This window comes from Phodopus roborovskii, unplaced genomic scaffold (assembly GCF_943737965.1).
Source record: "Phodopus roborovskii unplaced genomic scaffold, PHOROB, whole genome shotgun sequence".
NCBI lineage: Eukaryota > Metazoa > Chordata > Mammalia > Rodentia > Cricetidae > Phodopus > Phodopus roborovskii.
The window spans coordinates 1,531,053-1,766,685 of record NW_026126459.1 but is presented as its reverse complement, the minus strand read 5'-3'; the positions used below and the strand labels follow the sequence as shown (position 1 = coordinate 1,766,685).

Here is a 235,633-nt window from a genome sequence, read left to right as displayed (position 1 = left end):
ATCTACATGTGGACCCTGATACATGTAGCTATACACATACACAAAATAAGTAAAATATTTTGAAGGTTATTTTCATCATTAAAAAAAGTGATTTGTGGCCAGGTGGTGGTGGTGCACACCTTTGATCCCAACACTTGGGAAACAGAAGCAGGTGGATCTCTGTGAGTTCAAGGCCAGCCTGGTCTACAGAGCAAGTTTCAGGACAGGCTCCAAAGCTACGGAGAAATCCTGTTTCAAAAAACAAAGCAAAACAATTCTTGTGTACATTAATGCAAAGACTAGAGGCATGGATTCTCTGGAGCTGGATTTATAGCTGGTTTTGAACCAGCTATCATGGGAGCAGGAAACTGAACTAAGATCTTCTGGAGGAGCAGTACACACTTTCTTTTAACTGCTGAACCATCTCTCCAGGCCCCAGTAATACGTTTTTAAAAACAAAAGATAACAAAATCTGGCAGGGTGATACACACACACACACACACACACACACCTATAACCTATAAATGGCAGGCAGATCTTAAATTTGAGGTCAGCTTAGGCACACATAGAAGATCTCATCTGAAAGAAACAAAACAAAAGAACCCAAAAGTCAGCCGAGGATGTAGCTCAGTTTGGTAGATTTATTTCCTAGTATTCATAAAACACTGGGTTCCATCTCTACTACTGCATAAACCGGATACCGGGGCATATGCCTGTAACCCCAGCACTGGGGGAGATGAAGGCAGAAGGATTAGAATTTCAAAGGCACCTTTCTTTACATAGCAAGTTGAAGGTCATCCTGGGTTATGCAAAACCATGTCTAAATTAAAATAAATAAGTAATAACAATTTTAAAAGGGCTAAGGAGATAGCCCAGTAAAAGGGCTCACTGCACAAGCTTGAGGATGTAAGTTCCATTCCTGGAACCCACAGTGGAAGACTCTGTCCTCTGACTTCTACACGGACACCGTTGGCACGTGCACGCACACACATCATGTACAACACACATTAAACAAAACAAAAATAGAAAGGGGAACACATTTAAGGCTGTGTGTGAGTTACCGCGAGAAGAGTTGAGGCAAAAGAAGGGAAATCATACAGAGAAGTTAGAAACATGGAGTACGCAGGATATTTTAGACAATGGCTACCTTTCCAGAGTCAAGGAAGAGGTAAATCTCAGGCTCAGAAACACCAGCAAGGTTAGAACTAGTGTAATCACGCCACACCCACAGCCGAGGTGACCCAGACCGCCTGAAGTGGGCGGGCATAGGCGAGAGCAAAACTGCTGCCTAATACAGAACTGGGGGCGAGGCTGGCTCTTGGCTCCCGAGGGTCAGCGCGGTGGCGCAGGCGCACTGCCGCCTCTCGGGCGGCGCCCCCTGGCGGTGCCAGCGTCCTCGCGGGGGCGGAGTTGGAGGCGGGGGGTTGCGCTTGGTGACGGGGGACGCGCGGCCGCAGCGCACTGGACCAGCGGCGGAGACCCAGGACGTGGAGAGCTGACTGCGGTGGCAACGGCGGCCGGGAGCCGCTGGGAGCTGGGGCGCAGCGTGCGGTCGGTGATGAGGGGCTGTGGCGGCGCGCCGGGTTCAGGGCCGGCTGGTGAGAGCGCGGGAGATGGGCGGCGCGGGCCGGGAAGATGGCGGAGAGGCCTCGCTGCGGCCCCATGGCCTGGCCCGGGCGGAGGCCCCCAGCCCAGTCGTGCTAGGAATCCGGGCCCCCGGTGACCCGGTCGGAGAGGGTCCGTGCGAGGGTGCCGCGGCCGAGGGCCAGGAAGTTTGAAGGCGGTTTTGCGTGAGAGAACGGACCGGAGGGTGGGTGTGAGAGTGCCGTGGTTTGCACGCGTGCCCGGCCTTTGGATGAGTGTGTGTGTGTGTGTGTGTGTGTGTGTGTGTGTCCCTGCTCAAGATAGTTTTGTGAGAGCTCCTTGCTTGGGGTGGTTGGGATTGTGATGGACCTGAAGATAGGCGTGAGGTGTGAGGGTGTCTGGCCTGCAGACAGGTGTGTATAGTCAGCCTGAGGACAGGTGTGCGTTATGTGTCCAGGCCCAGAGCTGATGTATATGTGCCCTTCCTGCGCGCTGGACTCCGTCTGCTCGCTCCATGTAGTCGGGGTGGTAAGAGATGATGCTTGCCGGAAGATCCTGCGGGCCAGGCTTTGTCCGCGAAGCCCGGGAGTCGGTGGGTCGGGTCATGGCTTGCTTGCGCATGATGCGCCCTGGCTTGGCGTCTGGGCCTCTGCGGCAGGTTCGGGTGGTCCTTTACCCGTCCTTTCAGTCTTGAAATTCCCCGGGCGCCTGCTGGTAGCAGCAGGCGTTGGTTGGGTGGGGGCTGCGAGCCCGGCAGGCTGTGAGTCCCGGCCAGGCTGTCTTTATTTTAAAACGTGCTGCCCGCTTCGGGCGCGGCAGCTGTGGGTGTGTTCCATGCTGCTGCTCACCGCAGCTGCTGTGGGCGCTACGCAACCTTCAGCCGCAAAAATGCGGTGGGCCCCCTCCCCCTTCAGTGTTGTACGGGTTGGCCAGGCCTCCAGAGACCTCTGCAGAAAAGCGTACAGTTGCGAGGCTTCAGTTCCTCCCGTGGTGCAGACAATACAGACGTTTGTCTTTGGGAGCTAGGGAGGGCAATTGAGCACTGCATCCTGGGTGCAGTCTGTAAACAGCAGGTGGTTTTGTCCATGCTTCCCCTTTTACAACGAACGAGGGGGATGGGAATTAAAAGGAGCAGAGGTGTGACTGGATAGTCAGGAGAGCCGAGTGCCTAGGAGGGAATGGAGAGGTGGCTTCTTCCAGCTGGCTTGCCAGAGGCTGGAGCAGAGTGAAAATGAGTGCTGGTTCTGGAGCCAGACTGACCGCCCTTGAGTCATGACTCCTCCTTTACTGGCTTTGTGGTATCGGGTAGGGTCTCTTTGCCTTTGGTTTCATGGCTGTAAAATGGGCACACTAATCGAATGCTGTTGAGAGGACTCAGTGACTTAAGACTTGTAAATTTCCAGGCCTGGAAGTTTGAGGGTCAAGAATTGTTCTTGCTACTAAGTTGCAGGCTGTGAGGGTTAGGTGTGGGTTGGATTGGGTGCTACAGCATGCATAAGCTGAAACATTTTGTTAAAATTGTAATTTAGAGAGGGTTTTGCTATGTAGCTCAGGCAGGTTCCAGACTCATGATCTTGTCTGGCTTGCGGTGCCATGCTTAGCTTAAAACATCTTAATTATTTTGTGTGTTTGTGTGTGCCAGCACTGACATGTAGAGGTCAGAGTAACTTATAGGAGTTATTTCTCACCACCTACCATATGGATTCCAGGGATTAAACTAAGATCATTTTGCCTTTACACACTAAGCCATTTAGCTGGCTGCAAGCAAATCTTTATAAAGGTAAAACAATCAATTTCATACACTTAGATAAATTGCATAGAGTGTTTTTAAAAACATTTTTTGGAAAGCAAGCAAGCATCTCATAACTATGGTAGAATACCACAGTACTGACTGGGATAGATGAAGATGGTATTGCCAGAAAAAAAGGTGTCTGCAGTTCCTGGGTAGTGTAGGTCATGCCACAGAGCCATTGTTACACTTAACTGTGTTACCCTTGAATTAAGCAAGGTAATTTTATTAAAGTAAACTTTGACATTGAAGATGTAAGTAATAAAATGAGAGATTGGCACAGTAACATGCCTTAGTAAATTATTGGAAGAAGTTAAGATAAGCTTTAAAACAAAGTGAAGAAAATTGCCATGTTTTCCAATGATGTGGTTTGCCTTTGATCTAGTCATCACTTTTTCCTCTTTATCTCAGATTTACTCTCTCTCTCTCTCTCTCTCTCTCTCTCTCTCTCTCTGTGTGTGTGTGTGTGTGTGTGTGTGTGTGTGTGTATGTGTATATGTATGTGTATGTGTGTTTCAAGATAGGGTTTCCCTCTGTAGCCCTGGCTGTCCTGGAACTAACTGTAGACCAGGTTGGCCTCAAAGTCACAGAAATCACTTGCCTCTGCCTCCCAAGTGCTGGAATTAAAGGTGTACCACCATTCGTGACTCATATTTATTCTTGAAAATGGTAAAATTTCTTTATACTCTGATAGAAAATTAAGTTTGATATTTGTGGCATTGAAGATGAAGATGTTTGATTTTTAGGATAGGGTGTATAGCACTTGGGAGATGAAAGTAGGAGAACTAAAGCCAGCCTGGGTTATATGAACCATTTGAGTTATATGAGACCATGTCTTTAAACAAAAGAAAAAAGTAGTCCCATTTCATCCTGGCCTCTGCCATATGTGTGCTGAGGCAAAGGTCGTGGATTAGGAGTTACACGTAACACAAAGACTCATAGGTCCTTACACAGTATCAATCAGTCTAGCCATTGCAGCTCTTAAGTGTCTTGGCTCATTGATGCTATTGAGGGAGAAAAAAAAAAAATCCTTGAACTGTGTTAGTAAGCTGAAATATCTAATTTCATTAGCAAGTTTCCTCTGCTGGATCATGTCCTCACAGTTGGCTTTTTTGTTACCCATAAGGGTGTCACAAGGCTGTGTGCATTGATGTAGACTAGATGTGCAGCCATGTGCGTGCAGAGACGGGGTGTGTCAGCCACCAGCTCATGCGACTCTTTCCCCACTGTCACCTTTCTCGCCTCTCTAGATAAAGCATTTACCCTTTCTGGGTGGTGGTGACACACACCTTTAAAGTCAGCATTAGGGAGGCAGAGGGAGGATCTCTGTAAATTTGTGGCCAGCTTGGTCTACAAAATGAGTTTCAGGACTACACAGAGAAACCCTGTCTTGAAAAACAAAAAACAAAACAAACAATCAAACAAATAAAAAACCCCAAAAACTTTACCCTTAGGTATTGATCTCTCTTTCAGGTTCCTGTGCCACCTTATTATTTCTTTTATTGACCCTTTGATTTGCTCCCAACTATGTCTCAGGTCTTCCCTGTGCCCTGTGACAGAGTCCGATCTGGACTTTGTCCTTGGGCAGCTGTTGCCATCCTGCTGGGAAATTTCTCCTCACCTGGCTTGTAGCACTGCCCATGTCTGCTTCTACTGTGATCAAGACCTGAAACCCTAGTGGCTGACATTTAAGGGGTGTGTCTTCTTGAACTCAAGCAGGTTAGCTATGCCCACTGTCCTGTCCATCTCTGAAGTGTGATACTGACATAAGTGAACTTTATTGGCATCTGTTGTGAGTTACAGTGATGTGTAATTGCTCTCCTGTGTTCACTGTCTTGTGCTGAATCCCTACTAATCTTTTTACAGTGTGTGTACTAAGGAGATCCTGGCATCATGTTTTGTTCCCCCCCCCCCCCCCCCCCCCCCCGTGTGTGTGTGTGTTTTGTTTTTTGAATCAGTGTTTGGTACAGCTTTTCTTTTTAAATTTTAAGTTTTCAGTGGCAAAATCATAATAACATTAGAAATATATTCCAATATTCCATACAAGTATTCCCCAAGCATTGCTTGTTCATTACCTTTTAAATTGAACAACTAATCTATGTGCAATTACTTGTGCATGCATTTTAGTGCCACAAACATGGAGCTTGGAAAGTAGACAGGCCAGACATGGGTTGAGGATGTAGTTCAACTGTAGAGTGTTGGCCTATTATAAACTAAACCTCAGGTTTGATTCCCTAACAACTCATAAAACGAGGTGTGGTGGCACATGCTTGTAATCCCAGCACTTTTGGGAGTCGGAGGCAAGAGGATCAGAAGTTCAAAGTTATCCAGCAAATTTGAGGCCATACTGGGTTATATGATAACATGTCAAATAAAGAAAAGAAATGAACTAGGGAGTGGTGGCACACACCTTTAATCCCAGCAGAGGCTGTCGGATGGATCTCTGAGTCTGAGGCTAGCCTAATCTTCAGGATAGCCAGGACTACACAGAGAAACCCTGGTTTGAAAAGCCAAAAAGAAAGAGGGAGGGAAGAGAGGGAAGAAGGAGAGAAATGAAAGGAAGGAGAGAAATGAAAAAAAGAAGAGCAAGAAAGAGAAATGGAAGGAAGAGAAGAAGAAAGAAAGGAAGAAGGGAGGGAGGGAGGAAGGAAGGAAGGAGGAAGAAATGGAAGAGGATTAGAGAGATGGTCCAGCTCTAAAGATGTCTGCCACCAAACCTGATGACCTGAATTTGTCCCTGGTGACTCTGCAGAGTTGTCCTCATATCCATATGCATGCTGTGGAATGTACATTCACATATGTATATACATGGAGTAAACAAATCTAAAAACGCACAAAAAAAAAAAAAAAAACAAACATAAATTTAAAAAGAAAAGCAGACCAGCAGGTATAAAGGCGCTTGTCTGAATGATGCAATGCTTATGACCAGAGCGCAATCTTTGAAACCCAAATAAAAGTATGAGAGACTCAACTCTAGAAAGTTGTCTTCTGACTTATACACTTATGCCAAGGTATGCACATTTATTTGTTGCTCCCCCACCCCTTTTCTCGGTCTCTCTCCCTCTCTCATGAACACAGAAAGTGATAATAATAAAAAATAAACAATATTTTAAGACTGGTGAGATGGCTCAGGGGGTAAAAGTGCCTGTTACCAAGCACACATTTCCCAAAGGAAAGAACTGACTCCCAGAACATGTACTCTGACATGCCCACACATGCATATGTAAAGTAAATTTTGTGTGTGTGTGTGTGTGTGTGTGTGTGTGTGTGTGTGTGTGTGTTTTGAGACAGGGTTTCTCTGTGTAGCATTGGCTGTTCTGGAACTCACTCTGTAGATCAGGTTAGCCTTGAACTCAGATCTGCCTGCCTCTACCTTCCAAGTAGAGATCAAAAGCATGGGATACCACCACTGGCTATGTTTGTATTTTTTTTTTTTTAAAGACAGGTTCTTAACCAATCATGGTAGTACACATCTTTAATCCCTGCACGCTGGAAGCAGAGATAGGCGAATCTCTGATCTGAGGCCAACCTAGTCTACATAGAGAGACCCATTCTCAGGGAAAAAAAAACAAAAACAACAAAACCCAACAGGTCCTTAAGGTAGCACTGGCAAGACTGAAACTTACAGAACTCCATCTGCCTCTGCTGCTGAGTGCTGGGATTAAAGACATCTGTCACTGTGTCTTCTTACTTAAACTCTTAAACTCTTAAAAAGAGTTTTTAAGTAAATAATAATATGATAGAAAAGTAATAAAATGTTTAATAACTTCAGGGGTTGAGAGGTGGCTCAGTGGTTAAGAACTTGCTTTTCTAGAGTACCTAGGTTCAATTCCCAGAACTTGACTGGTAGTTTACAACTGTTTGTAACTCTAGTTCCAGGGGATCTGATGCCCTTTGTGGGCCCTGCATGTATGTGGTACATGGACATACATGCAGTTAAAACAAATTACACATTAAAAACAACCTTCAAAACATGTCTGAAGGTGAGATGGCTTAGGGAGTAAAGGCACTTGGTGTTAAGCCTGATGACCTGAGTTCAGTATACACATGGTGGAAAGAGAGAACTGAATCCCATGGTGCCCTCTGCCCTCCACATGCATGCATCCACGCACATGTATACATGCACACATACATTTGTGATTTAAGGAAAACCAAGCTAAGAGTTGTGGGTGCTACATACTTTTAATCCCAGCACTTAGGAGGTAGAAGCTGCCAAATTTCTGTGAGTTCTAGGCCAGACAGGTAAACATAATGAGACATCATCTCAAAGAAAACCAAAATAGGGCTGGGGAGATGAATCATTTGTTAGTTTGCTCTTGTAGAGGACCTGGGTTTCGTTCCCAGCACCCACATGGAGGCTAAGAACCATCTATGACTCCAGTTCCAGAGGATCTGATGCCCTTTTCTGGCCTCTTTGGGCACTGTGCTATGTGATGTTCAAATATATATATATATATATATATATATATATATATATATATATATATATTTATATATATATTTATATATATATGATGTTCAGATGTATATACATACATACATATATATATGTGTGTGTGTGTGTATACAGGGAAAATATACACATAAGAATATATAAAATCTCAAAACAAATGCCCCCCCCAAAAAAACCCCAAAATTTAACAGAATGAATGATAGGCCAGACTAGTTCTCTTGAGTAGGGGTCAGAAGTTATAATCTATAAGTAGATATTTCCTATTTCCCCCACTTCCCTGATCTCTTTTGGCAATGAAGTTTTATCATACTCAGCCATTCTTGTTCATTTTTGTATTGCTTTGATGTAGTTGTCATAGGCTACTTGAATATTTACAGAACTGTCCTTCTCTAGAAGTTTAGAGGGCAAATGATTGCAGGGACTACAGTGATAAGGAAAGGCTCAGGAAAGAGATAATTCATGGACTGATTTTTGCCTCAGCCAGAGTTGAATGGGGGGGGGGAGGAAGGATAGTATAGCATTGTACTTCAAGTTTGGAAGTGCTTCAAGTTTGGAAGCAAAGGCACAAAAAATAGGGTATAGATCGTTTATAGGGCTTAAAGTTTGTGTAAAGAATAAAGAGAAAGCTGTGTATGGCATTACATACCTATATTGAGGGAATAGTAGAGGCAAGAGAATCATGGGTTCAAGGTCATCTTGAAGAGCTTATTTCTTGCTCACATTTTCATTTGCTTATAACCTTATTTCCAGACTAGGCCAACTGCTTATTTGGGACATGTTTTTTTTTTTTTTTATGGCAAGAGGCCAGCAAGAGCTCATTGTGTCTAGTCAAGCTTTATCTGGAACTGGTGGCTCAGCTTCTATAGGTCAAAGCAGGGTAGGGTGTACAGCTCTCTAGGAGGATCAAATGTTGATTGGAGATATCATGATTCCACAGAAAATGAATTACCATGCTCCCTGCCATGTGGGTGGTTTTAGTTGGGTGCAAGTGAAGTGTCCCTAGACTTTGGTGGCTTTTCTTAACCTGGGATGGTAGAGTCAGTCTATTTGCATACAAGAGCCTCTAAGGTTTCCACACACCTCACCTTCCTTTCTTCAGACTAGTCTCTGCTTTTGGACCACAAGTCTGCTTAGTTACCAGTAGCACCTTTGGCCTTGAACCCCACCCCCCTTCCACATTGTTGCTTGTATGTATGATCTTGACCCACTCCTCTCTGGCATTTGACAATATCAGAAACTTTTTGGCTAGGGACTTGTGAGGACAGGGATGATGATGAACGATATCCCTTTGTCACTCTTGTGTTACTCCTTTACTGCTCTCTACAGCCTTGAGTGTCCCCTGGTCTGTTATTTTCACCTTGACAACTGTTTGGCTAGTGACCTAGCCTTACTTAGCATTGTGGCTCTTTCCCCACTCCCACCCAATTTGAGACAGGGTTCACTATGTGGCTGTGGCTGTGGTCATGCTTGCCTGGAACTTGCTATGTAGACCAAGCTGACTTAGGGCTCACAGAAATACACCTGCTTCTGCCTTCTGAAGGCTGGGATTAAAAGTGTGTGCTCAGCAAAACATGCATTTTGATGTCTTGTTGCATCTACTCTTTAATGTCAGTAAGATAGGTGAGTGGGAGTTGTGATTATCCTCAGAGTGTCAGGAGATTGAAGGAGTGACTCTCATCTCTTCTATTTTGGCTGCTCCCAATTATTTGGGGTTTTTCTTTTCTCTTACATTCTGAAGTTTAACCTGTTTGGTTCTGGGTTCATTTGCTTTGTTTTGCTTCCTAAACCTTTTAATTTTATTTATTAATAATTAAAACGGATAATGTAGTCACATGGTTGAGAAGTATCCATGTGCTTGGTGAAAAACCTCCGGGTTTCTTGTGGAAGTTGGGAACCTGGTTCCCTGGAGGTGTATGAGCAGGTTCTCCTACAGACACTTTGAAAATGCTGGTGTGTGCAATTTTTTCCCTACCCTTTTCTTTTGAAAATGTTTCTGACCTGTCTTAGTCACTGTTCTTTTGCTGTGAAGAGACATCATGTCCAAGGCAATTCTTATAAAGGAAGTGTTTAATTGAGGGCTTGCTTACAGTTTCAGAAGCTTACAGAATGAGAAGCGTGGTGGTAGGCATGGTGCTAGGGCCTGTAGCTCAGAGCCACATCCTGATCTGCAGGTTAAAGAAAGAGAACTTAGGCCTGGCACTGGCTTTTGAAATTTCAAAGCCCACCCCTTGTGACACACTTACTCTAACAAGGCCACACAAACTTCAACAGGGTCACACCTCCTATTCCTTATACTCCTTTCAAATACTGCCACTCCTTGGTGACTAAACATTCAAATACATGAGCCTATGAGGCCATTCTTATTCAAACCACATCCCCTTCAACTGTATTGGCAGGTTGTTCTGTATCAGTCCATTTTCCAGCGCTGAAAATAACTGTGCTATTCTGTAGCAAGGAGGCATGTTGTAATTTATGTAACCAGCTCCTGCTGGTGACTTGTAAAATTAATCAAGGCATTAGGCAGTTTTGCAAATGTATGAATGTGCCTGGAGACACTCCTTGAGAACTAGTACCTATTTCTTTAGCCAGTCATTCTATGGTGGCAGTTTTATTTCTTTGTTTGTTTTTTTTTTGAGGCAGGGTTTCTCTGTATATTCCTGGCTGTCCTGGAACCCTATAGGCAGGCTGGCCTCGAACTCAGAGAGAATCCTGAGGGCTGGGATTAAAGGTGTGTGCCAACACTGCCTGGCTGTACAGTCTGGTCTTAAGGAGCAGTGTACAGCAGTAGCAGTGTAAACTAGAGTGTGGATGTACAGCTGCCACCCAGGTGTTGGTGTGGATGTGACAGTCTCTCTGCACCATGTTCCAGCCCATCTCCTTTCACCTTCCTGGTGTTTGTGTGTGTGCATGTGTGTGTGTGTGTGTCTGTGTGTATATGTGTGTACATGTGTGTGAGTCTGTATGTGTGTGTGTAGAGGCCAGAGGTTTGCAGCTGGTGTCTTTCTTAGTTGTACTCCACTTTATTTTTTGGAAACAAAGTCTTACTAAATCAAGAGCTCACTGATTTGGCTAGGTAGGGTACCTGGCCAGCAAGGTCTAGAGATCTTCCTCTTTCTAGCTTCTCTGTGCTAGGGTTACAGGTATGTACTACTGTGCCTGACTTTTACATGGGTGCTGAGGATTAAACTCAGGTCCTTAAACATTTGTGTGGCTAGGCAATTTACCAAGTCATAGTCCTAGCCTTCTTTCCTGTGTTTTCTGTGGCAGGTCCCCTTCCTTCTTTTCTTCCTTTCTTCTTTCCCTCCCTCCCTCACTTCCTTCTTCTCTCCTACCCTCCTTCCCTCCCTCTCTCCTTCCCTCCCTCCCTTCCCTCCTTTCCTTCCCCTTCTTCCCTTTCTTTTTCTTCCCCTTTCTCCCCCCCCCCCCTCTCCTCTTTGAGACAGGGTTTTACTGTAGCCCAGGCTGATCTGGCATTCACTTAGCCTCAAGGTTTGGGATCATGGGCATGAATTGCCACCCTAGCTTTTGTTTTGTTTTAGTAAACAGTGTCTCGAATGCCTGTGCCCCTCCTCACACTGGACTCCACACAAAAGTTTCTGGGTGGACTTCATACTTGCTGGCAAGGATCCTTCCCCACCTATTAAGATATACTCTTCTGCCACCTGTTAAACAGCGCAGGCTGTAGCGAGACCACCCTCTCTAAAGCCAGGTGAACGTCACAACCCTTAGGCTATAAAACCTCCTACAGTTTACTTCTGATCTCAGGCTACTGCTGGCCATGCCACCCACAGATTGTGAGCACAATACAGTGCTTGTCCCTAACAGAGACATGTCTCCTTCACCTCTGGGCACATGAGTGGTGAATGGCTGGTATACATCAGTTGTCAAGAGAGACTGAAGTTGGGGTGAAAGCAAGTAGGTCTGGCAAATGTGGACTCAGGCACTAGGACCCTGCCCCAGCAATTGAAAAAGGGTTCTGTTCCTGAACAAGGACTATCCTTGGCCAAAGTGGCCCTGGGCAGGAAGCCCTGTACTTTCCTAGGAGACACCTGGGGCAGAGGCACATCCCCACAGAGAACCTACAGGAGAATCTCTGGGCCCCACAGCATTATCTCTTCCAGCTTTTAGAGCCAGAGCTGCTTCTAGTACTTTTGGCTAAAAGAAAGAGGATTTTTGCTCTTGGCCTCTTGGTCCTTGGCTCCTTCTTGGTCCTCTTCCCTCTTTTTTCTTCTTTCTCCTCTTCCTTTATCATGTTCCACCTCTTTCTTTCCTCTCGGGCCTGGTTCAGTCTACTCACCCTTTCTTTCCCTGTTCTGCACTCTTCTAGATGCCTCTATTGTTTTCTCTCTCTCTTGTCTACAATAAAAACCTCCCCCCTCAACTATAAAACAAAACAAAAAAAAAAAAAAAAAAAAAAAAAAAAAAAACAAGGGTTTTCACAACATAGTCAAATACTGATTATAAAACAAAAGGTCCACATATAGCAAATGAATAGAAAAGCAACATGCAGAGTGCTAGGATCTACTTCACCATGATGTGCAGTGTTCAATCTGATGCCTAATAAATAGCCAGAGTCCTGTGGGTGGGGGGAACTTCCGGTGTAGATCTGAGCACAATTCTAACTGCTGGGAAAATGTCCTCCACCAGAGTTCCAGGGAATGGCAGAGAGGACTCTAACTGAAAACTACCAGTAATATTCTAGGACAAAGATTCTGTGAAACTTAATTGTCACCTCATCCAAATAGTGCTGGACCCTCCAGTAGCTTAAAAAAAAAGAAAGAAGGGGAAAAACAAACAAACAAAACAGCCAAGGAATGCTATCTCTGAACTTATTATATAGCTGAAGATAACCTTGAACTCTAATTCTCCTTACTGTACCCACTGCATCCCAAGTCTTCTCATTTTTCCAGTGCCAAGGATCAAATCCATGGCATGCATGAAGTGGATGCTTTACTCCTGAACTGTACTCCCAGCCCTGGATGTCTTTATTACAGAATTGTAGGTTCTTTGGGATAAAAAGTCCCTGTTCAAATATGGCATTTACAGATACTTTTCCCTGTGTGTGATATGTGTATGGATGTGTGTGGTATATGTGTGCATGTGAGTCTCTCTCTCTCTTTCTCTCTCTCTCTCTCTCTCTCTCTCTCTCTCTCTCTCTGTGTGTGTGTGTGTGTGTGTGTGTGTGTGTAGGCCCTAAGTTGATGTTGTATGTCCTCTTTGATTGTTCTTCACTTTATTTTCTGGGGCAAGGCCTCTTGCTGAGCCCACAGCTCTCATTAGCCAGCCTGTCCAGAGGATCCCCTGTCCTCCCCTCACCCCATCTCACCCCCACCCCAGTACTAGGTTTGCAGGAACTGCTGTGCTTTCTGGTTTTTACATGGGTTCTGGGAATCTAAACTCTGATCCTCATTCTTGCCCAAAGTGCTTTATCTGTTGAATTGTTGCTCTAGAACATTTTCACTCTTGGTAATATCATTGACAGCACAAACATTTTAATTTTGATGAAAACTAGTTTCTTTTTCTTTAGTTGCCTGTATTTTGATGTTATAGCTAAGAGACCATTGCCTAATCTAAGGCCACAAAGATTTATTCCTGCCAGAAATTGTGACACATGCCTGGTAATTCCATCACTCAGGAAGCTGAGGCCAGGAATTTGCTTTGAATTAAAGATTGGGTGTGTAGTGAGTTCAAGGCTAGTCTGGGATATATGGCAAAACTCTGTCAAAACACAAACAAAATAACAGAAACTTTACTTCTATGTTTTTGTCTAAGAGTTCTTTGGTTTTAGTTCATGCACTAACATTTTTATCTTTATATGTTGTTTTGCATGTTATCTTTGCCTCTAGGTATTTGGTCCATCTGAGTTATTTTTTTATTTACGTGTTGAGGGAGAGGTGAAGTAGGATCTTATGTAGCCAAAGCTGGCCTCAGACTCACTATGTAGCTGAGGCTGGTCTCGTACCTCTACCTCCTGAGTGCTGAGATGACAGTCATGTACCACATGGCCAGCAGAATTAATTTCTTATAGATTTTGAGATCAGGGTTCAACATTATTCTTTTGTGTGTGGTTATTGATCTTTGCTAGGTTCATTTGTTGGAAAAACTTACCCATTGAATTGTCTTGGAACTCTTGTCAGAAATCACTAGACTGTAAATGGAAGTTTATTTTTTTCTCCTGACTGTTGGCTCTTTAATAATGGCCTTATGCCAACGCTGTGTTGTCTTTACTCCTGTAACTTTGCTGTAGACTTCCAAGTCAGAATGTGAGTCCATTGCTTTGTCTTTCTCAAGATTGTCTTAGCAATTCTGGGTCCTACAATGTTTCAAATAATACAAGATTCACTTTGGCAGAAAGTGAGGTTGAAATATGTGATTTCATGTGGGGTATTTATATTTTAGTATTGTTTAGTCTTTCAGCCCTTGAATGTGGAATTGAACCTGGGTCCTGTGGAAGAATAGACATTGCTCTTAACCCCTGAGCCATTACTCCAGCCCCCAAAGAGAATTTTATTTAATGCATGCATAAAAATTTTAAATACAAAGTATTTTAAATGAACATTATTGTCCATTGAGAACTATTAATCAAACAGAAAAAGAACATATATCTGCATTCATGTATACATATATTACATATAAAACATCCCTACTAGGATAAATGAGAATTGAAGACAGCTAGCTCCTACCAGGGAGTGGACCTAGACAGTTATGGTATAAAAAAAAGAAGACTTTTACTACCTACCTTTTCCTTTTTAAAAGGTATGTATTTTGTCTGTGTATACACACATGCTGCAGTGTGCACATGAAGATCAGGGTAAACTGCTCTTGCTGGAGACAGTTCTCTTCTTCCACCAACTCAGGTCCTCAGACATAGCAGCATGTGCCATCTTGCTGGTCTTCCTTTTATGTTTTTAATTTTTGCACATTTGCTCAAATACCTAACATTAAAAAAAAAAAAAAAAAAAAAAAAAAACCTGAGCTGGGCTGTGGCACCTGCCATTAATCCCAGCACTTGGGAGGCAGAAGTAGGCAGACCTCTGAGTTTGAGGCCAATCTGGTCTGCAGAAAGAGTTCCAGGACAGCCAGGGTTACACAGAGAAACCTTGTCTCAAAAATCAAAAGAAAAAGAAAAGAAAAGAAAAACCTGGAGATAGTTCAGTTGGTAAAATGCTTGCCTTGCCTTGCAACCATGAGTATTTGAGTTTAGTTCTCAGAACCCACGTACAAAAAGCCAAGTATGATGGTACACACTTTGTAACCCCAATGCTGGGAGGCAATCCTGAGGTTGAGTGCCAGCCAGCCTAACATACTAGGCAAATTCCAGGCTAACAAGAGACCCCTATCAAGGGGGGAAAAAGGTGGGGTGGGAGCTGGAGAGATAGCTCAACAGTTAACAGCACTTGTTGCTCTTGCAGAGGACCCTGGTTCAATTACATCATCTGCACCCACATAATGGCTGATAACCATTCATAACTCCAGTTCCAGGGCACTGACACTCTCTTACAACCTTCAAGGGCATCAGGCAAACATGTAGTACACATAATATATGCAGGTATAGCACTCATACACACAAAATTTAAAAAAACACTCTAAAGAAAACGGGGGATATTACCTGAGGAATGACACTTGAAGTTTGAAGTTGTCCTCCAGTCTACACACACACACACACACACACACACACACACACACACTGTACACATACAAACACACACATAAAAAGAAACACTTTTGAAAGATAATTTGGAATGGAAAAATATAAAAATAAAATTAGGAAAACAATATATAATATCAAAAGAAATATTTAGGAATAAATTTAACTGCAGTACAAAAATTGAAAATTGAAAACTGTAAAACATTGTTGTGAAAAATGAGAGACAAAAATGATAAGACATCCCACATTACATAATGCCTCACAGCCATCTGTAACTCCACTTCCAGGGAATCCAATGTTCTCTTCTGGCTTCTATAGATACTGCACACACATGGTACATAGACATATAAACAGTCAAAACACACACATACACATAAATAGATAAAACCCCTTTTTAAAAAATGGGGATGTAAACAAATCTGGCTTCTGACTTTACAAGTTTTCAGGTATTTAATAATTCCATAGCTTCTTTTTCTTCTGGGAAGAGGTTTTAAAGGGGAAGGGATGGTGGTTATGGACCAGGGGTGATGGTATATACCTGTAATCTTAGCACTGGTCCGAGGCCAGATAGGGCTACATAAACCCTATCTCAAAAAAGTAAGGAGGGATTGTAAATGTAAATATGATTCCTCAGGAACATTTTGCTCATGAAATGGTTTGAACATTGCTTTGTCAGGAGATGACTGTAAATGTTCATAGAATATATAAAAATATTTTAAACATTACCTGTTATTATTGCAGTGTGATTCATATGTTCCATGTGGCATTCTGGACACCTTCTAGGTTTCATATGCTCTACTTTGAACAGGCTATATGGTTTGCACTCCTGGCTTTGTGTGTAATAGTTTAGGATATAAGTCTGTAGAAGGTTGTGACAGACCCAGGTCACACAGCTAATTAGAAGAACATGTATTTGAGTTCCAGTTGTCATGAGTTCAGAACTTTCCCTTTCACCATAATTGTTCTCAAGTCACTTGTTGACTCCCAGGACACAAGTGCATAGTTTGTGTGTATAGAAAGCCTCATAGCTACTGAGATGTCACAGAGAGGATGCTGACCAGTCTGCCCTCACTGTGCCTACAATCTTTCATTTGGAGGAGTGAAATTGTGCCAGAGTGGCAGACACAATGGAGGAGGGCTCACAAAGAGCTTGAATTTGAACAGAGCTGGAGCTGAAGAAGGCATACTGGCTGGGGAAGAGGAATCCTTCCTGAGAGAGAACACTGCAAAGCCCACAACTACAGCTGTCCTTGTGTAGAGGGCATAAAGACAGCATGGAGTGAGGCCCCCACCAAAGTGCTGATAGTGTAGGGGATAGGATTTTTATATCTGTTTATATGTGTTTGTGGGTGAATATGTAAGCCAGAGGACAGTCTTATATGTCCTTTCTCTGGTACCAATCACTTTGGTTTTGTTTATTTTTCCTATTTTTCTTGAGACATGGTTTCAAACTGGACTATGACTTGCCTCATTAGGGTAGGCTGCCTGGGAGGGATAGTTACACAACCCTAGGCATGACTGATACAGGGACCTTTGAAGGGGAAAGGAGACTGTGCAGGCATGTTTCCTGTGATTGTATTTAACTACAAAGTGTAGCAAGGGGAGCTTTGGAGTACCCAGAAATACTGTTTTGACATGTAAGTATCCCAGGGGTCCAGAGTACCATGAGGAAGAGGAAAAGCTGGACACTGGGCTGCATTTGTGTTGTCTGGGCTAGAGGTTCAGCTTTGGAGGAGTTAGAATGGGTTTCACTTGCAAAGTTTTGGGTATTGGATGTGAAATGAGAATTTGGGGTGTTTGGCCCACTGTGGTAGTTCAGGAGTGAGTGGTTATGGTAGGAACCCCACTCTTGGTTTGGATGCTTTCTCATTTTTTTTGAGATATTGTCTCACGATATAGCTCTGGCTATCTTGGAACTTACTATGTAGGCTAGCCTGGTCTCAAACTCACAGAGCTCTATCTACCTGTCTTTTCCTCCCCTGAATGCTGAAATTAAAGACCTGCTCCATTATACTGAGTCCTGCAGCTTGAATCCTGAATGTCCTACAAGGGTTTTTGTGTAAAGGTTTGATCCTTTACATTGTTGGGAGGAAGACCTTTAAAGGCATGTGAGACCAAGCAAAGGGGATTTGTAGGACTGTGACTCACTTAGTCTTTGTCTTTTGAATTCCTGCTTCTGATAGAAGCAGTTTGCTCTGATATGCACCCTACCACTGCCTTCTGGTCCACCTTTCTAGAACCATAACCACCAGCTCCCCCTGTAGGTGTAAGTGGGGTGCTTTGGGGCCTGGAACTTGCTACATAGACTAGGCTGGCTTCAAACCCACAGAGATCTAGCTCCTTCTGCCTTCTGAGTGTTGCTGGGATTAAAGGCATGTACCGCCATGTTGTCTTTTTCTTTAAATCTTCATGTGTCTGACTGAGTGTGGGCACATGAGTAGCACAACGTACATGCTGTGGTCAGAGGACAACCTCTAGTGTTGTTCCATGCCTTCCAATTTGTTTTTTACTCCGGGTCTCATTTGCAGTGAACACCAGGCTAACTAGCTTGCTCTGGGTTGAGACTCTCCTGCCTTTGCTTCCCATCAGGAATCAGGATCACTGGAGTTAAAGGTGAGTACTAGTGCATCTGGCTTTACATGGGTCCTGAGGATCTGAACAGTCCTCATGTTTGTGTAGCTTTACTCATTAAGTCATCTCCCCACCCTCTTTCCTGTAAGTTACTAATACTGGGTAGGTCATTATAGTGATGGGAAGCTAAAACTTAATCATGTTCCAAAGGTGATGCTGAGAGAGCCCCTGAAACTCATGGGACTGTGATACATACAATAATTCAGTGTCACTTCAAGGTCTCCTCGAAGAGTAGAGGATCCTATTCCCAAGGTACTACTGGCAAGAAGAGTGGCAGAAATTTCATTCCAGATGAGTTGCAGGGTCTTGGTCAGTTGCTCTGTATATGAACAGTGAAAGGGTGTGAGTATTCCTGTCTGGATGCAAAGACAGATTGCTTGGATATGGAACTTGAACTAATAGCCATGTTTTCTTCTGGAGCTGTGTATGGATTTCCATGTTTCACAGAAGGAACTGTGTCATGTAAAGGCTACACAATGAACCTTTAACATGTGTGGATATGTATGTTCACACTCACTCATGCAGAGACTGACAGCACAAGATGTTCAGACCAATTCATGTAGAAGTTACCAAAACAAGATGTTCACACCCATTCATGCAGAGGCTACCAAGACATAATATATTCACACCCATTCATGCTGAGGCTACCTAAACATAAGGTGTTCATACCCATTCATGCAGAGGCTACCTAAACATAAGGTGTTCACATCCATTCATGCTGAGGCTACCTAAACATAAGGTGTTCATACCCATTCATGCTGAGGCTACCTAAACATAAGGTGTTCACATCCATTCATGCTGAGGCTACCTAAACATAAGGTTTCACATCCATTCATGCTGAGGCTACCTAAACATAAGGTTTCACATCCATTCATGCTGAGGCTACCTAAACATAAGATGATAGAAGAAAGGTTTGAAAAACCATGAGTGAGCCAAGTATGGTGGTGCACGCCTTTAATCCCATTGCACAAGAGGCAAAGGCAAGTGGATCTCTGTGAGTTCAGAGCCAGCTGGTCTATATGGTGAGTTCTAGGTCAGCCAACCCTATTAAAAAAAAATACAATTTAATTTTAAAAATCTCTCCAAAATAAATAAGCATGAGTGATAGGATATTTTTAGAATTTTTTTTGTTTGTTTGTTTGGTATTTGTTTTTTGAAACAGGGTCTCTGTGTAGCCCTATTGTCCTGGAACTCACTCTGTAGAACAGGTCCAACCTCACAGAAATTTGCTGCCTCTGTTGGGATTAAAGGTGTATGCCACCATAGTCAGCAGAGCATTTATATATTTAAAGAATACTACTTTAAATCTGTACATACTTTTTTTCTGTAAGGAAGCACAAGACAATGATTTTTGTTGTTGTAACCCTCATCCGTGTTATGACTTACCTGCTTTGTGGGATGATTGTCTGTTTCCACTTTCTTTTTCCTTCTGAGTGAATAACCCTTAGGAGATGTGTGAATTATTCAGAAGGGTGTGGGCTGAGAAAGGAAAGAATTGCTGCTTTGAGTGTTGATAGCAAAACAAGTCCTGAGTGTGGTCTGTGGAAGGATGAGCCAAACGTAACTGGGAAAGGACTAGAGGCAGGAGAAGGGATACAAGATTATCAGTGACAGTGGTGGCAAGTGCGGGTGCAGAGTGTCACAGATGTGTTCAGATACTGCTCTTGTGTGTTCATCTTCTGTGGGCTGTGCTGGGTGTGAACAGACAACCTATACTCTGACTTGTCCTAGAATTAGAGGCTAGAGGCCAGCCTTTGACCATTTGCTGACATCCAGACTGCTGTGTGTGGCATAGTGGGCCCTTCCTGTTCCAGTCATCCTATGTGGAATGTGGACAGACTGATCTGTTCAAGTACTTGACTAGTTTAAATTATATCATATAATTCTCCTTCTTAAAGTGCTTTAGCAATTTTTCCCATGGGATAAAATTTATATTCTTGTCTTTAAAAGATTTATTTTTATTTCATCTGCGTGGATGTTTTGCTTGCATATGTATCTGTGTACCATGTGTGTGCATCACTGTTGAAGAGCAGAGAGGGCCCTCTGGAACTAGAGTTACAGATGGTTGAGCTGCCATGTGGGTTCTGGGAGTCAACCCTGGGTCCTCTGGCAGAGTGGCTGGTGGTCTTAACTGTTGAGCTATCTATCCAGCCCCAATTTTATAATCTTAACATTTCCTCTAAGGCTCCTAAGCTCTACAATAATACTTGGATACTGCCCCTCATCTCCAGGTACTAGTCACTCCCCTTTGATCCCTAATTTTCCTTGCTTCAGGACTTCTCCAATCAAAGTCTTAGCCTGGAGATGGTCTTTCCTTACTGCATTTAGTGTAGAACTTTCCTGCTATGCTTCTCCAAAGGACATAGGCTTTTCTTTTAGAGAAGTTACCAGAATTTGTAATTATTTATTTACTTTTTTTTAATTTTATTTTTCCAGACAGGGTTTCTCTGTGTCGCTTTATAGACCAGGCTGGCCTCGAACTCACATATATCCTCCTGCCTTTTCTTCCCAAGTGCTGGGATTAAAGGCGTACACACCACTGCCTGGCTTATTTATTTATTCTTATTTGTCTCTTCTTTCATTTAAAGGGCAGGGATTATTCTGGTTTTGTTCACCACTCTTCACCTCAGGGTCTCGTATTAGCACAAACGATTTTTATTTAAAATCTATTTTTTTATTTTGCGTGTTTGGATGCTTTGGCTGCATGTAGTCTATGCACCATATGAATCCTGTGCCCCTGGAGGCCCAAAGAGGACATTGGGAGGGCGTTGGATTCTCTGGATCTGGAGTTAAAGCCAGTTAGCCATTATGTGAGTGCTGGAAACCACACTCAGGTCCTCTACAAGAAAGTGTTCTTCAACACCAAGTCATCACTCCAGCCCCCACAAAAAATGATCTTTACATGAATTAATGAATGCATAAATACAAAACAGAAATATGGGAGAATTTGATGAGAGTCATTGAGAATGCAAGTGAATTCAGTACCATTAGCTACTGATGTATATAATCAAAAGCCTGTGAATGATGAAAATAGTTCAAGACAACTCTGGATCACATAGAACCATGTTCAAAAAACACAGAAAAGAGAGGAAAACTAGGAGGGTTAAGGGAGAGAAGAGAAGGGAGAGGAACAGACTACACCTGTGTTTGAGATTCGTTTTTCAAGAATGTTCTAAGTGGACTTGGAATTGTTTGGTATTTGAAAGGGACTATACATTTCATTCACAGTGCCCAAGAGGTTTTTCTCCCCTTGGTTTTTAGAAACAGTTTTTATTTAATTATGTTTTTGTCTGTGTCAGTGTATCTGTATGTGTTTGAGTGTGTCTGTGTACTTGAGTGCAGGTGCCTGTGGAGGCCAAAAGAGGTTGTTGAAGCTACAGGTAATTGTGAGCCACTTGACATTTAGGAGGGAAGTCATTCTATTTAAGTTGCTTTTTGTGTCCATAGGCATCTTTCTTTTGCTTCCTGCATGCTTGGGTTCTTCTTAAGCATTTAATTTTCATCCAGTGACCGACTCGGAGCTCTGTTGTCCCCTTAGAACTGGAGGTCTGGAAAGTGCCTCAGAAACTGAGAGTTGGGCTTACTTTGTGGCTTTCCCATTTTAGAGACCCTAGTCTTGGGCTTGTGAGATGGCTCAGCAGGAAAAGGTGCTTTCTGCCAAGCCTGACAACTGGAGTCTGGTCTCTAGAACCCTTATTTTGGAGGAGAGAGCTCATTCCCAAAGGTTTGCCTCTGACCTCTCCAGATCCCACACACAATTTTCATTAGAAAGACTACTAGAGGCAGAAGTAGGCTGATTTCTGTGAGTTCAAGTTCCAGTACACTCAGGAAAAACCCTGTTTTGAAAAAAAAAAAAAAGAAAGAAAAAAAAAAAGAAAAGTCAAAATAATGAAAAACAAAAACAAAAAACCCTTAGTCCTGTGAATTCCTTGGAGGCCAAGTGCAGTCATAGTCCTGACAGTCTTTTGCTTCCCACCACCATGAGATGGTTCCTAGATTTTTAGGTCAACTCCTGCACCAGAGGGGTTGCTGCAAATTCACCAAGAAAGGTCAGCTCTGATTTTCCAAGTCTGTCTGGTGGTGAGCATTTGGCGGTTGGAGAAAGAAAGGTAATTCAGAGCAGATAAACACTGGCTTATGGTGGTAGGAGTTGGGTTGGGTAGTGCCCTCCAAAGGGGCTCCTGGCTTTGATGCAGCAGCTCTTTCTGAGCAGGCAGGTCAAGCACCAGCCCTAGTGTGATCCTTTATTTCCTAGCTGTCAGTAGGTTCTGAGTTTCTCTTAATGAGTTTGTGCTTTCTGTTTTTGTTGTTGCTGTCATATTTTTTATACAAAATTTTCCATATCTTTTATTTATTTTGTGTTTACAAGTGTATTGTCTGCATGTATGACATTCATGGCTAGTGCTCTAGATGTCAGAAGATGGATTAGATACACCAGGATGAGAGTTACAAACAGCTGTGAGCCACTATGTGTTTGTTTGCAATGGAACCTGAGTCTTAGACGAGTCACAAGTGCTCTTAACCACTGAGCTGTTTCTCCTAGCCTTTGCTTTATTTTTTTGAGATGGTCTTTGTAGCCCAGGTTAACATACAACTTAATATGTAGCCTAGGCTGGCCTTGAACTTTCATGATCCTCTTGCCTGAGCCTTCTGAACCCTGGTAATACAACTGTATGCCACTGCACCTGGCTTCATCATGCCTTTTTTGTCATGGTCTTCGTTTGTCATTAAGAAAAACTAAAAACCTAGATGATCCATTGACCACTTTGGAGGAAAGACACAAGAGATAAATTTTCAGCAGTATTGACTTGGATATTGTGTCTTAGTGTCAGTTTGCTTGGGACCCTGCTGTGGGCAGCTGCCTTATGGTGGGACATGCACCCTGGCCAAACTGTGGGTGCATGTCCTGTTGTGGTTTGGGGCTCCCTCCTGCTGAGTCTTTAGGTGCTGTTCTCTCTGGGAGTGCCCCTAATCCTGTCAGTCCCTCTGCACAGGGGCTCTTGCACCTTGTCCTCCTTCCTCCTCTGCTGGTTTTCCAGTGACCTCTTGTTTTTTTTTTTTTTTTTTTTTTTTTTTTTTTTTGCTTCCTTGGGCTACAGTTGCCTCCTGTTGGGATGGAATCCTGGCTGCATAATTACTCCCTTTCATCTCCTTCCCTAGGTGGTCCTTCCTGGACCTGGAGAGCTTTGTGTGGCCTAGGAAGGTGACCTTCTTGTTAAGTTCTTTAGATCCCACACATTGTGCTCTGAGACTCTCTTGTCTGCAGTTCTGCTCCAAAGCTGCCTGCTTCTCAACTCTTTCCCTATTAAAGTTGCTGCAGATCATCTACCTTGCAGAGACAGTGTCCCTGACACCATACATGGGCTTCAATTTCCTTCTAAGCCATGGAACATGGGTGTAGTGACCTACTGAGGGACCTTGAGTAGCTAAAGGATCCTGTTTGGTCTGGGTGACTTCAAAGGGTGCCTTGGCATTTTTTCTTGTCTTCACATTTTTACTTGTGTATGCGTGAATGTATGTGAGTGTAGCACAACGTGCATGTGGAGGTCAGAGGACAACTTGCAGTTGTGGGTGAGCATAGCACATGTGCATGTGGAGGTCAGAGAACAACTTGCGGGAGTTGGTTCTCTTCTTCCATAATATTAATTCCAAGGATTAAACTCAAGTTGCTAAGTTTGGCAGAAAGCCCCCTTTACTCTACAGCCCTGTTTATTTATTTTTGAGGGGCTGTCTTGTTATGTAGCTTTGGATGAAGTAGAACTAGCTATGTAGATCAGTCTGGCCTTCAACTTGTGATATTCTTCTTGCCTCTGCCTTCTGAATGGTAGGTTTATAGGTGTGTGCCACCATATCTAGTTCGTGTGTGTGTGTGTGTGTGTGTGTGTGTGTGTGTGTGTGTGTGTACATGTATGGCAGGTGTGCTCACTTCTCCATATGTATATGGTAGTTTTCATTTCTCTCTACCTTTTAAAATTTGTTTTAAATTGTCATTATTTATTTATTTTGTGAATGTGTGCACACATGTATGTGTTCACTTGTATGTGTATGGAGGTCAGAATACAACTTGAAAAAGTTGGTGCTCTCCTACTATGGGTCCTTCCAGACTTGGTGGTAAGTACTTTACCCACCAAGCCATCTTCCCCATTCCTCCTACTTTTTGAGACAGGGTCTCTCAGTGAGTCTGAAGTGTATTGTTTTGGCTAGACTGGATTGCTCACCAGCAAGCCCTCAGGATCTGCCTGTCTCCATCCAGCTGGAGCTGAGGTCACAGGCTTCTGGCTCTGGTGTGGGTTCTAGGAACCTGAACACAGGTCCTCATGCTTCCTGTTTTGAGAATTCCATAAGCAGTGTCCACTCTAATAAACAAAATACTGTTCCACCAAAGTTCATCCTGGGAGCCAATGAATATTGAGTTTATTTACTAAGGTTGAGGGGCTTCTTACAGGTGTGGGGAACCCCAAGGCAGCTGCACTGGGAAGTCTTATATGCTTGGATGATGACTTTCCCACAGTTGTCTAAATGGAGCTCCTCTTTCATTAAATTTCTCCAGTCTGTATACTTTAGCATTTCCGGAGACCTTGCAATTAGGACAGAACTGCATACAAATAGCTGGGAATCTTAGGTGGGGTCTTTGAGGGAATGTTAACTGGATCTTGCAGCAGGCATAGGCTCCTTTTCTTGTCTGGAGTACCTGTCTTAGTTACTTTTCTATTGCTGTGGTAAAGCACCATGAGCAAGGCAACTTATAAAAGAAGGCTTTTAGTTTGACCTATGGTTTCAGAGGGTTAAGAGTCCATGGTAGCAGAGTGAAGGAACAGCCAAGCACTCACATCTTAATCATAAACGTGAGGTGGGGAGAGACTACTGGGAAACTCAAGAGTCTTTGAGCCTCAAAGCCCACTTCCAGAGACATGTCTCCTCCAACAAGGTCTCATCTCCTAATCCTTTCCAAACAATTCTACCAACTGGAGACCAAATTTAAAGTATATGTGCCTGAGGCCAGGCAGTGGTGGTACATGCCTTTAATCCCAGGGCTTGGGAGGCAGAGGCCATCCTTGTCTACAAAGTGAGTTGTGGGACAGCCAGGATAGAGAGACCCTGTCTCAAAAAAACAAAACAAGCACAAAAGAAAAGAAACAATTATAGCAGACCTGCATGTGTGACAGAATGAACTCATGTGCTCCTTTTGGGTAGATTATCCTGTTAAGGAACTGCTATGCTATTCTTCAAAGTGGCTTTATTGTTTGATCTTTTGTCTGACTCCCTGGTGTGTGTAGGGTGGTCTCTGATTGTGGGTTTCATTTACATTTTCCTGGAGATCCTCATCTCATGTAGGAGCATCTTCTCATTGGCTTGTCTGTTTATATATCTGTTCTGGAGATGTCTGTACTTTGCCCAGTTTTAAATTGGGTTGCTATCTTGGAACTCACTCTGTAGATCAAGCCGTCCTCAACTCATGGAGATCTGCCTGCCTGTGTGCTACCATTGCCCAGAATAATCATGTTAGATATAATTTGCAAAGGTTTTTTTCCCTGTTTGTGGTTTATGTTTTCACTTTAAAAACTTTCTGGCTGCTGGGTGGTGGTGGCGCACGGCTTTAATCCCAGCACTCTGGAGGCAGAGGCAGGTGGATCTCTATGAGTTTGAGGATGGACAGGGCTATACAGAGAAACACTGTCTTTAAAAACAAACAACAACAACAACCACAAAAAACAACCCTCCTCCCAAAAAAATGCTATGTGTGCACGTGCTTATGGGTCTTGTGCGCATATGCCATGCGTATTTGGGGACCTGCAGAGGTCAGAAGAGAACATTAGATTGCTTATAGTTAGGTTACAGGTAGTTGTGAGTCTCTGGAAGAGCAGGAAATGCACTCAGCCATGGAGCCATCTCCCTTCATCTTTTCACTTTCTAAATGGTGCATTTTAAAGCTTAGTTTTAAATTTTGATTAATTTTACATTTTCCCTTTCATGTGCTTTGGGTGTCGCATCTTGAGGAAACTTGGTCCTTCATAACATTGAATGTTAGTTCCTGTACTCAGTTTAACAACTTAGAAGTCACTGGTGACTTGGAAAGAGCACAGCCTATGGTCCAGAATGTGAAGATTAAGGCATCAGTGGAAGGGGCAATATTGGAGACACTATTGTGGCCATGGGGTCATGTTGCAGAGGACTGAGAGAACCATGTTTCAGTGTTCCTGCTTTTAAATTGGAAAGATGTTTAAATATGAATTAAGATAGGACAAGGAATAATTGACAGCATAAACTTTCTGGGGAGAAGATATTTATGTAAGTTTTCTACTGGCTGTCATACAAAGTTGTCCTAGATTGAAACAGTACTGATTTTTCCCTCTTGTTCTATAGACTGGTTTGACTCTGAGTGTGTGTAACTCCTGTGAGATTGGTTTTGCAGGTGAATGTGTCCTGTGGCTGAGAACAGGACTGAGGAGGCTTGTGACCAGTATTAGACTCCTAAGGTTAAAACTGTGGTTTAGTGTCCTGAATGGTGTGTAAGTGAGTATAACCAAGGACAGTTAGTATAGGGGCATGGTTGTGATGAATGTACCTGCCTATCTTCGGCATACTTCTGGGCTTCTCAAATTCCTATAAAGACAGCCTTTCTGTGAAGGTACTATGTTGAACCCAGAACATCAGCATCTCTTTGCTAGTTTACTTCCTGAATAATCTAAGCTGGACAGAAGAGATGTGGAGACATGGCTGGCCAAGGGCCATAGGGCATAGAGCATTGAGCCTGGGCCAGTATGGGCCAGTAGTCCTGCAGAGTGTTGGTGAAGACAGAAGAGAGGGTGACCATGGGGGTTTGAGGAGAGTAATAGTTTTGGCAGGGTCTGAATGGTGTTTCCACAGGTGCGCAGGAACAGGTGCTATATGATAGGTGTCCAATGGGTCTTTTTAGTGAAGACTTGAGTATGTGTGGCCACAGGAAAGATTCAGCTAGACATGCTTGTGTATTTTTGAGTTATATTACAATTTAGGGTGCATTTATAGAATGCACGCTCATTGTCGGTCAAGCTCCTATTCTCAAGTTTGATGAAAATAAGGAGAACAGAACATTTGGGGATACTGAAGTTGATGACACTCTACAATGAAAAAGTATCTGATTTCTGTAGCATCTTGTGGATGCTCATCTCTCCTAGTGTGTATAGGATAGTGAGCAGGGAAGGACACTGTGATGGGGGATTGTCCTGTGTGCTGTTTTCTTGCCCAGTCCATGTGGCACTGGTCTTTGTGAGTGTGTTCTGAGGATCCTAGCAGTCACAGATGGAATGGCAGCTTGTTGGAATTTGTGTTTAACAAAATCCCTGCAATCAGATGACCTAAGGAGACATAAATTCTTTGGTTTATATTTTGGCAGAAAATATTTTTACATTTTTTTGCATGGCACTTGAAATAGATGCAGTAAATGTTACAGAATTTCTTCTTTAATATTGGTGATCCATTCTTGAAAATCAGCCAGTCTTTGTTCTTATTCTCTTTTGTTATTTTCCCTCCCATATACCCTCTCCTTCCTTTCTTCCTTCTTTCCTTGAGTCTTCCTAAGACAGTCTTAACATATCCCAGGAGAGCCTCAGATTCACTAATTATAAAAGATTTGTACCAACAGATTAGAAATCTGTTTATAGTTGAGAAAGACTGTGAAGTAACTGGGAAAAAAAATATCAAGATCAAGCAAAGACATTTTATAAGATGGGGGCATGACAAAGAGGTTGATTGAGAATGTGGAGAGAATGTGAGAGATGGAGGTTGTCAGGAAAACTGAATTTGAAGCCAGCTTGGGCTACCTAAATCATGAAAGAAAACTAAACACTTGGTTTTATCTTAGAAGAATAAAAAAAAAAAAAAAAAAAAAGGATAATGAAATATTTAAATACCTGTTAGCTGAAGAAAGTTATGGAACTGATAAAAGATTCAAATTTGTCATTTGATCAATATAGTTTATAGTTCCTTTATTTATGGTGACACATATCAAGACCCTTATGTCTAACCAAAACTATGGATAGTGCCAGTCCTATATATAGTTGTTTTTCACGTATGCATGCATAATAACATATAAATACATACATACTAAGCATGCATGCATACACACATACATCTAAAGCCTTTCCATCTTAACAGGCACATATACTGTGGCTGTAATTTCTGTAGTTTGAGATGAACAGGAAAACTAGCACAGATTTCTTTTTTCTTTTCTACAATTTCAAAAGTAGAAAATTAATTTTTACCATCTATTTTAGCAGTCTCAGCATTTGGCTTTCTTTTTTTGTTGTTGTTGTTGTTTTTGTCTTTTCATTTAAAGGATGTATCTTACAGCTCTCTTTGATATGTCTGAATTGCCAGCATCACTGTTCCTGCTCTGTGACCTTTATGGGTTTGTTTCTGTTGCATAGCTTCGTGGAGCTAAAGATAAAATTTCTAGACAAGTGTGCTCATTAGCTGGTCTTTACAGTCTGTCTGAGTCACTCACTGTCCCTTTTGCTTATGCTGAAGAATGAAGCCTGTGACCTCCAGGGACATGGTGGCAGGGCAGTAGCTATGGCTGCCTCCTAAACCTGTGCAAGGGAGTAGTCATCCCTTTACAGTGCAGGCATATATAGTTATTGTGCCTAAATGTTGGAAGTTTCAATTATCCCAGTAACAAGCACTATAAACATTTGAACCTTGCCAGTTATTGCATTATCCAAAATAATGTTTCTTTTTGTAATCGGTTAAACTAACATATGTCAGTGTTGGAAAGATAGCAGTGCGATCAGTTTTAATGCTCAGCACCTTCCTACAGCTGTGAAGTTCACACATCCTGTACAACTCTATGTCTCAGCTGCCTCACACAGGTTCTTTGGGTGCTGTTGGCGTAAGTGGCAGGTGAGTTATTCAGCATGTATTGAGTGGTGGGCTGGACACCATGTGTCCCAAGGGAGGGCCACAAGGAAGGAGGAGCTTGAATTAGCTACACAGAGTTAGGTAGACTTTTTTTTTTTTTTTTTTTTTTTTTTTTGCTGTTTTTACATTGTTTTACATTCCAACCCCAGTTCCCCCTATTGCCTCTCCTCCTGTTCCCCCACTTCCCACCCTCACCTCCCATCTGCTCCTCAGAGAGGGTAGGGCCTCCCCTAAGAAGTCTAAGTTTGTCCCATCATCTAGTTGAGGCAGGACCAAGGCACCTCTATACCACACACTCTCCTGTGTCTAGGCTGGGCCAGGGATCTCTCCATATAGAATGGGCTCCACTAGGTCAGTTTGTGCATTAGTGTTAGATATTGGACCCACTGCCAGTGGCCTCATATATTGTCCCAGTCAAACCATTGTCACCTATATTAAGGGAGTCTAGTTTAGCCTTTTGCAGGTTCCCCATTTGTCAGACCTGAGTCAGTGATCTGTCACTAGCTTGGGTGTTTAGGTAGGTTTTTTAAAGGCTACTTGATGATGGCTCTTGAATTTTGAAGTTTAAGACAGTATGCTTAGATATTACAGTTGTGGGTGCAATTAGCTGGAATTTCCAGGCCCCTGTGGAAACCCTTTGAAATATTGTTGAGGCATGAAAGGCATCATCCTGGTGGCAACAGCTAGATGCTAGAAATAGTCATTCAGGCCAGTTGTGACAATCCATAGTCTGTGTAGAAAGTTAGGCCTGAGGCTGGAGAAATAGAGTACTGGCTGCTCTTGCATAGGACATACGTTCAGTTTCCAGCATCCACATGATGGCTAACAGCCATCTGCAATCAACTCCAGTTTCAAGGCATTTGACGCCCTCTTCTGGTCTCTATGGCATCAGGCACACACGTAGTGTACATGCATGTATGTAAGCAAAGTACTCATAAACATAAAAACTAGAAGTTAATCTTTTTTTTTTTGTTTGTTTGTTTTTGTTTTGTTTTTTCGAGACAGGGTTTCTCTGTGGTTTTGGAGGTTGTCCTGGAACTGGCTCTTGTAGACCAGGCTGGTCTAGAATTTACAGAGATCTGCCTGCCTCTGCCTCCCGAATGCTGGGATCAAAGGCATGCGCCACCACTGCCTAGCTAGAAATAAATCTTAATAGAAAGTTAGGCCAAAATGGAAGCAGAGGCATTCATCCATGATGAGGCTACAGCGAGTCACATGATGAAATTAAACTTTGAAGGATGAATTTATCAGTTGAATTTAAGATGACAAAGAAACTGTGTACCAGATGAGAAGACCATTATGCTGGCTTTACACTCATCTTGCCTTTGATTATTGAAAGGGAAGGTAAGAAATATGATCCAACAATTCAGCATTCAAAACAGAAAGGGAGAAAGCATTAAGGAGCATTCCTGTGACCCTCTGACAACTGGCTCATTTTTGTCCATCTCTGTGGAAGAGTATGCAACCCACTTTGAGAGAACTCTCTTGGGCCTGTGGGAGGTAGCAGACTTGTTGGGTGGAGGGTTGAGAAAACCTGTTTACCATGGGAGGAGGCACAACACTCAGTAAACTCACAAGATTTGCCGATTATATACTGGATTTTGAGGTATATTCATTACTTGGACAGTTGGAAGAGTTTGAACAAACTAAGAGAGTCAAGAAGCTGAAATGTTCTCCTAGAAGACTCTCTTAGTTACTGTTCTATTTCTGTCAAGAGACATCATATCCAAGGCAACTCTTACAAAAGGAAGCACTTAATTAGGGGCTTGCTTGTGGTTTTAGAGGTTAGTACAGGATTATCATGGTGGGAAGCAGACAAGCATGGTACTGGAGAATTAGCTGAGAGCTTTATATCCTGACCTACAGGCAGCAGGTGCAGAGAGAACACTGGGCCTGACATGAGCTTTTGAAGCCTCAAAGCCCATTCCCAGTGAGACACCTCCTCCAAGAGGGCCACACCCTCCTAATCCTTCTCAAATAGTCCCATTATCTGGCGACCAAGCATTCGAATATATGAGCTTATGGGGACCATTCTCATTCAAACCACCACAGAGCCAAAATAGGTAACAGTGGTTACTGCCTTAACTAGTAGGCATTTTCCTGCTGACTAACTACACTATTCCTAGGGAGAACTGGAGATATCTTTGCAGGGCTGGGACCATAAGGCCCTATTAGATGTGAAATTTGGCTGTCCTGGTATGAAAAATACCTCAGGCTAAGGACACACTTATACTTGTCTCTTCTTTAACTGGATGAGATGTTTTGTTTTCCCTTAAGGTATATTTGTTTATTATGTGTACAGTGTTATATCTGTATGTTTGTCTGCACACTAGAAGAGGGCACCAGATCTCATTACAGATGGTTGTGAGCCACCATGTGGTTGGTTGCTGGGAACTGAACTCAGGACCTCTGGAAAAGCAGCCAGTGCTCTTAACCTCTTAGCCATCTCTCTAGTCTGGTATACAGCATTTATGTCCATTTATCTTTTTCACTTCATGTGGAGAAGCAGCTGCTTCTAATTTTTGCTGAGGTAAGATCAAATTCAAGAGTCAGTGAAGTTAGCCAGGCTTGGTGGTTCGAAAGCCTTTAATTCCAACACTCAGGAGGCAGAGGCAGGGGGTTCTCCATGAGTTCGATGCCAGTCTGGCTGACAGTGTGAGTTCCAGGACAGCCAAAGATACACAGAGAAACCCTGTCTTAAAAACCAAAACCAAACAAAACAAAAATAAACAAGTCAGTGAAGCTGGGCATGGTGGCACACACCGATAATCCCAGTACTTGGGAAAGGGAGGCAGGAAGATAGTTCTAGGCCAGCTCAAACAAAACCAAAATTCTTTTTTTTTTTTTTTTTTTTTTTTTTTGGTTTTTCAAGACAGGGTTTCTCTGTATTTCTCTGTATTACTTTGGAGCCTGCCTCTACCTCCTCGGTGCTGGGATTAACTGTGTATGCCATCAACGCCTGGCTCAAAAACAAAATTCTAACACCAAACCATTCAACATTTTCTGTTCTAATAGTCTGAATAGTCTGTGCCAAATAAGAATACTCTAGCCAGAGTATGATTCGAACATAAACTTGAAATTCAAAATAAACTATAATGCTTTTAGCTACAAATCAGAAGTAGCTGGTCTTTGAATCACTCTGGTTATGGAAGACTTTCTGAGGTGGACACATAATTCTCTTCTTCAGTAAGAACGTTTGTTTTGTTTGAGATAGGGTCTTAGTATGTAGCCCTGGCTGGCCTGAAGCTTACTCTGTAGACTAGGCTGGCCTTAAATTCACAGAGCTCTGCCTGCCTCTACCTCCCTAAGGCTAGGATTGAAGGCATTGACATGGGACTACATAGCTTGAAAAATGTTTAAAGTAACGTGATTGTTAAATAATCAATGGAATATTTTCTTTTTCTCTTTGAATTTCTAAGGCTTGGGTAACAAACCCAAAAGCTATGGAAAAACGTAGGCGGCCTTCCTCCTGAGTACTGCTTGGAAACCCAGCATTCATTAGTAGGCAAAGCATAAATTGTCTAGGCACCATTTGGCTTCCTTTTCTAGCAGCTACTGAGATGCCTACTGAGCAGCCAGTCCCATGCAAAGAATGGCTGAGCTATAATGGTCTTGTTGCCCTGTCTTAGAGGGGCAGCAGTGCTTGCCAACAAAGTTCTTTGGAACCCCCCCCCCCAGAGGAGGAATATGCTTGATGGTCTTGGGTACAGCCCAGGCTCTGCTTCATCATAGTCCCAGCCCACATGTCCTCTGAGAGGATAAGCTACGTTCTCAGTGGAAGCTGTAGTTCCTGCTAGTTTCATGCTTCCAGACAAGAGACAGCATGGATGTGGACAGCCATGTCACTAGGTTGTGGTGGGGGTAGTCAGGGAGGCTTTAGTAATAGCAGAATTTTTCCAGGGCAATCAAGAGAGGACCAAGCTAAGGTCAGAGGGGTCCATGGTGCATTGGTGGCCACAGACACTGAAGTCTCTTGGTATTGGTAATAGTGCACACTCAGACTCATAGGATTCGTTGAATTGTGATCTTTAAAATTGATGGATTTTGAATTATACATCATATATGTCAGTAAAACCTTTTTAATAAAGGCAAGTTTACTAAAATGTGATTGGCTAGGAGGGATGCAAGGTAAGGGAGAGGCAGTGGCACTGAAGGGAAAGGGTGAACACCAAAGGCTTTCCTAAAGTGAATGCTGAAAGACAGCTGGGGAAAGGCTATTGGAGGCTTAGCTCCTGTCCCCCAGTACCTATCATGGGCTCACACCCAAGTAAAGATGGCAGGCCATGCCCCAACTTGGTCAGCTAGGCCTTTTCCTCTGCAACAGTTTCTCAGAGATCCAGCCAGCATCAGAACTACAAATCCTTAACTAGAACATGCTGGCACCCTCTCTGTCCTTAGATAGATGGGGATATACATCCCAGCCATACTAAATAAGAAGTGAAAAACAAGACTGAACAGCTCTGTAACTAGAATTCTAAAAGGAACTGAGAAAACAATGGTCACCAGTACAATAGAAGTTAAAGTATCATGGGAGTGAGTTTGAGTTTAGCCACTGGAGAATGGCTGCAGCCAGCCTTTGTTCTTACCTACTGTGGTGGTGGTTTTGAAATAGGATTTCTTGTAGGTAGGATGGGAGCTACCTGAAGCCAGGAATGATCTGGAGCTCTTGATCTTCTTGCCTATACCTCTGGGGCAGGAAAGAATAGGCCTATATGCCACTGCTCCAGTTTAGGAAGCATGAGAGAATCAAATTCAGGGCATTTGTTTGTATTGAACTGGCAATCCCCAGCACCCATTTGTGCCCTTTGTGAGGGCTGACTTTAAATGGTTGTCAGGGACAGAACCCATTGGCCCAGCTTGGTACTGTGTCCAGTTTATGCCCACACACTCAGAGGACCACTCAAATGCTGAGAGAGGCAATGGGAAGGAGGGGGTCTCCTGTGGAAGAAGAGAGACAGAGGAATGTATCAGAAGGGCTCCATGGAAGCATTAGGGCCTTCAGAGCTAGAGGGTACATGCTGGGCTTTTGACATGGGCCTTAGCCTTGTGAGCCTCAATTGCAAGAAAAGGGAGTGACATTTGTGAAGCCCTTGCTGAATAGTATGGCTTGGATCTGGAATGCTTCCTGTATGCTTATGTTTTGATGCTTGGTCCCTAGTTTTCAAGGCTATGGGGCATGGCTAGTGGAGGTAGGTCACTAAGGCCTTTAAAGACTGCTTTTGGTTCTGGCCACAGTCTCTTCTTCCTGGTCAGCCATCATGTGAAGAGACTCTCTGCCCCATGTTCATGCTCCATGCCTTCCTAGAGTAATAGACGGAAATCCCCCTGAAACCAGGAGCCAAAACAAATCTTTCATTTCTGTCAGCTATGTTAGTCACAGAGAAGAAAAAGTGAGTAATACACTGAGCATCACATAGTATTAGTAGGTGTATAATAAATGAAGAGGCTGGGGCAAGAGTGGCTTGTTACTTTCTCAGCCTGATGTCAAGTGAGGGGCAGATTCTGTGCTACTTCTCCACTCCATTCATATGAACTTACTTATCAGGATATGTCTTAAGGTTCCTATTGATGTGATAAAACAGCACGACCAAAAGCAATTTGGAAAGAAAAGGGTTGATTTGGTTTACATATCCTAAATCACAATCCTTTGAGGGAAGCCAGGGAAGGAACTCAAACCAGGCAGGAACCTGGAGGCAGGAACTAATGTAGAGACTATGGAGGGGTGCTTCTTACTGGCTTGCACAGCCTGCTTTCTTATAGAACTTAAGACCACTAAGCCCAGGGGTGGCCCCATCCACAATTGACAGTGCCCTATACCCTCCTCCATCAATCACTAAAATATTCTACAGGGTCTTTTTTTTTTTTTTTTTCCCTTATTTTTGTGAGACAAGGTTTCTCTCTGTAGTCCTGGCTGCCCTGTAACTCACTCTGTATACCAGGCTGGGCTCAAACTAGGAGATCTGCCTACCTCTGCCTCCCCAGTGCTGGGAGTAAAGGTGTGTACCACCACACCTGGCTTTTACATCTGAATTTTATGGAGGCATTTTCTCAATTGAGGTTTCCACATCTCAGATGACTAGCTTATGTCAAGTCAACATAAAAATTAGCCAGGACAGGATTTATTGTTATTTTCTTTTGTCCAAACTCAACATTATATACATTTCCTATAAGGCAGTCATCATGACAGCTGATACAGTTAAGTGATGAGGTTGCTTTGTCTAGTAAGTTGTATAGACAGTTTGGCTTATTATGGGAGTTCTGTGTTACTGTTGATTTGCTTAAAAGTGTAGGGAGGAGCTGGGCATGGTGGCACATGCCTTTCATCCCAGCACTCAGAAGGCAGAGGTAGGGAAATCTGTGAGTTCAAGGCCAACCTGGTCTACATAGCAGATTCCAGGATAGCTAGGGCTATAAAGAGAGACCCTGTTCTCTCTCTCTTTCTGTCTGTCTGTCTCACACACACACACACACACACACACACACACACACACACAGAGAGAGAGAGAGAGAGAGAGAGAGAGAGAGAGAGAGAGAGGTTTTATGGCAACAGGAAGTTTGAGCTTGGTTAGTACAGGTAGAGGAGAGACCAGGATCTGTGCATAGCCTGAGGTTATCCCAACTCAGAGATCCTCATACCTGCAAATCCTGTGCAGAGTTCTGTTACAAGTAGGTTTTCCGCCAGCCTGGTCTCACTGCGGCACCAGCCCCAAATTAACACACCGAGTCTATGTATTAGATATAATGCTGTTGGCCAGTTACTAGTTTCTTATTGGCTAGCTCTGTCTTAATTATTAACCCATTTCTATTAATCTAAGTATTCCCACGTGGTCTCATCTTAACGGAGAGTGGACCCGGACCTCTGTTCTTTCCAGTCTCTCCATGTTGACTCCTCCCTACTACTTCCTCGAATCCTCTTTGTCTCTAGTCCCACCTATCTTAAGATGCTTTCCTATTGGCCAACAGTGCTTTATTCATTAACTAATACAAGAAACATATTTACAGAATAACATCTCCCATCAGAATTCTTATGGAGTCTGCTTGACACTGCTGCTGCTTTTTGGGTACAATTCTTTTTCTCCATGCTAGCAGATGACTGATTCAGACCCTGTCTTCTTAGTTTGCTGTCAGCCTCTTTACTGGGAGGCCTTTTATTTGTTGTCTTCTTTTTGGCTCAGTTCATTCTTTTTGTCTTTGAATTTGGAAGGAGCTTGGTGGGGTAGTGTCAGTCTTCTGACATTTGTTGAGAACTCTCTTTATACCCTGGTACGTGGTCAGTTTCAGAAATGCTCCATGAGGTGCTTCCTAAGAACAGCATGGATCCTGGATGGCTGGGTCACAGCCTCTTGCCATCACAGTTGTAAATCCCATTTCTCTTTTGAAGTCTTCCCCTTTACGCTCTGTTCTGTGAGGCCATGGACTAATTCTGGAATCCCCTTGTCTGTGTAAAGGAGGGAATCTGCCAGCACCAGTGAGCCATGCAGCTGTTCTCTACTCATGGCTCTCTGGATTCCTTGTCTTTTTATAAAGTCACACATTATTTAACAAGGGGCGTATGTTTCAAAGATGTATATCATTAGGCTGTTTTGCCATGCAAACCTGATAGAGAGAGAGTGAACTTCTGTGACAATAGCTATAGTATCACCAGGCTATGGAATATTATAGTCCCACCATTGCTGTGCTGAGTGCAGCTGATTCTGCACTTTAAAAACATTGCCTTGCAAGGCGTTTAATCCCAGCACTAATGGGAATGTGTGCTGGAGAACCTGAGTAATACTTGAAAAGAAAAGAATGCATCTAAACATGGAATGGTGGCACACGCCTTTAATCCAAGCACTCTGGAGGCAGAGGCAGGCAGATCTCTCTGAGTTTGAGGTCAGCCTGGCCTACAGAGCATATTCCAGGACAGGGTCCAAAGCAATACAGAGAAACCTTGTCTCGAAAAACCAAAACCAAAACCAAACCAAACCAAATCGAAACAATAACAACAAAAACATTGCCTTGCTTGTCGGTGGTGGCACACCCCTTTAATCCCAGAACTCAGGAAGGTAGAGGCAGGTGGATCTCTGTGAATCTGAGGCCAGCCTGGTCTACAGAGTAAGTTCCAGGACAGCCCGGGCTATTATAAAGAGATACCCTGTCTTAAAAACAAAACAATTGCTTGACTCTGGGTGTGGTGGTACACCCCTTTAATCCCAGCACCTGAACACAAGGCAGGTGGAACTCTATTTTAAAGGCATCCTAGGCTGCATATCAAATTACAGGCCAACAGGGCTATATAGTGAATCCTGTCCCCAAATACCTTGCCTTAGGTATATTCTTAGCTAGGCCATCAGTCCATTTGCCTTTATTGTAATTATACTGTGTTCAAACATATTTTTGCTATCTTTGCATTATGTCTAGAAATTCTAGGAATGAGTGATATTTTTCTTTCTTGGCCCATTTTGATTATTTTCCACCAACTATAAATTGGTGGCTTCTACAATGGATACTTTAAAATATGGAATTGATCAAAATCTAGAATTAAATTGAGTATGGTGTCAAATGTCTGTAATCCTAGTACTTCAGAGACTAAGATAGGAAGATCAAGGGTTCAAGACTAGCCTGGAGAACTACAGAATAAGACCTTGCTCCAAAAAACAAAAGCATCTAAAATTCATCTTCGTTTTGGCCTTCCCCAGATGTCTCGGCCTTGAACTCTCAGGGTCACCAATGTCTACCTTTGTCCCATCTTTGATAGTCCTTGCTACTGTCTTAGTTATACTATTAATGCATACTTTCCTGCTTTTGTGGGTGAGTCCATGACATTGATTTCTGTAGGCCCCAAGCTCAGAACAACATCCTTTCTCACCATACATACTCCATCAGGCTGGGGTCTCCTCCACATCCATTCTTTTGTTTTCTTTAATATGGTTAGCACAACACAAGGTCAATTACAAGCCAGGGCACATGGCATCACAAGTGGTCCCCTCTCTATTCCAGGAACCTCTTGGGCTCTGAGCATTCCTAGCCACTCACAGGCTTATATCCAACAGTTGCCTACTAGTTAGCTGGTCTTTAGTCTAAGAGCAGAGCAAGCTCCTTAACCAGAACTGACATCTCTCAGCCATTTCCAGTTCCTTGTTGGTTGGCAGGGTGACTTGCTGTTGTTCAGCTTCTGGCTTATCAGAAGATGTTATAGAAGACAGACTGACAGATGAGTCTCCTGAAAGAGTTTACTATGGGTTGTAAGGACATGTTTATCAGTGTTCCAGAACTTTCATTCTGTATCTTATAGTGACTTTCTCAGAGCTGGTAGAAGGCAGCATGTCCCTTGATACTTGTTGTACAGAGTTACCTGTTGGAACATAGCTGTGGGTACGTGTAGGTCTCCATTTTCTGTTTGCATCCTTCATTTCACCTTTTTCTTTCCTACATATTATAGATGTTTCTTCTTCCATTTATTTTTCTCATGCATACATTATTTTCATTAAACCCCTTACCTCATATATTAGCTATATGTCTTCAGTCAATACTTCCAAAGTGGATGAGCATGCCAGGCTATCTCTAGCATGGTTCTGGACTAGAGTTAGAGTTGCCTTATCCCTTAGGAAAACTAGAACTGAGCTTTTAGTTTGTCTCAATCATACTTGACCAGTACTTTCTCCAGCAACAGGGACCTGGTTGGTTGTGTGAAAGCCCAAAAATGACTTTTTCTCATTTCTGAGAAGTATCCTAGTTAACCTTGGTACTTACTAGTACTGTTTACTACTGCTTGCCTTGGTCTTTTCTAGGCTGACTTGTATGAGATTTTCCTGACAATTTGTATGCTTTCATTAGGTGGTGGGTATTCTCTGTGAAAGCACAAAACTAGTTTGGGAGACTCTGGGCAAGTTCAGAGTGTGGGGTAGACTTGTTGTGTGTGGTTCCAGCAGAGGACACAAGGTACTACAAGGACTGATAAGGTACTACAAAGAAGGTGGCCCAAGGTCACTGCCAGGGCAGCATAGAGGAACAGTTGGCCAGTGAGGGGTGGGACTGTCGGTGGTGAGCAGCTCCTCCTTCAACTGTTCTGCAAAGTGGGCCTTGAGGATGCTCACCAGCATTTCCTGGGGGATGGCTCTTGTCCCCAGCATTTCCAGATGCTGTTCAGTTTCCCAGAGAGCAGGAAAGATGATGTTGATCACCTTGGCTGTTTGCTTCCCAGCCTACCCCAAGGTACAATGGTTTCCTTAGTGAACATTGCCACAGGGTTCCTACTGGTCAGTACCATTGCTGCTTTCCTGACCTTACAGTCACCATTGGATCTTGTGTCCCCTGTGCAGACCTGGAAATGGTGTGAGAGAGGGTCTCTAAGGGTGGTACTAAAGGTGCCCTTAATACTCATCAGTTCACTGTTCCCTCGATGTCAGGCTCCTGTATAGGGGCCAAGTGCTGACACACTCATATAGGCACAGACACATGTGCAGCCCACCAGTTCTGCAGATACTGAAGAAGAGCTGACTATGTGAGGGCATTGCTGGCATTAGCAACAGATTGCTGTTTCCGGGGCTCATTCTCCAAACATACCCCATCAGGAGCAAGCACAGAGCGTCCTCTGTTCCAGAACTCTGTGTAGGAAGTTGGAAATGAGAACCTCCTCGCCCACTCATGACCGGAACTTTCCCACAGTGAGGGGTGGGTGGGAGGAGGAGCAACCAGCACTGGGAGTGGGGGTTGGCAATCAGAGGCCCTGGTGCTGTCATGTGAGTGGCATTTGGCCTACTCTCTAGGTGTCTCAGGCTTTAGAATGTGCTGTGGCCAAGCCTGCCCTTCATTTGGAAAGTGGACATATTGTGTTCTGGATGGTACCTTCCCTAAACAGGCCCTGATTCTAAGTGCTAAGTGTGTCCCTTATCTGCCAGCAGTCTTGACATCAACAGAGGCCATTAACCGTGGTTGCTTTCTGCTAATAAGTCAGATGGAGACTGCAAAGGCCTGCATGTGCCTCCAATTGTACCCTACACAGTAGTGAAAGGTATGATAAAATGCCTAGGAAAGGGCAGCCACTATCAGGTGATGCAAGCCATTCATACCTGTGCATTGCCTCCACTATGTACCAGGTTGACAGAATTAGGCATGGTGGTGCCCTGGAGAGGCAAAGCTGAAGAATCAGGAGTTTAAGGCTAGCCTCCAGTATGTAGTGAGTTTGAGGCCACCCTGGACTACATGAGACATTTTCCAAAGGAGAAAAAAAAAAAAAATATACTATATGGAAGCAGGAAACTGTAAGCCAAAGCTACTTCCCTTTTGGGAAGCTTGTATATATTCTGCAGGCCCTAAAATCAAGTCCAGAAGTAACCTAACTAACTGTAGGTGTAGGGATATAGGGATGAACCAGATACAGCAATGTCCAGCTCTGGGACCCTTTGAGTAAAGCCTATCCCTTCCAATAGGAAACAAGATGCTGGGCTTTGGGTCCACTGACCCCCTGTGACCTGTGTGAGTCATTCTGTGGCCTGACCCTAGTTCTGCCTAGCAAGGTCAGCCAGCCATTCTCTGACAGTAAAGGGATATTATATTGGCAGTGGTTGGTCCTTCAGCTGTGTCAACAGTGGAAAATGGACTTTCTCAGGGCTAGCTCATTAAGTAGCCAAGCCCAGGCATCACTGGAAGATGTCTCCCTGTATTGCATCAATAAACTGATGGAAATCTATCAGAACAGTTGGGTACTTCTCACAGGATGGCAGTAGTACTTTTTTGTACCTCACAGCAGCTGTGAAAAGAGCAAAGAACAGAGTCCATATCAGTGGCCCAATGTAGATGCTTGGATACCTCCATACCTCAGCTCCACAAGAACATTCCAGGGATAAGGAGCCATGGCCAGCTGGTTTGGATGAACCCAGAATACCACCATCCAGACAGGAAAATGAGATATTCCCAAGAAAACAAATGAGATTGGAATGAGCATAGGAACCTCAGGAGCACAAATACATATCAAAACATACCACTCTGTTGAAAATAGAATTTAAAAACCAATACAGACGGCAAGGCATAAGCAGGATATGAAACTGTACAGAAAAAGAACAGACAGTCCTGTGAAAGCAGTGTATGTGTGAGAGAAAATTCCATCATCAGGAAAGCAAAGGTGCACAATAGATTACCAAACTGTCTTCCTTCTCGTTATATGTGTATTCTGCTTTTGTGTGAATGTGCATATGCCATGGTGCACACATGAAATTCAGGAGACCATATATGGGAGTAGGTTCTCTCTTTCCACTATGTGAGTGCCCGGCATTGAACTCTGAACTCAAGTTGTCAAGCATGGCAGCAGGTGCCTTTGCCCACTGAGCTGTCTCACTGGGCCCTGCTTTTCTTGCTACCTAACCCAGGCTGATCTAGCATTAAAGGTCTTCCCGCTTTTGCCCCCTGCACACTGGAATTATTGGTATGCATCACCATGCCTAGCTCTTTTCTGCTTCTTGTACTTTGAAGAGGATCTTTCTCTCTTCTCTTTGGGCTAAGTGGAGGTCTCTGGCAAGGACCCAGTCAGAACTGGAGTGAGATGTTCAGCTATTAGCCTCATGGTCCTTGCTGTCCTTAGGCCAGTTATCACTGTAGTCAGAAATCCTTATACAGGGCAACAAAATGGCTCTAGCTATAGTCTTCATGCTTGGTGGTGGTGTTAATTCCTGCTTTCCCCTTCTCAGAAAAGTTTTAAGAGCTGATGCTAGAAAACACACACACACACACACACACACACACACACACACACGAGGATGAGGCTCCTGAAGCTAGATATGGTAATTTATACCTGTAGTCCCAGCACTGAGGCAGAAGATCAAGGCCAGCCTGGACTAGATAGTGAGTTCTTGGCTAGCCTGGTCTGCAGAGTGAGGCCCTTTCTCAAAAAGAAAAAAGAAAGAAAGAAAGAAAAAAAAAACAACAAAAATAAGATAAAAGCTGGTCTTGGCTGACTGTATTGTTCTTGTGGTTTGCTAACTGGTTGAGTCTGAGGAGAGGAGTCATGGAGAACAGCTACAGGAGTCTTTGAGAGCATCCTTGCTGCTTACTGGGCTGCTCTGTGCTCAAGGCACAGGGCTTGGAGAATGAGGCATTGTGTGCCCAGCACACAGTTGTGCTTTCAGAATGTGAACTGTGAACCAGTTCTTTGTGCAGGAGTTGGAAAGCTCCTTACAGATGGCCTTGGGAGTGGACCTCAGGGCTTCTGGAAATGCTGGCTAACCAAATACATATTCATTCTAATTCTTCTTTGACACTCACTGAAATGAACAAAAAGAATGAAAACCAGAGCTCTCTACAGTGGATCTGAGAGTAGTCATAGACCAAAGAAGATGTGAGCCAGACGGGGAAGAGGAGCTGCAGTCAGTTAAGTCCCGGATAGCCAGGCTCTAGTGGAGCAGAGCAGGAGTGAATTTTTTTTTTTTTTTTTGAGACAGGGTTTCTCTATGTATTCCTGGCTGTCCTCCTGTCCTGGAACTAGCTCTTTAGACCAGGCTGGTCCTGAACTCACAGAGATCTGCCTGCCTCTGCCTCCCAAGTGCTGGGATTAAAGGTGTGTGCCACCAATGCCAGGCAAGCAGGAGTGACTTTAAGGAATGTGAGCATTTGCTTAGAGGAATGGGGTCTGGGGTTCATCTGGAGCCGTGTAAAAGGTACAGTGGAGCATCTGGGAGAAGGAGGACTGAAGTGTCCCAGCTTCGTAAGATCCTTCCTCTCACAGGATGAGATCAGGAAGGAGAGATAAAGGAAGTTGCTGCACAGGTTTTCTTTAGTTCCCTTCCCGAGTGGTCCAGGTGGGCAGTCACGAGCATATCACTGGGCCTGCCCAGGCTTGTCAATGTCTTGAACTCTCAACAGATGATTGGCTTGTGTAAGAGGAAGCTTTCTATGGCTCATCTCCTTGCTTTAGTTGCTCAGAAATCTTCTGGAGGTGAAGCTGGAGAGAGAAGGTGCTCAGTGATTGATTAAGAGCACTGTTCTTCCAGAGAGCCCAGTCTGATTCACAACAGTTCCAGGGGGTCCAACCCTCTCTCTCCTGTCTCCAAGGGCACCAGATGTATGCACATGTGGTGCACAAACATACATGTAGGGAAAACACCCATAATGAGAAAAAGAAAAACATCCTGGAGGCTTTCTTACCTGAACCACCAGGGAAAGAACTTCTTGACTGTCCTTGAGGTGTGGCTGTGTGGTAGTTTGGAGTCTCAAACTGCTAGTGGCATACACCTGAACCAAACCATGGCAAAACAGAGCCTTGAGGTGATGATGCTGAGAACCTGCCTAGGGTACTTTGTGTCTTTACCTGAGGTCACTGCTGGTCTGAGTTGGGCTTTTGTCATGAATGACTACAGTATAGACTAGTACCAGCAACTTAACTTCCAGGCAGAGCCTGTGAGAATGTTTGGTAGGTGGGTCTGTGTAGTAAGACGCTTTTCTCTTTTTTTGAGGGGGGGGCTGCCACCCAGCTCCCAAATTAATCTCACACAGAGTCTTATTCTTAGGTATGAATGCCTGGCCTTAGCTTGGCTTATTTCTAGCTAGCTTTTCTTATCTTTAATTTAACCCATCTACCTTTTCCCTCCGGGCTTTTATCTTTCTTACTTCTGTCTTTCTTACTGTGGCTGGCTGGGTGGCTGGCCCTTGATGTCCGCCTCTCCTTATTCTCTCATTTGCTCTCTCCTTCGTTTCTTCTATTTATCATCTCTGCTTGCCAGCCCTACCTATCCTTGCTCCTGCCTCACTATTGGCTGTTCAGCTCTTTATTGGGACCACCAGGTGTTTTAGACAGTCACAGTAACAACCTCACAGAGTTAAAAACAATTGCAGCATAAACAAAAGTCACTCACCTTAAAATAATATTCCACTACATTTCTCCCTTTTTGTCTAAATAAAAAGAAAGATTTTGACTTTAACACAGTAAAACTATGTACAACAAAAACAGTTATTGAGTAAAAATTTAATTTACAATATTCTGTCCATTTGTGGTTAGCGTATTCAGAGAAAATAATGCATTATTCTTACTTAGCGAATACAAAGTTTTAAACCCTACTTTCTATCATATCTAAGGAAAACTGCAACTATAACTATCTAGTCTTTAACTCCATCAAAGGCACCAGAAGGATATATTATTTAAGTAAACAAAAAGTGAATTGCAAACGACTTCCAAAAAACAAAACAAACAAACAAACCAAAAACCTTCTAGAAATGACAGAGACATCTGACTGCCTGGACAGTCACCCAAAGTTCCTTTGCAACATTGGGGAATCTATCTTCAGCCTACAGGCCTAGAGTACCTAGCAGACTTTTCACTGAATTGGGAAACTTGAAAGATTATCCTACCTATATTTGCAGTTTATTAGTCACTTTCTTCTGTGTCCTGCAGAATGCCTGACAGACTCTTCTGTGAGCAGGAACTCTGAAGGACCATTTCACCTTGTTTTGGCCAAGTTCAGCAGTCACTTTCCTGTGTGTCCTGCATGTCCAGTTTTCATAGCACATTGTCAGCAGTCAAAAGCAAGAATAGTTCCTTTGCCCAGTGGCTGCCTTGCCTCAATGAAAGCACACTCTATGAGGAATTTCTTTGATGCCCATCATCTCTGAAGTAAATTGGTGCTGCTAGGAGCAGATGTGTCTCATTGGTATGAAAAGCCCTAAGTTAGCAAAACATTTTAAATGCCATGTTCTGTAGGTCATTGTAAGGTCTGAAGACCATCTATCTAAAATATATCTCTGTAAGATCTGGAAAGCATACCTAACATATCTACAAACTTAATTGTAAATGACTAGTTACTGATTTGTGTTTCTTGATTATCCTAAATAGTTCATAATAATAGCTTTTAAAAATGAGGATTTTACCTTATATTTTTAAATGAACTGCCTAAGTATAATAAACAAGAAAAATAAACAAGAAAACATATGTACAATATGCTGTAAGGCAGGGATGGGATGGGGGATGGGGAGCATGGGAGGAAGGGAGGGAGAAGGAACTGGGATCGATATGTAAAATAAGAAAAAATATATATATAAAATAACCTTAAATTGGTATCAATATTCAAAAATCTTTTAAACAAGAGTAGAAACATATATACAGTGTGTTATAACAAAAATTGCCTTAAATTTCTATCAATATATGAAACTCCTTTAAACAAGAGCAAAAACATATATAGTGTAACAAAATTGACTTTGAATTTTTAATCTATGTACCAAAATCCATGCCAATGCAAAATACCTGAGAGTGATAGTTGTTTTTTATCCTATATTCCCCTAAATTATAACAAAAATACATGACCCACCAAATAACCAAAACCACCCATACCTCCCCCCACTTGGGAATGTGGGCATAGTTTTCTCCATACAGCTTCTTGCTGAAAGTGAGTAAGTATCTTTAGGGTCCCTGAGAAAATCTTAAGATAATGACCAAGTCCTGAAAAGACCACCTATAATCTTTGTTAATGGATATCACCTGTCAAGTTTTAGGTAGTCTTCCTTGATCAAACTAGATTCATATCAACATGGAACAAATGCACTCTCTCGTTTCCTGTAGAAACAAAAGCAAAACTTCTCCAAAGCAATACATCTTTTAAGTTCCATTTTACAAAAAATTTTTTTACTTCCATTTGAAAGTTAAGGTATTCTTAAAATATTTAGGCTGGTTTATTTTCACAGTCCCTCTTTCAACTTAAGGTCTCTTAGAAGCTGTCCTTTACTTTTCAGTAATCAAAAAAAAAAAAAAAAAAAAAATCAAAATCAACACAATATGCAGGATCCAGACTCTCTGTGTATTTCCCATCCTTATGTGGCTTTTTTCCCTTTTATATTACTTTTACTGTCTCTTTAAAGACTATTATTGTTTTTCTATTTATTTCTTTCTATGACTGCCTATACCCATTTTCTTCCTTAAGCCTATGCACATTGTAAGACACACTGGAATCTGTTTAGAGGTTTTTCCATGTGGACCTCTTTTGCTACATATCTTGAGTCTTTTTTGACCTCAGAGCAAACTTTTGAACTGTTAACCTACTATTTAGTCCTGCCTGGTCTATATAGTGAGACTTTGTCTCAACAAACAAAGCATAAATTTGAAAAACTGACTGTTATTGGATAACATACTTATGTATAATTCATGAATCAAAAAGATAAATCATAGAAATTTAAAAAAAGATTTTTCTTTTATGCTCATGGATGTTTTTCCTGCATGTATGCCTGTGCACCATGTGTATATGCCTGGTACCCACATGTACCAGAAAAGTATTTTGGATCTTTTGGAACTGGAGTTACAGGCAATTGTGAGCTGCAGTGTGAGTGCTGGAAACTGAACCCAGGTTCTCTGGAAGAGCATCCAGTTTTGCACTGAGCAGAAGATGCAGAGATCACTGAGCCATCTCTCCAGCCCCCAAGAGTTTTCTTTTCACTGGAATGAAAATATAGCATGTCCACATTGGTAGGATATCATGAGTTAAGAAAGCTATTTAGAAGAGAAGTTTTAATACTACACATCCAAACTAAAGTGAGTGTGTGTTGACACAGGGCCTTGGAATGCATGCTGGCCTCATACTCTCTGTGTAGTCAAAGACTATCCTTGGACCCCAATCTTTCAACTTCTACCTCCTAAATGCTGGGATTGCAAATGTCCATCCAAATTCCCAGCTTGGATTTTTTATTTTAAGATTTATTTTTATTTTATGTGTATGGATGTTTTTGCCTGAATATGTGCCTGAAGAGGTCAGAAGAGGTTGTCAGATCCCCTTGGAACTCTAGTTACAGACAGGTGTTAGCCTCCATATAGATGATGGGAATGGAACCCAGGTCCTCCACATGAGCCATTAGTGGTCTTAACTAACACTGACCCATCTCTTTAGTGCTTTTTTTGTTTGTTTGTTTGTTTGTTTTTTGTTTTTGTTTTTGTTTTTGTTTTTGTTTTTTAGGCACAAATCATAGGCTGTATTTCCATATTAAGAAACTAGAAGGGGCTAGAGAGATAGCTCAGCAGTTAGAGCACTGGCTGCTCTTTCAGGGGACCTAGATTCAGTTTCCAGCACACATGTGACAACTCAAAACCATCTGTAACTCCAGTTCCAGGGTATCCCAATGCCTTCTGACCAAGTGGTGCACAGGCAAAACATTTATAGCCATAAAATGAAACTTTAAGATCTAAAAACTTTTTTTTTTTTTAAAGAAACTATAAAAATGACAACAGGCAGGGATAGTGGCCATGCCTTAATCCCAGCACTTAGGAAGCAAAGGCAGACAGATCTCAGTCTGTGTCAAAAAGACCCTTTGTCAAAAAGAGAGAAAGGGAGGGAGAGAGGGAGGAAGGGAAAAAAGCTAAAAAGTCAAAAGAAATGAAATAAAATGGTATTAAAGCAAGAAAAAAGTTTAAAAACTGCCTTATAATCAATAAAAATTAGACAATTTTTAGCCAGATAGATTAGAGAAGGCCAGAAAAAACTGTAATTTTTCAACATTAGAGCTGATATTAATATTTATATTTGTTATTTATGACATATTATAATAGCAAAGAAATCGTGTAGCAACTTGATGCCAATAAATGTTGGTATCTTTTAAAAAATATATAAGTCCCTTCAGAGACTGAACCATTAGATCTTACTTGAAAAGGAATTTCAAAGTGTACTTAGGGAGGACTGCCAATATGACCCAGTAGATAAAGCACTTGCCACCAAGCTTATTTGATCCCCAGAACTCATATGAAGAGGCTAAGAGCCAACTCCTACAAGTTGTCCTCTGACCTTCACATACCTGCCATGGTATATGTGATACACATATAAATGTCAAATAACATTGTAAAACACTTAGTTCTTATTCTGTATAGTCTGGAGAATTCTCTACAATAACCATGCTTTTGGTTTTAAATGAATGTATAAAGTACATAGCACCTGAAATAAAAGAATAAATATCAAGAGATAGACAACAAAACATCACATCAGATGTTTAAAACACCCATTAGAAATGGTCTGGGGAAGTCCCATTGAGACTGTCCTGCTGCAGTCCCAAGCAGAGGACGGTGCCACCCCCTAACCTCCATTAGGCTTCTTAGTGAAAGAAATAATGACAGCAGAAAGATGATATCATCAAATCAGATGCTCATAGCATCCTGCAGATGAAACTACTGGGGAAGTTGAGGCAGTCATCTGGAGTTCCCAATTGAGCTTTCTTTATATGGATGAGCTCTTCATGACATCTTTTGGCTTCTCTTTCCCATTGTAGGTACTTTCATATCATGAGATTAAACAGTAGTAACGAGTTGGACAGGGTTTACTTTTTAGCTGTTGTTTTTGTTGTTGACCTTGAACTCAAGGAGATCTGTCTGCCTTTGCTGAAAGTAAATGCATATGCCACCATGCCCAGCTTTTTAGCGCTTTTAAGGATACAATGTTTTTACTCCTGAGCTGCTTTGTAGTTCTCTTCCTGTCACAGATTTAGGAGGGGTCTGTGCTTCCCGACAAAGGGGCCTTAGAGTACACTTTGAGACAAATTGCTTCATCTGAGTTGAGGGGGAGGCAACCCCACTTCTAGAGCCCAAATAACACATGATGGTTTGCCTGCATAATGTACATTATAGTTCTGTAATTGAAACCCTTCCTACGAAGAAAACATACCCAGGTTCCTTCAGTGCTACATTCTCCTGAGGAAAAGATGATAGCAGGTCTACACATACTCTTTCTCCCCACTTCACTCCCCACATAACTGTTGTGTTGTCCAGGGGAGATGTGAGCAAACGTCTACAGAGACAAGTCTGGACCTAGGCAACTTGTCTCATCTCTGTCTTTCAGGTGACTTAAAATGGTCTGAGAGTAGCTCTTAGTGGTCCTTACTGTTTATATACACTTGCTGAGGGAGGGGCCCAGTATATCTATCTGGCCAGTTTCAGGGACTTTCTGAAGCCTCTGAATTGTGGACTCTGTGAACTTAAGTAGCTTCCCCGCACGATGGAGTGGCTTACCTCCCTTTTAGAATGTCCTGTGCCTTAACTAGCCTTCCTCCAAGATAGAGGTTTTTCTAGGAGAAAATTGTTACAAAACAAGCCAAACACAGAAATTACAAGAAGAAAATATATATAGACCTTTGACCTGCATAAACATAGATATAAAAATTCTTAAGAAAAATTTAGGCAGATGAATTCAAGAATATATAAAACGAAAGAATATACATCATAGCTATTTTAGGTTTACACAAGGAATGATGTGTTTAGTTTAATAAAACTTTTATTGGTGGAGAGATGGCTCCGTGGTTAAGAGTACTTGTGCAATCATGAGAACCAGAGTTCAGGTCCCAGTGCCCACATAGCAAGCCAAGCATAAAGGCAAGAGCATAGCGGGGAGGAGGGGTGGGCTCCTGGCTTCCAGTCTAGCAGAGAAAATGAGTTCAGAGACAGAGCCTACCTCAGAGGAGAAGGTAGAGAGTGATGGAGGAAGGCACCAAGTGCTCTTTTCTGACTTCTACACTCGTATAGACGTGCATAAATTGCTGTACTTCAATGTTATCCAGACATGATATCAATAAAGAAAACTGTTTTACAAAATCCACTATTGTTTCCTGATTCAAAAAGTAACATACAAGGGAATGTCTTCAACCTAGCACACAGAATTGATAAGGAACCAACATCTGACTTTAAAAAAAAGGAAAAGAAAAGAAAAAGGATCTTTCTTTGTATCCTGAGTTTACCTGGAGCTCATAATCCTCCTCCTGCTCCTGCCTCCAAGGTGCTAAGACTATACCTAACACCATGCTTTCTTTTCTTTTATGTGTGCGCATGACTCCTTTGCATGTGGAGGTCAAAGGGCAGCTTGCAGTGTTAGTGCTTGCCTTTCACCATGTTTGAGGCAGTCTGTGGTTCACAGCTGGCCCCTTGAGCCTCTAGAGATTCTCCCGTCACTGTCTCCCATGTCACCATAGGAACGCTGGAATTTTCATTTAATAACCCGTGGGTTCAGGAAGCCACGTTATTCATTCATGCAGGGTGCCTCCATTCAAGCTCCCTTTTTAAAAATTATATATTTTAAATTAGCTTACAAGGTAGTAGATTACCATAAGGCCTTTTCATACATCCTTAGTTTTGGTTAACCCTCCCCCTGAACCCTCTCCTATTTCTGAGTCCCTTGCCTAATTCATGTATTTCTCTTATATTTCTCCCACCTACTCTAATATCATGTGTGTTCTACAATCCCCACCCCACCCCAGGCTTATTCTTTCCATCTCATGGGGCCTCTCTAGCTTCTTGATCTCTTCAGGCACTCCGAATTAAACATACAAATCCAAAAACTCAGAGTTGGGGTTTTCATGAGGAGAATGTGTGGCATATGTCTTTCTGAGCCTGGGCTACCTAACTCAGCCTATTTTTACTTCTGTCCTTTGTTCTACAAACTTCATAGTTTCATATTTCTTTACAACTGAGTACAACATTCTATTCCAAAGTGTAGCACATTTTCATGACCCATTCATTGGTTATGCAACAGGTATTTAGACTGATTCCATTTTCTAGATTGTCACTAGACAGTAGACATGATGAACTTGCAAGTATCTTTGTTGTAGGATATAGAGCCCTTTGGGTCTATGCCAGGTATGATGTAATTGGGTCGTATGGTAGTTCTAATATTAGGTTTTTGAGAGACCTCCACAAAGATTTTCAAAGTGGCTACTCCAATTTGAATCTCACTAACTGTGGATAAGCATTCCTGTTTCCCCCCATTCTCACCAGCATGTGTTGTCTCTTGGTTTCTTGATGATAGTCATTCTAAGATCAGATAGAATCTCAGAATGTTATTAATTTGTGTTTCCTTGACAGATAAAGATGTTAAACACCTGTAAAGAATGTTTACTAACAATTTGTAATTTGGGGGCTGGAGAGATGGCTCAGCTGTTAAGAGTATTTTGGTCATTTTCCAGAAGACTTGAGTTTGGTTCCCAACATCCATGTCAGTTGGTGTACAGCCATCTGTAAGTCCATCTGCCTTCCATAGGCACCTGCACTAATGTGTGCGAGCATGCGCATGCACACTCATTTTAAAATAATAAATATTTTAAAAAATAATTTGCATTTCTTCTATTTAGAAAGCTCTTATATATTCACATATCTTCAAGTGTTTTCCTACTTTTTTCTGCAGCAGTTTCAGCATTTCGGGTCTTATGTTGACATCTTTGATCCACTTAGAGTTGATTTTTGTGCAGAGGGAAAGATCTAGTTTCAGTCTTCTACATGTGTCTAGTTTTCCCAGCACCAATTGTTAAAGATAGTCTTTTCTCCTGTTATTGGATATCTTCATCAAAAATTGTTTGCTGTAGTTGCATGGCCTTATATCTGGGTCCTTAATTCCATTCCATTGATTTCTGTATGTGTCTGCTTTTTTTTTTTTTTTTTTTTTTTTTTTTTAGTCCCATGCTGATTTTATTACTATAGCTCTTTAGTAGAACTTAAATCAGGTGTGGTAAACTTCCATCAGTGTCCTTTTATTTAGGACTGCTTTGGCTATTTTAATTCTTCTGTGCTTTTTTTCTATGATTTGAGATGAGAATGGCCCTGGCATTTTATTTATTTGTTTGTTTGTTTGTTTGTTATTTTGGTTTTTTGAGACAGTGTCTCTCTGTAGCTTTGGAGGCTGTCCTGGAACTCACTCTGTAGACCAGGCTGGCTTCAGACTCACAGAGATCCACTTGCCTCTGCCTCCTAAGTGCTGGGGTTAAAGGCAGGCATCCCCACTTGGCTTGGTGTTGGCATTTTATTAGGGAGGAGTTAGCTAGTCTCCATAGGCAGTCTCTGTAGGTGAGGCTATAAACATCCCCGAGGAGTAAACTGGGTTTGCTAGTTTTTTGCACACATTGGTCAGTCATTCATAAACTCTCATACTTGAAGAAGAGAAAGGCTTTCCCTTTTCAAGCCTGACCCATGAAAGACATTGGTCCTTGACAGGACTGTTCCCATGTCAACAATACTCATTCACTCAGAACTTTATCCATTCTTTGCATACTCTGCCAGGGCTTTCTTAGCTCCCCACAGTTCTTACTTTTGCAACACTGATCACCAGGGAATTGGTCTATAATTTTCTTTTATTGGTGATGTTATTGTGTCTTTATCTGTTTTGGCGTCAGAGTAATATTAACTTTATAAAAAGAATTTGGTTATATTTCATCCTTTCCTTTTGGTGTGGTATTGGTAGTGTATTGGTGAGCATGGCTGCTTTGCTAGCTTATGAACTACTCTGAGAAGCAGAGGTAGTTTTTCTTTGATGGTCTGGTAAAATTCCCCAGGGAATCTTTCTGTGCATGAGCTTTTTTAGTTTGGAGATTTTTGTATTTTTAATTAATTGATTGATTGATTGATTGATTTTTACTTACTGTGTGTATGGGGATTTTGCCTACATGTATGTATACCATATGCATTGTCTATTGAGGCCAGAAAAGGGAAATGAGCCCCCTGCAGCTAGAGTTGCAAATGGTTGCTTGCCATTATGTGGGTACTAGGAATCAAACCAGGGTCCTCTAGAGAACAGCTGTGCTCTTAACCGCTGGGCCATCTCTCTAGATCCTGGCTTTGTATAGATCTGTTTCAATTGTTTATCTCATCTTAATTTAAATTTGATAGGTCATATACCTAGAAATCCATACATTTTTTAGATTGCCAGTTTAGTAAAATATATGTTTTTAAGGAATGACCTAATGATTTTCTGAATTTCATTGTTCTTGGTCATAATGGTTCCCTTTCCTTCCTTCCTTCCTCCCTCCCTTCCTTCCTTCTTCCATCCTCCCTTGCTTTCTCTCTCTCTCCCTCCCTCTCTCTCTCTTTCTTCCTTTCTTTGTTTCCCAAATGCCAGCTCTCGGCTTACTTGGTACTCTGAATCTTTTCAGATTTCTCCTTAAATTAGCACTTAGTATTCATGGAATATCTTGGATGTGAAAGAGGGCCTAATCCTAATGCCCTCTGGGAGTTGGTGAAGAATAAGAAGAAAGAACCCTAGTGATAATCTGTTCTAATGGTTGTAGGCTTTGGTGTAGTGGGACATGTGTAGAGAAAGGTGAGAGCATCTGCCAACAGCTCTGTGAGCTTCCCCAGCCAGCACTATGGATGCAGTGCAGTGGCTGGTGACAGCATGCAACCTCTGATCCTGTCCTGTCACCATCTGGTCCTGAGCCTGCTGGTTCTGATTCTAATAGCAGCAACCGTTTCTGAACTTTATGGAAGGAAACTGGTGTGTGCATGGATTCACTCCCACTGCTGGGGAATTAGTGTGCACTTGGAGTATCCCTTCCCTCTCTGTTGGGACAGTGCTGCTGGTATTGTCACAGTGGCCTCTGTGAACAGTTGCAGCCTCCATTCTAAGGGTGCCTTGGGTCGGGTATACGCATGTATTCTCCTCTTGGGAATACTCCTAGGGAATACTAGGGAATGTCCCCTTCAGCTCTCAGTAGAATGGAAGTGCTCTTTTCCTTGCCCTTGCCAGCATTTAGTAGTCTTTATCTTTCCTGTTATGTAAGTTTGCTGGGTGCTTTATATCATATAATGCCTTTAATGAGCACTTCCCTGAAGAATGAAACTGAGCCATTTCCATAATTGCTCTCTACTTTCTGCTGCATGTTTAACGTGCCTGTTTTCAGATCATACTTTGTAGCCCTGGCTGTCCTGAAACTCACTATGAAGACCATGTTGTCCTCTAACTCACAGAGATCTGCATGTCTGTCTCCTGACTGCTAGGATTAAGGTGTGGGCCTCCATATATAGTCTACTCTTGGTTTCTTGATAAATAGGTGTTCTTAGTCTCAACTTTATTGTAATCCAATTCACTATTTTTCCCTTTGTGTGCTGCTTTTGTGATTGTGTCAGGGATTGTTCCCACTGTAAAACCAAATTTTCTCTGGTTTTTCCTAAAAGATCATTTTCCAGCATTCCCATTTATAGCATGGACTGCTTTATATCTTGAATGATCATAGGGTCAAGGGTCCCTTTCCAAGTGTATCTCTAGTCAGCACAGTGTGTCTATGAGAGAGCCTGTCACAGAACATTTGTGTTTGCCTCGCATGCCTGAGCCGTGCTTTGCATGGGGCACAAGCCTGTGTTTTGGGTATATTATGCTCAATTTCATCCCCATAACAACCTCCCCTGAGCTGGGGCCCCAGATATCATACACTAGTGGGGCATGAATAGTCCATTGCATCATCTAGCTTTGCAGTTCCTCAGGTTCATGTGCACCTACTCTGACCCAAGTGGAATCTAAATAGTGGGGTTTAGCCAGCAGGTCCTCCCTCTGTAGAAGAGAAGACAACAGGATACTAAGAGCATTTCCCTGGGAGTGCCCTTCCTAGGGAGTTTTGAGGCTTGGGGATTGCTTTCCATTTGAGCCAGCTGCATGCTGTAATTCCATGTTTATGGTGTGGGCCATCACCTGATACCCACATTTCCATCAGTACTTAGCCACTTCTTTTCTCCCTAGTGTGGTTGCTTCCTGTCTAATGCTGAAGGAGGCATCCTGGTGGTCCTCTGACAAGAGTTCACCTCAGCGTTAAGGAAGCAGATGGCAATGTCACAGACACAGGATTATGAATGCAGAAGCCACCATGTTGATGAGCAGGAGCCCAGAATCTCAGGGTCAAGCACCAGGTAAGGAGGCAATGTCCACTTCTGATGACTTGTCCAGGCCCTGGGAAAATCCAGGAGGGAACCACCCTCCACAGCAAAGGTAGTATGGTTCCAGGGCTCTTGGCACACCCCTGGAAAGAACCCAGTCATGTACATACACCAGCCTTCTCACAGAGCCTCACCAGAGCTTATTCTTGCTTCTGTCTCTGTAATGCAATGGTCTCGCCCTCCCCCCCCACAGCCATACCTACACACTTGGTAGAGACCAGTGCATCGCTCCTCAGAAACCTTGATGTTTCGACTGGACATGTGAACTGGGCTCAACTTCTCAGATACTCTGGACATCAATTCAGTATGTAGGAAGGTATCAGATCCCCTGGAATTGGAATTACAGACAGTTGTGAGCTGCCATGTGGGTGCTGGGAATTGAACCTGGGTCACCTGGAAGAGCAGCCAGTGCTCTTAACTCCTGAGCCATCTCTCCAGCCCCAGTCATACCTCATTTTTTATTTTTCTAATTTTTAGCTTTTAATCTGGAAGTAATTCTACACATACAGGAGAAAAAAAAGATAAGAGCAGTCCAGGGATGTCCATGGGTTCTTGCCCTGAGTTGTTAGTCAGTTGTCCATCCTTTCTGAGTTACATATGGACAGGCACATGTGTGTTGTCATGACTTCATGACTGTTAGGAGAGTCACATAACAGGCAGATAAGATCTGATATTGACTCAAGGCTTTGATCGCCTCTATCATCCTGAACCATAGTGCCAACCCATTCCCTATTGTATTTGTAGCACTTTCTACACCTATATAGTATATAATTTCTCGGCCTTCTGACTCTCCCCAGCCTTTTTTAATTTAGGTGATTTATACAGTCTTTCCATGGCTTTTGTACCCTTAACCAACATAGAAGTTTCTTTGGACTCATCTGGTACTTACCTACCATACACAGAGCCCTAGATTGATTCGCCAATACTGCATAGAATGAACATAGTATTGCAGGTCTATAATTCAGTACTTGGGAAGTGGAGACAGGAAGTTCAGGAAATCAAGGTCATTTTCTACTTCATGGAAAGTTTGAGGCCAGTCTGAGATACACAAGACTCTGTCTCAAAAATCAAAATCAAAAACAAAAATAAAAAAAATAAACCCCAAAACAAAAAACAAAACAAAAAAAAAAAAAAACAAAAACAAAAAAACAATGGATGAGAAATGGCTTAGCAGTTAAGAGCATTGAGTGCATACTCTTCCAGAGAACCAGGGTCAGTTCCTGGCACCCACATGACTGCTCACAAACATCTGTAACTCCAGTTCCAGGGCATGCAAACTGTCTTCTGGGTTCTGCAGGCACTGCACAGGCATGTTTAAACAAAATACCCATACACATAAAAATAAACAATAACAAAAGCACCAACCCCTTACAGGATTCAGGCAAGCACCTGCCGAGAGGGCTAGGTCTTCGTGCAGCTTGGGTTTTAAGCCTCTGACAGTAAACCAATATAACCTCTTATATATGTCACAGTTGATTTTAAGACTTTTTCTTTATCTTTTAGTTTTCCAATACTAGGTTAAGGGGTTTTTTTTGTTTGTTTGTTTGTTTTTTGGTTTTTTGGTTTTTTGTGCTGTGAGTTAAATGCAGAGCCTCATGGATGCTAAACAAGTGTTCTACCACTGAGTCATCCTCAGTCCCATAGACTGCATAATTTGGAGTCTATTCTTGGGAATGGTGTGAAGTATTTGCCTGACTTTTGTACTCCAAATCTGACTCCAATTCCCACCACCACCCCCAACCCCACTTTTTTTGAGGCAGAGTTTCTCTCTGTAACCCTGGCTGTCCTGGAACTCACTCTGTAGACCAGGCTGATCTTCAACTCAAAGAGATCTGCCTTCCTCTGATTCCCAAGTCCTGGGAGTAAAGGTGTGTGCCACTATCCCCAGCTGTGACCCAATTTCTTGGTACCTTATTAAAGGAACCTCTTCTGAAATTTCACACCATCTGATTGTGTCCTGAGCGTTTTATGGCACTGGGGGTACTTTAGCTAACCCATGTGCTTCCATTGACTTCTTTATTTGGCTCTTGGGTTGGTTTTTTGAAACAGACTCTTTGTGTAGCCCTGGTTGACCTTGAACTCGTAGACATCCACCTGTCTACAACTCCTAAGAGCTGGAATTAAAGGTGTACACCAACATTTGATGCCACCGTTTGATACTTCATGATGGTGGCTACTGTGCTGCTTCCAGGCCTTCCCCTGGTCCTAGGTGCTTACTCTTCCTCACATGGCACCATCTGGGAGGCAGAATCACTTCCATAGCAGTGCCCCAAGTTTCCCTATTGCACATAGTATACAGATGGCCCTACAGGTGACCAATGCCTCTGAGCACCTGGGCCGTGCAGTGTGGACATGCTCATGCCCCAAGAGGCTCCTGGTGGCACATTATCTGAGTCCAGGTTGTCTGTGGAGCCAGATGTTGTTCGTTGTGCTCATTATTGATCCCTTCTTACCATGGTGCCCTGCTCTGGCCAGAGTACTCATCCTATCAAAGTGGTTCATTGCCCATGGAGTTAGTATCTGTCTTCATATATCTGATGAAAATGAGCTTCCAGCCCCTCAGTCTGATCTGCTGGAAAATTATCCTGTTAGGTAGGCTGCTTTTCTGGTGTGCAGGCCCCTGTTCATTATGGAAAGCAGTTCCTGTTGGAGACCCCATAGAGTTTGCCCACATCTGGCTTGGCTTGTGTTCCCTGCAGGTGTATTAGATGTCATGTCACTGTCCCCTAGAGTTTTATGTCCTGGTGAAGAAGCCTTCTCCTGCTTCATGGCTGTTGTTTGAGAGTTTTAAGGATTTTAATGTTTCTCATCAATCTGTGTGGATCTACTTTTTTTTTTTTTTTCCACCAAGATCCAGCAATCCTGGCTGGAGTCTTGCCTCACTTAACTGTGAAACCTCCTATTTCTCCAGCCTGTAGATCTGTCAGGGACAACACAAACACCCCCTGTCCATTCTCAGTCTAAATGTACCCCATGAAAAGGTGTTCTGTTGGGGTTTTAGCTGAAAGTAGACTGAAATACAATTCTTTTTTTTTTTTTTTTTTTTTTTTTTTTTGTTACTGATTTTGTTTTTTTGTTTTCTGTTTTGTTCTGTTCTGTTTTTTTCTGAGACAGGGTGTCTCTGTATAGCCCTGGCTATCCTGGATCTCACTCTGTAGGCCAAGCTGGCCTCCAATTCAGATATTCACCTGCTTCTGCCTCCTAAATGCTGGGATTAAAGGTGTGTGCTTTAGATGTCAGTTCCTGGGCTCCCCACTCTCATCTACCTTTTATTCTCTGTCTTGATTGAATGTTGCCTCCCACCCCCCCAGATGACAAGAATGTTCCTAAAGGGCTGGGATTCTGCCCACATGCACAGGAATGCAATGCAAAGGGAATAAACCCCATTCTTTGTTGCGTTAGGATTATTGAATTGCATTCATTTGAAAGGGCTTAAACAAAACTAAGACTTAGAATTGTTTCTTTTAGGGATTAAGAGATTGTTCTGTACTCAATAACTTTCTTTTGTCATCCAAGAAAATTCTTTGGAGAAAACCCCCGCTTTGATAATATCTAAGGTAGATTGGGGAGAAGGTTGGTGGGGAGAAGTTACCCAAAAGAATGAGGTGCCTGAGGCCTCTCACAGCATTGAAGAAAGACTGCTGACCCTGTGGAACAAGTCAACCTGCTGTGTTTGTCCTCAGCCATGGTCAGTGTGTATATCAAGTTCTGCCCCATGAACCTATGTGGCCCTGATTCTTATAACCACTCAGGCCAAAAATCTTGCTTCCTCTTCTAACTTTGCCCCTCTGTCCTTTAACAGCTCCATTCATCTATCTAGAAGTTACCGCCTTGTTCTCCATTGACCTTCCATGAGAACCTTCTGGGCTCTAGTTCAGGAGCTCCGTGGAGTCCCTATGCACATCTCTCTGTATGTCTGTGTTTGATTTTCCTTCTTAGTGTTCTGTCTACAAATCTGTCTTCACTAAAGCACCAGCCAAGTCCTGAGGTGTTTGTTGGCCAGAGTTGTTGCTACAAAGCTGGGTCCGTGCTGACAAGGGTAGAGGGTAATGGTTCCAGGGCATGATCTGGAGAAGCTCTTTATGCCATGAACATGTGCTTGTGTCCACCCGAGGTACACTGCCTGTATTATGTGCTTCAGATTGAAGAGGAGAATGTGAATGGTCAAGTCTAGGAAATGAATGTTGTGATCTCTGCTGGGACTTCACTCTGAGGTCAGCACAGCTGTGAGGAGCTCTAAGATTAAGATGACCCAGTTACCAATCCTAGAAGCTTTTCCCAGCTTCAGTCAGCAAATAGCCTGGGCAGAAAGTGCAGCAGAATTGAGGGAATCTGACCATCTGATGCCGGGAACTTGCGGTACAGCTTATCTGCACTCATTGGCATGAGGGCATAGTCAGTATGACTACTACTCCTGCCTCAGGCTTTGGCAGAAGTTGAATGTGTAGTCACTAGTGATGGGAAACTTGATGTGGCTTCACAGAGGACATAGTTACGTATTGCTGGCATTGTTAGTGGCATATTCTGTTCTGGCCCCATACTGTGTCAGGAAGGCCAGTCAAAGAGAGCCAGTAGCCTCGGTTTACCATTGGGTCCCCCAGAGGGGCTCATGTTATGTAAGGTCAGGATCTTCTTTTTTGGTTTGGGTTTGGGTTGTTTTGTTTTGTTTTTTTTTTTTTTTTGAGGCAGGGTTTCTCTGGTGTCCTGGATGTCCTGGAATTCAACTTGTAGACAAGGTTGGCCTGGAACTCACAGAGATCCACCTGCCTCTGCCTTCTTCTGAGTGCTATGATTAATAGCATGTGCCACCATTGCCTGCCCCTGTCAGAACCTTCTGAATGATGACCACATGTGGGGTGAACATGGAGTGAATGCATTCTGTAACTAGGGCAAGGAGAAGTGAGTGGCCTATAGCTGGATGGCCTGTAGAAGGGTCTTGGCCCTAAGGTATGGGTAATGCATATATTCCTCCTGGTATGTGGGTGTATCTTACCTTCTTAGACTCATGGTGACCCTTTGTCCATCTCATCTGTTCCTCCCTCTGTCCAAAGACTCTTGAATGAATCCCCAGTGTACAAACATTTAGACTTACTTGGGGCCACCCTGAGAAAAGATGCATCCTGAGTCCATTCTGATCTCTCTGCAAAAGGCTACAGAAATGACACAGCTTTAAAGCCATGAGGGGACTCCCCATAGCCCTATATATGCAACATCACCCTACAATTCAGACTTGTAATACCCAGCTATCTATGCCCTGTATTGGGGTTGACAGGAGATTGGATTTGGAGTGCTGAGCTCAAATGCCACCTACCAGTGTTGGAGGGAATCTTTTATAGGTTCCTGGCTGCCCTCTTTTCCTGACCCAGAGAACCCAGGCCAAACAGACCCTGTTCCAGCTCTGAGAGGAGGTAGATTATCCTCACTACATATACTCATAAGATATACACTTAACCTTTAAAGTATTCTTTTTTGTTGTTTGTTTGTTTGTTTGTTTGTTTGTTTGTTTGTTGAGACATGGTTTCTTCTTTTAGCCCTGGCTGTCCTGGAACTTGTTCTGTAGATCAGGCTGGTGTCAAACTCACAGAGATCCACCTGCCTCTACCTCCTGAGTGCTGGGATTAAAGGCAAACTGACTTTGCACCAGTATCTCCACAGGTGTTCTGAATAGTGTCAGCATTGCCTGTCAGTCTGTACACCTGAGTGCTAGCTACCTCACTTAATGTCCCTTGTGTCTCAAAATCCCACATGACATATTCATTGCCTTGTACCATGGCAGGCCCTGCATTTATACTCCCCAGCCTATGGAATTGCCAGTCATCACCAGTGGAGAGCCACAGCACACAGGCCCTTAGACCTAGATGGATGTCCCTTGGATAGATGTCAGTGCCACAAAGATGTCTTTGTTCTCCATGAGTCAATCAGTATTAATTCAGAGTTCACAAAGATGCCAACAGGGTAGTGTGTGGAAGTTAGCGGGCCAATTCTAAAATTCATGAGGAATTAAAAACAGGTTAAGAATAGTCAAGAACTAAGACTACTAGCAGGATGTCTTAGAAGGTGAAGGTGACAACTGCCAACCCTGGCAAACTGAGTTTGTTCCTACAAGTTGTCCTCTGATTTCCAAACATGCACCCAAATAAACACATACACACTAAATAAACATGAATGTACAGTGGCACACATCTGTAATACTAGCTGTTTGGGAGGGCAAAGCAAGAGGATTGTGAATTTAAGGCTAGCTTGGGCTGCGTGAGTCTCTTTGAAGAAAAAAAAAGAGTAATAGAAGCTGAGGCATAGCTCAGTGACAGAACAAATACGTGCTACTACATGCAAAGCCCCTGGTCCATCTCTCACTCTGGAAAAAAAAAAAGTAAGAATAACAACCAAAGCATGGCAAGGTTGTTGATTTTTTGCTAAGCTCCCCTAACACATGCTGAGCCAGAGCTGGACAGCGGGATCTTGGACAGAAATGTTCACTTGAAACCTGGATCTGGTAGAGCTGCTCTTGCCCATCATGGGAGAAATGATACTTTTTAGCAAAATGAAATGTCACAAGAAACAAATCAGTCCAAGACGCAGGATAAATGGCAACATTATAAAACTTTGAGAAGTCAATTTATAAGAGAATTTGCTTGTCCTACAAGTACAGCAGATTTCCTAAACTAGAAAGAAATAGGAGCAATCATGAATGATTTACAAATCCAACTAGTTAAGGTTAAAACTTGTTTTCTTCAAAAGACAAACCACAAAATAGATACTCATGACACGTCATTGAGAGTGTCTGTCTAGAACAGTGGCTAAAATAAAACTCCAGGGACCAGTAAGGAACAAAGAAAATCTACGCTCCTTGTGAGTTTTTCAGGAATTTAAGAAAAGTGTTTGACTACATTAGTAATCACAAATATAATTGAAACCACATATGTAGAAATCATTGCTATGTTTGCTGTATTGTCACATTTGAAATTTTTCATTATAAATTCTGAAAAAAGAGAGAGAGAGCAGATCCTTTTTAAAGGGAGACAGAAGGCATGAATGGAGGAGCTAGCTCTGCTGATGGAGTGAGAACCTAAGCTCAGATCCTTTACACCCATGTAAAAGCTAGGCTCATAGCACACATACACATACATAAATAAAAGCACAAATAAAAATAAAATAAACTTTAACTAAACAAAAACTTGGAGGCAGTCTTTAAACATTTATAGACTGACATCAAACATATTCGTATTCAATAACATGGCCTTGTTTGGTGTGCTTTACATTTTTATAAATAAAAAGAATTACAGGGTTGAAGAGTAAGAACCAGACAGGGACAGTAGTTTGTGGCCTGCTGTCCTGAGGGTCCCTAGGAAATACCAGATACAAGAGCACTCAGCAGCTGATGGAAGCCCCTGTCCAGTATGTAAGGGAGCTGGTGTCTTGGTTGATGCCCTTGTCCCCTGCAGGTTGGAGTGGGTGGAGATCATCGAACCACGCACTCGAGAACGTATGTATGCCAACCTGGTCACCGGGGAGTGCGTATGGGACCCACCAGCAGGCGTGCGCATCAAGCGTACCAGTGAAGACCAGTGGTGGGAGCTCTTCGACCCAAACACATCACGCTTCTACTACTACAGCGCCGCCTCACAGCGCACTGTGTGGCATCGCCCACAGAACTGCGACATCATTCCTCTGGCTAAACTGCAGACACTGAAGCAGAACACCGAATCACCGCGCGCCTCTGCAGACAGCAGCCCGGGAAGAGGCAGCCGAGAAGGCAGCACCGGATCCTCGCTGGAGCCAGAGCCCGAAGAAAGGGCACAGGAGCTGCCAGTTCGCAGCGGGCGGGCAACCACCTTGGTCACTTCGGAGGAGCGTAGCAGGTGAGGAGGCAGGGCTGGGAAATGGGGGTGGGGTGTTGGTACTGAGAAAAGGGTCTCTACTAAGATTATAGGCATGTGCAGTCACATTTTGTTTTACGTGGTGCAGTGCTTTAAACATACTAGGCACTCTACCAACAGAGGTTTATCTCTTGCTTCTCATCTCTACAACTTTAGCTTTTAGGGTCATTTTATGGTTTTTGTATCTTATGCCTCTGTTTACCTTGTTTAACTTCCGCCCCTTTTTTATTTTTAAATTTTATTTATATTTTATGTATGAGTGTCCTGCATGTACACCTGCTTGCCAGAATCCCATTATAGATGGTTGTGAGCCACCATGTGGGTGCTGGGAATTGAGCTCAGGACCTCTGGAAGAGCAGCCAGTGCTCTTAACCACTCTGAGCCATCTCTCCAGTCTCCTTTCCCCTCTTTTTTAAACTTTATTTTATTATTGTTGTTGGAGTGTGTGTGGGAGTAACACACATGTGCTACAATGTGCATGTAGATGTCAGGAGGCAAATTTGTGTAGCTGATTCTTTCCATCAAACTCAGGTCATCAGGCAAGTGTTGCTATTTGCTGTGTTATCTCAATGTGTTCTTTTCTTTCTTCTAACCTTTTCAGCATATGGAATACACTTTGAATTACTCTTTAATGCCCTCACTTGCTAATTTCATCATCTGTGTTCATTCTGGGCCAGGTCCAGCTGACTGGGTGTTCTCTTTGCAGAACACACTGTCAGCCAGAGTACTGCCCTATGAGAACAAGCATGCTGCACATGAAGGAGGACATCTGCCTCAACAGAGAGCACTTAGGGCTGTGTTCTGAGAGACATCCAAAAGTACCTTATCTCAAAAAACAAAATCAGGTGTGGTCATACATATGTAGCCTAGCCTGGGTACAACAAAGACAGATGTCTCCAGAGCCTGCTAGCCAGCAAGTGTAGCTCATTTCACTGAGAGACCCTCTCTCAAAAGTTAAGGTGGACACTGGTCCAGAACAACATCAGATGCCACCCTCTGGTCTCCAGACACAGGCACACAAATACACACAAAGACACAAAGAAAGTGTCAAAAGAAAACCAATGGCAAGTATTCATATGTTGTGAGTTGTGACAAAAGTTTTGCCTCTTCACACAGGTAGATGTTGCTAAGTAAGGAGATCTGTCCATGAATGTGTAATTTGAAATAAGCATAACCATCATTTAGATGGCAATATATCAAGCTCAGTTAGATTCTTCTCTTGATATTAATTTTTATTTTTGTTTCTTTATTTGAGCCTGGGTCTCACTATAGCTTAGGTTAATATGGAAGTCATTATGTTGCCCAAAGTGGCCTCAAACTAATAGCAGTCTTCCTGCCTCATCTTTCCTATTGCTAGAATTACAGGCATGAGCCACCAAGCCCAGCATGCCTTCCAGATTAATGGCACCTGATGGGTGGTTAGATAGGCTCTCCTTAGTCACACAATCAGATGTATTTTAAAACTAATTTCCTTTGCATTTTGTCTGAAAATCTTGCAGTTATATCTGCTACAGGTATGTGTTGAAATGGGATCATATCTTTTTTTTTTTTTTTTTTTTGACAGCTTGGAAAATAAAACAGCTAAAGTTGTCTATGATTGAGACATCAGTCACCCACAAAGTGACTGCTGCCCCCGCATCCCCTATCCTAACCCCCCCATCCCCGTGTTTCATGTGGGAGCACTATTTGCCTTTGGATTGTAGGCTTACTTCACTAAGAAGCATTAACAGGCCAGGTGGTGACTCACACCCTTAATCCCATCCTGCAGGAGGCGAAGCAGGTTAATCTCTGTGGGTTCAAGGCCAGCCTGGTCTTCAGAGTGAGTTTAGGACAGCCAGAGCTACACAGAGAAACCCTGTCTTGAAAAAAACAGAGAAAGAAAAAGAAAGAAAAGAAACATCAGCAATGCTGGGTGTGATGTACACATCTCTAATATCAGCATTTGAGAGTCTGCAGGAGAATCACAAATTTGAGACTAGCCTAGGCTGCATGACTGAAAACTTTTTCTGATTCAGAAAATTTCAATGTTTTCACTTAGTCTAAAAAAAAAAAATCATAATTTAATTGTATTCCTTCCAAGCTTTTAGCATGTTGTGTGGTGGGGCAAATCAACAATACTTAGGTTAGCTCTAATTTCTAACAACAACAACAACAAATTTTAGTGAAATTATTTAAAGCTAGGTCTATGAGTACAAGTGAAATTTGTTGTTAACACTGGCATTTCCATAGTTCATGACAGATTGGATTTACAGAAAAATATAACCTATAAATTGTTCTCCTAAGTCCTTAATACACACTTACTCTTAGCATGGTTATTTGCAACACATTTTGGCAATTTGTACTTCAGGTTGCGCTAAATTAGTGTTTTAACTGTGTTATTTTGGGGGTATGACATGTTTCTCCTAAAAGGCTCCCATGTTGCCCGGTGGTGATAATGCACACCTTTAATCCCAGCACCTGGGAGGCAGAGGCAGGCTGATCTCAGTAAGTTCAAGGCCAGCCTAGTCTACAAAGACTGCTCCAGTACAGCCTGTTACACAGAGAAACCGTCTGGGGGGGGGGGGGGAGTTCATGTGTTGAAGGCTTTGTCCCCACCTAGTGGTGGTGTTGACAGATAATTGGATTACACAGGCACTGACATCAATCCATTAATGAAATCGCAACTTAATGAACTAATGGGGGCAGGCCTGTTTAAAGAAGTAGGTCACCGAGAGTCTCTCCTTGAAATGTGTATCTTGTTTCTGGCCCTTGTGCATGTGTCTCCCTCCTTCCCACTGCTGTGAATTGAACACCTCTGTTCTCCTCCCTCCTTTCAGATGTAATGCTCTGTCTCACCATGGGCACAGACAGAATGGAGACTGTTTGTCACAGGCAGAAACTTCCCTCCTGTTACATCAGGCATTTTGTCACATTGATAACTAATATACTGGGCTTATTAACATGTTCTCTGCTGTAGTTTTTGGGTTTTTTTTTTTTTTTTGTTTGTTTGTTTCTTTTTACATAGACAGTTTATAGAAGGTAGTTCCTTATTATTTAAGCTTAGCTCTGACTTTTGAAAAATTGATTGGTATCAGTACTGTGTTATGTCATCAGGGGCCATAGCCATTGAATTACAATGACTGTTATATGTCTCTTGTAGGCCTCACCTACAGAAGAAACTGTCTGTTCAAAGGCTAGTGGTCTTAGGCAAATTTATTATATCTGGACATACTGTTTTGGCTACTGTAATCAATACAATTTAATTCATCATTAGTGAGCAGCTTTCCCTGCTTGACTAAGAAAGTGAGACACTCAAGCTGGGGAGATGGCTTAGTCCTGCCTTCCAGGCATATGGACCTGAATTCAGATCCCTAGCACCCACATAAATACTATGGGCACAGTCAAACACATCTGTAACCGTGGTTATGTGGGGGTGAAGATGGTAGAGCTCTCTGATCAGCCATTTTATCTAAGTGAGAAATCCTGTCTCAAACTCTAAGGTGGAAGACAACCAACAAGACACATAATGTCAACCTCTGCTCTTAAATTCTTATGCACATGAAAGACAGAAACAGAAACTCACTTTTCTTTTTTCTAATGGTGATCTTCATTTTGGTTCAGTAAATGTGCTATAATAATACATTCCATCTTGAGATTTCTACTTTCTGTGCGCCACCAATGCCCCTCTCAAAATTTTCTTTAAAAACAAAACAATATAAATAAGAGATTTCTACTTTCATTTAAAATCACTGGGGGCATCATATAAGTTGAGAATATTGTGCTCAGTAATGCTAAAATGTGTTCTCTTAGCACTGTGACATGCCACTGTGTTATAAAAATTGTGTTCACCAACCCGGTTTACTGTGCTGAGAACATGACATTTAGGGTCCATTTTCCTTTTGTTGTTTTGATGTTATCAGTCTTCTCTGATATTACATCGTGATGAGGTGCTAAATGTTGTCAAGCTTCAGCTGCATAGTTGTGATTTTCTGCCATTGGACAATACATGAGTTATAAGAACCATGTTGAGTCTCTCTCATGACTGATCAGCTCTGCCATTTGTCACAGATGCATCTACACACAGTATAGGAGCAAGTCATGGTGCTAAGAAATTTGAATACCAGGCATTTTTCATATCATAAAATATTTTCCACCATTAAAACATAAAAACCATTCTTAGCTCACAGGCCTTATTTAAAAAAAAAAAAAAAAAAAAAGGAAGTAGGCAGGCTAGAATTGGCTATAGTTATTTGACCCCTGATTTAAACTGTAGCCATTTTTTTAAAATAGCTAACCCATGTGGCTAGAGCTCCTGTTATGCCTCAACAAAAGGCTATATTTCCTAGAGCATGACTGACTTCCCCTCCTATTCCTAATTCTACTTAACTGCTGAAACCTCCCTCTCGAACACCTCTTCCTTGGTGCTGCTCCTTGTCTTAACCCCATGGATGTCTGAGGATCTGGTTGATTATCTAGCAGACTGCCCATGCAGTAGGTGCTGCTCTTGTCCCTGTCCCAACTCAGGACCAACTAACTGGTCATTGGTGATTAATGAGGATCAGAGATGTGTTCCAACCTTTGGCAAAAGTCTAGGGAACAGGTTATATTGCCTCCTTCTACCTAGGTACTGGTGTCTGGAGGTGGGATGTAGAAGGAGGCATGATCCCTAAGGTCCAAGGTGCCCTTAGTTATATGAATCAATGTTAGAGAGCAGCCTTGAGAACCATGGAGTCCTCTGGAATATGGAAGTGAGAGTAGCGGGCAGGTGGAATGGTCTTTCCATATGTACCCTGGCAGAGGAAAGAGCATGAGACTAAGGAGGGGTATCTACACATTGGGCTGTGCCCAGCATGCCCTGTTGCAGTGTAACACAGCAGTGAGCACAGGGAACCTGCAGGGTGACTGATGACTAAGCCCCATGCTTATGGCATTTGATGACCAGCCAGACATAACATAACCAGCCTGAAACAGATATGGACATAGGTATATTGGAGTTATGTTTACATATGTCATTTATTGTTTTCTAGCTTTCTACTATATCATAATTTTATATTTGAAGATATTGACTGCTAGCTTTTGTCAATAATTGTCATTCATTTGGTCTTGAAACACATGACCATACAGAAGCAAAAATAAAACACCTTAGTGCCATCTAGTGTTGATTTTCTGGTACATATCCTTGCAGTTTTTGAAATACTGTACAGTATTCTGCACACATCAGAAGGATATGCTGAGGAGGCAGAGGCAGGAGATCATGAGTTCTATGACATTTTAGCCATTGCATTCTCAGTGTGAACAGTGTGCTCTCTTGACCTTTAGACATAGGACTTCTTTCTAAATACTTGCTATCTTCCTAATTTTCTATTGCTGTTTACTAAATTCTTGTATGTTGTCTCAGACCATTTTCCGCTCCCATAGTGAGATATTTTTAAGCAGGGTGATTCATGGAGGAAACTGGCTCATGATAAAGTGCAGGCAGGAGAGACAAAGGAGCTGACCTACTCCACCATTCCTCGCTCTCACAAATCTCTTAAAAACATGATGCCCCCACAGAAACTCAGCAGCCCTCATGGGGGTGATCACATTTCCTCATCCCTCTTCAAGACCTTTCCTTTCCTTAGGTTGGAATCAAATTTCCGCGTGAGTTGGTGTGAACCAACAAAATAGCATATGTTTTGGTTGGTAAGTGCACTTTCTGGTGAGTTTCAGGGTCTGGGCTCTCCCAGTGCTGCCTTGTTATGACCAGGGAGCTCTACACAGCCATCTTTTATGTCATGGTGCCCTTGAGTTCTCCTTCTATACCTTGAACATTTTCTCTTAGGTATTTTTACAGTTTTTCAGTGGTGTGTGTGTGTGTGTGTGTGTGTGCGCGCGCGCACACACACACATGTGCAACGTGTGTATGCCATTCTCTGTGTGTGCTTGAAAAGACCAGAGGTCAACTTCAGGAGCCTTTGTCTATCACTCTTCAGCTTATTTTTTGAGACAGCATCTCCTGCTAACTTAGAGCTTGACATTTTGGCTAGATATGCTGGCCCATCAGCTCCAAGGATCCTCCCGTGTCCAGCTCCCAGCCTAAGGTTACAGGTGCATGTCTTCATCCTCAAGCTCTTTACCCCCCCCCCCAAGCTATCTCTTAGGCCCTCCCTTATGTATCACAGCCAAGTATTACTGTCTTGACCCAACATTTATTGACCTTACATTTATCTGTTTGTGAAGAGGGTTCTTGGAGACAGGGTTTCTGCTGTTGTAGAACTCACTCTTGTAGACCAAGCTGGCCTTGAACTCACAGAGGTCCACCTGTCTCTGCCTCCCAAATCTTGTAACTAAAGGCATGCACCATTACCACCTGGCTTATGAAGAGGGTCTCCAGCTGGCCTTAAACCTCAGCCTCCCAGTTGAAGTTACAAGCATGAATCACTAAGCCCAGATAAATGTGAGGCTTTGGTGAGAATAATGCTTGAGATTGAACCCAGGGCCTTGAACATGTGAGTCACCAGTGATCTTCATTTTTAACTTATATCTTAGACTTCTATTTTATTTTTGTTGTTGCTGTTACCATCATGAAGAAACAGTCAGTTAAAGAGCAGAAAAGCTAAAACGAAAAATAAATAAATATATATATAAAAAATAAAGACTGCTGTGTGGTGGTGGCTCGAACCTTTAATTCAGGGAAGCAGAGGCAGGTGGATTTCTGTGAGTTTGGGACCAGCCTGTTCTACAGAGTGAGTTCCAGGGCAGCCAGGGCTACATAGGGAAACAAAAACAAAAGCAGAAATGCCACAGGTAGTTATGTACTTAAGGAAATAAAGCCTAGCTATAGACCAGCCCTGTATAGTTACTTGGTAGGTAGCCCAGGTAGGGAGATCTCATTTCAGGGTCTTCAGTGTCTTGAACCAGGAGTTTGTGAAGGACAAAATGGCAGTGGGTCTTGCCAAATGATGAGGACCTTTTCATAGGTCTATACCCAGATCTGTGAGGATAGTTTAAGGTGCATATTTGAATACAAAATAATGGAAAGGTGTTCCATATTTGGAATGTAATGAATCTCAAAGGAGTTTACTAGTAATCTAGCATCTTCCCATCTTGAGGAATTCACACTAGCCCCCAGGATGGATATATGTAACCCTGATGATGCTTTTTCTCTGTCTTCAGCTCACATACAGATCTTCAGGGTCAAGCTGGAGACAACTATAGGTGGAAATGTGTGTGAATGGAATACAGGTCTAAAAAGACATCAGGATATTTTTTTATCTTTCTATAATTTAGCAATTCACAATTATATGTAATATGTATTTTCCTAATAATGCTGTTCTTTAACTTTTTAAAAAGTAATTTATTTGTATTTTATGTGCATTGGTGTTTTGCCTGTATGTATGTTTATGTGAGGATTTATGTGAGGATTCTGGTATCCAGAACTGGAACTGGTTACAGACAGTTGTGAGCTACCATGGTGGGGATTGAACTCAAAACCTAGATCCTCTCGAAGAGCAGCTGGTACTCTTAACTGCTGAGCCATCTCTCCAGACCATGTTCTTTAACTTTTTTAAGTGAAGGGTAGGTTACAACACCTAGACTGGGTATGGTGGTGCACACATTTAAGTCCAGCACTTGGGAGGCAGAGGCAAAAGGAGCTCAGTGAGTTTGAGGACAGCCTGGGCCACATAGTGAGTTCTAGGCAAGCCAGGGCTACATGGTAAAGCCCTAGCCTCCAAAATAATAAAGATTGACAACTGATAATGAATTTTCTTTCTTCCAAACAGTAAACCAGCCAATCTACCCTCTACTTACTATGTTGTCTGGCCCTTTCAAAACTGTATTACATATTGGTGGCAAGAGCCTACATCATACTGTCTTGACTGCAGTGGGCCCCCAGGAAAGTCTCTGTAGCATGTCTCCTCTGGTTGTCATTCCTGGTGGAAGCTCTCACTAGTCCTGTCTCTGAGCCCTTAGAATAGTGGCTCCCATTCTAGGACAAGGCTGGTGTCCTGGCCTGCTTGTTCCATGGCCTCTAGGCAGGCCACTATAGCTGTTCTTACTTGGAGGAGTTGGATGTAGGACTAAAGAAATTCTTGCTTCGACCTTAGAAAGGGACATAGGAGCATGTGATGCACATTTGTAATCCCAGCATTCAGAAGGCAGAAGCTGATGGGTCTCTGTGAGTGCCAGGCTGCTTAGTGAGACCCTATCTATAAACTAAGAAGAGGGAAGGAACAAAGGAACACATGACATGCCACTCAGATCATCCCAAGTGAAGTGAGGGGCAGCTATGTGTGTTTGAAGTACTGCTGAAGCATGATCCTAATTAGTCTTATCAATAAAAACCAGGAGCCAGATATTGGGGTAAAACCTGGAAGATCAAAGAATCAGGAGCAGCCACCAGTTGCTTCTTTCCTGTGTCATTCCTCACCGTATCACTTCCTGTCTTCACCTCCCGAGTGCTGGGATTAAAGGCATGTGCCACCACTGACCAGTTTCTATGGTGAACTAGTGGCTAACTTCACCCTCTGATCTTCAGGCAAGCTTTATTTGTCACAGCACAAACGAAATATCACAACATACTGCACTTAAACTCTTGTCTTTTCATTCTGCTGTTTCAGTTGCTCACCGCCAGGTGTGCTCCTGGAGAAAGACTATGAGGTTTACCGAGACCACAGTGCTGATGGACAGCTCCTTCACTACAGGTAGGACTGGGTGGGCTAGTGTTGAAATAGCTGGGACAGAGACTGGTTGAAAAAGAAGCAATAGGAGGGCCAGGAGAGGCTATAAAGACCACCAGCACCCTGGGTGTGGGCAGAGGACACTTAAAATTGCCCTAACTTCACTGGGAATTACATTTTTAGAAGATCCTTGGTACTCTCATCTCCTCAGGGATGGAATATGAGGGATCCTTAATGTGTGTTCCACCCCTGGGCAGCATTGACCACCCACTTTAGAGCCAAGGTAGTCATAGGGAGGAAGCAGCTCTGGCTTGGCTCCAGGCCCCCAAACAGAAAGGTAGCAGCCATCTATAGTCTTCTTTCTTGGTGACTGGTTTGCATAAAGCAGAGTGTTATCCCAAAGGGTGGTCAGGGGTCCTTACCCCAGACCTCCCAGGAACAACATTGGTCCTGGGGAAGAAGTTGAAAACATTGAGAGGCCTTGAGAATTTACTTAGCCAGTTTGACTTGTTTCAAGATTTGAATTTATGGAAGAGAATCAACATCAGACCCAGTCCTTAATGTAGCTATGCAACTACAGGTCTGTTCCTCCCTGGGCTTCGTTTTCACATCAGCAATATGGGTCTGGTTGTTATCTTCATGGTGACAAATCAAATCTCAGCTTGTGGCTTGAGATTTTCCATGACTCTGTAGTGGGCACGGAGATGCACTCTTTATGACAGATGGGCCCATCTTTGGTTGACAAGCACTGCCACAGTCCTGCCAGCCATGGGTAGCTATCACCCCTCAACCTCAAAATCAGGGGCCTGACGCACTGGTAACTTGCTCATCACCATCTGTAAATAGATACCTGTAATGTTTTCAGGAAAGCAGGTACCCTTACAGCCACAAGTCCCAGTGAACTAAAGAGGCTATCTAGGCTTTTCTGGATATCTTAGGTATGGGTGGCAGATGGGAGAAGCAAGCCCACTCAGGGGTCATTTTATAAATCAGTCTCCATGTTATCAGTTCAGCTACTCTCAGCCCTATAAAAACACACCAGCCACATTAGCTAACATGTCCAGCCTCTAGAGAGGCCTAAAGGCCCTCCTCAAAGTCCCAGGTCTCCAGCTCTGTAGTAGCTACTGTCTCTGTAGCTACCTGTCTATGTTGCATTTTTCATTTCTTCTTAAGATTTACTTATTCATCACTTATGCAGTGTTCTACCTGCATGTATGCCTGCAGGCCAGAGTGGGGCACCAGATCTCATTTTGTATGGTTGTGAATTAGCATGTGGTTGCTGGGAATTGAACTCAGGACCTTCGGAAGGGCAGCCAGTGCACTTAACCTCTGAGCCATCTCTCTAACCCTATGTGCTGCATTTTCATCACCTATATAACAGTCACTCCCTTTTACCTGCTAGCAAGGATACCATTAGAAATTCCTTTTAGAACCCCATATGGTCTCCCGGGTGGACCTGGACAGCACAAAACCAGCAGCTTCATGTCTAAATCAGGAGGACCCTCTGGGTTCTGCTGCATTCCAATGACCAGCCGAGGGTACTGATGTCTGATACAACCTGGAAAGTGTCCCATCCCTCAGCAGGGGAGATGGTCTGATCTCAGTTATAGGCCGGAGGCTATTTGATGCAATACATCCCAGCCTTCTCCTCTGCCCCCTTTTTGTATTGCTTTTCCATCTGTATAGACCACGGGAATGATTCCACTCAAAACTAACTTAGTGAACATGTCAGTTTATTGGGCTTGCTTACAGGAATATAAAATAGGCAGAACATCTGCATCACTGCAAAATCCTACCACATCATGCATGATGACCTCATGGAAGCTGCATCATTGAGACCACCTCTATATATCTCAACATTTCCCAAGATCCCTTGCAGTAGGAGGGGCAAACAAAAGAGCAACAAGAGGGATGGTTGGAATTACAGGTCAGAATACTATGACTCTTCCCTTTCTTCCTACTAGGTGGTATTAATAGACCCATATGGACATGAAACTATCTCAAAAAAAAACAAAAAACAAAAACAAAACCCTACCATTCCCATATATCAACCTGTCACTGTATTGTTCTACTTATTTCATTGCTGTGGCTACCAGACCAAGTTATCCCTATTCTAAGAGAGTGATGGAATAATATGAATGCCAACAAGGAGAAACCACACTGTCATTGTTGCCCCGTCACTGAGACCTTGGCACAAACACCAGTGACATGTGGAGAAGAGGTGAGATCACAAGAGCCCTAGAGCCAGGCAGTGTTGGTGCACGCCTTTAATCCCAGCACTCGAGAAGCAGAGGCAGGCGGATCTCTGTGAGTTCCAGGACAGGTTCCAAAACAATACAGAGAAGCCCTGTCTCAAAAAACAAACAAAACAAAACAAAAAAAGAAGTCTCGAAAAAGGGTCAGACCTCATCCAGAAATGCACTCGGTCCTCTTTGCTGACACTGCTGCCTGTGTACTTCCAGAGGGAGTGTCACCCTCATGTGATCATTTTGGCTACAGAGAAAGGGAATTTGCTGTCCTTGGAGCCTATACCACATACAGGTATGGGCAGAACCACTCAGTTCTAGAAGGTCCAAATGATTCCTGGCTGGTGAGTTCTCCTGAGAAAGGCTTCCTCCTGGGTAATGTATCACCCCACATGGCTGGGCAGTGAAAGAACATAACCAGTGACCCAGCTGGTACCAACCCTGACCCCCTGCAGCAAGGGTTGCTACAGAAGACAGGAGCCAGCTGTGCTGCACTCTGGCTGCAGAATCCCTACCTGTGACTGAGGGAGCCCAGTACTTCCTCTCACAAGTTGCCCTGCACGGCACAGATCAGCATATTATCTAGAATGGCAAGAAATCAAAGCACTTGTGAAACAAATCAAAAAGTTGGTCAGAGTTGACCAACCTCCAAGGCAGTGAAACTGCTCCACAGTTCAAGAGAAAGCAAATACAGTATTTTCTGCTTCCCAGATACAGAAAACTTGCTCCTGGCCTAGGAATTGTAGTTGCATTTAGAAGTACCCAGTGTGTGCCACTGTCCTGCTTGCTGCCTAGCACCTCAGTCTTGTCTTTCTGATACTCATCCTGAGGACCAGCCTTGGGTTTCTTATGAAGAAGAGAAGTAGCAGAGAAAGGGGAACACAGGGAGAGAGAAACAGCTGTTCTGAAAAAGATCTAGAAAGGAAGGTTAGCAGAATATGGGAACAGTGTGAAGGGCTGGCATCTTACAGGCCCAATATCCATTTACAACATGTGCATTCAAGTATGGCATTGAAAAGGTAGGCGCACACTGAGTTCAGCCTTTGGGGTAGAAAAACCATAATCATAGACTGAACTGGTGTAGAAGCAACAAGAGACTGGGGTCTGCAAAGGAGGAATCTGTTTAGGAGCAAGCCTAGCTTCCTTAGGGTCAAAGGCAGGGCTAAGCCAAGCAGAGAAATACAGGTGCTCCCAGAGGTCTATGCCAAAACAGCAGTGAGATCCCTGAGGGCCAACCCATGCTGGTAAAGAGGAGGCCTGGACAATGGAAGCCTTCTTCCTGATGACGACTCTCAGAATCCAAAAGTGCTATGCAGGCTGCCAAGGGAGGAAAATAGTCAGCCTGGCAGTGGATCCCCAGTGCTGTAATAGTGGAACTTATATCTTAGGGTAACCAACTGCCATCTAATTAGACCTAAGGCCTGCTCATAGTAGGGAATTTATGCCTGGTACTGTTAACCTGGTCAGGGACCCTAGAAGAAAACCTACTACTGCCACTTTTCTAAACCAGTGTAATTTCAAAGTACTGCACACACACAGGTAAGTGTAGCTCTCACCCTCATCAAAGAAACTTCTTTTTTTGTTTGTTTGTTTTTTGTTTGTTTGTTTGGGTTTTTTTTTTTTTAATGGAGTTTCACCATGTAACCTTTGCTGGCCTGAAATTCTCTATGTAGACCATGCTAGACTTGAACTAACAGAGTTCCTCCTGCCTGGATTTAAAGCCATGTGCCACCACACCCTTCAAAGAAACTTTTTTTTTTTTTTTTTCAGTAGATGGAGACTATTACAGAAATTTACAGTGAGTCAGAATGCAAAAAGATCAATTAATTGCAGTGCTTACTGGCTTGCTCCAGTTTGGCCTCCTTATAGTTCCCAGGATTACCTGCCCAGGGTTGACCTTGACCCTGCCTGCAGTGGGCTAGGCCCTCTATATCAGTCATTAATCAAGAAAATGTTCTCACAGACTTGTCTACCAGCCAGTCTAATGGAGATATTTTCTCAATTAATATTCCCTCTTCTCAGATGAACCTAGTTTGTGCCAAAATGACAAAAAAAAAAAAAAAAAAAAAAAAAAAAAAAAAAAAAACAACCAGCAACCAACCAGCACAAAGAACTTACAGGCAATTAATTGCTGCTGAGAAACAATAATTGAAAGACAGGTCATGAATCTGGCGACACCTGCTTGTAAGGGGAAAGTGAGGAATGAAAATTATGTAAATACAGTACTCATAGATGAAATTCTTAAATACAAACTAGAAAAATATTTAGAATAAAAGAGGCTGGAGAGATGGCTTAGCAGTTGAGAGCACTTGCTGCTCTTGCAGAGGGCCAAGAGAACCGACATAGCAGCTCACAACTCCAGTTATAGGGGACTCTGACACCTTGTCTATTCTCCACAGGTTCTACACACATATGGTGCACATACATATATGCAGACAAGACACTCATACACATAAAATAAAAATAAATATTTAAAATAATAAATGTAAACCAATCATTCTGTATACGTTTTGGAGTTACCAGAAAGTGACTAATGAATAATATAATATGTGTAGCATATTAAGTGGCAATTATAAAAGGGAGAGCTGGAGGGCCTAGTGTCGTATTTCTCCCAGCTTGGATGGGTATGTGTGATTCCTCCTTTTATTTCCTGAGGCATAGGAGAGGGAAGGGGAGGCAAAACACCCATGTTTACACCACTTCACTGTGGGAGAAAGGCAGAGGCAGCACCTCCAGCAGATGACTGAGCACCCTGAGGAAATGTGCACAGACAGGTGTGGGCCAAAGCAAGGCAGTCTCACCCAGGCCTGATTTGTGTGACAGTGCTGAGTGCTTTATTACCACATGTCAGTTCACCTGGGATCAACTGAAACAGACCTAGAAATTTGAGCCGCCTTCTCAATGGTCCTCTCTGACTGATCTCTGCAGTAACTCTTTGGAAAAGGAAAGTAGCTCAAGAAATGAAGAGCTTTTGGTGAAGTGGTTGAAGAAGTGACTGTGGCAGACTGGCACCCACTTATTGTCACAATTCCAACATTTTTTCATCTGAGAGTGAAGACTTTAAAAAATGTATTTGAAGGAGATAAGGCTCATGTGTTTCTGGCAGGTGAATGGATGGACATTATTATACATGGGGCTGTGCTGCTGTCAAGGTCCTTAACTACTTCTTATAATTTTGATAATAAGTTGGTACAGTGGTACAGACCTATCTTCTGAGCACTTAGGAGGTGGAAGCAGGATGATGATGTCATCTCAGCTACATAGCAACTTTGAGGCTAGCCTGGGCTACATGAAATCTTGTCTTAAAGGAAGAAAGGGAGGGGAGAAAATTGTGTCAGAACAGAAAACAGTAGGGGAAGACCAACTTGTCACCTCACTGTATGAGTTTCCTTTCCCATGGTTTGACTGTCAGTAGCATGCTCATACAGTACGCTCCAGCATTCTAGGGTGAAGATTTACCATAAATCCAATCCTTACTACTAGACTGCCACAGGAGGAAGTTAACTTATGCTGGATATCAAAGATGTACCCAAAGAAATTATGAAAAGCCAGAAGTGGGGGCTCACAACTTTGATCCCAGCATAAAGGAGGCAGAGATGGGCAGATGTCTGTGCATTTGAGGCCAGGCTATAGCATAGTTTAAACAACAAATTCTGAGACAAGCAGGGCTACAAAGAGAGACCCCATTTCAAAATAGTGATGATGATGATGATGGTGATGTTAAATTACAAAGATTTAAGTCAGTCTAAAACATCAGGGGCTGAAGAGGTAATTCAATGGTTGAGAACACTTGCTCTTTTTCTAGAAGACCTGGGTTCAATTACCAGCACCAACATAGAGGCCCACAACTGTCTGTAACTCCAGTTCTAGGAGACCCAATTCTGTCTTCTGGTCTCCTCGGACATGAATGTACATGTATACAGATATACATTTGGGTAAAACATCCATGCATATGAAATAAAAAATAATAGTTTCAGGTATAGAGATGCATGTCTGATGTCATGGATTTCATCTGCTGCGTTTGTTGGGGAAGAGTTGGTGGGAATCACACCTAGAACTATATGCATACTGAGCAAGTGCTTTTCACTGAGCTACATCTCCATACCTATGGTATTTTTCTTTATTTTTCGGGACAGAATCCCACGATGTAGACCTGCTGACCTGGAACTCACTATGTCCAGGTGAATGGATGGATATTATGTGATCTCCCACACCCAGCCTAAATATCTGTTTTTAATCTACCCAGCCTTCAGCACTTTGTTATAGTACTCTGAATGGACAAAAACAGTGTTTTGTTTTGCTTTTTTATATATGAGTGTTTTGCCTGCATACATGTATCTGCACCATATATATGATTGGTACCTGCAGATACCAAAAAAGGTCAGTGAATCCCCTGGAACGGAGTTACAGACAGTTATGAACTGCCATGTGGGTGCTAGGAATTGAACCCAGGTCCTTTAGTAGTGCAGCCAGTACTCTTTTAATCACTAAGCCATCTCTCCAGCTCCAAAATGGTGGTTTTTAAGCAGATTAATCTTGATACTGGAGAGATGGGGCTCCGTGTTAACGTTAAGAGCACTGACTGCTATTCCCTGAGGATCTAGGTTCAGTTCTCAGTACCTGGATGGTGATTAACCAGGGTCTGAAACTCCAGTTCTAGAGGATCTGCTGCCCTCTTTTGGCCCTGATGGGCACTGCATGCACATGATGTACAGATAAATGTACACACAATATGTAGACAAATCATCCATATACATAAAAAAAATAGATTAAGGTGAGTGTGGTAGCATACACCTCTAATCTCAGTATTTGAGGTACAGACAGGAGGATCTCAAATCCAAAACCAGACATAGACATACAAACAGCATAGTTAAGTAAGTAGAACACTAGTAAACAGAAGACAGATGAGAAGAAAAGCTGAAGGATAAAGAGAATATGAACAGTAAGGTACACAGTGAATTGTAACTGAAGTCCCAGAAGAGAAGAAATAAACATGATATTTAAAATCACAATAGCTAGTTTTCCAAAGATCATGCAAGATTATCCAACCAAATTTAAAAGGTGCTAGAAATCCTGGTCAGAGGGTCTCAACTCAGCAGTCTGGGAAAAGAACAGGAACATCTTTGTTGAAACACTGTTCTGTGTCCAGCTTCTTGGTACTTCAAGCATAGCCATGAGACACAGGGCCCTTTCTGACCTCAGTCTGTGGGAAAGGACATACATAAACATTGTGTCTGATGTTTCTAGGGGCAGTGCCATCCATTTTGTCAGTAAGCAAAAGACATGCAGAAGATGCCAGATATCCAATGTGACCTCTCTGGTGAGGGACCAGGGTTGAGAGAAGCACTGGGACATTTGTGAGCGCCCTTGATCTGATGCAGATGTTAGTAGGGAGCCAAGAGGGAAACAAGTACGTTTCTGTCAAGGTGAAAATGGTGATTGGGGAACCAAAACAAGGGAAAGCTTGAAACTGGGCCCTGGGGTGCTCATATGACATAGTGCTGGGCTCTCCTGATACCTGAGCCATTGACTGGCACCTCCAGGAGCATCTCTCTGCCTGGTACTAGACTAAGCAAGAAACAGCTCTGAGGTGGAAGAGCTCCAGAAAGAGCACAAGATCATACCAAAAGGACCTGAGGATGAGGACGATGCTGGGAAACTCTCAGGCTGGATGGTGGGGCTGGACTTAACTCTGCCAATAACTGGGTGTCACTCTCCACACAGGACCTCCTCGCTGCGCTGGAACTCTGGTAACAAGGAACGCATGCTCATCAAGGTTGCTGACCGTGAACCCAGCTTCCTCGCTCCCCAAGGCAATAGCTATCCCTCAGACAGCCAGCCAGGGGAGCATCACCGCAAACCCTCTGGCAGCCAGCATTCACCTAGCCTGCAGACCTTTGTCCCTGACACTGATGGCAATGTCTTCTTTCCAGAGAGGCGGTCCTCACCTTTCCTAAGGAGGGCTGATCTCTCTGGAAACTGTTCACCGCTATTGGTGCAGCCCCGAAAGCCCTCCGGTGACTCACAGCCCTCGTCCCCGCGCTATGGTTATGAGCCCCCACTCTATGAGGAGCCTCCAGTGGAATACCAAGCCCCCATTTATGATGAGCCCCCCATGGATGTACAGTTTGAAGCCAACAGCCCCTACCAGACTGGCTCACCACAGCGGTCACCAGGCCGAAAGCCCCACCCATTCCTGCAAACTACTAAACAGACCCCAACGTCACCTTGTCAGCAGCTGATGCGCACCAAGCAGAAGTGCCCAGAGCGCTTTCTGAGCCTGGAATATAGTCCTGTGGGCAAGGAGTATGTACGGCAGCTGGTGTATGTGGAGCAAGCAGGCTCCAGCCCCAAGCTTAGAGCTGGGCCCAGGCATAAGTATGCACCCAACCCAGGTGGTGGCACCTACTCCCTGCAGCCCAGCCCCTGTCTGCTAAGAGACCAGCGCCTGGGGGTCAGGTCTGGAGACTACAGCACAATGGAAGGGCCTGAATCACGCCCAAGCCAACCACCCACACTACTGCCCCAAGCCCAGGAGGATGCCATGTCCTGGTCCAGTCAGCAGGACACCATGTCTTCCACAAGCTACTCTCCAGGCACTCGCAAGAGGAAGAACAGAAAGCCCTCTCTGTGCCAAGTCCCTAGCACATCATCCACTGACGGTCCTGGGGACCTGCTAGGAGAGCAGCCTTTAACTGAAGAGCATTCTCTATGCAGGTCCAGCCTCACCCCAATAAAGGCCGAGGCAGACCTAGTGCGAGGCACACCTGAGCCCTTCCTGGCACCGGCCCGGCTGGCCTGGGAAGCACAGCAAGCGCACTTCCACATGAAGCAGAGGAGCAGCTGGGACTCCCAACAAGATGGCTCAGGGTATGAGAGTGACGGTGCTGTCCCACTGCCTATGCCTGGGCCTGTGGTACGAGCGTTCAGTGAGGATGAGGCATTAGCACAGCAGGACAGCAAGCACTGGAAGCGGGGCACCTTTGAAAAGCTTGGCTTCCCTCAGATTCTGCTGGAGAAAAGCATCTCTGTACAGACCAACCTGGCCTCACCGGAGCCTTACCTCCACCCCTCACAGGTGAGGGCACAGGGAGGGTGGACGGGAGCTCTGGGCCCACCAGACACAAGGGCAGCACAGGGCAGAATGGGCCTCAGTATCCCTGGCATGAGTGTGACAGTGGAAACTTTTACAGCCTGAGTCTCAGGCCCCGTGTCCCAGTTGTCAGTGACAGCACAACTGTAGGATACCATGTGAAGGCCTGAGTGTATATTTCCACAGGTCTGCCCTTTGAAATCCTGGCACTGATATTTTCACTCTGTGCTGCACCTGCCCAGTAGCACTGGAGCCCACAGAGGGTGGAGTTAGAATCCAGAGGCTTCCCTTCAGATGGTGTGTCAGGTTCATCTGTAACCACTGGGGAAGGTTCAGTGAATTCTGTGCAGCAGCTGTTTTGGGTCCCCATAAAGCTTTAGAGACCTATAGGCTGTGGAAAACAGAATAATCAGAGACAAAGCTACCCTTAATAAGAGAAGGGGCTCTGGTTATAGAAGCAGAGGGAGGGACCTACAGGGTCAAGCGCCAGACAAGTGATAAAAGAGCCAGGTCCTCCAACCCTGACCAGAACTATGGCCACAGGGTCATACAGAGGTGGGAATAGAGTTGGCAGCTTGATAGCTTTGCCTATAAGAGGCAGATGCTACCCTTCCTTAAAGGTATCAAGATGAGGTGGCATCCTTATCCAAGATGTACCTCCCTTGCCCACAGTCAGGTTTCCTGAGAACAAAGACCAAGGCTATTACTCTGTCCTCAGCCTCTTGATCATGTCTGCTGAGCAAGCTGAGTCTCACCTGGCTGGCTGACTGGCTCACTCCTCTTAGGGCTATAGACCAGCTGGGCGTATTTCTGCCCAGCGTACCCTCTGATGTCCCAGTCCCATTTGTCCTTCCCAGTCTGAGGACCTTGGTGCCTGTGCGCAGTTTGAGAGCAGCCGGCAGAACCGCAGTGCAGTGCCCAGCTCCAACTGTGTCTTCCCCACGTTCACACTGCGCAAGCCCTCCTCGGAGACTGACATCGAGAACTGGGCCTCCAAGCACTTCAACAAGCACACCCAGGGTCTCTTCCGGCGAAAGGTGTCCATAGCCAACATGTTGGCCTGGAGTAGCGAATCAATCAAGAAGCCCATGATTGTGACCAGTGACCGGCACGTGAAGAAAGAGGCCTGTGAGATCTTCAAGCTGATCCAAATGTACATGGGTGACAGACGGGCCAAGGCAGACCCACTGCACGTGGCCCTGGAGATTGCCACCAAAGGCTGGAGTGCACAGGGCCTACGAGATGAGCTATATATCCAGCTATGCCGACAAACCACAGAGAACTTCCGCCTGGAGAGCCTGGCCCGTGGCTGGGAGCTCATGGCCATCTGCCTGGCCTTCTTCCCACCTACCCCCAAGTTCCACTCCTACCTAGAGGGCTATATCTACCGGCATATGGACCCCGTTAATGACACCAAAGGTAAGGCCCAACACATGGGATCCTCAGCACCCCTGCTTTGCTGCTGCTGAGGTAAGGACTGTGGAGAGGGCTCCTAGCCATGCTAGGTAACACTAACCAGTTCCAAGAAGCTATACAGTCCCCTGGGAGACCCTAGGTCCCTGTTTCCTCTGGCTTCTGGGCATCTTCAGAAAATCCTATCTGAATTCTGAAAAGAGCTTAGGCAGGCCTGGCAGAAAGAAGGACAGACAGTTAGTCGTGTGTATCCACTCTGCCCCAAACCTACCATGACTAGGGCCAGGCAATGTTAAGCTACTCTACCCTTGTTACACTTAGTTTTGTTATCCTGTGGTAAGAGAAGGTGCCCACAGAGGCTCAGGCCGTCTTCTGTGTGGGGTCTATGCCAAATGTCTAAGCAAGGAAAACTGTGGTGACCAGGACATATCACCAAACTAACCCATAAATAATCTGTCTATGAATTCAACCAGCTAGTGGGCATTATCAGCTGAGTCACCCTGTGAGATCCGAACGTGGTACTATCACAGATCACATGGCTGCCTAGGGCCAAGTACAAGGCCCACAGAGATATGCCATAGTTCTATCAGCTGGGTGGTTGGCCTGAACCCTGGGCTAGCTAGAAGTGGGCATATAGCAGATCATAGGTAGCTGTATGGCCATCTTCCACCTCAACAGTTGTAAGTTTGTGCCTGTTTAATATAGCCACAGAGCTGATGTCTGGATGTACATGGTGTACATACTTGCAAGCTAGGTCACACAAAACTATACATTACTCCTTGAGAGGAAAGGAGTCTATCTTGGGCCAGAAACTGAGGTCCTGTTCAGGGCCTCTAGGCCTTGTCCCTAGCAAGTAACTGGGAAAGCAGTTTTCACAACGTTGTGGAGTCAGTGTGTACACATGAGGACAGGGTAGAAGCTGCCTGGCTTGAGCAGGCTCCTAGAGAAAATATGCAAAGCATAGGGACTGTGTAGTATTGCAACCCCTTGTGAGTGAATTTTTGAATCCATGTGATTTCTGCCCCAGGCATGCCATTTTTGGTATAGGTACTGGCAGATGTATAGCCTTGCACATGGTCTATGTACACTGAGGCCCAAAAGTAGCTTGGGACTACTCTTTGCTCTTCTTAAACCTTTCTAAGAGTAGGAGAAATCCTGGGAGCTGTGTTTTGTTTTCATAGATCACTTCCTTGTCTTCTTCTAAGGGGCCTTCTAATTTATTTGAGCTATAGCTATGAAAATGTGTCTCCACTGCCTAGCACAGTATGAAACCCACAGTACACCACAAGAGTATACTTGAGTGAGTTAGTGAGCAAATGAAGACTTGGGAGATGATCAGAGGCCTAGGAATCCCTAGGTCATCTAGGCAGGAAGAATGTAACTGGGCTATTTCTGTGGGCCTCCTGTGATGCTACCCTTCACACAGAAGTGCCTGGGGATGTGTCTTTCCTAGTGTGTTATACCCATAGTGTCTTGGCTTACACAAGGGAAGGAAATGGATTTAGTCTGGGGGCTGGAGCTTGACAGCACCCCATATAAGGCCCATAAAACTTTACCTCTGGACTCTGAATGGTTACCAGCCAACCAGTGGCTTGGACCCAGGCTATGGGGCCTGGGTTGCTCTCGCTGTCAAAACTTTCTTCTCCATCCCTGAGTTGCTTCAAGTTTGTCTGTGTGTAGCCTTGGCCTGAAGCCTGGAAAAGACCTCTATATACAAGCTGGTCATCCCTTTTTCAACAGGCATGAACAGCATTGTTCAAGAACATGGATTCTAGCCAAGCACCTACAATGCCAGCACTTAGGAGGCAGAGACAGACTTGAACTCCCCCCCAACCTCCACCCTGCCGGTTTTTTAAGGCGTAGTTTCTCTGAGTAGCCTTAGCCATCTGGAACTCAGACCAGGCTGACCTTGAACTCAGAGATTCTGCCTGTGCCTCGGAGAGTGCTGGGATTAAAGTCATGTGCCACCACCACCAGGCTGCTACTCCATATTTTTTAAAGTCATTTATTTATTTTAATTGTATGTGCATTGGTGTTTTGTCTATGTGATCTATACTGGATCTCCTGGAACTGGGTTATAGACACTTGTAAGCTACCATGTGGGTGCTAGGAATTGAACCTGGGTCCTTTGAAAGAACAGCCAGTTCTCCTAACCTCTGAACCATATCTCCAGCCCCTGTTACTCCATATTTTTAAGAAAGACTTTTCCAGTGTCTAGCTAAAGATGGCAAAAACTGTCTATGATGGTACATGCCTATAAACTTCAGCATTTGGAAGGCTAAGACAGGAGAATCACGAATTTAAGGTCAACATAATGACCCTAACATAGTTAAAAGCTACATGGCAAAATACATTCTCAAAAACCACAACAAAACATAATCAAGGTCTGGAAAGGTGACTCCATAGTTAAGAATACCCAAGTTCAATTCCCAGCATCCATATTTGGTGGCTCATAACCAACTCTAACTCCAGTTCCAGGGATCTGATGCTTCTTGCCTCTGGCCTCTGTGGACACTCACTCACACCAACTTGAACATTCACCACACACACACACCCCTCTTCAAAAAAAAAAGAAAAAAGAAGTCTTTAAAATTAGAGAAGAGACACCATGACCAAGGCAACTCTTAAAAGGAAAGCATCGTCATGCTCCCTGTCATACTGATAATAGACTATGTCTCTGAAACTAATTAGAGAAGAAGAACGTGTTGGAGGACCTCCCACCACTAGTTTGTTACAGATCTGGAGCAATCAAGTCTGGTCTTCGAGATCGTAATCTACAAGAGACAAGGGTCCCAGAAACAGTCCCACTCAAAAGCAAGCCAGTTTTCCTCAGAGTTGGAAGTGTTAGTTAGTGAATAAAGGGAGATCTTTCTTGAATGGTGTTGAGAAAAACTGGACTTTGCTTTTTTTTTTTTTTTTTAAGATTTATTTATTATACTTATAGTGTTCTGCTTGCCTGCATGTAGACCTGCATGCCAGAAGGAGGCATCAGATTTCATTACAGATATAAATCACCATGTGGTTGCTGGGAATTGAACTCAGGACCTTTGAAAGAGCAGGCAGTGTTCTTAACCACTGAGCCATCTCTCCAGCCCCAAAACTGGACTTTCAAACATAAAAGAAATTAACCTCAACCTTCATTTTGTACTGTATGAAAAATTAATTCAAAATGGGTCATAATCCAGACAGGCATGGTGGCACACTCCTTTAGTCCCAGCACTCAGGAAGCAGAGACAGGCTGATCTCTGTGAGTTTGAGGCCATCGTGGTATACAAAGCAAGTTCCAGGACGGGCTCCAAAGCTTAAAAAAAAAAAAAAAAAAAAAAAAAGGAAATTTAAGGGGAAAAAAAAACTACTACTTAAAAGAAAAGAAAAAAAAAAAAAAAAAAAGGCTTATTTCATCCTGGTGTGGGGAATGTAGAAGATGTGTCAAAGGTGGCTGGGGTGCTGGCACATGTCTGTAATCTCAGCAGAGAGAGAGAAGGCTTGAGGCTGGAGGATCTTGAGTTTGAGGTAAGCCCTGAGCTAGACAACAAGGGCTCAAAATTTCAAGACCTCAAAAATTAAAGGGCTGAAGTTATAGATCAGTGCAAAACAACTGACTGGTATTCACAAAGCTGTGGGTTCAGTCCCAGCACCCAAAATAAATAAAAAGTAAGTATAGCCATACCTGGTAGTGTAGTCTTAGATCAGCTACTTTCAGAATGCTAAGGCAAAAATCAAGAGTTCAAGAAGCTGTACCAACTTAAATATGATCATGCCTCAAAAAGTAGGAGGCCAGATGGTGGTGGCACATGCCATTAATACCAGCACTCAGAGGGCAGAGGCAGTTGGATTTCTGAGTTCGAGGCTAGCCTGGTCTACAGAGTGAATTTCAAGACAACCAGGGCTACACAGAGAAGCCCTGTCTTGAAAAACCAAACAAGGAAGGAAAGAAGGAAAAAAGGAAAAGGCTGGGCAGTGGTGGCACACACACAAATAAACCCTGTCTCAAAAAATAAAACCAAGTAAAAGAAGGCCAGACCTATCACTCAGTGTTAGAGTTCCTGCCTAGCTTGTGTTCAGTCACCAATATTGACAACAGAGGCATAGGGGGAGGAGTAATGGGAGCTGTTCAGAACTTGAGCCAACTGAAAACTTCCCAGTGACAAAGCTTAAACCAAAGTATAAAATATCACATTCCTTCCTCATGACTGACTTCCAAAGAGATATGGTGGGGGGGGGGGTAGTTTCACAGGCATGACCTCAGCCATGTGTCAGTCCAGTCACTACTACTCACCCATTTCTGTTGGCTCTATAGCTGGTGGGTCTGTGGACCAAACAGCAGCTCAGGTTCAAACTCTGTATCAGCCAGAGAAGTGTGAGCCAGTTGCACTGTACCAACCCGTCATATCTCCCAGTCACCAGTGTAGTCCTGTACCTTCCCATTCACCTTAGGCCTCCAGTCGTGTAACTCCAGAAAGGTCCCAGCACCTTACACCACTGACCTGTGTGTACAGACATGTGGCCATCAGCTTGATGGGGACAGACCCCAGCAGGCCCAGAGGCCTTCTTGCCACCAAGTGTAGGAACCACATGGACAGTGGTTCTGGCTTGTGTGCAGTGGTCCTCACGGTTCTGTTTACTCCCCAGTGACACAGCACATAAAAGAGCTTCTGGAGAGGAACAGTAAGAAGAAGTCCAAACTGAGAAAGAAACCCAAGCCTTATGTTGAAGAGCCAGATGGTAGGGCCTCTGCACCTGGGCGCTGCCTCTGCACCGCTCTGCTCTCCAGCCATGGCCGCCTGGCCTTCTCTCTAACCGCTTCTGGGCTGGGGGAGGGACACTAACCTCAGGCTTGGGGACTCCCAAGCAAGCAAAAACTGAAGGTCTAGGGTGCTAAAATGACCCCTAAAGAAATGGTGCGTGCCCTGCACCTCTTCTGGACTATCCACAGCTTGCTTCTTGGTGGACTAACCTGTGAAGGCCTGGAATCACTCCTCAGGTGAGTGAATGGGCCTGATGCTGGGGTGAGGCTCACAGGAGATGGTTGTCCTGTGGCAAGTTCCTCCCTAGCCCTGTCCTCTAGCCTAGTGCCTCTTGGGGGCAGGAGAGCCCACCCTAATATGGTCAGGGGATCTTCCCTCTCCCATGGTGGCCCCAGCAAAGCCTTCTGAAGTCTGCCTTCTTCCACCAACATCCTCACACTTCCCAAGCCCTGTCTCAGGACCACTCTGTGACCTCCCTATCTAGAACTCTCAAGGCAGCTCTGGCCTTCCTGCACCAGCTTTGTATGGAGCTGCTTCCACCAGGCTACAATTGAGTGTTTGAAAGCCCATCTCCTGCTCTTTGCTCTACTCTTCTTCATAAAGCTCTTGCCTATTGTGTGCCACCCACTAGAATTGAGGGACAAGGTTTGGGAGCTTTCTGTAGATGAACATTGCTTGGAACAATGGGCCAGCAGGAAGCTGCAGAGCATGGTGAGCTTTGCAGGCTAGGCCAGGATGACATCTGCAGGGCTGGAAATTTGTCCTTGCTCAGGATTCCCCAGGCTTCCCTAGCAGCCTGTGCTCAGGCTGCTCTTGGGGATAGTAGTAGAAAGAGTTATGAGGCCCAGCTCACCTAACAACTGGGGGCATAGGAGCTGCATGGATATCAACCATCTATGAGTTCGGACCAACAATGTAGGGGTCAAGTTCCTGTGGAACTTGGAACAGAACTGGGCAGAGCCTTGAAGCTCAGATTATTCAATTAGAGAATCCAGGAGCATTCCTTCCCTGGACCATGCAGAGTAAGCAACAGCAAACACAATAAACCTTGGGCACACCCAGCAGTCTTTGAGGCTTATAGCCTACCCAGACCCCTGCTACAATAGTAAGAACCCTGGAATGCTGCTCCTCCAAGTCTATGGTAAGCTGTTCCTCACACATAAAACTGTTTACCTGCAGCCTGGTAGAGGTTCTAGCCAAGATTCAACAAAGGCTAGATTGGGGGCCCAGAGCAGACCTCTCACAAGTAAAGGTCTCTGAGATGGCAGTGACACTGCCTGATCTGCTCTAGACACTCAGCACAGAGAAGTCACTACCACTTCCTAGACCCCAGGCACACGTGGCCCCAGCCTCAGTCCTGGTCTGTCTGCTACCGCCATAACATCAGCACAACCATTCTCAGGCACCTAGGAGACAGGTGTTATCTCAGTCTCCTATAGAAAAACTGAAGCATAGAGAACTTTCATGCTCACTACCATCTGAGAAGTGGTTGAAGTAGGGTTATTCTGGTCCTGAGCAAGATGAGATGTTTTCCCTCTGGGAGGACTAAGTGGGCAGAATAGCCTCGAGGCAACAGGCTTGTCCCTCCATTACTCTCAGACCTCATCTGCTGAGCTGAGCCAGGGCAGTGGGGACACACTTAAGCACTCTCCATCATTATAAGACACCCTGAAGGGCAGGATGGCCTGAGGTAGAAGCTGCAGACTTCTCCCAGGGTCTGTGGATCACTTGGGGGCCTGGGGCAGATTCTCCAAAACTTAAATGTCTAAAAAAATTTATAATTATTTTGGATAGAAAAGAATCACTTTACAGATGTGAATAAAACTTTTTTGATAAAGGATTCTCATGGGCCAAAAAATACATATGGGATAAGTAAATATATATCCATAAAAAAATTGTCTCCTTTTAAAGGCAAAGGTACTCCCAATCACAGGATTCATTGACCCCAGCAGGTAGTAATCTGGGGGTCACAGAAGCAGGACCTTCCAAGGGAGGAGTGTCCATTTTCCAGAAGCATGTAACTAGTGGCTGATCTGTCCATGACACCTCCTGGCATATTCCATCATCTGTTCCCTCCTTTTTTGCTGGGACCAGGTGGATGACACCTGATATCGTCTTCCATCCATAGCAGGCCTTTGTATCTATCTGCCAGTCCCCCAGTGCCACTATCTCTGCTGCAGGGGTGAGTTCCCCACTTGTTCTGCTGCAGGGAGTGAGTCCCAGAAAGCTCCCTCCCTACCTTGCAAGACAAAGCCATGCCTTCAGCTTACTCTCGGGTTAGATAAGGGTGCTGGTACAGAACAGTAGCATCTTCTACAAGCTATCTTTCTCTAAGAGCCAACCCTTGGCCACTCTCTCCCTGACACTCTGTCCCCAACTTCACTCCCTCCCTAAGGAGGCCAGGGCTGCTGGAAAACTGCCTTTGCCCCAGTGCTGGCCAAAAGCAACAAATGCTTCATCTAGAAGCCTCTTTCCCTGGGACCAGGTAGGACCAAAGGTCTTGCTAGGGTCACCTAAGGAGGAAAGGGAGTTAAGTAGGGTTTGAAGGCCTTGGGCCCAGGGTGTGCTCTTTCTTACCTATGACTCCCTCCAGGGAAGCAGGTTTGTTCCCAACTTGTTTTTCCTAGGTGGCTATATGAAGGCTAACAGGATTTCTACCCTAGTTCCTAGAGGTGGGGGAGGTGCCCCTTGCCTCTCCTCTTGGGTCTCTGCCCTAAAGGACTGTGCTTCAGAGAGTATGAGTTATTGCGAAGCTCAGGGGTGGGTGAAAGGCGCCCACATCCCACATGTCCACATCAGACTGACTGACACCCTTTCTCTTCCAGGGGTGGCAATAAGCACCTATGCGAAGTACTGTTACCACAAACTGCAGAAGGCAGCCCTGACTGGGGCCAAGAAGGTACAAATGCTTCTGGGAGAAGCAGGGTAGGGCAAATGAGTCACCTGCAGTACACACAGAAGCCTGATGGAGGGACATTGAGGCTGTGGAGAGCATTGGCTGGCAGAGTGCCCTAGCCTGTTGGTGACTGGCTAGGAAAACCTGTGCTTCCAGTCTCATTCTCTCCCCAGGCCCCTGACTGTGCCCGGGCCTCTAGCTGAGGAGCTCTGCATGAGTACACATACTAGACAGGGCAGCAGGTAACCTACCTGAGTAAGGTGCTCTATCCACTTGGCCATACCCAGTCTCCAAGAGCCTGGGAATAGCGCCCTGGCTACACTTCCCCCTAAGAACTCCAACTGGCATAGTGAGGTGCAAGAAACAGGCATTGCCAGATGCAAGCCTGTGATGGGGACCCTCACCTCTCTACCTTTCTGCATATTTGTGGTTTTGGATGTTACAGATGGTCTGATGGGAGACTCCTTTAGTGACTTGGAGTCTGGGTTGTCCCTGGTTCTTGTTGGGCCATGGCCCAGATTTAGGGAGAAGAGATAAAAGGAGGAAGCTGGACTACAACAGGACCTGAATGCTGGGCTATTTTCACAGGGCCTAAAGAAACCTAATGTGGAGGAAATACGACATGCCAAGAATGCGGTGTTCAGCCCATCCATGTTTGGTAGTGCACTGCAGGAGGTGATGAGCATGCAGAAAGAGCGCTATCCTGACAGGCAGCTGCCCTGGGTTCAGACACGGCTCTCCGAGGAGGTGCTAGCTCTCAATGGTGACCAGACAGAGGGCATCTTCAGGTGCTTTGCCAGCCCTAGATTGTGGGTAGGGAAATGGAGCACAGGTGTGTGTTCACTGTCTTTAATATCAGGGACCAAAAAGCCTAGAGGTCCTGCATCCAAAAGAGACAAGACAGTGTCCCATCCATAGAAGGCAAGGTGGCTGTGTCACTTCCCAAAGTAGCAGCATGGCCAACCAGAGACAGCCAACAGGAGTCCAGAGTGAATCTAGATACTAGCAAGGACATGACCTATGACAAGAGCCTCAGAGATGGCATGCAGCTGGCCAGGCAGCTCAGCATCCCCAGTTCATCGTCTTGTGTGTACAAGGATGTAACAGACCCTGCTGTGGGGATGGCACTTGCCTGTCAGGACCAGGGATGCCCAAGACCCCAAAGGATAAGTAGGGAAGCCAAGGCTGCAAGTTTGGACTTTAGTGGCCTGCAGAGGGAGACAGTTGCACAGAGAAGCCTGCAGAGTTCATGAAAGGAGAATGGCCCCAGGAGAATCCCACACCACTGACCCAAGTTCATGGGGCAGGATGTCTCCCAAAGAGCAGCAAAGCCCTAAGTCATCCCCACCCTACATGAGAGAATTAATCAGGTTGGTGGGCCCTTGAATCTTTCCGCCACTCCAAAGTCCGGGACTAGGGCAAGATGCTCTCCGCTAGTCTGAGACTTGCCCTATGCTCTCTAGGGTCCCTGGTGACATTGATGAGGTGAATGCCCTGAAGTTGCAAGTGGATCAGTGGAAGGTGCCTACAGGCCTGGAGGACCCCCACGTCCCTGGTGAGCCTCAAACATACTTAACAGCTGGGCTGGGCAGGTGTTTGCCTACATGCATAATCACCATTCAGGCCAGGGTGCCTATCCACTCATCCACCCCACGGTCACCCTATGTCCTTATCCCTCTGTCCTGTGGCTCCATCTCACCATCCTCTTTTATCCCTGGAACCTACCTACGGAGGAATTCTCTTACTGAAGTGATGTCTCCCAATAACTTCTAGACGCCTTCCCACTCACTGGACGTATCAGTGTTCTTGACTTACCCACGGTTCTGCCCCTCCAGAGCAGCCCAGCCCACAGCTCTTGGGGCGTTTTCAGCCAGTTCACTCCTTCAGCAGCTGCATACCCTTCTGAGAAATTCTGTTTTGTAATCATTGTGGATACACATACACCTACACCATCCAGATCAACCCCAGATGCCATCTGTGACGCAGCTAGCATCTCTGAGACTGGCTTCAGTCTCCAGAGTTTTGGCCAGGGGGACCCTTTCTAGCCTGCCCCATACCCTCGCACACACCCTATATGACTGGATATGACCTCTGGTGGATCCTTGGCTTGGGGGCCCCTAGGCCAAAACTATCTAAGCCATTCTCGCCCTCAGCATCGCTGCTGAAGCTGTGGTATCGGGAGTTGGAGGAGCCCTTGATTCCTCACGAATTCTATGAACAGTGCATCGCGCACTACGAGAGCCCGGAAGCTGCAGTGGCCGTGGTGCATGCGCTGCCGCGCATCAACCGTATGGTGCTGTGCTACCTCATTCGCTTTCTCCAGGTACGCATGCTCTGTACCCGATGCCATGCCAATGCCCACCTTTCACCCTTACCAATCCACCTTCCCCGCCAACCACTTAGTAGCCACTCCCACCCTCCACTCTGCTCTCCTCTCCCTTTCTGTTCCCCCCACTTAGGTGTTTGTGCAGCCAGCCAATGTAGCCATCACCAAAATGGACGTCAGCAACCTGGCCATGGTGATGGCACCCAACTGCCTGCGCTGCCAGTCGGATGACCCGCGTGTCATCTTTGAGAATACACGAAAGGAGATGTCTTTTCTGCGAGTGCTCATTCAGCATCTAGACACCAGCTTCATGGAAGGCGTACTATAGCACTCTACGGACACTGGCTAGGGTGACACCCAGGGAGGTGGGAGGGAAGACCCGAGAGCGAGGCAGCATGCCAAGCCCCGCCATACGCCCGCCCTGCCCCGCCCCAGATCCTCCCGGGCAAAGCAGCCGCGCCATTATCTCGCGGCCAGTTCCTGCAGGCACCAGCCCGCCCTGCCAGTCGCAGGCCAGCCCGGAGAAGTGCCTTCTGTTTGCCAGAGCCGAGCGACACTGCCCTCCTGGTCGGCCGAAGCACATGCCGCGTTGCTCAGGGCAACACGACCTCGTCCCCTCTCCAGGGCAGACTGCCACCTATGCACTCTTGCCCTAGTCTAGGGGCCTCTGGCAGGAGCCTGAAAGAGACTTAGAGGCACGAGAGAGCTGTGCTGGCCACCATTAGGACACGGTGCGTGGGCCCAATTCCTAATAGGTCTTTGTGCAAGGGGAGGCCCCACACCAAAGCCTTCTGGGGTGGGGCCGGGGATAATCAGGCGTTCTTGGGGCGGGTGGGGGAGGGCAAGAGTTTTGTTTGTTTTGGGGGGTTGTTTTTGGTGTGAGTCCAGAATCTAACCCGCACCCAGCCTACTTGTGTATAAAGATATAAATAGAACGACAGATGTCAGAACTAAGTTTGCTAAGGACATAGTTTTAACCAAATGCTATTTATCTCTTGAACTGCCATTGCCGTCCATGCGCTGAGCAAGTTAGCACCACCCTTTGACCTCGCGGCCTCTGACCAAACTCTACACTCTCGCGGTGAGCGGTTGCGACCTGGACTCGTCCGCATTTTCCATTCTGGAATCTGAGTTCCAACAGTTGTCAAACTTCATTTCTCTCGTTTATATATAATATATATATGAATATATTTTTAGAGTTTTTATTTATTAAAAACAAAAAGGCCCACCCTGCCGAGGCCCGCAGTCCAGGGGCGGGTCCTGGACCTCTCCGGCAGCCCGGTCGCAGGCGCTCCCTCCAAAGTCTGGACAGAGGCGACAGCGCTCCATGTGAATAAAGTTCAAATGCACACTCTGATCGATTGCCTGTGCCTCCGGTTACTTCGGACACGGGGAGGGGGCGGGGATTCACGCAGCGGAGCTCTTTCCGGGGCGGACCACAGAGCCCCGCCCCCAAACACGTGCTGCCGGCGGAACCCGAAGCACCCGGAGCAGGGCAGTCTGTATGACCTGTTTCCGGGAAGGAAGGATGTGGCCGCCGTGCAGGTCACTGCGTACCTTGGCTCTGGTTCTGGCAAGGTCGCAGCGAGCTCGGTCCTGCAGTGGGGATGAATGTGTCTCCTACACACAGGGCCAAAGCCCGGAGCCCAGAACCCGCGAGTATTTCTACTACGTAGATCACCAGGGCCAGGTGTGACTGGCGTGTGATAGAGGGAGGAGTCCTGAGGGAGCTGCAGAATCGGTCTCGGGCGGGGAAGAGTTCTAGGGATGAAATCTAGGCATGGTGCTACGCGTGGTGTTGAACCCCACTTTCAAAGCCCTTGCTAGAAGCGGGAAGGCCCAGAGGCCGCCTCTTAGGTCCCGCCCCACGCTGGCCTCCTAGCACCAGTCCCAGAGCCGAAAGCTCGCGATTGCTGGAGACAGAGTCAAGCCTGCTTTAGAAAGGGGGAGAGGGGGCTGCAGCGCTGGAAGCCTGTGTGTACGTGTCAGGAGAGTCTGCAGGGCCCTTCCACATGCCCCCCATGAACACAGTATACAGAAAAGCGACACAACACTGGGTTCTGAGCTTTCTTTTCAGGACTTACTGTCCATTGTCCCTTCTGTTTGCAGCTTTTCCTGGATGACTCCAAAATGAAGAACTTTATCACCTGCTTCAAAGGTATTTCGTGATGCGCTGCTCCCTCCGCTCTTCAAGGCCTCCGCAGGCAGCTCCCACCCTCAAGGCCCCCGGCAGGCTCATGCCAGTGCCGGGGTGCCCAGGAAGAGGAGCCCGTCTGGGAAGCTTGGTCACTGAGCATGAACAGTCGCGCCTTTTGTTCCCACAGACCTGCAGTTCCTGGTCACTTTCTTCTCCCGTCTGAGACCTAACCACAGCGGACGCTATGAGGCTTCCTTCCCCTTCCTCTCTCTTTGTGGCAGAGAGCGTAACTTCCTGCGCTGTGAAGACCGGCCAGTGGTCTTCACTCACCTGCTGGCCACCGACAGCGAGTATCCTCTCCTCTCCTACTGCGGAGGCGGCGAGGCACTGGCCATACCCTTTGAGCCGGCTCGCTTGCTACCCCTGGCGGCCAACGGGCGCCTGTACCACCCGGCACCGGCAAGCACAGGCGGCGTGGGCCTAGTTCGCTCGGCCCTGGCCTTCGAGCTCAGCACCTGCTTCGAGTATGGGCCTGGCTCACCCATGGTCCCCTCTCATGTGCACTGGCAAGGTCACCGCATTGCCCTAACTATGGATCTGGCCCCACTGCTGCCCGCTGCCCCGCTACCCTGAGCTTCCGGCTGGGGCTGGGTGGGGAGGGTTAGGACAAACACTGAGCTTTGTAGTACTCGCAGGTTACCCCTCGGTCCCAGCACTGCATGCAGCTCAACACGTCCCGTCCCGTCACCTGCACTCTGGAGCCTGAGTGCGCGTGCGCGCAGAGGTGCGCTTTGGTCCTCGTTAGGTTGGCGCTGTCCAAGGTTCTGGTGAGGTCCTGCTTATCCTCGGTCCCTACATAAGTCCTCTTCGCCGCCTCTAACCCTTACACCGGCCTTGCATCCCACGGATTGGCCTATGCTGGTAACGTCAGACTGAGTGGCAGGCACAAGGCGCGTGCGCGACCACCCCCACTCCCCCCCCCACCCTCGGCCGATTCTCCAGTCTTACAGCTGCAAGCACCGCGGGGAGTCGCTCACCGCTGGAGCAGGTGAGGGGGATCCTGGCCCAAGGTCACCAGGCTTGGGGGAGGTATGGGACCCTTTAGGTTCCAACTTTATTACCACGGAAAGGTCAAAAGACCTGGTAGCGGGGAGAGGGGATGGAAACCACGCCCTCTATGAGCAGGCCGGGACCCACTGGAGTGTGAGGGGGAGGTTAGGGGAGGCAGTGCTTGTTTAAAAGAGCCTGGGCGTAAGGACTGTCAGAGACCAGCTAAGGCTTCGTCCTGCGCCAGAGCGAGGACACAGGGCTCCTCTGCACCCATGAGCCCCAGGAGACTACTCCTGCCTAGGATTAGGGGTTCGTGTCCTGATAAAAGGATTTCTGGGCTCATCTAATAAGGGGCCCCCATTCCTGTCATGGCTGTCTTGCATTGATGCACATCTGGGCAACTGTATGAGCAGCAGCTCTGATCCCCTAATGCACAGATCAAGGCTTTGCTACTGAAGGCTGGACAGATGCACAAGGCCTGGAGCCAGGAACCCACCAGTCTCATGCTCCAGGAAATTAAACCCAGACGCCTAGGAAACGCCCCATTTCTTGGGGCTCCACATGTCCTGAGATATCTAGGAACTGCCTTTGCCTGTGCCAAAGTTATTCCATTAAAACTTTACTGCTATGCTGCCTCATCTATTGACTTTAAATGATCATGTGACTTACAATTGGTGCAAAATTAAAACAAACACCAAGGCCACTTAGTACAGTTCAGCCTGACGCACAGCGAAGAGACCTAGTGAATAAATAGGTGCTAAAAGGGGTAGACTGTGCCAAATGAGGAAAACTGCACTGCACCCTTGCTCCTATCTTCCTTAACTTCCAAAAAAAAAAAAAAAAAAAAAGCAGGCTTCTCTTGGTAGTAATACCAATAAAACTGAGCATTGTGTCTAGAACCAGACCCTACTCCTCCTGTCCCTAGGGTCAGAGTTACATGCAACAAACTACTGTGAGTGCATTTCTTGATAGTTTCACATCACTGTTCCCTGTATTCTACTTAGGAAGCTAGATACCCAGTTAATGATAGGAGTGTAGCTAGGTAGTATTGTGTACTTAAGCCCGGTGCTTAGTGTACAAGAGACACTGAGGTCACTTCCCAGTAGGAAGAAGGAAAGAGAAGTGGAAGCAGTTGGTGGCCTAAGGCTTCCTACCACATCCCAGCCAGGACGCACACCATCTATTCCAAACATAAAGACCCCTTGGGAACCAGACTGGTGTGGGTAGAGGGCATAGCATTTGGCTTCTGAATTGGTTTTCCTGTTTGTCTTAATCCTCAGTTCTCTTAAAAAAAAAAAAAAAAAAAAAAAAAAAAAATTCCTGAGAAAGCTAGGTGTGATACCTGTAACCTTGCCACTTGGGAACATGAACAATAGTATCTCGAGTTCAAGTAGAACTAGCTATATATGGGCTATATAGCAAAACCCTGACTCAAATTAGAAATAACAGCCAGGGGTGGTGACTCAGGTCTTAAATCCCAGTATTAGAGAGGCAAAGGCAGGTGGATCTCTGAGTTCAAGGCCAACATGGTCTACATAGAGAGTTCCAAAACAAGTCAGGGCCACAGAGAGAAAGACCCTGTCTCAAAGGGATGGTGGTGGTTAAGGGAGGGCTCTGGCTGCCCTTCCAGGGGACCCAGGTTTGATTCCTAGTACCCACATGGTGGCTCTCAACCATCCTAACTCTAGTTCCAGGAGATCTGATGCCCTTCTAACTTGAGAGCACCAGGCATGCATGAGATGCACACACAGGGGATACACTCATACCTATAAAATAAGTAAATCTAAATGAAAAGATAAAAAAACTTTTAAAAAGAAAAAATTAGAAATAAGCTGAGCAGGGTGACACAGGCCTTTTGATCTCAACACTCAAAAAGAGTCCCACTGTGGAGCCTTGACCAGCCTGGAATGAACTGTGTAAACCATTCTGGCCTCAACTCACAGAGATCTGCCTTCCTTGTTCTGATGTGCTGCTAGTGACTTTTCAAAAGTTACACAGGAATTGTGTGTAGACTTCCATTCATGTTGTTTCATAATTTGTTTTGTATTTTGAGACAAAGTCTCACAGTAGTCCAGCCATAGGGCCCGACCCATATTGCCTAGACTATCCTTGAATTTATGGCAATCCTGCAGCCTCAGCCTCCCCAGTGTTGAGATTAAGAACACAACCCACCATTCCTGCTCATGCGCTGGCCTACTAACCTGTTTCAGGAGGCACATCCCGACCAGGTCCTTGGGGAAGCCATAACTTCCTGGTGGGGCTCTTTGGAAATGGCCCTGGGGGCGCCCCCACTGCTGCTGCTACTGCTGGGGTTGCTGTTGCTGCCACTGCTGCCCGGACTCCCGCCCCACACCACGGGCTGTCCCGCTTCTTGCCGCTGCTACAGTGCCACAGTGGAGTGCGGTGCCCTACGGTTGCGTGTCGTCCCACCGGGAATCCCCCCAGGGACTCAGGTGGGCACTATGTGGGATTGGAGGGTATTGGAGTAGTGGGCTACAAGTACCCACCACAATGGAGGAGATTGTGTGAGCATCAGAGGTGTGGTGGAAGGTCATTAGGGTGCAAAGGTAGGCACGTGGGATGGGACACTCCATGGGAGTGGGACATGCCCTACTGTGAAGTAATGCTCTGATCCCCACAAACTTCAGACGCTGTTCCTGCAAGACAACAGCATCGCGCACCTGGAGCAAGGCGCCCTGGCACCACTCGCTGCCCTGCGCCACCTCTACTTGCATAACAATACCCTGAGGGCACTGGAATCCGGTGCCTTCCGTGCACAGCCACGCCTGCTTGAACTGGCGCTCACTGGCAACCGGCTTCGGGGATTGCGTGGCGGTGCGTTTGTGGGCTTGGCCCAGTTACGCGTTCTTTACCTGGCTGGAAACCAGCTGGCGAAGCTGCTGGATTTCACCTTCTTGCACCTGCCGGTGAGCAACAAATGCTGAAAGTGCGGGATCTTGCTGTGATGTCAGTAACTGGCTGGAGTGATTAGGGGGAGAGAAGTTAATATTGTCTAGCTTCCCAGGGCCCTTTTTCCTGATATCTGCTGTTCCTACTTAAGCGACTGCAGGAGCTGCATCTTCAAGAAAACAGTATTGAATTACTGGAGGACCAGGCCCTGGCTGGGCTTTCCTCCTTAGCCTTGCTGGACCTCAGCAGGAACCAATTGGGCACCATCAGCAGAGAAGCCCTGCAGCCTCTGACCAGCCTACAAGTCCTGCGCCTCACAGGTAACTCTCCCCTTGGCAAGGATCTGATCTTGCACCAGTAGGGAGAGACAGGCTCAGATACACAGGGGGTTCCTATTGTCAGTTAGTTCATGGTAGGAACACAGACAATGCCCCATTATGGCCACAGCAACCTGGGGAGGGAGTTATCTTAATTTTTTACAGACCCTGACTCAGGTAGAGCCAGCTCCTTCACATCACTGCAGAAGAGTTTCAGAATAAGCCAAGATGTAAGAGTTGGAGTTTATTAAAGGGGACATTAACATAGGTGTAAAACAGGTACTGGGGAAGAAAGACACACAAAAACATTGGTGTGGGTGTTACAGTCACAGATAAGTGCCTTGACAGTAGCCATATATATTGGTTTTAATGGCTTCAGAAATTACTCTCAAACAAAAAAGAACCTAAGTGAGTTTGGTAATGTGATGTAAGCATTTAGTTCCAACACTCGGGAGACAATTGCTGGAGGATCTCCAAGTTCAAGGCTACCCTAGTTCAGGACAGCCAGGGCTACACAGAGAAAGCCTACCTTGAAATCAAAACAAACAAAACTTAAGTGAGACTATAGGCTCTCTGCATTGGATGGGGTTACAATTGATAGTGCAAATAAATCCCTAGGATACAATGGTTGTAAGGGAAGGTACCTTATTCTAAACAAAGGTTTAATCTTATGATTACCCCAGATATTACCTACAAAAGGAGTAAGGTCATTCTTGAAGATCATATTTATATATGCTTAGGCTTTAAGTATGGCTCACTGCTATCATAGCATGCCTCTATATTTAAAAGAACTATCATTATGTTGACGATCTTCAAAGCAAATGTTAATTGTGCTGTAATCCTTGAGTCTCACTTGGTGAGAGGCTTCAACCATATTCTATGGAGATTTGCCTCCCTTTCTGTCTTGCTCCATCCACTGTGGCAGTCCATGACCATTACTCTCCAAGGTCACACCTTCAGCTTTGGTAAGGGACCACCAGGCAGTGCTAGTAGAGAAAGTTTGTGCACCTGTGTAAGGAAGACAAGAACTAGTTCCACAGTGTAACTTCACAGAACTGAGACTCTTGCAGTTTGTCATCAGAGGGCAGGCAGACAAAAACTAGAGAGAGCACATTTGACAACAGCGTTTCAGTGCTGCTGGGATATGAGAGGACGTGGAGGCTTATAAAATGGGACTTCAGAGAAGCTGATGCTCTTTCAGGAACTGGGATCACATGCACTCCTAGGAACTTGGATGAGGGAAGAGGTGGTAAGTGTTTCTGTCTGGATCAGCAGGACCCCATCTACCTAGGCTGTGTTCTGCCCTACACAGAAAACCCATGGCGTTGTGATTGTGCCCTTCATTGGCTGGGCTCTTGGATCAAAGAAGGCGGCCGTCGACTGCTGAGCTCCAGAGACAAGAAGATCACATGTGCAGAGCCCCCACGCCTGGCGCTACAGAGTCTCCTAGAAGTATCTGGTGGCAGCCTCATCTGCATCCCACCCTCTGTGAATGTGGAGCCCCCGGAGCTCACAGCTAACCTGGGGGAGGACCTGCAGGTAGCCTGTCAGGCATCAGGATACCCACAGCCCCTGGTGGTCTGGAGAAAGGTGTCCCAGCCACACGATGGCAAACCTCAAGCCCAAGCCCAGCCTGAAGCTGGGACACCAGGTCTGGGTGGGCATGCGACCCGTGACACTGGCAGCGGCATGCTCTTCCTCACAAACATCACACTAGCTCACGCTGGCAAGTACGAATGTGAGGCCACCAATGCTGGTGGCAAAGCGCGTGTGCCCTTTTATCTCCTGGTCAACGCATCCCGGCAGCAGTCACAGCAGGTACCCGCCCTGCAGGCCCCAGCTACACGCCCTGTGGGACTAGAGTCCCAGCACGAGGCAGGCAGCATGGCCTTCCGCGCCCTGGGCCTAGCAACACAGACAGCGATTGCAGCAGCTATCGCGCTGCTGGCGCTCACTGCGCTGCTGTTGGCTGCCATGATCTGCCGACGCCGGCGCCGGCGGAAAAAGGTGCCTGCTCCACCAGGGGAAGGCACACTGTTTGTCAACGACTATTCAGACGGGCCTTGCACCTTTGCGCAGCTCGAGGAACTCCGTGATGAACGCGGACATGAGATGTTCGTCATTGACCGTTCCAAGCCTCTGTTTGCAGAGATAACGCCTGAGGCGCCGGGGGAGCAACACCCTTCCGAAGGGCTCTTCTCTGGGTTACGCCTTCCTCCGCGTGTCGCCTATGAGATCCATTGCTAAGCCTGCTGCACGTGTCAATGACGTGGACGCCGGGGATTGGCCGGTGCAGCCCCACACATGCTCTTTAGTAAAGTTGAAGCCACTCTACAATACTGTGTGGTGGGTCAGTAACTGTGGGTCTGTGAGTGACTGGGCCATAGATAATGTCCCCAGCTGGCAGCTCTGGCAATCCACTCTGGCTCTGGACAGTAGGAATAATGGGATAACGTAGCTTGGATGATACTTGTCATCTTGCCATGATAAAAAACACCAGGAGTAAGCAAGTCTTTCCCATCCAATTAGGACACACACACACAAAAAAAAAAAAAAAAAAAAAAAAAAAAAAAAAAAGCCCATAAATTCAAGTTCCAGATACTGCACAAGTTCCAGATACCTTGCCCACACCCTACAGAGCCAGGTAATAGAGTGCCTCAGGTGCCAGGCAAGATACATGACATAAGGCCCCAGACCTCATGAGGGACTCCCTGAGGATCATCCTAACATCTACCTCAATGCATTAATGCACTGCACTCCTTCTAAGGGCATGGGGTATGCCCGGGGACTAATGTTTTCTGCAGAGAGGCTGCAAACCAGAAGAGCAATCAAGCGCAGCCATACAGAGTACAGGAGCACAGTCCTGAGAAACCGACAGTCAGATACTGGGAGCAGGTGAGGGCACTGCAAGAAGTAGGTGATTCAAGGTATACCCCGAAGCAAGGCAAATCACATAAAACCTAAGAAAGCCTTTGTGCCAGGCCTCTAGGAGAGTCCCAAAGGCTCTTGACCTATCTCATCAATACTTTGGAGATCAGAGATTAAAATAGTCTGCAGCCAAGCGCCCATAGATGTCAGTGGTCCAGAGTACATGGGCACGGCCTGAAGCTAAGAGCAATTGGTGCAACTCAGCTTCTACACGGGCAAACTTCTCCTCATTGATGGAGGCTTCCAAAAGGACAGAGGCAGGTGGTGGCCAAGGAAGGTCCTCATAGCAATCCACAGGGAAGGGGTGTACTACAGTGCGTAGCTCGGCCTGTACCACAGAGTGCCGAAGCAGCTCTTTAAGTCCTGCCATAGACAAAGGGTTGCCATAGAGACCAAGGTAGCGGAGACTGGCACAACAAATAAGGGTGGGCAGTGTGGCCAGCAGCTGGGCATCAGCAAGTTGGCACTCAGTCAGCTCAAGATGCAGCAATGTGGCTGCAGCTGCCTGCAGCAGACCCTGGAAGGGTATCAACTGGTTGCCTGACAAGTCATTGCCACTCAAATCCAGCTTCTTGAGGTGGGTAGCATGAGTGCTCTGAGCCAAGAAGCGGAGGTCCTCAGGCAACAATGCACAGAAGGCCAGCTCTAGGCTTTCCAGGGGGCTCTGCAGGGTGCTGCAGGGACAAAGGAGTTACAGAAGGTCATGGGCAGGCAGGCCAAGGACAGTATCCTCATATAGAGAAGGGACAGAGCAATGGTAGAAACCACTCACCTGAGCAATTGGTCCAGCCTGCCTGAAAGAAGAGAAGAGCCCATGCTGAGCTCCCGAAGACAGATAAAGCGGCCCATTTGGGCCAGAAAGTAGCGAAAGTTGTCCTCACCATCCACAGAAGGCTGCCTCGAGTCCCCATGCACGTAGTGTAACCTCAGGCTAGCTAGGTGCTGAAAGCGGGCCACATGTGGGATAATGACAGACAGACCACGCAAGCCCAGATTATTGAAGCGCAGGTCTATTCGGCGCAGAGAGCCTGCATCTAGAAGCTGCAGCAGGGCCACAGTATTGCGCATGGGTAGATCCTCAGCCCGAAGGTCCCGGCAGCAAAGCCTCAGTGGGCTACCCACACTACTTTGGAGTGCCTCGCGAAGGAATGTGTAGGAGGCCCGATTTACCCGAAGGTCTACACGAACTTCCACAGGGACTGGTAGTGACAGCCCTGATTCAGCAGTCCCACCCTGCTGCTGGGCAATACACGTTCTGGCTACAGCTGCTGTGCAGTCCCACATACTCATGGTTCCAGGATTCTGCTCCACACCGTCATCCAGAAGACCAGTTATGTCTAGCACCCGCAGTGCATGCTTCCTGGGAGCAAGGATGGCCAGAGGCAGGAATGAGGGGGCAAGGCCTACATCCTTCCCAGTCATCTTGTACAAAACCAACCAATATGACTATTCCCATACTAAGCTCTTTCTACCCTTGGGGCCACAGCCTGGAGCCAATTCAGTGAATACACTTTGTACCCCTAGCCTATGTGCCCCTCAGATAAATGCATACCTGCAAAAGGGTTGTGTACCAGCCTCTCTTTCTGGAGTGTGAAGCCGGGCAGTCAACCCCAGGATCACAGCGTGCATGCTTTCTGTGCTGAGCCGCTCCTGCAGCAAGGCTCGGTTGCAATGGGCACACTCCTGTAGTAGCTGCTGAAAACTAAGTAGTGGGAAGGGCCATGTGTGCACCAGCTCACGCAGCACAACTGTCTTCTTGTCCATGAAGGCCACCTTGAATAACAGGGGGAAGAGCTCTCGTGGCAGCAGGGGCAGGGCCTGGCAGGCAGCTGGCTGGCACTGAAGCACCTGCCGTGTGCTGAGGAACACAAGTGTGTGCATGGTGCTGGACTGGGCAGAGAGCCACCTGCAGGAGAGGGGTCTTAATTAGGTGAGACAAACCCTGGGCCAGTATCAGGCCACAACCTCTCCAAATTATGCATTATACAAAAGCCCACAATGTATCTGACATGGTGCTGGGTTGGCAGTTAGTGGAGGAGAGTTGCACAAAGGAACTGTTCTTTGTTAGACTGGAGACAGGGGCTCACAGTGTAACCCAGGCTTGTCTTGGGACTTCTGGCAATCCTCCTGCCTCTTCTGGGATCACAAGCATGTGCCATCAGCAACTCCTAGTACGTTCTTAGAGCTTTGCAGAGTGGACAGGAGACAACTTCATACCCCAATAGCATGGGAAAGCAAACTGTTTAACAGAACATGAACAGTGCAGGCCTGTCAATAACCTGCCTGTTTATGCGTGGCCTGCTGATGAATAGCTGTACTTTAGGCCTGCTGAGTCACAGACATGACTCAGAAATCCTCCCTCAAAAGTAAAATAAGGGCTAGGCCTGGAATTGTACACCTTCAATTTCAGCACCAGGGGAGGCAAGAAGCAGGTGGATCTCGGCCTAGTCTAGTTATCCAAACAGACATACATAAAAGCATCCTATCTCAAAAAGAAAAGAAAAAAAAAAGGAAAGAAAAGGAAAGCAAGGGGCTGGGGATGCTTTTCTGTATAGTGCTTGCTGAACAAAAGTGAGCACCTGACTTCAGAGATCCCAGAACCTATGTAGAAAAATGGTATGGTTGACACCTCTGTGAACCCAGCCCTGGAGTCAGCAGAGGACAGGAAGATCCCAGAGCTCACTGGTTAGCTGGCCCAATACTTGAGTCTGGGTTTTTGTTTGTTTGTTTGTAAGATAGAAAGTGGAGAAATGGCTCAGTGGTTAAAGAGCATTTACTGATTTTTCAAAAGACCTAAGTTTGGTTTCCAGAACCCACATGGTGTATCACAACCACCTGAAACTGCAGTTCCAAGGGATCTGATGCAGATGCCCTTTCCTGACCTCAGAGGGCTCCTGTATGCACACTCAGATATAGATATACACAACAATGGCAAAGTAAATATTTTTCAATTACAAGAAACTACAGGCCTTTCTTCCCATCAGTACAAGAACAGGTAGAGAATTCCCACAGAGCCAGTAGCCACAGCCTAACCCTCCATATGATGTGTCTCTGCATTTATGGAAATCTAAGCACAGTTTATAAGTGCTGGGATTAGTTTTGCTAAAAAGCATCCTGAGCACAGATGCTGGCTGGGCAGCCTATGAGATTAAGGGCATTTAGTATGAACTCCACAGATAACAGTTTTCTAGGGTTTAACTAGGCACAGAAATCCCCAAGGGAAAGTAGCTCTCAACCTCTGTGGTCCTTTCCTCCTATTTGGGAATCCTCTCTTCACTGACAAACCATTGTACAGAGACCAGCAAATTCATGGGAGTCAGAAAGATCCAGGTCAGACAGAGACTATCACAGCACTTTATCTTAGAAGCCGCATGCAAAAGCCCCTAAGGCTAAAGGATTCCCAATACACAGGTCAGCATACTTCTGTGGACCGAACACCTTACCCTGAGGACAACATTACAGGCCTCACCCTGCAACGGATTGTATAACCTACGCCTTGCCTAAAATTACAGCACGGAACAAAGGGCAGGAAGCAGAAAGACTGCAGAACCCAGGGTTTGCTTACTTCTCACATCTTAACAGTCCTTAAGGCACAAATCCCTGGGAAAGCCCGGATGACTATCCTCGATCTGACTGGACCTTACGGTAATCTCGCCGAGGACTGCCTCACTGACAGGACGAACCGATCGAACACCTGTCTTAAGAGGAAAGCGGCCGGCCCGGCCTCCAAGCAAGGATTGCTTCTGGGGATAATGCTGCACGCAGAAGACAGCAGTCTCTGTGGTGAGATACACAGACAGGCACGCCCGGATCCTTCAAGAACCAAGTCCGAGCCGGGCTTTGGTGGCGCACGCCTTTAATCCCAGCACTCGAGAGGCTGAGGCAAGCAAATCTCTGTGAGTTCGAGGCCAGCTTGGTCTACAAAGTGAATGCCAGGACAGACTCGAAAACAATACAGAGAACGCCCTGTCTGAAAAAAAAAAAAAAGAACCAAGTCCGGAACATCAACTAACGCGGGCGAGCATGTCCCTGCAGGTTCAGAACATCCTCACCTGCCCCTACGTCGCCCTGCAATTGCCGGTCTCACCCGGGCCCATCCCCGCTCAGCGGCACCTCCCGAAAATCCGTTGCAGCCGGGACCTTAAAGAGCCAGCCCTCGTCGAAGTGTCATGACCCTTATGGCTGCCGACTCTTCGCCCCGCTCGGATACCAGCCCAGCCGCCCCAACTCACCCGCCCCACCACCAAGGCCTCCAGCCCAACCCGCAGACTCGCTCAGCACTGCGCAGCACTGCGGCGCGGAGAGATGACGTCACACCTTGCCTGGGCCGCCCTCCAAGGGCCCAGCGAATCGGCCTCTCGGCAGGGCATCGCCCGCCGCCAGCTCCTATTGGCTAAGAACGAGACTTCCCAGAGGTGGCGGGAGATTTTCCTCTACTAGAGCTCTGGCTGCCATGAAAAGATTAGCAAGCGTTCGCGCACGGCTGCAGGAGTGGGAACGCGCTTTTGCACGACTGCACGGTAGACGGCCAGCGCGGGTAAGATGGGGTGGGGTGCCGGACAGGGCGGTGAGTGGGGACCCAGGCGCAGCTTGTGGCTGACGAGCTTCTCTCCTAGGAGGACGTGGAGGCGGCCCCTGAGGAGACGCGCGGTGAGCGCTGGGCTGGCGGGCCTGGGAAGGGGCTAATGTTAGTAGGCGTGCCCTGACCCTCGACCCCTGCCTTCTCAGCGCTCTACCGTGAGTACCGTAACCTAAAGCAGACAGTGCGCCAGGCCGGCGACGGACACCGCTTCCTAGAGCAGTCTCTCGCCGAGACAGCTGAGGAGGTATACTGACCCTTGATCCCAGTCAGCATTCTGTATGGTCAAAAGCTGTTGCAGCCATGCTTCCTTGGGGCACAGAATTGAGTGGCCAGGTCCGCCCAAGAGGGGTTAAGGGAAAGCTTTGGAGCACTTCTGTGCCCATACCGCCCTTTAACCTGACCTAGGCCACTACTATCTACAGCAGGCACAGGAGCCAAGCTGCTGGGGTCCCCACCTGAATCGTGCTGCAACCCAGAATACACAGTCTATGCCCAGGCATGGCTCATTGAGTTCAGTACAAGACTATGGAAAGAGGCTCAAAGCCAATCTGGAAAACAATCTGAAAACAGCAAAGCTCCAGGTAAGAAGTGGAAGTGAACCCAGAGCTGCCTTTGGCTCCGGGTAGTTTGCCAGGGCCCTTCTATGCCTACCCTCCTATACAGCATGCACACACAGGCACAGGTTCCTGCAGTTAGCAGGGCTAGGCTGCTAAGGTGCTCATGGCCACCTCACTCTCAGGTTCTTGTCTGTTCCACACTTAGGCAGTAGCTCAGGGTCCTGAGTTCCTACTTGCTGTTCTGTCTTCCCCAACCTAGCCTAGGCCAACCCTGAGCCGAAAATGCCAGCCTCAAAAGAGAAACTTGTCCTCGGTGCCCACTCCAAGGCCACCAAGCCCAAGGACCTGTCCAGATGAAACTAATGATGTACTTCCCCAGCTTCCTGGGCCTCAGCCAAGGCTAGGCCAACTCCAACAGCTTCAGGCATCCCTGAGCCTGAGGCTGAGTTCTCTAGATCCTGCCTGGTTAGAGCGGTGTCACAACAGAGTTTCAGAACTTCTAGAGGCCCCCAATGCCTATGGGCTTGACCTAGATGGAAAGGAGTCACAGCCTCAGATGTCAGGCAAGGTGAATGACCTTGATCCTGGTACTTATTCAGAAGGGTCTTCACAGAGCCCAGAGGGCCTAGCCATACAGCTACAGAGCCCCAAATCCAGCAACAAGAAAGATAGGAAATGGGACTGGAATGAGAGCTCTGAGGACTTTGTACAAGCCCAGGATAGCAGCCAAGCAGGACTGCTATCGGAGGGAGCCAGGGCTGCCACACATGAGAGAGATCCTCCAGGAGAACCTGCCCTTGTGAATGCACCTCGGCCCCACAACTCCTCCAAGAAGGCCAGGACAGAGAAGGCTGAAGGCAAGGCCCATGCCCACACCTCCACTCGACCAGCTTTCTTGAACAGAGGGAACTATGTTAGACTCAACATGAAACAGAAGTGCCACGTACGAGTGGGGGCTAATCGAGGCAGGCTTCTCCGAAAACAGGTGAGATATATTAAATGGAATGGGCCAATCCTTCCTCTCCTCCTGTCTCCTCCTTGAATAGTGTTTGTGTACCTTCCCCAGGTGTGGAAGCAAAAGTGGAAGAAGAAAGAACAGCAGTATGGGGGAAGCAGACCCAGAGCCACAGTTCAGGACACTTGTTTCCGGTGTGGGCAATTTGGTCACTGGGCATCCCAGTGCTCGCAGCCAGGTAAGCCTCTTTAGCCATGGGGGGAGGGGTGGGAGAGGAACTAGAGAATTACTTATGCAAACAAAAGGACCTACCAGCTCTTAACCCTGTTCTAGGCTCCACCCTGACCTTCCAGGAGGAAGGTGACAGGGATGACAAACAGCCCATTTCCACTTTGGAAGAAAAAGCACAGATGGCAGGTACTAATTCCTGTCACCTCTCGGGTGAGTGAGGGGGCATGGGTGAATGTGACCAGTGGCCATTGTGCCAGGATGGTCTCTGTCTACCCTGATGTTCCCACATCATCCATCCACTCTTGCCTATCTAAGCAGGTAAGGATACAGAACCTGATGGGGCAAAGCTACAGGTACCCTGTCCTCGCTGCCCAGTGTTGCCCCTCTACCCACCAGGGCCCTTGGGGCATATAGCAGGTGAGTGGAACTTAATGGTCCAGAGTCTATACCAACGCATGTCTTAGTCACTGTTCTATTGCTGTGAAGAGACCGTGACCACAGCACCCCTTATAAAAGAAAGTGTCTAATTGAGGCTTGTAGACTGTTTTCAGAAGCTTCATCTGTTATTATCATGGTGGGAAACAGCAGGCATGGTGCTGGAGAAGTAGCTGATCACTTCCTGATCGACAGGCAGAGAAAGACACTGAACCTGGCCTGAACTTTTGAAACCCTCAAAAGTCACCCCCAGCGACACACTTCTTCTATCAAGGCCACACTTCCTAATTCTCCCAAAGTAGTTTGTCAAATGGGGGCTGTTCTCATTCAAACCACAACTTGTGTTCACAGAAACCCCTGCTGAGGTATTCCAGGTCCTACAGCAGCTAGGGCACAAAGCCTTCCGCCCTGGACAAGAAGATGCAGTCATGCGGATTCTTTCTGGTAGGTGTGGCTGCCTAGGAACTGTTCCAGGCTGTGTCTGGCCAATTGAGCCTTATAGCTGCTGCCTCTCGTCCTGTCCAGGCATCTCCACTCTGTTAGTGCTGCCCACAGGTGCTGGCAAGTCTCTGTGTTACCAGCTGCCGGCACTGCTATATGCCCGGAGAAGCCCCTGCCTCACACTGGTGGTCTCTCCTCTCCTTTCACTCATGGATGACCAGGTATATGGACAGGCTCTTGGTATCTGGAAAGTCTGAAAACTGATACCTCTGATACCCTTAGGTGCTTCTTGTTTCTTAAACACACCAGTGGCCAGCTGACCTTCCTAAGGGTGGTACGGCCTAGTGCCCAGTATTCTCCTCTCCATGTAGCTCCTTATCTCCAGGGTGCCTGGGTCCATAGGTGGCTGGCTCTGAACTTTTCCTCCCAGGACCCAGCATCTGATGCTTTTCCTACCAGAGGGTTGAGTAGTTCTTAGAGAATTTAGCAGGGGACTGAGCTGTGCCGTGACAGCATTGCATTTACAGGTGTCTGACCTGCCTGTGTGTCTGAAGGCAGCCTGCCTCCACTCAGGTATGACCAAAAAACAACGAGAAGCTGTCTTGAAAAAGGTCAGGAGGGCCCCTGTGGATGGGTGGTAGGGGGCATCCATCTGGACAGTGTCCATAAGCCTGTTCCCTTCAGGTAAAAGCAGCCCAGGTGCATGTGCTGATTGTGTCCCCTGAGACCTTGGTCGGGTGTGGGGCTAAGGGCCCTGCCAGCCTCCCCCAGGCCACTCAGTTGCCTCCAATTGCCTTCGCCTGCATTGACGAGGTCCACTGCCTCTCTCAGTGGTCACACAACTTCCGGCCCTGTTACCTGCGTGTTTGCAAAGTGAGCTTTTGTTGGGGCCAGGATGGTGGTGGGCTGGGGCTCAGGTGGGCAAAGTAACTCAACACAATCCCTGGTTCAGGTACTTCGGGAGCATATGGGTGTGCGCTGCTTTTTGGGTCTCACAGCCACAGCCACACAAAGCACTGTCCGTGATGTGGCCCAGCACCTGGGCATAGCCAAAGAGCTGGTGCTCAGTAGGTCAGCCACCATCCCTGCTAATCTGCACCTCTCCGTGTCCATGGACAGAGATTCAGACCAGGTAGCTATATATGGACTAGGGACCCCATTGGAAATCCATAATGTGCCATGCTAATCACTCCTTATTGCCAGGCTCTGGTGACACTGCTGCAAGGTGACCGTTTTTGTACCCTGGACTCTATTATCATTTACTGTACTCGACGAAAGGATACAGAACGGGTGGCTGCTCTCCTCCGGACCTGCCTGTCTATGGTGAGAGAGCCAAGGCCTAGAGGTAGGCATGTATAGGGTTGACCTCAGGGACCCTTTCCTCTGCATGCCTATGATCCTGGCAACTATTTGTACACCTTCTCTGTAGGTTGTAGTCCTGAGGCTATAGCTGAAGCATACCATGCTGGCATGTGCAGTCAGGAACGGCGACGAGTGCAAGATGCCTTCATGCAAGGCCACCTGCGGGTGGTAGTGGCCACAGTAGCCTTTGGAATGGGGCTGGACCGACCAGATGTTCGGGCTGTGCTACACCTGGGACTGCCTCCAAACTTCGAGAGCTATGTGCAAGCTATTGGCCGCGCAGGGCGTGATGGGAAACCTGCCCATTGTCACCTGTTCTTGCAGCCCCAGGTTGGCACCCATCTCCCCAGACCGTGCTAGACCCAGGGGTTACACTATGCCATGCCCCTTCAGTCTGCCACTCTAGCCCCAGATGCTATAGCTGTGTCCATATGACTGGCTCCATGCAGGGTGAAGACATCTGGGAACTGCGCAGACACGCCCATGCTGAAGGCACTGACTTCTTGGCTGTGAAGAAGCTGGTGCAGCGTGTATTCCCATCCTGCACATGCACCCAGAGATCTATGTCCAAATCCCTGCTTGAGGGGGCCAAAGAGCACAATGACCAACAAACACATCCTGTATTGGAACAGGCCTGCCTGGGCCATGAGCGAGCATTCCCAGTGCAGTCTATAGTACAGGCTCTGGACATGACAGAGGAGGGTAAGGAGCCGAGAAGATACAGGGTATAGGAGGGATAGACTATCCCCACAGCCCCTGAGCTTTCCTCTGCCTCTAGCTATTGAAACTCTGCTATGCTATCTGGAACTACACCCTCGGCACTGGCTGAAGCTGCTGCCATACACCTATGCCCACTGCCATCTACACTGCCCTGGGGGCAGTGCCCAGCTGCAAGCTCTGGCCTGCAGGTAAGCATATCTCACCTCAGACTAAGGATAAAGAGAAAGACCAGGGCTGTTGGATACATACTCATTTGTCCCTGGGCACAGGTGTCCCCCATTGGCTGCATGCTTGGCCAAGTACCCACCAAAAGACACAAGTCGGGGTAGCAGCTCCTTCGATTTTGACATGGTGGAGCTGGCAGACTCGATGGGCTGGGAGCTGGCCTCTGTACGGCGGGCTCTCTACCAGCTACAGTGGAACCAAGAGCTAAAGAAAGGTATGCCCATCCCTACCCCAGCCTGGCTTATGCCAGCCACCTGTTCACCTCTGACTGACACACTTGCTGATAGGTGCAGCACAGGGCACAGGGGTGCTGGTGGAGTTCAGCGAGTTGGCCTTTCACCTGCACAGTCCTGGTGACCTGACAGACAAGGAGAAGGACCAGATCTGCGACTTTCTGTACAGTCGTGTGCAGGCTCGTGAACACAAGGCCCTGGCCCATCTACACCAAATGTCTAACGCCTTTCGCAGGTGGGAAGAAGGTAGACAGAGCCTAGGCCACCCACTTTGACTCCATGGGCACTCTTGACAAGTTTGTCTCATCCCCAGCGTGGCCTTTCCCAGTTGTGGACCCTGTCTAGAGCAGGCTGATGAGGAGCGCAGCAACCAATTGAAGACCTTGCTCAGCCACTACTTTGAGAAAGTGGAAGAGGAAGATGTGAAGGATCACCAGGGTCCAGAGCCTGGGCAGACCGAGGTAGGTACTACCCCTCTGAGGGCAATAGCTAAAGCTAAGGACAATGACATACCCATGTACAACCCAACCCCACTGTCCAACCCCTCCCTGGCTCAAGGTTTCTTAGGCTGCTTGGGGTATGATTTTATGTGATGTGCCATGGGGGCTCAAAGGAGATCACATGCCCTCTTCCCACAGCTTCAGGACTGGGAGGACCACATTCGCCATGATATTCGCCAGTTCCTGTCCCTGAGGCCAGAGGAAAGGTTTTCAGGACGGGCTGTGGCCCGCATCTTCCATGGCATTGGTGAGGGCCACAGAGCCGCCTGATGTAGGCAGGAGTTGAGTGCTAGAGCCAGCTGAGTCCTCAGGGCTGATGGGAGATGTCATTCTGTATATTTCTGTTCTATCATAGCAAGTCCCTGCTACCCAGCCCAGATATATGGGCAGGACCGGCGCTTCTGGAGAAAATATCTACATATGAACTTCCATACCGTGATGCGCCTGGCTACAGAAGAGCTCCTGCTGAGAGGCCAATGACCACCTTCCATGGGAGAGCACTACCTGATGGAGACATGAAGCAAGCCAGACTATGGCCACTACACAGAGGGGTCAGGTTCATCTACTCGCCAAAGCACTGATGTAGCTATCATTGACCATTAGGCAAAACCTTCTAGTTTGTAGAAAGGAGACAAAAAGATCCAAAGTACAAAATAAAAAGCATTCAGTCATTTTATGTCCTTTCTGGTAACAGCCTCAGTTTGAGGATAGCGATATCTCTTATGTTCCAGACATCCAGGACACAGAGCTTTTTGGCCTTATGGATAGCTCAGGTCAGGTTACTGGGTGCCAGGCTCAGATCCAGAATGGGTAGAACTGAGAATACAAGGAAAGCAGCAAAGCAGAGATGTGGGCCCAGGCCATCAGCCAGCACTCCAGCCAAGGTACCTGGTAGCAGCTTGCCCAGCAGTTCCAGAGTGGCCAGGAGGCTGTAATGTGTGGCCTGTGGGTGGTAATACAGATCAGGGCCTAATGGCTCCCTAGCCCTGCAGCCCCTGGGCATCCTTGCCCTGCCATCTTACCTGCAGGGCTCTGGGTGCCAACTGGCTGCAGTGCATCATCACAGTGAATGTGGCAGTGGTGACCACACCACCAAGAAACTGTTGTAGACACAGGCTCAGCAAAGCTGTCCCTAAAAAAACAAAGTCAGTGGGGCCGTAGGTTCCTGCTCCCTCCCTCTTTTCTCAAAGCTAACCTCTCACCTCTCATGATTGTACCAGGGTCCAGAGTGGCCCCTGGGGTACTGAGGTAGAAGAGCAGAGCAGTCTGACAGGCCAAACCCCCAAGGCGAAGCTGCAGCACTGACCTCAATAGGGAAAGAGGCTGCCTGGGTTGGGAATTGAGAGACTGGATATGGTAAGATTCCCTGGGACACTGGTGGAGATGAAAGTCAGATAGGGCTGAGGAGTGCTTACCAGTGCCTGGCCAGTAGAGCCCCACCTAAAGAGGAGCCAGCAATGGAGCAGGTCACAGCACCCAAGCCACTCCATAGACCCAAGTCTGAGGCAGAAGCACCATGGTCCAGCAGGAGAAGTGGAAACAGGCTGCCAGCACCCTGCTCACCTATAGGAGACCATAAGCAAGGATGATCCCCTTTATTCTCCTGTCCTGGGGCCTCAGTACTCCAACCATTCAGGCCCCTGCTCTGCTTCATTTTCATGGGCCCCGTATGTTGGAACATTCTGGCCCAGTTAGTTTGAAGCCCCATCAGCAATACCAGCAGCCTGTGGCTGAAGCTAAGGGAGGTCAAGAAATGAGGCAAGACAGCTACAGAGCCCTGGGCGGGGCTGGGCTGATAACCCAGAACAGGGCAGTAACCCTAACTGGATTTCAGAACCATAAGAAAATTAGGGCTCCAAGGTTGAGGTTGTCTTACTCAAAGCCACACTCACCCAGCTTGTAGGTGAGCACAAAGCCTGCTGTCCAGAGGGTTCCAGGCACAGCCAGCAAATCTTGTAGACAGTGGGATGTGTGGGGGGTATGCTCTGAGACCCGAGGCCAAGACAGCTGTCCCAAGGCTGGTGCAGCCCAGGCTAAAGCAGCAGCCAACCAGTAGGTGGCAGTTAGGAGCAAAAAAAGCAATGACCAAGAGAGGGTGGGGAAGAAGACCAACAGCCCACCCCCAGCCAGTGCTGATCCCAGCTTGTAGGCCACCACCTGCACGGTGTTCCCAGGTCCCAGCTCCTTTGGTTCCAGGAGTTGCACAGCGATTGTGTCCAGAGCTACGTCTTGCACTGCTGCACCCAGATTCAGCAGCAACAGCAGCCCCATGATGATGGTGGGCAGCCCTGTCTGACCAGCTTGCGGGGGAGGCAGCACAGCCAGCAGTGCACACACCAGGCCCAGGGACACTGTGCTGAGTGTTAACCATACCCGAGGGGAGCCCCGCCTGTCCACCAGTGGCGCCCATGCCAGTTTTAACAGCCATGGAGCATACAGTCCTTTGGTCAGACCCACACGCGTCAGGGAGAGACGATGGGCCCGCAGGAAAATAGGCAGCAAGCTGGACTGCAGTCCATAGGGCAGACCTTGCACAAGATAGAGGCCGGCCAGCAGCAGCAGCTTCCCATGCATGACCAGCTCGTGGTAGGATCAGATGACTCAGTGTGGAAGGCCAGGGTTTACTCCGTCTACATGGGGTCAGGAACAATCAGACCGTGTTCCCAACACGCACACTGGGGACGCGATATCCCGGAAGTACTGAAGTTGGGAGAAAACCGCAGAGAAATAGACCTGAGCGTGGTGAGCCTGCGCGCAATCCATGACTACCAGCATGCTTTGCGCAGGCGCCGGCTAAGGGAGAGGCGGGGCTCCTTTAGCTGAGGGTGGAGCCAACTCCCGGTTCACTCTGCAGTCTAGTCTTCAATTGGCTAAAAACTCCAGGGCCAAAAGTCAAGCAGGCTAAGGCTACCTTTGCAGACCGAGAACATCTGCTTTGGCCCACCTGGTGACAAATCTGGACACAGTGGCCTGCTTCTTGTGCTCCATGTGCTATACAGGCAGGTGTCAAAGGTATCTGCCTTTTTGCTCAATGGTTACCAGATTCGTTCCAAAGCACTTCTTTCGTTTGTTTGTTTGTTTGTTTGTTTCAAGACAGGGTTTCTCTGTGTAGCCCTGTTGTTCTGGAACTCACTCTGTAGACCAGGCTGACCTCGAACTGCCTCTGCCTCCTGAGTGCTAGGATTAAAGGTGTGTGCCACCACCACCCGGCAGGTGTAAGCATTTCTAATACTCAGCTGCCAAGGAGGTGGCAGTACTCTACTCCGTGGTGCTTCTAGCACTGCTCGCCATACTTTACTATGATTCTGGCTCTAGAACATCCCCAAGGCAGTGATCTCAGATGCTGGAGTTTTGTGGGAAAGGTCAGAAGCCAGTCAGATACTGTCCATGATACTTCCTTCCCTTACAGTGTTCAGAGAGGGTAACTAGTCAGTCCAGCACACGTGACTCTGGCCCTGCACAGAAGGCCCACGCCTAATCTCTTCCCAGAGTTGTGCCCTCCCAAGGCCACTATAAGACTGTTAAATGAGGTCATAGTGGACCATTGGGCACTGCTGTTGTGTCCATTTGGACACATGGTCCTGTGTCCAAGTCTAAACATCCTAACATTGTCTTGCTTCCACTGAGGGGCTGTCCTATCACTTTCAGATAGTCTCGGGGTCCAGGTTTTCGTATCTATAAAATGGGCTCACTTTTGGGCATGATTGTGAACACCTCTAATTTCAACTATTCAGGCTGAGGCAAGAGTATCATGTGTTTAAGTTTGACCTGAATTAATTTAGCAAGACCATGTCTTAAAATTGAAAAAGGGTGGTGGGCAGGATATAGTTCAGAGGTCCTAAAGTCAATTCCTAGTAGCACAAATAACTCAGGGGGAGGGAGGACTGCTATTGCCTACCCCAGAGGATCACTGCGGACCCAACAAGTGAATCATAGCAGCAACCACTGTGCACAGGGGCTCCTAGAGGTGATTTGCAAACGCACACCCCCCCCCATTCCCACCCTCACCCCCTCTTTGCTCTATACCAGTCTCCTCAAGCCCTTGCTATCACTCCTACCCTTATTGTTAACACTGCTTAACAGCTCTACCCTGTGGTTGGCACAGAAAGTGCCAGAACAAGGGACACATTTGTGTATCCCAAACAAAAATTACTATTTCTGCTGCAGCCTCTAAGATCTCTTTCCCCTGGAATTCCCTGCAACTTCATCTCCTCCCAAGTGGCTCTGGAGTTGCCCTAAAAGGTGGGTGTGATCTATGTCTGCCTACACACTCTTTACAGGTATGTTAGTTGATTTTAAGGGGTCATCACATGCCCCACATTTAAGACCATAATGGAGACCTAGCCCACAGATGTACCTGTCTGTCAAGACAAATGGGTGAATGACAGCCTGAAGGGCTCTTTCCTGGGAACTGTCCTTAACAACTCCTTTAGATGATGTGTCTAGTGTCCTTTGAGTGGGGTCCAATCAGGTAAATCAAAAGCTGGGGTCACCACTTCAAGTCAGCTGACATCTAGCTTTATTAGGGACCTGCAGGAACAGGTATCCAGACCTAGGCAAACGCAGCAAATACTGAAGGCTCCCAAGGCCCTGTAGTTTATTCAGTTAGAGGCTGCCCATGTAGTCCTGACAGTGACTTCAGGAGTACTCATTGGTGAATTTAGCATGGAAATGCCTCAGTTTTTCCAGCAGCAGCCTCAGCTTCTCCATGGGGGGCAGAATAGTCATCCTGAAAAGGACAAACAGTAAGCCTGGGGCACAGGCCAATTGTGGTGGGGTCAACACATACCAGGTCTCACCGGAAGTGGTAAGTGCCCTCCTGCTGCCCAAAGCCACTCCCAGGTACCACGCAGATGCCAGTCTCCTCCAGGAGGCACAGGCAGAAGAACATGTCAGGGGCCAGGCCCAGTTCCTGGGGGTCAGGAGGTTGGTCAGGTCACAGCACCCAAACCAACACCCAGTTCAGCCCCACATAACCCTGAGTTCCCTACCTGAGCACGCCGCACTGCTCGAGGGGGCAGCTGCACTCGAGGGAAGGAATACATGGCACCCTGCACTGGGTTGCAGTGGATACCAGGAGCCTCATTGAAGATCTGCTCCGTGAGTTTAGCCTTGGCTGCCAGCTCAGCCAGCACCTCCTGCCTCTCCTGCAACCACAGGAGGGAATTATGGAAGAGGGTTTCAATGTGTTCCCCTATAGTTCCCCCCACCCCCAAAGCTGGATCACCAGACATCTTTGGCCTGGTCTGATCTGCTCACTGCTTGAAATTGCTTGAAGGATGGCTCAGAGGGTACCGGCGGACTGACCACCATGTCCAGAAGGGCCTGGCCCGGCACTGGTGGGCACAGCCGCACACTCATCAGCTTTCCCATCTGTTTCTGCACCTCAGCATCCATGTTTACCACCTCCACATAGCCACCACGGAACCCACACCTGCCGGGAAGAACACGATTTGAGGCTCATCAGAGAAGGTGTTGAGCTGTTGAGCCATGGCAGTGCCCGAAAAGTCCTCCGCCCATCCCTGCTGCACCACTACCATCTCCTGCACCTGTACGCACTCGCCCATGTAGCCCTTGGAGACAGAGTGGAAAGAAGCAAGCTCCTGCTGCAACGCATATGGTGGCCCCATTTCCATGAGCACCTTCTTGAACGAATGGAACTGAGAACCCTCGGCATACACATTGTCTTGGTATACCTGTAGGGACAGCAGTGTCATTCAGCTGGCTGCTGAGCTGTTTGCCCACTGCCATGTGTGTACCTGTGCAACTGTACCTCATCAGCCATCAGAAAAAGTCCCTCTTCAAAAGCAAAGCGGATCACGGCCTCGATGCACTCACGGGTCTGCACCTGCCCTGGAGTATGGAGATGCAGCACTGACAGGGTCAGCCAGGGGCAACAGTGAACCAAGTTCACTTGTGTTCAGCCCAGGCATACTTGGGTCAGGAGAGCTAGGGCGGGTCCCAGAGGAAGAGAAGGGCTGATAGGAGGACACTATGAGGCGGAGCTAGCTGGGAAGGGTGAGATTACATGGGGTGGAGCAGATAGGAGGTTTACCAGTGGGATTGCCAGGGTTGATGACGCACAGCACTCGAGGGCAGCAATGATCACGTGCCTGGCACAGAGCACGCTGCAGCTCCGCGATGTCTAGAGCCCAGGCACGCTCTTCGTCCAGGTAGTAGTCCACCTGCACTGCGTCCAGCTCAGCCAGCGCAGCTGAGTACAATGGGTACTGAGGAATGGGAATGAGTACACCCGTGCGTGCACGGCCTTCGCCAGCCACCAGCAGCTTGAGCATTGTCTGGGGGCAGGATGGGGAGCACAGTATTAGTGCAACCCAGGGTTGCACACCTTACCACGCCCTCACGGCTGCCCTGAGCTGCTTGCTGCACCAGACTGGGCTCAGTTTAGCCTCACACATAGGGCTACTCTGACCCGGCCCATCCTACCACAATGGCATCGCTGGCCCCAGTGGACAGAAATATGTTGTTCGGATCTGCAGGGATGCCTCCATCTCTCCTCTGAATGTACTGCGCCACATCTTCCCTGATCAGCTGGATGCCAGAACTAATGGTATAGGCGCCTGAAAGGGTACAAACAAGTAAGGGGGTGGGGGGGCAAGTCTCGGCAACCATCCCAAAGGACCTATCTCTGCCTCTCCCTAAGGCTTGGACTCTACCTGAAGCAGGCACTCACCCAGGCTCTGGCCCCCGCATGCCTGCAAGATGCGTTTTGCCCTTCTCTTGACATCTTCTGGGAAGTCAGGACTGCTCAGAAGACTGGGGTAGACACAGAGAGCCAGGACCTGGGGAACCAAATACTAAGGCCAGGGCAGTTTTTGGGGGAAAGGGGTGTGACCACAGGCACTGCAGCAGCCTGACCTGGCGGAAGAAGGTAATGGGTCTCTGTCCCATGGCCTGTGCATCCCCAATATTGGCACGGATGACTTCTGTAAAGGGCTTCTTCACACCCTGGGAAAGTATGGGGAGCAGGCAGTGAGATTTGGCACATTCATCCTACTGCTATTGTTTCACATTCCACTGGACTGGGGAACAATCCAATAACCCAAGTTTAGCAGTAGAGCAGCAAGTGGCCCAAGGCAATACCTGACGCAGCTCCTGTTCCAGCTCCAAGGCACGCTGTACTATGGGTCCTCGAACTGCATACTCCACCCTCCGCACACATGGGTTCATGGTGTCCAGGGTTAACACCTTCCCCTTCAGTCCATTGCTTGAAGCCCGGCTTTGATCATTCACTCTTGAGGCCATGACTGTTCAAACCAGGCAGGGTATTGGCTCAGGAAGTAGAAGGGCCCAGATGGGGAATCAGGCCTGGGAATGGGGAAGTCTTCTGAGGTAAGACACTACAGCACTCTCTTCACCACAGCCTCTAGCCCTACTGAAAAGGGCAGAAAGGACTGAAGGAGCTAGAGCACCCTGGGCCCCGCCCCACCAGTCTGGGCACAGATCTGCCCCAGGGAGCCAGAGGGAGTTGGTAAGGCGACAGGCGGGGCTTGGGGCGAGGCCCAGTGCCGCCTAATGTCCCCATGAGGGAGCAGGAGATCCACTTGGGGAGTAGGGACAGACGGATGGCTCAAGACCTGACACACTAGAAACTGGGAGAAGAGGGCACCCAGCATCTGGGCCTACTAAAAGCAGAGCCAGGGACTGCTGGAGATTGACCCCAGCAAGGCCCAGCTGAGGCCTAGCTCTCTCGGAACTCTCTCTCTCTCTCTCTCTCTCACACACACACACACACACACACACACACACACACACACACACATCTTTACTTAAGCAAGTGGACGTGTCTCTTAGGTAACTAGGCCAGGCCTCAGAAATCTGGGGAGCACTGTGAGAGGGGAGGGAGGTGTTCAGTCTCTGGGTTCCATGGGGATTGCCAGAATGCTAGTTGGACCTTGGTCACTGATGAGCGCTGCAAGGGTTTGGAGGGAGGGGCAATGAATGGAGACAGGACACTTAGTCCTGGACACCTCACCCTGGACTGCCCTCATACCCTTTCTGTACACATCAGCCTGAGGCTGCCCTTAGGGCCACAACCCAGGCCAAGAGTAACTAAGTCCTCTTCCTTCTTGCTCCTGATTGGTACAGAGAGCAGGAAATGAGCTTTGATAGGCCCATAGAGCCCCACACCCACTGGCCTTGCAGGAAGCTTATAGGCTGTACTCAACACTGGTCATCTAAGGCCCCCCACCAATCTATGGCTCAGGTTGAGGGCTGAGAAGCCTGACTTCTAAGCTGGGCAGGCAGCTGGGAGGCCTGAGGTGAGCCTTGATCCCTCTGTCACTGCAGGCTGGAAGGAACACCACATGAGCCCCTGTGGGGACACACTCACCTCTGATCTCTTGGCTCTGATGCCACAGTGACTTCCCAGCTCACTGGCCTCGCTCTGGCCCTCAGACAAGAGCACGGATTAATATAGGCTTGGCCTGGGCCAAGCCTGCCACTGCCTGCTTCGTAGCAACAGGGCCCGCGGCACAGCAGTGGTGGCAGGTGAACTCCAGGCAGCAGCACAGCTCTACTCTAAATTTAACCAGCAGCCACCACCAACCCTCCCCCAAACCCTTTCAAGGACACTAACCTTCCAACCACGGGTACTAGAGGAAGGACAGGCCCTTCCTCTAGGGATGGGCATGAGGCTGGCCAGGTCAGTGCCCATGTCACCTGGGAGGTATGGCCATGAAAAGCCAAACAAACAGACATGATCTAGGATTGCCTTCTTCCCTCCGGCTTGAGGCCCCTAAAAGGGCCCCTCTCACTCTAATGCATTTGTGCCTAGCCAGCACAGCCTGAGTGGCCAAGTGCTTGTCACCTATACCAGCACAGGACAGAAGCTGGCAAATATGGCCCAGGATCAGGGATAATTGCCAGGGACTGAGACTATGATCCTGGGAAGTGCCTACTGCCAGCCTTCTGCCTGTTTCACCCTGCTGGCTCTGGTCCAATCCTATGGAAAGCATCGGATCCCTTCTAGCCAGGGTCCCTGTCCCTCTGAATGATTACCCTCTGCACTTCCCATGAAGAGTCTTCGTCCAAAGTTCACTGCTGCCTTCAGGAAAGTACAGGGTTACAGAGCCTCCAAGAAGCAGAACCAGCCAGGAGAGGTGGAGGTAAAGGCTGGGCTTCTTGCCTGTAGCCTTGAGCTTCCCTCCCACAAAAGCTGGGACTGCCACCTACAAGCCCCAGCATGCATATATGGGTTTGGGTGCTCCTGGGCATGGGTGGCTCCTAACCCAGCAGTACTACCTGCCCCTGCCCCAGTGAAACACAGAGGAAGGCTCAGTGGCAAACAGTCTTTATCAAGAGTCACAGGATAAGCAGTCTGTGGCCTGAGGTCCATAGGTTTAGCTCTCACAGTCCATCCCTGAGCAAGGTGGCCAGTGTCCTGGGCTGGAAGCCGGTACAGGGCTCTTGTGTTGGCTTCCCTACAGCACTGGGGCATGTGCTAGAGTGGGCCACCATCCCAGAGGTCATGAGGAAGCCTCTGGCTGGGCATGGGATTGAACCCTGCCATACTGAGGAGTCACATTTCACATGAGCAAACAGCAAGGCCTCTTCTCCACAGCAGCCTCCTCTGAGGGGGCAGTAAGCTTGAGCAGGGGTGGGTCCCCAGTTGTTCTGAAGCCACAGTCAGGCTGGGAGGTCTCAGTGTCAACAGACAGGCCCGGCTCCCAGGCCTCAGGCCCTTCAGGACTGGGTCGCTGAAGCTTCGCAGCTGCTCGCTGCCGTTTAAGTTCTGCCAGTGTGTGGTGTGCCTTGTCCCGGATGAGGGCATCAGGAGTACTGTTCTCCACAGGACTCAACTGATAGGAGACAATCCGATCAAGGCGCTTCGAGTACAGGTGCTTCCCTGGGGGAGCCCCTGCTTGGCCATTGTATGGCCTGGCCACCTCAGAGCAGTCCTGTGGACAAAGCCAGGACCCCAGAGGCCATTAGCAGGTGCGTTTCTCACCTACACTGGCCTTGGAGTTCAGGTTGTGTGAAGTGGTGGTAGATGGACAGACATCAGAGTGGGAAGGTCGGCAACCTATACTTGAGGGGCACTAGCCCATCTAAGAGCATAGGGTCACTGGGCCTATGCCTCCATAGGGGACTAGCGAGGACGGAGGACTCACTAGGTCCTAAATAACAAGATCACATGCCAAGACTGCTCCACATCTGGGACAGGACAGAGGTTGCATGCTCGCTCACCTCCGGGGGCTGCAGCCGGAGCTCAGCATCTGTCTGCCTGTCTTCATCTTCTAGAGGCTCTGGACTGGTGAGTGGTGACTGCTGCCACACAATAGCCTCTTGGGCATGCTCCTTTCGATACAGGTTGGTGCGATGTGTCAGGCTCACTCGTCTCACCACCTTCCTGAGGAGAGAGGAAGTTGAGACATCATCATCCAGCTCACAACCTTTGCCTACAGATCCTACTGGGGTTCTGCTGCCCCCACAGGGGCAAAGCCTGGGTCTCAGAGATACACAGTGACCTGCAGTAGGAGGCTTACCCACGGCTGCCGGCACTGGAGGTCCGCCGGTGCAGCAGGGAGCGCTGGCGGCCCTGGGCCCGCAGGAGTGCATCTTGTTTGTGCTTGAGCTCTAGCAATTTAGCTCTTACCTCCTCATCACCACACACGTCTGAGAAGAGATGGATAGAGGTGTTACAGGCATCTTCGTGGCCTATCCCTTCTGCCAGATGTAGGCAACCCCACACTCACCGAGGGGTGTCTCGTCCACCAGGGATTTTCCATTCAGATCAGCCCCATGGGCCACAAGCAATTCTACCAGATGCACCTGCAGGCAGCCAGCAGCAGCTGCTTGGCTGAGGGCTCACACTAGAGCCAGGAACCTACCCTCTCCCTGCTTCTGTGTGCACTCACCTGGCCCCAGTAGGCTGCAGCATGCAGAGGCTCCCAGCCATCATGGTCCTTAGCGCTCAGGCTGGCTCCTTGCTCCAGCAGCAGGGTAGCCACCTCACTGAACCCATTAGCAGCGGCGATGTGCAGCTGCAGGCAAACCACTCAGCCCTGAATCCCAGCCCACACCCCTTCCTAGTACCTGCCCCAGGACAGACACCCCCAAGTGACTGAGTGCTCACCAGAGTGGCCCCATGGTCCAAAGGGTCATTGAGATTGGCTCCAGCATGCAGTAGGCTCTGGAGGTCATTCAGCATGCACAGCTCTGGCACTGCCCGGGCCTCCTCAATGCTGTCCTGGGTGATACCTGGGGGACAAGCTGGCTCAGAGAAAGCATGACTTAGGGCACCACCCCTTGCCAACAGGTACAGTATACTCACCATGATTGGCCATGGCAGTCTCGAGGCAATCCAGTGTCTGTTCATCCTCACACAGGTCGTAGGGCATGTTCCCATCAGAATTGACTGCCAGGAGCTCTGCACCACTAAAGAAAGATTGACAACCCGCTGGCCTCAGGACTTTCATAAAATAGCTCCTCACTCAAGAAGTCCTCAGTCCTCTTGTACCAAGTTTCCACTCAACAGAGGCCCTAAGCCTAGGACTGTCCTTAGGAAGAGATGGCAGGCAAGGGTAAAACAAAGTTCTAGCTCCTGCTAGAAAAGCTGGCCTCTGGGCCTGGCTGTTTGCTACTCCTCAGCTCTAGATCTTGTCTTCGAGCTAGACTTAGCAGTCTCTGTCCATCTAGACTTCAGGTTTATGATGCCCATCTACTCCATATAGTAGAGGCACTTGTAGATGGACAAGGACTCTGGGATCCTCAGAAAACAGAAGGGGTGCCTATGCCTGGCGGAAGAGCAGAACAAAAAGAATGCCTGCAGGTCCAAGAGGAGCCCCAGGAACCTGCTAGCTACACTAACCCCTACTCCATTACCGAGATACCTATGTGGGACAGAGACTCATCTGCTCATACGAGAATGGCCAAGCTTCTATACAGACCTACTAGAGAAGCCACTAGCCTCCTCTGCTCTGTCTTCCTTGTTAGGGGTAAAGGCCTCACCCGTACCCTGGTACTTCCTCCTAGGCACAGATGGTCTCTTCATTCCCCTTCCCTCCTTACCAAGTCCATCCTGACAAATGGCACTTTCCTATGCAAACTGTGGCGAGACCCTTGGTTCAGAGTTGGGGGTGAGTCTATCCTGCCAGGAAGGCCAACCCCACTACTAAGGAACTGACGGACTGCAAGAAGAGGAAGGCAGGAAGAGCCCTCAAAAGCCAGCAGATGCCTCTTCCTCCAGGGCCCCTGGTATCCCAGACAGGGTGGACAGCGGAGGTAAACACAGAGGAGCAACCCAGAGGGGTCACCTGAACGACCACCCGAGCACCCAACAGGTCCTACCATGAAATGAGGAGCTCCACCAGATGCAGATGGCCACAGGTGGCTGCAGCATGCAGAGGTGTCCAGCACTCACTGTCCCGAGCATTGACATCAGCCCCAGCCTCCAGGAGCTGCTGTGCCATCTCTTGGAAGTCATCAATGCAGCACTGCAAACGAGCAACCTAAGCCCCATACCCTGACCCCCCAGTGAGGCCAGCCCACCCATCCCACTTCTGTAGGGGCTCACCTGGTGCAGTGCAGTCAAGCCATCCTCATTGGCCAGGTTTGGGCTAACCCCACTACTAAGGAACTGACGGACTGCAAGAAGAGGAAGACAGGAAGAGTCCTCAAGAGCCAGCAGATGCCTCTTCCTCCAGTCCCCGGAAATTACAAGCACAGGGAACAGCAAAGGAAAGGGACCTCCTATGGTTACACTTGTCTTCGTACTAAGATGATTCCAGTCAAAGAGAAGAAAAGTCAAAGGTAGGGTCATGGAAAGTGTGTTATAGTGCCAGGCCGTATGTGCTCTAGGACCCATACTGGACTTGGCTGACACCTACTCTCCATCTCTAATCAGAGGTGAGCAATGCTATCCCACTCCCCAGAGATGGGGCTCGGGAGTCATACATGAAGGGAGAAGATCCACAGGCAGCCCTGCACTCTGTTAAGAGGCAGTGATGGCTCTCAGCCCAAGTACTATTTCTCTGCAATCCCCAGTGTATCTACCCTGTGGTCCAGCCATTCCATAATATGGCTTTCCCCACAGAAGACCTCTTGCATGTACCGCCTATTAAGGACAGTTGACTATTAGTAACAGAGCTGGGGCTAGAGTCCAGGAGCTACAGACAGTTCTGGGCCTAGCTCTGAGCCAACACAATGCAGGGCCACACCCGGGCAGATGGGAGTGTCCTGCCCTGGGATTCAAGCACACTCACCTTCCTCCAAGTCGTTTCGGGCAGCAGCCTCCAGAAGAACAATGCTGGGAGGGAAGAGGACCTGCTTCCGAGGCCTCAGGCCAGACACCTCCTTCCACGGTTGTTCCTTATGGCTCTTCTTGCCATGGGCCTCCTTCTCAGCCTGGGCCCACATCTTTACCTGCTGGGCACGTCGCTTCTGGGCATGCTTCAGCCGCTCCTGGGTACTCATTCTGCCTACCATGGGCATCTCTGCCAGCAGCTCCAGGTGCTCGGCCATAGTGGTGGATGTCTGCCCACAGGGCTGATTGGGGCACAATTCTGGTTTGGAGGGCCAGGCCAAGCCTGAAGGGTGGGGCAGCTGGCTGGACTGGCACCCTTGGGGGCATCCCCTTCCCAAGACTTGGTGTCCTCTGTCCCTGACAAAGCTGAGATGGGAGGTCCCACACTATGACCAGGCCCAGCTGCCCTAAGGGGCAGAGCCCAGGCAGGGAGGGCAGCGTGGCAGGGGGTGGGGTGGAAGGTGTGTGAGTATGCCCACAGTTGTTCCGCAGGCAGGACTGACACCTCAACTGCTCAGCTGGCAGGGCCTCTGTACACAGTGTCTCACCTCCCTCTTGGGGTCAGGGTGCATAGCCTGTGAGAAGTAGCCCTAAGACCTGGCCAGCCTCAGTCCAGGGTCTGAAGCTAATTACCCAGATAACAAAGTTCCAGCTTCCTGGCACCCTGCCTAGGAGAATGGAGGGCAGGGCCAATCAGCAGCAAGCCCCTGCCAGCCCCTGGGAGTCTCTGCTCTTCTTCCATGCTGGCTACCCTCAGTCCTTTGGCTGTTTTCCAGTAGCACAGCTAGGTCTAAGGAGATATGGCAGCAAAGACCAGGACGTGTGTCAGTCCTGGAGTTCCAGCTTTCAGTGTTCAAAGATGACAATTTCTAGGCAGCTAGGAGGTAGGAGGCCTATCAGCATTTTCTCAGGGGAGCTGCCCCTTCCAGCTGTCACACACACCTGAGGAATAAATGCAAATAAGGAAACACATCAAGATCAGCCCATGGGGAGAGGCAGGGCTCCAGAGGAGTCCTATGTGGGATCCACCTTCTGCCCACAGCACACTGAGTCAGCAACATATCCTAGGGGTTGCTCTGCCCTATTCCTCCCCATACACTTAGGGAAGAGTAGGACAAGGGGTACCTCAGGATCCCATCCAGCCTTTCCAGAAAGGCTGTGCAGGCTACACAGTAAAACAGCCAAGGCTGCCTATACCCAACTAGGCTGACCATGGGCCATCCTAGGGCCAAGCTCAGAGTCCTGAGTGGGCTGGGCAAGGCTCTTCCCTGGGCTTGACAGACTCTGCTTCCTGAGTCCCTTGTGGCCTGGCATCTGCCCTACTCCCACCAGGAAGCCAGTTCAGGCCAGTCAGTATTTCTTCCATCCTGAGTGGCACTCAGCTGAAGTCATGGGTACACTGCCATCCACAGGGAAGAGGAATTAAGAAATATCTCCCCTGTCCCCATCATTAAACAAAAGAAAGATATCCTGATGCCCTTGTCCTATACAAGAAAAACAACCCTAACCCTGAAACCACTTTTCAAATAGAAAACATGATGGCTTTTGGTTTTCTCATCTAGGGCACATCTAGAGACACCTCTCTGGCTGCAGTGGGGAGATAAGCACAGCTTATGGCTGCTCCAGACTGCCCAGAAGGCCATCTTCTCCACTACATAGCCCTTAACTTCCATGGACCCATCTCCCCGACCTTTCTGGAATGTGCCTGAGGACAGACTCTGTGTGATCTGGGATAGGACTCCAGGGATCCCAGTGAGCCCAGGCCTAGCACACATACAGCCCACTGAAACAATTCTTACTCCAAGGCCCTTCTAGTATAGCTCCAGCAGGCAGGGATCTAAGCTTTCAGTCCCCTGACTCCAGGAACTGTCTACCTGGCTTTCCTCCAGAAGTCAACCTCAAAGGGAACAGGCAGCTGAAAGCCAGTGGGCTCTTCTGAAGTTCTAGGAGGAAAGTCACCTCTTGCCTAGCTGAGCCTTGGCTGACCCAGCTGACTAAGGTGTGGTTCTTCTTCCTAGTCTTTGAGAGTCATGAAGACAGCTAAACTACTAAAATGGCCAGGGCAGCATTCTACCAAATGGCCACAACAATACCCAGGCAAAAACCAGGCTAAGGAGGGCATCTCCTGCCCTACTCCACAAATCCTTCCCACAGCCTGTCTGGAATGTCAAATAGAGATAATTTGGTTGATTTACTCCAGATCTGGGCTTCAAGCCTGGCTGAGCTGAACCAGGAATGTGGGACCCAGCACAGGGAAGCCTCCTCCTACAGGGACTTTGACCCCAATCCTTACCCTTCAGCCTGAACAGCACTGGACTGACCCAGCCTACAAATCGCCCCATGGGGCACCTGGCCTACATCCCACAAGGCCAGCGCCCTAACCCCAATTCGTTCTTTACAGCTTCAATGAGAACATAGCCAACCTTAGGGCCCTTACCTTTCTTGCCCTTCCCAACTATACAGCCCTTTACCAAGCACTTATTATCACCCCAGTTTATACTCAGGAAAGCCAAGCTACGACAGCTTTTGCTACAGACAAAACCAATTCCACTGGCTGAGAAAGCTGTCCAGTAGGCCTAAGTGCTCCAGACCCAAATGAAAGGCTGCTGAGAGCCCTGTCATACCAAGAACTCCTTTATCAACTGCCCAGTGCTGCCCACTCTCCTGCAATGACAGCTCCCATCCGATGTGTAGCCAGCACTGCTCTGTTACTCATCACACCACAGAGTCTTTTAACCTACAACGTGGCACCTATCTGTAGTAAGCCCAGAGTCTGACTGCTGCCAAGGAGCCTAAACACATGGGGACAAGGAATGGCATGAGTGGAGGTAGATGACCAGAAACTGGGACAAAGGATAGGTGTTCAGAGAGATGAGAGAAAGAGGGAAAGGTTCAGAGAACAGCTAGAGTGGGGAAAAACAGTGGCCCTGCCACAGGTTCAGATGCTTACAGATAAGGTCCATCTGCAGTCCTGGGATGTTTCTCTCTGATACCCGTCGGTTAGGACACCGTATTACTAAGGCCCATTCAGCAAGTCAAGGAGGCAGAGAGGAGAGGGCCCTTGTGTCTCTGGCTGTACATCACAGGGGACGCTGCCACCTTAAGACATGGGACAGTTGATGAAAGAGTCAACCAGTACAGTTTATTTGGTCTGTAGCAAGAAAGGTGCCTCCTTAGAAATCCACACTTAATGGGCAAGCAAATAAGGTCCCGCCATTCTATAGAATAATATCTGTATGTTCATCTCTGTCACAAGTCAAAGCAGACCAGTGTATGAGAAGAGTGGCTGTAAGATGCTGACATGGATGCAAAAGCTGACAGGACTCTGGATAAACAAATATCTATCAGCAGTCAAGAAAATGGCCCACAGCTGGGCGTTGGTGGCACGTGCCTTTAATTCCAGCACTCAGGAGGCAGAGGCAGGCAGATCTCTGTGAGTTCAAGGCCAGCCTGGTCTACAGAGTGAGTTCCAGGATAGCCAGAACTGTTTCACAGAGAAACCCTGTCTCAAAAGACAAACAAACAACAAAAAACAAAACTAAGCAGTACAGTGATGACCCCCACCTGTGCCCTCTGAGCACAGCAGCCCACTGAGACTCCCTTGTGCCACTTCTACTCCCAGATAGCCTTCCTGAGTGCGAAATAAAAATGGATTTGTCTATCCAGAAACAGCTATGGGAGGGCCCAGCCCACTGAGGGCAGTGGCACCCTTGGGCAAGTGGTCCTGGTTTCTAAAAGCAAGCAAGCTAAGTAAGCCATAGAGATCAAGCCAATGAGCAGTTCCTCTGAGGGTTCCCTCCATGACAGACTGTACCCACCTCAAGTTGTTTCTGCTCAGTGTTTTATCACAGCAACAGAAACCTAACTAGAACACCATGCTATGATGAAAAGAGCTCTAAGAAATAGTGCTTATTCAGTTATTAAAAAAAGAAAAAGACATGCCGGGCGGTGGTAGCACACATTTAATCCCAGCACTAGGGAGGCAGAGGCAAGTGTATCTCTGTAAGTTTGAGGCCAGCCTGGTCTACAGAGTTCTGGGCCAGCCAAAGCTACATAGTGAGACCTATCCCCAAAAATAAAAAATAAAAATAAAAATCTATTTTTTAAAGATATGTTAAAAAATAAAGGGTGGAGACATGGATCAGTAATACAGTACTTGTCTGGTAGTCACAAAACCCTGGGTCTAATACCCACTATTATATCTACATACACAGAGTAACGTATATGCATTTATAATGGTAAACATGAGAAAGAGACACAAGAAGTAAGCAGAAACAGGAACAGGTATGGGGAAGTACTTGGTATGTAGCTGAACTTAGGCCACGTGAAGGTTACTCTCTGTAGAAACTATGTTAAGAGCTCTGTACTGGGCAAGATGATTGTAAACTACCTCTGCACAGGTATATTTTGGCACCTGGAGGAACTAAAACACATACACTGGGCAAGGATGCAAGTAAGACCATGTAGACAGTCAAACCATCATGAAGCATCTGAACTCCTCATGCTGTGGGAGCTGGGAAGACCCTCAAATCAATGAGAGGCACAATCAGACAGCAGAGACTAAGGGACGTGAGGTGGCAGGGCAAGGAGATGAGCATGAAGTAGGCAGGAAGACATTCCAAGGAAATAGTACAAATCAGGAGAACAGAACTGAGGACCACAGAGAGCTTCAAGGGAGGAAAGAGCCAAGAGGGCAGAGGGAGGAGCTTCAGAGGCTGGATTGCTGGCATTTACAAGTCCAGAGAAAGTGCCCAAATGGCAGTGGTTATCAGGAGTATAGACAGCCCATGGCCCTGTAGGAAACTGGGTGGCAAGGAGGGCCCATATAGACACAGGAGGCCACATAGGCCCAAACTGGGGAAGGACTCAAGTGCTGGCAGTGGGAGGCGGCCTGGAAAACAAGACACTCTTCACACCAAAATAAAGTTCAGACAGCACACAGATGACCTTAAGAAAAAGAAAGCTGCAGGGCAGTGGTGGTGCATGACTTTAATCCCAGCACTAGGGAGGCAGAAGCAAACAGATCTCTGTGAGTTCGAGGTCAGCCTGGTCTACAGAGCAAGTTCCAAGACAGCCAGGGCTACAGTGAGATACTGGCTCAAAAAACAAAACCAGGAGAAAAAAATGAAAGAGAGAGAGAAAGAAGAAGAAAAAGAAAGCCAAAAGAGTAAAGGACAAAGGAAGAAAATGTTTCGTAACCATAACACACACAGCTTTCTGGACATGACATAGAAACCAGAAACTGAAAGGAAATCCTACAAATCCGATTACACTTAGTTTTCACATGTCTGCGTTATAAAAAGGAGACAAACTAAAACCTACATGGTGCATTAGGTATGGTGGCTCACACCTGTAATTCCAGAATTTGGGAAGCTTGGATATGAGGATTCCAGGGAGTTCAAGGCCACCCAGAACATTATATCTACTAGGTAACATTACATAAAATGGTCTCTCAGATCCTGACTCATTGGATTAAGGCACAGGCAACACAGAGAGGCCCTCACAGCTCTCAGCATGCTGAGATGGATCCCTGTAGCTCAGCAGTAGCCTTATGGAGAGAAGCCCCCACCAGAGCATTGGCTTAAATGGGAAGAGAGCTTTTGACCCACTTGTCCCCAAGGCCTAAAACCAAACAATAGTTTTTTAATTGCTTTGTTTCTGAAACAGGTTCTGATTATGCAGCCCTGGCTATCTTGGAACTCTATTTGTAGACCAGACTGGCCTCTTAACTCAACAGAGGTCTGCTTGCCTCTGCCTCCTGGGTACTGGGATTAAAGGTGTGAGCCACCACCTCCAGGCTGCTTTAATGGTTAATGGTTTCTGGTGAGCCTACACCCTCTCTTGAGGGACTGCAATTTCCCCCTGGCAGCCCTCTCAATGGGTTACTCTCTCACCCCCCACAGAGGCTTTGTTCCTTACTATATTTGCAAAATCCAGTCCTCTCTCTAGGAGTCTGGTCCCATGCAGTAGCTGAATTCCTGATGGTCTGAGTATTCTCATGGATAATCAATCCTGCATGTCTCTGCCACAGAGAAATCCTAATACCTCTGTCACAACTGTACCCTCCACATAGTCACCAAAGAAGATGCCCTCACCCACAGTCTCAATGCAAAACCCCATTCCTTTTCTGTCATGCCTATGACCTGGAATGCAACCCCAGCACTCCAACATCCACACATATGCAATCCTGTTCTCACCCTGATTTCTACCCACAATCCTGACCAGCCTCAATCATGAGCTCTCTGACCCTTGCATCACTGAGGGAACCAACAGAGCTCAAAGCATAGATAGAGCTGTCTGTCCTCAGTGTTGTAGTCTAGATGTCACAGAAATCTCACTGCTTCCCTCCCCTTTACCTCCCTCAAGTGAGAAGACAGCACCAGCGGAGCCCTCTGTCTACTATCATGAGAGTGTCCTCAAACACAAACAGTACTAAGAAATTTAATCAAAGGCCTGCACAGAGAACCATAAAACAATATTGAAAGATAAGAAACAAGAGCTAAGTAAACAAAGGGAGACATCTCCTTTGTGGTCAGCAGGCTCAGACTATAAAATGAGTGTTCCCCACATTTGTCTGTGTAGTTCCCAACTGTGCATCTGAAACTCACAATGCAAATGTGCATGAACAAGTCAAACAAGGGTGAACAACAAAGTCTCTTTACCTATGTTATTACATATTACAGTTTACTATCAATCTAAGTAATTGAGCCCGAGTGTTTGCTTAAGGATAAAGAAAGAAAGCAGGGAACTGGGGAGAAGTTTCAGTCCATGAAGTGATTGTTGCGCAAGCAATGAGGACCTGAGTTTGGATCCACAATATCCACATAAAATCCAAAAGATGTGGCATGTGTCTGCAACCCCAGGGGAGTGGAGTAGGGGCAACAAGCAGATCTTGTAGCTCACTGGTCAGCCAGTTTAACCAAATCACTGACGCTCCAGCTTCTTCTTTCTTTTTCTTTTTGTTCTTCGAGAAAGGGTTTCTCTGCACAGCCCTGGCTGTCCTGGCACTTGTTCTGTAGATCAGGCTGCCTTAAATTCAGAAATCCACCTGCTTCTGCCTCCTAAATGCTGGGATTAAAGGCATGTGCCAACTGCCTAGTTACTGAGCTCCAGCTTTAGTGAAAAACCAGCATGGTGATGGAGACCTTTAATTCCAACATTCAAGAAGTAGAGGCAAATAGACTGCTATAAATTCTCAAGCTAGCCTGGCCTACATAGTAAGTTCCAGGTCAGCCAGGGTTACATAGTGAGACCTTGTATCAATAAATAAATACATAAATAAATAAATACAAGAGGGCGACTAAGGCTGAAGTCAACCTATGACCTCTACATGAACTTGCACACATTGTGTGTACAGACACCATTGTACACATACACACACTCAAGGAAGTAAACCTGGATTAGGAACGTAGCACAGCTGGTAGTGGGTTTGACCAGCCTGAGTTCCACGTCATAAAATCAAGTAAAGTGTATGCTTATTAATCCCAGCATTTGGGAGGCAGAGGAAGGAGGATCAGAAGTTAAAAGTTATCCTGGGCTATATAGAAAGTTTGAGGGCATCATAGGCCACACAAGACCCTGTGTCAAAGAATAATAAACCAAGCTGGGTGGTGGTAGCAAATGCCTTTAATCCCAGTGCTTGGGAGGCAGAGGCAGGCAGATCTCTGTGTGTTTGAGGCCAGCCTGGTCTACAGAGCAAGTTCCAGGGCAGGCTCCAAAACAATACAGAGAAACCCTGTCTTGACAAAACCAAAAAACAAAAACAAAACCAACCAACGAACAAAAATAATAATAGGACTGAAGAGATGGCTCAGCAGTTAAAATATTCCTGCTTTCTCAGAGGACCCGGGTTCAATTCCCAGCACCCACACAGCAGTTCAAAAACATCTTTAACTCCAGTTCCAGGTGATCCAATACCCTCTTCTGGCCTTTGCAGGTACCATATATGGTGTAAAGTTAGCAAAACACCCATACACATAAAACAAAAAATTTAAAAAGACACATGTAATACCAACAGCTTGGGAGACTTAGGCAGGATTCATAGTCAGCCTGGGCCTCAAAGCAAGACTTTACCTCAAAAAGAAAGAAAGGAAGGAAGGAAGGAAGGGAGGGAGGGAGGGAGGGAGGGAGGGAGGAAGGAAGGAAGGAAGAAAGGAAGGGAGGGAGAAAGGGAGGAAGGAAGGTTCTTGCCTTGGTGGCTAACACTTATAATCACAGAAAGCTGGGGCAAAGACAAAGATCAGGAGTTCAAGCACCACATCACTCTCAGCTGCATAGTTTGTCCCAGGCTCATCCCTGGGCTATAGAATGATACCTTGTCTCAGAATTAAAAAAAAAAAAAAAAAAAGAAAGAAAGAAAAGAAAAGAAAAGAAGGAGGAAGAGAGGAAGAAGAAGAAAGAAAAATGAAAAATGGAATGGATACTAATGTAAGGATTCAGGCATTATGCTGGCCTGCCCAATGTTGTTCTTTTGTTACAGTTATAGGAATAAAGGCTGGAGAAAGGGGGGGTGGCTCCAAGTGGGAGTGTTCCTGAGTGAGCGGGGTCCCAAGTGGGGGGGTGACCCAAGGTAAGGGGGCCCCAAGGTAAGGGACCACGTGGGAGAGCATAGCAGGTTCCATAGCAGGTGAGGGTGACCAAAATGGAGGGAATAACATGCCAGGCAGATAGCGCTTAAATGAGGAGTTTATTTAGAAAGGGGAGTGAGGGGGAAGGGAAGAGACATAGAGGCACCTGGAACAGAAGAGAAAGAAAAACCAAAAGAGAGCAAAAGAGAAAGCAAAAGAGAGCATAAGTGGGCAGGGGTCTGTCTTTTAAATGGGTCCTTTACACCTGCCGGCAGACTAGTACTCATGGAACCCTGGGCTGACCAGAGTACTGACTGAGTGCATTCTGCCAGGTGACAGGGTCAGGCAAGCGTAATGCCTGAATCCTTCCTTACAACTGGAATACTTAAAAGACCAAATGATTAGGCCAGACCTTTTGTGCACATTTAATGTGAGCACTCTGGAGGCAGGTGGATCTCTGTGAATTCCAGGGCAGCCTAGTGTACATAACAAACTCCAGGCCAGCAAGGCTAAACAATAAGACCTTGTCTCAACAAACAACAAAGACTAGGCTATGGGATGTACAGATGACTGTGGACTTCTCAGGTCACCACAGATGTCTGTGAGACAGGTGTCTGTGACCCTAGCCATCCAGCACAGGTGCTACTCTACAGAATCACAAGGTCCAGGTTTCCCATATAAGGCTCACTGAACAACTCAGCAGTGAACTGTCACATAATGACGATATACGCAGCCTCCAGAGTGTCTCACTAGCAATACAGACCAACAGTTGGTAGTGCACATGCCTTTAATCCCAGCACTCGGGAGCCAGACGCAGGCAGATCTCTGTGAGTTTGAAGCCAGCCTGGTCTATAGAGAGAGTTCCAGGACAGTCTTCAGAGCTACACAGAGAAACTCTATCTCGAAAGACCAAAAAAAAAAAAAAAAAAAGAACCAACAGGATGGCTGGGGCAGCAGATTTCGTGGAAAAAGAATTAGTTGTCAGAGAACCCCAAGCAGACTGAACTGCCATTAGAAGGCACCTGAAGACAGCCCTTGGAGGCTAGAAGAATAAATATCCCAGTTTCAAGCCAGAGAAAACTGAGAATCCACAAGAGAGAGGCTTAGGTTTCTGGGCTCACACTGTAGAGTCCAGGCAATTGCACTCACAACCACTGCTGCAGGCCAACAGGTATCTGAAACCAGCAAATGAGGTTGGTTACCAGCCCAAGCAGGCCCTCCCCCCACTTCTTCTACAGTTCTAATTCTCAAGCAATAGCTCCTTGCCCTGCCCCCTATGTTCAGCCTCAGCCACTCACCAGGCAATGGACAGACCCTTAGCAACTGGGCTCACAGCTGGGAGTGTCCTCAATATCAACATGCTCCACTGTATCTCTGAACTCCATCATGGTGATGAGCAATCAGGTGATCACCCAGATGGTCCTCTGATCTAGAAAGGTGAGTTCTCTGCTCTTCTATCCATTTCATTCATTCAATCATTTACTCACACTCCCTCTGAGATGGCGATACTTTCTGGGCCCCAGCATCATTTAAGGGACGACCACAGAGCTAAAATGTGCTCATCGTATAAAGAACACAGAGTGTGGAAGGTCTGACCTGCAAAGGCACTAAGGCTTCTTCTCCATGTACTCCACTCTGCAAGAGGCCAACTGTCCTAGAGGCACTCCTAGTCCTAGGGGACACCCACTGGAGGCACTGAGCCTCCATCTCACAGCCCGAGCCAGCCAACCCTCTGGGAAGCTGGCCCTTAGCCCCAGTTGAGCCTCTAGATGACACAGTCCTAGCTGGCAGCATGACCACAATCCTGGAACAGAACCAGAACCAGCCAACTGAGCATTTCTCACATCCCTGACCACAGAGACCTCAGAATAATCAGATTTTTGTTTGCTGTTATTTGAGACAGGATCACACTTTGTAGTCCAGGCTAGCCTCAAACTCACAGAGATCTGCTTGCCTCTGCCTCCAGATTACTGGAATTACAGGCACCCATTACCACAACCACCTTCCCCTCCACCCCCAATATTTTGAGACAGGGTCCCTTCAATGTAGCTCAGGCTAGCCTATAACTATAGAACCCACGCTGACCTCAAATTTATAGGAATCTTCCTGACAGACCCTCCTAAGTGAAGGGATTACAGGCTTGAGCCACCACACCCAGCTCAATGTTGATTTAAAAAACACTACATTTGGGAGTGGTCTGTGTCTAGCCAAAGAGGACACTAGACTTCAAAGCACTCAGTCCATCTCTGTGACCCAACCATAGCCACTCAAGTTGCTGGGATCCCCCACATTCACATGATCTACCCCAAACTCAATTGTTTCCCACTGGCTCACAGTCAGTTACTGGCCAGAACTACATCCTACCTGTGTGCTGAGCATTACCCAGAGTCTCCCCTCTGGGCAGGTGGATCTCTGAGTTAAAGGAAAGGTAGGTTGGTCTGCAGAGCAAACTCCAGTCTAGCCAGTGGTATGTAGTGACACCCTGTCTCAAAAAAAAACAAACAAACAAACAAACAAACAAACAAACATGTGGAGGTGCACATCTTTAATCCCAGCACTAGGGAGGCAGGTGGATCTCTGTGAGTTCAAGGCCTGAATGGTATACAGAGTGAGTTCCAGGCCAGCCAGAGCTACACAGAAACTGCCTCAGGGAAAAAGAAAAGAGTTTCCTCTCTGAAAATAGAGCTCAGTTGGAAGAGTGCTTATCTGTTATGAATGAACACGGATGAATTCAATACCCAGCACTACATAAACCAAGCAGGGGCTGGGCATGTGGCATGTGGGCATGTGGCACACACCTTTTGTGCACTCAGAAAGCAGAGGCAGATGGAGCTCTGAGTTCAAGGCCACCCTGTAACAGAGCAAGTTCTAGGACTGCCAGGGATACACAGATAAACCATGTCTACAAAAAATGAATAAATAAAAATAAAAACAACAAAAAACCAGGGTGGCACATGCCTACAACCCTCTTACTGGAGTCAAAATCAGAGTCTATAGCCTGGCTTCCCTAACAAGCCACACATGGCCACCTACTCTCAATAAACCAATTACTTAATCTAGCTATTTTTGAAGGAGTGTGCATGCCATGAAGGACATGTGTGAATCAGAGGATGCTTTGAGGAGCTGGCTCTCCTTCTACCACAGAGGTCCCGGGGATGGAACTCAGGTCATCAACTGCGCAAGCAGCTTTACCATCTAAGCTGCACTCAATAAAGCAACTAAAAGAACCAAATTAAGAGTACAAAAAAAAAAAAAAAAAAAAATTATTCAATGTGGCCACACTGGGAAGAGGGACAGTGATATCCAGATGTAATCCCCTCCCAAGTAAGTCCCCTTCTCAGAGGGCCACATAGAATATTCCTCCTTTGGCTTTTTACTGCTATTTGTTTGTTTTAATTGGCTCAGTAAGGTGTGGCTAAACCCAGTTTATTGGGACTGTTAGAGTCCAGGCTCTGACATTATCTTCAGTAACAATCCTAGCACTCCAGAGCTGAATGAAGAAGGAGGGTGAGTGAGTAGTTCAAGGTCATCCCTGAATCACAGAGACAACTGGAAGCCAGCCTGGATTATGAGACTGTCTCAAAAGGTATTTAAGTCTCCGATCTGTGTCACAGGCAGCTCCCACCTGCCTATGCCCTGGTCTCAGCTGCTCTTCTGGTTCTCATCTAAGCCCCTTCATTGTTTTTCAAAGCTCCCATTCCCCTAACATTATCAGGAAAGTCACACTTAATTCAATTTCCCCCTATTTTTTTGATCTACAAAAATGAAAATTATTTACTTTAGTAACAACAGGACTAATTGCCCCATGGAAGGACCCATATAACTAACTGCACATACAACATTGCCAGCCAGTCCAGTACCCATGGCTGAGTACATGGCTATCTGGGAAGGCCCCTTCCAGATAGCAAAGGAGACTCAATCTTTCTCATTAGCTTCCTTCCTTTTTGCCATCTGGCTCCAAACTAGACCTAATTAACCCAAAGCAACACTTCAAAGGCTAAACGTAGCGGACATCTGCATTTAATGCTCAGTGAGTATGAAGCCAGGACAAACGAAGGCAGAAGAAACTAGTAGCCACAGGTACTACTTCCCATGCTTATGTTATTACTAAACCACGACCCCTGTGTAAATGGGAAACTAAGGTTTGTCAGGCACAAAAGTGACAAAAGTTAACAAAAGTGAGCTTTGAAGAGCAAACAGAAGATTGTTTAATCCCAGAGAGACTATGACTCAAATACATATAAGGCAGGTCAAACACCATGGGGGCCCAAGTTGTGAGCTACAACACTGGTTTTGGAGTAGTGGACAGAAGCAGCACAGTCAGAAGGCTTCCAGACTTAGAACAATGTTCATGCTTCTGAGGTCCCCCACCCCCATATACAGGACATGATCACTGGAGACATTGGGGGGAGGCACACAGCTTGTTAGCAAACTCCTATAAATGAGATGGGAGAAAAAAATATGGTGGGAACTAGCAAGATGCTGATCTGGCTCAAAAGTCACTAAGGAAAAGAAAACACAGTATACAGCATGATGAAGTTCAGCAACCTTAAGGAAGTCAGCCATGGTGGCACACGGGTACTTCAAAGATGATCAAAGCTAGCCTCAGCAAAGTCTGAAGCCAACCTAGACTATACAGACCTTGTCTCGAAACAAAACATATGCAAAGGCATGGTGGCTGGCAGATAGATCTCTGTGTATTCCAGGGCACCTAGGGCTGTTACACTGAGAAACCCTGTCTCGAAAGAACAACAAACATCCATACAAACTCCCTCAAGACTGCCGGATGTGGTGTAATCCTAGCACTCAAGAGATCATCACAAATTCAAAGATAGTCTGCTTTACATACTGAGTTCAAGACCAGCCTGGACTACAGAGTGAGAGCCTATCTCAAACAAACACAGGATATCACAAAGGGGGCTAGGGATAAGAGAAAGCAGCCTCCCTTTGAACACGGTTGCTACTCATGGGGTACAGGAGGTAAGAAAACAGATCCACAGACAAAATGATCTCATGTGCACAGCTGGATCTAAAGAGAGATTGGTATTATTTGCATTTCTGCACTATAGTACTTCAAACCTCAATTAAAAAGTGAAATGTGGCTCTATCAACCAAGCAGCAGAAAAGGAAAAAAGGAACAACATTGCTTTGTTGGTACATTCCCAAAAGAAAAGCTACAAAGCAGTTACTCACACAGTCATAGTCACAGCAGAGGCATTCACACTAGAAAAGAAGTGAAAGCAATCAAACCACCCTTCAACACAGGAACAAACAAAACAGGAACAAACCGGGCACAGTCATACAGCAGAATAATACCCAGATATAAAAAGAAATGTAATTCTGATACATGCTTCAAAAATGTAAGACATAAAAGGTCACATTTTTTTATGATTCAGTCTATGTGAGGCACTTTTACTACGCAAACTCCTAGAAACAGTACAGCACAACCCTTCAGCACTAGAGGAGGGGGAACAGGAGTTTTTGTTTAATGAATACAGAGGTTCTGTCTCGAGAAGTTTGGAAATATAAGCCAGACATAGTAATCTGATGGGAGATTACCTACTTATAACACTAATCTCCTGTAGCCAAAGAATTTGGGAAACTGAGTTCCAGGCCTGCCTGGGCTATACATAGCAAAACCCCATCTCAAAATAAAAATCTGAGTGCTGGGCCAGGGTATAATGGCATATTATGTAATCCCAAAAAGGAGGCAGAGGTAGAAGGATGACAAGTTCAAGACCACCCTTGTTATATAGTTAGATCCTTCCTCAGACAAAGAAGAAAGGCTGATGTAGTAGGTGACAGAGGACCTGCTCAGTATGTGAGATGCCTGGGTTTCTTGCCCAGGGTTCAATCCACAGCCATCACCAAAACCAAACCAAACAATACCCCTACACACCCCCACACACAATTGTGTGAGGTCTGGGGCTGATTTTTCTACAAGATAGCAGAAGTTTCTTAAAGATCATGTGGCTGGAAAATCTGAAACATTTTGAAGTTTTCTAAGCCCAAGCTTGTCATATTTATCTGGTCCTACCACTGCTATCTTTATCCCACCTCCAAATCACTGTTGTTTCTGCTTGGAAAATCCTCCCACTGTATCTTAGAATCACCTACCACCTAGATCACACCTTACTTTTTTTTTTTTTTTTTTTCTTTCTTTTTCTTTTTTTGGTTTTTTTGGGACAGGGTTTCTCTGTATTGTTTTGGAGGCTGTCCTGGAACTAGCTCTGTAGAAGTGGCTGGCCTCGAACTCAGAGAGATCCACCAGCCTCTGCCTCCTGAGTGTTAGGATTAAACACGTGTGCTACCACTGCCCTGCAATCATACTTTATTCTTAAGTAGTCTTTATTCTTAAGTAGTCTCTTCAGTAGTCTTCCATGGCTACCTTGTAACTCTCTTATCTCATTATGTTTTATTTGACATGTCATTTACTCTGGATTTATTGCAATTCCCTTAGAGCTTAGCCCAGCACCTGACTTACAGGGAGCATTCAGTAAATGATGAACAAACTGATGAACAGTCACTGAATATGTCAGCACTATGAGTACAACACAGAATGGGACTCACAGATAGGACATGCATAGGCCTTACTCTGGTGTGTATGTTACTGTTAGTGGGACATGCAAGAGGAAGTTTCAAAAGAACCTAGAGGTGGGGAAAGAGCCTATGACTGCCTCAGATATCTCGTTTTGACCAGTAGGTGGATGGGACAGAGAAAGTGTGGAAGCCAGGGCAGGGAGTCTGGTTGTCTGTGACTTGAGATACTTCAGTGGCCTGTAGTGAAGGCACTGTTGTAACCAGCTGGTAAAAGATCATAGCACAGATTCAAGAATCCCTCAGACAGAGTACCAAAACAGAGTCCAGAGTAGAGAAGTCCTGCTGCAGGATGCCTGCTAGCAGAACAGAGTCCAGTTCTCCCCTCTACACTGGTGATGAAGAGGCAAGAGGGACCTGTCAAGAGAGAAGACAGGCAGTGGTCCAGGCCTGTATCCACTAGCCCTGCACTCTGGAACAGGGAGGTATAAATCCCAAGGCAGCCTAGGTTACACACTGAAGTCCTGTCTAAAAAGGTGAAAACTGAGCTGGAGAGGGAGTTTAGCAGATAAAGCTGTGTGCCCTGCAAGCCTGAATTCAACTCCCTGGAATCCACATTCAAGGTAGAAGGAGAGGATGGGCCAGGCTTGGCTAGCACACATTCTTCCTTCCTTCCTTTCTTTCTTTTTAAGGTTTTTCTAGACAGGGTATCTCTGTAGCTTTGGAAGGTGTTCTGGGACTCACTCTGCAGACCAGGCAGGCCTCAAACTCACATAGATCCACCTGCCTCTGCCTCCTGTCTCCTGAGTGCTGAGATGAAAGGCGTGTGCCACAGCCACCACCACCCAGCCAGCTGGCATACATCTTTAATCCGAATACTTGAGACGCAGAAACAGGTAGATCTCTATGGGTTCAAGGCTAGTCTGGTCTACATAGTGAATTCCAGAACAGCCAGAGCTACATAGAGAGACCTTGCCTCAAAGAAAGAGACACAGGAGAGAGAGAGAAAGAGAGAGAGAGAGAGAGAGAGAGAGAGAGAGAGAGAGAGAGAGAGAATGAACTCCACAAAGGTGTCCTCTAACCTCCACATGAACACCATGGTATGCACCCATCCCAAACAATAACAAATAAATAATAATTAAAAGAATTATTCCTTTCAAAAAAAAGAAAGGGAGGACAGGAGGACCTGAGCCAATAGGGAAGAAACCTAACCAAGGCATAAGGAAGGGCCAAAAATAAAAAATAAAAAAGACTCCTTGGGCAAAACTTGGAGCAGAGGCAGGCAAGTGGTCTCTTGGAGCTCTAAAAGTCCCATCCCCATGACAACACGAAGTCAGTTAGGGCAGGTCTCGCCAGGCCAACAGTCCCTTAACAAACTCAGCTCTCATGCTGGGCCAGTGGCAGCTCTGGTTCCCTTGAAGTGAATGGCAGCCTTCTGAATGAGAGCTAGGGTGCTTGCAGCACGACAAACCCTTCAGAGTAAACCTCAATCCTATAAGGAAATTCCTGGGGTGCAAAGACACCAAAGAGGGCTAACTGAGGTATTGATGCCCTCGCCTCCACCTGCACCCCCAAGTAAGGACCAGGAAGAAAGGAGGACTTAGGAGTCAGCTATCTTTGCTCTGTCTCCTGAGTCTGGGGCAAGCCAATACACACCTCTCTTCGGCACCCGTAATAATTAATCCTCCTTGCCTCAAGCCTCCGGCACTGGCTTAGCCAGGAACCCAAAGAAGCCCAAACACTTTTCACAGGCTGGCCTACATTCCTCTCCTAACCACAACTCATGAGGCACAGCCTTCAGGCTAGAGCACTTGAAGCCTTAAGAGGCTCGAGCGTGTGCTTTCCTGAACTCCAAAGCCTACACAAAGCATAAGAAAGTCCCTTTGCTGTCCTGTCAGAATGAAGACTGTCGGTGGATCTACCTGACCAACAGGCTGCAAGAACTATCTGTGCTGTTATGTTTGACAAAAAAGCCCTCCGCGGGCCGCCTCGCTGGAGCCCTTCTGCAGGCCCCTCACGACCCATTCTACTCCCGGCAGGGCCAGCTCCGGGCCACAGAGACAGCAGCGGCGGCGCACCCGCCATGCCCCGCCCCGCCGCGCTGCGCCGGGCCTCGCCCCGACTGCTCCGACGTTCCCATACAGGACCGACCCTCACTTACAACCGCAGGCTGTCTCATCTGGAGCCTGGCTAGCTGCTTCCCGGACCCTGCCCAGCCAACTCTGGGGCCCGGCGCTGCTCTAGGCGCCACGGGGGCGGGCCCCGCGCCCATCCTCGCCATGGCAACGCGACACTTCCGGCCCGAGGTGTCCGGAGCGGAAGCCGCGGTGCCGGGTGGGAGTACTGGGCAGAGCCACTCTACAAGGGCGGAGCCTAAAGAGAGCCAGAAACAGGGCCATCCCCGGCAGATGTGTTGGTTCTGTGGAAGGTTTTTTCGTGCTCAAACATCCTGACGTCTTGGGTGGCATGGGAAGGGCAAGTGTTCAGGTGTTCCCGGAAGGGTGATCTCTATCCCGGTCTTTCAAAGAAAGGTTGGGGTCTTTCCTTCAAAGGAGGGAGCAGTGTGTCCCAGAGGATGGACAGCAGTTTGAATGATGGTTGGGCCCTAGGACACTGTGGTCAGTGTGAAGCAGCCAGGATGGGGACTCCTTAATGTCAGACCAAGGAGCCAGGCTTTAGCCTGAAAGCAAGGATCAGTGGAAAGGGGAAACCTCAGACTTACAGGAGGGAATTGATTTCTTTGCTGAGGTAGGGTGGAGGCCAGAGGTATTTGCGTGATGAGACACAGGAACCCTCAGCTAGAGTCCTGAATAGAAAGCAGAGGGGTAGGAGGTGATAGGATTCCAGGGGAAGGCAGATGAGGGCTGAAAGAAGAGTCTGGGATAAGATCACAATCCAACCACGGGTAGGACAGTTAGAGAAGTGAAATGCCACTGCATTTATCCTCCATGTGTGCCCCACACCACCCCCACCCTGCTCCCTCCTGCACTTATGACTGTGCCTTCCTTGGTACCACCAGCAAGGGTATAATGGGGAGGGGCTGCACAGGAAAAGGTGAATTCCCAAAGTGTTTAGTGTTGATGTAGATCTGGGACCACTGACCCTGGTACCAACCTCTGCTGTCAGTGCCATGATTCAGACCCTCATTGCAAACCTGCTCAGTGTAGTAGCCAGGAGAACTTGGTTAACAAATACAACATAGATGGTGACTGAGCCCAAGGGCCAACAGTTAGATGGCCAAGAAAGAGGTAGGAGCTCACATGGGCTCCTGTAACATACTCCTGGAAAAATCACTTAATCTCTGTCCTCCCCTTATTTATGGGGGATAGGCTTTATGCCTTTTTTGGTCCGGGAAGTCATCCCTCTGCCCATCTGCCCCACCTCCCCAGTCAAGACCTGGATTTCAGACCCCCTATCTAGGGCATGACTTCTTTTGACTAGTTTGTCTTGAACTCCTGGAAATTTCCTATCCCTCGCCAGAGTTATTTGGCTGGAGAAGTCAATTCCTATCTACTAAATGAGATCTAGGGATCTGACCCAGGCAGATAAGGTATCCTGGGGTAGTCCTTTTCAAGGGTTTTTCCTTCCCGGTTATAGGGGATGCTCAGGCACCCAAAGGCAACCTGGAAGTGGAGACTGATTTCAAGAGGTCACCAAAAGTCCCTACTGGAATCTTTTCTGCCCTTCCCTCCAAGATTAACTGAACCCTGCTAATTGTGGCAGCCCTCACATGTTCCCCTCCCCCACAGCCTCTTCCTCTCACCCCTCCCCCTTCCATCAGAATGATAAAGAAAGGGATTGGCCTGCCAGTCCCAGCATGGCCTCTGGCTGGGACCCAACCTCAACTCTTAGTCCATTTGCCTTGAGCCCCCCGTTAGGCCAGACCCCAGCCCAGGGCTGTTTCCCTTGCATGGGGCCTTGCAACAACTCTCATCTGAGGCCTTCAAAGGCAGAGTCTCCCCCCAAGAGGAGGAAGAAGAGATATCTGCGGCATGACAAGCCCCCCTACACCTACTTGGCCATGATCGCCTTGGTAATTCAGGCCGCACCCTTCCGCAGGCTGAAGCTGGCGCAGGTGAGAGGGTCCCTGGTGCTTGTGGGTCATAGCTGTCCCAGGCTCGCTCCCCACTTACTGTAGGCTCAGGCTCGCTCAACCTCTACCTAGTCCACTTATCTTTGCCATCAAGACCAGTCCTGAGAGCTCAGGGACTCTTTTCAAGATCCTTATTCCACAACCCCCACTGAACCTGCCCTCAGGCACAGAGACCTGAGAAGGGGTGCCTTGGTGCCGGCTGTGAGAGAGGGAGAAAGCACTGCTCCTATCCCTGTCTCACCTCACCAAACACTGCCTGATTTCAGATCATCCGTCAGGTCCAGGCAGTGTTTCCCTTCTTCAGGGATGACTACGAAGGCTGGAAGGACTCCATCCGCCACAACCTTTCCTCTAACCGGTGCTTCCGGAAGGTAGGGTGCTCTATGGTCAGACTCTGGGGGTGGTATGGGCACGAAAACCCTGAACCTCTGGGTGGGATAGCCACATTCAAACCAATCACTCTCTAGGTGCCCAGGGACCCTACAAAGCCCCAGGCCAAGGGCAACTTCTGGGCGGTGGATGTGAGCCTGATCCCAGCAGAGGCGCTGCGCCTTCAGAATACTGCCCTGTGCCGGCGATGGCAGACCCGGGGCACACACAGAACTTTCGTCAAGGACCTGAGCCCCTACGTACTCCATGGCCGGCCTTATCGGCCGCTCATTCCCTCCCTCATTCCCTCACCACCATCCAGGGAGGGTTTCAGCATCAAGTCCCTGCTAGAGGACCCTGGGAAAGGACCAACACTGCCCCAGCAGCCTTCGCTAGTTGAACAGAGCAGCTCAGCTCAGGCACGCACCTGGTCCAAGGGGGAGGAAGGGGTGTGTACTGTACCCTCTAACTCCTCTGAGAAGCCTCTGTGGCCCCTCTGCTCCCTTCCTGGACCCACAAGAATAGAGGGGGAGACTTCCCAAGGGGAGGTCATCAGGCCTTCTCTTTCCCCAGAGCAAGGAACCTGGCCCATCCACTTACTTCAGGGATCCCCAGATCCCATGGGAATGACCAACAGCAGATGCAGAGCTTCCTTGTGGGGTCAGCTACCCACCTCTTACTTGCCCATCTACACTCCCAATGTAGTAATGCCCTTGGCCACACTACCTCCCACCTCTTGTCCCCAGTGCCCATCTTCAACCAGTCCAACCTACTGGAGTGTAGGTACTGAATCCCAAGGGTCCCAAGACCTGCTCTGTGATCTAGATTCCCTCTTCCAGGGAGTACCACCCAACAAGAGCATCTATGATGTGTGGGTCAGCCACCCTTGGGATCTGGCGGCTCCTGCCCCAGGCTGGCTGCTCTCTTGGTACAGCCTGTAATAGTTAAAGGCAGGCAGAGGCTGCTTTTCCCTTCCATCCCTGGATACCATTTTGAAGGAGAACCAGAGCTAGGAGCATGATCATGCAACAGCTTTAAAACATTAGGCACAGCCTTGCTAAAAGCCCACTTTAATTGGGTTACTCCAGAAAGGTTTTTTTTGTTTTGTTTTGTTTTTTTGCCTCTGCTAGATAAAGCAGGTCTGGCCAGTCCTGCCTTTGACTCTCCCACATACAGAGAGCATGTCTGGAGAAACATGCTCAGCCTAGAGTAGTGCTTTTCTTGATCCCACCTTCTCAAGCCTTCATGCCATCCATCTATCCACCCCTCTGTCACCACGCCTTCCTGGCTCCAGACTGGGGGAGGGAGAGCCAAAAGGGGTCCAATCCAGTCTTGCCCCCACCCCTCAGCTGCCTGGGTAGGAGGTAGCACCTTTGGGGAAAGGGATTAGGAATTGAAAGACTGGACCCTACATGATTTGGGGGTGATAGAAGGACTGGGAAGAGATTAACAGTAAAGGAATTTACAACACTTTAATTCCAAGTCTGATATTGGGGCAGGGAAACAAACAACTTAGTCCGGGGCCTGGTTCCTGCAGCTCTAGACCCCCTGCTGTGTCCTGTGATAAGGGCAAATGGTGATAAGGTGAGAGCGAAGGGCCTGTTGGGGGTGGAGGGATGAGGCAAACATTTCTTGAGCACAACATTCTCTGGCCAGATCAAGAAGGGAAGGGGGAAATTGTGGGACTCTGGGGGGCAGCTAGGGCCTGAGTTTAAAAAAAAAAAAAGTTGGCTTGGGAAGTGGGGTATAGGAACATCACTGTTGCCTCTGCCAGCAGAGGCATATTCTCAAGCCTAGTCCTAAGGGCTTTGACCCAGATCTAAGGAGGCAGGTCCCCTGGAGGCTCAAGAGTCAAGCCAGAATAGCTGTTGGGGCCGGGACTTGGAGGGCTGCCAGGAGATGGTGTAGGGGTGCAGGAAGTCCCAGTGAGTGGGGTGTCGGTACTGAGAGAAGAAGTTCCAGAGCGTGGGGCCCTACGTCTCCGGGCTGGCCCCAGTTCTACTTGACCCACTCGCTCGGCGAACTTGAGCGAGCAGATGGTCTCCCCAAGATCTTCGGTCCTCATGGAGATCTACAAGAGAGGACACTTTTACACAGTCGTGGTGGGTGAGCAGTCCTTCAGGCTTGCCTCAGCCCAGAGACCCACCTGTAGCAGCAGCACTGCTGTGGTGCCAGCGCCAAGCGCCGGCTGTAGGAGGCGTGTAAGCTGTGAATCTCGGAAAGGTACATGCTGCCGCCGAGCTCTGAGCGCGGCCATCACTCCTCCTAGTGCCAGCAAAGAGCGGTTGATTGACTGGGCCTCCCGCAGACGCCGGGCGCCATTGGGATCTCTCGGCAGGGTGCTGGCCACCCCTGCTTTCCACACGCGCTCGGATCCTGCCAGGTCGACCAGGTGCAGTGTGCCTGCAGGTGCAAATGAAACCAATGTGGAGGGAGACCTCTAGTGAGCTGGAAACCCAGCAGGACTTGAGCAGTCGATGGTACCTGTGATACCCTGGGCACGAGATGAAGATGCCGCACGCAAAGTCAGTGTAACTAGGGCGTGGGAGCGTGAGCTGTGCTGGTTCATGACAGTGGCTGCTGTAGCTCTGTTGCTCCTCCCCAGACTCAGCATCTATATATATGTATATACGTTATATGTATATAATTATATAACAGATATATATATGTGTGTGTATATATATATACATATACATACATACATACATATATAGGCCCTGCCCCCAGACGGGGCCTTGAAGGCCTTACCTGGTGCAGGGTTTCCAGGTTAGGTACATCCCAGTGCGTGAGGCCAGTCACTTGAATTCCCCCCTGCCCTGCAGGTCCCTGCCTCACAACCAGGCGTTCTGGACGCCCTGTAGCTAGGAGGTCCCTGGTAAGAAAGAGTGGGTTTGTTCTATGGGTTCTAAAGGTGGCTGTAGAACCCTTGAGCAAGGAAAAAGCCACCCACACATCCCTGACCTGACTGCCTCGTTGTAGATCTCCACCATGCTGAGGGTCACATGGTGGTGCCCTCCAGTCCCCATCTCCTGGAACAGCAACTGCAGTGCCCTAGGAGCTATGCCAGGGTCCTCAGGTGGGCCCTGAGGACAGTATGCAGTGCCACATTGGACTCTCATACAAACCTCTGAGTCTCCCCACCTCCCACCCCCAAGTGTGAACTCCAACCTACCTCCATACTGTAGGTTTTCCCAGTCCCAGTCTGACCATAAGTGAAGATACAGACACTGTATCCCTGGAGGCAAGACAATACAGCTGGCTCTAGCTGCCTGAAGACCTAGGGACAAAAAAACAATGGGAGAAGTGTCCTCAGCCCTTCTCTGTTTCCCTATTTGAGACCTGCAGTTAACAAGATGTGGGCAAATTGTAACTAACTCCCCTGGGAAGTGGTTCCCCCTCCTTATAGCAGGTATGCGAAGAATTGGTGGGGTGGGGCCTAACAAAAAACAGCAGTTTGGGAGACCCGAGAATGTAGAGTCCTAGAGACCATTTAAGTGGTCCTCCTGGGGGCAGTGGTCAGGAGCTTCGATGCCAGGGCTTGACTTCCAGGTTAAAACCTGAGGTGACAAGAAGCAAGACACTTAACTAACCAACCTTTCTATGCTTTTCTGGGTCATTCCTCTCTATGGCAACTAATGGGAATGTGTGCTGGAGAACCTGAGTAATACTTGAAAAGAAGAATACATCTAAACATGGGATGGTGGCCCATGCCTTTAATCCAAGCACTTGGGAGGCAGAGGCAGGTGGATCTCTGTGAGATCGAGGCCAGCCTGGTCTACAGAGCAAGTTCCAGGACAGCCTGTCTCAAAAAAAAAAAAAAAAAAAAAAAAAAAAAAAGGCAGGAGCTGAAAGGTGGTGGTACCTGCCTTTAATTCCAACACTCAGAAGACAGAGGTGAGTTCAAGGCCAGCCTGGTCTATATCAAGGGCAGCATTTAAAGCTACAGAGAAACCCTGTCTCAAAAAAACAAAAGCAGAGGCAGGCAGATCTCTTAAGTTTGAGGGCAGCTAGTTCCAGGCCAGCCAGAGATACACAGTGAGACCCTATCTAAAAATTAACAACAAAAAATAGTCTGATCTACAAAGCAAGTTCTAGGACAGCTAGGGTAACAGAAAAACCCTATCTCAGAAAAACAAAAAATCCAAGAGGGCCTCTATGAGTATAGAGTTCGCTACCAGGCAAGACTAGGAACTCAGGCTCTCAGAAACATCTGAGGGTCATAATGTTGGACAGATATACAGATATGTCGTGGATACAATTAATAGTTTCTTGAGTACCTAGATGGCCAACTTTCATATCAGAAGGTCCCTAGAAAATGAGTGGCTGTCATTTCTGATTCATGTCTTGATGGATGATCATATAAACAAAGTCTAAAATTGCCAGAATGAAGATGAAAAGTTCAGGACTGGGTTGTACAAAAATGAGGTATACTGGCAAGGAACTCCATGAGAGATACCTTTGGTCCAGTTTGTTAGATTGAGGACCGGGTCCAGACTGCCTAAAGTATAGTAGAGAAGTGAGGGGAGCTGTGTATGGCTGTAGTTTGGGGTGGGAGATGAGGCCAGAGCCACGTATAAGGCAGAGAGCTGGGAAGTCAATCGGGTGACTATTCCTGCTAGCAACTACATTATACAGTTTCTGAGACCAGCAGGTAGCCTGGATCTTCTTTGCCAGCTCTGGTCCCTTACCTAATCCCTCCTCGACTCTGAGCCTCTACCCAGCCACAAAGAACCCAGCAGCACAGTTTATGTGCAAATGGAAACATTCGTGAAGAGTTGGGGTAGACTGCTTTTCCACTGGTGTCCAGAGAAGAGTAGTATAGTTCGGAGCAGGCATTAGGGGAGCCCTAGGGCTGGCAGCTGCCCTGCTTACTGATCAGCTATGCGTTCACCTAACACAAAGCAAGTAGAGGTTTTGCCTTCACTGATGGGCAGGGCCTGGATCATAAGAAGGCTATGTCAGTGAAGCCTGGGTGGGAAAGACTCCAAGCCATCACCATAGGATCATTGCCTTGTCTTCACCACTGTGGCATCCATCCATGTTCTGCAGCCAGTTCTACACAAACAGAAACTCATCTTGGATGGGTTAATTTTCCTTAGCACTTGGCCGGGCAGCCACTCCTGCCTCCATGGACTTTAAGTGGCTCCCTTCCCTGACAGCCCAGCCTCCACCTTCTGGGTACTCAGACAGTCATAGAAGAAGGAATGAGCCTCTTCTGGACAGAGGGGACTCTGAGGAAGGGTCAAGACAGATGCAAAGTTGGCTGTCACCTCCTCCTGGCTGGCATCTGGAGGAAAGACCCAGTCCAGGCGAAAGCTGTGCTGGCGCCCTCGGTAGCTGGTGGTGATGGTCCCTCCTTGTCCTGGCTCCAAGCTTACCAGGCTGGAAGGTATCCCTTCAGTTGGTCTCAGCCGACATAGCACACGGATATTTCCTGCATTGGGGACCACATCAGCAGTTTGTCCCCTTAGCTCTGAAACATAGAGAGCTCTTCTTCCATCCTACAGTCACTGCTGCTTCACTCCCAATGCCAATCTTACATACCCTTGAGTTCCAAAAGCCTCCCTGAGCATCCAGTTGGGGTTCCTTGCTGCCCCTTTGAGAGCTGAGTCTTAGCCCCTCCAGCTGACAGAGCCCCAAGGGCCCAGGATACCTGTGAGGAAAACAAAGAGGTGCCCAGACAACTCCAAGTGAAGTTGGGTGCTGAGAGCAATGTGACCATTTGTGGTGGCATACAACTTCCAGTGGGTATGGACCCCTGAAGGCGTCATTCAGTGAGTCTGAGATAGAATCTAGGAAGCATAGGCAAAAATATTCATTGTATCATCTGTCCTTCTGGGCTTGCAATTGCCAGTTTTCACAGCACAGAAATGAGGGCACAGCTAGGCAGTGGTGGCACATACCATTTATCCCAACACTCAGGAGGCAGAGGCAGGTGGATCTCTGAGATCAAGTCCAGCCTGGTCTACAGAGTGAGTTCCAGGATAGGCAGGGCTATACAGAGAAACCCTGTCTTGAAACCACTACCCCCCCCACTCCCCAAAAAGGAAATAAAGAAATGAGGACACTTTTAGGTTGTTCAGAAATTATTCTAATCCAAATGCCTACAAATGACCCACTGGTACAAGCAGCTCCTGAGGGATAGAATGGGGGAAACAATAAGAGGCTCCTCTAGGAAAAACAGTGAACAAAACAGGCTGCTCATAGAGAAGGTATGAGGAAGGGAGAGGTCCTGACCTGGCCCTGGGCCTCACTTAGTGAGCCCTGACAACTCTGGGTAAAGGTGCTGACCAGTCCTCGGAGGTCCCCACAGCCCTGACGAAGGCTGGCCATCCGAGCCCGAAGTCCTAGAGGAGGAAAGCCATTGAGAGGAAAAGAACAGATTCCAGAGCTTTCCCAGAAACTACTTTCTCCTAGCCCTTACCTGCCAGCTGTCCATGAACTTGCTGCAGCTCCTGTCTGCAGTTCTGTTCTGTCTCCTGCTGGAGCTGCTGGAGGGCCCCTCGAAGGCCCTGCAGCTGCATCTCCTGCACCCCCAGCTGTCCCTCCCAACCCCACTTCTGTCACTGAGGAAACAGGCACCAGGCCCTGCCCCAGACTTCACCTCCCAGCATCACAACCCTGCTTATCCCTAGGTCCCCTAGCCCACCTGGACTCGAAGGGCTTCTGTGGTGTCTTGGGCCTCTTGAAGCTGGCCCTGCAGCTCCAACAGAGCCCCTGCTTCCTCCTATAGGAGAGTAGGAGCCAGATGGGTCATAGAGCCAAATGGAAACTCAGGAAAGGATATCTTATAGTTCCATTTCACAGATAGAAAGGCCAAATCAAGAGTGGCAAGAATGCCTAAACCCATGGTACCCAACTCCATGCATGGAGGCCTGTCCCCATCTCTCTGTTCCCCTAAGCTTCCTCAAAGAGACAAAAAATGGAGTGGGAGGGGGTCTTGTCTCCTATGACCATCAAAGCCTCACTGATGTGGCCACCCTACAAAGACTGTCCCCAAGTTTCTCCATAGTTTGAGATGGTCCCCTACTAAAGCAAACACAAAGTCCTAAGGCAGCTTAAGCACTGTTGCTGGAAAACAAACATATAAGAGCCTGAACTGCAGATACCACAGCAGCCAAATAGCAGAATACCTGTGGAGCTCTGGCAAGGGGGCCAGGGGCCCAGTGCAGCAGGAGGTCCTGAGTAAGGCTCAAGCTCTGTTTCAGGACTTCATTCTCCAGTGTGAGATGCTGAACTCTTTTCTCTGAATCTGTCACCCCCTAACAGAGAGGGATGCCATCAGAGTTCTCTGAAGTTCCCCTGACTTTCCAGTCTTTTCCCTGTGCTCACCCCAATAGCCTCACCACTCCCAGGCGCAGTCTACTCAGCTCTTCTTCCTGCTGCTCCAGCTGCTGTCTCACCTCTTCCAGCTGTGGAGAAATCAGGGACAGGATGGCATTCCTGTTTGGGTCTCATACCAGCACAGTCCCTGCTGCTCCTGATTTGCTTACCTGTCCAAGAATAAGCTGTTCCAGCCGCTGCCAAGCTCTCTGTTCCTCCTCCAACTGGGGAGGCTGATGTTCCTGGGTCTCATCTCCTGGTACCTCATCCAGGCTGGAAGTGGGTTGAGAGGAGATTTCTTCTTGTGACAGAGACCCTAAAGAGTAAGGAAATGTCTAGCCTAGAGAGAGCAGAGCCCATTCTGATAGACCCTGCTCCCTCCACAAACAGTAGTACCCTTTACAAACCATCTAGATTAGAGGGCTGCACTGGGTAGACTGGCTGTGTCCCCTGGAGTAGGACCTGCCTCCCCCTGGGGCTCCGTGTCCATGCCAGAAGGGCCAAGAGCTGACTTGTTACTGTCAACAGTGGGGGGACCTCACCAGGCTGGGAAGGAAACAATCAGAGCAAAGGAGTTGGGGACATGTGGAGCACGGAGGCTGGGGAAAGGAGTAATTGCTGGAAATCATGTGCTCACCTTGCCTGGGTCAAAAGGAGTACTACAGCTCTCTTCTGCCCCCAAATGGACAGAGAGGAACTCAGCAAGGCGCATAAGTGCCTCTTCCAGAGACACCTCAGGCGCTCCACCCTCAGCTCCTTTCCGACCATCCTCAGATTCTGAGCAGCCTTCGAGTGGAAGGAAGAGACTAGTAGGAGACTAGGCCTTTGTCCCTCCCAGTGAGGGCACAGCACTCCAACTGCAGGGCTCCCTCGAGACCCTTCCCCCAGCAGCTCCTCGGCATGCACCTACCGGCCAGGCTGTTCAACTCGGTCCACAGCTCTGATGTGAACTGATCCGGGCGGCGACGACCCCTAGATTTGCCAACCCTTCTCTGGGAAGAGAGTATGGGATGCCTGTGAGGGTGCTGGCAGCATGTAGGGCTCTTTCCCTTCTGATACGGGCCAAGGGGTTGGGGCTAAGGTTTATGACCCCAACACATAGCCAGAAACAAAGCTGGTCTCGAAACAGCCCTATTTCCCAGAACCAGCGCCTGAGGACATAAGCTGCACAGGCCAGCCACGACCGCATTTCGGTGATGGTGGTAACCAACCGGGATGCAGGCCCACTCCGCTCACCTGGGTAGGGTCGTCGGGGTCTGCGGCCGCCGCAGCCCCGCCATCCCTACGAAAAAGACTGTAGAAGATGTAAATGAGCAGAGAGTAAAAGGCGTACATGGGGGCGCGGGGCGGCAGAGAGCACCGCTTCGCGCCGCCCCGCGTCCCCGCACCAGAACTCCGCACTCGCCCGCTGCAGTGCCCATGCGCATGCTCGCGGCGGCCGCCCCCACGGACGATCTTACTTGGGCGGAGGACGCACACTGAGGGGCGACTACAGGGAGCCGCAAAACCTGTCCTTAAGGCCCTGTCAAGCGTTTTCCAGTACCTATTTCGCAAATAGTGGGCTCAAAGAGCTCCAATGGCTGTCTAGCCTCTTTTGGAAATCTTGGCCCGCACTGCGCGGAGACGCCCCCCCCCCCGCCAAGGTACGCGCACTCAGCAGCCTTCAGTGCACAGGTGTACAACCTGTCCTCCCTTGTAGCCCAGCCCAGACCCCACCCCTCCCTCCGCCCCGAGACCGACCCAGTCCCGCCCACACCGCCCCTTCGATCACCACCTCGCCCCTCCCACAGCCAAGCAATACTCCTTCGAAGAGGCATCCGTCTCACAGCTCCGCCACTTCTCTCAGTTACAAGCCTACTCCTCGGAAGCCCCGCCTACATCCCCGCCTCGGAGCCTGGACCCTTCACATTCACAATCCCATTGCACGAGTAAACCTGTGCAGAAGCTGGCGCGCACACCTTTAAACCCAGTACTCCAGAGGCAGAGGCAGGCGGATCTCTGTGAGTTTAAAGCCAGCCTGATCTATACAGCAAGTTCCAGGACGGCTAGGGCTACATAGAAAAATCCTATCTAAAACACAAACTTGTACTGAACATCTTCTGGTCGGGACCTCCAACCTCCCAGCCCCACCCCTCCAGAGCCGGCCTCTGCCTTCTGCAGGCCCCGCCCCGCCGCTCTAGCCTGCGCTCCTCTCGTTGGTGGAGGTAAGCTGTCTGCTCTGGGCAGCGCCACCGGAGGGCGGGCTAAGAGGCGGGGCTGACTGTAGTGGGCTGGTTCGGGCCTTCAGCTCTGCGTCTCCAGGTTCTGGCAGTCTCAGGCTGGCCTGCGCAGTTGCTCATTTCCTACCAGGCGGTGGAAGACCATTTCTCTCCAAGTGCTAGGACTCGGCCCAGGCCACAGCAAGGAACTGTACATCTTGTCGTTCTGAGTACTCGCTTGAGCGCCAAGATTCCAATCCCATTCTCCTTCTCACTAAATTAGTCTTTCTTCCCTGTAGATGAGTCTAGTGACCGCAGAGCTCCAAAAAGTTTGGGACTGAATCTATTCTAATGTCTACTCAAAGGTCTCTGGAACTTGAGATACCTAAAGAACTGCACTAAGGACTCCAAGTCGCCATCCTCTGTGCTTTCTTCTCTCCAAACTCCTCAAACTCATTACTGTTCAAGGTGCCATGGTCTCCAAATCCAGGAGTGAATGGAGTACCATCCTGTCCCACCTGGTGCTGGCAGCAGTGTCTCTGCACGCAGCGGTGACCTCTGCACAGGTAGGTGAATATTATTACTTTCACAAACTATGTAGATCCCTGAACTAGAAAGAGGGTGGTGGGAGGAATGTATAAGCTGGGTCTCCTTGACAATCTCAGATTCTTCCTTTTTAAAAGGGTGATTCCTGACTCCTTAACATGTCTGTTTTCCCTGTGTCAACAGTCCAGTCGAGGAGCTGCTGCTGGCTTCCTGCTCCAGACCTTTGCTGCCATCACTATGTTGGTTCCGGGGCTGAACACACATGAAGACTGTCTTGCTGGAGCTTGGGTTGCCACAGTCATTGGTCTGCCTCTTCTGGCCTTCGATTTTCACTGGGTGAATGGGGACCGCTCTTCTGCCAACCTGCTTCTGGGAGGAGGCATGGTGTTGGCAGTGGCTGGTGACCATCTTGGCCCTGAAGGGTGCTCTGTGGCTGGGCAGGCTGTGCTGCTGGTGGTGTCAGTGACCATCCTTATTGTAGCTGTTTTCACAGCCAACACTTATGGAATTTGGGGAGGTGCCATGCTGGGTGTGGCGGGTCTCCTGAGCCGTCTGGAAGAGGACAGGCTGCTGTTACTGCCAAAGGAGGATGTCTGTCGTTGGGCCCTGACTGCAGGCAGTTGGGCCTATTGTCGGGCTCTGCACACACAACGCCTGCAGTGGGAGTGATGGTGGAACTTGACACAGCAAGGCAGGGCTTCTGTTCCAGGTACTACTTTCCTTCCTCTGGCCTACATCTGGAGCCTCTCTCTTAGGGATAGGCTTTTTTTTCTCTTGAAGTGAGCCTGCTGTAGATGCACTAATTGGGGGCAGAGCTTGGGTGCTATCCCTTCTCTGGTCATGCATGTGTGGAAGCTTGCCCAAACCAGAATACAACAGGTCTTCAGCACACTTGGGGCCTGATTCTGGGAGGAGCATGGTTGTAAGTCAGAGGCCAGATTTCCAATAAAATTTAGGAATATACAGGAATGTGGAATCTGCTTATTCTTGAGCTAGCTTCCTTAGGTCTCCAGGGTATCAGCTGACATCCCTCAGGAAAGAAGGGGTGATGTGCTTTAACTAGTAGAAGGGTTTATTCATCTTGGCATTCTGGCAGATTTGCCAAGAGAACCACAGTGTGCTGGGCATGGTGGTGCAGGTCTTTAATCCCAGTTGGGAGGCAGAAACAAATGGATCTGTGTTTTGGGTTTGGCTGGATTACAAAGGTTGAGTTCTAGAGTGGTCAGTGCTACATATAGTAAGATCTTATATCAAAAAAAGAAAAAAGAAAAGAAAAAACAAAAACAAACAAACAAACAAAAATTCCATGCTTGAGAGACATAGTTTTGGCATCTTGGTTTCCTGGGACATAGTAAATTTGAATATATCCTTGGTGGACCTGGCAGGTGGCCCTCTGGGGCAGTGACCTTCACAAGCTGATGGCTGAGTTAGTAAAAGACAGAAGCGATTCCCAGGAACTGCACATCCCTTCTGTGTTTTGCTTACTACCTGTTTGACACCCTTTTGCTGTACAAGCCACGTCTTTTAACTTAAGATTCCCACTTTCTTCTATGGACCCTTTTTCAGTCTCCCATCCTTCGCTCTTTCTGTACTTGACATCTTGTCGACATTTATCTCGTGGCGCCAGGTCGTGGTCTGAGTTTTTTAAATTCGTGCCCTTCCACTCTAGTCAGCTAGGCCTGAGCCTGGCGCACGTAAGCCCGAATTTCTGTGAACAATGGCACTGGCACACCCCGACATGGGGTCTAGTGGCGCTTTGCACTCGCGAAGTCCAAGCCTGGATGTTTTTTCAGACCCCAGAGTTGGTAGTACCTCTCCAGGAACGCACCCCCCTCCCCCTGTACCTAACACTCCTCCCCTCCCCCCTCCCGCCGCCGCCCTCGCTCCCCTCCAGCCTCTTGGGCCCCACCCCCTTCTGTTCACCTTCTACAGTGGGTGGGCCCTTCGACATTCTCGCTCTTCCATTGGCGGTGGCCACAGCATCGTCTAGACCCTTGCGGTGCTACCATTGGCTCGCGCAGAGCACACGTGACTGGGAGGACGAGGGGGCGGTGGCGTGGGGGGGGGTCCGCAGCGAAAACAAAGATGGCGGCCGCGCCGGGGTTGGTGTCCGGGGCCGCTGCGGGCCAACGCGCGGGCCAGGCCCACTGAGGCAGCAGCGCGGTGGGCAGGTTGCAGGGCCGCCGCGGCAGCGAGGAGCCAACAGGGGCGCGCGGCGACCCTAACTTCCAGCCGGCGAACGCGCCGGCACCCGCCCGCCGGGCCGGCCGGCCGCGATGTCCGGCGCCGAGGAGGCCGGCGGGGGTGGCCCGGCTGCGGGGCCCGCGGGTGCCGTGCCGGCCGGGGTCGGGGTAGGGGCCGGGCCTGGGGCTGTCGCGGGTCCGGCTGCGGCGGCTCTAGGCGAGGCGGCGGGTCCCGGGCTCCCGGACGAGGCGGGCCTGGCTGGCGCTCGGCAGCTGCAAGAGGCGGCCGGCGACCCTGACGCGCCGCCCAAGAAGCGGCTGCGGGCGGCCGAAGCGGCCGAGGCGGCGGCGGCGGCGGTGGCAGCGGGCAGCGGGAAGCTGGAGGAGCGGCTGTACTCGGTGCTGTGCTGCACCGTGTGCCTGGACCTGCCCAAGGCTTCCGTGTACCAGGTAGGGCCGCCGGCCCGGCCCGGCGCCGCGTCGCTGGAGGCCGGGGTCCGGTGGCCGGGAACCCTTTCCTGTCCAAACATCCACCTTCCAGGGCCGCGAGGCTCCTTGTCTTTTCTTGCTCTGAATCTCATTTTCCGTGTTCTACGGTACCCTTTACTTCCCCGTCTGAATTTCTTTCCCCCTCCTTAGATCTCTTGTCTGCACCTTCTGGATCCTCCATGGTGCCGTCCTTGACATACTCCAGATCCTTTTCAGCTCACCTCACAGAGATCTGTGAACAGGTGCCCACCCACCCTTCCTACTGCTCATTAACACTGCCCCACAGATTTTTTATCTGGAGATAGGACTTCAATTCTGTCAGCCACACCCCTCCCCAAGAGTGTCCCACCATGCCTGAACAACTCTTTCTCTGCCTGTGAAGCCCTGTTTCCTTCTGAAGAACTAGAAGAAGAAGGAAGGGCCTTTCATCCTTTCCTGATCCTAATCTGGGTGAAGCCACCTGCTTTTTGGGTTCTCCTGCCCCAGCCTGGCCAGTTTTCTACTCAGGTCCATCTTACCCATGCCAAAGTTGTCAGTGTATAAGAACTTTGTCCTAACTCTTCCCATCTTAAGACCCAGTGTGCCAGTAGGACTCAGGGTGCTTGTCTGTGTGGGCCTAACATTACCATCACCTACATAAAAGAGAACACACCTCTGGTTCAATGGGAAAGGCCTGTCTACCTTCCCCTGGTCTCTTTCCACCTCAGTTCCTGGCCTCTGACAGCTTTCTTTGTACTTACAGTAGCTGAAAGTGACTGTAAGGCCTGTTTCCCTGCTCTTCTTTAGACTGAGAGACCTGGCTGAGGGCCAGTATAGGTCTAGTCTGTGAAGTGTTTTCCCACCCTTTGGATCTCTATTTTCTTGCCTTGGCCTGAGGTTGTTGGTATGTGGAGGGATTCCAATGACCTGGATGGGACACTCACCCTCTTAGGTTTTATGTTGGGGCCAACTGGGGTTACATTTCCTACAGCTGCTAGCTCTAGCACCAGTATTTGCCTCTCATTTTAGGCGCCATCAGAACCTGCTTACAACCTTTATTCTTGTCTTGGCTTCTTGATCCTTCTTAGTGGAAGAGTTCTTACTTTCCTAGGATTGAGTGAGAGTCCCACAGGCCAAGCCAATGGAAAGGGGTCCCAAAGAATTCAGGGATTTCTTGGTTGTTTCTGGCATGGTGGTAGGCCACATGATACTGACTACTAGTCTACACAGAGAGCCATAGTGTGCTTCTTCCCAGAATGACTAGTGAGACTAGCTGATTTAAACCAGCCCTAAACACTGTGTTAGGAATTGTTCTGGCTTGGGCAGGCTGGAGTCAGGCCACCAAAGAAGTGTAATAAGAGTGATGTGAGTGGAGGGGCTGCCTTCCCAGTTACTATCCCAGGCTGAAGGTAGCCAGGGTGTTCCTGGAGCACACTTAGTGACTCAGAGGAACTATGGGCATTGACATTGCTCTCTAGGCTCTGGCACTAGCCCTCTTCCCATCTTTCTGTGTAGGTAAATACCTAGAGCAAAGATGTTTCCCTGTTACTTGCAAAGACTGGAAGAATTTTCTAGAATATGTAATTTTGAAAGTGCCCTTGGGCAAATGTTGGAACTTTGCCTGTGCACAGATAATATGTAAAATGGGAGTGCAGCAAGAGGAAGGAAGGAAGTTTCCTACTATTTTAGTATGCTGTTAGAAGCGCAGTACATCTCCCGGGGTCCTGTTGTTGTCCCTGCCAAGGTGCCAGACAGGCCTCTTCACAGTTCTTGTCTAGTCTGGGCACAGATCTGAGCACACATATCAGTATTCCTGGCCAGGATCCATTGCTGGTCAGCACCTCTGCCTGAGCTTAGCTATCTTCTGCTAGCCTTCTTGTCTAACTAACACATGTTGATAGGCTGTCCCTTTAGATGAGTTTTCACCTTCAGCTTTTGCTGGCACCATTTGCCTGGCCTCAGCAGTACACATGGCTCCAGGTGGCCCCAGCCATGCTTTGCATTCTGGGAGCTGACTCAGATGCTCTGCTGCGGGAAAGAAGTGGGTAACCATGCTATAGCTGGCATTGAGTGTGGGGAAAACTCCATGGGCTGCTGGAGTTGGCTGGCTGGGTGTGTGGTATCTTGAGAGTGTATCGTCCATATGCCACCTGGGCTGCCAGGGAAGCACTGGGAAGTGGACAGGAACAGCTTCAGGCCATATGTGGGCTCATCCACCTGGCCTGAGAGACCCTTTGGACCTGCAGGGCCAATTCCCATGGGCCATACTCATACACTGACATATCACAGACTAGGAGATTTGCTCAGGTTGTCTGACCAAGGCCATCAACCAAGTAGCTCTTGTCCCTGGGGCCTGTGTCAAGTGCTGCAGCAGGTGCAACAAGTGCATGCTTTGATGTTCTCTGTGTGGGTGTTAGGTATATCCTGGGCAACTGGCCTAGCAAGGTATGTAGCCACCTTCCTGAGTCTAGGGTGGGCCCTTCCAAAGTTAGGCAAGCACTGTGACAAGTGCCTGGTAGGTAGCATGAAGGCCAGAGGGAAACCCACACAAGAACTTCTAGCTAGTCCAGACTGGGCAGATGGACAGTTTGTGCTGGCTCCCTGTTCTGTATGTATTCATGAGGCCAGAGAGCAATGTAACCAGTCAGTAACTACACATGGAAGTGCCTTGTCTGTCTGGGGGAGTCCTAACCTGGGATGTTGTAGCCGAAGCCCTGACCTACTTGACCTAGCTTTCCTGCCACAGTCCTCCATGTACAGCCCAGGATGGATGTTTGTGAGATAGACTCAGCCTTGACCTTTTCCTTTGGGTGTCAGCCAGGGTCAGCCTCATAGCACTGCATCTGACAAAGATACTGCTCCTTCTTCCACCCTTCACAAGCTTTTGAGTTCAGAGATCAGTTAAGTGGACCTCTGTCATAGAACATAATGAACCCAGCTATATCTGATGTGAACTCAGACACTTTCTGTAACTACAATCCTGTGTCACAGTTCCACTGTTCTCCTACATGTTTTCCACCTCCCTACCTGCCTCTTTGCTTCCTCTTGGCCTGACTGGAACAAAACTCATCTTCGGGGTTTCTGTTCTCCCTCTGACAGGGATTCTTATCTTTTCCTGCTCTGCCCCAGAGGATGGTTACTATGTTATGCTTTTGCCTTTACCTCTGAACATGGGAGACTGGATATCTGGTTGAGAAAGAGCTTAGAAAACATTTGTTCCATCTTTGCCCAAGAACCCTTCTGAGGTTGTTTGGTGTCTGGGGGCTGCCACACACATAGCCTGGGGTCCCCTGGCACTGACAGTGATGGTGCTTCTTCTCCCTCCTCACACTTCTCTTTCTTACTTTTATGTGCATGAGTGTTTTGCCCACATGAATGTATGTACTGGGCACTGCAGAGGTCAGAATAAGGCTTTGAGTCCTCTGAAACAGGAGTTATGGATGGTTATGAGCCAAGCAGATGCTGTTAACTGCTAAGGCAACTCTCCAACCCCTAATTAGTTCTTTGAGACAGGAAAGAAGAGCCTTGGGAAAGGGTATGCTTAGGTATCCAAGGAAGGACTGTAAGCATGTGTGTGTGTGTGTGTGTGTGTGTGTGTGTTGATAGTTTGTGATTTTGAGTTGCTTTTTAAATCTAAGCAGTGTTCATTTTTGGGAGATTGCTGGGCCTCACTTGAGTCATGGATATGGCTAATCTAGAACTTCAACTCCAGCCTGAGCGGAAGGTCCTTGTTCTTGCTTCCACAAGGAGCCCATGCTTGACGATGGAAGTTCAAGAAGCTGGGTCAAGCCCCAGAGTGCCACTAGGCTTGATGGAACCTTACCTGCATCTAAAACACCATGGAAGACTCAAGAGAAGAGTCTCCAGGTGGCTGAGCAGCACGTTGGTATTTGTGCATTTGGGTACCAGTGGCTTCTGTCAAGAGTCTGTGAGCCCACAATGCCCTGAGCAGGAGGGTAGACTGTTCATATGGGTCTCGGTACAATCTATAACATTTTGGGCCCCCTATGTTTGTAACTACTATGTTCTAGGCTTGAAAGAGGCTGACTGACCACAGGGAACTTGTAACCTATAAGTTGTGGAGGACCCACAGCTCATGGCTGGGGGGGGGGCTTCTCTATAAAGCATAAATGTTCCATCTTGCCCTTTTCACCCAACGAAGAGCCCACTCTAAAAAGAACATTCCTGCCCTAGGTATGTGTGCACAGTTTGAACACATGTGAGCTGCCTGTAGGCCAGTAGATGAAAGGGTTAAGTGTTGGCCTGGAATTATAGGAGCAAATAACTACTTCTGGACAATTTAGAAGAGCCCGGGGCCTCAGCCCCATTGGGGATGGAGCTCTACCAGCTTTGACATGGATAATTGCAGGTGTAGCATTTGTTGTGGGGGTTCTATAATCTTGAGTGTCAAGCTTTGCCTCTCCTACCTCAACTCATCCTGTGCCTGGAAAGAAACTGGGACCAATAGAGAGAAGATGATAACTCCAAGGTCATGCTATTGGTGACCTATAGCCTGAGGGCAGAGCTCAACCTTGTGAATTTAACTGGTTGATGGTGGGATGGCAGCCTGGTCTGGCCATTGCAGAAGCAGTTTCTGGAGGTGCCTAGGCACTGGAGCTGGCACTATGGAGTCATCTGTGGTCAAGCTTCTTAACAGGCAGCGGGTACAAGTTAGGGGATAGGCACATTCTGTCCAGCTAAGGCTAAATATGGCTACCCTGGACCTACATTAGAAGTTAGCTCTTGCTCAGAAAGTTATAGGAGGGTGTTAGACTTATGCATTGTTTATGTAGAGCTTACCTGGAAACTATCCCTTGAATAGTGAGGGGCTGCAAGAGGATGTTCCTTGACTCTTGGCTGGGCCAATATGCCATAAAACATCCTGGGGCTTGTTCTGCCACTCAGCTTAACTGTAGGGGCTCTGATACCTCACTTTTCCCAGACCTTGCAGACTTTCCCAGAGGGACCCAGAGGAAAGCAGGGTAAGGCACCGCTTCCCTGTGATGTGGAGTTGATTTGAGTTTGGAATTCCCACGAGAATAGGACCTGAGGCCAGACCTAGCCCAGGCTTAGGTGGCTTCCATGGTTGGGAACAGGAGTGATATTGAGAAGTAGTGATAGGATTCCCATTAGGAGGGTCCAGGACTCCTTTCCAAGTCTGCCTCAGCTGAGGTTTTGGACCAAGTATCCACAGCCTGGCTTAGAAACCATGAGGGGATCAGGCCACAACCAGGAAAATACTGTTGCCATCTGTGCAGGCTAGTAAACCCTAAAAGTGACTGCAGACCTCAGCCCAGAGCTTCATCTAGGTCTCAGGCAGCTTCTTCCCAGAAAGTGATGCAAACTATGCATATGGAATGGTGGGGCTGCGAGGTCCTTGAATATTTTAGTGCCAGTGTCTTGCTAGGTGAGCTTCTTTTATTTTTCTTTAAGACAGGGTCTTATGTAGCTCAGGCTGGCCCAGAAATCACTTGTATTCCAGTCATGACCTCAAACATTCCTCCCTCTGCCTCCTGAGTTCTGAGCTTACACCACTCCCAGTTCTAGGTAGAGTTCTTAGAGGATGCTATATGGTTACGCCCTGCTTCTATGAGGCATCCTGAGATTGCTTCTCTGAAACACATAAACATTCAATTTTGTGTTGTATTTCCTCCTGCCTTCCGGAAGGAAGTCCCCAGGCAGATAGGGTATAGAAGGTCTGTGACTTGGACCTTGGGTCAGCACCTGCCGTATCTATACCCAGGTCCATTCCTGAGCCCATTCCCATTGACTTCTAGGGATGGACACAGCAGATGGGTTGTTCCACCTCCGCTTCAGGTAGCCCACGTTCTGGCTGGCCCCTGCTATGTCCTCTTCATCCAGGCTCAGCTTAGCCAGGCTACTCTCCTCATAGTGCATGTTTTAATATTTCAACCAAACTTAGGCTTGGTTGTAGATAATCCTGTGGTTTCCCTGTGGGCATGGATTCTTCATCAGGTTTCTATCACCATCATTCTTCAGCATGTAAATTCCATCAGAGAGCCTGCTAAAGCAATAAGGTGGCAGCTAACATTTATTAAGCATGGCAGTTATGCAAATGTAGCCTCCTGGCATGGCCAGGCAGTGGCTACATATGTCTCCCTAATGCACACTACATTATACAGAGCAGCCTCAGCATGAGAGGACTGATAAATTGCGCTTTCTTGTGCGTGCTCTCTCTATTATCATCATCATCATCATCATTATCATCATCATCATCTCAAAACAGGGTTTCTCTGTGTAGACCTGGCTGTCCTGGAACTCCCTCTGTAGACCACAGAGATCTGCCTACCTCTGCCTCCCAAGTGCTAAGATTAAAGGTGTGCACCACCACACCTGGCTGTTGGTCTCCCCTATCTCCCCTTTAATGCTGACTAGTCCCTCTCAGTATGAGAGGGCTCTCTTATAGTGGAAGCCCAGTATAGGGCTCTCAGCTCATTTGGTATCTTTTGTGGCACCAAATGGTACTCAGTGTATATTGACTTGGTAAGAGACCCAGGTTCTAACAGTCTTTGTCTGTGTAACCAAGGACCTCCAGCTGGTAGGTCTACTCCTATACTCCCACTGATCCCATTTATCTCAGGCCAAGTCAGTACCAGGTCCCACCTACCTTCAACTTGAGCCAATTTAGCCTCATGCCTGCTTTGAGCCATTGGCCCTGGAGCAACCCCAGTAGGTAGCTGCCCTCCCTGGGTGCTAGCAACTGCTGGTTCTAACCTGTGTTATCAGCAAGGGCTGGTATGGAGGGGCCAGGGTTGATCTCAGCCTGAGCCACTTCCAGTCCCTACATGAACAGCCTTTCAAAAGCCAAGGAATAAATGCCTGCCTCAGCAGCAACCATGACCCCATGAGCAGCTTGCTGGGTACCCCTGCCTGGCCAAGCGAAAAAATAGATTCTATGATGGGACAAGTGGAAAAGTCAGGTTTCAAGCCCAGATGTGGTGAAGTCAGTTGCCACCCAGGCCTGCTTTAGATGTAGCCAGGACCCCCATGACCTGATAAGACCCGAGCTAGCTCTGTCCTGGAATGGCACCCCCAACCCCAAGCTGCTCTCAGTGTTTGCTAGGTACCAGCAAGACTTGAGAACTAGTAGGTACTCCTCTACTCACCTAAAATCCCCCAGGACAACTGGTCTGGTTGAAGCCATCAAGTGTGAATAGGCACGCGTACATGCAAGCTTCCTACAGGTCTGTGAGCTTCACCTCCCTTTCCTTCTTCGCAGTGTACTAACGGTCACTTGATGTGCGCTGGCTGTTTTATCCACCTACTAGCAGATGCCCGGCTGAAGGAGGAGCAGGCCACATGTCCCAACTGTCGTTGTGAGATCAGTAAGAGCCTCTGCTGCCGGAACCTGGCCGTGGAGAAAGCTGTGAGCGAGCTGCCTTCAGAGTGTGGCTTCTGTCTTCGTCAGTTCCCTCGCTCCCTCCTAGAAAGGCACCAGAAAGAAGAATGCCAGGACAGGTAACCATGTGAAGGTGTGGCCTTGTCATCTGGTCAGACCTTGTTGGCTGGGCCCTTGGGACCACATATGCAGCCCAGTGATAACCCTAAAGGCCCAGGTGTAAGAGCATGCCTTTCCACAGAAGACAGTTAGGGGTCTATATTAGTTGCTCTCTGAAAATGATGGTCGCCCTCTAGAATTCTCTGGGGCTATTTGGTAGGTCCTTAGAAAGTCCAGTACAGCAGGTTCAGTTTGAAAGCTCTGGAAAGCTTGAGTGAAACTCTCTTGTTTGGCAACCCAGTCCCAGCACATAGAAACAGCCACTTGCCTGGTAAGGTCATGGCACCAAGAGCTTTCATAGAATGAGGATATGTGGGGTCTAGTATCATGGTCAGCAGCCTCTTAACCTCTAGACAGAGACATCAGTACTGTGTACAGGAGGCATGTTGTCTAACAGCTGTAGTGTTTCTCTGTCCTTCAGTCTCCCTACATCCTTCACATATGTGCCTACAAGTACTCTAAGTGGCTGAGCTCACAGTTCATTGTGTCCTACAGGAACGGGTTTGTGGTTGGGCAGAAGTAGCCTCTGAAAGACTACGGGGGGCATGGCCATTTGCCCCAGCTGCAGGGTTGATCACTATTCTCAACTCCTTCTAGGGTGACACAGTGCAAGTACAAGCGTATTGGCTGCCCGTGGCATGGCCCTTTCCATGAGCTGACAGTGCATGAAGCTGCATGTGCTCACCCAACCAAGACAGGCAATGAGCTGATGGAGATCCTAGATGAGATGGATCAGAGCCACAGAAAGGAGATGCAGCTCTACAATAGCATCTTCAGCTTGCTCAGCTTTGAGAAAATCGGCTACACAGGTGAGCCACCCCACATTCCCCTGCATGCCACACAGGTACTGTTTGGGGCTAGAGGGCTGGCAGCCAAGAGCCGGGGAGGCAGTAGGTTATGGACAGTGGGCACAGGCTGCGCCGATAGCCAGGCTCTGGACATACTCCAGATGGACAGGAGGATGGCTTGGGGAAGAAGATAGGTTGGAGATTGAGCAGGAGGGATGCACCTGCATGGCTCTTACAAAGGTCCTGTCCTCCCTGTCTCTGCCCACCACCCCAGCAAGATGACCCTCCTTACTGTATGGGGCTCCACAGATTTGGGGTGTTGTATCTAACTAGAAAATTGGGTATGTTTTGGGCAGTCTGGGAGCTTGGGGCCTTACTTTTGGAGCACAGAGCAAGAAGAACATTCCATCAAGTCAGGTCCTGTCTGCAGATGTTCACTGAAGGCCACAAGGCCTCCTGAGGCTGGCAAGAAGCTTGAACAGGGCTCCAGAACAAGCTGAGGGTCTCAGCTCAAACTATAGAACTGGGAATGGATGCCCACAAATGAGTAGGCTGGACCAGGCCTATGCTCACTGGATCTCATGGCTCCCAGGCATCTGCCACCACCTTTGAACATGTCGGGGAGCAGGAGCCAGGCCACAACTTGAGCCAGAGAACAAGAAGCACCTGCTGATACTGGCTGGGGTCACTCAGGGAAATTTCATTCCCTCTACTGCTCAACCTGCAGCAGGTGGCCAGCTCAAAGCACCCAGGGAAGTCTTGAACAGTCAGTCATGCCATGCTGCCTAGACTAGCCCAAACAGGCCTGAGATGCAAAGGGCCCAGGGGCCTGCATCAGCAGAAAACACTGGGTCTTGGTTAAGAGTCACCTTGGCTGATCTCATGGCCTGTGGGGTCTGGGTGGGCCAGGCCATGTGGCTACAGCAGAGGCTGGGTGGGAAGCCCTGTCCACAAAAGAAGGACTGGCTACCTAAGAGCCCACACATCCCCAGCAGGATGTGCCAGCCACAGGACTGCAAAGGCAGGTCTACCTGCTAAGCAACAGCCCCACAGACAGCTGGGCAGAATTCACATCACAGTGCAACATCACGGACTTGGCACTCCCCTTGGGCAGGACCAGAGATCATATACCTACCTGCTGGCTTTTCTGGCAGCTTTGTATCGGAACCAATAAAGTGCACTTGTTCTCAGAACTATCCTGTCTGTGTGTCTGCTTACCCCGCCCCTTCGGGGACAGGGGACTGGGGGTAAGGAGGGTGGCATTATGGGTTGGCCACACCTGGGCCATGTGGCCTATTGTCCCACAGCCTCAGGACTCTCCAGCTAATTGGTGTTAATTCTGTTTGTAGTTGTTCCCCCAAAGTTTGCGCACTTCCATTTGCCATAATTGACTTACCTTGTGACAAGTAGAACGCACTATCTGGGTAAGTTGCCTTCCTCCCTGGCTAAGCCTGTCCTTGGCCTGTTGGGGAAGGCGCCACCCCCTGGCCCTCCCCAGCACTAACAGTTGGCTGTCTGGCCCTGTCTGTCTCCACAGAGGTTCAATTCCGGCCTTATCGCACTGATGACTTCATCACACGCCTGTACTATGAAACACCACGGTTCACAGTACTGAACCAGACATGGGTCCTGAAGGCTCGTGTGAATGACTCGGAGCGCAACCCCAACCTGTCGTGCAAGCGCACACTTTCCTTCCAGCTACTTCTCAAGAGCAAGGTCACAGCGCCCCTGGAGTGCTCTTTTCTTCTGCTCAAGGGCCCATATGATGATGTGAGGATCAGCCCTGTCATCTACCACTTTGTCTTCACCAATGAGAGCAATGAGACAGATTATGTGCCGCTGCCCATCATCGACTCTGTGGAGTGCAACAAGCTGCTGGCTGCCAAGAACATTAACCTGCGGCTCTTCCTGTTCCAAATACAGAAGTAGGACAGGCCCAGAACACCTGAGGAGCAGAGGGCCGCCGTCCAGTAGTGCTGTCCCACCCCTCCCTGGCTTGGCAGCAGCTTTACACAACTATCTGATCATTTTAGCAAAGGAGGCGAACAAACAAAATCAAACCCTAAGAAAGTCTGCATGCGTGTGCAACAGGGATCCCTGCCTCTGGCTCACCTTCCTCCCCTTTGCCTCCCACCTCCTGCAGGCAGCCAGAGGCTGGGCTGACCACAGTGGAAACAGTACTCTGGGCTCCTCAGGTACAGGTGGTGAAAAGGAAAGAAGCCAACCACCCTTACCCCAGTTCCCATCCTCAAATCGAGGTGCCACGGTGGTTCCCTGGCCAGGCTGGGAGGCCCTGGCTAACTTCAGACAGCATATTTGATTGCAATTAAAAAGGCAGCCTTGTTTCCTACTTTCTGTTTTGTTGGAGGGGAAGGTGTGGCTATGAATGGACTTCATGGGAGATTTGGTTTGGCCTAGTGGTCAGAACCTGTCCTGTCCCTGATACTGCACCTATATGTGTACCCCAGGAGAGACTTAAGAGACACTGCCTCCCCCACAGTCTTAACAGATATTGGGACTAAAGCCTGGCTGGTGAGCCACAGAGGGTTGCGTGTGTCTACCCCCCCCCAACTGCACCTCCCTCAACCCCCACCCCCATTGACCACTCAGAAGCAGGACTTGGCTAGTAGGGCTCAGCAAATGTTTTCGGAATGCAGGGTGAAATTCTTTCTCTTCCAGAAAAAAATTAAACTCTACAGGCTCTTTAAGTGATGCGATTTTAGCTAGAAATAATCCATTCACTTAGCAGAGAGGGCCAGGTGTCCTCAGGGTGCCAAGGAGGCAGCCACTGCCTGTGAGACCTGCATTGATGGTAGTGGGGTATCACAGGACCAAGACAGAGCAGCATAATTTATTGCCTAAGCAAGGTAGGCCTTCCACTTGCTGGGCCATTTGCAGATGTTCTGAGTGGTGGTTGGAAGCAGGACAAGTATTAGGGACTCACAAAATATGAACCAGCCATGCTTGATGGGGCTAAGTCCCGGTCCTCTCTTCCTTGGGTTCCTCAGAGATACTGAGAATGGTAGGACTAGCCTTCTGCCATCTTTGCTTAGGAGATGAGGCTCTCTTATCATAGCTTTTTATTGCTTTAATACCAAAGAACCAGTTTCCTCTACCCTAACCAGTCCTCCACATGCCTCAAAGTAGTTCCTACCACCCCATGCAAACTGCCTGGGCCTAAACTGCCTTGTGCCTTCCAAGCTAAGGGACAGGGTGGTTCTGTAGGTACAGCACTGATGTTCCATCCACCCTGACCTTCAAGAGGGCAAAGGGCTGAGAAATGGAGAGAAGTAACTGATACACAGTGAGGCTTTATGTCTGAGCACAGCCAGTGTGGCCCTCCTGCTTTCTCAAAGGCTGAAAGTTTTTCAACACCTTGTTTGGCTCCCTGCATGGGACTTCTGCAGATGCAACCTGGCCGGGAGGGATGAAAAGGACCATATTTGGCTTCTGCCTACTACTAAGGACTCCATGCCAGATTCCAGCACATCCATGGGAGCAGTGGCCTTTGACTCAGATACAGCTCCTTGATTTCTTCTGCCTTTAGGGGTAGCCTCTCAAGCATACTCACCTGGCAGGCACAGGGGATCTTTGGAAAACAGAGGGGTCCCCCCTTTGGAAATCCCTCTAGATTCCAAGGTGGTGGTGTGAAAAGGCAGGGCAGAGCTGACTTGCCCTGATAATCTGTGTCTGGATGTGTGAAAGACTACTTACAGAAGGCAGCCTGAGAGGCTCCTAGGGGAGGAACAGGATAGGAGACTTCTTCCCTATGGGCACAAGCCAGCTGAGGACACTGGGCATGAGGAGTGAAGCTGGGCTGGCAGGGACTCAGAGGCAACAGAGCTTTAGGTGTTTGTGTGTGGAGCCGAGTGGCATACCCCAGTGTCCATGATAGGGTTGGGGCAGTGCCCAGGTAACCACATAGGAGTGTGATATTTGTAAGGGTACCCAGGAGAACTGCTAAGGCCTCTCCCAGTAAGAAGCTCTGTGTAGCTCTACACTATACTATGACTGTCACGTGCAGCAGTTGAGCCTTCCAGACTAGAGGAACCAGGCATAAAGAAGACTAGTGTGTCTCTTGGCTATGCTAGGGACTAGCGTACAAACCTTTCAGCATTGTCATTGTGGGCCCTTTATTTGGGGGGGGGAGGGTACCACATCTCCTGGCTTGTGTCCAGAATCTTGTTATCTTACTGTCCTAACCTGGCTCTTTATCTGTTGTCTCTGAGGATGAGAAGAGGGGTTCAGCCTCAGTAGGTGTTGCGGAGGCTGCCAGAGGGGGGTGCATAGGCCAATCTAGGCCTCCATGTCTCCTTCCACCTGTCTCATCCCCACTTCCTCTGAGCCCTACATCCCTCAGTTTGCCCAAAGTGAGACATTTACAAAACAATAAAAATAATTTTCTAAAGAGCAGAGCAAGAAGTGTTTTTATGGTTGTTAGAAATGACTCACATGTCAGCTTTGTGGTTTACATTTTCTTTGAGTATTTTTTGTATGTACTTGTAGTTAAAAAAAATATTCCAAACTATGTTTTGTCTGTGTTTCCTTACCAGAAGACAAGCTTAAGGTGGGGTTTCCTGTGCTCTGCTAGCCTCCCTTGCTGATCAACCTGTGCCCCGTCCCCAGGCCTCCAGTCCTGTGAAACAACTGGACAGAGAAGTTGGATCACCTCTAAAGGGAAACTGACTCCCCAAAATTGTCTCTGACTTACACACATACCATGGCATGTGTTCCCCCCAAAATAATAATAGTAATTGAAAAAAAGATGCTTGTAAAATAGTCTTCCAGGACAAGGCACAGTCAGAGAAAAATGCTTTCACACATTGCAGGGTGCAGTAAAGCAGCCAAACTCAACAGGTTTAGAAGGAAAGCAATTCATGGTCTTTCCAACAGCCAGGGGGGGCCTGTTCCATGTCTTAAGCTTGTTGATTCTATACCTTCTTTCCATTCCACCTTTCCTCTCTTACAGAGCCCCTCACACACCTCACCAGCGTGACTTCTACTAGTGGACTTGCTTTCAGAGGCATGCTTAGGATGGGAAAAGGATTGGCAGTGCAGGCCTCCATAGTTATTCTGACATCCTGAGACCCATTAAGACCTAGTCTAACATCCTGCATTTCATAGGAGGTCTACCTGTGTCTGATTTTCCTTTTCACCTTGTGCAACTCCATAAGAAAGATCTTACCACACCCTTGCAGTTTTCAGGTAGCAAGACCCAAACCTACCCAGCCCCAGCCTACAGCAGGAGCCTGTTAGGTAGGATCAGCTGTATCATGAGACCTCGAGACCCTTCTTCAGCCGTTCCGCCTTCCATATCACTCTCTTCCCAGCAGGTGTTAGCATCTACCATCTGTCCTCTACCTGGGTGTTCTTCTCCATGTTTTGGGGGTTTGGTTTGTTAGTTGGTTTTTTGTTTGTTTGGTTTTGTTTTTTGCGACAGGTGTCTCTACATAGCCCTGGCTGTCTTGGAACTTATTATGTAGACCAGGAGGGCCTTGAACTCACAGACATCCACCTGGCTTTGCCTCCCAAATTCTGGGATGAAAGGTGTGCTCCCAATATTTTAATTACACTAGAACATAAACTTGTCTGCCTACAAGTGTGGTGGACACATGCCTGTAATTCCAGCACTTGGGAAGTGAAATCAGATCAGGACCTCAAGGTCGTCCTCAGCCACATGTAAAGTCTGAGGACAGCCTGGGCTCCATAGGACCCTGTCTCAAAGCCTGAGGGTGGCATTAATCTCAGCTCTTGGGAGGCAGAGGCTGGTGGATCTCCAGGTTATTAGCCAGCCTGGTCTACAAAGTAAATTTCAGAATGCCGGGGCTACTCAGAGAAACTCTGTCTCCAACAGCCAAAAAGACCCTGACTCAAAAGAGAAAGACGGAGTCCTCTATGTCCCACTCCTATGGCTCTGTGGGGTCCTGCACTGTTGCCCCTGGGGCCCTTACTACGCAGTCTGGTAGTCTGGTAGATGCTGTGTGTTGACCTTGCTTAATTGCCAGAGGTGAGAGCACCAAGGCATGGCAAGTGTTTGGTCTTCAAGGTAATTGAGAACAGAGTGCCCCAAATCAAAGGAGTGCAAGGACAGTTCCAGGCTCTTTGCAGATGAGGAATCTGTATTGGTTTCAATTCTCCAGTCTAGACTGTAACTCGATTTTCTTTCAAAAAAAAAAAAAAAAAAAAAAAAGCTATGCAGTTTTCAAGTGTCTTTACTGCACCTTCTGGGAATACTGATGCCCACATAAAATAAACTTTGTTCTGTTTAGCTCAGGAAGCACATTCCTCCTCTTCTTCCATCCAGAAACCTACTGTGTGTCCTTTATGTTCCCCAGGGCATCTGCAAGTCCCATTAAGTCCTCATGCCCACTTTTTGTTTATTTGTATTACATTGCTTTTTTGTTTTGTTTTTTTGTTTTCATTTTTCAAGCCCTGGCTGTCCTGGAATTCACTCTTTAGACTTGGCCTCAAACTTAGAGATCCACCTGCCTCTGCCTCCCAGATGCTGGGATTAAAGGTGTTTGACACCGTTAGCCTGATTCTTTTTTCTCAATGATTTGTTTTTATTTAGTATGCATCAATGTTTTGCTTGCATGTATGTCTGTGTGAGGGTGTTGGATTCCCTGGAACTGGAGTTTCAGATACAGATAGCTGTGAGCTGCCATGTGGGTGCTGGGAATTGAACTGGGGTCCTTTGGGAACAAGCAGTGCTCTTAACCAGTGAACCATCTCTCCAGCCCCCCAACTTTTTAAAATTATTGTTTTCATTTTATGTACATTGGTGTTTTACTTAAATGTATATATTATGAGGGTGTCCCTGGAACTGGATTTACAGATATTTTGAGCTGCCATGTGAGTGCTGGAAATTGACTCTGGGTCCTCTGGAAGAGCAGCCAGTGCTCTTAACCACTGAGCCATCTCTCCAACCCCTTTTACCACCAGTTCTAGGTGAGGCCTTCTTTTGGCCTCCACAGGACTAGGCACACATACTGTGCACAGATACACATACAGGCAAAATACCCATACACATAAAATAATAATTTAAAATTTTAAAGGTAAAATTTACAAGCTAGGTGTGGTGGTGCAAGCCTTTGACTCCAGCCTGCAAGAGGCAGAGGCAGGGGGATCGCTGAGTTCAGCCAAGGCTACATAGTAAGCACCTATCCTTAAAAAAGGGGTTTTTTTGTTTGTTTGTTTGTTTTTTTTTTTTTTACAAATATAAAAAGGTGATATGTGCTTTCATTTCTAGAAGAAGAGGGGGTAGTGTTACAGAACACCTGTAATAAAAAGGCAGGTTGGAGGGCTAGTAAGCTGGCTTTGCAGTTTAAGAGTATGTATATCTCTGCAAAAGACCCAAGTTTAGTTACCAGCACCTACATGATGACTTACAACCTGCTGTAATTCCTGTTCCAAGGGATCAGACTCCCTCTTCAGGCTTCAGCTGGCACCAGGCATACTTGGAAGTGCACATAAATACATGTAGGTAAAACACATATAGAAAATAAATATTTTTGTTTTTTAAATAATTTATTATTTTTATCTTATGTACATTACTGTTTTGCCTCCAAGTATGTCTGTATGCCAGAATCAGATTCCCTGGAAAAGGAGTTATAGACAGCCGTTGAGCTGTCGTGTGGGTGCTGGGAAATGAACTCTGGTCCTTGGAAGGACAGCCAGTGCTTTTACTCTCTGAGTTATCTCTCCAGTCTCTCTCTCTCTCTCTTTTTTTTTTTTTTTTTTTTTTTTTTTTTTTTTTTTTGTTTTGTTTTTTGAGACAAGGTTTTTCCGTGTAAGCCTGCCCTGGCTGCTGGAACTCGCTCCATAGATCAGGCTGGCCTCGAACTCAGAAATCCACCTCTGCCTCCTGAAAGCTAAAATTAAAGTTGTGTGCCCCCACTGGCTCAAGATAATAAATCTTGGGGGGAAAAGGGGTGGGGGGGCAAGTAGACTCCAGTATACAGGGTCAGTGGCCCAGCCAGGTGCCACAAGTTAGCTGAAGTCCAAGGAACCCACTCGTAGGGATCCTCTAAATAAGGGCACAACCAGCCTGGACCGGCCCACACTGTCTGCCAGCTACCTGGAAGGCCTGGAAAGGCCCTAAACAAATTCCACTCCCTGCTTGCCCTTTGCTCGAGCTGGGACTACAGCTCCCAGGAGACCTGAGGTCGAACTACCAGTTCTATCAAGCGCTACTGCGCGTCTACCATCGAAGGGGCGGGGTTAGACATGCGCTCAGAAGACTAGGTGGGGCCTGGGTTGGGGAGTGGGGCGATGGAAGTGGGCGTGGTCCCAGTGAAGCGCGGGAAGTCCAGACTTTCGCGCCGGTAGTGTCTGTGTGAATATGACTCTGGAACAGGAGCTTCGCCGTGAGTATTTTGGGCGTACATGTCAGGAGCGTCGGGCGCGGATCGGTTCCCGGGTTAGCCCTGATCCTCCCTTCTTCCTGGCAGAGCTGAGCAAGGCCAAGGCCAGGACCCAGAGGAATGGGCAGCTGCGCGAAGAGGCAGTCTACTGCCACCAGTTGGGGGAGCTGCTGGCTGGCCACGGTGAGCCGGAGCTGTAAGAAGGCAGGTTGGCCGAAGGGTGAGTGATGTCACACCGTTGCACTCCATTTCCCTCTTCCGACAGGCCGCTTCATGGAAGCCTTGGAGGAGCATCAGCAGGAGCTACGTTTGCTAGAGAGCGTTCAGGACATCCTAGGCTGCGCAGTGGCCCACCGCAAGATCGGAGAACGGCTGGCCGAGATGGAGGATTACTCTGCTGCTCTGAAGGTTCAGGGCCTGGACTTTGGGGGGGGGGTCTTCTTGTTGTGATGAGAGGGCCAATATGCAAATAAATATCCCACAATATCTGACATGGCAGGCAGCCATGTCCTTATGCCTGCTCCGGCTTCTGCCTGGCTCTCGGGGGCATGAATTGGGGCTTGTGACAACCGAAACTACTAAGGAGCTATGGCTTTTGCTGTAGTGGAAAGAGGAAAAATCAGGGTTCACTGCTGTTGGGAGCAACACTCCAGGGAGCCCTTAGTGGTCTGGCCTGACAACACTGGCTGGCTACAGGGCAGAGCACCTGTCACCATAGACAGTCCTTGACACAAAAAAAGATTTGATGACATGTGTAGCCAAGTTTGTCGAAATTTGGGCAACAGAAGGTTCTCTTATACAAGAATAGCTCCCGTGGGGTCATACATCTGGGTTTGCTTGAAGTGGGATCTTTTCACATTAGCACCAGCATCTCTACCTGGATCTGGCTGCTTCCCTGTCCAACCACACTGAGCTGCAGAGAGCCTGGGCCACCATTGGCCGCACCCATCTAGACGTGTATGATCACTGCCAGTCAAGAGACGCCTTACTTCAGGCACAGGTTGCTTTTGAGAAGAGCTTGGCTATTGTGGATGAGAAATTGGAGGGTAGGTGCCCTCTCCCCTGATTCTCCCCATATCCTGCTGTCTTGGCCCTCCCTTCCCAAGGCCTGTTGTTTCAGCAGACTCCTACTTTCCTCAATACAAGATGGGATAAGGGATGGGAGCACCTGAAAACCCCATATCCAGAGGAGGCAACTGAGTGTCTAGAACTGTTATCTTACAGGGATGCTGACCCAGCGAGAACTGAGTGAGATGAGGACTCGACTGTATCTCAACCTGGGCCTGACCTTTGAGAGTCTGCAGCAGACAGCTCTCTGCAATGACTACTTCAAGAAGAGCATCTTTCTTGCTGAGTGAGGCACCATCCCAATCCCAAGGGGGAGCAGGTGGTCCCCTGGGATCCTTCCAAGAGGACAGCTTGTCTAAGTTGTTCATTTCCTATTCACATCTGTGCTACCGGCTGAGGGAAGTAGGTTTAGGCCCAAAACCGCAGCGTAGTAGGGCTGGGGCCTAGGTGGTGTTAATAGCCATTACTGGCTGAACATCAGTAGCATCATAGGTATTTCAGTGTCCACTGTTCACTCTGAGCTCCTCTCACTCCATCCTCCATAGGCAGAACCATCTCTATGAAGATCTGTTCCGGGCCCAATACAACCTGGGTGCCATCCACTGGCGTGGAGGGCAGCACTCTCAGGCCATGCGCTGCCTGGAGGGGGCCCGGGAGTGTGCACGTGCTATGAAAAGGAAATTCATGGAAAGTGAATGCTGTATGGTAGTGTCCCAGGTACCTCTCCTGTTTTCATCTGTGTGGGCTTGGCCCTTGGGGAGTCTATGGGCCTCACATTTTCTCTCTTCCCAGGTGCTCCAAGATCTGGGGGATTTTCTGGCTGCCAAACGAGCCCTGAAGAAGGCCTATAGGTTGGGCTCCCAGAAGCCTGCCCAGAGAGTGGCTGTCTGTCAGAGTCTCAAGTATGGTGAGGCTGCATAGGGACCTGGAACAGATTCCAGGGATGGGAGAAGGGCTCCCAGCAGGAAAGACCCAAGCTTATGTTCTTGGGAAAGTGGCAACTTGGATATGGGTCTCTGACAGCAAGAGTAGACTTCTGTCAATTGAAGACCTTTGCTTTTGTTCAAGCCTACTGTACAGTGTGTCTAGGACACTAGATGGTGTGTGGGAGACTGACTGTCACTTTGTCACAAAGCAACATTAGCAAATGGGCACATGGTGGGCATGCTGTGGCCCAGAAACTGACAGTGATGGAGTCCCAAGTGGTCAGTCAGTCCCCCCCACTACCCCTTTGTCAATGGTCACATGGAGGTAATTTTCCCTGCTCCCTGCCTAAGGGAATATTGTGGTTGGGGCCCCATGCTGTATTGCCCTCTCACACGAGACTTTCCATCAGTATTGGCAGTGATCCAACTGCAGCAGCAGCTGGAAGAGGCTGAGGGCAGTGACCCTCAACGTGCCATGGCTATCTGTGAACAGTTGGGGGACCTTTTCTCCAAGGCGGGTGACTTTCCAAAGGCATCAGAGGCTTACCAGAGGCAGGTGAGTGCCCCCCCCCGCCCCTTGTGGGGTGGGAGGGAAATGCCAGCAATGTATAAAGTGGGTCTGAGCCTTACTGTGCTGGTTTCCCAGCTGCACTTTGCTGAGCTGCTGAACAGACCAGATCTCGAACTGGCTGTCATCCATGTATCCCTGGCCACCACACTGGGAGACATGAAAGATTACCACAAGGCTGTCCACCACTATGAAGAGGAACTGAGGCTACGCAAGGGCAATGCCCTGGAGGTAACATGCCTTTGTCTCCAGGTGTATGTTTGTGGTTCTACCTTGAGCTCACCATTCTCAGGTGGTGGGTGTGAGAGGATGCTTCCCCTGGAAAAGCTATTCCTTCCTGGGCTATCATGATCTGTCAGTTGGTGATGGGATGGGGACACAGAACATCTTCTAGTTTCATATGACCAGCTGAGGGAAGCCAGCTTTTGACTGGCCAGCTGGATGTGCTAGGTAGCCAGCCACCAACCTTGTGTTTCTTTCTCTGCTCCAGGAGGCTAAGACTTGGTTCAATATTGCGCTGTCACGTGAGGAAGCTGGTGATACATATGAGCTGCTAGCACCATGCTTCCAGAAGGCTTTTAGCTGTGCCCAGCAGGCCCATCGCTTCCAGCTACAGGTATAAGAGCCCACCTCACCAACATTGCATTCACAATAAATCCATCTCTCTTTTTTTTTTTTGCTTTTAAACCTAAGACCTTACTTGTGACCTATATATCCCTAGCCCTTTTTTGTGTTTTTATTTTGAGACGGGCTTACTAGTTTGCCCAAGCTGGCCTTGAACTTAAAATCCTCCCACCTCAAGCCTATGTTGCCTTGCATTAATTGCTCTCTGTGGTGCTGCTTGTTCCTGAACTGGACACCTCTGCTCCTCAGAGACAGATCTTACAGCATCTTCATGCCGTACAACTAAAGCTGCAACCCCAGGAAGCCCCTGGCACTGAAACAAAACTGCAGGAATTGAGTGTGGCAAAAGATGCAGAGGAAGAGGCGGAGGAGGAAGAAGAGGAAGAAGAAGCCAGTGAGACCCTGGAGACCAGTGAACTAGAACTGTCAGAGAGTGGTGAGGGCCAAATGCTGCCTCGTGTACTGGGTGGGCTGCACTTGCCTTTTCCACCTGGTTCTGCTCTGAGATGATGCCTGGGATGGACTGATGTGTATTGGAGATGTGTCTTCAGGGAGCCTGCTGAGGATCAAGTGGGTAAAACAGCTGCATTTAGGGAGGGCAACCAGTGCTTCTGTGGAAGTGACCGGAGGAGGCTGGCAGCTTATATGGAACATGGGACATAGTAGTCAGAAGCTCTCTGAGGAAATTACTGGTCAGAGGCAGAGTGGGCATCAGACAGGAGGGGCTGTTTGGGGTCTAAGTCTAGGAAGATGGCCCTAATAGAGGGAGGTGTCTAGGGGAGGTGAGATGCTGTCATGGATGGCCTCTTGGCTGGTAAACTGTGATTGGGGCCCCATGCTGTGCTGCCCCTCACATGAGACTCTTTCCAGCAGTGTTGGATGTGATCCATGGCTGTAGAATGTCCCCGGAGCTCCAGGCCCGTGTGCTGAGGGGTCTGGACAATGCTAGGAATGAAAGCATTTTGGTTGTGTGGGACAAGGCAGGAAGGAGGCCCTGGAGCTGAGGGCTGATTTCCAACTGGGTGGTTTGTGGATTTAATTTCTAAAAAAGTCTTGACTTTAGGTGTGAACTTACAGGGCTAGAGCCTCAGTACCTGGGAAGTTGGGCCATGTCTTAGAGGATAAGTCAGGTTGAATATTGGTATTCAGGTGTTCTGAGTGAGAAGAGAGACCAAGTACTTCAACTTAGGTAGTATCATTCAGCTAGTAGCCACAGCCACAGGGTAGGGCAGAAAAGAAAGGAGTTGTAGAAAGGGCCAGAGGATGCCAGGAGGGAGCAGAGGGCTTAGTGAGGAGTATATAGCAAGAATCACTAGTAATGGGGAGACCCAAGAGGCTAGTACCACATAAGGCAGCAGGCCTGAGTGGGTGACTTACCATGTTCTTCCCCAGAAAGTCTGTAATGATGGTGGTGCATGCCTTTAGTCCCAGCACACAGGAGGCAAAGGTTCTCAGAGTTTAAAACCAGCCTGTCTACAAGAGCTAGTTCCAGGACAGCCTCCAAAACCACAGATAAACCCTGTCTCGAAAAAGGAAAAAAAAAAAAAATTCTGTAATGAGACTGACCTGCAGGAAGTCTGGTTTTAGGACCGCCCACCTTTACCTGATTTCAGAGCTCACAGTCCCCAGAGTTCTGCCTTCCTGCTTCTGGCTTCTCTGCCCCAAAGGTCAGGGGAGATGGTATGCCATAGGCTAAGGGTCAGTGGACTTGCTGTTCTAGAGGATGATGCTGACAGCTTGTCTCAGCGGCTGGAAGAAGATGAGGAACTTCAGGGCTGTCTGGGCCGGAGGAAGGCAAACAAGGTGAGGACAACATGTCCTACCCTCCCTGTTGTCCAGCAGCACTGTACCCAGCAATACTCCTGCCCCTTACACTTCTGCCCCACTTGGGGCAACTGTGTGTACAGTGGAACCGGCGCAATGACATGGGAGAGACCCTTCTGCACCGAGCCTGCATCGAAGGCCAACTGCATCGCGTCCAGGATCTTGTGAGGCAGGTGGGCCAAAATCCCTAGAGAGATCATTGAGCCCTGGCTTCCTCAGGGAGCTGTGGGCCCAGGCAGTATCTCCTTTATTGCTTGTTTTTAAAAATAGACAAGATGCTAAGTACCTGTGTAGCATCCCTGCTGTGGGTGAATGGGCTGGCCAAGCCAGGACAAAAATGGCCAACAGACAGACCTCTGGCATCCTCCTTCCTGTTACAAGCCTGTAGTCAGGCACTATCTGTACCAAGGCACAGGATGGCACATGGCCTAGGAGTCTACTGTGATAGTGTAGCCAGTAGACACTGGGAAGGGCAGGGCACATCTTCATTTTCTTTTGTAATACCTGAACAGGGAAAGAGAGAACTATACCAAGAAGTAGACCTTTGCCGGGTGGTGGTAGTGCATTCCTTTAATCCCAGTACTCAGGAAGCATAGATCTCTATGAGTTTGAGGCCAGCCTGGTCTACAGAGCTAGTTCCAGGACAGGTTCCAAAGCTACAGAGAAGCCCTATCTCAAAAAACAAAAACAACAAAAAAGAAATAGACCATTGAGGCCCACTCTAGGTCCTGGGACAGGTCTCCAGCCATCAAGTCACAAATTTCTACTGGGACCAGGGCCAGAACCCGTCCTTTCCTTGATCATAGGGCCATCCCCTGAATCCCCGAGACTACTGTGGCTGGACACCTCTACATGAAGCAAGCAACTATGGGCATCTTGGTAAGTAGGGTCTGGCCACGCCCATGGTGGACATGTCAGTTAGTAGGCAAGTAAGAATGGTATTAGGAACTGAGTCCATGTGTTCTTGCCCCCCAGAGATCGTCCGTTTCCTTCTGGACCACGGAGCAACAGTGGATGACCCAGGTGGCCAGGGATGTGATGGCATCACTCCCCTTCATGATGCCCTCAACTGTGGTCATTTTGAGGTAGCTGAGCTTCTTATTGAGCGAGGGGCATCTGTAACTCTCCGTACCAAGAAGGTGAGCCAGGGCATGGGCAGGGAGGGCAGGGACTGTAATAGAATCTTGTTGTCACCTTGCTCAACTGAGTGCCACACAGGGCTTCAGCCCACTGGAGACACTACAGCAGTGGGTAAAGCTGTACTTCAGGGACCTTGACCTTGAGACAAGACAGAAGGCAGCATGCATGGAGAGGAGGCTCCAGTTAGCCTCCTTAGGCCAAGGTAAGCAAGTCGTCCTCTATCATCTCTCCTTGTCTCTAGTCTTGGAGAGATGGAGTCCTGTCTCATGATCTCTTCTCTCTTCCTCAGCCCCCCACAGCTCCCCTGCCGTTCAGACCATTCCAAGTAACCATCTCTTTGACCCTGAGATCTCTCCCCCCTCAAGCCCCTGTCCAGAACCCTCTTCGTGTACCCCTAGACCTCCGGAGGCCTCTCCGGTCCCTGCTAAGGTCTTTCTAGAGGAAACTGAGGCTGCTGTATCCAGACCTCGAAAGAACAGGCACAGGCCAACCAGCAGCAGTAGCAGCTCAGAGAGTGAGGACAACCTGGGTCACTGCAGGCCATCTCAGAAAAGACTGAGACATTCTCTCAAAGCACAGCAAGATGAAGCCCAGACACCTGACCCATCACCCAAAAGCAGAGACACAGCCACATCAAGTGCTTGCCGGGCTGCTTACCAAGCAGCCATCCGAGGAGTGGGTAGTGCCCAGAGTCGTCGCTTGGTATCTAGCCTGCCTCGGGACTCAGATAAAGTCCCTTCCCCCAAGGCAGCACTCATACCTGAGGAGGAGTTTCTAGCTGGGGAATGGCTGGAGTTGGATACACCTCTGACCCACAGCAGCAGACCTAGTACCTCAGGGTCAGAATATGAACGATTCCCTGTCAGGCGCCCAACTCGTGCCAAGCAGAGTCGTTTGACATGTCTTGATGGTTGGGGTACACAAACTAAAGCAGGAGATGGCAGCCTGGCTGCAGAGCCTCCAGAGAGCCCCAGCGTGTCTAGGACCTCAGGACCCAACAGAGAAAATTGCACAGCAGGCCAGCCTTTGGTGGGTGCATTAAGTTCTGTCTTTCCAGCTTGAGACAGGTGGGGGTAGAACTCTCTATTGTCTGACTATCCCCTCCCTCTGTCTTTACCTGTTAGCTTCTGGTCCAGCCTCCTCCTATCCGGGTTCGAGTTCAAGTTCAGGATAACATTTTCCTCATCCCTGTCCCTCACAGGTAAGGCATGGCATGTACCCTCTCCTATTCCCAGACTCTTCAGTCTGTCATGCAGCTCTACCTAGTCAATCAGCTGTAGGGTGCACAGCACCCTTGTGTGTCTGTCAGAATGGCCTGTGTGAGAAGGACTCCTGACTTGGCACCCTACTCCCTTGAGCCCCAGGGAGCCCTGCACAGCCTCAAAGCAGGGATTCTCAGCACAGCCTAGGAAGGTTCTTTGGGCCTTAGAAGTGGCCAGAAGAGCAGGTAGTCTGATGTGCTACACAGATGAAAGGGTGGCTAGCTGAGGAGGGGTGGAAGCGCCAGGTGAATGAATTGGAGATCCTAAGCACTGAAGTAGGACCCAGGGCACCTGAGCTCAACATGTCATTCTTCTCAATAGTGGTGATGTCCACTCTGTGGCTTGGCTAGGAGAGCAAGCTGCCCAGCGCTACTACCAAATGTGTGGGCTACTTCCAAGGCTCACGCTACGGAAGGATGGAGCACTGTTGGCTCCACATGACCTCATCCCCGATGTGCTGCAGAGTAATGATGAGGTGGGCAGCAGGGGCAGGGCCACGGGCACAGACTACCTGTCACTAGGCTTTTCAGAGCTGTTCACCAGATATACATTCTAGGTGTTGGCTGAAGTAACTTCATGGGACCTTCCCCCGCTGACTGACCGCTATCGCAGGGCCTGCCAGAGCCTGGGCCAAGGTGAGCTAGCCCTGCCTTACATTTGGAGGCCTAGGCAAGAGGAGATGGGCATGTAGTCACCCCGCATATACCCATGTCTGGAGAAACCCAACTCTTCCAAGCTTTATATCTGTTATACTCACACATGTGGGTGACAGGAGCAGACAGTTCTGAGATCATGGGTCTTGTAATGAGAATTCCTGAAGCTACTTAAGCCACAGGTAAAACCCTGGGTGGTATCTGGAGGGGCTGAAGGTCAGCAGGACGCTTGTTTCTGAGACTAGAATGTGTGAGTATGACTGAGGGAGATGAGAGTGTGCCCGCTTGCATGGTACTAAATCCAAGGCTTTTAGGAACGAGCTCAGTATTACCTCCTGGGCCACTTGCTTTGCCTGCAGGATTCCAGGGCGGGTTTAAGCCCTGACCCCAGCAACCCTGTATCTCTCTTCTCAGGGGAGCACCATCAAGTGCTACAGGCCATGGAGCAGCAGAGTTCAAGCCCTTCATTTAGTGCCTGTTCCATGGCCTTGTGCCAAGCCCAGCTCACACCCTTGCTGCGGGCCCTCAAGTTACATACAAATCTCAGGGAGCTGCGCCTTGCTGGAAACCGGCTAGGTGATGTATGTGCTCCCGAGCTGCTGGCTACCCTGGGCACCATGCCTAACCTGGTCCTCCTTGATCTGTCTTCCAATCACTTGAGCAAGGAAGGTCTGCGCCAGCTTGTTGAAGGCTCCTCAGGCCAAGCTGCTTTACAGGTAAAGATCCAGGGTACAGTGAGCCAACAACTGCAAGGTGTGAGTATTCCCATTGAGCCTTTCACAGGTGGTGTGGTGCCGCTAGAGAGCTGGACAGTACTTAGCCCTTGAATAGGACCCATGGGCCCATGGTATCTGGGAATTCAGTGCCTAACCCATATCTTCTCTAGAACTTGGAGGAATTGGATTTGAGCATGAATCCACTAGGAGATGGCTGTGGCCAGGCCCTGGCCTCCCTTCTGCGGGCCTGTCCCATGCTTAGCACCCTGCATCTACAGGCCTGTGGCTTCAGTCCCAGCTTCTTCCAGAGCCACCAGGCTGCTCTGGGTAGCGCCTTCCAAGGTAAGATGACCAGTTAAGTGTATTCCCTGAGCTCAGTGTTGAGAGGGTTAGGACCTTGAGCAGAGGGTCCCCAGGATACAAGGACCTAGCTTCTGGGGGAAGGACCAGTTCCTGTTAGTACCCAGGTTCCATGTGGGTTTAGCTGGTGCTCAAGCAAAAATTAGTTGTAAACCAGCTTTGACTGTTCTCAGAACTTGTCCTAGTCCCCACACACCACACCTAGAGTCTCAGAGAGGCCATGTCTGCCCTCAAAGTCCTTTTATACCTGTGGCTTAAGGCTTAAGCTTTCTACTTTCCTGTGGCAATTTTCCTCATGAGCCCACCAGATTCAGTGACATTGCCCCAATACAGAGGGCTGGGAATTGGGGCTACTCAGAAGAGGGAGGGGCCTGGGATTGGGTGGCAATGGTCCTGTCCTCACTTCCATTCACAGATGTCCTGGCCCAGAGCCTCATCCCCAGCAGCCAGACACAGAAAATGGGGAAACTGGGTTCAGGAGACTGGACATGAGCCTTTGCTTCTCAATCTCCCCCAAAATTCAGGGGTACCAGTTTTTTTAAAGGCTTCACAAGGCATCTGGGGTCAGCACACTAGGGTGAGAAAAGGGCAGTGTGTAGCTGCATGGGCTAACCAGATCTCCTGTACAGACGTTGAACACCTGAAGACCCTGTCCTTGTCTTACAACACACTGGGTGCTCCTGCCCTGGCGAGGGTGCTGCAGAGCTTGCCGGCCCATACCCTCCTGCGTTTGGAACTTAGCTCTGTGGCAGCCAGTAAGAGCAACTTGAATCTCATAGAGCCTGTTATCAAATACTTGACCAAGGTATGAAGTATGGAGGGGATTGCCAAACCAGAACACCATGTTCTATTCATTGTGGGCCAAAACCCAAGGTCCTACAGCTGAAACCATGGAGTGTTGTACACAGTCTGAGGGAAAGGGCGAGGGCTTTGGAAAGTGCACCCATGAACTCCTGAGAGCAGTATGGTATTACTTTGGGCAGGTTCCAAAGGACACACCAGGCCCTTGTGATTGATATATATTTTAACTTTATTTTATATACATTGGTGTGAAGATTCAGATCCCCAGGAACTGGAGTTATGGACAGTTATGAGCTGTCATGTGGGTGATGGGCTCTCTGTGAAATAGTCCTGGCTGTCCTGTCCTGGAACTCCCTCTGTAAACCAAGCTGGCCTTGAACTCACAGCCTTCCCAGTGCTGGGATTAAAGGCCTGCACCACCATGCCATCTCACTCCTGTGATCTTTACAAGGCATCTATAACCTGTAGCCTGGAAGAGAGGTATTCCCTTTTCCTCCCCAAACAGCTTTCTTGAGTGTAGGTCTCTGCTGGGAGGAAGGTGGATAGGTGCCCACTAGGCATGGCCTTTTGCCCTGTGCTTATGTTTAGGAAGGCTGTGCTCTGGCCCACCTAACCCTGTCTGCAAACTCGCTGAGTGACAAAGCTGTGAGAGAACTGAGCAGGTAACATACCGTCCCTCGGCTACTGACTGTCCTGTGATCCCAGGAGCCTGATGTGAACACTACGCAGGACCAGGGGACATGGGTCAGGTGGCAGCACCACTTTCTGACTCCCGATGTCTACAGGGATGGCTCTGGCAGGATGCTTACCCTCCTTCAGTCCCTCAGCTATCTTTCAGGGCAATGTCAGTTGCCCAGAGCCGGCCGTCACAGGCTTTCCTCTGACTGGTGCAGTAGAGATCCTGCCTGTGCCAATTTGGAACAGATTCTGCTAGGCTTGGTACCTGGCTCCCAGACCTGTGGGTTTGACTGTGTCAGATTTCCCTCGTAATAAAGCTAAGGCTTTCCCTGGACGTTCATGCCTTCACTTCCCATGCTATTCCAGATGTCTCCCTTGTTGCCCCTCACTTGTCTCTCTGGACCTGTCTGCCAACCCTGAGGTCGGCTGTGCCAGTCTGGAGGAACTCCTGTCTGCCCTCCAAGAGAGGCTCCAAGGACTAAGTTTTCTTGGCTTGTCAGGTAAGGGTTGGAAGCTACAGTGACTCCTTGCCATGCCTCACCTAATGCAGGACATACTTTCCAGGGACCTGCCAGAGGAAGGGGCAGTGACCGTCAACAGTCAGGCTCTATAAGGCTTTTGTGGTATAGCAAGGGCAAGGGGTGAAACAGCCCTTGACTGGGTTACTCAGAATATGGCAGGAGGAACCATGACTCATATCTATATAACCCAGCTCTAGGGAGGCAAAGCAGACTACTTCAGACATGTCCTGAGCTACATGGTGAAGCCCTGTCTCAAAAGCAAAAGGAGACTCTGGAGATGGTCAGTAGTTAAGAGCTGCTCTTCCAGAGGACCCCCGTTCTCAGCACCTACATGGCGGCTCATGGCCTCTATAGCTCCAGTTACAGGGGATCTGAAGCTGCCTTCTGGCCTCTACAGGCAGCCGGATTTCACATGTGCAGATACAACACCAGTACACATACAAAGTCTTTCTTTCTTTCTTCCTTTCTTTCTTCCTTCCTCCCTCCCTTCTTTCCTTCCTTCCTACCTACCTACCTTCCTTCCTTCCTTCCTTCCTCTTTCTTTCTTCCTCTCTTTCTTTTTTTCCAAGACAGGGTTTTTCTGCAGCTTTGGAGACTTTCCTGGAACTTGCTCTGTAGACCAGGCTGGTCTCAAACTCAGAGATCCACCTGCATCTGCCTGCCTGACTAAAAACAAAATTTTTAATGAAATAAAAAGCATGAAGGAACCCAGGCGTTGGTGGCACACGCCTTTAGTCCCAGCACTAGGGAGACATAGGTGGCAGGCAGATCTCTGTCAGTTCAAGGCCCACCTGGTCTGGTCTACAGAGCAAGTTCCAGGACAAGCTCCAAAGCAATACAGAGAAACCCTGCCTTGAAATCAAACTAAACAACAACAAAAAGAATTAAGGACCAGGGCTGGAGAGATATTTCAGTGGTTAAGAGCACTGGCTGTTCTTTCAGAAGACCTGGGTTCAATTCCCATCACCCACATGGCAGCTCAAAATTGTCACTCCATTTCCCAGGGATCTGACAACTTCACACCAATTCATATAAAATAAATTTTTGTTTGCTTGTTTGTTTTTCAAGGCAGGGTTTCTCTGTATTGCTTTGGAGCCTGTCCTGCAACTAGCTCTATAGACCAGGCTGGCCCCTCTATACCTCCTGAGTGCTGGGATTAAAGGTGTGTGGCACAAACACCTGGCCCAGTAAAATATTTTTAAAAGCATTAAAGATTTTTTTTCACAGGTATATTTCTTCATTTTTTAAAACTTTTGTTTGTTTTTTGCTTTTTCAAGACAGGGTTTCTCTGTGGCTTTGGAGGCTGTCCTTTAACTAGCTCTTGTAGACCAGGCTGATCTCCTTACAGAGATCTGCCTGCCTCTGCCTCCCGAGTGCTAGGACTAAAGGTGTGTGCTGCTCCCCCACCCCCACCCCACCTCCCCAACCCCCAGCTGTTTGTATTTTTGGGGGGAAATTTTATTTATTATGTATAGAGTGTTCTTCTGCCTACACTCCAGAAAGACGGGAGGTCTCATTTTTTTTTTTTTTTTTTTTAGACAGGGTTTCTCTGTATTTCTTTGGAGCCTGTCCTGGAACTTGCTCTGTAGACCAGGCTGGCCTTGAACTCAGAGATCTGACTGCATCTGCCTCCTGAGTGCTGGGATAAAAGGCATGTGCCACCAACGCCCAGCAGGTCTCACTATTTTTGATTGGTTTGGAACTCCATACTAGGGCTTTAAACTCCTAGAAGTCTGCTTGCTCCTGCCTCCTGAGTGCTGGGGTTAAAATTGTGTACACTACAAAGAGCTTTGTTTTTGTTTTTAATGATTTATTTTTTATAGTGTTCTGCCTGCATGTACAACTGCAGGCCGAAGAGGGCGCCAGATCTCATAGATGGTTGTGAGCCACCATGTGGTTGCTGGGAACTGAACTCAGGATCTCTGGAAGAGTAGCCAGTGTTCTTAATCTCTGAGCTATCTCTTCAGCCCTGTTTGCATTTATTTTTAAAACTATGTTTTTTATAAAGATTTATTTACTTGTGCAAGACATGGTGGTGCATGCCATTAATCGCAGAATTTAGACTAGCTGTTTCAGGACAGCTAGAGTTACATAGAGACCCTGTCTCAAAACAAATCAACAACAAAAACATTTGCCTATTTTTATTTGTATGAGTGTTTTGCATGTATGTATGTGTACCATGTACATGTCTGGTACCCCTGGAACTGAAGTTACTGACGAATGTAAGCCACCAATACAAGTTGGGTCAAAAGCAGCAAGTACTCTTAACCATTCAGCTGTCTCTCTGGTCCCCAACTTGCATTTATTTTATGCTAAATTTATTCTTGTGTCATACTTTTTCTTTGGTTTTTTGAGATAGGGTTTTTCTGTGTAGCCTTGACTGTCCTGGAACTCATCTGTAGGTTAAAGGCCTGAACAGGGCCACCCAGCACATTTTTGTTTTTTAGTCTTTTTCTGGGTTATCTTTTCTTTTGTGCAGCCTTCTGGCTAGGAACAGTTTGTTCCTTTGCAGTGAGGATCATTTCATTGAGGCAGGGGGAGCTCATGCCTGGATTAATCCACAATGATCTCTATGTTCAACAATGTATCTTAGCTGCTTTGTAACTAGAGAATCTACATCGAAAGCCTTAAATTCATTTAAAAAAAAAAAATCAATGCTGTGGGTGATGGTAAGGTGGTGGTTTTTAATCCTAGCACTAGGGAGGCAGAGGTAGGTGATCTCTGTGAGTTCAATCTTTCTAGATCAGCCTGGTCTACAAAGCAAGTTCCAGGACAGCCAGGGCTACAGAGAGAAATCCTGTCTCAAAGGTCGGGGGGGGGGGGGCACCCAGGAAGGTTTTAACCTCTTGATTTGCATGATTATGCAGGGTTCTCTGGGTCAGGAGAGTAGCAAACCACTGTCACAGGAAGAGTTCTTTCCTCATTCTTTTTGGCAGGAAGATGGATGGAATCTAGGGTGGTGGAATCTCCACTGAAGGGCTCTCTTTCCTCCTTCCTGGTAGGAGGGATTACTCATACCTTACCTACTGATAAGGTAGCTTGTTTTGCTACACCAAGGCATTCTCCACCTTCGAAGTGTAAACTGGCCAGGCATTACCTTGCTCAGCTGAAATTTGATAAAAGCTGAGTGGAGGGGATCCCCTGTGGTCTTACTGTGATTTACTGCACACACTGGTATTTGTGGCACCTGCGCCCTTTTATACAGCTCCCTGATAGCCTGAGCCTACTGAGATCTCTGGCCTAATGATCAAGTCCTGGTATTCAGTAGCCTCCAGAGATCCTTGGGCCCACAATATACAGATATGCAATGCCCTGTTGAGTACACATTTGGTAAACCAAACTGTAGGCTCTGAAGTATGGCATGAGCAACACGGCTCGAGTGTGTGAGGTGGAAAAACCTGCCTGCAAGTTAAATCTACCTCCCCCCCTCCAGGCTGCTCCATCCATGGGCCCCTGAACTCCGACATCTGGGACAAGATCTTCATGCAGCTGCAGGAGCTGCAGTTGTGCAGCAAACACCTGAGCACAAGGGACCGAGATGCCCTGTGTCAGAGACTGCGGGCCAGCGCGTGCTCACTGGACCAAGGTCCCAAGCTCTTCTTTAAATGCCTCTGACCCTGGCTCTGTCGTTTCTAACCCCCACCCCCAAAAGAAAAAAAAAAAACTTAATAAACTAAGCTGCTGTCCCCTTCGTGTGTCTGTCTGGGAAACTGGTGGACGTTGAGACTTGACAGGCGCTGCTGCCGCAGAGCGCAAGCCCAGGCAGAGAGGACGAGCGCCGACCCACTGATTGGGCTTGCTCTGTGCGTAGGCTTAAGTTGGGAGAGTGAGCGCCGAGCTGCCGATCGGGCTTCCTGGCAGGCGCAGGCGGAAAAAGCGAACACCGAGCTGCTGTCGCCATCTCCGGGTCTCCAAACGCCCCAGGTACGCAGCGGCTACGGCCGGGTCCCACAGCAAAGGAACCTTTTAGGCTAAGTGTCCCAACCTCACCTCCTTTTGGCTCAGCGGCCCTCGCGGCGCGGTCCGTGTCTAAGTAGGTGGTGGGCGCTGTCAGGTGGCATCACTGGCTCATAGCTCAGGTTTCGCTGGCTGTGAGGGTATCCACCTTCCTCCTGGGACTGCGCTGGCTGTTCCTAGCTTCTGCGACCTCGATAGCTCTTGGCTCAATAGCTCAATAGGCTCTTCATCAAGCCTTTATCTCAGTTTGCCTACCTTCATTGAACTTTTGTTTTCTTTTCATCCCATTTCAAATCCTGAAGCGAATTTTAGCCGGCTGAGCCACTGACATCAACTTCCTCATTAGACAGGACCTTCTCTGGGCCCTGCTTTCACCATTTCTAGACTTCATCAACCAACAAGCTCGCCTTTATTTATCCCTCCAGTAGCTCCCGCAGAATTAAGGTAAAATAGACCTTCACTCACACTCCTAGAGCCCTAGAGAACTAGTTCTTCCAAGTTCGTTTCCATTGAAAGGTGTTGCAACACTGGGCCCTTCCTCCAAGCTCAAGATGCTGCCCCAGTTTGTCTATCAAAGAACTTCCAGACAGGACTCTCCTGGCCCCTGCACCCTCTCTTTCAGTGTTAATGCTTCCCCATGACAGCCCCTGTGTTGTTCCTATAAAGACCAGGAAAGTTATTTATAAGGCTCTGACCCTCACCCCACCCCCATAGCCCAGTTCTTGAGATATAAGGGACCCCTGGAATTAGTGTTGGCTTTGCTTCCCAGGTTTCTGTGCTGTAGCTGCCAGGGCCTGCAGGATGTTTCACGGGATCCCGGCTACTCCTGGCATTGGAGGTGAGTGTAGCCTAAGCTGGAAGGAAATGGAGGGGCCAGACTTTCCCTGCTGCAGGACTGTTGGGGAAGGACCACACTGCCACTCCATCTCACTCATAGCCCTTGGAGAGTGACTAGTGCCAGAGCCATTTGTGGTGCAATTCTGAGGACACAGGGGCACCCTGTGAACTTCAATGTGGTCAGAACCCCTGGCACCCCGAGTATCCCAACCATAGGTTGGGAAGTAGATTTTTATCTGTCATGGTTTTATCAAAAAAGTATGATCACCTTGTTGTGGGTGGAGAGTTAAACCCAGCATTTGGTCTGTAGCCTCTTAGAGGCAATGCTGGTAGGAGGTAAGGCTAGAATCCCTATTGTGTTGCTCTGTCTGAGCTCTTTGGGACATGGCATGGGATACATTCTCAGGGAAGTAACTGAAACAGGGCTGCCCCAGGGTCATCTTGTGACCATCTGTCAACTCCTGCCTGCTCTGTTGTAGCCCCTGGGAACAAGCCGGAGCTATATGAGGTGAGTAGTAGATATTTAACTGGCCATGGCTGCTGCAAACACCATGTGGCTGTTACTGGTTCTGTAACCACCTATTAATGCTGACTGACTTGCCCACTTTTCCAACAGGAAGTAAAGTTGTACAAGAATGCTCGGGAGCGGGAGAAGTAAGTCAAATATCTGAGCCGCCAGAATACACATATGCACCCATCCAGCATCCATAGCAGGCTCAGTGGTCTCCTCCCAAACCCATCACCACACTAGTGATTGGGGAGGACATGGGATCAGGCTAGGGAGATAGTTCTTGAGGATTATCTACCAGGGATGGAGTGAGAGGTGGGCTGAATTGTGTCATAACTGCAGATCAGCAATTGGCTGCCCTTGGTTCTAGATGCCTAGGCTTCCCTGCCTTGGAGCTGTGGCCTGATGGGTGACTTTGTCTTAGGTATGACAACATGGCAGAGCTATTTGCGGTGGTGAAGACAATGCAGGCACTGGAGAAAGCATACATCAAGGACTGTGTCACCCCTAATGAGTGAGCAAGCCTGTGGCTTCAGCTATTTATGGCCACCAATCCTCAGAAGCATGTCTCTCCCTTCTGTGAAGCTTGTGGGTTCAGTAAATCTAGAGCTCAAACTATGAGGGTGTGCCTGATGGCTACCAGCTTCGCGGCCATGTCAGCCAGGGACATTCTGTAATGGTGGGTATGGTTCTGACCTCATAAGGTGAACTACAGCCTGGGGACAGCATAGTCTAAGGTATCACTGTCCAGTCTAGGAGGTGGTGCTGTGTTCATGGATAAGCCATTGTGACTGGACCAGGAGCTGCCAGTGGTAAGGGAAGGTCTGACACCTTGGTCGAGGGCAAACACAGTTTCCAGTCAGCCCTCACCTCAATGATTGCCTGTGAGAGTTATGTCATACCTCCCTGCTCTTGTCCAGAGATATCTTCATGTACAGACCCATTAGGAAGCCTTTGGCCCTCCTAGCCAACCATGAAAGCTTCTGCATCTAGACTTGCTGAGGGAGAGCATAATAACCCCAGATGAACTGCTCTCAATCCCCAGCAGTAACTGGTCCTCTCCCTAGGTACACTGCAGCATGCTCCAGGCTCCTGGTCCAATACAAAGCTGCCTTTCGACAGGTTCAAGGCTCAGAGATTAGCTCCATTGATGAATTTTGCCGCAAGTTCAGAGTGAGTAAGCCAGTCCTTCCTTCCGTCCTTTAGGAAAAGTGTGGTGGGATGTGGGGATAATACCCTGGCCCCCTGGAGGCCAGGTGATGCCCAGAACACATGTCTGTTCTTCTCAGCTGGACTGCCCACTTGCCATGGAGAGGATCAAGGAGGACCGACCCATCACTATCAAGGATGACAAGGGCAATCTCAACCGCTGCATTGCAGATGTAGTTTCGGTGTGTCCCACATCTCTTGAGAGAGCCCTATGGGCCTTAGGGGGAAGGGACTACTGGCCTGGGTCAGTCATGAGTGTGTGTTCATGGAGTTTCTGAAACAAAGCAGTAACCTGAGGAATTACCTCAGCTGTGAGTGAAATGAGAAGCATCCATGGAGCCTGAGCCCCACCTGACTGAGCTCTGTACACTCTCTGGCAGGGCCACAAATTGAGGGAGTTGTGTAGGAATATACCCCAGATTCCCACACTACTCTCCATTGTGATCCCAAATGTCTGTAGAGCAATGTAGGCAGGTCTTCAGCATAGCCCTCAGGCAGAAAAGAGTCCCTAGTTCAGGGTGTAGGGAGGAAAATGGGTGGGAACCTGACCCTATGACAAGCCTATAAGCTACAAAGGGTTTCTACACCCCAACTGGATAGGAGATGTCTAATACATATGCTCCCTCCAGCTCTTCATTACAATCATGGACAAGCTGCGTCTGGAGATCCGTGCCATGGACGAGGTGCAGAAATTGGGTGGGGAACCCGGGCCTGGATACGGGGGAACAGAGCAAAATAGGTAGGGTTTCAGTCTGACGCTTGTATCTGTAGATTCAGCCAGACCTACGGGAGCTAATGGAGACCATGCACCGGATGAGCCACCTGCCTCCAGACTTTGAGGGCCGCCAAACAGTCAGCCAATGGTGAGTGGCTTTCCTGAGTAGCTGGGGCCTTGTGGTGACACCACAGTCCTACCACTCATACAGTCATATGCCTGTGTTCCTAGGCTACAGACTCTGAGTGGAATGTCGGCCTCTGATGAGCTGGATGACTCCCAGGTTCGCCAGATGCTCTTCGATCTGGAGTCAGCTTACAATGCCTTTAACCGCTTCCTACATGCCTGAGCCTCATCGAGGAGGCAGTGAGACTGATGGAGATGTACCACCCCAGCTCCCCAGTACCTAAGCCTGTCCTAGATGTCTATGTTGTCAGAAAGTTACCCCCAATAAAGATCTGTATGACCTTCCTACTGTGGGCAACTACGCTGAACCCACCCTGTGCCATCTATCTACCCTCCTGACCTTGTAACAGAGCCCTTGACTCCTGAGGGATACTGAGCCCCTGAAGTCACTGCCCCTAAAATAACAAGGTGTTCTGGCTCTGTTGCTCATCCCACATGTAGAGTTGCCTCCATAGGAGATGATAGCTGGGCAAGGTGACTTTTCACAGCTCCTCAAGTAGGGAATATATCGACTCTTCACTGGACCACATGTGGTTGGAATCTGGCAACCTAGGTGGCTGCCTCTTTGCATACCTTCACGGCCTTCCTAGCAGCACCTGAAAATTCTAAGCAGTTTGCAGGCTCTATCAATCCAGTCCAGACCACAAGCAGTTCACCTCCACTGTACTGTGCTAGAGTAGGCACTATGACCCTGCCATGTGACATTTAGTCCTCCAAGGTTCATTGTGGTGGCTGTTTTTGTTTGGTTTGGTTTTTTGGAACAGTGTTTTTCTATGTAGCCTCAGCTAGCCTGGAACCAGGCTGGCCTCAAACTCAAGAGATCTGTAACTGGAGGTTTCTCTCCCATCCATCAGTTCATGAATAACCACTCTTGAGGCTTAATATTAATTACAAACTGTTAGGCCTATTAGCTCAGGCTTATTGCTAACTAGCTCTTACAACTTAAATTAACTCATTTCTACTAATTTGTGTATGGCCATGGGTTACTGATAAGGCTCTAGTATCTTAACTCAGGCTACATGGCAACTCCCTGACTCCTCCTTCTTTCTCTCTGTATCTCTGTTTGGATTTCATTGGCCAAATCAGCTTCTTTATTAACCAATAATAAAACATATTCATAGCATACAGAGAGGTATGCCACATCATCTCCCCTTGTCTGTCTAATTTAAAAGGAAGTTTTTAAAAACTTAAACATGGTGAAATTACATATAACAAAACAGGTATCAAGCAAGAATTACAGTTACAGCTGGGCGTTGGTGGCACATGCCTTTAATCTCAACACTCAAGAGGCAGAGGCAGGTAGATCTCTGTGAGTTCCAGGCCAGACTAGTCTACAGAGCAAGTTCCAGGACAGGCTCCAAAGCAACAGAGAAACCCTGTCTCGAAAAACAAAAACAAAAAAATTACAGTTAAAATGTTTAGTCCATATCTGGCAAATTTAAAGAAAATATCATCTATCCTATCTTTGTGAGTCTATAAAGCTTTATGTCTAATTTACCTTTTTGTTTTTATTTTTTCGAGATAGGGTTTCTCTGTCCTGAAACTATCTCTGTAGACCAGGCCAGCCTTGAACTCAGAGATCTGCCTGCCTCTGCCTCCTAAGTGCTGGAATTAAAGGTGTGCAACACCACCGCCCAGCTTCTAATTTATCTCTTATAATAACTAAAGAAAACTATAACTATCTGTCATCAACTCCATCAAAGACCCCAGAAGGGTATAATATTGCCTAAATAAACAGGAAGTGCATTGTAAGCAATGCATTGTAAGCAATGACAGAGATACCTGGCTGCCTGGACAGTCATCCAAAGTTCTTCTGTAACATTGGGCATTCATCTTCAGCCTGTACCCCTAGAGTGTGACAGATTTCTCAGTGAAGCAGGAAATTTGAAACTGTCCTGCCTGTCAGTCACTTTCCTCTGTGTCCTATAGAATGTTTCTTCTGTGAAGCAGAAATCCTGAAGGATCTTGTTTTGGCAAATTCAGCAGTCACTTTCCTATGGGCCCTGCATGTCCAGTTTATACAGCATACAGTCAAACAGTCCAGACAAGAGCAGTTTCTTGCCCAAATGGCTAGTCTTGCCATATTGAAAACAAACTCCATAAGTAGCTTCTTCCATGCCTATCATCCTCTTGAAGTAATTAGTGCTTCCAGGACTCACTGTTGAGAAAAGTCTAGGTTCTTTTTTTTTTTAAGATTTATTTATTATAAGTACAACACTGTGCCTGCATGTACACCTGCAGGCCAGAAGATGGCACCAGATCTCATTATAGATGGTTTTGAGCCACCATGTGGTTGCTGGGAATTGAACTCAGGACCTCTGGAAGACAGCCAGTGCTCTTAACCTCTATGCCATCTCTCCAGCCTGAGGAAAGTTTTTAAAACATTTTAAATGCCATATTCTGTAGGTCTTTGAAGTGTATGAACATTACCTATCCATCTGAAATGCATCTCTGTATATCTAGAAACCTAACTACAAGTTTGATTAGTGTAGATGATTGTTAATTTGTATTTCTTAACTATACATTACATATTTTTGTTTTGTAGAGTTTCTAGGACAGCCTTGGCTGTCCTAATAGACCTGGTTGGCCTTGAACTCACAGAGATCTGCCTGCCTCTGCCTCCCAAGTGCTGGGTATACATTTTTAAATGAGCTGCATAAACATAATACCTTAAGCAAGAATAGAAATATGTAGTATAACAAAATTGACACTAAATTTGTATCAATAAACCAAAATCCATACCATTCATTTCTATATCAGATGTCCACTGCATCTTCCTCCCAAATGCTGGGATTACAGGCCTGAGCCACCACTGCCCCAGCTACTTCTACTGTTGTCTGAGACAGGATTTCACTATGTACTCTGGTTGGCCTGGAACCTGTTGTATTGACCAGACTGGCTTCCAAATCACAGAGATGCTCCTTCCTCTGCTCTATCTCCTGAGTGTTAGGATTAAAGGTGTGTACCACCAAGCCTGGCCTTTTCTTTCTTTCTTTCTTTTTGGAGACATGGTTTTGCTATCCTTGAACTTAAGGTTATTTTCCTGCTTCAACTTTTTTGGTCCTGAGATTGCTGGTGTTTCCTACTAATGCCAACCTTATGGCAGTGTTTAATTGAAGCACTTGCCTTCAAATAGTGACCCCCCCCAACACACAGATCATCTTTGTTGTTAAGAATTAAAAGCCTTGTGCATGTTGCTAGGCAAATGTCTTACTATTGAGATACATTCACAGCTCTTGTTTTTTGGTTTTTTTGTTTGTTTGTTTGTTTTGTTTTAAGATTTGTTTATTATGTATAGTGTTGTGCCTGCATGTACACCTGCAGGCCAGATGAGGGCACCAGATCACATCAGAGATGGTTGTGAGTCACTATGTGATTGCTAGGAATTGAACTCAGGGTCTCTGGAAGATCATCTCTCCAGCTGATTTTTTTAAATAATCTTATGAATATATATATATATGTCTGTGTACCACATGCATGACTGATGTCATAAAGGCTAGAGAAGGCTTTGGATCCCCTGGAACTAGAGTTAATAGGCAGTGATAAACTACTATATGCCCATGCTTAGAGCTCAGGTCGTCTGGAAGAAGAGTCAGTCCTTTTAACTGCTGAGCCCTCTTTTTTTTTTTTTTTTTTTTTTTTTTTTGAAATGGTTTCACTATGTAGCCCACACTGGCCTCAAATACAATTCTGACTTTGCCTCCCTGGTGCTGAATAATAAGTGTGTGCCACTGTATCCAGATCAGGCCTCCTCTGACCCACTTGACTTCTGTGGGCTACTCTGCCTGCCTCTTCCTCCCCACGCTGGAATTAAAAGTGTACTACTTTCCTTATTTTTGAGACACAATCTTATTTTGTAGCTTATTTTGTCCTGGAACTTGTATAGATAAAGCTGGTCTCTAACTGATAGAGATCTGTCTGCCTCTGCCTCCCCGGTTTTCACTTTTTATATTATATGTAGCCATCAGATGCCAGATTAATGCTTGCAATAGCCACAGGGAATTGATAGCCAAGTAGAATTATTTTGCTCTATTTTAATTTTTGCTGTGATAAATATAGAAGTTGCTACTATAATCATTTGATCACAACTTAGTGGCATTGAGCTCACCACACTATGTTCATCTCTAACTTCATCTTCCAAAGCTGAACTTTTGGAGGTAGTGACACTAGTTCTCCATTGCTGACCTCACCATTTGCTATTTATTTGCCTGAGAGAGCAATTGCTATGGCATACCATAGAGGTGAGAGGGCAACATTCACAGCTGGCTTTCTCCTTTAATCACATATGTGAGTCCTAAGGGTAGAATTCAGTTCATCAGGCTTAGTGGCAAGTGCTTTTACCCAGTGAACCATCTCACCTACCCGAGACTTTGGTTTAAATACCTTTTTAAATAACAGTGGCAAAGGCAGTGAGCTTGCTGAAAATGATACCGGAGGGGCAATGACATTCATGCATGAGGGTTGCCTATACTGGTCTTCCAGGACTTGGGTAGGTCTACCCTTTGAAGGAGAAATCTAGGGGATCCTGGATTGCCAAGTCTACACTAAGATTTCTTCCTAGAGGCTGACAGTGCTTGAACAGAGGGCAGCCAGCCAATCTGTAGCAGAAGGAAACCAGCCCAGGCTTAGCACCCAGCAGCCCAGTGGTGGAAACAGAAAAGCCAATTTAGGTATTAGGCATCTGCGGAGCTACATGTGGGGATCTCTCTTCATTGTCTTCATGCTGGCTCTCTCTCCTAGTTCCTCCATAGGACCAGGATTGGAAGCCACATTGTAGGGCATAAGAATTATTAGGGTGTGTGTGTGTGTGTGTGTGTGTGTGTGTGTGTGTGTGTGTGTGTGTGTGTGTTAGGAGCAGGTCCAAAGCAATTGACCCCTGGGCTCAGGATACTCAGCCAGATTCTTTCCCCCACCCTGCCCTACCCTCCAGTATACTAGAAGACAGAGTCATCTAGAAATTAGCTGCCAGCTCCACACCCCAACCACACCCCAGGGGCCTAGGATCCCAAGTGGTATGAATGCAGGTTGAAGAAGGCCAGAAGGCTTTGTGACCTGGGGATTATCAACTCCTGGGAGACCCAACCCCTCCTCTAGCCTGCACCTGGGTAGAGATAAGGCTCTGGGGTCAAAGGCTAGAGGGATCGATCAGTGAGGGTCAGAACTGGGAACCCCAGCTCTACCCCATTCTTCCTGTACTTAGGTCTAGAGCCCACAACAGGGCATCAACCTCCACCTGACCCCAAAGTCTGGCCAGATGTTGGCTAGGACCAAGGTCACACCTTCTCTTCCTGTTTGTCTGGGTTGGGGCTTTAGCCATTTCCTGAGGATTTTCCTCCTGAGGGCTGGGGGTGGGGAATGTGACTCAGCAAGTTATGTTCAGAAATCTCCCATTACAGCCCATGCTGGCCCCAGAGGCCATGGCCCAGGATCCAAGAACACCACACCACCCCCACTTGGGCCGCAAGACTTGGGATTTTTCTAAAATACTTGAGCCGAGTGGCAGTTGAGGAAGGGTGGAGGTAGACCTAAGGGTGCTCCTGAAAATGTCAAACAGAACACCCATGTTTGACTTGGTAATGTTCATGCAGATCTGCTTCTTGTCCCCCTAGCTTGAGCTCCAAAGGCAAGGTCATAGGAGGGGGTGACCTGGCTCTTCAGGAAGCAGAGAAGGTTCTGCGTGGCAGTTCTGGGTATGACAGGCAGGAGAGGAGATGCTCAAGCCACCCACCCAAGGAAAGTGGCCCAGCTCTAGCTCCTTGCCCCCTGGCTTTCGGGGAGGATCTGCCACTGGAATGGTTAACCCAGCAGCCAATCACAGGGCCTTGCAGGAAATACCTGGGTGAGATCCTGGAGCTAGGGCCACGCAAGTTGAGCCCAGCCCCAATCTGGCCCCGGGCAGCCCCAGCAGTCAACAGCCAGCCCTGACGCCAGCGGTCTTCACACAGCACCACACAGCAAGGAGCATTTTAGGAGCCTGAGGCATGGTGTTCCCAGCCCGGCTCACACAGGGGCTCCTGTTAGCCATGCTGGTGGTCACAGCAGCAGTGGTCCAGCCCAATCGTCTGCTAAGCCTGCTCACCTCGGGTCAGGGTTCTCTGGATCGGCAGGCACTGGGCGGCCTGTTAAATACGCTGGCGGCCCGTGTGCACTGCACCAACGGGCCGTGTGGAAAGGTAACAGCCCCACCCGACGGGTCCCCCAGCCCCGGCCCCTTCCTGCCCGCTCCACCCTGTGTCAGGCAGCAAAGGGAGCTGGGCAAACTCCAGGAGGCGGGTCTGGAGGCTGGTGTCTGAACCTATTTGCAGGCTGGTGCGGAGCCTTCTCTCCTCTTCTGAGGGTTTATACAAGCCTGGTCTCCCTCTTGGGACACACAGTTACTCTTCCCAGGACCACCCATCCTCACCTCTTCAGGATGGGGGAGTAACTGCTGGGGACCCCTCTATGTAGGCTCCTAGTTAATACAAGGGGCAGAACAGGACATAAGATAGTGAATAGAACGCATTCTCTGTCTGTGCCTTGTGGGCCCGATCCATACCCTGTTTACCTCTCTGTCCATAGTGCCTGTCTGTGGAGAATGTCTTGGCCCTAGGCAGACCTGACAAGCCAGGGCTTGCTCCCGAACCAGTCCTGGAGTCCAGATACATTAGCCATTTTAGTGCTGCTGCTGCCCTCTACCTTAACAACCCAGAGGAAACATGTAAGGACATCCAAGATGGCCTCTTGCTCTCCCATGTGGATCATTACCTAACCCTACTGGAGAGTCCAGAGGCCATGACCTTGGGTCTGAGCCAGCTACTGCAGAAGATTGAGGCCCGTGCTGCCAGCCAGCCCACCGGGGAGGAGGTGAGGGCCCTCTGAGAGTACTGAGAAGGACCCAAGTGTTATGGAAGGGGGGCTGCCCCAGCAGGGAAAATGTCTCATGTGAAGTGTCCTTGGCACCTGAGTTGATACTTGGGAGGCTGGGGTGTATTGAGCATCAAATTGGGTGTTCACCGTTGAGTGGGGCTTGCAGGAATCTGGAAGAACTCTTTGGGGAAATGGTAGTCAGGAAAGCTCTGGAGTCCACAGGAGGTCAGAGGCCAGAGTAAAGGCTATGACTAGCTGGGGCAGGGCTATGGTGTAAGGAGGGGTTGTGGCCTGCTTATGTCTTGGTGAAATCTGAGATGTGACCTGGGGAAGCTGGGGGTTGATGGGAGGCCCATCCAGTCGGCTGTGCTAGGATGGACTCCAGAAGGAGACACTGAGACCATTTTCTTCTCCAGATCTGTGTAGATGTTCCCCAACTTCTGGAGGAGGCTGAGGAAGCAGGAGCTTCCAGAAGCCCCGGCTTGGTCCTGACTGCCTTGCTGGACCATGTCATTAATGGGTCCTGCTTCCAAGGCCTGCCTAGCCCTCAGTACTTTGTGGACTTTGTATTCCGGCAACACAATAGCGAGGCTCCCAATATCATGCTGGCTGGTGAGGCCTAGGCTGAGATTCTCAGCCTCTCTTCTGGGGGAGGGGACAAAGCTAGAGCCTACAGACTATACATCGACTGTTCTTCCTGCCAGAACTGGAGGTTTTGATGCATCGCCTTGGGGTGGGTGGAGAGGACCACAGTCACCATGATGACCATAGTCATCTGGACAGGGAAGTGAGCCATCAAGACTCTGAGCCCCATGCTACTCACAACAGCAGCTCCAGTGTGTGGGACACGGTGAGCCACTCATGCAGTTCTAGAGAAAGATGGGTTTTCACAGGTCTGCTCAGGCACCTGACTCCTGTCCTGCTCCCCCACGCCTCCAGGTGTGCTTGAGTGCCAAAGATGTGATGGCTGTGTATGGGCTATCTGAACAGGCTGGGGTCAGCCAACAGGCCTGGGCCCAACTGAGCCCTGCCTTGGTCCAGCAGCAGCTAAGTGGGGCCTGCAGCCCCCACCCCACTAACCATATTCAGGACCAGCTCAGTCAAACAGAGAGTGAGTGCTTACCCCAAGCTGTGCCTGGCTGGCCCAGTCCCTGGGTGCTAGCCTCATGTCATTGGGCTCCATGGTAAGGTAAGGGAGGGAAGGATAGTGGATTGGGGGGCAACAGAGCCAGTGTGAATGGACACCTGCCCCCACCTGGTAGCCCACAGACCTGTTGAGCACCTACTCTCCTGGGTTGGACTTGGGTACCTCTCTAGGAAGCTGGGGGCTCTCAGTGTAGTTTCACCCACAGGGTATCTGTATGGCTCTCTGGCTACACTGATCATCTGCCTCTGCGCTGTGTTTGGCCTTCTGCTACTGACTTGTACCAGATGCAGCACAGCCACCCACTACATCATGCAGACCTTCCTAAGCTTGGCTGTGGGTGCACTCACAGGCGACGCCCTTCTGCACCTGACACCCAAGGTCAGCCCTCACTCAACAGGATCCTCACCTCCTTTCCTGCCCCTTTCTTAGCCATAGCCCCAAACCCTTGTGGCCCTGAAATCCCCAGTAAGTAGCCCCTTCCTCCTCAGGTGCTGGGACTGCATACACACACTGGGGAGAGCCACTCCCATGAGGAGGTGGGCATTGGTGCACAGTCCCCCTGGCGCCTGCTGGCTGTGCTTGGAGGCTTCTACATCTTCTTCCTCTTTGAGAGCTTCTTCAACCTCCTATTGCCCAGGGACCAGGTCAGGCTCAGGGGTCCAGGAGGTGGGACGAGTGAGGGCTTGATAGACTCTGAACAGTTTTTTTTGCAGGGCCCTGAGAAGGATGGGTCTTTCGGCCACAGTGGACACAGCCATGGGGTGTCACTGCAGCTGGCACCCAGCGAACTCCGGCAGTCCAAACAGCCCCACGAGAGCTCCCGCTCAGATTTGGTAAGTGGTGAATCCCTACCCTACTTGGAGTTATCTACTTGAGCCAGGGTTCATTCTCATTCCCCCCTCCCCCCAGGTGACAGAGGAGAGCCCAGAACTATTGAACCCGGAGCCCCGGAGACTGAAATCAGGTGAGGCTGGAGGGAAATCCTGGGGGCTGTGGATCTGGAGTTTGCCCTTAGGCGGATGTGCAGGACCTGGCCTACAGGACCCACACCTGACATGCCCACAGAACTGAGGCTGCTGCCCTATCTGATCACACTGGGCGACGCGGTGCACAATTTCGCTGATGGGCTCGCTGTGGGCGCAGCCTTCGCATCCTCGTGGAAGACTGGACTGGCCACCTCTTTGGCGGTGTTCTGCCATGAGCTGCCCCACGAACTGGGTGAGCGGTGGGGTGAGGCTTGAATGGGCGGGACTTAGTGGGAGCTATCTCTTCTGGAGATGAGCCAGACCTTAGGAGAAGGAGCAAGACCTCTTGAAGGGAGTGCCGGGCATCGGTGGGCGTGACTACAGGTAGGATGGGTTGCCTGGAGTTGGGAGGGGGACTGGAGCTGGACTGGCCTTTGAATGGGTGTGTCTGTCAGAAATGTGGGTGTATTGGTCTGGTGGGCTGTACCTGACCTGTGAGCGGGCAGAGCTCTTACTATGACTTGTTCTGTCCTAGGGGACTTTGCTGCTCTGCTGCATGCTGGACTGACTGTGAAGCATGCGCTTTTGCTGAACCTGGCCTCTGCACTCACAGCATTCATTGGCCTCTATGTAGCGCTAGCAGTCGGAGTAGGGGAGGAGGGCGAGGCTTGGATTCTGGCGGTAGCCACTGGCCTCTTCCTTTATGTGGCACTTTGTGACATGGTTAGGATGGTGGAGAGCCTATGCTAGGGTGGGGACACTAACGGGGGGGGGGGTTCTGGCTGCTGAGCAGGGGCCCTACTTCTCTTCAGCTTCCAGCGATGATGAATGTGCGGGACCAGCGGCCCTGGCTTCTTTTCCTGCTGCACAATGTGGGTCTTCTAGGCGGCTGGACCGTCCTGCTGCTGCTATCGTTGTACGAAGACAACATTACCTTCTGACAGCTGTATCCCTTTCCAGTCCTCGTCCCAGTCTCTTGACTCTGCTTCACCTTCTTGAGCCATTTAAATTTTGGATCCACTGGGTAGCCAGAGGGTCCAGGCCTCATTTTCCTGCTCTGACTTCAATAAAGCCTTCTTTGCATTAAAACCAAAGACAGTCTCCTCTTACAGAGCCTCCTGGTGAAAGCTCTATGGTGGGGCACTACCTCCCTCCACGGTATTTTTTTTTTAAATATGGACAGATAGCTTATCTTTTCTATAATAAGCCTGGGGAATGGTCAGTGTTCTCTAGGATCTTGTGGGTCAATGTTTCCAGTCAAAACTAACTAACGTCACCAGTATTAATCACATGTGTGGGCTCATTTCTGTCATGAACACAAGCCTAGATAACCTGCTGATATGGGGCTACTTCACAGCTGTTGGCAGAATTAGCTATCTCAAATCCTGTTGCATTAATCTTTGGAGGTTGATATAATAGTCCACCTTAGACTAGGTGCCTAAAACAACTAAATTTTTTTTTTTTTTTAACAATTGAAACTTATCTCTCTGGGTGCTAGAAGATCAAAGGCAAGTTGTCATTGGACATAAGAAAAGGATCTGGGGCTGGCCTTAATGGCACATGCCTTTAACCCCAACACTAAAGAGGCAGAGGCAAGTGGATGTCTGTGAGTTCAAGGCTAGCCTGGTCTACACAGAGAAACCCTGTCTTTAAAACCAAAGTTAAATAAAAAAGTAAGAAAGCAAAGTTTGGAGAACTTTGAATTTACCAAGTGGTTGCTTTATAATGTTTTTTCTTTTGCTCTTATGTTTATTTATATTTATTTTATAATATATAATACATGAATATATTTATATATAACATACATATTTATACAGTTTTTATATAAAATGCAACTTATATACTTCTATACATTTATATAGTATAAATGTTACATTATTTATTTTAGAGGGAGAGTCTCACATATTTTGTGTGTGAGTTTTTTTTTTTTTTTTTTTTTTGGAGGGGTCTCACTATTTCTGATTGGTTTGGAACTTCCAGAGGTCTGCTTGCCTCTGTCTCCTGAGTGCTGAGGTTAAAGCTGTGGACACTACAAAGAGCTTTGTTTTTGTTTCTAAAAATTTATTTTGTTGTGAGAGAGTGGTGGTGAATGCCTTTAATCCCAGCACTTGGGAGGCAGAGGCAGGTGGGTCTCTGTGAGTTTAAGGCTAGCCTAGTCTACAAGAGCTAGTTCCAGGACAGCCTCCAAAGAAACCCAGTCTCAAAAAACAAAAATAAAAAAAGATTTATTTTGTATTCAGGGTTCTGCCTGCAAGTACACCTGCAGGCCAGAATAGGGCACCAGATCTCATTATGGATGGTTGTGAGCCATCATATGGTAGCTGGGAATTGAATTCAGGACCTCTGGAAGAGCAGTCAGGACTCTTCACCTCTGAGTCATCTCTCCAGCCTTAGTTTCTTATTTTTGAGAAAGGGCGTTGTGTGGCTTCATATGTAGATATGAACAAATGTCTCTTTACCCCAGATAGGTCACCACAACAGAGGAACAAAATGACTTCACCAAAGTCCAACTTGGCATACTAGTTTAATGAGTTTATTGGGTTGACATACTGATTATAGGTAGAGTTGTGTTTACAGGAGTGAGGATGATTCCAAGGCAGCTGCAACACCAAAAACCTCACCTAGTGCCATGCATGGTCTTAAAACCAGCACTAGGGAGTCAGATACACAAAGATCCCTGAGTTACAGGCCAGCCTTGTAGCTAGGACAGCCAAGGCTAAACAGACACATTGACTTGAAAAATCAACCAACCAAACAAACAAAAACCACAAAAATCTCTTTGTTTGTGTGATCACTCTCACCTTAGAACTCTAGGTGCTGTAAAGTCTACTCTGGGAGTTTCAGGAACCCTTGAACCTTATAAATGCTGTTTATTTCTGGAGTCCTTACAACCTCTCTCCAGAATTGAGTTTTTTTTTTTTTTTTTTTTTTTTTTTTTTTTTTGAGACAGGGTTTCTCTGTGTAGCCTAGAACTCACAGAGATCCTCTGTGGTGGGATTAAAGGCTTGTGCCACCTTGGACTGACTTCAGAAAATAATGGTTTTTGTTTTGTTGTTTTTTTTTTTTTTTTTTGAAACAGGGTTTTTCTGTGGCTTTGGAAGCTGTCCTGAAACTAGCTCTTATAGACCATGTTGGCCTTGAACTCACAGAGATCCACTTGCCTCTGCCTCCCAAGTGCTGGGATTAAAGATGTGTGCTACCACCGCCCGGCTCAGAAAAGGATGTTTTAATTGCTAATTGATATTGGGTTTCACTGAGTAACCAGGCTGGTCTCAAAAGCACACAGTCCTTCCTGAGAGTGCTAGGATTACAAGTGTGAGGTACTGTACCATGTGAAAAGTCTTCAAGACTTTTTTTGTTTTGAAGATTTTATTTTGGTTTTTCAAGATAGGATTTTCCTGTATAACCCTGGGTGTCTTGGAACTTATTCAGCAAACCAGGCTGTCTTCAAAATCAAAGATCCACCAGCCTCTGCTTCCTGAGTGCTAGGATTAAAGGCATGAGCCACCATCACTGGCTAAGATTTTTATTTTTTAAATTATGTGTGTATGTGCCAGCATGACTGTGCTGCTTTAATCCCATAACTTGGAAGGAAGAAGCAGGTAGATCTCTGTGAGTTCTAGGCCAGTTGGGTCTACACAGAGTTTCAGGACAGCCAGGGATATGTCGAGAGACCCTGATTTAAAAAATAGACAAAGGGCAGGGTGGTGGTGGCCCATGCTTTTAATCCCAGCACTGAGGAGGTAGAAGCAAGATCATCTCTGTGAGTTTGAGGCCAGCCTGGTCTAAAGAGCTAGTTCCACGACAGCTACACAAAGAAACCCTGCCTCAAAATAAATAGATAGATAGATGAAACAACAAAATACTTTTTAAAAAGAGATCTTTGCCAGGCGATAGTGGCACACACCTTTAGTCGCAGCACTCGGGAGGCAGAGGCGGGCAGATCTCTGTGAGTTCAAGGCAAGCCTGATCTACAAGAGCTAGTTCCAGGACAGGCTCCAAAGCAACAGAGAAACCCTCGAAAAACGGAGAGAGAGAGAGTGAGAGAGAGTGAGAGTGAGTGTGTGTGTGTGTGTGTGAGAGAGAGAGAGAGAGAGAGAGAGAGAGAGAGAGAGAGAGAGAGAGAGAGAGACAAGGGTCACCTACCAACTTAGATAACCAAGTAAGACCCTCATCCACCGAGGGAGTAGGTGAAGTGTTTCTTTACATGTTTCTGTGTCCTTTTCCGGGCCTATATACCCTTGCTTGCTTTATTTTCTAGGATTTTTCTTTCTTTCTTTTTTTCTTTTTCTTTTTTTCTTCTTTTCTTTTTCTGTATTTTGGTGTTTCGAGACAGGGTTTCTCTGTGTAGCTTTGTAGAATGCTGGGATCAAAGGCGTGCGCCATCAACACCCGGCATTTCCTGGGATTTCAAGATTCTAGATTTTGCTAATGAGAAAAAAACTTTGAGAGAGCAGAATGGGTTCTAGCCCAGAGCCATCTAACTCTGAGAGAAGGCTCTTGATTTCTTATCAAGCTGGGCCACTAGGGGCCCCGGTTCGAGTGCTGCCTCGGCACGCAGGCGCATAGGCGAAGTAGTCCGGAACCCTGTTTCTCAACTACCAGGTTGGTCCTCCTATAAGGCAGGTCCGGGCGGGAAGCGCAGGCGCAGAAGCTCGGAACTTTGTAGCTGGGTTTGCGCGCGCGGCCGGACCGAGTCCGCTGAGGTCCCTGTCCCCCGAGTCGACGGCTCCGGCGTGACAGTGGCGGCAACATGTACGCAGTATACAAGCAGGCACACCCGCCCACCGGGCTGGAGTTTGCTATGTACTGCAACTTCTTCAACAACAATGAGCGCAACCTCGTTGTGGCCGGCACCTCACAGCTCTATGTGTACCGCCTGAACCGTGACGCCGAGGTAAGAGTGTCTTCTGAGCAGTCCACCTCGGCAGGTTCCCCAGTGCAGGAGCCGAGTTTTGCCTAAGGTCTCTTGTCCTCCACTACCACGTTGTTTGGCCTCCTCCTACCCTGCGAGGATGCCTCTGCTGCTGCAGATTATTGCAGCCCTTCCGTGTGCTTAGCAGAAAGGACATGACAATGAACCAGACCCCTGAGGGAGATGATGCTTTAGAAAATGAATATACAGAGTGCCTCATTGTCTCCGGAAGTAAGACCCAGTGATGGAGGCTGGGTGCTTCGAAACAACAAGAGCTTTTCTGAGACTGAGCAAGTTTGTAGGGGGAAGAACACTTTGGCCTAAAGAAGCAAGGGTAGATGTAGTTTGGTAACCAACTACTAGAAGTAGATGTTGTAAAGTGGTACAAACCCATTAATAGATAAGAAACCCATCAATAATTAAGATATAGGGACATTTTGGTTGCTAGAGTGACATCATCAAATAGTTCAGGAAGCAGCTTTTTGGTGTGTGTGTTTTAAGATGTATTTATTATGTATACAGTATTCTGCCTGCATGTATGCCTACCGGCCAGAAGAGCTAACCAGATCTCATGACCATGTGGTTGCTGGAAATTGAACTCAGGACTTCTGCAATAGCCCCCAGTGCTCTCAACTGCTGAGTCATCTTTCTAGCCCCTCAGGAAGCCTTCTTGCAAGAGGCAGTTTCCGTGGATCTTGGTAGTGCATGCCTTCAATCTCAGGCAGAAGCAGACAGATTTCAGGGTGTTCCAGTCTAAACTGGTTCCAAGTCAGCCAGGGCTACTTAATGAAACTCTGTCTCAAAATAAACAAAACACAAATGAAGTCAAAAGGGCAACTCTAATTTTTTTTATTTTTTTTATTTTTATTTCATGTGCATTGATGTTTTTCCCTGCATTGTATGAAGGTGCCAGATCCCCTGGAACTAGAGTTACAGAGAGTTGTGAGCTGTCATGTGCTGGGGATTGAATCTGGGTCCTCTGGAAGAATAGCCAGTGCTTTTAACTGCTGAGCCATCTCCCTCTTTCTCCTAAATTTTTAAAATTAGGTTTATTATTTGATTTTATGTGAGTGTTTTGCCTACCCATGTATGTGCACCATATGCATGCTTGGTGTCCATGGAGATCAATGTTATGGATGGTTGTGCCATGTGCTTTTAATAGCTGTGCCATCACTCCAGCACCTATATAGGCAGCTTCTTAGTCAAGGTGCAGCATATACCTCTGCTGATAGGGGAGGTGTTCCAGGCAGAAGCATGAGGTGGGAAAACTGTGGGTACTGTGAGAGAAGAACCATATCTTTTTATTTCTTTTTTTTTTTTTTTTTTGAGACAGCGTTTCTCTGTGGTTTTGGAAGCTGTTCTGGAACTAGCTTTTGTAGACCAGGCTGGCCTTGAACTCATAGAGATCCGCCTGCCTCTGCCTCCCAAGTGCTGGGATTTGAATCTCCCCTGGAGACTAAATTCAGAGATCCAGCTGCCTCTGCCTCCAGGGCTAGGATTAAAGGCGAGCACCACCACTGCCTAGTTTTCTCAGACATTTATTAGTGTCTGCTTTGTGAGATTTCTGGGGAGAAGTATGGTCTGTGGAGTTTGCCCCCAGCCACATATAGACAGGGAGATACAGTGTCTGGGGCAGTAGACCTGGGCAGGGCTGCACAGAAATTTCACCTCTGTATAAGATGTGATTTAAATAGACAAGGAGGTATGGAGAAGTATATTGGAGTTAGGCAAAGTGGTTTCAAGCAAAACTGTTTTTGTGATAGAGGCTAAAGGATTGAGGAAGGCAGGGAGAGCAGGTAAGAGGTAACATGGTGGGGCTCCATGCCACATTCTCCAAGGAGGGAGTTTTGGCAAAGAAATGATCTTACCCAATTTATGTTTGACTGAGGTCCATGGAGACTAGTCAGGAAGTGGCTAAAACTATTAGGGAAGAATTAATGGTGACCTGGACCAGTGCAAGCTATGAGGTGATTGGAAGCCGTCAGGTTCAGGATTGGTAGAGAGGAACTGAGAATGATGCCAAGATTTTGTCAGTGTTGAGGATAACAGGTCTGGATGTTACTCAGGTAGTGTTGCTCTTCCATGGTGGCCAGGAGTAGGAACTGGAATTACAGGTAGTTGTGAGCCACCTGATATGAGTGCAAAGAACAGAACTCAGGTCAAAAGAAAGGGTTTTAAAGGCAAGGGAGAAAGCAGCGTAACTGTACACCGGGCATTTACAGGAGTGTTTGCTTATTTCGGGGGAGGTGTTTGAGACAGAGTTTCTCTATATAGTAGCCCTGGCTGTCCTGGAACTTGCTATGTAGACTAGGCTGACATTGAACTCACAGAGATCCTCCTGCCTCTGTCTCCTGAGTGCTGGGATTAAAGGGGTACATCACCATGCCCAGCTGAGTGTTTGGTTTTTAATGGTTAGGGTACATTCAAAAGATAGTGTAAGAACCTCAGAATGAGGAATCTCCCGGTTTTAGTTGGTATCCCCAAGGACTCAATGGCCAGTCCAGTTGCTGCAACACGCAAGAGGCTTTAATGAACAGGAAACGTTTGCGCAAACGGGCTCCTTTAGCATGCAGGCTAGAGAGAAGCACCATCCCACTGGGCACAGGTGTTTTTAAAGGCAAAACCCACAAGCTTAGGGAGGGGGTGGGACCCTCTGTCCATTGAGTAGTGACCCTTGGAGGCCGGATGGTCTCTCTACTATTAGGGTCAACAGACCTTAGGGCCTCAGGGTGTGCTAATTAATCTTGTCTGGGCAAACCGGAGGTAAAGTTATCTCTTTGTTTCTTAAGGACCCTATTCACCACCTGCTGACTCACAGGAAAGGAGGGACAGTGTGAATTCTTGGTATCTTGTTATCTCAGGGCCTTGTGAGGGGAAGTTAGCAAATTCCAAGGAACAGATATTGGTCTGGGTTAGCTTTCCAGGTTAGTCTGTCCTTCATTTCAAGTGGGGGGTTTCTTTAACTTTACTTTTTTGTCTTTTAATAGGTCCTAGAAAGACCTGTTTCTGGCTCTCAGCTGGCTCTTAGGAACCCTGTTCCCCATGCTGGATTACCTCACTCAGCCTTTATGCCGTGGGAGGATCTCAGTCTATGTGCTATGCTTTGTTCAAGCCCTTGGGAGGCCTGCCCCTTTCTGAATGGAGACAGAGGAGTGGATAGGGAGGGGAGGTAGACAGGGAATGGGAGAGTTTTGTGGGGGAATGAGAAGAGGGGAGGGAGCAAGGAAAAATTGTGGTTGGTAAGTAAAATAAATGAAAAAAAGTTAATGAAATAAAAGATAGGTTCTTGAAACAAAAGCTGCAGCTAAAGTAGCAGCTCCTTGTTTTCTGCCCCTAGCAGAACAATAGGGCTCCTCCTGTCCCATAGACTGAAGCACAAGGTGACAGGGAATGGATGTGATGAGAGCTCAATCCAGTCACTGATTTGTGACAGGCTACCTAAGATAGATAGGCACAGTCTGTCAAGACATTGGTCAGGTTTGGACAAATCCAGAAGCAGGCTGGCTGTGATCTGTCCCTTCTTCTGTCCTGCTCTGTGTACTTGTCCTGGCAGCTTACAGCCTAAGTCATCTTTCTAGGATTTAGGTTTCCAGGAGACCAAGGCTGAAGCTGCCAGGCACCATAGATCAAGACCAGGAAGGCATGGTGTCCTTGTTCCCACAGCCTGTCCTTCAGAGCAGCTCCCCAGTATGTTTAAAGGGAAATGTGTCCTTTTTTGTGGCTGCCTTGAGTCTGTTCCTGTGATTAATTCCAGTACTCAGGAGGCAAAGACAGGTGGACCTCTGTGAGTTTGAGGCCAGCCTGGTCTACTGAGCAAGTTCCAGGTCAACCTCCAAAGCTACAGAGAAACCCTGTCTCGAAGAAAAAAGAAAAGAAAAGAAAATGCAGCTGTGTGTTGTCCCCATAACTTAGTCCAGCACAGCTGGCATCTGGGTTTCAAGGCCTCACTTCTGTTTTTGTGTTACTGTATTTTTGTTTTTGTTTTTTCAGAGATAGGGTTTCTCTGTGTATCCCTGGTTGTCCTGAAACTCACTCTTTGGATAGGCTGGCCTCGAAGTCTCAGAGATCCGCCTGCCTCTGACTCCCAATTGCTGGGATTAAAGATGTGCACTACTGCCACCTGGCATGTTATTGTTTTTTTTTTTTTTTTTTTTGGGGGGGGGTGGACAGGGAGTCTTGCCACATAACTCAAATTGGATAGGAACTTAGTATCTTTCTGTCTTGGCCTCCTGAGTAGTTGGCACCACAGGTATGTGCTACCATGCCTGTTCCTCTTGGTTCTAGTATCCCTTCACTCTGCTTGTGCTACACATGATGGACCTGCAGCTGGCACTGAGCCAATTGGTGTCAGGTGGAAGCTTGTGGTGCACAGTGAGCAAGGTTGAGGCTGTATAGAGAATGACTGTGTGCAGCATCGGGGTGGGCTTGTAGGAAAGCTGGAAGTGCGGTTTTCCAGTAAGGAGCCTTGTGCATAGGGGGAGGGATATGTGAGTGAATGTGAGTTTTCCCAGGATTACCTTGTTTATGCACTGACCTTGCAAAATAGAGCTTGCTGATGTCAGGAGCCATCCCTGGGTGGACTTTCCTGACCCTCAGATGACTGTGTCCATGGGTGAGATAGGGCAACCTGGTGTGTGGCTTCTTACTGCTTCCTTTTCCCTTCCAGGCTCTGACCAAGAATGATGGGAGCACAGGTAAGTATGGGATAGCCACTCTAGCCCTGCACATGGGTGGGGTGTGTATGGGTAGCCTAGGAACAGGACCCAGTCCTGACTTGTTGACCTCTACTCCAGAGGGGAAGGCCCATCGAGAGAAACTAGAGCTGGTAGCCTCCTTTTCCTTTTTTGGCAATGTCATGTCCATGGCCAGTGTGCAACTTGCGGGTGCCAAACGTGATGCCTTGCTTCTCAGTTTCAAAGATGCTAAGGTGAGCAGTATGAGTCTGACAGGAGGTCCTGGGCACAGTGGTGTGTTACAGGGAAGAGTGCTGGGCTGAGGTCTGTCAGGGTTATCTGGATTGGTATTGAATGGGTTACCGTTCTGACCGCCTGTCTCCAGCTGTCAGTGGTGGAGTATGACCCCGGCACCCATGACCTGAAGACCCTGTCTCTGCACTACTTTGAGGAGTCTGAACTTCGGGTAAGTCAAGCCTAGCAGTGCCCCCGGCTAAGCCTAGCAGCCTCCTCTTCCATTTCCCTCCTGCTGCCTCAGTGCTTCCCTCAGGTCTTCTGTAGCCCAACTGATGTCCCCTCTGCCCCCAGGATGGCTTTGTGCAGAATGTGCATACGCCTCGTGTACGGGTGGATCCTGATGGGCGCTGTGCAGCCATGCTTATCTATGGTACAAGGCTGGTAGTTCTGCCTTTCCGCAGAGAGAGCCTGGCTGAGGAACATGAAGGGCTCATGGGTGAAGGGTGAGTGTGAAGCTGGGGTGGCTGTGGTTCTGAGAATTCAAGAGCCCTGAGCTTTGTGCCTGTCACCTCCTCCTGCTGATACCTTTGGTTTGTAGGCAGAGGTCCAGTTTCCTGCCCAGCTACATCATCGATGTGCGGGCTCTGGATGAGAAGCTGCTCAACATCATTGACCTGCAGTTTCTACATGGCTACTATGAGCCCACCCTGCTTATCCTGTTTGAGCCCAACCAGACCTGGCCCGGGTGAGGCTGGGGCCCTCTGTTGTGGGCCTCAAGATGTCTTGCCTAGGCAGGGCAATATATAGGGGGATAGGGATCACTGGGTCACTGGGTCACTGGCCTTGGGAGCAGTGTGCCTGCCTCTGGATGACCTACCTGCTGCTCTAGGCGGGTGGCTGTGAGACAGGACACGTGCTCCATTGTGGCTATCTCGCTGAACATCACACAGAAGGTCCATCCAGTCATCTGGTCACTCACCAGCTTGCCTTTTGACTGTACTCAGGCCCTGGCTGTACCCAAGCCCATAGGTAAGGGTGTGGTTGTATTGCATGACAGTGGGGGTAGGGGGCAGCAATGAGCTGCTCTGACAGTGAGTGTGTACCTCCAGGTGGGGTGGTGATCTTCGCTGTCAATTCCCTGTTGTACCTGAACCAGAGTGTTCCCCCATACGGTGTGGCTCTCAATAGTCTCACCACCGGCACCACTGCTTTCCCACTACGTGAGTGTGGCGTACTATGGAAAAAGTGGGGTGTGCCTGGTGCAGAGTGGGCTATGTTCAGGGCACGGCGTTCAGTTTGCATGACCATTGTGTACCCCATAGGTACCCAAGAGGGCGTTCGAATCACCCTGGACTGCGCGCAGGCAGCCTTCATCTCTTATGACAAGATGGTCATTTCCCTCAAGGGAGGCGAGATGTGAGCCCACGGCCCATGAATCCTGACCTCTGAAATGCCCGCAGTCGTCATGCCTTCTCAGTGCCTGTGTGTCCCTTGCCCACTCAATGCCCTTACCTCTACCCACAGTTACGTGCTGACCCTCATTACTGATGGCATGCGTAGCGTCCGAGCATTTCACTTCGACAAGGCAGCTGCTAGTGTCCTTACCACCAGCGTGAGTAGGGACAAGGTTGGGAGTGTTCTGGGTCCAGGTCTGGTTGAATTCTTATTCACACCTCTCCCTTAGATGGTCACAATGGAGCCTGGGTATCTGTTCTTGGGCTCTCGCCTGGGCAACTCCCTCCTCCTCAAGTACACAGAGAAGCTGCAGGAGTCCCCAACCAATTCTGTCCGTGAGGCTGCTGACAAGGCAAGTGTCCACGGTGTAGGGTCCCTGGGCCTGTCCTTCCATGACCTCCATGTGTGGGACAGCCTCAGGGCTACTCATTTCTCATGCCACATAGGAAGAGCCTCCCTCTAAGAAGAAGCGAGTGGACCCTACAGTGGGCTGGACAGGTGAGAGAATGGATTAAAATAAGCAGGGGAGGGCAAGAGTCCATGGTTGGACTCCATTGGGCTCTGTCTGCTGCAGGAGGCAAGACGGTGCCACAGGATGAGGTGGATGAAATTGAAGTGTATGGCAGTGAGGCTCAGTCAGGCACACAGCTGGCCACCTACTCTTTTGAGGTAAGACTGGGTTAGGCGGTAGATACACACCCCCTTTACCGTAGCTGACCATTGCTGTGCCCACAGGTCTGTGACAGCATGCTCAACATTGGACCCTGTGCCAATGCTGCTGTGGGCGAGCCTGCCTTTCTCTCTGAAGAGGTACCCAAGGGGTTGGGACTATAGGTATAGAGCCTAGAGGTGAAATGGAAAGCTGTGTCCTTACCCTGCTCTGTAGTTTCAGAACAGCCCTGAGCCAGACCTGGAGATTGTGGTTTGCTCTGGATATGGGAAAAATGGGGCCCTGTCGGTGCTGCAGGTATGTGTGGGCAGGGGTGGGAGACTCCTGGTATCACCTGGTTGGGCTGAGCCCTCACTCCCACACCATCTTTATTCCAGAAGAGTATCCGGCCCCAGGTGGTGACAACCTTTGAACTTCCTGGCTGCTATGATATGTGGACGGTCATCGCTCCTGTGCGGAAAGAGGAGGTAGACTGGGCTGAGAAGACCCAGAGGGGCAGGGAATTTTGCAGCACTGAGTACACTGCCCTTGCCAGATTGTGGCCCCTGCCCTGCTCCTCTTTTGCCCTCACAGGAAGAAACACCCAAAGCAGAGAGCACAGAGCAGGAGTCTGCTACCCCCAAAGCAGAGGAGGATGGGCGCAGACATGGCTTCCTTATTCTTAGCCGGGAAGACTCAACCATGGTAAAAAAAAAAAAAAAAAAAAAAAAAACCAAAAACAAAAAGTAGAGTCTGCGACTAGGAACAGGGTCCCCTGGGGAAGGGCACCACTCACTACTGTCGCCATAGATCCTACAGACTGGCCAGGAGATCATGGAGCTGGACACCAGTGGCTTTGCCACACAGGGCCCCACAGTCTTTGCTGGAAATATTGGGGACAATCGCTACATTGTCCAGGTCTCACCGCTGGGCATTCGCCTGTTGGAAGGCGGTATGTGTGAAAGGACAGGACTGTGTGAATGGGTCTGGATGGAGGTGGTATGGACTTGGCCACCTCACCCTAATGACCTTGTGTCCACAGTGAATCAACTCCACTTCATCCCTGTGGACCTGGGTGCCCCCATTGTGCAGTGTGCTGTAGCTGATCCCTATGTGGTCATCATGAGTGCTGAGGGCCACGTTACCATGTTCCTACTCAAGAATGATTCATATGGTGGCCGCCACCACCGCCTGGCACTACACAAGCCTCCATTGCATCATGTAGGCACCCTACCCTTGATGCCTTTGTCTCCCCACTGCCTGGCCCCTGCCCTTGTCTGAACCCCATCCCATTTCCTACAGCAGTCTAAGGTGATTGCACTCTGCCTGTACCGTGATGTCAGTGGCATGTTCACTACTGAGAGCCGCCTAGGTGGGTCCCGTGATGAACTGGGGGGCCGAAGTGGCTCAGAGGCTGAAGGTCTGGGCTCAGAAACAAGGTGCGTAGGGACTGGTACATGTGGTGCTGGTATCCCCATGGCAGGCTGTGATGTACTATCTGTTGGTTCCCAGCCCCACAGTGGATGATGAGGAAGAGATGCTGTATGGGGACTCAAGCTCCCTCTTCAGTCCCAGCAAAGAGGAGGCGCGCAGGAGTAACCAGCCCCCAGCTGACCGTGACCCTGCACCCTTCAGGATAGACCCCACCCACTGGTGCCTGCTTGTGCGGGAGAATGGCACAATGGAGGTGGGTGCATTACACACACACAACAGTACCACAGTAAAGTAGCCTTTTCTCCCACTCTTAACCATTGTCCTCTCTCCAGATCTACCAGCTCCCAGACTGGCGGCTGGTATTCCTAGTTAAAAACTTCCCTGTGGGCCAGCGGGTCCTGGTGGACAGTTCTTTTGGACAACCCACTACACAAGGTGAAGTCCGAAAGGAAGAGGCCACACGCCAGGGGGAGCTGCCTTTGGTCAAGGAGGTGTTGTTGGTTGCTCTGGGAAGCCGGCAAAGCAGGCCCTACCTGCTGGTAATGTTCTTCTTGCCACCTGCCTCCCAAGGCCCTGCCCCATCCTCATGTCCTCCACCTTTCCCACCTTAACTATCCCTGCTTGGATCCCCCAGGTACACGTGGACCAGGAGTTGCTTATCTATGAAGCCTTCCCCCACGACTCTCAGCTTGGCCAGGGAAATCTCAAAGTCCGCTTCAAGAAGGTACCAGTGGCTGTACCCTGCTTGGGAATGGGGTAGATTCAAAGGCCAGGCCAGCAAGGTCTAAAGACAGGGTCTAAAGCCCTTACTGTGGCCTCTGCCAGGTCCCTCACAACATCAACTTCCGTGAAAAGAAGCCAAAGCCATCTAAGAAGAAGGCAGAAGGCTGCAGTACTGAGGAGGGATCTGGAGTCCGGGGCCGTGTGGCACGTTTCCGCTACTTCGAGGATATTTATGGCTATTCTGGGGTAGGCAAGTGGCTTGGCAAGGGCCTGGATTTGAGGATAGTGCCTCACTCACATTGCACTCAGAAGTGTGTGCCTCCAGGTTTTCATCTGTGGACCCTCGCCTCACTGGCTCCTGGTGACTGGCCGTGGAGCTCTGCGTCTGCATCCCATGGGCATTGATGGCCCTATTGACTCCTTTGCTCCATTCCACAATGTGAACTGCCCTCGTGGCTTCCTATACTTCAACAGACAGGTAAGGAGGCTTAGCCTTATTCCCTCCAATGCCACTGATAACTGCCCTAGGCCAGCCCAGCTGTGGGAGCAGAGGGCAAGACAGTGGAAACTGGTGGGGCCAAGGAATTTAATGCTGAGCTTATACTGGGAAGATTGAGGATGGAACAAATGGGGTGTGGAGGGCTGCACTGTCCTGCACTTGAGGTACATGCTGGAAATTACTGCTCTGGTATAGCCTCAGACTTTGTTCAAGAGCCAGGCTGAACTGGCTTTACCTTTTGTTCTGCCTCTTAGTTGCTGTATGGCTTTGTGACAACCACATGTCTGAGCCTGTTTAACCATCTGTGCCATCCAGATGATAGCAGGGATTAAAGCCCCTGATGGCAGGTTCTTTCCTGAGGCTAGAAATACAGAACTGCTCGTGAAGGGTGGCCTGGGTCACGGACATTAGCTCCTTTGCCTGTTTATTGTTGGAGTTACTATTGTGTCCAGTCCCTGGGATCTTCTGGCCCTGGCCTTCCCATGCCCTGCTGTCCACCAACACAAAGTGAGCCTAGACAGTTAGGCTGCTGAAGTTTTAGCCTCTCCAGGCAATTGCCCAACACAGCAGACCTGATATCTCACTACCACAGAAATAGAGAACATTTGGGGAGGCCTAGGTTCATTGGCCCTGCCCTTGTCCATCCCAGCGCAAACTGACTTTGCTGCCCACTGCACCCCTAGGGTGAGCTGAGGATCAGTGTCCTGCCTGCATACCTGTCCTATGATGCTCCATGGCCTGTCAGGAAGATCCCGCTGCGCTGCACAGCCCACTATGTGGCCTACCATGTAGAGTCCAAGGTCTGTCCCTGTCCCACATCTTCCCAGGCACCTTCTGAGCCTGGCCTCTGGCATGTGACACCCTCTTAACACCCAGGTGTATGCAGTGGCTACCAGCACCAACACACCTTGCACTCGAATCCCACGAATGACTGGTGAGGAAAAGGAATTTGAGGCTATTGAAAGAGGTATGCAACACTTGAGGGCAGGGTGGGACAGAGCCTGGCTGCACTGTCTACAGGGTGACTGACTGACTTTCCTCATCCCAACAGATGACAGATACATCCACCCCCAGCAAGAAGCCTTCTCCATCCAGCTTATCTCCCCAGTCAGCTGGGAGGCCATTCCTAATGCCAGGTGAGGATGGACCTACCAAGGGCTGCTCTTTGACAGCTTGGAGGTGGCAAGTGCTGACGCCGCTTGGCTTCATTCAGGATCGAGCTGGAGGAATGGGAGCATGTCACGTGCATGAAGACAGTGTCACTGCGCAGTGAGGAGACCGTTTCAGGCCTAAAGGGCTATGTGGCTGCTGGGACTTGCCTCATGCAGGGGGAAGAAGTCACGTGTCGTGGGCGGGTAAGGGCCTTTGGATGGAGGGCGGGCAGCCCCCAGCAGACCATCACCACCTCCATGCATTCCCTTTCCCTTCCAGATCCTGATCATGGATGTGATTGAAGTGGTCCCTGAGCCTGGGCAGCCCCTGACTAAGAACAAGTTCAAGGTCTTGTATGAGAAGGAGCAGAAGGGGCCCGTGACTGCGCTGTGCCACTGCAATGGCCACCTGGTCTCAGCCATTGGCCAAAAAGTGTGTTATTTCTGTCCTTCCCTTCCCTCCTGTAGCAGCTGTTCAGCCTCTAACAGCTGCTCTGCTCACCATCTCCTGCCCTTCAGATCTTCCTGTGGAGCCTCCGGGCCAGCGAGCTGACAGGCATGGCCTTCATCGACACCCAGCTCTACATCCACCAGATGATCAGTGTCAAGAACTTCATCCTAGCAGCAGATGTCATGAAGAGCATCTCACTGCTGCGTTACCAGGAGGAGAGCAAGACACTGAGCCTGGTGTCTCGGGTACTCATAAGGACAGGTGTGCAGGTGGGCACCAGTCCAGTGCCTGCTCCTACATTGCCCTTCCCCTTTTGCAGGATGCCAAGCCTTTGGAGGTATACAGCGTGGATTTCATGGTGGACAATGCCCAGCTAGGCTTCTTAGGTGAGTGTGTAGGTCCTTGGGAGGCTACACTAGTGGGGGGTGGATTGCTGAGGCTGACCCTGAGTGTCTCTCTGTTCATCAGTATCAGACCGAGACCGCAATCTTATGGTGTATATGTATCTGCCAGAAGGTGAGTGGTTCCTCTCCAACTTCTTCCCGGGCTGGGTACCAGGCAGTGGGCAGATCATGACTTGAATTCCTGTGCCCAGCCAAAGAGAGTTTTGGGGGCATGCGCCTGCTGCGCCGAGCAGACTTCCATGTGGGTGCCCATGTGAACACATTCTGGAGGACCCCTTGCCGAGGTGCTGCTGAGGGGCCCAGCAAGAAGTCAGTTATGTGGGAAAACAAGCACATCACGTGGTTTGGTGAGTACTGGGGTAGGGGTGCCTGGGGATGGGAGGACCAGCCTGGCTCATACAGCATCTCCTCAGCCACCCTGGATGGTGGCATTGGGCTCCTGCTGCCCATGCAAGAGAAGACATACCGACGGCTGCTGATGCTGCAGAATGCACTGACAACCATGCTACCCCACCACGCTGGCCTCAACCCCCGTGCCTTCCGGTGAGTGTGCCTCTTCCTTGGTCTCTCCCTGCACCCTAGATGTGCTTTGACCCCTTTATGTCCACCATCCCAGAATGTTGCACGTCGACCGGCGCATCCTACAGAATGCTGTGCGCAATGTCCTTGATGGAGAGCTGCTAAACCGCTACCTATACCTTAGCACCATGGAGCGCAGTGAGCTGGCCAAGAAGATAGGTACCACACCTGACATTGTGAGTACCATCTCTCTCTCACCCTAGCCCATTTGCCTCACCTGCCCTACCCACTCACACCTTTACGTCACCATCATCCCACAGATCCTGGATGACTTGCTGGAGACAGACCGTGTCACTGCTCACTTCTAACGCTGTGACACCACCCTGCCATTGTACACTTATCTCTACCCATTTTATATAAAAGGAAAAGAAAAGGATTTCTTTCAGACGAGTGTGTGGTCATTGTGTTTAAGAACCCCCAATTCCAGGCCCTGGGTTGTAAGATATATGCACTGGGGCCTGCTCAGTATGCCCTGGCTGGAAGCTGTGCTGGTCCCTGGCAGCCTTGCAGCCATTTTGGCTCAGGGACCTACATCTCCAGGTACTGGTAGACTTCCTCGGCCTTGGGGACAAACCCCAGGCGGGCCAGAACACGAAACAGGAGGGCAGTGAGCCGCATGGCAAGGGTCTCCAGCCTAGAAGAGGGCAGGGTAAAGGGTCATAAGTTAATGGGCAGCAGATCCTGGTCAGCCACCCATCTAGCCCCCATGTTCACTCACCTCAGGGCCACTTCAAATTTGAATGCCTCCCAGATGACCTTGATGTATCGCAAGAGGCTGCTGCTATAAATGCCATGGTATGCTGCACCCACCAGGCGGCTCCAACCCGAGACAGCACTGTGTCAGACACAAACATCAGCCTGCTAACCTGCTGTAGCCCCTTCAGGCTTCCCCTTGGGTCACCAACCTCTTGGCCATGAGGAAGTAGCGGTCAACAGGGGTGCCCAATGTTGAGTTGATGGCCCGCACTGTGTTGATGTTTCGCAGCACGAGTAGCATGGGCCGTGGCAGCGCCTTGAGCACTTCCATTATGCCTTCAAAGTGTTCACGAGCCATGTCCTGCATGTAGACCGCCTCCTCACGGCTCATCAGGTGGGAACCCCACAGCTGGCCCAGGCGCACAGGTCGCTGCATGAGCACCTCAGAGAACAGCATATAGTCTGTGGAGAAGGCAGGAGTTCCTTTTTGGTGCACAGTGGCAGGGTTCTGCCTGTTCCACAAATACCCACCCTTACCTTTGACCCCAAGTGCAGCTGCATGTATCTTCATTGCAGCATTATCCCTCAGGATGATGGCCCGCCACAGCTGACATAGGGAGGATCGGTCCCTGCAGGAAGGCCTAACTGAGCTCCAAGCTGCAGGAAGAAGGGCCCAACGAAGGCCTGCCCCCCTCATGCCTGGCCCCAGCTTACTTCTCATCCAGGAACTGGTAGAGACCATGGTCCAGGAGTACCAGCTGTGCTTTTCCATCTGGACCTTTCCGCACCAGAACTAGGAACACAGCATGTCAGCTCAAGCCACCCCTCTAAGATCCCACCCTGGGGACTTTCCTACCATTTCCAGGGTGGGGGTCAGAGTGAATGAAGCCAGTGTAGAATATCTGTTCAGCAAAAGCCTGGATCAGCTTCTTTGCTACCTAGAGATAACATAGGGAACACATGGCAGCAACCACTGCTCAGCATCCACTGCCCTGCCCCAACACATGGTACTCACGTCCTGGACTGCCAGTCCCTGCTTTTTGATGGCCTCCATGTCATTCACTTTACAGCCGTCACAGAAGTCAGCTGTCAGCACACGCTAGGAGAGCAAGAGGCTGAGTAAGCTCAGCAAGTGTGTGTTACCCCACCCTCAGAGAAAGCTCTACCTGGCCCACCTTGCTGGACTTGTCCCAATACACGCGAGGGACAACGATATAATGGAAGTGCTTTAGCTCTTGAGCACAGCGCTCAGCATTTCGGCCCTCATTCTCAAAGTCCAGCTCCTGGGCCAGGGTCCCCTTCAGGTCCTGGTGGTGATATATGGGCTGGTTGGTCCCATCGGGGGTTAGTATGTACCATCAGCTGCCACTCCCCCACCTGCTATGGGGGCACTACCTGTAAGACCCAGCTGAAGCCGAAGCTGGGGTGCATGAGCTCTACAAGCTGTAGCAGGAGCTCCAGTGTGTGCACATCCCCATCAAAGCGGTCTCGTAGGTCAATGTACTGCACCTGCAGTAGGCCAGGGCACACTGAAATCCAGGGTCACCACTGGCCCAGGATCCACCTAGAGTGCAGCAGCATAAATACCTTTACAGCCACAGCAGTGCCATCATGTAGCTTGGCACGGTGCACCTGAGCTAGGCTTGCAGCAGCCATTGGCTGATAGTCAAACTCCTGGAAGAGTTCATTAGGCAGTGCCTGGAAGTCTTCAAGGAACAGCTCATCTACCTGTCAAGAGCATGCTTGGAGTCACTGCCAAGACTGCTGAGGCAGCTCCCTCTTCCCTCCACCCCATCAGACGGGCTCACCTCTCGGAAGCCCCGAGTAAGAGCCCTGTCCTCCAGCACACGCAACGTCTGGATATACTCAGGTGGCAGCAGGTGGTTGAAGGAGCACAGTCCTTGGCCCAGTTTCACATAGAGGCCTCCATTACGGATGGCTCCTGCCACCAGGGCGTCAGCCGCACGCTGGTGACATGCAGACATCACCTCCACAAACCCCGGGCTGTTCTGACCACAGGCACAGAGGAATGGCTGGGGACAGGTGGCCACTCCCTGATACCCCCAGCACTCCCTACCTCCAGTGGTCCTCCCCTCCCTGCCATGTGCTCAGGATATGAGGACAAACCTCCTCCACTCCTCGTAGGAGAACATTTGTACACCACCAGTAGTCCAGGGAGATGAGCAGACCAACCTTCAGAGACCTGCAGGCAGAAGCAGCTTAAGCCCCAGGCAGGCTGGAGAGTGTTGGTTCATTCGGGACCTTCTGCCCTAAGCCCAAAGTCACCTATCAGCCCCTGAGCCCAAGGTGAGGCTGGACTGAGGTTCAGTCTCTAGTAACTTGGGTCCTTATAAACTCATGGAATACTACTCATGCCAGTATTCTGCAGCTGCCCAGACAAACTGCTGAGTGCCAGTGGGGAGAGGGATGAGGGCTGTGGGCAGAGGAAGCAGTGTTGGGCATGACAACATCATGGTCCCAGGAAGGTCACTTGTAAAGGAAAGAAGAAAAAAGTTCTTTAAGAACCAGTGAAGGGGGGGGGGAGGGGCTGGAGCGATGGCTCAGTGGTTAAGAGTACTGGTTGCTCTTCCAGAGGACCAGGGTTCAGTTCCCAGCACCCACATGGCAGCTCACAACTGTCTAACTCTAAGATCCAACACCCTCACACAGACATACATACAGGCAAAAACAACAATGTACACAAGATTTAAAAAAAAAAAAAGAACTAGAGAGATGGCTCAGTGGTCAAGATCTCTGCTTTTCCAGAGGACCTGGGTTCTCAATTCCCAGCACCCACATGACAATTCATAGCTTGTAACTCCAGCTCCAGGGGATCTAACACCCTCACAGACATACATGCAGGCAAAACACAGATGCACATAAAATAAAGATAAAAATCATTAAAAATTATGGGAGCTGGAGAGATGGCTCAGCAGTTAAGAGCACTGGCTGCTCTTCCAGAGGTCCTGAATTTAGCTCCCAGCAACCACATGGTAGTTTACAGCCATCTACAGTGGGATCTGATGCCCTCTTCTGGTGTAAAAGCATACATGCAGAGAGAACATATGTGTGCTTAATAAATAAAAATAAATAAGAAGCCAGCACTTACTACTCTAGAAGGGCCCCACTTCCTTCCCATCTGCAGACTAGGAAGGGCTGCCTTAATCTGGAGGACTCAGGGCTCCAGACGAGGGGCAGGATGACACAGATCCAAGCCCCTTTGAATGGCCTTAATAGGGTCCCACTTCTGGCTGTTCCACCACAGGAAGGCCCCTAACTAAAAAGGTGGCAGGTCTCTGAGCTGACATAAATGACCCCTCTTTGGGATTCTGCTTCCACAGGACATACCCTGAACCTGCTAAAACCCCCACCCACACACATTAGCTCTTCCCACACATCCAGCAGTATATGGAAGGCAAGCCTGCACTGCAGAGTGTGCTACTGACAATGATGAAGTCACTGAGCTGACTTCATCTCTAGGGAACAACAGCCTTCCCTGGGCAATGCAGACCCAAAGCCTTTTAGTGCTTCAAGGTGAGGACAGTGCTATACCCATAGACACTGAGGGCTGGGAATGTCAGACACAAAGCCTGAGGTAAGGATGTCCATGTGAACTCAGGTATCTGCTGCTCAAGGCTGGACCTCAGCAGGTCAATATGAGATGTGTGTGTGTACAGCACAGCCCCAGCTCTCATCTCCATTGCAAGGGGCCAGCCCCTAAGAGAAAATCTGATTCTGAAGCTTGGCAGGTATATTGTTCCCGCAGAATGGCAGTAGGGTGCTACTACTACCACGAAAAGCCAAAAACTCCAAGAGGCAGAGTGGGGTTGAAAGTCATGGAAAGGCTAATGGTGAAATCTGAATGTAGACATATAAAAGCAGACCCGTATGCAGACATGTGATAAAGCAAAGATGAACAAGCTTGGAAGGGACAAAAACCAGGTTGAAGGGACTCTGGTGAGCCCAATCTGAAGCAGTCTTTGGAACAAAACTGACTGAATAAAATAAGTATCTCTAAGTTAAAGCGGTATGAATTAACTATTGAGTTTGTAAATAGTAGAAGGGAAACTTTTTGTTTGTTTTGGTTTTTGGTTTTTTGTTTTTAGAGACAGGCTTTCTCTGTGTGACCCTGGCTGATCTGGAGCTCACTCTGTAAACCAGGCTGGCCTCAAACTCAGATCTGTTATCTCTGTCTCCCAAGTGCTGGGATTAAAGGTGTGTGCCACCACCACCTTTGTAGGAAGATGCCAAATAGTTAATGTTGAAAAGAATGGTTAAATTAGAAAACTTACCACCAATAATTCACTCACAAAGTATCAATGGAAACCAAGAGTATGATGCTGAGGCAGACATCCATCATCACAAGGCATTCTGTTAAACTCATCAGTGAGAGCAAAGGAATAGTAGAATAACCGAACAAACTGAGGTCACGTGCCACGAGGCTGGGCACAGGAGAACATTGAATATACTACTTCTGTGTTGTTCCAGCTAAAAGAGCAGTACCTACAGTGGCCAGCCAGACTTGATTGGAGGACACACTGGCCAAACCCATGCCAAGAAATGCTAGAGAATAACTTCCAAATGGAAGGCAAAGGCAAGTGGATCTCTGTGAGTTCAAGACCAGACAGGTCTACACTGAGAGTTTCTGGTCATCCAGAAACCCTTTTTTGTTTTTTGAGACTTTGTCAAAAACAAAAAACAAAGGAAGCTGGCAGTAGTGACACATGCCTTTAATCCCAGCACTCGGGAAGCAGAGGCAGGTGAATCTCTGAGTTCGAGGCCAGCCTGGTCTACTGAGGGAGTTCTAGGACAACCTCCAAAGCTACAGAGAAACCTTGTTTCGGAAAAACAGAAACCAAACAAAAACCCAGAGGTAAAAAATTCATAATTTGAGTCCTGAATGCTAGGATTACAGGTATGTACCACCATTCCTGGTAATGCATCAGTTTTTACTGTGGCTATACAAAGGAATATCCTTGTTCACATCAAGGCATTACAGTGGGATAATGAAGCACACTGATAGCTTATTCTCAGATAACTTAAGATAAAAACATTTTTGTTATTCTTCCAGCTTTTCTGATAATTCATTTGTTTGTTTTGAGACAGGGTTTTAGTTACAGCCCTGACTGGTTTGAAGCTCACTGTGTAGGGCAGGCTGGAATCAAACACAAGAAATCTGATTGCTCTGCCTTGTAAGTACTAGGATTAAAGGTGTGTGCCACCCCACTCAGCCATTTTCAGATAGTTGAAACTATGTCAAAACAGAAAAGGAAGTTGGACTGTTGGCAGTTTACTTCAAATCCCAGGTACTCCTGAAGTAGGAGAAACCCTGTCTTGAAGAAAAAATAAATAAATAAATAGATAAATAAATAAAATAAAGAAAAAAGAAATGAAAAGAGGGTTCAGGAGATGCAGTGAACCTGCAGATCCAGGAAAACCAATGTCTGAATGTGCCCCCACCATCTGGTCACAGCTCAACATGGATGGCCCTTAGCAGTGAGCTGTGAACCCTCTTTCCTATTAGTCAGGGTGAGCTGCACAAGGCACTTGCCAGGGACCTGCCCCTGCAAAGTGTGGCAACAGCCAGAGAATCACAGTAAAGATAATAGGCTCTCTTCTCACTAGTCCCAGGGCCCACAGAACACAGGAGACATTGTTCAGTCTGTCAATAGGGATGCCTCAGAGCTCCAGGCAAAACCAACCAGGACAGGCATTGAGGACCTCAAGGTTGGAAATAGGTATGCAACCACAGACATAGACATGCCACCATGCCATGGACTAATGGGAATAAATCTCAGTGACATTTCTTTCTTTTCCTTCCTTCCTTCCTTCCTTCCTTCCTTCCTTCCTTCCTTCCTTCCTTAAGACAGGGTTTCCCTGTGTAGCACAGCTGTCCTACAGACCAGGTTGGTCTCACAGAAGCCAAACTCACTGAGATCCATCTGCCTTTGCCTCCTGAGTACTGGGATATAAGGAGTGCACCACTGCCCCGTTTCAGTGACATTTCTTATGAAGAGCCTAAGGACCTTGGGACAAAGCCTTCCTGAGGAAGAACTACATGAAGCAAGATGACATCCTATACCATGGTACCCTGACCTCTACAGTTCAAAGTCATTCTGGTTATGAAAGTTTTTTTCACTAACGAAGTCAATGAGGCTGAGCCAGCAACTACAAGAATTCCCACACTGGGAAGGGAAGGCACTTTGAAGAAACCCTTGGGCACTATGCTAAGAGTGAAGTGGCAGTTCCATTCAGGCCCAAGCCTCCATGTCTGGAGCTCTAGGTCTCCTTGGATGGTAAGGTGAATAGAATAGGGCAGCTTCTTTATATTCAGGGCTAAAAGCCCTTGCCCTCAAGGCCATGGTTGATCTGGTAAAGTCTATGGGGACACTGCCCCCTGACCTGTCTACATGCTGCATGTTAACTGCAAAGTCCCAGAAGAACCCCACAACCCTTGGAGGAATGTGGAGAAGGCTATCCCATCCAAGCTGTACCAGGTTTGGCATTTTAACCCTCCTACCTGCCAAAGCGCCTGATACCATCTACCGCAAGTCGCAGCCTCCTTCTCTCCTGTGCCTCTGCAGTGAGATAGCGGGCTCCAAGGAGCAAGGGCACCCCCACCATAGTGGCAGAGAGCACCCTCCTCCACAGCAGCCTGGTTCTTGAGGTCCTGAGAGAAGACATGGGCAGGTGTTGGAAATGTTGCTTCTTCACAAGGGAGTTGGGACCTCAGTTTCTCCCTTTCCTGCCTTCACAGATACAACTCTGAGTCTGTCTATGAGACCATGTGACCACCAGAGGACACCTGGCATATTCAAGACCCTTTCCCTAGGCCACACAACAGTATAGATGCCAGATGCTGGAGAAGGTCTCCTTTGGCTGTCTTGGCAGGTCAGTACAGCTCTGCAGTCTACAGACTGGACTGCCACCTCTGTCCCTATTGTGATGGTGCAGAGGACCCTAATGGAAGGTGAGATCTGGTAGTATAAAGTCAGCACAAACCACACTGAGTAAGAACTTAGAGCAAGGATAGATTAGAGTTTCATATTGCTCAAGACAGCAAACACCCACATCTGCTGAATACGGCAACAGCAGGAACATTGCCCATGCTCACATATGGCCTTCTCTCTATGCCATGGTACACTAAAAGAAAGGGCCTTCCAGCCAGGTGGTGGTAGCATACATTTTTAATTCCAGCACTCAGGAAGCAGAGACAGGTGGATATGGATGAGTTTGAGGACAGTCTGGTCTACAAAGTTCCAGGACAGCTAGGTCTATATAAAGAAACTCTGTCTCAAAAAAGAAAGGGAAGGAAGGAAGGAAGGAAGGAAGGAAGGAAGGAAGGAGGGAGGACAGGGGAGAGGAGGGAAGGGGAGGGGAGGGGAGGGAAGGAGAGAGGGCCTTTCTCCTTGCTCATAGAGCCATGTAGCTACTACACCTCTTCTGACTGTTCTTATGCCTTGCTTGACGCCCTATGCAGACAATCCTACTCTCCTTCTAAATGACACCTGTGAATTTAATGGAATGGGAACCTCTATTTGTAGTCCTCCTAATTTGTCAGTGTGTGCTCATTGTAAAGTTCTTGGGAGCCCCTGTCTCTAGAGTGTGACCAGTGATAGGTCAGGAACCCCATGGTTTCAGGTTCCAAGGTGCCATAGAGAGATACAAACAATCCTGTTTTGGAGGAACAGGAGAAAAGGTCCAGTATGGGATCTCCATCTTTGTGATCACACAGTCATCCCCCTGCCTAGGAAGGGTGCCTGCCTTTGGCTGTAGGGGTCTCGTTACCTTGCCAGTGGGCTCTTGAAGTTTCTCCTGAAGAATATGGCAGGGCATGGCCAGGGCTTCTGTCTGTTCTGCAGCAGAGTCGAGTGGAAGTGGCATAGCCGCATCTGTGAAGAACGTAGATAGCAAAGCTTGGCAGAGGCAGGACATAGGGACACAGCCATGCCTCTGTTATTGTCTACATAAGCCTGAAGCAGAGCCACACCCAACTCTCACTCAGTGAAGGCTGTCCATGCATGTGCATCCAGGGTTCCAGGCAGGAAGCTGCCTAGACACCAGTCTCAGCAATAAAGACAAAGGCAATCTACTGGATGAAGAAGCTGAAGGCGGGAGAAGAAAGACATTCCTAAAAATGTCTTACCTTTGAGGGAAGAAAATCCATCCTGACCTGGCTTATTTGTGATAAGGCTCAACACCACTTTTGCAGTGGCACCCTTAACTTGCCAGGTGCTGACATCACTAAGCAGTGGCCACAGGAAGTGGGCTACACTATGAGAGAAGTGTCAGCAATGTCCACCCACCAATTCTAAGACAGAGGTCACACAGAAGCGGCTTTTGTGTTGGACCTTGTTCTGAAAGCAAAAAAATTCAAGAACTGAAACTGGAAATCTGTGCAAAGCCATAGCTGGGGAAGTCACAGGCCCAGTGAGGAAATGGCAGTTGCTGTTTTGCTAAGGGGACATGATATGCCCATCAAACTGTCTTCTAAACTATTACGTTTATGTCCATAGATTAGCGCTGGTCAGAGAGATTGCTGCAGTGGGCAGCAGTAACTGGAGAGACTCAGAACTGGGCAAAGTGCTGAAAGAAGCAAGTGACTGTGCAACACTTGGCTTAAGTGGAACATCCACCTCATCCTCTCAAAGCTCAGGAACACTACGGGAGATGGAAGAGCCTGAGGGTGGGGTAGAGCGCTCTGCAACACTCTTCTCTGGGCATGACATGGCTACTGCACTCTTGAACACACAGCAGCTATGATTACCTTCCTAAGACTTGTGTAAGGTTGGACCCTGTTGAGGAGAAGAGAGGGACTCAACAGTAAACACTGGTAAGGTACCCTTGCTCCTGTTAAGCAGGGATCCATGCTCTGGACTATAATGAAATTCACTGGGGCATGCACATATTCACACACGCACCATGAGAGTGGAAAGTGGACTAGTTGGAAAGAATGGATCATCCACGGTGGTAAGAGAAGAGAGAACAATGGGAGGGAAATACAATTAAAACACATTATATACATGTATGAAAATGTTCGAATGAAAGTGGTTATTATGGGTTGGACATGGTAACACATGCCTTTAATCCTAGCACCTGGGAAGAGGCAGGTGCATCTCTGTGAGTCAGATGCCAGTCTGGTCTACAGAGCAAGTTCAAGGCAGCCAGGGTGACACAATAAAGCCCTGCTTCAAAGAAAAGGCTGGGGTCTGGAGAGATGGCTCAGTGGTTAAGAACACTGGCTGCTTATCCAGAGGAGCTGGGTTTGAATTCCAGTATGCACAGGACAGTTTACAACCATCTAAAACTCCAGGACCTGGAATGTGCTGCCCTCTTCGGGCCTCCACAGGAACCAGACACACATGCAGTACAAAGGCATGGAAACAAAACACCCATACATATAAAATAAAAAATTTAAACTTTTAATAAGAAACTACTATATGTAATTAATATATAGTAACCAAACATCATCATAATTATTACTTGAGGTAGGGTCTCATCTTATATCCTTGGCTGGCCTGGAACTCAATACATAGACCAGGCTGGCCTTAAACTCACAAAAATCCACCTGTCTCTGCTTTCCAAGTGCTGGGGCTAAAAGAGCATGGGGATGGAGAGATGGCTCCGTGGTTCAGAGCACTTCCTGCTCTTCCAGAAGACCAGAGCTGCTCTACCTCCAGCTCCAGGGTATCCCATGCCTCTGGACTCCTCGGACACTAGCATTCATGTGTGCATACCTCATGCAAACATATAATCACCTATACATAATGTTTTAAAAAAATAAATGAAAATTTTAATTAATAAAAAAAATCTTTAAAAAAAAGGTATGTATCACCACACCTAGTTATAAAACATTCTTAAAAAGATACAAAGGCTTAGCTGCTGATAATTCCCTGTAGCGCTTCATTAAGGGAAGCACGTGTGAAATTTCCACCATTCATGTTTACATGTCAGATGACATCATTGTGCAGTTCTTAATAAAGTGAATACATTCTGAGATTTCGTGGGTAAAGCTCCATCATGGACTTTCTCGCCCTTCATCAAAGAAACTTCTTTTTAAAACAAAGACCATTATAGAAATCCCCAATTGTCTGGGTAGTGCCCAACTGAAACATCTACAACACCCCTACTTAGGATTTTCCTCTCTTACTGTACCTGTAAGAACAAGATTTGGTATTTAAAAAAAAGATACAAAGGCAGGCAGTGGTGGTGTATGCCTTTAATCCTAGCACTCAGGAGACAGAGACATCTGTGAGTTCAAGGCCAGTCTGGAGAGAGTTCCAGGACAGCAAGGACTACACAGAGAAACCTTGTTTCAACCCCCACCCCCAAGTTAAGAAAGTAAGAAAGTAAATAAAATAAAAAGATACAAAGATAACTGGGCATGGTTGTGTGTGCCTTTAGTCCCAGCACTTGGGAAGCAGAGGCAGGTGGATCTCTGTGAGTCCAAGGCCAGCCTGGTCTACAAAGTGAGTTCCAGCACAGCCATGGATAAAGAAAGAGAAAACCTGTCTTGAGAACCCCCCCCCCAAAAAAAGGTGCTAACTGCTGTGCCAAAAAAAATTAAAATTCTGAGCATGGTAGCAATCACCTGTAACAATAACACCTAGTGGTCCAAGGACAGGGGTCACTGAATGTTGGAGGCACTACACAGTGAGTTTGAGGCCAGCCTGGAGTACACAGGTAACACGCTATCTCAAAATAAAAGGAGTAGCATGCACAAAACCTGGTTCAATATCCAGTCACTCAAAGGAAACACAAGTTACAAAAGGTTTTCTATAATAACAAAATTCCAGGAAAGGAGATGGCATTCTGCAAACGAGGCAGCTATTTTAGAGCAGGGACCCTGATTTGAGATGATTCTGTGCCCAGGATGCTGGTGTCAGCTGGAGACTCTCACTATGACTTCACTTGGGGAAACTGTACTTTTTTTTTGTTTTTTGTTTTGTTTTGTTGAGACAGGGTCACACTAACCTAGGCTGTCATGGAAGAAGGGGGTTTTAAGGGCAGGAAGGTAAAGGCTAGAGATATTATTCACATAAGCAGAGCAAATGAAGCCCCTGGGTGACTCTGGACAAGCTTTTGGCTATGGCAATTATCCATGCAAACAAAGTTTGTTTTTCTCAATAAGCCTCAGTTTCTTGCTTTGAAAAGTATAAATCACTGCACAATTAAAAAGTGAATTAGGGAGCTGGAAAGATGGCTCAGTGGTTAAGAACACTGGCTGCTCTTCTAGAGGTCTTGAGTTCAATTCCCAGCAACTACATGGTGGCTCACAACCATCTACAATGAGATCTAGTGCCCTTTCCATGTATGCCTGCAGGCATAAAGGCAGGCAGAACACAGTATACATAATAAATACATAGATCTTAAAAAAAAAAGTGAATTAAACCTCACAAAACAATTTGCAAGCTCTTGGAGTACTGTCCAACATGCCAAACACTGTGAGTATATGTCCATCAGGGAGCACCAAGGCCACACTGGGATCAAGGACTTTTCCACATAGTGCCCCTAGGCTCTGCCCTGTGCCAGTTCCTTGCTGGTATCCAGTGTCCTTGGTTCTTCCCATCTGACACAGATAACAACCCTTACTCTACTTTCCAGACTGAATTATTTGTTGGGTATCACCACTGCTCTCCCTTCTTCTTCTTCTTCTTCTTCTTCTTCTTCTTCTTCTTCTTTTTTTTTTTGTTCTTTTTCCAAAGAGTTTCCCTGTGTAGCCCTGGCTGTCCTGGGACCAGGTTGACCTCGAACTCAGAAATCCACCTGCCTCTGCCACCTGAGTGCTGGGATTAAAGACCTGTGCCCCACCCCACTCCACCCCACCCATTGCTTTTTTCTTTTCTTTCTTTCTTCCTTTTTTTTTTTTTTTTTTGGGGGGGAGACCATTGAGCCATTTCTCCAGCCCCCTTCCACTGCTTTTAAAATAAAAACAAAACAAGCAAACAAAAAACCCCAAAATAATTTACTTCTCTCAGAAGAGAACTCAGGCCACTTCAAACACATCAGACAGGTTACACCTGAGAATGCAGAAAGACTTTCTCTAACTAGGGCAAAAGGGCAGGAGATGGCTGGCTGAGATTTCAAGGGGCCACTGAGCAGGCATGTCATTGCTAAGAACAGAACAGCATGGGATGACCACAGCGGACAGACCTCATCTACTTGAAACTTATGGCTCAGAAGAAGATGCACAAACTCTCAAGCCAACAGACTGGAAGCTGAGAGAGTAAGGCAGGCTACACACATCAATCCGAGGCAACAGAAACCCTTCTGTGCTGCAGTTAAGGCTCACAAAACCTTGCCCAGAGTCACAGGCCAAAGCCAGCATGAACCCCAGTCTTATACCAAGCCTGAGTGGGAAGTGCTGCATGTGGCCCTATGCTGACTTAAAGGCACTCCAAACTGAGAGTGCTCACTATTCATTCCAAATAGAAAAGGTAAAAAGTCCTTCAGGGAGATTGAGAAAAGTCCCAAGGTAGTTCATCTCCAACAAAGCCTGTGCTGCTCAGCCACGCACCAGTTGTCCATGGCACCTTGGGTTTTCTGGTGATGTAGCGACAACATCTATAGATGGCAACCTCATATTGAAGTCATACTGCAGAAGGGACAAGGCTGGCCAGGTAAGTCTACCCAGTAAGTCCCAGAAGGGGACTCTGCTATACCTCTCATCTGTAAGAGGCTGGGGAAATGGACAAACACACTCAGGCCACTAAAGATTCATGCTGATGTTGATGATACAGGTGCCCCAGCTCCCAGTGACTGAGTCCCACTGTTGGGGGCTCTGGTGAGGAAAGAGAGGCTGGAGCACACTACCTCCCCCACTGCCAGCCTGATGCAAACCACTCTTGCAGGCAAGGCCATGAAGGAGCCCATTCCCCTCTGCCTCCCCTTAGAACCTCTTAGGAATTAGCACTGCAATTGAAGGGCTCTGGCTGCCTCTTAACCTTCCCCACTCAGGATGTAGAACAAAGATTCTTTTAGGGAGTGTCTATAGTGGCCTCTGACCTACCAGGGTTCATCCACAGCAAAAGGTCACAGGTAGTAGATGCTAGTCATGATGTCAAGTAGATAAAGCCTTGTGCTGAAAACTCCAGAGCTACCAAACCCTGGGTCCTTCTGAGACAGGCTACCCAGCACCCATTAAACTATCTTCTGAAATCCCCATCAAATGAGAAAGAAATCTTAGGCTCCAAAAGGCACGGGGTAGGGGTGGGGGGGAGTAAGGTGGATGGTGTCAAACCTACAGCCAGACCTGCCAAAAATCCAAACAAATCCTAAGCAAGAGCCGTCCAGTGTTATGGCCCAGATAGTTTACAGTCCCTTTCTCAAGCCCAAACCCTGACCCACAAGCAGTCCCATGGCTGTGGGGAAAACTGCAGACAGGAGATAAGGCCAATAAGCAGTATCCTGTGGGGCAAAGCCAGGTCACAGGGGCAGGAAAGTACAGAAGGAAGGACTCAGAGAAGAGGGCTAAAGATACTGTTTGCTCAAGCTCTGCCTGCAGCTCTAGTGAGTTAAACACTATATAAACAACAGTGGGGAAATAAAAACTTTACTATTTTTTTTTTCTTTTTTGAGATAGAGTTTCTCTATGTAGTTTTGGAGCCTGTCCTGAAACTCTGTAGACAAGGCCGGTGTCAAACTCACATAAATCCACCTGCCTCTGCCTCCCAAGTGCTGGGACTAAAGGCATGTGCCACCATAGGCCAGCAAAAACTTGAAGTGATGCCAGAGTCTCATGTCTCTGTCCACCATGAACCCCTCTCCAGGTCCCTGTGATGCCCACAGCTCTGCTGGCTGCAGTAACTCAGAATATGACCACCACACTGCTGGCAAGCAGACAAACAGGGTACCTTCTCCCCCACTGGAAGAACACCCACCTTTGAACAGGTCCACACAACAGCCTGTGGTGATGCTGACCTACAACTGCCACACAGCCCCTTCACTCCTTCAGGTATGGAAGAGTGACATAGGCTCCCTGCACCTGGCTTGTTTTTTAAAGACAGGGTCACACTATGTGGTTCTGGCTTGCTTGGAACTCACTATGTAGATCAGAAAAGACTTGAACTCATGCTTTTTACAGGGAATGTGAGATGATCTGTCTGCAGAGACATTCAGAGTTCTTCTCCAGCAGTAAAAGATCACAGCTAAGGAGAACCTTCAGCCAGACTCAGTGGATACAACAGGAAGTAGGTGCCAAGACCCAGGCCAGGGCCTCCCCATAAAGGTGACCAGACTGTTTAACAGGACAGATGATAGCCCAGTACACCTCAACAGGAAGGGACACTGAGGCACAGAACATTTCCCAAAGTTGTGAGGGCACAGATTAGGGATTTGAGCTAGAGGGAATGGGTGTTGTGAAAACAGTAACCTGCAAGGACTCATCTGCACTGGGTAGCAGCTCCTAATCGGAAGTTAAAATTTGCCTTTCCAGTCCAGTGGCAGTGGTACACACCTTTGATCCCAGCACTTGGGAGGCACAGGCAGGAAGATCTCTGAGCTCAAGGCCAACCTGGTCTACAGAGCGAGTTCCAAGACCCAGGGATACAAAGAGAAACCGTCTCGATAAATAAAACAAAACTTGCCTTTCCAGTCCCTAGGTCTGAAGGACTAAGTAATATATAATGTGGTTATGTGGAGACGTTTTGCAATTGTAAAGAGCTGTGTTAAGGCCAGCACAAGTTTCTCCCTGAGTCTCCATACTAACAGGACTCTGTCAGAGAGCTCACCCACAGCAGGGCAGCTAGCTCACTGCACGCCAAAAATTAACCCAACTCCACGCCTATCGGTATAATCTACAAGGCCAGACGTACTAGAAAATCAACCTCGGAGAAGTCCAAGTTTAAAAACAACACAACTGTAGAAGGGCCATACTCCAAGGACAGGGGAGAGACGAGAACATCTCCAGGACCAGAACGACGGAGGGGGTGGAGGGCAAGGAAGCGAGGGCAAGCCTAATCCAGCACAAATTGTGGGGTGTCTCCTTCCCCACAAGCAAGTAGAGAACAGAGCAGCTTCCCGAGAAGACCCGAAGGGGGTGCGCTACGGACAAGAACAGGAGGCAGAGGACGCTGGGGTAAGGTTAAGTGATGCTGAGTCTTCCCTAGGAGATGAGGTCTGAGGAGCAAAGGGAGGCCGAGGACCCGAGGGTTCTTCAGAGCTTTGGGGTCGATGGGTAGTACCCGGGCCTGGGTTGGGTCCAGATCTCGGGATACCGAGTTAGACCCAACGCAGGGGTGCGGAGAGCACAGGGTCCAGGGCGCGTGGGAGCGGGGTCCTCACCGGCCGCCACATGTCCCCGGCGGCGCTCTCCTCTTGGTTTCGCCGCAGATATTCCTGGTGCCCAGCCGACCCCGCGGGAGAGTAGACAACGCGCATGCGCACCGGCCGGGCACTCTCACAGAGCAGGAGAGGAGAGGCCACGTCCCCAAGACCTGCAGGCCTCTGCCTCGCCGCAGCGGCCCCTTGAGGTCGCCGGCGGCATAGCTTCATGGGAGAGCCCAGTTTCATGCGCAGAGCAAGGAGGCACTTGGCACTTTCCGGGCTTTTTGTTCTCGTTTTTTTGTTTTGTTTGTTTGTTTGTTTTAATGGAGACAGCGTTTAAGGCTTTATCTAAGGCTGGCCTAAAACTCATGGCAGTCTTTCTGCTTCAACCTCCCGATTGTTGATATGACACCGCCATGCCCATTTGACAAGCTAGCACTTTGAATTTTCCTGACCAGTTCAGTCAAATATCGCCTGAGGTCTCATGAATGGTAGGTAAGCACTCTCCCACTAAGTTATGTCCCCAGCCAGAGGTGGCTTTTTTGGTTTGTTTTAAGATTTATTTATTTTCATGGTTGGAGATTTAGGTGAGTGGTTGCCATTACTACCAAACACAAGGCCGGGTTTGTTGGTCTTCAGCTCTGAGGAAAAAAATATATATTCTTACTTTATTCGTATGAATGTTTTTGTTGAAATATATGGGTCTGGGGTGCAGTGCCTGTGAAAGGCGAGAGAAGGCGTCAGATCTTCTGAAAGTGGTTACAGGTGGTTCGGAGCTACCCTGTGGGTGCTAAGAGCAGCAAGACTCTTAGCTGCTGAGCCATCTCTCGAGCCCCAACAGGTGAGTCTTTAACACGTTTTTTTTGTTGTTGTTGTTGGTGGTGGTTTTTTTTTTTTGTCTGTTTGTTTATTGTGTATGGATGTTAGGGAACAATTTTCAAGAGTTGGTTGTAAAAAATAAGAGAGAGTTGGTTGTTTGGTTGCTTTTTAATTTGGTGTGTGTGTAATTTTTTTGTTTTTGTTGTTTTAATCCTCTGAGACACGTTTCCCTGAAGCCCTGGCTGTCCTGGGCTGGCCTCGAATTCACAAAGACCCTCCTGCCTCTGGAGGCCTGACTACCCTAGGCTTCAGCTGGTACAGCAGGTAGGAAGGGATGGCAATAACCTACCTGGAGGTGACTGACAGTGCTTGACCCTGTGTGAAGACTCCCACTCGGGCATGCACAGAACACTCCCCAGGAAGACCAAGTACAGTTAGACAGGGCTTAGCCCTGTGCTTTGTCCAGGAACCACCTCTAGCCACAAGCCAGCAGGAGCCAGCAAATACAGGGGTCCCTAACAGAGAGTTGTGTCCCT

General features: G+C 48.0%; 17 protein-coding genes across 29 annotated transcripts; 11 read left to right on the top strand and 6 right to left on the bottom strand.

Annotated features, from left to right (window-relative positions):
* The first annotated feature begins 1,385 nt into the window (after positions 1-1,385).
* Positions 1,386-92,652, top strand: Arhgap39 (Rho GTPase activating protein 39). Of its 2 annotated transcripts, XM_051189253.1 has the most exons (12): positions 1,386-1,577; positions 54,402-54,568; positions 62,038-62,454; positions 71,052-71,135; positions 79,082-80,435; positions 81,308-81,869; positions 86,496-86,588; positions 89,437-89,510; positions 90,096-90,295; positions 90,971-91,062; positions 91,661-91,830; positions 91,967-92,652. In XM_051189253.1, exons 2-12 carry the CDS (start codon positions 54,483-54,485, stop codon positions 92,159-92,161), a joined length of 3,327 nt encoding a protein of 1,108 aa, XP_051045210.1. In that variant the 5' UTR covers positions 1,386-1,577; positions 54,402-54,482; the 3' UTR covers positions 92,162-92,652. The 2 variants fall into 2 exon arrangements, with proteins under 2 accessions (XP_051045210.1, XP_051045211.1); XM_051189254.1 differs by lacking the exon at positions 86,496-86,588.
* A 690-nt stretch (positions 92,653-93,342) lies between these two features.
* CUNH8orf82 (chromosome unknown C8orf82 homolog) lies at positions 93,343-95,648 on the top strand. The gene is made up of 3 exons (XM_051189252.1): positions 93,343-93,523; positions 93,943-93,991; positions 94,158-95,648. The coding sequence occupies exons 1-3, from the start codon at positions 93,362-93,364 to the stop codon at positions 94,601-94,603; spliced, it is 657 nt and encodes a 218-aa protein (XP_051045209.1). The 5' UTR covers positions 93,343-93,361; the 3' UTR covers positions 94,604-95,648.
* Lrrc24 (leucine rich repeat containing 24) lies at positions 94,960-100,555 on the top strand. The gene is made up of 5 exons (XM_051189251.1): positions 94,960-95,018; positions 97,231-97,473; positions 97,669-97,947; positions 98,082-98,250; positions 99,560-100,555. Exons 2-5 carry the CDS (start codon positions 97,291-97,293, stop codon positions 100,492-100,494), a joined length of 1,566 nt encoding a protein of 521 aa, XP_051045208.1. The 5' UTR covers positions 94,960-95,018; positions 97,231-97,290; the 3' UTR covers positions 100,495-100,555.
* Positions 100,556-101,240: 685 nt separating this feature from the next.
* Lrrc14 (leucine rich repeat containing 14) lies at positions 101,241-105,337 on the bottom strand. The gene is made up of 4 exons (XM_051189244.1): positions 105,228-105,337; positions 102,728-103,081; positions 101,948-102,535; positions 101,241-101,849 (listed from the first exon to the last, which is right to left on the bottom strand). The coding sequence occupies exons 2-4, from the start codon at positions 103,054-103,056 to the stop codon at positions 101,282-101,284; spliced, it is 1,485 nt and encodes a 494-aa protein (XP_051045201.1). The 5' UTR covers positions 103,057-103,081; positions 105,228-105,337; the 3' UTR covers positions 101,241-101,281.
* A 291-nt stretch (positions 105,338-105,628) lies between these two features.
* Recql4 (RecQ like helicase 4) lies at positions 105,629-112,092 on the top strand. The gene is made up of 22 exons (XM_051189250.1): positions 105,629-105,712; positions 105,792-105,825; positions 105,904-106,001; positions 106,180-106,338; positions 106,574-107,299; positions 107,381-107,507; positions 107,603-107,710; positions 107,819-107,917; positions 108,287-108,379; positions 108,461-108,597; positions 108,904-108,987; positions 109,061-109,249; positions 109,329-109,508; positions 109,580-109,721; positions 109,806-110,068; positions 110,188-110,440; positions 110,517-110,646; positions 110,728-110,897; positions 110,971-111,151; positions 111,230-111,377; positions 111,555-111,663; positions 111,772-112,092. The coding sequence occupies exons 1-22, from the start codon at positions 105,629-105,631 to the stop codon at positions 111,894-111,896; spliced, it is 3,639 nt and encodes a 1,212-aa protein (XP_051045207.1). The 3' UTR covers positions 111,897-112,092.
* Positions 112,093-112,174: 82 nt separating this feature from the next.
* Mfsd3 (major facilitator superfamily domain containing 3) lies at positions 112,175-114,281 on the bottom strand. 4 transcript variants are annotated; one of them, XM_051189247.1, is made up of 5 exons: positions 113,309-114,281; positions 112,832-112,979; positions 112,612-112,743; positions 112,439-112,548; positions 112,175-112,345 (listed from the first exon to the last, which is right to left on the bottom strand). In XM_051189247.1, the coding sequence occupies exons 1-5, from the start codon at positions 113,988-113,990 to the stop codon at positions 112,212-112,214; spliced, it is 1,206 nt and encodes a 401-aa protein (XP_051045204.1). In that variant the 5' UTR covers positions 113,991-114,281; the 3' UTR covers positions 112,175-112,211. The 4 variants fall into 4 exon arrangements, with proteins under 4 accessions (XP_051045204.1, XP_051045205.1, XP_051045203.1 ...); XM_051189248.1 differs by having other exon boundaries at positions 112,175-112,359; positions 113,309-114,276; XM_051189246.1 differs by having other exon boundaries at positions 112,175-112,359; positions 112,619-112,743; positions 113,309-114,276.
* Positions 114,282-115,987: 1,706 nt separating this feature from the next.
* Positions 115,988-120,564, bottom strand: Gpt (glutamic--pyruvic transaminase). Of its 3 annotated transcripts, none has more exons than XM_051189241.1 (12): positions 120,438-120,550; positions 118,521-118,684; positions 118,296-118,385; positions 118,111-118,219; positions 117,864-117,997; positions 117,472-117,715; positions 117,190-117,269; positions 116,976-117,112; positions 116,676-116,850; positions 116,408-116,563; positions 116,216-116,328; positions 115,988-116,145 (listed from the first exon to the last, which is right to left on the bottom strand). In XM_051189241.1, the coding sequence occupies exons 1-12, from the start codon at positions 120,451-120,453 to the stop codon at positions 116,055-116,057; spliced, it is 1,509 nt and encodes a 502-aa protein (XP_051045198.1). In that variant the 5' UTR covers positions 120,454-120,550; the 3' UTR covers positions 115,988-116,054. The 3 variants fall into 3 exon arrangements, with proteins under 3 accessions (XP_051045198.1, XP_051045199.1, XP_051045200.1); XM_051189242.1 differs by lacking the exon at positions 120,438-120,550 and adding an exon at positions 119,770-119,899; XM_051189243.1 differs by lacking the exon at positions 118,296-118,385 and having other exon boundaries at positions 120,438-120,564.
* Positions 120,565-120,713: 149 nt separating this feature from the next.
* Positions 120,714-125,597, bottom strand: Ppp1r16a (protein phosphatase 1 regulatory subunit 16A). The gene is made up of 10 exons (XM_051189240.1): positions 124,643-125,597; positions 123,955-124,025; positions 123,729-123,874; positions 122,713-122,816; positions 122,515-122,639; positions 122,297-122,422; positions 122,135-122,210; positions 121,925-122,054; positions 121,626-121,788; positions 120,714-121,336 (listed from the first exon to the last, which is right to left on the bottom strand). Exons 1-10 carry the CDS (start codon positions 124,899-124,901, stop codon positions 120,965-120,967), a joined length of 1,572 nt encoding a protein of 523 aa, XP_051045197.1. The 5' UTR covers positions 124,902-125,597; the 3' UTR covers positions 120,714-120,964.
* Positions 125,598-143,373: 17,776 nt separating this feature from the next.
* On the top strand, positions 143,374-145,212 carry Foxh1 (forkhead box H1). The gene is made up of 3 exons (XM_051189061.1): positions 143,374-143,862; positions 144,147-144,251; positions 144,348-145,212. The coding sequence occupies exons 1-3, from the start codon at positions 143,518-143,520 to the stop codon at positions 145,188-145,190; spliced, it is 1,293 nt and encodes a 430-aa protein (XP_051045018.1). The 5' UTR covers positions 143,374-143,517; the 3' UTR covers positions 145,191-145,212.
* A 483-nt stretch (positions 145,213-145,695) lies between these two features.
* On the bottom strand, positions 145,696-153,694 carry Kifc2 (kinesin family member C2). Of its 3 annotated transcripts, XM_051189236.1 has the most exons (19): positions 153,531-153,694; positions 152,809-152,866; positions 152,483-152,564; positions 152,210-152,358; positions 151,980-152,118; positions 151,743-151,888; positions 151,596-151,661; positions 151,383-151,511; positions 150,899-150,976; positions 150,674-150,788; positions 150,487-150,596; positions 149,794-149,902; positions 149,520-149,683; positions 147,422-147,526; positions 147,211-147,332; positions 146,998-147,121; positions 146,734-146,863; positions 146,396-146,652; positions 145,696-146,320 (listed from the first exon to the last, which is right to left on the bottom strand). In XM_051189236.1, the coding sequence occupies exons 4-19, from the start codon at positions 152,282-152,284 to the stop codon at positions 146,069-146,071; spliced, it is 2,121 nt and encodes a 706-aa protein (XP_051045193.1). In that variant the 5' UTR covers positions 152,285-152,358; positions 152,483-152,564; positions 152,809-152,866; positions 153,531-153,694; the 3' UTR covers positions 145,696-146,068. The 3 variants fall into 3 exon arrangements, with proteins under 3 accessions (XP_051045193.1, XP_051045191.1, XP_051045192.1); XM_051189234.1 differs by lacking the exon at positions 153,531-153,694 and having other exon boundaries at positions 152,809-153,136; XM_051189235.1 differs by lacking the exons at positions 150,899-150,976; positions 153,531-153,694 and having other exon boundaries at positions 152,809-153,137.
* Positions 153,695-154,005: 311 nt separating this feature from the next.
* Positions 154,006-155,285, top strand: Tmem276 (transmembrane protein 276). The gene is made up of 2 exons (XM_051189239.1): positions 154,006-154,336; positions 154,500-155,285. Exons 1-2 carry the CDS (start codon positions 154,244-154,246, stop codon positions 154,983-154,985), a joined length of 579 nt encoding a protein of 192 aa, XP_051045196.1. The 5' UTR covers positions 154,006-154,243; the 3' UTR covers positions 154,986-155,285.
* Positions 155,286-156,371: 1,086 nt separating this feature from the next.
* Positions 156,372-167,624, top strand: LOC127225711 (cysteine and histidine-rich protein 1). Of its 2 annotated transcripts, none has more exons than XM_051189238.1 (4): positions 156,372-156,949; positions 164,208-164,446; positions 165,084-165,295; positions 166,270-166,467. In XM_051189238.1, exons 1-4 carry the CDS (start codon positions 156,593-156,595, stop codon positions 166,446-166,448), a joined length of 987 nt encoding a protein of 328 aa, XP_051045195.1. In that variant the 5' UTR covers positions 156,372-156,592; the 3' UTR covers positions 166,449-166,467. The 2 variants fall into 2 exon arrangements, with proteins under 2 accessions (XP_051045195.1, XP_051045194.1); XM_051189237.1 differs by lacking the exon at positions 166,270-166,467 and adding an exon at positions 166,812-167,624 and having other exon boundaries at positions 156,374-156,949.
* A 5,954-nt stretch (positions 167,625-173,578) lies between these two features.
* Positions 173,579-188,464, top strand: Tonsl (tonsoku like, DNA repair protein). Its single transcript, XM_051189228.1, has 26 exons — positions 173,579-173,640; positions 173,725-173,820; positions 173,903-174,045; positions 174,500-174,683; positions 174,862-174,991; positions 175,251-175,422; positions 175,498-175,612; positions 176,042-176,187; positions 176,278-176,430; positions 176,690-176,815; positions 177,073-177,259; positions 178,544-178,626; positions 178,731-178,820; positions 179,454-179,526; positions 179,623-179,786; positions 179,866-179,989; positions 180,077-180,816; positions 180,912-180,988; positions 181,371-181,524; positions 181,606-181,684; positions 182,117-182,418; positions 182,589-182,760; positions 183,408-183,583; positions 184,168-184,241; positions 184,624-184,757; positions 188,212-188,464. Exons 1-26 carry the CDS (start codon positions 173,616-173,618, stop codon positions 188,391-188,393), a joined length of 4,101 nt encoding a protein of 1,366 aa, XP_051045185.1. The 5' UTR covers positions 173,579-173,615; the 3' UTR covers positions 188,394-188,464.
* A 118-nt stretch (positions 188,465-188,582) lies between these two features.
* On the top strand, positions 188,583-192,443 carry Vps28 (VPS28 subunit of ESCRT-I). 3 transcript variants are annotated; one of them, XM_051189229.1, is made up of 11 exons: positions 188,583-188,702; positions 189,086-189,179; positions 189,505-189,573; positions 190,052-190,080; positions 190,189-190,226; positions 190,505-190,594; positions 191,148-191,253; positions 191,370-191,471; positions 191,919-191,972; positions 192,061-192,152; positions 192,236-192,443. In XM_051189229.1, exons 3-11 carry the CDS (start codon positions 189,537-189,539, stop codon positions 192,351-192,353), a joined length of 666 nt encoding a protein of 221 aa, XP_051045186.1. In that variant the 5' UTR covers positions 188,583-188,702; positions 189,086-189,179; positions 189,505-189,536; the 3' UTR covers positions 192,354-192,443. The 3 variants fall into 3 exon arrangements, with proteins under 3 accessions (XP_051045186.1, XP_051045187.1, XP_051045190.1); XM_051189230.1 differs by having other exon boundaries at positions 188,608-188,702; positions 189,038-189,179; XM_051189233.1 differs by lacking the exon at positions 189,086-189,179 and having other exon boundaries at positions 188,612-188,702.
* A 5,606-nt stretch (positions 192,444-198,049) lies between these two features.
* On the top strand, positions 198,050-202,242 carry Slc39a4 (solute carrier family 39 member 4). The gene is made up of 12 exons (XM_051189227.1): positions 198,050-198,363; positions 198,749-199,033; positions 199,453-199,648; positions 199,741-199,886; positions 199,976-200,147; positions 200,389-200,561; positions 200,672-200,827; positions 200,897-201,016; positions 201,093-201,147; positions 201,249-201,401; positions 201,684-201,871; positions 201,961-202,242. The coding sequence occupies exons 1-12, from the start codon at positions 198,172-198,174 to the stop codon at positions 202,087-202,089; spliced, it is 1,965 nt and encodes a 654-aa protein (XP_051045184.1). The 5' UTR covers positions 198,050-198,171; the 3' UTR covers positions 202,090-202,242.
* Positions 202,243-205,830: 3,588 nt separating this feature from the next.
* Positions 205,831-218,703, top strand: Cpsf1 (cleavage and polyadenylation specific factor 1). Of its 2 annotated transcripts, none has more exons than XM_051189225.1 (37): positions 205,831-206,045; positions 210,730-210,757; positions 210,857-210,990; positions 211,122-211,202; positions 211,325-211,476; positions 211,572-211,718; positions 211,863-212,002; positions 212,083-212,193; positions 212,296-212,389; positions 212,498-212,585; positions 212,658-212,780; positions 212,875-212,926; positions 213,003-213,097; positions 213,164-213,238; positions 213,315-213,395; positions 213,476-213,565; positions 213,672-213,782; positions 213,888-214,029; positions 214,120-214,298; positions 214,383-214,516; positions 214,590-214,764; positions 214,844-215,050; positions 215,146-215,235; positions 215,337-215,480; positions 215,560-215,712; positions 216,417-216,533; positions 216,610-216,700; positions 216,785-216,869; positions 216,947-217,088; positions 217,165-217,317; positions 217,404-217,580; positions 217,655-217,721; positions 217,804-217,851; positions 217,931-218,086; positions 218,153-218,282; positions 218,356-218,494; positions 218,579-218,703. In XM_051189225.1, the coding sequence occupies exons 1-37, from the start codon at positions 205,902-205,904 to the stop codon at positions 218,624-218,626; spliced, it is 4,323 nt and encodes a 1,440-aa protein (XP_051045182.1). In that variant the 5' UTR covers positions 205,831-205,901; the 3' UTR covers positions 218,627-218,703. The 2 variants fall into 2 exon arrangements, with proteins under 2 accessions (XP_051045182.1, XP_051045181.1); XM_051189224.1 differs by having other exon boundaries at positions 214,380-214,516.
* Adck5 (aarF domain containing kinase 5) lies at positions 218,695-234,408 on the bottom strand. Its single transcript, XM_051189226.1, has 15 exons — positions 234,297-234,408; positions 226,803-226,906; positions 225,535-225,684; positions 221,142-221,217; positions 220,823-221,023; positions 220,602-220,742; positions 220,410-220,523; positions 220,190-220,321; positions 220,030-220,113; positions 219,871-219,952; positions 219,729-219,807; positions 219,552-219,643; positions 219,224-219,476; positions 219,037-219,153; positions 218,695-218,952 (listed from the first exon to the last, which is right to left on the bottom strand). Exons 1-15 carry the CDS (start codon positions 234,390-234,392, stop codon positions 218,847-218,849), a joined length of 1,827 nt encoding a protein of 608 aa, XP_051045183.1. The 5' UTR covers positions 234,393-234,408; the 3' UTR covers positions 218,695-218,846.
* Between the last annotated feature and the right edge of the window lie 1,225 nt (positions 234,409-235,633).

Excerpts from the sequence above, each read along its gene's own strand:
- Arhgap39 (XM_051189253.1), top strand. The coding sequence starts at position 54,483 with ATGGCAATGTCACAGACACAGGATTATGAATGCAGAAGCCACCATGTT. Across the intron at positions 71,136-79,081 it reads GGACAGCTCCTTCACTACAG|GACCTCCTCGCTGCGCTGGA; the intron begins GTAGGACTGGGT and ends CTCTCCACACAG. Across the intron at positions 81,870-86,495 it reads CCCCGTTAATGACACCAAAG|TGACACAGCACATAAAAGAG; the intron begins GTAAGGCCCAAC and ends TTTACTCCCCAG.
- CUNH8orf82 (XM_051189252.1), top strand. The coding sequence starts at position 93,362 with ATGTGGCCGCCGTGCAGGTCACTGCGTACCTTGGCTCTGGTTCTGGCA. Across the intron at positions 93,524-93,942 it reads ACGTAGATCACCAGGGCCAG|CTTTTCCTGGATGACTCCAA; the intron begins GTGTGACTGGCG and ends TTCTGTTTGCAG. Across the intron at positions 93,992-94,157 it reads CTTTATCACCTGCTTCAAAG|ACCTGCAGTTCCTGGTCACT; the intron begins GTATTTCGTGAT and ends TTGTTCCCACAG.
- Lrrc24 (XM_051189251.1), top strand. The coding sequence starts at position 97,291 with ATGGCCCTGGGGGCGCCCCCACTGCTGCTGCTACTGCTGGGGTTGCTG. Across the intron at positions 97,948-98,081 it reads TCACCTTCTTGCACCTGCCG|CGACTGCAGGAGCTGCATCT; the intron begins GTGAGCAACAAA and ends TTCCTACTTAAG. Across the intron at positions 98,251-99,559 it reads ACAAGTCCTGCGCCTCACAG|AAAACCCATGGCGTTGTGAT; the intron begins GTAACTCTCCCC and ends TGCCCTACACAG.
- Lrrc14 (XM_051189244.1), bottom strand. The coding sequence starts at position 103,056 with ATGCACACACTTGTGTTCCTCAGCACACGGCAGGTGCTTCAGTGCCAG. Across the intron at positions 102,536-102,727 it reads GGTACACAACCCTTTTGCAG|GAAGCATGCACTGCGGGTGC; the intron begins GTATGCATTTAT and ends CCTTGCTCCCAG. Across the intron at positions 101,850-101,947 it reads AGGCTGGACCAATTGCTCAG|CACCCTGCAGAGCCCCCTGG; the intron begins GTGAGTGGTTTC and ends TTGTCCCTGCAG.
- Recql4 (XM_051189250.1), top strand. The coding sequence starts at position 105,629 with ATGAAAAGATTAGCAAGCGTTCGCGCACGGCTGCAGGAGTGGGAACGC. Across the intron at positions 110,441-110,516 it reads TCTGGACATGACAGAGGAGG|CTATTGAAACTCTGCTATGC; the intron begins GTAAGGAGCCGA and ends CTCTGCCTCTAG. Across the intron at positions 111,664-111,771 it reads CCGCATCTTCCATGGCATTG|CAAGTCCCTGCTACCCAGCC; the intron begins GTGAGGGCCACA and ends GTTCTATCATAG.
- Mfsd3 (XM_051189246.1), bottom strand. The coding sequence starts at position 113,990 with ATGCATGGGAAGCTGCTGCTGCTGGCCGGCCTCTATCTTGTGCAAGGT. Across the intron at positions 112,980-113,308 it reads TGTGCTCACCTACAAGCTGG|GTGAGCAGGGTGCTGGCAGC; the intron begins GTGAGTGTGGCT and ends GGTCTCCTATAG. Across the intron at positions 112,549-112,618 it reads CCCTGGTACAATCATGAGAG|GGACAGCTTTGCTGAGCCTG; the intron begins GTGAGAGGTTAG and ends TTGTTTTTTTAG.
- Gpt (XM_051189241.1), bottom strand. Across the intron at positions 118,220-118,295 it reads CCATTACCTTCTTCCGCCAG|GTCCTGGCTCTCTGTGTCTA; the intron begins GTCAGGCTGCTG and ends TTGGTTCCCCAG. Across the intron at positions 116,146-116,215 it reads GAGGGCACTTACCACTTCCG|GATGACTATTCTGCCCCCCA; the intron begins GTGAGACCTGGT and ends TGTCCTTTTCAG.
- Ppp1r16a (XM_051189240.1), bottom strand. The coding sequence starts at position 124,901 with ATGGCCGAGCACCTGGAGCTGCTGGCAGAGATGCCCATGGTAGGCAGA. Across the intron at positions 122,640-122,712 it reads GACTGCCATGGCCAATCATG|GTATCACCCAGGACAGCATT; the intron begins GTGAGTATACTG and ends CTTGTCCCCCAG. Across the intron at positions 122,423-122,514 it reads TGGACCATGGGGCCACTCTG|CTGCACATCGCCGCTGCTAA; the intron begins GTGAGCACTCAG and ends GTTTGCCTGCAG.
- Foxh1 (XM_051189061.1), top strand. The coding sequence starts at position 143,518 with ATGTTCCCCTCCCCCACAGCCTCTTCCTCTCACCCCTCCCCCTTCCAT. Across the intron at positions 143,863-144,146 it reads GCAGGCTGAAGCTGGCGCAG|ATCATCCGTCAGGTCCAGGC; the intron begins GTGAGAGGGTCC and ends GCCTGATTTCAG. Across the intron at positions 144,252-144,347 it reads CTAACCGGTGCTTCCGGAAG|GTGCCCAGGGACCCTACAAA; the intron begins GTAGGGTGCTCT and ends ATCACTCTCTAG.
- Kifc2 (XM_051189234.1), bottom strand. The coding sequence starts at position 152,907 with ATGTACGCCTTTTACTCTCTGCTCATTTACATCTTCTACAGTCTTTTT. Across the intron at positions 151,889-151,979 it reads GCAGCCCTCTAATCTAGATG|GGTCTCTGTCACAAGAAGAA; the intron begins GTTTGTAAAGGG and ends CTTACTCTTTAG. Across the intron at positions 146,653-146,733 it reads TCGTGCCCAGGGTATCACAG|GCACACTGCACCTGGTCGAC; the intron begins GTACCATCGACT and ends TTGCACCTGCAG.
- Tmem276 (XM_051189239.1), top strand. The coding sequence starts at position 154,244 with ATGGTCTCCAAATCCAGGAGTGAATGGAGTACCATCCTGTCCCACCTG. Across the intron at positions 154,337-154,499 it reads CAGCGGTGACCTCTGCACAG|TCCAGTCGAGGAGCTGCTGC; the intron begins GTAGGTGAATAT and ends CTGTGTCAACAG.
- LOC127225711 (XM_051189237.1), top strand. The coding sequence starts at position 156,593 with ATGTCCGGCGCCGAGGAGGCCGGCGGGGGTGGCCCGGCTGCGGGGCCC. Across the intron at positions 156,950-164,207 it reads CCAAGGCTTCCGTGTACCAG|TGTACTAACGGTCACTTGAT; the intron begins GTAGGGCCGCCG and ends CCTTCTTCGCAG. Across the intron at positions 164,447-165,083 it reads AAAGAAGAATGCCAGGACAG|GGTGACACAGTGCAAGTACA; the intron begins GTAACCATGTGA and ends AACTCCTTCTAG.
- Tonsl (XM_051189228.1), top strand. The coding sequence starts at position 173,616 with ATGACTCTGGAACAGGAGCTTCGCC. Across the intron at positions 174,684-174,861 it reads TGTGGATGAGAAATTGGAGG|GGATGCTGACCCAGCGAGAA; the intron begins GTAGGTGCCCTC and ends GTTATCTTACAG. Across the intron at positions 179,990-180,076 it reads GTTAGCCTCCTTAGGCCAAG|CCCCCCACAGCTCCCCTGCC; the intron begins GTAAGCAAGTCG and ends TCTCTTCCTCAG.
- Vps28 (XM_051189229.1), top strand. The coding sequence starts at position 189,537 with ATGTTTCACGGGATCCCGGCTACTCCTGGCATTGGAG. Across the intron at positions 191,472-191,918 it reads GCATTGCAGATGTAGTTTCG|CTCTTCATTACAATCATGGA; the intron begins GTGTGTCCCACA and ends TGCTCCCTCCAG. Across the intron at positions 191,973-192,060 it reads AGATCCGTGCCATGGACGAG|ATTCAGCCAGACCTACGGGA; the intron begins GTGCAGAAATTG and ends TTGTATCTGTAG.
- Slc39a4 (XM_051189227.1), top strand. The coding sequence starts at position 198,172 with ATGGTGTTCCCAGCCCGGCTCACACAGGGGCTCCTGTTAGCCATGCTG. Across the intron at positions 199,649-199,740 it reads TCCCAATATCATGCTGGCTG|AACTGGAGGTTTTGATGCAT; the intron begins GTGAGGCCTAGG and ends TCTTCCTGCCAG. Across the intron at positions 200,148-200,388 it reads CCAGCTCAGTCAAACAGAGA|GGTATCTGTATGGCTCTCTG; the intron begins GTGAGTGCTTAC and ends TTTCACCCACAG.
- Cpsf1 (XM_051189224.1), top strand. The coding sequence starts at position 205,902 with ATGTACGCAGTATACAAGCAGGCACACCCGCCCACCGGGCTGGAGTTT. Across the intron at positions 211,477-211,571 it reads GAAGGGCTCATGGGTGAAGG|GCAGAGGTCCAGTTTCCTGC; the intron begins GTGAGTGTGAAG and ends TTTGGTTTGTAG. Across the intron at positions 216,534-216,609 it reads CCTACCATGTAGAGTCCAAG|GTGTATGCAGTGGCTACCAG; the intron begins GTCTGTCCCTGT and ends CTTAACACCCAG.
- Adck5 (XM_051189226.1), bottom strand. The coding sequence starts at position 234,392 with ATGCGCGTTGTCTACTCTCCCGCGGGGTCGGCTGGGCACCAGGAATAT. Across the intron at positions 221,024-221,141 it reads TCCTACGAGGAGTGGAGGAG|AACAGCCCGGGGTTTGTGGA; the intron begins GTTTGTCCTCAT and ends GCCTGTGGTCAG. Across the intron at positions 219,644-219,728 it reads TACCAGTTCCTGGATGAGAA|GGACCGATCCTCCCTATGTC; the intron begins GTAAGCTGGGGC and ends GCCTTCCTGCAG.